The sequence below is a fragment of the Pseudorasbora parva genome, chromosome 23 (assembly GCF_024679245.1).
Source record: "Pseudorasbora parva isolate DD20220531a chromosome 23, ASM2467924v1, whole genome shotgun sequence".
NCBI classification, from domain to species: Eukaryota; Metazoa; Chordata; class Actinopteri; order Cypriniformes; family Gobionidae; genus Pseudorasbora; species Pseudorasbora parva.
Genome location: NC_090194.1, coordinates 14918909 through 15207266, shown reverse-complemented (window position 1 = coordinate 15207266; position 288358 = coordinate 14918909). Strand labels below are relative to the sequence as shown.

Sequence of the window (288358 nt, the reverse complement as noted above, 5' to 3'; positions counted from 1 at the left end):
TCCTCAATCACAATTAAACGAGACGTCCTTCGTAGGACACACAGGCAGGAAGTATCACGTTGTTATGCCAACACGTTCAACCTCGTTGCGCTCTCACGCCAGTTATATGAATGAAAATGATTTATGAATTGAAAAATTCAAATGACTGAAATGTTTCTTGTCTTGACAGCAATGTACTGTTCTAAACATTTAAAAAGCACTAAACAGTTGTAATCCGGTTTAGCACAACTATCTGTTTGAGGTAATAGAGCTTTAAAAACAAAAGCAAGCTTAAACTACTTGCATTTAAACACCACATCTATGCTTGCATGTATATCTGGCGGTGGTGCCGTTTTTATATAGCCTAGAAATCTAGACGCACCCTAGCGGCAGCAAATCTAATCTGTCCGCGAGTGTCGTCTAGCAACTCTCAATACCCTTCTGAGCTGTATTCACCTAACTCTTGCCGGGCCAATCACATCGTGCATAGAGTTGGTGGGCGGGGCCATAATGACGACAGCCGAGTTGCGTTTCCGTGCTTCTAGTAAACACAGAAACTGGCGAACGGCGGTCTTTCGAATCAGCTTTGACCGCGACTCTGGAAGTCTTGGAGTTAAGCTTTTCTCTGAGAAAAGAACAAAGAACGGCACTGAAGTCATTCTTAAGAAGGGAAGATGTGTTCGGGGTTTTGCTGACCGGATACGGCGAATGTTTAATTTATCAACAAGCTCCGTTTCACCTTCATTGCTTCGGTTGGTGTAGCGCTATCCTATTGCGTGCAGAGGGAGTTTGAAAGACAACCGTTTATCCCGCCCCTCGGATTGAGCCCTGTCAATGGTGAGTTTCCAGACCAAACATCTTGATGTGGGTCTGGCTTGTCAGGCTAGTTTTTATATATAATATATATAAAAAATGACAGTTGTTAACGACGACGCAAAAAATTGTGGGTTATCTCTAGTGAAGGCTACACCTCATGCACACTCCAAATTCCTGTGAAAGAAGGACGCATTTGGAGTGTCCTTTTCACTAGCCTTATGACGTATGCAGCCTTCAAATGCGACCTCCGGAGGACGCAGCCTTCCGAAATGAGACACAGCTGTTGATTAGCATGTTCAGGTGTGTTTGATTAGGGTTGGAGCTAAACTCTGCAGCGAATTGGCCCTCCAGGGTAAGATTTGAATAGCCCTGCAGTAGAGCATGGCGCTATAGCAACATGAAGGTCATGGGTTCGTTTCCCAGGGAAGGCATTAACTGATAAAATGCAATGTAAGTCGCTTTGGATAAAGATGTCTGCCAAATGCATACATTTAAATGTAAAATCCCATTTTCCCAATGTTAAAACATTTATCCAATATAGCAAACAAGTTGAGAGAAATGTCAAAAATATATAATATATACACTACTGTTCAAAGGTTTGGATTGGTCTTCAAAGTGTCTTATGCTCACCAAAGCTGTATTTACTTGATAAATAATACAGGAAAAACAGTAATGTTGTAAAATATTATAGCAATTTAAAAGAACGGTTTTCTTTTTGAATGTATATTAAAATGTAATTTATTCCTGGTCAAAGCAGAATTTTCTGCATCATTACTCAGGTCATCATGTGTCACACGATTGTTCAGAAATCATTCTAATATGCTGATTTGATGCTCAAGAAACATTTCTGATTATTATCAATGTTGAAAACAATTTTTATTACTGACCCCAATCTATTGAACAGTTGTGTATTTATTTCATTAAGTCCCAATGTTTTTTTTAAAGGTCCCATTCTTCGCGTGTTTTCGAAGCTTTGATTATGTTTACAGGGTACAATATAACATGAGTTCGTTTCGCGTGTAAAAAACCAGTATTTTTCACACAATTTACTTATCTGTACAGCGCTGTTTTCTCTGTCCTAAAAACAGCCTGATGATTTCCTTGTTCTATGAAGTCCCTCCTTCAGAAACACGTAACGAGTTCTGATTGGGCCAGCGCTTCCCGTGTTGTGATTGGACACCAGCTTAGTGCACTTTGCCCGGAAAGGTCCCGCCGCTTGGAATGCGCGCTCTTCTCCACGTGAGAGAGCAACAAGACCACGCCCCCTTTTTTGCGTGTTGTTGTGGGCGGAGGGTTCGTCAACAAACGGTTCTAGTGACGTCATTCCTGAAGGAAGTGCAGAGGTGTAGTCCAAACCGGCCGTTCGCTGTAGGCTTTGAAAGGGAACTTCTGTTAAATAAAATATCTCGCTTGGCATTGAACTTTGAGCTTTATAATTTTACAGGTATTATTTATGCTCTAACAGCAACATTTCACACTGACTAAAGTTTGAAAGATGGAATCGCGAAGAACGGGACCTTTAAATCTAAGCCTCAGCCCCACTCGGACGTCATGGCCATGGACTGTTGGCTGAACGTCTGATGTATATGGCACACAAATTTGTCATCTGAAAAGAGTCATCATCTGATTGGATGAATTCTACAGGTTTTCTGTTGAGACTAGTGTGTTGCGTTCTTTAATGGTCCACTTGAAAACAAACCCACCTTGACGCCAAACCCCCTCGTGGAAGAAGAAAGACTTCGTGTTTAGAACTATGACAACGAGTGCTTGTTAGAATCAACTTAACGCTGATTTACACGCTGGTCTATATTTTTATGGACATAAGTGTTACAATTTCTCACCCCTAAACATAACGCTGAACAAAATGAACTGTGATTGGTTGTTTTACGGCCTCTGGGCGGTCCTTAGCCCGTGAAAGCTGCTATGGTGTCCAAATCCGTGAGAGTGAAGGTCTGGTTGTGTGAGACTATCTACTCACCCTCTGGTTTGCTTCTCATAAGCTTTTTGCATAGAGTGTCCCAAATCAGAAGTTCAGTTTTCTGTAATGATGATTACAGAAAAAAAGAAAAAAAAAAGCTACTGCCTCTGTAGAGAGTAGAGGCTCTGTAGAGGCTCACTATTTTTTAGAGCATAGTTTTTGGCCTATTCGGTTAGAATAAAGGGATTGTCAGTTTGAGATGTCACTCAAATGGGGTCATTGATAGACAATGGGAGGAGTTCATGAGAATGTTCTGAAATATAATAATGCCTATGTTAGGACAAAATAGATTTGAGAAGATCTGAGCTCTCAACTCACTTTTATTCATTAATGGTGACAGATGTTTATTATAAAGGTTTACTCAGTAACCAGACTGTTTTTAAGGTAGTTGACAGATGTATGTATGTGTGTGTGTGTTTGTAAATGTGTGAACAGGAAAGAACAGACAGAAAAAAAGAGACGGAAAGACAAAGGAGAAGTAAATAAAAAACACAGACAAAGCAGGTATCCAAAAATAAATGTCTCATCTAACACCCACACAGAGGAATGCAAGCGCCAAATAACTCACTAAATACAGACCTGGTTTTTAAGTTTTTCTTTCCATTGGTTTTACCACCCTATATGACAACAGATTCATCAATCATGTCGAGACAAAATAGTGTCCATTTAGTGCCGACAGCTGACACTGTGTATCAGGCCTGTTGAATGGGAAGGTTGTTGACACTGTGCATCTGCTGGAAATTAAAAACAGAGACTGATGAGGGGATCAGACGAGTGCTGTTGTTTTCTCACGCACACAGTCTGTCTGTGCTGCCCAGCGGACCTTTGCTCCCCCTCGTCCATGTCTCCATCTCTGTGCCACCTGCTGGGCTCGTCGGCACCTCTCCGCTGCTGGTGCTCGCAGCTCGTGCCGCGCTGGCCACTACCATCTGGTGAATGTCAGTATGACTTCTGCCGCCCTGGCACAGAGTGGATGGCCAGGTGGTGCTTGTGCCACCCCTCGCCCAACACCATCTCTTTCTTATCGCAAGAATGCAGATATGGTTAAGTCTTTTGGTGACTTTAAACTCTAGAAGGTGACTTTAATGTCATAAAAGTCACCTTAAACTTTAAGATAAGTTTATACTTATCTTGAGCATAACTAAAGTAGGTTAAAGTCATCACGAAAATGAAAATGAACCCTTTTAAAGGAAGTGTATGTAAGATTGTGGCCAAAACTGGTACTGCAATCACCACCACCCTCCCCCTGACTTGAGGTTGTCAGATAGGCTGCAGGATCAGCAAGAACGTTTGTAGCTGCAGCTGTGGTAACAAGAGCAGATCTGGCAACCCGGATGCCGAAACACTACTGACTTCGTGATTGGTCGATAGGTGGAGGGCGGAGCTTCAGGCCAAAACACAACATGCCAACATCAACATCACTTGAGGGCTGCAGCAACAACTTTAAAATGACAATATTCTGGCCGGACTACTGTTGTCAGTGATATAAGTTTTTGAAATAAACATGATTTTTTTAATGTCAGGGTAATTTTATTGAAATACATTTCTTACATACAGTTCCTTTAAACTTTATTATTGCATGTTCCTGGTGTTTTACAACAATTGTCACTGTAACCTTTAGTCGAAATTAAATAACTTAGTCCTCCTCTGAAATTACTTTTAGGGATGGAAACTTGTTTCCACCACAGAATAATATAGGTAATTGCGTCTATATCTCACAATTCTTAAAAAAATGTGTCAGAATTGTAGGATTAAAGCCCCGTTTCCACCGAAATTACCCGGAGCAATTTGTACCAGGAACTTTTTTACAGCAACTTTTTTTCCCCCCAGACCTGCTACAGTCTGCGTTTCCAATGCGGTCTAAAATACCGTGAAGGTTAGGCAAATTAGTCCGGTGATGTGGGACTGCGCGCGACTGCTCCTCCAGTCAGTGATGGACAATAATCATTTTTGTGCGAGTCTGTCTAACAATAACCAGTATGGAGGAGATTCAAGCTGTGCTGCTTTTGCTGGTTATGTATTGGTTTACTAAAGAGGTAATTAACAAAACAAATAGCACTGATACTAAAGCATATTCTGAAAGCTTGTAAAGATATATTTAAAATGATTATTTGTTTATTATCAGCAATACGAATGTCTACCGTAAGATGGCAGAGACGAACGCACGCCATCAGAATGCAGAACGAACCTCGCAAAAGGCTTTAAAAAATGCTGGTTTGAATAAAATGCTGTATGAGCTAAACCAATCAGCATGTTCAGTACCACCCTTGAAAGTTCCTAATCTTTGAAAAAGTACTACCTTGCGAGCAGGGCCATTTGGAGGGGGAAATATTTACCCAGAACTTCATTTAGACCCTAGTTCCTACGGTTGAAACACCGAGTACCACCCCAAAGTTCCTGGGGAAAGTTCCTGCGGTGGAAGCGCAGCTATAAACTCGCAGTTGTGAGAAAAGTCTAATAAAGTATAAATAAATTATAAAGTGTTTGTGTGTGTATATATATAGCAATTCTGACTCTATAAAACACAATTGTGACTTTATATATACACTCTTTATATGTAAACTCCAAATTGTGAGATAAAACGTTGCAATTATATTTTAAAATGTTTTATTCTGTGACGGAAACAAGCTTCCATACCAAGGCCACTTAAGTTCCATCCAACAGGTGCTGCTGATGTTTCAGGAGGAGAATAGTCGTCAAACACGCATCAGGTTTGGGCTCGAACACCAAAATCCAATCAATTCCTAATGGATAAAAGTCCCGCTCTATATTTGTATTGTTGGATCACATGAAAGTAAAAAATAGATAAAACAAAATTGGTAAATGGACTGCATTTATATAGCGGTCTCAGCAGACCCATGGCCACAAAAGCTCTTTATATATTGCCTCACATTAACTCATTCACTGATAGCAGTGTCAGCCATGCAAGGCGCCATCCAGCTCGCCGGGAGCAGCTGGGGTTAGGAGTCTTGTTCATGGACACCTCGACACTTGGTTGGGTGGAACCGGGGATTGAACCACCAACCTTCCGGTTTGTAGACAATCTACATGAACCAAAACATGTTGCAAACACCTGACTTGAATTTATAAAAGCATTGCTGTCAAGTTTGAATGAAGAAGCTGGAAATGTCCAAGGCTCTGTTTACTCCTGGTATTAAGATGTGTTTTGGTCGATTGGATCACAAGTAGATAAGGCAGACACATTCCCGTTTATACCTGGTGTTTTAATCTGGCTCTTTTGTCTATGGCAGGTAAATGTATGGCCTTTTTTATATTTTTGATCTAATGGACAAAATAAGCTTGCATATAGTTTACATATAAACATAATCGGAGACGAGAGAAAAACATATGGAGGGCAGCAGCTTTAGTTTCTTCTCTGATATGGTGAGAAATCCGGAAATGGTGTGAGAACATTGTGCTTTGTAAGTTTTTCATCTTCCAACCAAAGTTTAAATCTTGTCTGGCTAGCACACATTAGGTCAGTAGTTGGAGAGCAGGCATCTTTTGTGGCTGTTGGAATGCATTCGACCACATGAGCGTTTACGCTACGAAAGCAATCTGGTCGAATGAGTTTTCGACTACCTCTGGAAGTGGTCAAAAGTGGACAAGATAAAAACGTTTTAGACCCCATTTACACCTGTATTTAGGGTCATCCACTTGTGATTGGATCGACCAAAACACATCGTAACACCAGGTGTAAACAGAGTCACACCAATACCAATGCTGGAAAATTCAGCTAAAGCTAACTCTAGGCTAGGCTTTGTCATTAATGGTCATTAGCAGGTCCATTCTAGTTTATTTGATTGATCAGCTGAGCTTTTACCTGGAGGACCTGGTGGTTAATCATTGTCAAGTTGATTGTGGCTGAGACCATCCTGGACAAACAAAAAAAATAGCAATCATGATCCAAAATTATGCTTAAAAATGGTTAGTTTACCAAAAATGTGTTTCACAGAACAAAGAAAATCATATGACTGAATTTTCATTATTTTGCTTAACTAGTTGCTTAACTGTGTTTTCTAGTGGGGTAAGGTGTATGAACATCAGATTTGTCCATTTAATTTGTGGACGTGTTGCTGCTTCCGTTAAGGCAAATAAGTTGTTGCTGCCTGTATATTGACTTGATTCCTCTTGGGTATGTCTTCTTCTAGTTCTCTGGTTATTTTCACACTCTCAGCTTTGAAATGGCCACCTGTCATTTAGGTCAGGGGCCTGCAACCCAGCTGTCAGCCTTATCCCTTACTCAGTCTCTCTAATTTATCTCCTCCTCTGAAGGCGTAACATCACCAGTACTTCCAGACCCCGAGGGGCAAGTCATCTGGAATAGCCCCAACACAACTAGAAAATTGGCGAGTTTGGCTGGATCTTCGACTGAACTGAAGAAGGCCCTTATGTGGAAACCCTCTTAGTGCTTGAACTGGTGTCAGCAGGCGGACAGGAAGTGCACTAGCACATAGCTTTCAAATTCTAGCCTCCTCAAGAAGAATAGATAAAAGCTAACTCCTGAGGTCGGTGTTGAATGTCAGGCTTGTTGTGATACGATTGAAGAGAGAAGCGGTCATATTGAGAGAAAGAGAGAGAGGTTGGGAAAGGGGGAGGTAGAGGGGATGGAGAGAGTGCTGGCCATCTGTGCCGCTTTTGTCCTGCGGTGTTTCAGGTAGGGGCTAGAGGGGGACTGTATGTTCTGGGTTTGGCAGGTCAGGATGGAAGCCCCATGGGGACAGACAACACAATTGTCAGTCTTGGGTATCCAGTCATGGAGGTGTGGTGGAGAGAGCAACACCAGATCAAATATGGATGCAGACATGAACATACACAATCACATGACTTCAAAATAACCAGTCAATTGGTTCTTAGACGCTTCCTTGTGGGGAACTGTTCAACTTTGAAAAGGTAACTAGATTTTTACATTGCACAAGTACCTGCCGCCACATTGCCATTCTGCCCAAGTCTCTATATACCTGGTGGTCTCTAGATATGGCTTTGCTCCATTCAACTATGTAAGTCTATCAGACTTTTTCTTTTTGTCCAAATGGGTTGTTAATCTGAACATTTCAAAATATTACAACACACCTACACTGTAAAAAAAATGTGTTGGTTTTTGTTAGTTTAACTTAAAAAAGTAAGTAACCTGGTTGCCTTAAAATGTTGAGTTTATTGAAATTAAAAATTTGAGTTGATACAATGAAGGAAATTTGTTTAATAAATAGAAACTCAAAATACTATTGTATCTGAACAACATAAAAAATTGATAAATCATGAAAATAGTACTATTTGGCATGTTTCACTGCATCATCAGAAATAAAACACACACACAATTACCCAATATGCTTACAAAATATTTAAAAAATATTTTAATAAAGGTTGTCAAATCTCAAAAAATGTTCATTGTATAAACTCAAAAATTTAAGTTCAATGAACTCTTCTGAAATTTTAAGGCAACCAGGTAACTTTTTTTCTAAATATTTTTTTACAGTGTATCCTGCCGAAATCGTACATGTCTCTAGCACAAACATCTGAGATGAGTTACAGTGTGAAGTTCAGTACTCTGTCGATATCCGATTTTTCACTACACGTCACCAAAATAATTCACAATAACGATATTGTTATCAATATGGCGGAAGTAGCCAGATTTTGGCATATTCGCATCACAGAAACTAATGATTTTAGTTCTAGAAACTGCTTTTGGGGGAACTAATTTAGCTCCCACTTCAGAGTAGGGTCAAACCCAACACAATAGAAACTACCAGTGACGTAAGTGTACGCTGATTGGCCGAACGCATGCGAAACACCAGCACCTGCCATTTTAAAAATGGCAACTCAATGAACATGGATAACAGTGATATTTGGAACTCTGAAACTTTACTCTAAAGAGAAAATCCAACGCAACTTTGAGGAGACCAAGTGAAACATGATTATGTATTTCTGCTCAGCTACTTTCTTTATATAACAGTTCTTTCTAACAACTATTAGACAGGACTTTTAAACAGATTGTAAACTAAGGAAGATGGACTGTGTGAGATCTGTGATTAGGCTCTTGTGTTCTCAGCGCTGTTAAAATAAAGGTCACGACAACAAGCCGGTTTACTTCACTTCAGAGTTCCTACTGGCGATGCAAATGCAACCAGGAACATGGCCATAGGGGAACTTTAAGTTCTCTGGGAACCACCCTGGTGGTTAGTTCCTATAACTAAGTTCCTAGAACTATCCAGTGTGAAAGCACCTCATAAGTGTTTATCCAAATGAGAACACCTTTAATCCCAAGAGATGTAAATGTAAATGCAAGGAAGGTGCAGCAGTTAACAGGTTAATGTAACATTTCCCGTTTCAGTACTAGCAAAACACTGGCAACTTTATCTCTAAAGTTGCAAGATCACGAACAAAGATAGAGGTGGATAAACAGGTTGGTGGTTTTGCCCCCGTTTGCGCTCACTATTGATTGGCAAGTCCTGCAGACTGGGCTAATTAGAGTCATTTTTGCAGAATCCAAACAACTTCCACACTGGCAAGGTAACTTTTGGAGTTTGGTAAGTGTCTTGTCTGTAATATCCGACTGCATGCTATTACGTGGCAGTAGCAGATGTGTGCTGTGACTGCTTGTGGATTATAACGTGTTACAACCGAACAGCAACATCCCGGTCTCTCTTGAAGCCATCACAGAAGTGACTTAAACTGCAATTCAATCGAATGGCCGCTAGAGACAGGCTCCAAAAGGAAGTCAAATTTGTATCTCCCCCATGTTAAAAAGGCAAAATTTACAACTTAAAAAAAACATGTTTACAGCCTGGTAGAAAAATTGGTTTTGGTCTATATAACTAATTTTGCCCTTCATGAAAACTGTTGGCGCTGGGGCTTATATTTCTGCATAATTAAAGGCGTGGCCACTTGAGTGACAGGTAGAATGCCGCTTCTGTCATTACTAGCCGTTTGCGGATGCCAAAATGGCTGGCTCTGCACACTTTCAGGATTCAAAAATGCCCTTAAGAAACCTTCTGTGACATTATGGACACTACGTCCATTTTTTTTTTAAAGGTGCACTACGTAGTATTTTTGCAGTAAAATATCCAAAAACCACTGGGATAGGTTTATGGCGGCGGCAGTGGCTCAGTGGCGGCAGTTGCTCAGTGGTTCATGTAGATTGTCTACAAACTGAAAGGTTGGTGGTTTGATCCCCGGTTCCACCTGACCAAGTGTCGAGGTGTCCATGAGCAAACCTAACCCCAGCTGCTCCCAATGAGCTGGATGGTGCCTTACATGGCTGACATCGCCGTCGGTGTGTGAATGGGTGAAAGTGAGGCAATATGTAAAGCGCTTTGGATGGCTATTGGGTCTGTTAAAAGCGCTATATAAATGCAATCCATTTACCATTATATATTTTGTTCAGTTAAGTTCTTACAATATCCCAAATGTGTCCAACTATTTGTAAATTGTGAGAAAATTGTTATTTTAACTAAGGAGCCGGGACGTCTGAGAAAGTCGCCTGTCATTTGCGTCATATCTGCGTTACCCTCGGCTTCGGTTTTATTTGGCAGAAGCGCTTTACTCTTAGCTGTGTGAACATGTCCCTTCATAATAAAAGTCCAGTTGCTTGTGCTTCAATCGCTCCAGCAGCCTAGCTCAGCTCCCTCAACACTCGCTCCTGCTCTGCCTCATACTACAGTAACGTTAATAATCACATCCATGAACATGATTTCTGCTCAAGTCTTTTCCTCCGGCTGTGAGGTGAAGAGCACATATCCCAAGATTCTGAGCTCAATCTTGGCGTCATCAAACTACACCTTTGTTTTGAATAGGCGCCCTCTAGCGGACGGAAAAATTACATATTGCAGCTTTAACAGCCTATGTTTGCAACCAGTTTTAAGGTGCAATACTGCCACCTACTGTACATTGGGATGTCAACAAGAAAATGGCACTAGTGTTTTTAAAATATCAACGTTATATCGATATCGCGACACCCCTAACACAGATTTAAGACTTTAATGGATGTGAAGCATTGTGTAGCAGAACCAACCTGATCTCATAAGAAGTAGTAATAATTCACACAAGATGGTAAAATCCTAAGAAATTATGCACATTAAGTTGTACCTTTTTGTATAAGCAGAGTCATGCGATATCTTCTGAATTCGCCATAACATACAAATTATTTTTATGTTATCAAAAGAATGTGGCGGAAGCGGAACTAACGGAAAATCATTCAAATCCAGGATGCACATTGTTTGTAATATTTGTGAGTTGATTATTTAGCTAATGCTATATTATCCAAAGCAGCTTACAAAAGAAACAATTTCCATGGGTTATTAGTACCATTTTATTATCACTAAGCTACCAACAATATCAACCAATCATTTGGATTTGGAAAGGAAATGGATGACAGGAATTTTGTTCCAGGAGCAGCTATAATTTATATTCTCAAAGCATTGTCTCGGTGTGAGTCAGTTTAGAAACAGTTTTGGCACCGCAGAGGAAGGATCTGATGTAATCTAATTATAATATTGCAGTTTGAAGCTCACTAATTTATGCAAAAACATGCATATTTATTAGATTATACCACCTTGTATATAGATGACTGGGGGCATTATGTTGTTCTAGAGGGGAGGGGGGTCTGTTTTATAGAGAGTTAAATTAATTTTATTTAATTAAATCCAGCTGTATGTTTATGATGATATACAGAGAAGTGTTTGTCCTTTCAGGACAGTATGCTTTTTTGTTCTGGTGAGTAGCACTAAGCAGAGACACGTTGTATCACACACACACCCTTTACATGAACAGGAATTTAAACACTGAAAGCTGTGTGTGTGTGTGGGGGGGGGGGGGCATGTTTTTGTGACATATGAGGACACAAATGTGTATAATGACATGGGTATGACATAGGTATTACAAGGAGAGGGTGAAATATCAGGACATTAGCCATGTCCCCACTTTGCAGAATGTTTGGGTAGGTCCTGTGATGGGTAGGTTTAGGGGCAGGGGCAGTGTAAGGGGATAGAAAATATGGTTTTTACAGTATTAAAACCATTACGCCTATGTAATGTCCCCATATATATCACAAAAACAAACGTGTGTGTGTGTGTGTGTGTGTGTGTGGGTGTGTGTGTGTGTGTGTGTGTGTGTGTGTGTGTGTGTGTGTGTGTGTGTGTGTGTGTGTGTGTGTGTGTGTGTGTGTGTGTGTGTGTGTGTGTGTGTGTGTGTGTGTGTGTGTGTGTGTGTTCCTGGCATGTTGTTCTACAGGAGAGACCGGACTAATGTGTTTAGCCTTGCTTTGAAACTGCCAAAGAGGTGTTTTTCTGAAAGACTGCTCTGAGTATTCTGTATTCCTTGTGGCCTTGGCTTCCACACTAGAACAATCACAGTAGGCCTACTGAATTATTTTCAATGCACACATACCTGTTTTCATACCCTTGATTGGATTATGCAGTTGAGCTCTGCGTGGATCAGATTCATGCGCTTGTCTGGGAGCTGATTGATAAACATTGAACTCACTGTGTCTCGTCAATCATACTCACCTTATTGGATTGTTATATAGCTATTTGACAAGATGTGCTTTATTGGCCAGCAACACAGGAGAGCGAATCTGAGAACGCTCGTCCAAGCTGAGCAGGCTGCAAGAAGATGATTGGTTTATAAATTACATATGTATTTTATATTTCAGTAATTTAATGACATCTATCTATCTATCTATCTATCTATCTATCTATCTATCTATCTATCTATCTATCTATCTATCTATCTATCTATCTATCTATCTATCTATCTATCTATCTATCTACCTACCTACCTATCTATCTGTCTGTCTGTCTGTCTGTCTGTCTGTCAGAGTCGGACATGAGCAGATAGATAGATAGATAGACGGACATCTATCTATCTATCTATCTATCTATCTATCTATCTATCTATCTATCTATCTATCTATCTATCTATCTATCTATCTATCTATCTATCTATCTATCTATCTATCTATCTATCTATCTATCTATCTATCTATCTATCTATCTATCTAATCTCTGTCTGTCTGTCTGTCTGTCTGTCTGTCTGTCTGTCTATATTTAAAAACATATTTTATCCCAGTTTATCTCTGCATTCTTTGTGAATTCTTTGAGTAAGCTCTGTGATAACTAGCCTAAGTAATCATGTGCTGATAAAATGTATATAAATAGGTGCAATGACAAAATTGTCTGGGCTCTTTCTATCTGGATAATTTCCAGAACATAAGGCACAGATAAACTTAGCCCCAAGACTTAATAATTCGAAAGATAACACTGTAAGACAGTCAGATGTTTCACCAGGTGAAACAGTGTATCGGTTGTTGCAGAGCAGCAGCCCTCCAATTAGAGCACGCGCATATCATGACGTGAACGCGCCCGTGGTCCAAATACTTGAGACAGTTGGAAAGCAGATAGAGAGACAGCCGGAGAAAGAAACACTTGACTGGAGGTATATCGGTCCAGCGGGGGAGTACGGCCAGCGAGACCACGGTAATTCATCTCGTTCAGGACGCTTTAAGATCCTACCATGCCGATAGGAAAACACAGATGGGTTTAAAGCGCATCGTGTTGTTGTGATGACTGTTTCATGTGCTTGTGTTGAACATCATTTGTGTGTATCCGCATATGTGCTGATGTTATTAGTTAATGTACAGTATCTGCGGATCCGAGCACAGCTATTCGTTGCTTTACCTGCAAATGCCATCGTATCTTTCTTTGATGCTTTCAGGAAAGCCAATGCAGTCTCTCCTCGGACGATGGTTTTTGTATCGGCTTTCAAATGGATGAAATACATGCACGCGCGTGCATTTAACTTCACCTCGCGCTTTCAGATGCTGCATTTGGGTATATTGAGGTTGTGCTGGTGCATCTGCTGTAGCTGAATAATTTATTAGGCTGTATCTGGGGCTGAAGGAGAAACAAACACTGGCGTGTTATGTGAGACTATTTTAGTTGAGGTGAAGGAATCAATCGCTTAGCCAAAATAAACTTTGCTTGTTAATTTATGTAATTTTTGTGAAGTGCCATCAAGTGTGTGAAGAGGTGTAGCATTTTCTATTGTCCTTAACTGTACCCACATGTGATCCGTGGGGTAAATCTGACCTACATTAATTGTTCTATATTATGGTAAAACAGTCTACACTATATATTTGAATTTGTTCTTAAAGTAGACTATAGGCCTATACTATACTATATATATATATATATATATATATATATATATATATATATATATATATATATATATATATATATATATATAGGCCTATAGTCTATAGCCTATAAATTATATTTTAAACACTTTAATGAAATTACACAATTTGAGTAGCCTACTTTGGGAGAAAACTGTGACAGAAGTGTTATGTTTTCTATTTAATTAGTGTTTGGCATTTCATAAAATCTCACGTTTATCAAATAGCGCATTCTGCTTTTATGACTGTATGTAGGCTAGCTATAACCATACCTCTGAGCTAAACATAGCCTATGATTTTGTGTGGGCCTATATTTCACAAATATTTATTGTGACAGATGCCATCAATATGGATAAACTTTGCATATTCACCACATCCAATTGCTCACAACTTATTCAAAACTGTTTAATGCAGTAGCCTAAGCCTATGGTTTTGTTGTTTCAGCCTATGTATTAAGAGGAAATAACATGGGGCCTTTTACACCATGACATTTAGCCATCTTGTATTCTCCAAACATACCCTAAATGTGAGGGTGTCATCTTTAGAAAATAACACATTTTTGTGTCATTTTTATTTATTTATTTGTCATTATTTTTTTAACGCAAAAATCAAAACCGTGTTTGTTTGTGTCGTGTTTGTCTAGCTATTTTGTTTTGTTAGATAGACTATCTGTCGGGGATAAACAGTAGCCTGTTTGGTGTTAATTATTAGAAGGTTCTGTAGGCTACCTTTTCTAATCAGCGCATTTGCATATGCATCCTGATAGCAAGTCAAGTCCACTAAAATTATTCCGTAAATATTTTACATGTCAAATGGTCTGAGGTGGAACCCACGTAAGATCGATGTTGGGAAACTTGGGTAGGACAGTCCGCTGTCCTCCGCGTGAATAATGAATTGAGCTCGTGCACGCTTCTGCGCGTTCCTCATTCATCTCTGCGCGTGAGTGAGAAGCAGCAGGCAGAGAGCGAGTCCCGCTGACACCACTAAATTAGTCTGAACCTCGACTCCTACACATTCCGGATACATTTGGATTATTTAACATTTTGTCTTTCACCAGTAAGTAGCGCTTTTCAGTCTTTCTGAGCTCGTGTTTGCGGCTTTTCCTCTGCGCGAATCTCCAGGGCTGGCATAAACGCGTTTGAGACTCGTTTGGCTCAGCGGTTGCGACAAGTTCCATTTAAAAAGTTGCTTTCTCTTTCTCCAGCGCTGTAAAGAGCTTCCCGCTCCCTTGTTTAGATTTGTTTGCAATCACATGCTGTATGTTGTTTTATGAACTGCGCGTTTACAGCCGGTTGTTCTTGTTTTGAACGGTGTAAGAGCATGAAACGTTGTTGTTTTATTTGTCTCAGTTAACCTGTGTATCAGTGGTGAATGTGTCATTGGTTTGTGCTATGGGTTTGTTTCGTTATCTTTTTTCAACAGACACGGTTATGTAGAGTCGGTTAAGTAAGGGTTGATAATCATCTTGCAGCAGGTGTCTTGTAGAGGGACTTCCGCAGTTTCACAATTCACACCCGACCCGTCAATTCTGTACTGCGATGTGAACGAATTGTTCTTGTGAGTCGGATCTTTCAATGAACCGATTCACATAACCGTTTGGTAAGATAAACCCGCCAATGGGATTTAATCGCTCCGAACGGTTATTGAGTCAATAGCTGACTGATTCATTTGAACCGAGAAGTTCCTTACCGGAAAAAACGACTCGTGATGCGTATAGAGCCGATGAGTGAGCTGATTAAAGCATTGAGAGTAACCTCACCGAAGATTGATATATGGGGCATTAAGTTACTTTAATTGATGAATGGCAGAAGTATGTATGTGGGTATCTTACGCACTCTATTTGGTTAAAATACTTGGTAAATACCAAAAATATACTATGAATGTTTTTCTTAAAATATTTACCATGGTAACCGACAGCCATGAAAAACCTTGCAAATATCACGAGTCATGGACGTTTAAAAATGTATTAATACAAATATAAAGTATACACTTTTTAGATTAGGCCTATGTAGGCCTAAAGCTTTAAAATATTTAATTAGCAATACAATCTCTATAAAACTGATGGTTATTATTATTATATTGGATAATTTATCCATGAACCACTGGAACAATTATGGAAAATGCATGGCAAAACATGCCAAAATGTAAAACCATAATAAATAATTATTATTTTCAAATCTCTATTTCACTTATTTTGGCCAATAATCACTAATACGTTACCACAGTTTTATTTTACAAACTACAACTGGAGTAGCCTAACTAATAGGCTATTTTTGCAAATACATTTTTGTAAAGGTATACATCGGTTTTTGCTTCCTCCTAATGTTTGCTACACAAGTATGAAATGCGGTTATGTTTGACTTCTTCATCCATAATTGTAGTGTGTTATCTATACAATCCTGAATATCCACTTTTCTTTCATGAGAACAAAGAGCATAACTGTGATGCTTGTTTCCTCATGCGATCAGCTCATGCATCGCTTCCGTCCCTCAAAAACACGCACACCCTGTTCTTTCGCAGCGACACACGCTGCTGTGAGCCCAGCTTTTGAAATGCTTTGGAAATTGCTTGGCACATTGTCTGAAAATAGCTTGTGGCTATCACATATTGCCTCAGGTTGAAATGCGAAAGATTGCACTTGTTTGTGAGGACTGAGGACCGAATTCCCTTGACAGAAAGACAAGTTGAAACTTATTTATTTTTCATTTCTGTGTGGGACCAAGCTGTTTGTGCCAAAACAAAAGTATGAAAATAACAGATAGAAACTGCGGTGTGTGTTACCTGGTGATGTTCATTGTGTTGATCTTTGAATGTTCTATACATTTTAATCATTTTGTTCACAACTTGTAATTACTTCAATAAGCTCATTGTCTGTGCCTTAATTATGTTAGCTTACTGTGATTTTATACATTTATGAAATATATTCGTTTCACAGTCACCTCTGCTAACAGACTCTAAATTGTAATGTAGACAGATTTTCATTGTGACGCTGTTTTGACACTACACAAATAAATGTGGATTTAATAGGTTTTTGGTTATGGAGATTAGGTGTTTTTCAACCAGTCAGTGTGTAGTCAAAGACGACGACAACAATTTAGGGGCCATTTACACGATTACTTTTGAATGCATTTTGGCCGTTCATTCACAGGACAATGTTTTTTTGGGGGAGATGAAATCCAAACTTTAAAAAAAAACGTGTGGCAAAGTGCACGTTTTTGAAAGTGTTATTGTCTCTGTGTTAACTTTAAAAACATGAATTTGTGAAAACGGTGACGTCATGCGAATGTGTATTACGTGTTCAGTCTATAGGAATGTAGTGTTTCCTTACCAAGTGACATCGCCATCTACTGCCCTGCATTAAAGGGTTACTTCAGCGATTAGCATATGGCTTTGTATCAGTAGAGACCCTGGAGTATATTCAAATGATTGTGTTTTCCCCCCTCATATCCCCCTGAGACAAGAGATTATTGCATTTTATTTCTTGAAAAATTCCTCCTATGATGGGAATTGACGATATTTGCATCATAGGAGGAATGTTTGGCCAAAGGCTAAAGACTGCAGCCAGCAGAGGGAGCCATTTCCGCATGTTTTGAACACGCGCATGGGGAATGGGAGATTACACTCAGAGCTCAGCTGGCAGCTGCAGACACTCATTCAAACGGAGCTATGGTGAGCAATGTAAGTCTTTTAACATTTCAAATTAATTTCGATGAAAGTTAAGCTTGCAAAGGCATGATCTCAAACACGTCAGACTAAACTCTCATTGTGAATGTATGCCGCGAGTATAGTCGCGATTACCTCAGCTCTCATCACGAGCTCATTAGCTCATTTCTCTCACTCCTGAAGTTAGTGCTCAGTGCTGTGATACTCGCGCGGTGACTCACTCATTATATTTAACAGACACGTTCAGTTTTTTATTGTAGCGTCTTCTCCAACTCAGTCACAGTAATCCAGTAGGTGGTTTTGGGAGTGGCCTCACAGGGCAGCGAAGCATTCTGGGAATTGTAGTCTTTCATTCCCATGAGACAAAAGTACATTTTCTGTCTTTTCTCAGTCTAGAAAGCACCAAATTAAAAAACAATTTCACATTTCTTCTACATTGATGACCCAGTTTAAATACAGGTTCATCTTCCCAGCGCTGAAGTACCCCTTTAATATTACAGCATTTTGTTTTCTTCGTTTTTGCGGATCCATGTAAATGGGATTGTCTGTCCACGAAAAACGCAAAGAAAAACGTTTCCATTTTTAGTATGTTTTTTTTTTGCATAAACACACTCTTTATTTTAAATATTTTTCTAGTGCGAAACTTTTATTTTGGAAGATGTGCATGAATACTGTTGAAGTAAAAGCTGAATCCGTACGTGCGCACAGTTGTGCGCGGCAAAAATTACTTAATCGCGGTGTGCGTGTTGTGCGCGAGCCCTCATTTTCAAGTGTTGGCATTTTTTTGTAACTTTCCACATGGCTCCGCTTCCGAAGATGCACGACTTTGAGGCAAATGTGACCGAGCAGGTGTCTCTCGCTACACCGGCACCCAGTTTGTGCGCGTAAAATTAGTTAAGACTATTCAAGGTGCAATAGGTGATCTGGGAAATGCTAACTTTAGCCCCCCTCAGTACAGAGGGTCCCCTGCAGGTAGAAATTGCATTCGCGAGGGCAGGGCGGTGCGATCGAAAAGGGCACTTTCACTTTCACTTTTCATGCAGGAGCTCAAGCCAGTGCCACTTGTTGTTGGTTCAGAAGGAATGTAGGGTTGTTGTTACTGTTTGCCTGCCATTCTTACTCTGTCTGCAGTGCACAGTGTATGTGAACACTGATAACGTGTGATTATATATCTGTGTGAACCGGCTGCACAGTGGTTTGCATTTCCAAACACACATTAACTGACAGGGAATGCAACACGTGCTATAATTTGCACCAAATGCATCATCGGAACGAATGTAATGATTAAACGAAAATGTTATGGTCCTATGCCTTCCACAGATGATATAACAATACATTGTCCACTTAACATAGAGATTTCAACCAGCATAAAACTTTTCTACAGAGAGTCCCCTATTGCACCTTTAATAAATTAATTGTTGCATGTTGCACATGCAGGTATGATTCTTTTATTCAGAATCATTGTTCATTTTTTATTAACAGGTCATGTTAGTGTTTTTACCATGGTAACTAGTTTTTGTAAACTTAAACCAAAATACCACAAATTCTATATTTTTGATGACTGTGGTGGCTCATACAGACTTGCTTTGTTTTTAAAACTAGTTTAGTTCTGCTATTTAATAGCATTACCTTATACTGTTTACTCTTCAGTGTTGGTGATATTCTTACAATATATGTTGAGTAAAGTGATGGTACTCGTGTGTGTTAACCTTCTTTGAGTTATTGTTGGTCCCATGGCCAAACTAGTTTGAGAACCACCAGTGTCGGTTTAAAATGTCCGTTGTACAGTGTGACATATGAGACACATCTCGCACAGTCTGCTTTTTACCCAAGATGTTACGGGGGTCACATCGTAGAGGACAGGAAAAGAAAACACAGTATGGACCTGCTTTAGGCTCAGTGAAACTGGTCTTTAATCATCCTGAAGATATATTCTACCCAGAGAAGAGATGACAGATGTTCAGGAGGTCAAAGTGCGGATGCCTCTCGTCTCTGGTCACTCTTTGCCTTTGTTTCTCCCAGGCTTAGTCTCTGGGTTATGTCCCATATTGCTCCCAGAGGCATGAATTTGACTCTCACGGCCTGTTGCAAGGGTTTAGTGTTTGAAAAATCATTAAAGAGTTTTTCCTGAGGGCAGAGGGAGTCAACGGTGGCTGTGTAACAGACTTTTCAGTATCATTAGGTCACACCGTCTGTCTGCGGAGATTTAGAGAGGCAAAATAAACCTGAATTTGAATTTGTCTGTCTCATTGTCCCTGTATTGACATTCCTCCACATGCAGTCTTGGGTTAATCCTAAAATCACCATCAAATCAAATGGACCTTGTTTAATTTCTTATTGCATGTTCCAGGTCTCATTGTGCACAATTCATTGGTGCATGTTATTCCAAATATGAAGAAATTGTTTGTCTTTGTAATCTTTTATAAAACACACCAGTTGAGAAACGCGCTCTGCCTCGTCTTTCCTCTTTGAATGACACACCTTCTCAGCTTATTCACCATATTTGATATGGATCAATTTATTTAATTTCTATTGTTAACTTCACTTTGCTTGCTAGAGTTTGTGTAATAGTAAAAATCCCGTGATTGGTAAAGCTGAAGTCTTCTGTGTCTCATGATCCTTCAAAAATCATTCTAATATGCTGATTTGCGCATCAAGAAACATTATTATTATTATTGTCAATTTTGAAAGTAGTTTTATAATGATTATAATGAAGTTTTATATTATTATGACTGTAAGAAGGATTAAATATTGTGCATGTGTATGACATTTAGATATGGTTATGCAATCTCTATAAAAGATATTTAAAAATCCATGTCCAGTAATCAGACATGATTTGAAAACTCATGGAAATTGGTCAAAAAGTGGGAGAACCCCACTATTTGATTGAAATCTTGGCTTTGTCACTTGTTATTTATAACTAATAATTTCCTGTGTTTAACATAATCCTAATATAGATGTGCAGAATATTGGCTGTTTGACAGAATGAGGTGGTATTCACCTGATGAAGTGGGGTTTTTTTTCTCCATCTCTCTCCCTTGTTCTCTCACTCCTTCACCTTTTTTCCCTCCATCGCCCTCCGACTGATCGGAGCTATTCTTGGCCTGCTCTCTAGCTGATGGGAAAAGCTGACATTGCTAACAGAGGGGGAATTTGAGCTCGACTCAGGCCAAAGCCCACTTCCTCCTCCTGAGCCTGTGCACCAGACACCGTCCACCCCTCTGCCGTCTGCCACTGCCGCCATCAGGACATCTGATTTACTGTCTGCTGTTTGCATGACAAAGAAAGCCTTTCTGCGGAGAGAAAGGGAGAGCCAAACAGAGAGGAAGAAGTGTTTTAAACAATTTTCCCTCTGCTAGTTTTCAGACTACCTGAGGTCTTCTGCTAGCGGTATTATCAATTGTACATTGTTTAATGCTGGTTTGGCAATAACCGAGCATCAACCGTTTACAGGCATTACGTCCCACTGTGCCAACTGAATTTGGCCCATGACTTGGTTGCATCTTGGCCGCTGAATTTAACTCTGACTAATGAGGAGAGGTGAACAATCCCATAAAAGAACTGGCATGTAATGTAAAGTCAGAATCTAGAAACCAGCAAAGAAATCTGCTGTTTTATTCATTTATTTATTTTTATATTATTTTTTTTGCCCTTTTTAGGCATTTTTGCATTTAGTGATTTGTTCATAAATAATACTATATGAATTGTAAAAAAGAAATGTCTTTGAATTTGTGCTTGATCAAATCTGCATTACATTCAGACCGCAAACTTACCACTAAGATAAAATGTATTTTCCCATGATGCTGTAGCTCATAGAGGTGCAGGAAATACTGTCCCATGCTCAGTTTGTTAGGTTATTGTTTGTTCTCCAATCTAGTAAGCTGCATTGTTGCAAAAGAGTGACATTGTGTGACCCTTGTCTGATAAATGGTTTTGGGGTGAAAGGGAGCAATTGGAGAGCAGGGTACAAGTGTACGTTTGGTTGTGAGGGCATACTGAAGGAAGGGCACCATGAGATTGGAACTCCTGAGGGGGTGTGCAATGGAAAAGTGCCCTGCGCTGTGTCAACAGGCAGTTTGTGTATACGTGCGTGCGCGTGTGGTTTTAAGGCAGCTAATGTGCCGACAGGAGCAGCGGAAATGGATCCAGCGATGAGCAGAAACCAGATCTAACACACGCACGGGGAAGGAATGGCCTTGTAAGGCATCTGAGAGTCAGAGAGAAAGAGAGAGAGAGAGACAGTGGGTCACCATGAAGACAGACGGACACGCACACACACATTTAATGAATGCAGAAGCATTTCTAAACACTCTGACCTAAACAAATCATTATCTGCACCACACACACAGGCTATAAAATAATACATTTTGTATTATAAAGCTATAAAGTTATTTAAACCCAAATATCATTAGTGTTTATATGAAGCCATTCTGTAGCTTTTGATTTATTTAATTTGGCTCTTATTAAAACTCTTATATGGTCAGAATTTGAACACATAAACAGTGTCTTTTATGCTCTTGTTAATATTTGAAATTGGGATCTTATTGCAGTTTTCATTATCAGCAGTTGTCAATCCAGAATCTTTGCAGTGTCCTTGCCAGTATGAAAAAATTGAATTCAGATTGTGAATGGGTAATTACTCTTAATTGAGAAGTGAATATCTTATTTACGTTGTGTTTACACTTTGTAGGGTAAAATGAAAAATATGTGGCTCTAGTGGAACAAACCAAATCCTAGTGCGTTTTCAGCACTGCTAAGCAGATTCTGAACTAACTTACTGACTAGCACCTTTGATAGGCCATTGCATTCATGCGCTCAACAGATATGATTGTGATTGATCTATGCTCAATGCTTGTAAAAACATGCTGTAAATGGAAACATTTGATGCTCAGAGAGCACTCAAACAAACGCAAATGAGATCATTTGAAAGCATCGTCTATCAGCTGGTACCAAATATTACTACTGGTAACTTTGTCTTTTTTAGTACTGACTTGTACTGGTAGTGTTTGACAACCCTAGTATGAGCAGTCGTAATTGTAAAATACTGTAAGTGCATTTTACTGCGCAGTGATGAACGAGGCATAGAACTTAGATTCAAGGATGATATAGTCTCTGCAGGAATATCACGAATACACACATCTCGGTGGACTAGGTCTGGAGTATTTTAGGATACACATTTGTTTCTATCAGTAAGATAAACTAACCGCCTATCTCGAAACACCTGTTTTTTTATTAGCCTGATAAGATTTTGAAGTGATAAAATTCATATGGTGTGACAAAATCTGTTAAAAAACCTAGGAGAATGCATGCAGGACGTTTTTTTGCATTCAAAACATCTAGACAGCACAATGGAATAAAAAAGGCACTCATACACACAATCTAATGTACGCATTACTACGCAACTATTTTTTTTTTTTAAACTTGAATCAATTAATTGCACTAGATTGTGTTTCTTAACAATAGCATCCTGAGACTCTTGTAATCATAGCACACATTTATATTTTTCATGATGAAATAAAATCAGTTTTTTGAAGCAGTGCATTGTGGGATTGCATTTTGATTAAGAATAGACGTTAAAGGCTACATAACGGTTTTAGCCATTATGTTAATCTTGAGTACATGGAGTAGTTTTGCATCCTTCATATCTCAGAAGAGTCTTTCATTTTATCATATTTATAAAAGACTGATGCTGTACCAATTCTTTCAGAACAGCCACACTGCAGTGGGTGGGGCTAAAGAGTCACAAACACAGACACACACACACACACACACACACAAAATACATCATAGCAACTTTAGATTCACTGCACATTATTGATGACATTATATGCACATTGTACGCATATGCTACATGCCTTTTATTCCGTCTATTTTTGGCTGTCTAGGTATTTAGCTCTCTAAGTTTTGAAACAGTGCTCTGGTCACTTGAATGTTATTGCATGTAGCAATTAATCCCCATTTGACCTCCTTGTTAAAAAATGTCATGGCTGATATAGATATTCAATTAAAGGCTGGAAGGCAGAGTGCTTCCCCATCTGATAGTGTGTGTAATTTAATAAGGGAGGTTTCCAGCACAGTGGCATCACCAGGGCGATTTTTTACGAGCAATATCTAGAGAGAAGAAGAAAGAAAGAAAAAGAGAAGGGTAGATGAAGAGAAAGAAGGAGGGGGTATAGGACACTTTGATTTGTTCTGCCTTGATGGTCGTCACCCCTTTGCCTCTACAGAGAATTAACCAATTAGCCCGCGCATGGTGCGTTTGCTGGCCACACTATTAGATAGATGAAAGGAGCCCTCTGTTTAGCCTATAAATGAGTGAGCAGAATATTGATAAAGACAAGCGAGGGTTATTGTGTTCGCCCTGCCACGTTTGTTCCTTTGTTCCATGATGCAGTACTGTATGGTTCTTTTTAACCCACGGTGCCGTGTGTGAGTTATGGTAGTGAGAATTAAGCTGCCACACATAATTGTAGGAAGTGATTCCCTCTGAATTGTACTTTTGTGACAGAACTGCACTTATCTGACACCGATCTTATTCACTGTTCTCAGAACAGTTGTAGCGGCTGTTGAAAGCCCTATAATGACTGTCGGTCTGTTCATTAAGGATAATTGGTAATGTTGCTCAGCTCTGTGCGGTGTGTTGGAGTCATAAGTGTATGGGTTATAAATAAAGACCTGGCTTTCAGTGATATGAAACCCAATACAAAAATTCCATCACAAAACAAATGTATGTGTACTTTATTGCTGCAGAATTAATCTTATTAAATACCATTAGTAATATCTGAATTACATGGGGTATTTTTGCAATAAGCCAGTCACTGATATGGCAATTGTGTACTTGAATGCAATGGCGAATCAGAGGCATTTAATCAGGGCTTGACTCATACTTTTTTTTTCTTCAAGAAAAAATATAAGAGAGCATATAGAAACTTTAAGGACGCAACTAACCATTTCTGCATTTATAAAACACTATAACAGATTTTGCCTTAAGTGTTATTTTAGTATCAATGGGATATTATATTGTTTTTGTTAATATTTTGAATTCCATTTAATTCTGCTTTCATTTTAATTTTGGTTAAAAAGTTTAGTAAATCTGTTGTTTTGTATTTTTTGGGGTCTTTTTTTGTTTGTTTTTTAAATGTCTATAGTTTTTATTAATTTTTGTTTTAGATTGGTACATCGGCTTAATTCATGTAAATAAAAATATATATTTTTTAATATATTTTATGTCAGTTAACATTTATTAGTTTAGAGTAAAGAGTTATTTTTATGGTTTTAATTTATAATAACACTTATACTAGTAAAAACTATATAGTATGCGTCAAATAATGTTCTTAGTTTTTCCTTCCTGTGACAGGGCATCCCAGACAGAAGCTACAATAATTTAATTTAAATTAAATGGAAATGAAATAAAATTACATACAGTCTGTGTAACCAAAATGAATAACCAGAGTGGTAAAATAACACACTCCATGACTCGCTTGTATTTAATAAACTTGCCCGAAATACACCGGGACTCTTATTTTGAAAAGCCAATGCTTTTTATTATTGCAGAACGCTCATTTAAATTTAGATGAGTGAGATGATAAATGCATTCTTACAACTCTATACAACATTACAATATAAACACCATAAAGTAAACATTGTCATAATTGATTAGCATTATTTTTTCATAAGTAATTGCTTGGCACGAATGTGCGCTATTCATTGATTGCAAACTGCTCTGAAGCGCGAGCCTGTAGAACCCATAACAGCGCCACATTCAGACATTGAAACTTCAAAATTGAAGTTTACTGAAATCATAGCCTTTTGAAGTTTAATAATCATATTATTAGGGAGTATTAGATTTTTCCATTCCCAAAATATAAAATGCCTAAAATGATCTTTAAGGAGTAAATATAATAATTATTATATTATTTGTGGTATTGAAGACTTTTTAAGTACATTTAAGCAAACTGATCCACTGGGATTTTTTTTTATTTGAACACGTGCCGTTCGCACATCTATTTTTAGGGGCAAATGCGAGTGAAATGTTCACACTGTCGAGTCCTGCATTTAAATGAATCCATATGCCAGTCCTTGCTGGTTGTATTGAATCAATTTTATGATTTCTTATTGTGTTATTTTAGGCTGTACTTTGTGGTCCAAATAGTTGGGTGGTCACACTCTGTACTCCTGCCAAATTTAGCCAAAAACACCTCACCTCACTTGCTAGATTATTATTCTGTGTGAATGTCTTGATTCATTACAGATAGATCCTTCATGTATTCAGAGTTTTCCCAAAGCCACCTATCTGTTGCTGTATCACTCCAATCCTCCTGTGAGTAGCATGTTTCTGTACTTCCTGCTTCACATTACATCAAACACTGCATCAAAACAGCTCATACTTTTCCACCTACATGTACAGTTGTTCTAAATCTCATTTGTTTGTTTTTTGCTAGGGCTGGTGATATTCATGAAACAAGTCATATCCATGATATACAGTATATCTCAGTAAAATAAAAAATCCTGTATTTATTTAAAATGTAACCATGTAGGCCATGCTATATAATATGTGCAAAAAAGGTTAAAATCAATCTAAGAACAAAAGTTTAAGTTTAGTGGCGACTCATTCGCATGAGGACTATTCCACTAGCAAAATGGAAACATTTGCATGACTTTCTAACATCTATATGGGAAATAAGGGGTATGTTTACTAAATGTTATATTACTAACAAATTAAAGAACAGACCCAGCCGGATCATTTCCATAAGGACCAACTCAAACGAGGTAAATAATGACGCAAACACTAGTAAATTTACGAGCACAAACCTTAGTAAATCACCTTGTGTGCTTCATTTAAATACTCTCCCCCTATAAATTTTGCGCCTGAAAGGGAAACTCAAATCCATATGTAATGAGGTTAGCCGCAAAAATAACCCTGTCCATGCCTTTTCAACACTAATTTATCACTGCGTGTTTTTAGTAAATCCCAACAGTAGTTTTTTAAAGCTAAAAGAGGGTTTGCGCTGGTGCAAGCTGTTAGTAAATCTGGCCCTAAGCCTGTGAATCTTAAGTTATCATCTGAGGACAACACCATATATCAAACACATTAAATAGCACAAGTATCTGTCAAGAGCACCTGCCACATTAAAATATGCATGTTAACTATATCTCAAGTTGTTTTAAAGTCTTTAATATAAAGCAGGTCTCATTTTTAGGACAAATTGGATTATGCATTTTCTTGTAATATCAAACTGTATCAATAAAAATGGCATTGCCTCATCTTATATTGTTTATAAAAAAAAGTCTATATATATTGTACAAACTCAATATTGCCCAGCCCTAGTTTTCTTCTCCTGGAAACTGCCAAGAAATTGCTGGTAGGGTGGAAGAATTTGAACATATTACAGGCCAGATTCAAACCTGCATCACTCACATGAGCACCAAAAGGGTGAATATAACAAGAGCGCATAAAATGAATCTTCTTTTAACGTAACATCTGCCCAGCATGAGCATTGCTCATCAACTCCAGCCAGTCTCCACAGAACACGGTGTCACCTATTCTTCATTACGATAATGAATTCTACCTTCCTTTTCTTAGTTGGACTTCTTTCTCTTTATTTTGCTCTTGAATATTGATTTCCCTAAAAAAATCCTGATGTTTTCTTTCTTACCCATCTCATGGCTGTGGCCACCTGCTAGCCTCTCAGGCGCAGTGAGTAATTGGAAATCTCCCTCGTGCCAAGGGACACCCTGTGCTGCATATCTTTCCTTCATTTCTTGGGTTCGACAAATCCCTGGGATTTCTCTCTGCTTCCTCGCACACGTATGTAAGTGTACACTCTTAAGCTGAGAGTGGATTTTCAGTGCAGGGATGTTTTCAGGATGAGGTGAACTAGGATACCGCCAGAGGGATGGACTGAAGGTACGCTCGCACTGACAGCAATATGCAATGCCAAGGTGACCAGAAATCATGCATTTTTGATACAGTTGGATACTGAGGTTGAGTATGATGATCTACGTTTACTTGACACACAAACGATGACCGTAATGAAGCAATTGTCAATCGTTTTCAACAACAGTTGGTGATTTTCACCAATGTCAGTGCCAGCGACAGTTGAGGACATGAAAGTTGCACACCTGCAAACAGTGCAGACAGTGATCCACTGCAGGTTAGACACAGAGGTCATATAGGAAGGACAGAACAGAAGGGCTGGTTTTACTTTGTGTGGAGCTGCACAGACCGATCTGAGTTGCAGTCGGGGGCAGAATTGAAGACGGAGCCGTCAAGTCTGAGACTTTCTGCTTCCTGTAGTGATGCTTGAGTGATGTTTGCATACTTTATCACAGACAAAGTGAATTACATTACATGCAATGTGAATCAAATACACAGACGTTTTCATGAAGCAACAGAAACACTTTTCATGTTCTTCATAATACAGCACTATCTGTACAAGAATAAAGTTCAACATAAGCCTATACTGTTTAAATACCAATAAAGTGGGTCTATTACATAGTTTTTACTGTTATAAATACACAGATTTGCGATTACCTTAACTAAAGGAGTTAACATAAACCTGAAACGCATTATTGTTGTCATCAGTGAATCCGGCCAATTGTGGAACAGCTGTGTCGTCATCGGAGCTTTTGCAGCCGCTCTGGGGAAGCTGCGCCAGTTGAGTCAGCCACCTGCTCTTTGATGTCATGTCACAATGGTGCCGTCTCATGTCCATCGGTCTGCAGGGGTTTTGGTCTTTTCAGCTAATTTCGCCCTTTATGATAACTTAAGCCTTAAAGTTCTACATAATTTAGGGCCGTGGCAGGTGGATTGTCACTATGGTCGAGTTTGGCAAACGTGATTTAAGCAACCAGGCACCTCAGCTCCATCCGCGTCCCGTCACTTTGCCCATTTTCAGTTATCCGGGTGTGACGCACTGCCAAGATGGCGACGGCTTGCTCTGCCTACTTTAGGCTTTATAAACAATTTTATTCAAATTCAACACAAATTCATTCCTATTGATGAATCCAAATGTTGTGTTTACACTAACACTAAATAAAGTGATCTGGTTGATATGTGTGCTTGTCACAAGCTTCAATTGGGAATAGTTTTTTTCACACTTTGTTTTAAATAGCAGACTTAATATTGATCTATTATGGGTTCTAATTAGGAGACAATGTGCATGAACCATTTGCTTATATTTATCAAGCAGTGAAAATGTCCCTTTCCACGCCAAAACCAGCTGCCTGTGGATGAGAGTATGAAAGAAGGACTGGTGGGGCAATGTCTTGCTCCACTTCACAGAATATGAGTGGTTGAAGATTTTTAGAATGACATGAAAGTCATTCGTGACACTTCATTCAACAACTTCAACAGATCGTTCCAAATGTCAGGCTCATACATCATTATTATTTCTACATCTTTGCAGTTTCGGTTTTCAATCCGATTAAGTGTTCACATGTCCTATCGATCAGATTAGAAAAGGAATAAGCTACTCCTTCCAATCCAATCAAAATTTGATTCGGATTGAGCTCAATAGGATTGATTAAGGTGTTTACATTAAGGCTTTTCATTTCGATTGAGCCGTCAATCTGATTACTAATGGATTATTTGGTTGCACGTAGACCAGGGGTAGCACCCTAAGTCCATCTTGCTGTGTCCCATGTATTGATACAGCTGTGTCTCTTTCTCAGCTTCAGCAATACTGCAATTGTTGCACTTTAATTCTTGGCTGAATTGGCATGTCATGTCTTCGTCTCTCTCTGGAGACCACAATGTCTCTTTCCCATAAGACTCTGGGTTGCTCTCTAACAACAGGGATCTAATGATATCATCACACTTTGTTGTCTGAGCTAGATTACATCTTTACACAGAGAATCACCATTTGCTGGTGTTTTTTAATCTATATATATATTTTTGCAGTGTTGCTAGATTGTTCCTAAAAAAAAAATCAGTGGTGTGAATTTGCACACTCATATATGCATACGGCGCGCTGCCCCTGACTGACCCCATGGGGACACCCTTTAATCTGTGCGGTGGATGTTATATCCTGGCTGGATTACTTTTAAGTCTCTTCTGATTAGTATTCACTGATCAGGCTTAATGTAGGCAGTAGTAGTCGGGTTAGCTTTGTTAGAATGTTAAATCATCTGGCGGTTTACTGTATGTAGAGCAGTAAACCTGGCCTCAGCCCTTCAAAAACAAAATATATATATTTTCAGGTCGAACCTTGATCTTGTCACAGTGGATAGCTTGTCATCTGCTGCTAATTTTGACCAGCTCCCAGTCTCTCGTCTATTTACAGAACGGAGCAGTCTTCAACTGGCTGTCACTCTCAGGGAAATAAACAAACATGTTGGACGTGAACGGCAATGCCAATATAAACAGCAGCTCTCTCTGTTATTGCACCTGTAATTGATTTAAGAGGGTATATGCGCATATCAGCCATTCTTTTGGGCCTTGGTTAGCAGAGGGTTTTATAGAGGCGACATCCCCTGTACATTCAGATTAGTTGTTGTATGCCATTTTCAATAGTTGAATCTTACGAGATGAATTTACATGACTATTTCATGTAAAAGCAGCACGCCGACTTTTTGGGACTTTAGCTTATTCAACGTATCCCCCAGAGTTAGATAAGTTCATGACATTCCATTTTTATCTCTGTGTGACATTATCTCTAACATTTTCCTATTTACATGTTGTGATGTGTATTGGTACGTTGTGTACTACACTGTAAAAAAATTTGGTTGGTTTTTGTTGGTTTAACTTAAAAAAGTAAGTAACCTGGTTGCCTTAAAATTTTTAGTTTATTGAAATTAAAAATTTGAGTTGATACAATGAAGGAAATTTGTTTAATAAATGGAAACTCAAAATATTTTTGTATCTGAATCACATAGAAAATTTGATAAATCATGAAAATAGCACTATTTGGCATGTTTCGCTGCATCATCAGAAATAAAACACACACAATTACCCAATATGCTTTCAAAATCTTTAAATAATATTTTAATAAAGGTTGTCGAATCTCAAAAAATTGTCATTGTATTAACTCAAATTTTTAATTTCAATGAACTCAAAATTTTAAGGCAACCAGGTAACTTTTTTTCTAAATATTTTTTTACAGTGTATTAGTGATTTTTTTTTTTTCTTTCTAGACCAGTATGGCTAGGATACACGTTCATTCCTGCGTACATGCTAAGCTAGGCTAGTCGGTGCGTCAGACACAGTTAAGGCACACATGGAGATAAAAATAGTCTTTGTACTCAAGTTGATGATGATAATATAAGCTTCAATATAAGGCCCCCCCCCCCAACATTTCAATATAACAGAAACTGTTCTAAATCCCAACAGAACATTAAACACAGTTTCCCCGTTTTTCATCTTGTTGAAAAACAACAAAAGATCACTTCATTTCTGACATTACTCTCCCCATCCAGTCCTAAAGCATGCTGGGAACTAGAAATCCCATGCTTCGGTTCAGTTAATGCCAACAAAAATGGTTAATGTACTCCCCATCACAAATGGTTTAAGAATTGATTTTTTTTTTAAATATCTAAGTCGATTTCACCCAATTTAAGCTGGGACAGAAATGTTCAAGAATTTTAAGTTCAGACTTTTTTCTACTTAATCTTTGCGTTCTGTATATAACTGACCTTTAATGATCGCCCAGCCTCCATGTACTATAGTAGCTCACATGTTGGTCATCAGGATGGACTGTGGCATAGGTTTTTGTTTACCTTTGGTAACACTTAATTTAAAAGCGTTATGTAATTACATGATACTGCATGTACTATAATAATGACAGTAAATTATGCATAATTACAAGTTACAACTAGGCCTGCGACTAACAATTATTTGAATACTCAATCATTTTATTTGGTTAATCTGAATATAATTTTTAAAAAAGCCCAATTGCTTTCTTATTTTTTTTAGACTACTCCACATCTTACCCAATGCTGTGCTTCAAACAAACATGTCAAGTGAATGCTATGGAAACGTATAGTGAATATATCTATCTATGCTATATGCAAAAGGGCTATAAAGCAAAAGGCCTGTTTCTTTATCCATGTAAGGGACTTCTTTTATTTGATATTAATTACAAACTCTTATCCCTTTACAGGTTCCACTGTCATAAAATACTTGTTACATGTTGACTTTTAAACCTTAATTTAATGTCCAACAACAGGCATGTTTCAGCAAAATGAATATTTTTGCACTATATGTTAATTGTCTCCCATCTGTTTGACGCATGTGTGTGCTGGCGCTCATCCAGTAAAGTCTTAAAGGGGTACTTCAGCGCTGAGAAGATGAATCTGTATTTAAACTGGGTCATTAATGTAGTAGAAATTATTTTTTAATTTGGTGACTTCTAGACTGAGAAAAGACTTGTACACTTGATGAGTTTTTGTCTCATGGGGATGAAAGACAACATTTCCCAGAAAGCTTTGCTGCCCCTGTGAGGCCACTCCCAAAGCCACCGCTACTGGTTTACTTTGACTGGATCAGTGATCAATTTCCCATCGCATTAATTTTCATAAAATCAGTTCAGTTGGAGAACAGACACTGCGATCATTTGAACACAATCATTTGAATATACTCCAGGGTTTCTACTGATACAAAGCCATATGCTTATCGCTGAAGTAACCTTTTAAGTTTAATGCAGACTGTCAGGAAGAGCCTTCATGCTAAATGGAAATACTCGCGTGAATTTGTAGCACTTACCGTTAAAGATATAACTGTAAAATAAAAGTTTTGTGCTGTGGAAACAAAATCTCAAAGCGTCTGACAGGGCTAGCCATGTTAAAACGTTATATTCTTGCATTAGCTTGTAGCTTAAAATAAAGAATTCTCATACTTTGGTCAGCTTGGATCACATGCCTTTCCAGCAGCAGATCACTGTGTATCCTTTACTATTTTTAGGTGCGTTTTGTGCGTATATATGTGTGTGTGTATGTATGTATGCATGATATACACACACACACACACACACACACACACACACACACACACACACACACACACACACACACACACACACACACACACACACACACACACATACATATATATATGTGTGTGTGTATTATATATATATATATATATATATATATATATATATATATATATATATATATATAAAATACACACACACATATATGTATTATGTATTATGTATTATATATATATATATATATATATATATATATATATATATATATATATATATATATATATATATATATATATATATATAATACACACACACATATATGTATGTATGTGTGTGTGTGTATGTATATATATATATGTATATGTATATGTATATATATATATATATGTATGTGTGTATATATATGTATATGTATATATATATATATATATATATATATATGTATATGTATGTGTGTATATATATATATATATATATATATATATATATATATATATATATATATATATATATATATATATATATATATATATATATATATATATATATATATATATATATATATATATATATATATATATATATATATATATATATATATATATATATATATATATGGGTATACACACACACACACTTACACACACACATATATATATATATATATATATATATATATATATATATATATATATATATATAAAATGTGTGTATATGTGTGTATATATATATATATATATATATATATATATATATATATATATATATATATATATATATATATATATATATATATATATATATATATATATATATATATAGTATCATAGACTGACCACTGACTCTCCCTTGAGTCCCTTCAACAGTAATATTTAGTTGTACAAAGCCTTTAGGAATGACCAGCATGTAATATGTTACTTCGTATGGCTCTCCAGGTCTGTGAATCTCAAGCTGTGATGGGACGAGCTCTGTTTCTGCCGTGATACGACTGGCTGCCTCTCTGCAGTACCTTGGGAATTCTCTGACCCACTTTGCCTTTCAGTTGGAGTTGTTTTTTTTACATATTAGAAGAATATAACAATGGCAGGCCTCGCAATGTCTTTGCTTTTCTTCTTTTCTTTCTTGACTTGCATCTCTGTCACTGTCTATTTTGCACTGAATTTGAGACGGTGGTGGTGAAGGGGGAATTGAAGGAGTAGTTTGTTTCCTTTAAAAAATAATAAATAAAAGAAGCCCTCAGCTCTGAGGAAGATTGAAGTCAAATGCTACTTTGAAGTGTTGGTATTTTTGTCAGGCATCCTGCAACGTGACAAACATTGCTCCACGTGACGATCCAAGATTGCAGCGTAACCGATCAGATGTACTGACAATAAGCTCACGCATACGTCAGCTTGCACACAGTCGCATGCGCACAAAAATGGTCTTTGTCAGCGGATGCTCTCTCAGCAATATTTTGTAGAGGATGGTGCAGTCTCTGGAGATCCAAGTCTGAACCGATGCAAAACCTCAATCGTTATTACTCACCTTCTCTTTCACCGAGCGGTCGCAGGGGCTGCATTTGCACTGCAAGGCCTAATGTACAGATTTAATATTTTGACACGCATTCGTTTTTTTTTTCTTCTTCTTTTCTTTCTGCCGTTTACTTAAGATGTAACTACTGTGTTAACTTAAATACCCAGCCAGACGGTGCAGTGCTGGCCTAAATCGATTAGTCATAACTAGTCTGTGCCTCAGAAATCTGAATTGTATGACCAAGTGCACACGGCCCGTGAGGCCTCTGGAAGCATCTCAGCAGGCAGTTTAGGACACACAGACCTCACTGATTATAAGCCTTTAATGTTAAGCTGATTAGAGGTTTAGGTATCTCTGTGCTTTCTGCTGGTAATGCCGGTGTCAAGTACCAGAATCGCAGAAACTTGCAAATGTTATCTGTTAGAGAGACAGTTGCTCTGACTTTCTCACCTTACGCAAGCATAGTGAATAATTTAACGATTCTACTTACTTAACTAGTAGTAGTGTGACTAACCCATCAATTTTCATAATAGTGTAGTTTTTCTAGTATCAAATTTCCCCATCACTTGTCATAGTAGCATTACTCCTTACATTACCAAGTTGGGAAATCGATTCATTTCAGTGAAACAAAATAAACTATTTATAAAAATAACAATTCACTTACTAATGTCTTTTTGTTCTGACAGGGTTTTAAAAAAAAAAAAGGTGTTATTACATTAAAAGATTTTTACATGCTTTACATAATGTATCCATAATTGGTTTTGCACTTTGTGTATTTGTATCAAATAAATTTTGCTGTTATTGTGAAAAACACTCTTTTTCAATTAATTTGGCACAGAAACAACGAGGAGCTCAAATGTGGTGACGATGGCATTAAACTTTAACATGTATATTTAAAACTGCATTTACAAGTAGTAGAAACTGCCAATTTTACACACACACACAAAAAACAGCAGTTACAAGCAGCGGTGAAGAGTGTCTCTTAAAGGGATAGATTACCAAAAAATGAAAATTTGATCATGTTTATCTGCTTACCCCCAGGGCATCCAATGTGTAGGTGACTGTTTCTTCAGTAGAACACAAATGAAGATTTTTAACTTCAACCGTTTACAGTCTCTCAGTTGTATAATGCATGTGAATGGTAGCAAAATCTATGAGTAAAAATACAACACAGACAAAACCACATTAAACATGTGATGACACACAGATGTCTTAAGACACAAAACGATTGGTTTGTGGAAGAAACCGAACAGTATTTGTTTAATTTTTCACCTACACCCCCATGTCCAACAGCCTTTAGTGTGCCATCCCTTCCGGTGAGTGAGGTCAGTGTACATGATCTGGCATAGACAGATCTGCACGAGAGATCACTTCCAGTGCCAGATCGTGTACGTTGTACATTGACCTCACTCAAAAGAAAAAGTCTGCTTACATCATGACCATGTGAAGCGAACCACACAAACCACACAACCTTTTCAACTCCGATTTGGGACACTTCCATATGTGCTTCTAAATCCGATACAGGTCTGCTGTTTTGCAATATGACCGCACTCTAAACAGTCATATCGGAATTCATTTGACTTTTATGTCACTCGATCAACATTCATAACAATTCTGTGTTCATTGGATTCACTTTAAATATTTAACATACCAGACGTTATCAAGAGTGTTGTGAAAGCTAGTCAGTGAATTACAATAATGTGTCAACTAAGTAAGTATTGCAAGTGACAGCTCGATATACAAGCAAATCATAAATGTTTTAAAACTCTGCTCTTTTTTTTCTTGCAATTATGGTAAGGGGGCGTTATATTTCCGACTCCTGCTTGAGGTGTTTGTTCAGCCAATCACAACGCACTGGGTCAGTTGGCCAATCAGAGCACACTATTCTTTTTAGAAGTGTTTTTAAAAATCGGCACATTTTAGGAAGATAGAGGGATATAGAAGGTACAAATTAGAGTATGTGACAATGAGTTTTTTGAACATTAAATCGTGGTAACATTCTATTACACCAAATAATGATCTTAGAAAAAAAATAGCATTTTATAACCCCTTTAAATCAACAATGTGGACCGCTATTATTACATCATTCCGATAGGCTTGCAGTGTGAACGTAGCTTTAATTTCAGGACTCCGTTTTCACGATTTCCATTACTACTGTCCGTCACGCTCTGTAAATGTCAAGATGAGCTCAGCTTTAATGCATCTTTTGATAGAATAAGGTAGTATTGACCGAGTCATCTTTAAAACGAGTTTGCAGCTGTTTCCTGTTGTGGCAGTAAAGCGGAAGGGTTAAGAGATGTCAGCTGCGTTAAAAACAAGTGAGGTGAGAACACAAACTGCACTGCGCGTCAGGCTTGGCCTCCGATCGCAATGTCTCTTAACACCTAGAGTGGGAGGGAGCCAGTCTCCATGGTAACAGCAGGAGTAAAATAATTGGGCTTGGCCCAGATTGTGTAAAGAGTGATGAAAGCAAGAGGGGCTTTTCTCCCCCTTTTCTCTCCCGTTTTGTTCCTAACTCTAAATCTATTCTAAATATAGTGGGTGTTTTTTGTTTGTTTTTGTTTTCATGGAGTGAAAAAACTCTTCAACATCACAGCTGTGTCTTTCATGACTAGATTAAGCACTGTAATCTGTATGGCCGAAACTCTGCCTAGTGGCTATTACATCACTTTTTAATTTAGTAATTTGTCTTTATTTCGATAATCGAGTCAAAGCCCTCACATGATACCTATAATCTTTGCCCCTTTTATTTGCCTGACTTGGATGTGCGTGTTAAACCAGTGTATGATTTCTTTGGCGCTCAATGCAGGATGAGAGAACATGCAAAGGTAAATATTTTGGCTCTTGGGCAAATGAGACCCAGACGTTGAGTGTTGCTTGTTTTATGGATGGCTGACGCTGGAATGGCCCTGGCTTGGGCTCTATATTGAGCAGGAGGCCGTGTTTTTAAACGATGAACAGAGAACTCTTTGTGAGGGGGAAGCTTGACCCGTTCAGACTGGGTGTCTTTCTATCGATTTCAGTTCCACTCTTCCTGTTCAGGCCTGATAGAGAAGCTTGTTCGAACTCTCACACTAATGAGAAGTGGATGTGATGTTGAGCTTTGTGTTGTCCTACAGATGAGGAAGTTCACTCAGCTAGTATCACTGAACAGTTGGTTAGTTGTCTATACGTGTAAACCGCAATTCACGGTTCTATTCACGGTTCTAACGCTATAGCGATACTAACTCTATAGCAGTTGAACAGAGCACTGCAATTATTTCTCATTTAAAGTACAATCAAATGGATTTCTCCCCTCATTTCATGTCTGCACGGCATTTTATTCTTTCTTCTTTCGTGCGTAGCTTAGAGGGAACATTGGTTTTTGGATGTTAAATTTAGGTTTAAAAGTCAACGTATAACTCAAGCATTTTATGAGAGTAGTAAGTGTAGCTGTGTGTTTGTAAATGATAGGGAAACCCGCACATTAATGATCAACTTCTCTATTTTGCTTAGTCCTGTAAACTTTGGGTACCAACCACTTTAATTCCTGAGTTCTCCGGACTGTTCTCAATGGCCAAATCATTCACAACATGTTCCGGAGCTCGCTGCCGGCTCCCATTGAAAATGATTGACATCCGGCCACATTGAACCTCTCACCGCTGCGGTGTAAACATACAGTAAAGGGATAAGAGTGTAAGAAACGTCTTGCATTACACATTTACATGATAAATAAATGACAGTAGGAGTTAATGTGTGTGATCCTGCAGAACATTACTGTAATCTGTTAACACTGAGTTTGTGTCTTTGTTTTTTCTTTATTGTTTGAAGATTTAAACTATCCCTTTTCTTTAGCACCCATTTAGTGTATAGCATAGATATTTTTATTATATATTTTTTATAGTGTTCACTTGGCACGTTTGTTTGAAGGACAGCATTGGGCAGGGTGTGGAATAGTGTTTTGTCAATAAAATAAAAATTAATCGAAAAAATAACCATCAAAATATAATAATAGCTGCAGCCCAATTAATATTAGTTAATGCATTTATTAATCTAGGCTAATGTTAAAACCTGCACTAGTATATATAAAATACAATTTTAGGTTATACATTTTTTAATGCACAAGATTGAACAATAAACAATAGTATATTTCTAAGATATGTTTATTTACAAATTACGTATATTCTGTGTGTTTTTTTTAATTTAATTTTTTACAAGATTTACAAATCTTTTGTGAAACTGGTAATGCTTTACCATAAAATCTGTTCTGTTAGAATATTTGTCACAGTATTTTTAACTTTATTTGCAACTGTTCATTGTTAGTTCATGTTAGCTTTGGTCCATTAAATAATATTAATAGTTACAGATACAACTTTTGATTTCTATTAATAAATGTTGAGATTAACATTAAAGTTTTTTTTATTAGCATTACTTAGTGTAAAGTGTTACCTTTTCATTCTTGTTCATCTTTTTTCATATTAAATATAGATATTATGTTATGTAATGTTTTGTTTTGTTTTTCTCTCAGAAAAAAATATGGAATATGGAATATGTATTAAAAATCATAAATGTATTAAAAAAATACATTTATGTATTTTTAATACATAAATAATATTTTGATCACTTTGGTCATGCCTCATATTGGTCATCCACTTCCTATTTTCCCAGTGAAATATCATGAATGAATGCATGCCCATCTCACTAAAAGTCAAAGGCACTTAAATCGTTCGGCAAGATAAGAGGTTCTATTTGAGACGCCTGAGCCAGATAATCTCTTTGCTGTTTTCATGTGAAAACCGTCTTCATAGCAGCTACAGTTAAACTCTTCAACCCTTTTGGCTCACTTCACCAAATTGCTACCATCAATAACCAGCATTAATCTACTACTGGAACAGTGTTGTGGCTGAGTTAGGGTCAAAAGTCAGGATCTGTCTGATAAAACAAACTGTTGAGGATTATTTTCCTCTCGGGCAGGAAGAGATCTGGCTCTTCACTGTAATAGCTTTGTCTGCGGGAGTCAGGGCTAACAATCCTGCTTTGGCAGTAAGAGCATTGCCTTATTGCTCAAGCAGGGCTGGAACGCTCGGCGCGAGATCTCTGCAGGATGCGTCTGGTCTCATGGAAGGTGTTTGGAACCTGGTGAGAAGCTGTATTTGTTGAATGGCAGAGGAGAATGGTTTCATCATTCGTGAGTTAGGGAGCTTTTCACAAGCATAGGCCATCGGCACGACTCTAACCTTTCGTAGGCGTCCATAATGAGCGTCTCAATCCTTGCTTGAACATTGCTGAAACTCTGTTATATTTAGCACAGATAATGTGGTTTATAAAACATTGTGTTAAAAAGATACAGTAGCTAAAGATAAATTTGGAAAATCTTTTTTTTTTTTGGTTCAGGTTTTAACTTGCTAGTTCCCAGTGTTGTCTTCATTCAAGGGGGCGGCAGAGTTACTAATGTTATTCAGTCAGCTAGCGTAAAGAATATCAACTAGCTTTCTCAGTTCTAATATTCAGTAAGGCACGTTCACACCAAGAACGATAGGCTCACTATAACAACTAGAACTAAAAATTGTTCTATAAAAGAATAATTAACATCCCAACTATAATCAGAGCCAGGCCCGTAACACCATAGGCATTGTAGCCACCCACCCCCAATAATTGGAAATTAGCAAATTGTCCCCCAATATTTTATATATATATATATTTATATATATATATATATATATATATATATATATATATATATATATATATATATATATATATATATATATATATATATATATATATATATATATATATATATGTGTGTGTATATATATATATATATGTGTGTGTATATATATATATGTATATATATATGTGTGTGTGTATATATATATATGTATATATATGTGTGTGTGTATATATATATATGTATATATATGTGTGTATATGTATGTATGTATGTATGTATGTATGTATGTATGTATGTGTGTGTATATATATGTGTGTGTGTGTGTGTGTATGTGTATATATATATATATATATATATATATATATATATGTATATGTGTGTGTGTGTGTGTATATGTATGTATGTATGTATATGTATGTGTGTATATATATATATATATATACACACACACACACACACACACACACACACACACACACACACACACACACACACACACACACACACACACAATGCATATATATATATATAAATAAAATATTTGACAGTTTTATGATGTATGTAACACAGTGATGCAAACTCTTTTTTTATGTCATTTCGCCATTTTGAATTGAAAATATGCAATAATTTCACTTGGTATTCATACATTAATGGCACTAATATAGTTATTTTTATAGTTAATCTAACAGGAATGAAAAGGGCCATAGAAGACAGTTTAAAGCGGTGATGAATTGAGAAATCAACTTTCCTTGAGCTTTTGATATATAAAAGGTCATGGTAATATAAGAATATCCTGTAGGTTTCAGAGCTGAAAACTTCATTGTTAGTCAAAGAAAAGCTTTTATAGACACCAGGCCCAGAAAACGTTCGTGTGCACATCTTGACGTCGTCATGTGGTGAAACACCGCCTCTACAGAATAAACACGTAGCCTCAAATAGTTAAATAGCACTAATTCAGCGAATCTCAAATAGTGAAATAATATTGTAGTAGCCTATTTCTCATTAGTTATGGTGTTTTTGAAAGTAAAAACCACACGAACATCATTAGTTGACCTCAGACAACAGTATAAAAAAGCCAGTTTATGACACGCTATTGTAGCACCCCTTGTGGCAAAGCTAAGAATGTTATACACAGAAATACTTTTTTCCCCCAATTTTTCAGGTATTTCAGCTGAGCACAGTTTGCTCTACTTTTTTTTTTTAATGATAAATTGCATCAACACAGCTGACATGTTTACCTGTTGTAGCTTATCTATGTTGTGTGCATGAAATCGATGTCAACGTCAATGATTTCGGCCCTGCAAAACCGTTTCCACAAAAAAACAAAAATGATTCAATATAGTTTAATATAATTAATAGTTAGTTTCGGTCAAATTCTCGGTTGCCAAAATTAACACACAACTTTCAAAGCCAGAAGCGATTTTGTTGATGCGTTGGCATGGAGTATTTTTAGGCCTTACTGTTTTTTCACTCTTTATCCTTGTGCTGATCCCTCCCTGTGTGTTCAGATGCAGTCGTCAGCTCTCCGAGGAGAACATCTGGACGTCTAAGGCTGGCACTGTTAATTAGGGCTCTCTGCAGTCAGTCACTCTGTTCACACTGATGTGCTAAAGCCTTTATAGATTTTCACGGTCATTTGAATTAACACAGAAAATAATCTGTTCAGTCTAATTCATAAATGTATTAAGTCTGAAAAGGCAGAAATTAAACAAATCTTGCCCAAAATGAAAATGCGTTTTCTTTGCAAGACTGTTGTAGAGTGTCCCAAATCTTTGCTGGCCTTCATGTTTACTAGTCATTTAAATCTATACTTTGTACTAATTGCAGAATCTCATGGAAAACTGGTAAAAATGAGTTCAGGTCATATTTAAAAATCAAAATAAAGAAATTATATTTTGATTAAAGGAAATTAATTTTATTTTTAGGACACTAAAGTTTTTGCACTGTGTATTCTAAAACCTTTCTATCAGAACCAGCATTAACCTCATGAGCTATTTGAGCAACAGTAGCTCGTCTGTTTGATCGGACCACATGGGCCAGCCTTCAATCCCCACGTGCATCAATGAGCCGTGGCTGCCCATGACCCTTTTGATAGATACTGACCACTGCAGACCAGGAACACCCCACAAAAGCTGCAGTTTTGGAGATGCTCTGACCCAGTCGTCCAGCCATCACAATTTGGCCCTTGTCAAACTTGCTCAAATCCTTACGTTTGCCCCTTTTTCCTGCTTCTAACACATCAAGTTTGAGGACAATATAGATGCATCCGAAAACCTAAGCAGCTGACTCGTTGCCTTGCTGTCTTGTCAGACAATGGCTTGTAAGTAATGGCAGCGTTTTGTGCATGAAGGCACCTCACCAAACTAATTTCGGACAGACTTCTTAGGAAGTCTAACTGTTTAATGATCTACAGCACAATAAAGAGAGCTTTGGTGAGAACTAAACAAATATTTAATTACTACATTAGTAATTTTTTCTCTAGAAATTACATCAGAAGTGGAACATGTTGGTAAAAAACTTAGATTTACACACCAAATGACCCGCAAATGCAACTTTCGGAAGCCATATCTTTCCCCCAGCTCAACTGTCACAGGATTGTGGGATATCAAAGGCAGCAAAGGATACATCTATGCTGCCTTCAAAAATCCATCAGATGAAGGTATCTTAGGAGAACGGAAGTGAAGCTAACATTTAGATTCGTATGCACCTTGATGCCTTTCTGCCTTCAAATGTGTCCTCCGAAGGCAGCCATTTCCAGGTTTCGGGTTCAGCCTATGTTCACTTGCTGCCTAATATATCCCACCCACTTACACATGCTGTGATGAAGAGATAATCAGTGTTGTTCAAAGTTATGCCTGATCGGTGTAGGTGTGTGTGTGTGTGTTTTAGCAGAGCACTAAGAAGAAGAACAAACAATCTGGCCTTTTGCTTTAACCACCTACAAGAATTTAAGCAATAAGGTTGTTAAACTAAAAACTGCTTGCAGTCTTTTTGTGGGAAATAATTTAGATGTTAATTCATTTGCATCTGAATTATTTTATTCCAACATTTTGTGGCAAATCGTTTTAAATTCCTCTATAAATAATTTATATCATTAAGGATTTCAGCATTTCCTGAAAGCTAAAGGGCACTGGTACTTCATAATAATGGCGTCCCTGACCTTTACAGCTGCTGACAAGAGAAAATTAGGGTTTGGCCAGCAAATTCTCCTCTGTGTTCTTTTAAGTGAGTTGCAGTCAGACAGGTTTGTCAAATGGCATTCAAAAAAGTAGAAGCTCCATTCTCTGGAATGCTGAATGTTTTTGTTGTTTTTACATAGGTCTGACACAACATGTTCAGAAGGGCGTTAGCCTTTTTTCAGGAAGAACGTTATCTGACAAGAAACTGGTTTGTCCTGATAAAGCTGTCATGAGCAAGAAAACAATCAGGGGACTGTAGTTTATATCTTAGTCGGGGCTTTATGGCTCAATGGAAAAAAAATCTGTTTATATGATATCCAATGTCCTAGCTTAAGTAGGTGTCTGTAGATTACATCGGCCTTTATCAATTAAAATGTATAGCACAGACACTGTCTGCTTGACATGTATCTCACAGTAGAGCTATTCTCATCTGGAAAGCGACCTTTTCTCTAGTATTCAAAGCGGAGCGCTGTGTGGGAGACGTTGTCTGAGAGCGCTAATTGAATTTCACTTTGCATCATCACCACACGATCCTCTTTACTGACGATCCCACTTAGCTCATCGCACATATTTGGAGTTAGATGGATTTAGACGCAGGAATAACACTCTTCATTGTGACAAATATATAGACTCATTTTGTGTAGATTGCCGGAGTTCTTGGAATGGCTTTCATACCTTCAGAGCTTATTGATTATCACAGCTGTATTGGATTTAATAGTCTGTTCTGCATCAATTAGAGATGGGTATTAGAGTTAGTTGTCCATAAAAGGATGTGTGTGTTTATGACATATCAGGACACACATGTGTAATGACGTTGGTATTACAAGGAGAAGGTGACTTATGAGAACATAATCCCATGTCCCCAATTTTCAAAATGTTTATAAATCATACAGAATTTTTTAAACAGAAAGTAAAAATGTGCAGTTTTCTCTGATGGGTAGGTGTAGGGGCAGTGTAGGGGGATAGAAAATACAGTTTGTACGGTATAAAAACCATCACTACGCCCACAATTCACAGAAACCAAACTGTGTGTGTTACAATCCACATCTGTCCTGGACTCTATTTCCCATGATCCTCCCTGTCCCACACCTGAACTCACTCAGTCATCTTCTCTCCCACTCTCTCTGGATTTCTTTCACCTTGAGATCTTTGACTCACTCACTTCCCAGCACTCCTTGTCCGGTATGTTGGATCTTGTTGTTTGGTTGCATTTTGGTTTTTATATTTAATAAACCCATCTATTGTTGAAGTCCAATTCTGCCTCATCCCTGCTGCAACACGTGTGTGTTTGTTTATCTCTTAGCTGGCAATTATTCAGTGTGAATGTTGCCCATCAGTGTTTATGTCTATGTGTTTAGTTCTAATATTCCAGCCGTCAGCCAGCCCTATGTTTTTGGTGGAATTGACAAGGGGTGAAATCTTTTTGATTTTGGGGTAGTTATAAAACGATCTGGAGACCGAATGAAGTTTTGTAATTTTGTTTAAAAATGTAATTTTGATGCACAAAGTAGATTTGTATCGTCTCATAACAAAAATAACCATGGAAAATACAGATCCTGTTGTAAATAGTGAAAAAATATTTAAAAACATTTTTTGTGTGTATGTGTGTGAGAGTGTATGTAAGTGTTTATATACATATACGTATATACATACACTCGCACACATACAGTTAGTGTCTATGTATCCATAACGCATGACAAGCAAACATTGTGCCCAAGTTGTTTTTGGTTTTAAATTCTTGTTTTGTGTTTTTCTAAAAGCTTTATTAGTTTGTAATCTTGAAAGAAACCAATTAAAATGAATTGCTGTGGCCTCCATCTTCATGAGGTAGCCATTATTCACTTCTGACTTCACATTTGTTTTGCTGGATAATTGAGTGTGCAGCACTTTGTATGATAGCAGCTCACATAAGAGTGTAATTATTGATGTTTGAATTAGAGCTCTGTGCATTGATCACACTTCAGCTAATGCCTCTATTTTAGTGCAGCTTGATCAATGTGTCACTAGAACTTGTTGAAACACCAGCTTCACATCAATACAGTCTTACAGAACAACTGCAGTGTGCGTCCATATATCTCCACTATATTTAGTCATAAACCCTGTTGTGTTTTCATTTTACTCCATGTGTCTCATTAGGTCTTCTGCAGCTCGGTGTAATATTGACGATAACGATGTCTAACTCTAAACATTTACAGTTGTAAAAACGCACAAACGTTTAACTTAGAGTTTTCTGTATGTTATGGTTCTTCCCTTCCAGTTTTTCCTTAAATCCTTCTATTAATTTTAGTCACCATTTCCCCATTCCTTCCTCCTTTCCCTTTTATCCTTCCATCCTTCCTTCCTTCCTTCCTTCCTTCCTTCCTTCCTTCCTTCCTTCCTTCCTTCCTTCCTTCCTTCCTTCCTTCCTTCCTTCCTTCCTTCCTTCCTTCCTTCCTTCCTTCCTTCCTTCCTTCCTTCCTTCCTTCCTTCCTTCCTTCCTTCCTTCCTTCCTTCCTTCCTTCCTTTCTTCCTTCCCTCCCTCCCTCCCCCCTTCCCCTCCCCTCCTCCTATTCACCCCTTTTCCATAAATGGATAAATACACTGCGTGTGAACATAGTTACTGGCAGATCAATTTTTCAATTGGAAGGATTAGAGACGGCCCATTGTCACCCATCTCCCGGCAAAAACAATTTTCAGTGTCTTATTTATCATCAAACAATCAGGCGTGCCGCTCTGCCAGTCGCTGCAGTGATATGGAAGCGCACATAGAGACCCCGTGCCACTAGCAGTTCAGTCTTTTGGCACGATGCCCATCAATGGAGGTGTAGCATGAAACACACAATCGGTCAGTTTCAAGAGTGCTCAGACGCAGCGGTTGAGTGCCCACTAGAGACTGAATTATAATTTTGGAATTGGAGGGAAAGAGCTTGTGTTTAACAGTGATTGTTTTCATCCATTGTGCTCCCAAGACTAATAAATGGTAGATTTGTATAACCCACCACTGCATTGTTTTCACTTTCCTCACTTGATCTTTGACTCAAACATTGTCAGGGTTTCAGAACAGATCACTGGCTTCCACTAGGCCAGTTGAAATGATTACATAATTGCCTTATCGCAACTGTTTGACAACTGAGATAATTTTGCTCTTAAAGTTCCAGTCACATTTTGCTGTTTTAGATAAGCGCTTTCAAATGAGAAAATCTCGGTGTGTGTTTGTGTGTTCAGTAACTTGATCATGACAGCTCTAGCTTCAATGTGTTAATTAGACATTCATGAAAGATGAACATTTCCAAGAAAAAATGCAGTTGCGATTCTTTGTAGATTTGATGAATTGAGAGATTCTGGATTTTGCTGGATTCACACTACTAGTTCTATTTTATTATAAAGTTTTTGTTTGACGGCCAGTTAGAGCACTCACTGAATCACATGATTGAATTAAAACATTTTCATGGGGCAGTGGTCCAGTTCTTATTAGAAATGGATTTACCCCATGAGCAACTGTGGATGATGATTTCATGATCACGGCAGCAGTTATTGTTTACAGAGCTGGGAGGTTGTGTCATTTTCACTACGCACCGGCTCACCAGCCACCCCCGCAGCGATGGCGATGAGTGATCTTATGGTAGACTAGTGCAGAACTGCTGTGATGCCGTACTGCTACTGTTATCTGTATTTCTCTCTCTGCCGTCTGGATCTTGCTTGGTGTGGCAGACAACAACCACAGGGTCAGTGCGATAAAGAGAGCACTGTTTTTCTCCTTCTGGAGCTCATTGAGGGAATGATAGATGAAGAACAGGGCCGGATCAGCAGTGATTCCGAGAGCGCTGAGGTGATGGTTTAAAGGAGTCATCATTGGGCATTCAGACACACTGAGCATTAAAGTAGAGTGATTTGTTACTGCTATCTAATATCTCGCACCACGGGTCGAGAGCCACGTTTGCTAATGTGCCTAGAAAATGGCTTGTGGCGTGGCTTTGTACTGTGCGTGTAGCGAAGGAAACATCTATTAGTATGCAGTAGTAAAGTTTTGGGGTTGATACCTGTGAATTTTCAGCATTATTACTTCAGTCTTCAGTGTCACATGATCCATCAGAAGTCATTCTAATGTGCTAATGTGTTGATCAAGAAACAATTATTGTTATTAATCAGTGTTAAAAAAAGTTGTGCTGTTCATATTTTTGTGGAAAGTGATGATAAAAAATCTCAGGATTCTTTAATAAATAGTACAAAATGTACAAAAATATTATTAATACTTTATTGTATTTATTTTGCTTGAACAGTAAAACCAACTCTAACAATTGTCACTGAACATTTCAAAAGTTATATAACAGACACACACACACACAACCCTCATACCTTTATGTAAATTACCTCTATTACGATAAGAGTTCTTTGTTCTTTCATTGTTGACACTACTTTTTAAATCATAAGAGCAATAAAGATTCTATTTAGTGTGATATGGCCCCATTAAAACACGTGTTGCAGTGTATTAGTGTTGTTTTTTGTCTGTTTATTCAGCCAGGTAGTCATTGTTTTATACTCCCGTGGATGGTTTAATAAATTATCCTTTCTTTCAACAGGTCCAGATACGACAACGTCTGTCCTCCGTGAGCAGGTGCTGGAGAGGAACAGGAAGTGAGTGCTGACGGTACGTGACCTCTCTCGACCTCTCAAACAAGGCCATCCTGAGTGGGTCAGGCTGGGGTTAGGCACATAACTCAGTAGTGCTTGTGACCACCGGACCATTCTTGGATCTGTTTGCTGGAGTTTATTTTGAGTATGTGCTTTATGGGTGTGGAGTGCATAGAAACTCTTCCCCCACTGCTTATTTTGGGAATAATTAGTACAGGGTGGTCTGGATGCAGTTCAAGTGTTGAAGTCTTAGATAGTTAGATTGTATTTGCCCTCACCTCCTCTGGTGTTTGTCGCTGAAACAATTGCATTATTCAGAAATGCCATGTTTTAAACCCTTCACAAAAGACCCTTTTCACATTTCTTGGTTTCTTAGAGCGAAAGTCATCATAGTTGGGTTAACTTTTATAGCGGTGAATGAGAGAATACATTAAATATATTTTTTGTGTCCCCATTTTTTCAAATAGCAAAAGAAAAATGCAACAACAGTAATTTCACAACTTTCAAAAAGAGGGAAAAAATAGTGAGATTGATAACGGCAGTGAAAAGAGAGAAATATGTTAATTTCCCATAGAACTGTATTAGAAACTCCCTCGCAGCAGCGGCAAGTTGTTTGTTGTATTTTGATGCAAAAGTAATGTCATACAAACTATTAGTGTTATAAATGTACATACAATTTTTATTAAATGAAAATACAAAGAATGTTGCAGAATTTATAATATCGATGACCGTTATAAAACGTGTCATCACAGTCTGTGGTCTATGGCCACTTGGATGTCATTGATTGAGGAGGATTGTAGGTTGACAGGCTTGTTTCCGTGCACCACTTTCTATCATGAAGATGTTTAGTTACTATTTAGTGCCTCTTTGAATTTTGTGAAAAAAGATCCATACTATGAAAGTCAATGGGGACCAAATTTTATTTATCATCATCCCATTGACGTTTTTTGTAAGGAAAAACAAAACAAAAGAAACATCAAAAGATTTCACAGAAAATCACAGAATATTTCACAGAAAAAAGGAAGTCTTTAACGTTTTGGAACAACATGAGAAAATGATGACACAGTCTTCATTTTTGGATGTACTTTTTCTCAAAAGGCATTCAGCGTCATTGTGCTGGTCAGACAGGGATATCTTGATGGTAGGGGCTGTCTGATTATTCATAATAAAGCCATAATCACGATTTGACTAATATCAAAGCCTTTGCTATTGGATAATTGATACTATTAAAGGGGTCCTGTTATACCACTTTTTACAGATATAAGTCTCATTTGTGCAACTTCAGATCACAATACCCCATAGATCATATATGATGTTGTAAATGCCCGTTCTTTGAGTGGAAGGAAAAACATTCCTTCTGTTTCATGCATTTATCTTTAAATGCAAATGAGCAGCTGCTTCTTTCCAGAAGAGGATGAAGCCTTTACAGCTCTTAAATCGGATACTCTGACAAAAATGAAAAAAATCAGTTTGGTTCTGATGATCATCTCTATCACACTCACGTGACATTGCAGTTCTTCATCATTGTAACACAATTCGTTGTGTTAGAAGAAGGAGGTTGGAACCGGCTAATGTTCAACACTTTAATATATAAATAAACACAAATGAAAGTAAAGCAGGCAGCCCTTCACTGGCCTCCTTTTATGCATCCCATATCCTAAGCTCCTTTGTGAGAGATAGGAGACCTTTGTGCCATTCTCTCACGGCCCTCTGCCTCGTACTGCTTGCCACAATCACCATGAAAGTTTATTATCTGCATTTGTTTAAAAGCCATATCAGTCTAATGTCTGATATATGGTTTTCCAAAGTACGTGCACAGAAAGCTGGATGTCAAACAGCACATCCTTTGAGTGTTAAACAGAGTTCTCTTTCACGTCTTATTGTGAGAAGGCTCTGACTGCAGAGCCAGAGAGCCACAGTTTTACCACAGCAGTTCTGACCGCGCATGCGCTCTGCGTCGTTATGTCTTCGAGATGCAAGTTACGGCACTGGAAGGGAATAAAACTACAATTTTATTTATTTATTGTCATTTAATTTGTTTGATTTTATAGTTATTATAGGGATCAACTGGTAAAATAATGAAATGTTTAAAATGTAAATGTAATAAATACATGTAAATTTAAATCATTTAATATGCTCACACTTTAAGCCTGTTTAAAAGTATGTTTTATTTGTGTTCAAGTTTATGCATTTACCCCAGGCAGAATTAATCAACTTGAGGAATTAGTTATCTTGACTTTAAACTAATAATTTAATAATTATAGAAACCTTTGCCCCATAATAGGTCCCCATTAATTAAATATATGTGCTATATTGTTTGAGAGTGAAGTGCGGCACTGTGTTCATTTACACAGGAGCAACTTATTTTCCACCTGTTTTCATTTTCTTGTGTGAACATTTTCTTCACACAAGCTCTGCACCTGAGGGTCACACAAGCATATGTGAATGCGCCATCCTTCTTTCCATACTTGGATGAAGAAGAGCTTATCGACAAAAGAGCAGCTTTAGGGGCTCCCTGCGGATTTCTGTCAAAAAAAAAAAGTTTATTGTTTAGCATTTGAATTTAATTTGATTTAAGAAAGATGACTTGAAGATATTAAGACACATATTATTAATGTAATTTTACAGCTGTAATGTAAAATATAATACAATTTATTTGCAGCCCTACAAACAAGCACATTTTTAAATCGTCAGGCTTTTTTTTTTTTTCCTTCTTTTTTTTTTTAATGGCAATTTGAACTCCAAATCTGTACTGATGGTTTACGGATGTGGAGTCCTCAACACCACTCATGATGTACAACTGAAACCTCTAGAGACCAAACATAGACTACTGGAAAAGTAATCACACACCTTTATGTCCACACAGGGATGGCTCATTTTCAAGCATCCACTGACACAGGAAAGGCCCATTTATCATGGCTACAAAGTTGTAATTGCGAAATGAAGTGTCTGAGGCAAAAAATAACCAAGCAATGGTTGTGACTTCCATCGGAGACATTTCATCTTGGCATGGGCAAAAATTTACCCATGGAAATGTTATTTAATCAAACATAGTCGCTCACTTCGGCTCTTTGTGCAGTGGAGTGGATGTTTAGAGCAGTTGTATTGCTCCTTTCGGATTTGGTTGAGGTAATGGAGTGTATCGCTGTTCAGACAGGCCAACGTGCTCTGACTTCCTGGCCAAATGATGGCTAATCGGTCCGTGCTGGTTTGAACTACCAGGGTGTGCAAGTTGCGAAGACGAACAACTTGTCCACTCGAGTCCACTTTGCTCTTCTGTCTTGTGACCCTTGATTCATTAGCCGTAGTGATGTATTAGCACGATTCTCCGGCCCAAACGGGCCCAAACCCTGCTGTCATCACTCTACTCCCACCGGGATGCTTTACGGACCGGATGCCAAGCCCCTCCTCGCCCTCAGAACCACATATTGACACACATGTTCACGGTACGGCCAATCCACGGGAGTGTATTCCCCGGCCACCTCTCGTATTCCTGCACGCTCATCTCTCTCGATCAAACAGACACACACTCTTTCGCCGCAGTGTCCTTGAGAATCCAATGACTTTGGCAGCCTGTGCCTCCATCTCTGCGGTTTTAGTATGTCTGACATTTTAGCGGTAATTGTTAATCGTGCATGTAGCATCTGACTAATGTTGGTTTATCCTCCACACTTTTTTTTTGTCATCAATTAGCATATTTATGACCTCCTGTAGAGCTGACTTTATAAGTTTAGTAAGCTAAATATCTTAGTGGTTGATTTCTGTTATCCCATACCATAAAATAATATTATTACACTGACATTTTTATTTATTATAATATTAATAATAATACTTTTGTTTCATTATGTTTTACTTAGTTTAGTTGTTTTCATTTTTTTATTATTATTATTTTAAAAAATCAATAATAAACAATACAAAAATGAAAGAGAACTGATACTTAATAATAATAATACGAAGAAGGCGAAGAAGATTTAAAAATGGTTAATATAATAAAAAATTACTAACAAACCTGTAAATAAACTTTAAATAACTAAAATAATATAAAAATTAATTATAATAAAATAATAATAGTTAAAGTAATATTAATAATAATGTCCCTTTTCTCAGTATCCTCCTTATATTTGTGGATTTTTCCAAATCCGTGTATAATCCAAAATAGTCATCTTTCACATCTATTCTCCAAAGCTTTTAATATTCTTTTAACCTTTTTTCTGAAATCAAATACTATTTATTATTATTACTTCCACATTTATTATTATTACTGCCAAATGTATTATTATTATTATTATTACATTATATAATATGAATATATTTATGCAGTATTATAGAACTACTTAAAGATTATTTTCACAATGTCCTGTTTCACAGTATCCTTATATCTGGAATTTTTCCAAATTCTCATCTAATCAGAAATCACCATCTGATATTTGACATCAGTTCCACGAAAGCATCTCTCTTTCCGTGTCATTTCATGTGAAGCAGTTTGTGCTGCTGCGTTTCATTGTGTTGTCTTTGTTCTCTGCCAGGCTTTGTTCTTTGCGTCTCATCATTTTCATATGTGTTTTGGACCGGGCTGAATGGGTATGTCTTGAAAGGACGGTTCAGTGGATGACATAAGCTTGAGCCGCACTCAGAGAGAAGGACAGAAGGACTGTTCTGCCCGAAGCCGCTTGAATATCTGATTAAAACCGTCTGCCGCTGGGACTCCTGGAGTCGCCGACCGCTACTGATGAATGCAGATAAACACTGATACACGAGAGATGCACGCTTCCTTAGCCGAGTGCTGTCTGAATAACAGGCATGTACAAAACAATAGATGTTTAAATTCGACAGGAATTTCACTTTCTTTACTTAATACAGCTGTTAACCGGAACAGTGAAAAATACAGCGAGATGCAACACAATGGCCATACATCACATTATGCAAGTTAAATGCGATGCAAAGCCATTTTTAATGCTGTCTTTAATCTTGCTGTGAGAAGTCGCAGGTTGTGTTGGCACGTTAGATTGAGTTGTGTTAGTGGACAGACAATGCCTCTGTCTGTTTTACCATGTGGTAATATACCATCTCAATCCTCAGCCTCTCACTGCAATAAGAGCTCTTCCATCTGCCTCCCTCTCTCTCTCTCTCTCTCTCTCTCTCTCTCTCTCTCTCTCTCTCTCTCTCTCTCTCTCTCTCTCTCTCTCTCTCTCTCTCTCTCTCTCTCACCCCCCCCCTCCCTCTCCTGTCTTCCATTCGTTGCTCCCTGGGAATCAGGGAGCTGCTGCTGGAAGGATGTAGCCATGACGACAATTCCCGCGGGATGAGTCGGCACAGAGCCTCACTTTTTTTTTGCCCATTTTACCATGCAATCTGTCTTTTTCACTCTCTTTTTCGCTCTCTTTCCCCCCAGTTTGTCTTATTGACTTGACAAGAAATTATGTATTTGTGTAACCCCAAAAAAGTAAAAAAAAATTGAAGAGAAAACAATTATATAGAAAAATATAACATTAAAAATAGAAGTAAAAAAGATGAATAAGCCGACACAAAGCCTGACAAAAAATGGTGTATTTGTTGCCTCAAGAAGTACAATTTTAAACAGTAGTTATTGGAATAACTGGTTTATCCAGCCGGTTCGGATCACCAAAGTCATGTGATTTTGGTTATTTCAGTTTGGCGGTTTGACACGCGATCCGAATCATGATTCGATGCACTGATTCATAATGCTATGAGGCTTCAGGAGCAGTGTTTTGAAATAGGCCATCACAATAAAAGTCGTTATTTAGGTTTTTTTCTGCGCACAAAAACTATTTCTCGTTGATAATCGGGACTTTGTCAAAGGGGACAATTGGGGCCCAAAATCGGCCCAATTATCTCCATCTTAGGGTCATTGTACTATAAAAATAGTTTTATAGTAAAAAAAAAAAAAAAAAGTTTTTATTGAAAACCAGACCAAAGACTCGTTTCAGATTTTTTTCACATTATTACGTCATAGTGCAACGAAATAATGCCTCTGCAGAACATCAACACCTACATCTCTACATCATTGCGTATTTATCCCCGCCCGCTGATTCACACGTCAAGTAGTAGTAAACAGAGACCGACGCAAACACAGGATTCCAGCAACAAGACCATAGACACCTCTGAGGTTTACACTGTTTTGAAGTGCCAATTTGTGGAAAAACACAGTATATAAAATATATATAAACGTAAGAATGCAAAAAAACCTTGCAAAACTAGTGAAAGTGACCAAGTGAACACTTTTTAAATTATTGTAGTAAAAATTATACATTTTAATTTTATACATAAAATAAACAAATAGATAACATAGGAATAATACAAATCTAAATAAGTAAATGTCTCAGTAAATTGACAGTGAAAAGTGTATTACATTTAAGCATGAGATTCAACATTATAAAAAGACAAAATAGCAGAGAAACCTGGAGTGGATTGTACTGCAAACACATGGACTGAGAACCGAGACGCGTCTCTGATCAGCAGCAGATCCCATCCGTCGCATTAATCTCTGCGCTGGATCATCACATCACTGAGTCGATGGAATCAGAAATGCAGGAGGCGATGAATATGTAACAAGCAGAGTGGTGTGTGCTGGAAATGGGGTCAGGGGTCAAAACTGCAGCTTACACACAGAGCTGAACACATCTTCCTGTCTCTCCGGCTGGTGTGTCCGATGGTCCTGGGGTCACTGAACTCTGTTAGGAATTCAGCACTTTGCTGAGACAAGCCGATTTTCACCTTCTCACACACACAACGCTCTCTCGTCACGTCACACACACACAGAGCTCATAAGCCTGATATCTATTTTCCAGTCACACTGTCATTGAACCCCCAAGAGCTGCATACTACCAGCACTGGGCAGAACATACAGTATTTCATATAAAGAAGAATATGTTTAATATAATAACCAGTTTTTACCAATATAAAATGAAGCATCATTGTTTGTGTATATCTTTATGATTTTTAGATGGATGGATGGAAAGATGGCTAGATAGATAGATTCTTAGGAGTTTATTTTGAAATAAAAAGTGCAATAAAATTACTGCAATATTCACAGTAATGCTTAATTACATTGCCAGCAAAAGCATTGTATTAATCAAATGTATTATGAATATTTAATACATCTCTGCTCCCTACAAAATAACACTTTCACATATTACTAAAAAAGAAAACAAGTTGGCACTGTTCAGTGTATGCTGTGCAGTAAGCTTGTATTTTATTCTGAGCATTGAGACAGACGTGACCTTAATGACCTTGCTTTCACTTTCATTCGAGGTCCATTCACACGTGCAGGCATCTTTGCAAAACGAAAGGGAAAAAAAGGGAAAAACTGTTTAGTTCTTAATCTTCCTGTGCACTCTAACAAACCCAACACAAGCGAGAGGTACAGCGAACTCTTCAGACCCGTTCAACCTCAAGGCCCCCGCCACGATTTCCCGTGTCTAATTAGGCTGTTTTATTGGGAGCGTACGAGCCGCGTGCCCGAGGTCAGTGCTGCCTGTGAAAGCGCACGTGGGCGTCTGAATGGACCCGCTTCCTGCCACCCTCCTTCGATAACAAACCTCTCTTTTCGTTCCGTTCTTTTAACACTATATACCTTCAGAGGGTCTCTGGAAACCAGTGTCTTTAAGAGACATTCGGAGGGCTTCTGGGTGAACTGAAAAAAGGAGGAGTAAACGGATATTTGAGAGGGAGAAGGAAAGAGACAGCCACTGAAATATTTACAACATCGCTCAATCTGATTGACCGTAGACTGCCTGTCCCAGTGCATTGTGGGTCGTGGTTACTGCTGGATACTAAAGGGAATGGGTTATTCTGAGAGAGAGACGGTGAGGGATCACACTAATGAATTGGTGTTGTCGAGTAACATGCCCAAATTGACCCGGAATGAATGGATTCACTGATCCGCTCCGACTTGGCAGCCAAGTCGCGAGGTGCTGCGGCTAATGCGTGCGCACAAACGCGCCCTGTTTTTTTCCTCTTTCGGCTTACCCGCACTTGTTCTAAATTCCTCTTTCTGCATAAACGTAGCCACACACTGAGTTTGTTCTGCACTGTCTCGCCGCTTTCACAAATACACCTCACTTCCTACACACACACACACACACACACACACACACACACACGCACATACATTTCACGATGCAGCAGAGAGCAGCGTGCAGCCCGCTGTGTTGATTGCAGTATGAACAGATGGTACCCATGATACTGAGCCACGGCGGCCCAAGGTTGGATGCGACTCTAGCGGGTGAGCTGACGCACCGAACTGCCCTGCGTGCTAGCTCGTGAAGCTGAAGTGGAGAGAGAGGAGCAAGAGAGCGACGTGATCTGTGTGCCATTATATAAGGTTCCTTTCAAAGGGTCAAACGATGAAAAACAGTATTTCTCTCACTAATGCTGCAATTCTCAGGTGGGCATCAACTGGTAACCAAATCTAACACTCTTATAATGAACCATGAAATGTTTTCAATGAGCTGCGTAGGCTCAATAAAAAAATAGCTAACGTATTTATTTATTTATTTAGGAAAATTGTTGAAGTGCTTAAAAGTGCTTCATAAAATTGGAATATGTTTATGCATTTAATGTCTGAGGAATACATTTAGTTTTTTTTAGAAATGCAAGTAGGCCTATTAAAAATATTATTTATGTAATTGTTTAAGGTATTTAAATATTATATTTATATTAGACTATTAGAAAATTGTTTGAAAAGTGCTTTAACGCATCTCATAAAATTGGAATGTTTATGCAGTTGGGATGCCTGATGAAAAATATATGTTTATAAAAAAATAAATTGCATTATAAAAATTATATTATTACTTTTAAAAAAAAGTATTTTAATATATTTATGTAATAAATGTATGTATTAGATGTTTTCTGTTTATAATTTATTTATGGAGAATTGTAGCCTAGAAATCTAGACGCAACGCACCCTAGCGGCAGAAAATCTAATCTGCTGCGAGTGTCATCTAGCAACTCTCAATAGTTCTGAGCTGTAAAAACCAAACTCTGGTCAGGCCAATCACATCGTGGATAGACTCGGTGGGCGGGGCTTCACATAATGATGGTAGAGTTGTGTGACTTGTAAACAAAGAAGCTGGCGAACGGCGGTCTTTTGAATCCGCTTTGGCCCGCGAATCTAGAAGACTTGGAGTTAAGCTTTTCTCTGAGAAAAGAACAAAGAACGGCACTGAAATCTTCTTAAGAAGGGAAGATCTGTTTGGAAGAGTTTTGCCGACCAGATACGGCAAAAGTTTCATCTGTCAACTAGCTCCGCTTCTTCGTTGCTCTGGTTGTTTGTAGCACTATCCGATTAGTTTGAAAGACAACCGTTTATCCCGCCCCTCGGATTGAGCCCTTCCTATGGTGAGTTTCCAGACCAAACTTCTTGATGTGGGTCTGGCTTGTCAGGCTAGGAGAATGGTTGAGAAGTACCTCATAAAATTGGTATCTTTGGATGTCTGAGGAATAAAGGTGCATTTTCCATTTCCATTGTTCAATATGTGATTAGATCATGGCTTTCCCTTTTGATTTATGATTTATTCCTTTTGAATCTTTTGACCAAATGAATCGTTTCACAAATCAGACCTAAAGGATTTTTTTTTTTTTTTTTTAAATGCCTATTTTAAAATAGGCATTTTAAAATATTGGTATTTTGGTAACTCTTTACAATAAGGTCCTATTGGTTAACATTAACGCATGATGAGCAATACATTTGTTCCATTTATTTATTAATGTTAGGTTATTAAAATACAACTGTATGTGAACTCAAAAGTCACATTTATTAATATTATTTATTCAAAGGGTAAGGGTTAGTTGAAATTAACATTAGCTTAGATTAATAAATGCTTCAGAGGGGTAGTTTATGATAACTAAAGTAGCTAATTAATGTGAACAAACAGAAGCCTAATAGTAAAGCGTTTCCCCTATCTTGTGTATAATTTTACTTTATAAGAGGTTAGCCCTCATAAGGAATGTCATTTACATACTGTATTTTAAAGGTACAGTACTAAAAACCGCCTGTATAAGGTGCAGTGAGAGGGTGAAAAATAATTGTGTAAAACAAAAAGAAAAAGGTAATGACTATTATAAGGCAGCAAATAAAACACTGCAAGTATGGCCCCTTATAGTTGATCTGGTGCGCGCGTCTAATCTGTGATGTTTCTCTTTGAGGTCTGTCTTGAGGAAACCGGAAGATGATGATTTTTTTAAGGCTGACCGCTGTGCTGTGTTTAACCGTTGTCTTGGCTCAGCTCTACTCAAGTGGCTCTTTGATTTATTGGCGGGATACAAAGTGTTGAGTAGACTGAATCTGCACACTCGCACGCGCGCGCGCACACGTTAATATTTCTTTCATCTGCTTTTCTTTTTTGTCCAGCAGTGTTTAAAATCTTTTTCTCGTTCTCTTTCCTGCATCTGTTCACTTCATTGTCTTGATAGAGTTTCCCTCTCCCCTGCTGTCTGTTTCCTTTTTATTATTTGTCCTTCCTTACTTTATTAAAAAAAAAATTCAATAGCTTATCTTAACATTAAGTGCTAAACAAGCGTTGTATGTTTCCTCTCTTTGTCCATTAGCACTTCTCCAAAGATCTAATCCACTCTAAATGGCTTTCACTTTAAGCTCTTGTTTTGTAACATGGGCAGCTGTATTTTTAGCACTTTTGCAGTGTTACTGAAGCTACTGGCAGCTCAAAGTATCCTGGGAAGTCTGTCGACCGTCTTTTATGTGTCACTGTAACCTCAGACTGCACAAACAAGTCCAGCTTTTTAGAAACTTGAGAAAGTGTTTTTGCGCTTGTGAACTGTTAAAATTATTTGACAAGTGATTAATTGTCTTTTTCGTTTGTCATTTACTTAAAAACTTAGTATGCATACACCATAGAGATATGTGCTCAGATGCTCAGTACTTTTATGCATAATATTGTGCTTTAGTGTTAGTTGCATTGTAGTTACACTGAGTAATATGATGAAGAAAAACTTTATTCATTGCTTGAATTAATGTAATTATCTTCCTGTACACTGTACAAGTTAGTATTAGCTTGTAGCTGATTACTTTTTGTAGCTGTAGTTTACCTACTTTCACATTCAGAGTAGCAGACGGTGGTGGTTTACAGCCTAAAACAAGGGGGAAAAGAGCATGTAATCTTGATTTCTGTAAAAGAAGCCATAATCTCTTGAGTTAAAAGATTGTCTCTTTCTGAGATTGTGGGTTTATTCCAGAGCTTCTTTACCAGCCATTAAATTAATAGATGCTCAGACTGACTGTAGTTTTAATACCACAACAATTGTTATTTTTAATGTGTGTGTGTGTGTGTTTATGCAGTTCAGGGCTTTAGAAAAAAGCACTACTGGGCAGAGCATGGGTGTGTATGGGGATTTAAATGTGCATGTGTGTGTTATTGGAGTCCTCAGGTGACATCTAAGAGGAAATCAGTTTGATGCATCTCATTTAATAATTCCATTCCATTTTTGTGGTTCCTCGTTTGAAATATCCTAGAGTTACAGGTTTATGTCTAGACTATTGTCTAAAACCCAAATCAATGGACCCTATTTTAATGATTTGAGCGAATGGTCTGAGGTGCGTCTGAATCCAATTTTGCTAGTTTAACGATGGGGGAAAAAAAGGGTCAGCGCGCCAGGCGCGTGGTCCAAAAGGGTTGTGCGTAGTCTCTAAATGAGTCAGGGGTGTGTTTTGGGTGCAACGTGCAATAAACCAATTAAAGTTTCATCTTCCGTTCCCTCTAAAAGTTAGTTGTGCGTGCACCATGGCGGAATTTACGAGCAGAATGACTGACCGCTTCTCCAGAGAGGAATCCTTTTTATTTTTAATATTTAAAAATGTGTCTGTGTGTGTGTGTGCCCTTGTTTATATTACATTGTGGGGACCAAATGTCCCCATAAAGATAGTAAAACCTGAGATTACCTACATTGTGGGAACCAGCCAGCGGTCCCCACTTTTCAAAAGGCTTATAAATCATACAGGATGAGTTTTTTTTAGAAAGTAAAACTGCAGAATGTTTCCTGTGATGGGTAGGTTTAGGGGCAGTGTAGGGGGATAGAAAATACGGTTTATACAGTATAAAAACCATTACGTCTATGGAGAGTCCCCACAAAGATAGTGAACCAGACGTTGTGTGTGCACGCTCGCTCGCGTGTGTGTGTTTGTGTGTAATAAGCAGAGTGTATGCGCATTGTGCACCCGCCTATAGGCGCATATTACCAACGCAGCCCTTAAATAACACTTTAGACCAGGTTATTGTTGGCCAATGGCGGAGTCGTTTTCAGTTGCCTCAAAATAGTAATGCACCAACAATGTGCCTGAACACACCTTGTTTTCAGACCATGGTCGAACAGATGGGTGTGAGTGCATTTGCTACTTAAAAAACATGGCGCTGCACGTGAAAATGATAACTGTGTCAGGCTAAAACTGCCAAAAACACTTAATCAAAATAAACATTTATGTAGTTAAATAGTTTAATTTGAACAGAAAGGTTATGATCATTTATTGCTTTGTTGGTAGTAAAGCCTCGCACACTGTTGTTGATGTGTTTTGATCATTCTATATTTAGTATATTTACACTCCTGAGCAAAATAAATAAATAAATGGCCCAAGCCATTTTGGTCAAATTATTGATCAGGAAAAATAAAAAATTAAGCAAATGCTCAATTTAAAATACTGAAGGAAGTTTTTGGCAGAATATGTGAAGGTGTGTGTAGAGTGATGAATCACAATTAAATACAAGTTACTCCAGAGCAGTGCCTTCGAAAATCTGCTGAGAGATAATAATAAATGCATCCCTAGCACAGTGAAGCATGGAGGAAGTGTGTCATTGTGTGGGGAGCCTTTTTAGCTGCTGGTATTGGTGAGCTGCTTCACTGTGAAAAGTCATTTAATGCTTTTGAGTACAGGGGAATATTGCAGAATGGCTTGCTTCCCACAACTGAAAAGTTATCTAAGGTGGAATTGATCAGGTTATTTTTCAATAAGATCCCGTGTTATTTTTAAATGCTTCTGTCCAAATTGCAAAGACAACCAAGAAGTGGCTTGAGAAGTCGTCCGTCAGGCTCATGTTTTGGTCTGGTCAGAGTCCAGATTTGACCTATATAGTGAATATTCACTCACAACACTGACTCTTCTTCCTGTAGAAAACTGTCCGCAAGTTATGGAAGGCTATTTCATGCCAAGTTACTTTACCTACAGCATGTGTGCAATTCTTGCTCATTTCCAGACCAGTGATTAGTGATTAAAACGGTTAAGACCATTAAAAGTCCACTGAATATTTTGCCAGTTTTTGGCTTGGACAATTTTTTGCCCGGGAGTGTAATTTAAATAAATCATGCATGCTTCATTTAGGTTGTAGTTCATTTTATTAACCTATTAACCAGCTACGTAATGTTTACTTTGAATGCTTGATACTGTCGTCAGATACCAGGAAAATAATTATTTCTGACTAAAAATCCTTAGCAAAATGAACCCGTGTAAGTAGCTGAGGAATAGAGCTACATTAATAATTATTTAATAATAATTTCATTTAATATTTATATGAACTTTACTTCTTACATACCTTCTGCATTTACAATGTTAGTGTAAATATTAACAAATAAAATGAAAGTAATATAATATTTTTGTTCGTGTGTTTGTTACAAAGTAGGGTCATTGGAAAAACATGCCAAAATTGGTGTAGAGAGAATTTTAAGTAATTACAAAGAAATGGCAAATGACGCATAGGATTGAACATTACTTTTTTTAATCAAACTCATAAAACGTACTCCAGTAATCTTGTTTTATTTACAACTTCACTTCAAAAATCACTTTTTACAATGCACCTATATTTGCAAAACTTTCAACTTTAAATGAACTAACAACTTTTATTCCTTTTCAAAAAATTACAGGGGCCGATTATCGATTTCATAAAAAAAAATTTTAAGTTGTTCTTTGCACAAAACTATATTATTCCCTCAAAACGATATTTTTCTACAGCAGGCAAGTTGAGATTCTACAGTAAAAACTGGAATAGGGCGTATTTTAACATGAAAAATTACTCCACTAAACCTGTCATTATACTATTGAGTCCAGTTTGGAACCATTTGCTTTGCTTTGTGTCTGTTAGTCAGTGTCACATTAGGACATCAGAAGTTGATTGAGGAAGTGGCAAAACTGTAGAAGTGAGACAAATGAGAGTTGTGTTTTAGGGAAAGTGAGTGTAAGTGAGAGATTATGATGCATATGTGGGAACAGTGGATGACAACAGGAAGTCACACTAGTTGCTAGTCTCTTTTACCTTCCCTTCGTAATCTCTCTATCCTTGTTATCCTTCCTTGCTTCTGTCCCTACAGGGCTGACCTCCAGTCAGCAGGAAGCACCCCTCCATCTTAAATATTGACAATGCAGTTATTTGTTTATTGATGGCATCCATTCTCCCCGTAGCGTGTTCAGCATTTTCGTTCACTGCCAAATCAACAAACGCGTGAAGCTGCACTTTCACTCACATTTTCCTCTTTAACGCAAGCCATTTTTTAATCAGGAGATTCCAGAAAGACAAGTCAGCATTGGAGATGAATGTGTTGTCAGTAAAATAGACATCATTTTTGGAAGCTACTGCGTTGTTTATTTGCATTGTGCTCATCCTGACTGTTTGCGGTTATATTAGCACCTTTAAATGTTTTTCCGTTGCCTTCGAACAGAGCAGGTTGTGTTCAAGGTGACAGGTTTTTTTCCCCGGTATGGCTAAATGTACCTCAAAGTGTTGTTTTTGCAGTATTTTAGATTTTCTAGTCGACTCTTAAATGCTCACACCCTGAGAAGAAAGGGTGAAAGGTTAATTTTTTTTTAGTTTTCTTAATAATACATTTGTTTTAAGTGTTACTGTTGCTTTATTGTTGCAATTAGAAGTGTTGGAAGGACATTTAAAGCATTTTGTTTGCTTTAGGATGCTGTCTTTCTGAGATTTGACTCAATTCTCCTAGGTCTTTGTTCTACTTTACAGTTTTATTTATGAAAAAAATACTTTCTTGCACTTACACTTAACTTTTTTTGAAAATGTTAGTACTATCTCACAGCAAGTCTGGACAATTATTAGTAGGTTTCCTTTTTTGTATTTTTTTGTTAAATTTAATAAAATCTTAAGTAATCACTATTATTACTATTTATATTTATTAGTTCTTACTATTTATAAACGTATTTATTATTATTTATAAACTTTTGTTGAAAAACAGCACAAAGAGAGCAATTTTTTTATATCATTGAGAGGGCCATTGCGAGGAATTATTTTGAAAAAGAATTCATGTTATTTTTAAATATAAATGTAAATATATACTATAAAAGTATTTTTTTTTACCAGTATATTTAAAACCATTTTTGAAAGTAAAGTATTTATATATTTATACAGTGTGTACGGAAAGTATTCAGACCCCCTTAAATTTTTCACTGTTATATTGCAGCCATTTGCTAAAATCATTTAAGTTAATTTTTAACTTTTATAATTTAATTTAAACACAGCATCCCATATTTACAGAAAAATACAGCATTGTTGACATTTTTGCAGATTTATTAAAAAAGAAAAACTAGAATACCACATTGTAACGACCGTCCTTATCAGTTGAAGTTACTTTTTTAATATGGGGTTACGATCAAACTGTGTGAGGATGAGAGCGTTTAAAAAAGAAGAATCAAACAACAGTTATAAGATAAAGCAAGAAAGCGTATTCACAATATTCACAAGGAACGCAAAACAACACAGTAAAACAAGGAAACCTCAGTCTGTTAAAAGCATACAGTCCTCAGCGCCATACCCTAAAACAGTCCAGATGAATCCCAATGTGTTGATAGTCCCAATGTGTAGCTGTCCACAGTCCACGGAAGTGATGATCCCAAATAGTGACGGAAAGGAAAGTCCACAATGTAAACTCCTCAATCCTCCTTGCTGGTGATTGTTCCCTAGGTCGCCTTGAATAGCCACCTGCTAGTTTGCCATGCTGCATGCTTAATTCAGGTCCACTTCCTGTTTCCTGTCATGTGAATAGTCACATCACAGGCAGACCCCGCAACATTTAAAGACATACACACATTAAAACAGATAAGAGGATAAAAATGGACTAAAGTGACTATTTAACTCAGGTGCTGTCCATATCTTCTGATCATCCTTCAGATGGTTCTACACCTTCACTTGAGTCCAGCTGTGGTTGATTATACTGGTTGGACTTGATTAGGAAAGCCACACACCTGTCTATATAAGACCTTACAGCTCACAGTGCATGAGAATAATGAGGTCAAAGGAACCTGCCTGAAGAGTTCAGAGACAATTGTAGCAAGGCACAGATCTCACCATGGTTACAAAAAAAAAAAAAAAAAATCTGCTGCAATTAAGGTTCCGAAGAGCAGAGTGACCTCCATAATCCTTAAATAGAAGACGTTTGGGATGACCAGAACCCTTCCTAGAGCTGGCCGTTTGGAGAAGGGGAGAAGAGTCTTGGTGAGAGAGGTAAAGAAGAACCCAAAGATCACTGTGGCTGAGCTGCAGCCCTCCACCAGTCGGGGCTTTATGGCAGAGTGGCCTAATGGAAGCCTCTCCTCAGTGCAAGACGCATGGAAGCCTGCATGGAGTTTGCTAAAAAAACACCAAACACCTGAAGGACTTCAAGATAATGAGAAATAAGATTCTCTGGTCTGATGAGACCTAGGTAGAACATTTTGACCTTAATTCTAAGCGGTATATGTGGAGAAAACCAGGCACTACTCATCACCTGTCCAATACAGTCCCAACAGTGAAGCATAGTGCTGGCAGCATCATGCTGTGGGGGTGTTTTTCAGCTGCAGGGACATGATGACTGGTTTGCAATATAGGGAAAGATGAATGCGGTCAAGTACAGGAATGTCCTGGACGAAAACCTTCTCCAGAGTGCTCAAGACCTCAGACTGGGCGGAAGGTTCCCCTTCCAACAAGACAATGACCCTAAGCACACAGTTAAAATAACGGAGTGGCTTCACAACAACTCTGTGACTGTTCTTGAATGGCCCAGCCAGAGGAATGCAAGGAGGAATGGCAGAAGATCCCCAAATCCAATTGTGGAAAACTTGTTGCATCTTTCCCAAAAAGACTCATGGCTGAATTAGATCAAAAGGGTGCTTCTACACTGAAAAAAGAAAGAAAAGGAAAACACAGATTAAATTATTTGGGGTTAATGTGAACCAATCAAGTACTCAAACATGATTTTTGCTGAAACTGTAGTGCTTTGCTTGGGACTTTTACGAGAAGAGTAAAATAGTTGAACTTAAGTGTTATTTTATGTGTTTTATGGGCAAATTTAGATTAGGGGGAGACTTTATATTGTTTAATAGTGTTTAATGTTTAATTATGTTGGAATAATTAGAACTATTTAAATGATACTGGGTTACCATAGTGGAGAAGAGCGGAGCGATTGCTTAGGCTGTGGACTGAGACAGCACATGTAATTAAAGAGCAAGTTAAGCACTTAAGTTATGTGAACAAGTTGTTTGTTTAACTTGATTGATTCATGTGGAACCGATGTACATGATTAAATCCAACACACCTTTTTTTTCAGTGTACTAAATACTGACCAAAGGGTCTAAATACTTAGGACCATGTGATATTTCAGTTTTTTCTTTTTTACTAAATCTGCAAAAATGTCAACAATTCTGTGTTTTTCTGTCAATATGGGGTGGTGTGTGTACATTAATGAGAAAAAAAAGAACTATAAATGATTTTAGCAAATGTCTGCAGTATAACAGAGTGAAAAATTTAAGGGGGTCTGAATACTTTACGTATTCAGTGTTTTTTTTAATGTTATACAATATTTCTATAAAAACATTTATTTTTACATGTACTTTTTTTCAACAATGAATTACAATAAGATGTTTTATTTACATTCTGTTTGTCATATTTTTGTTCAAGAATGAGTTGAAACAATATGTTAAATTGTTCTCTGATATCTACATAGAGGGTATGTGGCTTATTTAAGGGCAAACATTGTCCAGATACAGTTTTACAGGTCCATTTACAACCCTATAAATTGACCCTAGGATATAAAGCTCTGTTTTTGCCTTATTTGGAAGAGTCATGAATATTAATGTTGAGCTCTGCTCTGATTGGCCCTATTATTGCCCTATTATTCTGATTTCAGTCGCTCACAGCACAGCACCCTACTCTGAAATACAAGCATGGAAAAACATCATAGGCCTACTTCAGTTCTCAAAAGTAAAAATATGTAACTTATATTTGTACAAAATGAATAGCCTTGTCAAATGACTATCGTTTGAACTTATATGGTGGAAAAGGTGACGTTTGCTCTTTCTTCAGTTTAAGACGCTGAGCGAAGCTTGCTTGAAATGGGCCGAACAAACGGAACGATTTTGAAATAAATTGTTGTGGTATTCGATTATAATAAACCTCGACCATGACTGTTGACATATGAAAAGTCCTCATGCACAGCCTGAACATGACGTGTTTCCATGAGAGCTGCCGTTTTTGCTATCCTCCAGTGTCTTGTTAACCTACAGTCCCAGTTACCGTCAGTTCCGCCTGACAATAAACATGTTTGGACAGATACAAATGTTGGGGGCGTGCATCTAAATGATCCCCAACGCTTGCGTCACATGTTGAGAAGCACTTATTTTTCCGTGGTGTTTTTGATTCACGAGATTTACATATGAAGAAGGAGGCAATGGTGTTGGAGACTCACAGTATGTGATGTCCATGTACTGAACTCTTCACTATGGCAAGGTTAATTCAATTTTTCATTCTAGGGCATCTTTCAAGCGTAAAAGGAGCCGATTCTGTGTTTACTGTTACAAAATTCATGTATTTTGGTTATTCTTCAACTGAGCACTTTTGGCCATTTCAAACATTACTTTTGAAATATTTTCTGAAAGTAATTCCATTGTAATTTCGAGCATTTTAAATTATGTACATTAAATTATTTACATCCTCCTCCCTGCCAATTTTTCCCCTTGTAATTCATGACAGCTCTTTTGTAAGAATGTTTACTGAAGGTTAAAATATGTCAAGAACAAAAGACTTAAGACGTCTTTCATCTGTCTGTTCTTTCCCCTTTCAGAACGTCTCATTGTTGAGCATAAGAACAGAAACCTGCGGCAGTCGTTTCTCACTGCTGTCATTCAGCTCAACATGTGTCGGATGATTTGTTTACATGTATTTGTGCTAGAACCTTGATTTGACTACCACATCAATATAAATTAAACAGCTATAATAATGAATTATTCAGCAACATCTTGGATTTTGGCTATGGTTCAGGAATTTTCATGAGAAGGGCATCCTAAAGTGCATTGTCTTTCAGGACATGTGCATTCATGTGTGCTTCTGTTTGGGTGTGTGTAAGATGGCACTCGCTCAGCGTGTCAGTTGGCAGATTTGAGTCCTGGCACTTCCTCCCGAACACACTGCGAAAGAATACTCAATATGTGCAAGAGCAAGTTTTGAATGATTTGATTTTCTTCAGTAAACATTCTCAATATAGGGGGTATGTTGAGATTACCATTAAAAGACTTAGTTAAAGGGGTTAAAATGGCTCTGAAGTAAACATTTTGATGAGCAGTGGTGTTTAAACTCACATGAGCGTCAACACATGCCTCCATATTTAGCAGTAAAAACAACCCACTGCTCACCTAAACATAACACTGTTGGTTTACATGGGTTGCACTTTGAGTTGGAAATAACATTAAGATAACACAGGATTCCCAGACTGATGGTTTGTATGTTTGGAGCGACAAAATTAACATCTGTTTATTGCACACACCCTAACCAGCACCCAAGTCGTTTCTGGTTGCTCTGAGTGGGAGCAGGTGCGGTTTGCCTTGTGTAAGATTCATTAAGTGGCCGTCCAATAAGTAATCAGTGTGCAGAGAAGTGTGGCGCTGATCTGGCAACCTTATACTAATGAGATGCCATCCACTATGCCAGTGCCTTTTGCCCGCAGGCCAGATTGCTTATCCTTAGAGGAATCTGATGTTGTTTTTAATGAGGGAGGAAAAATGAACACCCTCCTTTTTGAGAATTTGGGAGGTTTTTGATGGTAAATAAATGGTTAAATTGTAGAATACATCGACTAGGTTTAGAATGAAAGTCCCTCTTTTATTTAATGCCAGCTTAGTTGATTACCCAAGAGAAGATATTAACCGTTTTCCTCAAAACACAGAGAAGAATGAAAGAAAGGAAAATGAATGCATGTAATTAGTAGCACTGGGGCAAAGTCATGATAGCTCCCCTCTTCACCCACTCCCCTCACAAAACCTCTTTCTATCTACGGCTTGATAGTTGAAAACAATGGTGTTCCTTACTAGCTCCCTGTTGCCTCAAGTCTCTGGTGGATTGATGTGTTTTAATGAGGTTTTGTACTAATTCATTCAAGTATGCAAAAAAACTACAAATGTTCACAGAATTGCAACAAGAAGTTCTGTTGCCGCATGTGTAGTGCCATTTGAAGGGTCATATTTTTGTACAAACATCTGAAACATCTTAAAAAGCTGATTCCCCTAAGTTTCTAAAGGTGCACTTCTTCAACAGTGACTACTTTGGGGATTTCTAACATTACTTTTTAGACATTATGGAAGCAATACATTTCGATGCAGTGTCATTGTCAGCATCCCAAATGATGTAGAGTACTTTAATAGCATTTTGTGATGGAAATGACAGGTGTGGAAATAAAATTTGGTAATAAAATGGCTGACGACTTTGTCTTACTAGCAGTTTTTTTTTACACTGTAAACCCGAATAAGTTGAAAAAAAAAAGTATGCCGCTGATTGCCTCCATTTTTTAAGTTAATTTATCATAATTTATCATAATTTTTCATAATTTAAAGTTTAAGTAGGCAGAACTTATTTTGTACTCATACATTTGAATTGCTCTTAACTTTAAATATTTGTGTAAGTTAATACACATATTTACATTAAAGTGATTTCAATAAATGCTACCTTGCTAATTGGAAACAGTGCTTTGATAGCATTAGCATAACTTAGCATTTGTTGAGGACTGCAATATACAGTAGAATATCTAACATACTGTATCTGCTCTCAAACTAAGGTCATGTTCACTCATCACCATGATGGTAAACAAATACCAACATAATAAACAGAAATTTTAAACACTGCAAAACAATACACACAACCAAATATCCACCTTAACATTAATCTTGCTCAAAAAAATTATTTAACACTTCCTTTTAGCATTTACTCTCCCTTTTGAGTGTCATAGCAAAGCATGCTGGGAAATATAAATCACAGCCCAGTTTGTTAAATTTAAGTTTGTATAAAATTAAAAGAAACAAGTTTATAAAAATCAAAACAACGAAAACAATTCAGATTATTTAAAATGTGTCCCATTTGTGAACTTGAAATAAAAAGAAAGTTCTAAGTACTAATGAAAACTAATTTGTTCAATTTGAGGCTTTGCTCAAACCCATGAATTATTTTAAGCATTAGTGTAGCACATTATAGTGTAGCATTTTATGCAAAAATTGTCTTTATGCAATAAACATTTTGTATTAGCTGGCAGCCCTAATATTTTGCATACAAATGTAGATGCATATAAGTTATCACTGGAAATACTAAGTTCACATTCTCGGTTTTGCTGTTGATATGTGAAACCAAAAATCATATTTGTGTAAAAACATTACCAATACTTCATAAGATCTGTCTTATTTAAGAAACATTGCAAAAACACGATGTCGTTCTTTCATTTTAACAGGAAGTATTTTAGTGATACATTTCAAACAAGAACTGTTAATGCAAGAAAAGCTAAAATCATGATACTTTACTGAAAACTTTGCTGAATAAGAAACAGTATGGCTCGCTGTTTTCGTTTAAAGCCTGGCAGTGATAGAGGGTGTGAACTAGTTTGTTTTGCCCTATTATTCGGCAACAAAGTGAGACTGTAATTGTTTGCAGGGCAGCAATGTCGCCGCAGGCTGTCTTCGGGAAGGCCAGACCGTCCTGATGACAGAATCCAGTTAAACCCAACATCCCACTCATGCTTTTCTTATACCTCTATTATCTAAAACTGCTAGAGGGAACCAAAAAATGATTAAAGGATTGACATGAGTCAGAATGAAGGTGAAGGCAAAGGTCGCTCAAGGGGGCAGTGCTGGAAAAGGCTCATCTTGTTCTTTTCTCTTATTTATTGGAGGATGTGCATGCATTTCTATACATGATCATGCTGAAATATAGAGGTTAAATGTATTTTCACAATTTGACACTATGCTTTTTTCAATGATGAGTCTTATTTGAACCTCAGCTTGATGTATAAAGTCCTTCAGATGCATTCATTTATTCACCTGTGACTCCCTAAAAAAGTATTTTTTTTTAGTTTTTTAGTAAAAGACATTGAATTATACAGTATATCAAAATCATCAATGTTAATATGTTGTTTAATTCATATCACCAAATGTGAGTTTGTTGGTTTTTTTGAGGCAAACCAAATGTAAAAATCGACTTCTATACTGCAATCCATATTTAGTTGTTCTTGTAACTAGACGTTATTGTAGTTTGTATAGGCTATATCATTTGATGATCAGTCTAGTGGTTTGATAGTCATTTCTTTTTTAAATGTTTGTCAGTTTGTTCTGTCTGGGCTAATGATCTCTGAAAGGTCTCATACGTGGTGTGTTTTCAGCAGATTGTGCCAGTGATAACGAGGCAGTGACAGCAGGGACGCCAGCGAGCAGACTGTGAATGTCTCTGTGTGGACACACTCCACTGAACATTATTACAGAAGATCTGCAGGGCTGCATTTGAGCGTAATTGCGCTGTTGGCAGCGGCGTGGGGTCCCTCATGAGATACAGTTGTTCATCTCTTAAAAGGATGTCAAACTAGAGGTGTTGTGCATAAAGGGACTTGGGAGATAAGCTGTGGCTTATTAGACAACACTATTTTTTCATGTTCACCATTATCTTTATGGATTATTGGATAGTGTACATTAGGTGAGAACGTTTTATATTATATGTATTAACCAGAGCATGGAAATAATCTAAATATGTGGCCCTGTCCCAATTGGAAAATTTCATATCGGCTTGCAGTCTTATGGTCTTATTGCTGTCTTATTGCTCCCAGGTGTCCCGTTTGTTATTTTAGGCGTAATTCAGGATGATGTTCAGGAACGGCTATTTTTGTGCAGTGGACTTTTTTTGTGTAAACTTTCCAGCGGACTATCAACAAACAGCCCATATGCAAAATGTAGGCTCACTAATATTTGATTACATATGATGCAATGAGTTTGTTTCTTTAGCCTTTAAAGGGGCGATGAATTGAGAAATCAACTTTCCTTGAGCTTTTGATATATAAAAGGTCATGGTAATATAAGAATATCCTATAGGTTTCAGAGCTGAAAACTGCCTTGTTAGTAAAATGGACTGCATTTATATAGCGCTTTTAACAGACCCTATGGCCATCCAAAGCGCTTTACATTCACCCATTCACACACCGACGGCGATATCAGCCATGTAAGGCACCATCCAGCTCGTCAGGAGCAGCTGGGGTTAGGTTAGGGTTAGCCGGGGATTGAACCACCAACCTTTTGGTTTGTAGACAACCTACATGAACCACTGAGCCACTGCCGCCCAATATGAAGAAAAGCTTTTATAGACACCAGGCCCAGAAAACGATCGATTTCAGAATGTGCCTCATCCTGATGTCATTGTGTGGCGAAACACCGCCTCTACAGAATAATAAGCACATCTAATTCAGTAGCCTTGCCCACCGACTCATGGAGCTGTTTGGATCGAGCTAGCCAGCAGCAATAAACATGCCGTAGAGCGTAGAAGATAGCAAGATATTGCGCTGTTCCTGTTTGTGGAAGAACACAGTCACTGCATAAGCTTTCTTTGGATCCTAATATTAGGAATGCGTGGTTGAACTTTATTTTTAATGAATTTCCAGCTCACGTGGGGAAGACATTGTACGTGTGTTTGCTTCATTTAACTTTCGGAATTGTTTATAAACAAGCCTTAAGTTGACACTGAATTTGCAGACATTTTAAATTAAAACACAATGCTGTGCCTTCTATATTGGATCCGACAGGCATCTTGCAACACACTTATGTGAGTAAAATGTGTTTTTTATATGTAATAGTATTGCATTGTTACAGATCGTTTTGATTGTTTGTACTTGTCTAACAGAACATACTTTAGCACGCTGTCACAGGCTGGAGAATCCCTTATTTGTTGGTTCATTGCGATTTGGGGTCAGACTCAGACATTTATGGGCCAGGACTCACAAAGGCCATCGTCCCAGGGCTATGTGTTTTCCACACCGGCTACCAAAACGTTAGCCATTCGGCAGGTCGGTGAATCTCAAATAGTGAAATAATATTCCTTTCTTTTGTTCTCTCTCTTGACTTGATATTTGAAGGGCGCGTGAGTGTTTGTGCGCGCGGTTTGCACTCATATCCACCAATCGGGTGGGTAAAGTAATACAAAAATAATATTCCAATCAATCGCAAATGGATGAGAAATAAATAATTGTGTTTGTTTTGATAAAGACGTTTATAAGCCCTGTGATCGAGAGAATCATTCCGGTTGCCGCTTTCAAACAATCCCTCCCTCATGTGAACTGACAGGGGAGTTCAATTCTATTCATCTTATCCAATCCTAGCCGTGGGCGTTTACTTCCATGTCTCCAGGGCGGCACGCCCATCAAAGCCCAGCGTTCAGGAGAGAGCCTCAAAACCAGTGTAGAAAATAGCCTATAAATTATTAGTTATGATGTAAAAACCACAGGAACGTAATTTGTTGACCTCAGACAACAGTATAAAAAAAGACAGTTCATGACACCTTTAAATATCAGAGATCAGCTCTATGTCCTCACAGTTTTTGGATTCTATGTTTTTGACCTTAAATCAAAAAAAAATTTGAGAGTACATCTGTTCAGCTCTGAAAGCCATAATCCAGAGAATGAAATTATATTCCAGGGAAATTACATTAATACAGGGAAGACATTTGGCCAGATAAGAAGGGATTAAGTGGAGTAAAAAGTGGGGTTATTGCCGGCACTAAAATTATTCTGGTGTGTTTTCTGCACTCAGGTGCGTTTCACTTATAGTCATGTTTATCTTGAGCAGTACAAGCACTTTGGGAGATAACCCCGATAAACACATCCGGATAAGTGCTCAATAAAACAAGTATACATGGAAAAACCTCTCTATGTCAGGAAATAAACAAAGTGGAACAATGATCATGCACCCAGATCATGAAATATGTATAACATTTCTTATACTGCATTGCTCATTTTCTAACAAAGAGACAGTGATACCTCCTGAGGGAAGTGTGTATGAGGTTTGGGATGCTACACATTTAGTCCCCTTGGTTTCAGTGCTGTTTATCCATCTTGCGCACTGACACAGTTGCGGTGCTTACAAAAAAAAAAATACTGAATATATGCCGGAATGGTGTAATTAAAGTTGTTCTATTTCTGTTTCACAGGTTTGGTGCAGTAGGGCGCAGCGGGGTGGGCAGAGAGGCGAGCGCATGAGGAGAGGGCGTCCTGAGACCCCCATCTCCACCGCTCGCACACACACGTTCACGGACACACCGCGCCTAGCAGCCCTCCAGCCACCATGGTAAACCCCTCATCTTCTGTTTGTGTGGCCGATTGAGTATCACGGTTTTGTTTGTAAAAGGTTGAACAAGGTAAATTATGAAATCTCCCTTACATGTGTTTCTGTCCAAACGGTTCTAATCTAAAACGAGCCAAGATGTGATCGAGAAAATGTGATGGGAGTTTGCGAGAGAGAGAGAGAAAAGGGGGGAGGAGATCAGCGTTTGATTAATGGGCCTCACCTCCGGCTTGTGGAAGCTGGGTCTCATGGGAGAGTAGGGCTGTGCTGTTTGAATTATTAAAGTCTGAGAGTTAGGGGGGAGGTTCATAAATAACCCAACGTAATGAGCACCCTGCTAGCGTGAGCTCTAATGCTAACCCAGCTTTGCCGCCGCAGCCAGGGTGACCTTGGATATGCGCATGCACGCATATACACTCAAACGCTTCCCACTTCTCTCACTCTAGCAGCTTTCCGTGTCTTCTGCATCTGCTTCTGTATCTGTATTGATTTATTGTGCACATAACGAGGTGACCTTCCTGGTTTCACTCGACTTCCTGTCAAACTGCGGCCAAAGTGGCAGAGCAAGCGCACGCGCACACACTGGTTGTGTGTCAGCTTGACCCTATGCTATCTAAAAGAAATGGACTTTCAGAAAATATAAAAAAAAGGTCTTATGGACATAATAGCAGTCTGAAAATGAATGCACAGTTCTGAGTATTGGGTTTCTGGCTTATAGAAAAGTCCTGCATTGTGAAGTTCCATTGAGAGCAATTTTTGTGAGTGTAGAAAATGATTTTGCTTGCGTCTCAGTTTAAAAAAACATAATAAATGTTAAAATAACACTTTTAAAAATACAGTCACAAAAGTCAAAACTTATACCATGATTTTTTTTTTTCTGTGCAGAATTATATAGTCTGTAAACTGTTTTCCCCAAAATTTGCAAGAATATGAAAGATGAAGTTTACAAGATGGAATTATTTCAGCGATGACCACTTTAAGTGCTTTAAAAAAACGCAAGCTTCACGTTTCAGCTTCTTAAACTCTACTTCCATTGTATGTGGCTTAAAAAAGAAGATTTCACTAATCATCATGTCACAAATAGTACATCTATATAAAGCATAAATTGATTGCTTGCTTTTCTGTCAAGGCGTGTGTGTTTGTGTGTCTGAGTGTGTGTGTTTTAAAGCGGCATTCCCCAGGTCTATGTTCTAGGGCCGCTTGAGATTTACAGACTTCAGGCATCAGAGAGCTGCTCACGCACACTGTCACAGTCTGTTTGTGTCAATCTCATCACACACACACGCACATACACACTCTCCCTCAACTAAAGGACCTGCTTTGTCAATAGCCGTTTGTGGTTAGCTCAAGTCTATGCCTGTAAGTCTATAATAAGTAGCCGCAAAGCTTTTCAGATCTTTGCCTGACTGAAAGACATTTTAATTAGGGGTGTGTAATTAATTTAATACACAACATGCCAGGACCCTTGTGCGGTTATCTACTTCATCTGATAGGCAGAGCAGGAGCCGTAAATATACATTACTACTTTAAAATGTTTTTACTTTCGGCGTAATCATTTATATGTGTCTATTTGTCCGTCTTTCTCCATTTGATTGAGATCTGTTTATCTGAATGTCCCCAGTGTGCCATTTGTTAATCCAGTGGTTTGATGAAACATCTCTCTCTCTCTCTCTCTCTCTCTCTCTCTCTCTCTCTCTCTCTCTCTCTCTCTCTCTCTCTCTCTCTCTCTCTCGTTCTGTTTGAGTTAAATGGCATAAAAATACTAGGGCTGTGCAATATATTGGAATATCGCAAATGTACATATCGTAATATGCATATTGCAACAACACAATATCTGAATGATTTTAATAGGCTACTTCAACATTGTGAAAAGTGTATGTTTTAGGCTGATGCATAGAGCAGAGAATAGACTGGGCACATGACTGTTACTTATGGGACTTGCTTGATGTTAAAAAGAGTTATTATATGCGATCATTTGCAAAAAACAATAACTTGCAGTCTTGCACTACCTGACACACACACACCGAAACGTGAGCGACAAGATATTTTTCTTCAATATTGCACAGCCCTAAAAAATACCATAATAAGCTTGCAGATATTTAGGAAAAATGCTACATTCACCTACTTGTTTCCCAGAAAAATAATTCTACAGCCAGTTATTCTACTTCAAAATGTGCATTTCATGTTGGAATGTCTGTTTTGTGTTTTGGTCTGTGCAATGTCACACGCTACCAGTTTACCCAATAGTATTTTGACATAACAGGTTGCCAGTTGATGGAAAACGGATCATATTGCAGCCATGGAAGCCAGCAAACAAACTGGGTCAGAGATCGCAGATTCTACCTGACTTTAAAAGCATCTGCATCCATCTAAAAATCTTTATGAACGAGAGCATTTTAACACACTGATAAATAAGCTCATCAACTTAAAGTGTGGCTTTAGTTTTCAATTGTGCTCGCTTCTGTTGCCTGTCCTCAAGTTGGCAAACTCTTCAATATTTTGAATTTGGACTGCATTAGGCTACCCATTTCAATTGACCATTTAATTTAAATTCTGCATATCGCACCTTTTTAAGAACGATTGGTTCCAAATGACGTGTGTATATCAGTTCAACTGGTCATTAATGCAAATAACTAATCACATGGCTGGAACTCGATGCTTTTCATCTTTGCTTTATTTTCCATGAAGCATTATTTTGCTTCTTTTGAGCGATGATGGAGACATCCACTCTTGCATAGACCTTATTCATAGCAGCGGAATCTTTGATTTTTAACAGGAATGAAAGCGAGAAATCTTTCCCAGAAATTTCAGTAGTCAAAAAAACCCAGACAACATGAGCTATAGAAAAATAGCTTTTTACAGCAATTGAAAACATGGTAAGTCTTATCTCTCACAGCCTCGCTTACATACCTGTGATGGCGCTGTTCTGAATAAAGTCTGTTGCGTGTTCATTGTTTTTTTTTCAGAAATCACTTACTGTACCTTTTTTCACTGGAGCCTAGTGTACTCAGGTACTTTAAGATACCAAACACTATTATAATATGCAACCATTTCTCTGTGCACACCTTGTACGTACTAAGTGTCTTTCTATCCTTATCATTCCTTTCCCTTTCCTCTGTATGATGTGTGATTAAGATGCAGTGCTCTCTGCTCCTTAGCTATTTTACACTCTTTTACACTTGCCAGTATGTTTTACGGCTGCTCGCAGGCAGCCATTAGGAGTACCTCATAAAGCCGGTGCACTGCCTGTTAAATACTGGCCTGATGCCACAGAGAGGCCGCTGTCACTGCCGGTAACGCACACGCGAAGATATGCATCTTTATATCCCAGCCACCCACTGCTGCAGATGCCGAAATACACCCCCCTGATCCACGCTCACCAAGCTGCTTTAATGTTCTCCAACACGTGTAGTTTGTATAGCAGTGTCAAAGTGCTCACTCTGCATCACACTAATTGATCAACTCCACTAAAGGTTGCAGCCTTCAACCATCAGTGCTTCGCACTCGACAAACAAGCCCGGCTGTCTTGTAGCAGCCACCAAAGTAAAAATGTCACTCTGTGAATTCCGATTGAAACAAATGAATCTTGTTTTTCTTTGCTTGCTAGTTAAACAACAGCTGCCGTTAGGAAGATGGATGCATCGTGTCGTTTTTTTATGTCTAAATTCCGTGAAAGGTCACACTCCCCCGGGACTGCAGCGGCGCTGATATGAGCTTTGATACGCTATTGAGCAAGTCTGCTGTCGAATGTAGAAATGGTGCAGGAAGAGCGACAGAATGAAAATGACAGGATTAGGAAATGGATCTCGTATTGAATGGAACTGATATCATGGAGATTCAGGCCTGTGAAGGATGATGAATGAATTTATAAAAAGATATGACTGGCAATGCACGCCTACCTTTTTATTTCCATCTTTTTTGGTGTGCGTGTATTTTGCTGTATGCAGAGACTAGCCCTCAATGCGTAAAAAAACAGAAACATCATCATTTTTTATGTTGTCCTTGTTTGCAAGATCATTTGATCATATGAAATTCACATGAATTTTGATCAGATGAAAGATGTGGGTAAAAAAAATGTTAGCACTTCAAACATTAAACACCATGCGATTAATCTAATTTTAAACTTTCTATTCATCGAAGAATTCTGTCATGGCTTCCACAAAAATATTAAGCTGCACAACTGTTTTTTTTTTCTTTTTCTTTTTTCAACATTGATAATAATCATAAATGCTTCTTGAGCAGCAAATCATCATATTAGAATGATTTCTAAAGGATAACTGAAGATAACTGAAGCAATTATGCTTTGATTTGATAACTAATTATATATTATATAATAAATTGGAATAAATTATATTTTAAAATATATTCAAATTGAAAATATTTGTCATATTTCACAATTTCACTGTTTTTACTGCATTTTTTTTTATTCCATAAATGTAGCCTCAATGAGCAGGGGAGACTTTTCATTAAAACTTCTTTCCTCAAACATTAAAAATATGCATATGAACATCCGAATTAAAAATAAAATAGCTCGTTCTGAATCCAAGAATGCACAGCTCTTCAATGAACAAAAAAATCAATCATCATTTCAATGATCAATCATTTTTATTGTAATCGTCTTTAAATTGATTGTTAAAACCAGTGGATTTGTTACAAAAGCACTGCTTTGATGGACAATATAGATTAATATAGATACTCAACTTCTTAGAGAAAAAACTTTTATCATCCACACACTCCTTTTAAAGTGGAAATAATTAATTTCTGATTCAAAATTGTATGCATATTTTCTTTACTATTTTTGAAATCGACCTGTGTTTGCATTATCTTTCTAATTAATATTCACATGCACTGTAGTTAGGAGCAAATCAGGTCAAAAAAGATGAATTGCAATTAAGTGATGATGAATTGTAGGAAACAGCAGAAACAGCAGCTCAGTAGCTGTTCTCTGGTGTATCAGTGTTTGATTGAAGCAGTAAGCTCTGATGTCATCAACAAAATGTCAACAAATAAGTCATTTTTATTGTTAATTAAAACCATAAAAGATAAGAGAAATCATTTAAATTAATAAATAACTTATATATAAAACATTTTACTACTACTTATGCATTAAACGATTAATTGCACACCTTATATAGCGAATATATCATGGTCTGTCTGAATACTTAATTCTGATAAAATTATTTAAAGGATTAGTTCACTTTAAAATTCAAATTTCCTGATTATCTACTCAACCCCATCTCATCCAAGATGTTTGTCTCTGTCTTCAGTCGAAATGAAATTACGTTTTTGAGTAAAAACATTCCAGGATTTTTCTTCATATAATGGACTTCAATGTCAATCAAAATGTTGAAGGTCCAAATCCAGACCATGTACACCCTTTCATGGAAACGTATTCCCTGGTGGCGGTGTACTCTTTCAGCAGGATAATGAGTCCGGCCACAAAGCAAAAATGTTCCAGGAATGGTTTGAGGAGCACAACAATGAGTTTGAGGTGTTGACTTGGCCTCCAAACTCCCCAGATCTCAATCCAATCAAGAATCTGTAGGATGTGCTGAACAAACAAGTCCGATCCATGAAGGCCCAACCGTGCAACTTACAGGGCTTAAATTGATCTGCTGAACCTCTTGGTGCCAGATACCACAGCACACCTTCAGGGGTCTAGTGGGGTCCATGCCCAGCAATAATGTTATGCATGATCATTGTAAATATATATATATATATATATATATATATATATATATATATATATATATATATATATATATATATATATATATACTGTACATATAGTGGTTACATAAGTGATTAGATGCATTCTATTACTTAGCATTGTTTGCGGCACTATTGAGGCCTTGCCCCACCAGTTGAAAAGCGCCACCCTGAATACTAATGCAGGAATTGATTTAGTTGGTTATTAGATATAGTCGTGAAGTGGATGACTTCACATGAGTGACTGACTGAAGGTGAGAGATAGTGGTTGATGAAAGGCTGAAGGATTGTGGGTAAGTGGGAGCAGGAGGTCTTCATGTCTTATTAGTAGAGGTTTTTGGGTGATTGCCACTGAGCTCAAATTGATTTCCACCCTTGAGGATGATGTAGAACACGCTGAGACTTGCAGACACGGGTTAATATAGCACGTCCGTGTCTTATGGTGTGTCCCGGTGGGACGTGGCTTTGGACATGCATGTATGCGAACCTCTTTCTGTAAGCTCTGTAGATGTTACTTCCATTGACATTTGTTTTGCCATGAAGGCAAGCAGAGGTGAGTTTGATTGATTAAAGTTTAATCTGCAGCTAAATGCTTCGCTCTAACCTTGCACGTCTGTCTCGCATGCACACTTTACTTTAGGAGATAAATTGAAAAAGTTAGCCAAGGTGATCTTCAGAAGTTGTTAACATAGTGGTGTGCGTATTTGTGTGTAACGCACCTTTATCAGTGTTACTGGTATTTAGTCACATGATCCTTCAGAAATCATACTGATTTGATGCTCCAGAAACATTTCTTACGTTCAAAAGGACAGGAAATCTTTTTTAACATTAAAAATGTCTTTGTCACTTTTAATCAGTTACATCCTTGCTGAATAAAAGTATTAAGTTCTTTTAAAAAATCAGATGAAGAAAAAAACAAGCTCTAATTTTCTGTGATGAAATTATAGCTTGATGTTAACACATTAAAAATATCCTATTCGCAAATTTAGAATTTCTGAGAGTTTCCACAGCTGAAGAAACGCTTTATTGGTGTGTACATCTACAACTGCACTGCGTTTTGTATTGTTTCTTACTGTGTTTAAGCAAATTTTTTAAGCTAATGAGACTTTTCTCTCCATCAGAGGTCTATTCGGTCTTTCGGGAACGATGACCGCCACGTCATGGCCAAGCACTCCACCATCTACCCTTCCTCTGAAGTCTTGGAGGCGGTGCAGAGCCTCGTCTCCACCGTGGAGTGCGCCTTGAAACATGTGGCTGATTGGATGGACCAAACTCAAGCCAGCCAATCAAATCAATTAACTTCATCCAGCACACAGGAAGAGGAGACGGAGGCTAGCGCCGACGAATCACCAGAAGGCAGCACAAAGTGAGTGCTCCCAGTGTATGCTGGGAAAATTGACAGGAGCTGTTGATTATTGATTTAATGGATTTAAATATTGCACATGAGTAATTCTGATCCGGAGATGTCAGTCATATTTTGTGTGGTGTGTCTCAGTGAGGGCAGCAGCTGTAGCAGTGGTCCCAGTGAAGGAGGGGTGTTATGTGGAGTGATGAGGATCGGTCTGGTGGCCAAAGGCCTCCTGATTAAAGATGACATGGACCTGGAGCTGGTGCTCATGTGCCGAGAGAAACCCACCAAGACACTGCTGTGCACCGTCTGTGACAACCTCCCGCCGCAGATCGAGGTAACTGCACACTGCTCACACTTCTCACACCTGCTGACAGAAACGCCATATGAGCTACCAAAATACACACTGACAGCACAATCTCCTTTACTGGTGGAGTTTTGATCTGCAGTGGCTAAATATACACTCAAAAGTTAATGTTTGCATTTCATCCGTTAAAAGACTTCACAGCGGTGCACTGTAGCTAGTTTTGCCCAAACAAGAGATGCTTGTCTGCAATTTAACACCAGGGGTGGTAAGTAATCAAGTAAAAATACTTTGATACTTTACTTAAGTATTTTTTTCGGGGATTTGTACTTTACTTGAGTATATTTTTTTTGCATCTACTTTTACTCTTACTCCACTACAATATTAAAGGCAAAGTGTACTTTTTACTCCAATACATTTCCCCATGCCCGCTCCAAGTATTGAGTATTTATTACACTTGATTTCCAAACCGGTCTGGTCGGTCATGGATGATCCAGTCGGGTATAGACTTGGAAAAGCTGAGAAGTCAGGTTTGCCACACTAACGTTAGCTCAGTGTTTCCCCAACTTTTTTATTTTGCAGCACACTATTTACTATGAAAACATCGGTAACATTTTACAATACAGGTGCACTATTATAATTCATGCCTAACTAATGCACAGATAACCATGAGTTAATGTATTACTAATGAAGAACTAAACCATTTATTAATGATTAATGCCTCAGCAACTAATGAACATTCTATATGATTAATAGATTAAGTAATATATGAATTGCTATTAATTAAATATGACATCATTAATTCCCTAATAACATATTACATTAACTAAAATAATGTAAATTCATGTATTCATAGCATGCATTCCGACTCTCAGTTGTCTGTTTAATTAATCATTAATCATAACAATTGGCAAAATTATAATATGACTTTACTTGTTGAGGCACATGACTATTAACTCATTGTTACGTAATATGTCATTGTGGTTATGGCTTTTGAATTAATTTTGAATTAGTTAATAGTATCTTGCTCCTCATCTGTTTTATGGAGCTAATGTTATGGAACATGTCTATGTTAAGTTTAACCCCTATACTGCGTTAAGGTGCTTCATTGTCTCCTATTAATTGCAAATCTAACAAATTCTTATTTGCAGTATCTAATCTTATCATTTGTTCAATTAAAGCATTGCATATCAGTCCCAAAAGATTTTATCTGCTTATTGATATTTACAGTTAATTTGAATATTTACTTTTTACTTTCGGTACTTGAGTACGTTTTAAATCTGATACTTTTGTACTTTTACTCAAGTGATGTTTGAATGGAGGACTTTCTACTTTTACTGGAGTATTTTTTTTTTTTCCTGAACATTTGCAACTGTAACGGCTTCTGAAATTTCCATTAAAAATTTGCTATTTTTATTGTTAAAGGTACAATATGTAGGATTTTTGCAGTAAAATATCCAAAAACCACTGGGCCAGTGTTATATATTTTGTTCAGTTGAGTACTTGCAATATACCAAATGTTTCCAACTAATTGTAAATCATGAGAATTGAATTTTACCTAAGGAACCGGGACGCGTGAAACAGTGGCCTATCAATGGCGTCATATTCATGGTACCCTCAGTTTCTGCTTTTACTGCCATAGAAACCATGTGTACATATTTCACTCAAACCACACCAGAGTTTGTTTGGTGTGCTCCAGGGTTCAGATGGCAGCATTTATACTTATTCAACTGAACCGCACTAACAGAACAATCACATCAGAGTTTGTTTTAATCTAAACAAACATGCCAAGTGTGAACACACCATTACACTGCCAGGGTTGACTTAATAGTTCTTAAGTGTTTTGAGGGAAATGAAACTGCAGATTTCCATACAAAAAAAGCTGCAACATACAAAACAGACCTGCTCTATTTATATTCATCATGTGTAAATAATATAAACCTGCCAGCAACCAGTTTCCCTAATTAGACCGGGAGGGCGGGGTAATCAGCAGTTACCCAGTCTGAACCCGCACACACACACACACACAACATAGCCAGACAAAAATCCCATTAAAGCAGACTATACTGTCAGCAGGTCAAGTCTCCGTATAATGGATCTGTTCAAAATGGAATGGCAGTCGACTACGTTTCCCTTTCTCTACTTTCTTCTTCTTTCTTTCCGTATAACAGTCTGTGATTTGAGTGATAGACATGCACATTTCCTGTCTCAGCTATGTGTGTCTCAAGCATGTGTGGGGGTGGTCTTTCCACACGCACACGCACGCACACACACACACACACACACACACACGCACACACGCACACACGCACGCACACACACACACACACGCGCGCGCGCGCACACTCACAAGGGTCACTGTGGTGGGAGATGTAATTGATCTCTGGTTTACATGAAAAGACCAGGCGGATTGGATATGTGCGGCTGGAATTAATTGAATGGATTACAAACTGGTTCCCCACATCAAACCTGATTACATTAAATATTAAAGCAAGCATTTGCACTGGCTCATAATCTGGTTTGTAAATGCATTGTGACGATGTGACCAACTGTGGTCATGTGATAACAAAAAAAGCATTAAACATCAGATTCTTGTCCAGTTTGATTAAAAGTATGGGTGTTTTGCACTTTTAACCTTTTAAAGCCTTGGTCAAAACTTTGCTGAAAAAACTATAGTGCACAATGTGCCTTTTGTCTTCTGATAGTTCATCCTCTTTTTAAAGTAAAAGTCCTTTTAGTATAATTGAAAAACGTTGCACTTCAGGTGGTGGTACACGTGTCCTTTCCTTTTGCACTGAAATATTTGAAATATTTTTTTAAAATAAAGAATAACTTTATATTGTTAGTTATACTTCAAGATGAACATTTACTGGACTGAAACAACTTGATTGTTCATAATTCACATTTGTGAGTATCAAATATGATTCATCAGGCTTTTGAGGAACCTTCAGGCATTGTTGTATTGCATTTCATTATATAGTGCCCCCCCCCCCCCCCCCCCCCCAAAAGCCCAGCTTTGATCATACAACTAGGCATTTAAATTTCATCTAACTAAAACATATTATTATGAGATAGTGACAACTGATATTTAAATGCATTTTATGCAAGTAATCTATAATATTTTAATAAAAAATCTCACTGATTTACATTACAAGCTATCAAAATGTAATTTCTTTTTGGCCATATAAATATCAGCAACTGCATTAATTTGCATATTTTTGCTCAGTTTTGAGTCTCTGGAAAAAAATGTTTTCCTCCTAGAGTATGAGCTCCTTATTCTCCTATCATACTATATGAGCCATACAAGCCTGATATAACAAATGATACTAACATACATGCAAAACCCTTTTAATTTATTTATTTTGTTATATTATTAATTTTGTCTTAGGTTTTATGAAATGTTTTATGTGGGCAGTGGTGTAGGTTCAGGAAAGAATTTAAGTTTGTTAAGTTTGTAAAGTTACTATACGTTGGGACTGTCATTATATCAAATTTTTGCTACTTGATTTCATGGCAAAAATAATTCTCAATTAACAATATGGTTGTGATGGGAGTTTCAGAAGTTATAATCATGTAGTTTTAACATTAAATCAGTGTTTCATTTTGTAAATATCATGGTTATTGTATATAATAGTATCAACATCCCTTGTCTATATAAAACATATAAACATCAACATATAAAACATCAAGTCCAAATAAACGCACTAGAAATATACATTTTTCCATAATATGATCCATTTAAATGGTTGACATAACTTGACACTACTGTAAAGCCATAGTTCATTCTGGGTTATTTTTGCATGTTTTTGACACTGAAACTTAAATTCTGACCCCTACAGAAATTGACAGAGGAGAAGTATGAGGTACAGCACTGTATTCCCGAGGCCGCCATCTTGGTCTGCACCACGACAGAGCCCAAACTCACACTGAAGGTGACGCTCACGTCCCCGCAGATGAAAGACGACTGCGAGACGGAGGAGCAAGGTTTGTGCCTGCGTGACCAACTTTCTTTCTTTCTTTCTTTACAAACAGGAGGTGAGGGATGGATAAATGTTTGTGTGTATTTTTAGTGATGGTCAATTAGAAGAACGAGCTTTAATCTCTTCCTTACTTCCTTACCGTGCACATAAAGCACACACCACTGGACTCATCTTATAGTCAAAACACACACACGTAGAGCTGATTCAGCAGCAGGTTGAGTGGTTTGCGTGCTGTCAGGCTCTTGACCCACAGGGCTGCTCACGGGAGGTGCTGAAATACAGCAGGAGGAGAGTAAGAGAGTCGACAGACATGAAAGACACAGATCTCCAATAAAGACAGCATGAAACGCTTCTGTAATGGGACATTAAGAAGTGAAACCAAGTATTCGGTCGAGTACAATGTAGAGATTAGCCCAGTGCATTTTGGGTACAAATTTAATTGGGGCATGTTGTTTTCCTGCCTTTCATGTTCATTAAAGGGATAGTTCTCTGATGAATTAAAATTCTAAAATGATTTACTTGCCTTCATGTCCTTTCAAACATGTATGGCTTTCTTTCTTTAGCAAAACACCAACAAATACCTTTTTACATCCATATAATGAAACCGCAAAAACACTGGACTCCACTGACATTTATTGTATGGACAAAATCATTTATTTTGTGTCCACATAAGAAAGCAAGTCACATAGGTTTATAACAACATAAAGGTAAAGGAGAACATGATTTTCTATCCCTTTAGCTCCCTTTCCTCCTGTCTTAGTCACACTTTTTATCTATAAGTCTTGAGATTAACATGAATGCGTTATGTCAAGTCTAATTGGGCTTTTGGTCGGTAAGTGCTGATGCAGAGTTACTTGAGCTCATAACACAAGAGTTAAGTCAAGATGAAACTCTGTTATTGGAGTTTTTGGTGCCGTGACCCGTAACTGAGCGCTTTGACAGCCGAAACGGTTGTATCTTTAGAGGATGGCATTTAGGCTATAACAATTAGAGCTGCAGTGATGCGAAACATGTTTCTTTCTCTTGCTCTCTCCCTCATACACAGGCTCCTTGCCTCTTACACACACACACACACACACACACACACATTCTGTCGCTCTATGCAAATATGCAAATGCTTTGCAAGTGAAAAGGTTGCAGCCCTGTTGTACATGCTTGAGTGATCTTCGTTTACAGTGGCAGTAGCAAAACTCAATATTCAAGAGGGTTACAGAGTTACCTGTAGTGTTTTTGTTAGGGTTATTCATTGATTTCTATAAGTACTACCACATATTTCTGCTGAATTTAACTGGTCATTTGGACTTAAGGACACATTAAAGTCACATTTACCAGTGTTTGCCCAAATGAATCCAGGCATTTCAATAGGAATTAGGGTTTGCAAAGTCTAATTGACTAGTCAATTTTAATACCCTCCCACCACGCTTTTAGCTTGATGTTGACTAAACGCTGGTCATGGCCCATTTTTAAACCGAAAGTTGGACTCGATTGTCAGATGTCAGATCTGTTTGTATAGTCAGTTTTAAATCTCTTTCCTATTTTAGATGTGTTCTGTGTTTTTCTTTTTTTACTTTATCTGTATCTGATTTAGAACGAGCAGAAATCTGTGAGGAAGAACTGATAAAAATAAGCTTATGTAGGAACAATAGTCTGTGCCATATGCCATATGTGCGCAAGGCAACCTGCGTGCGAGTCTCAACTCAAGGTTCGGGCTTATTAATGACGTCATCAGCGACTAGTCAACGTTGACTCGACTTTAATCACTTAAATGTTGATTCAAGTCGTTCAACCCCTAATAGGAATCGACGCAATCTAGAGTTTTGCGTGAGGGCGAAAGATTGTTCCCATGCAGATTTTGCCTTGTCAACTGATCTCAACCTTGTCGACCAACAAAAAGCTGCTTGGTTTGAAAGTGATTTCTGTGTGGGCTGAGATTCACATATCGCAACACTATTAGCAAACGTCAATAGACCTTTTGTGGCCGTAATTTAGCTAGCTATAGATACACTATATTGCCAAAAGTATAGCCTTCCTTTACATGCACAGGAACTTTAATGACATATTATTAATCCGTAGGGTTTAATATAGAGTTGGTCCACCCTTTGCTGCTATAACAGCTTCAACTCTTCTGGTAAGGCACATTTGTGAGATCAGGCACCGATATTGGACAAGAATGCCTGGCTCACATTCTCTGATCTAATTCATCCCAAAAGTGTCCTGTCAGGTTGAGGTCAGGACTCTGTGCAGGCCAGTCAAGTTCCTCCACACCAAACTCACTCATCCATGGACATTGCTTTGTTAATCTGGCAGCCACACAAAGTTTAGAGGTCTATAGATATTGAGCTATAAAGTTGGTGACTTCTGTGTACTGTGCGTCTCAGCATGAGCTGACCCCGCTCTGTGATTTTACATGGCCTACCACTTCATTGCTGAGTTGCCGTTGTTCCTAATTGCTTTCACTTTATAATACCACTAACAGTTGACCGTGGAATATTTAGTAGTGAGGAAATTTCACAAATGGACTTATTGCACAGGTGGAAGCCTATCACGATACCACGCTTGAATTTGGAACACCTGAATTCAATGATTTGGAGGGGTGTCCCAAATCTTTTGGCATAACAGTGTATTTTGGCCATTTAACCAACTTGAATCAATTTACTCAGCAAGAACTGTTTCTTCAGATTGTTTAAAAACTGACTGTACTTGCTGATCTAATAGCACCCCTAGTGGCAGCTCAGAAAATGCAACTTGTACTTGTGTTTAGTGGTGCTGGACAATATTTGGCCATTTTGAGATCTACCCTGTTCTCCATTCATTGGTATCAGCATTGGGGAAAAAAAATATTTTGACCAACTGCTAATCACATTTTATGAATGCGAAAGGCATTTGTGTTGCATTAAGGTCGATATGCCTTAATCTTGCTCTCTCTGGCACATACACACACACACACACACACTCATTTTCTCATTGGTTTGTTCACACCGCCATCCTCTTTGATGTGGATTGTTAGAAGCAGGGGGAGGAAAATGAAAGAATGTATCCGGATTGAGGAATCAATACCTGTGCCAGCACACACCTCATCCATCTAACAGATGTGTCAGATGTGGACACTGCCCCTGGAGTGTGGGATGACAGATGACAGGAGGGAGGGAGAGATGGAGCGATGGGTTGTAGATCACCACAAGAGCACCTCGTATTTTCCTGACCGGGTCAAGGGCCCTGTCCCTTTGAGAAACTGCTCAATCTCAGGACCGGCCCGAATGAACAGTACTCATAAGATCACACACACATACACGCGTACATGTGTGACACAGACACACACACACACACACACACACACACACACACACACACACACACACACACACACACACACACACACACACACACACACACACACACACACACACACACACACACACACACACACACACACACACACACACATACATACATATGACATGATAGTGCAATATGGCTGGGTTATATTTCACCCCAATGTCAAAAGACAGAAATAAGAAACCATATTTTCCAAAAAGAACATGAAGCCTGTTTTTAGGACCATCAAGATTTTTTACGTTATTAACAGAGGTCGGTAGTAGTTTTTACGACTATACTAAATAATAAAAATTCCATAATACACTCAAAAAAAAAAATGACTTGTTGTATTTATAAATATGTGTCAAGTGGTTGCACACAACTATATTGATACATTTTTACAAATAACTATTTGTTATATGGACTATTCAAGTAAAACTGACAATTTCTTTGAGTAATACAAACCATTTGAATTTGTCACTGTTACATAATATTTATATGTGCCGTTTACTATGTTTAATATGTTACATTTATAAAAGTTTATTAAGCAAGGTGAACATATTTATCAATTTAATTTGCCGTTGAAACTTTTAAATAACAACAAGCATTTTTTTTTTTTTTTAATGCAAAAATAACTTATTGGACAAGCTAAAAAAAAATGTAATTTAGAGCAGGAATTCCATCCAATGAATTTGTAAATAAGTGCCCACAGCCTTAACACAGGCACCACTCTTCTGCATAACGGTAACCACACAATTACAGAAACTCCTCAATGTCCCACATAACTGAACATTAAACACTAACATAAACTAACAACATCTTTTCCTTTACTGAAAGTCACATAAAAAAGTACTTTAATCCCTACATTTTCTTTCCTAGCGCAGTCCCTTGCAAAGCATGCTGGGAACTACAGATCCACTGCCCAGTTAGTTATGTCAGCACAAATATTAATAAACTTCATTTTTAAATATAATAGGCTGATTGAACACAAACATATCTAATTTCGACACAATTTATTTAAGTAAAATAAACATAATTTAAATGTGTCTTATCTATGAAGTGCCTGAATCTTTTTTTGTTTGCTGAGATGTAGGAAACATGCTAAGTTTAAATATTTGTTTCTTTGAAAGGCCATGCTACACAGTTATTGTACACTAAAATGTGCAATCTGTGTCGAAATATCTGTTTTTGGTTTATCCCGGCCACCCAATAGGAACTCCCCAGGTTGCCAGTTGGTGGAAAACAAAGCAATGAAAGCCAGCAAACGAATTTGGTCATTTATTTGAGAAACTACCCGAACTAAAAGTCCTCAGCAATTAAAACATTGCAAACCTATATATTAGCTGATAATTTTTTTTCTGTCAATCTGGCAACCCGCGTGAGTGTCGAGTCTGAGGAGTGGGCAGGGAAAAATCTCCCTCTTAAAAGTATTTACACAATAAGTGCATTGTATCAAATGATTCATTTAAATGTTAGTAGAACATAATAGTTCTACTATTCTACTATAGAACATAAATGCGAATTAGGAGGACCAAAAAATGCATTAAGTAAATATTTATACATCAAGACTTTATTATTTTAGCTGTTATTTATTGGTTTAAATACAGAATAATTGTTTTAAGGTGTTAATACTTTAAAAAGAGTCACCCTTGAGGTCATGACAATGTCACAATTCAAATAATAAATGGCCCTATTTAATCTAATAAATGGCTTTTTTTCTTTCTTTCTTTCTTTCTTTCTTTCTTTCTTTCTTTCTTTCTTTCTTTCTTTCTTTCTTAATATTTATTTATATATTTTTATTTATTAATATATATAAATATATAATGTATTTATTTATATATTATATATATTTATTTATTTATACTATTATATTTATGTATTTATTTATTTCTGTTATATTTTATTATATTTTTTTTTTTTTCTTCGAACATCTATTTTTTAAAACTGGGATTCATTACTTTTTCAGTGTAGCTTTTGGTTTTAAATAAAATAGAGTAGACGTCTCAGACATTGGACCCCGCTGTTTGGATGTGTTTTCACCCGTTATTGTGTATGATTAGAAGAAGAATAATGCACTGAAGCTTTGTCTCATTTTGAATGTGTGGAAGTTTGTGGGCTGATCAATGATGGATTGATGTTGATTTTTGCGGTATGTGTGTGTCATTGATTAGAGGGTGGACCAAACCTTTCCATCACTCTGACAGATCTTCCTCTTTAACCGTCCTCAGCTGGGCTGCTCTGATTAAAATCCAGAGAGGAATTACAAAAGAGTAATGGTTCAGTATTCATCATATAATCTCTAAATAACCCCCGTACACCTGCACGCCTATTCCTGGATTTACGCTGCAGCAGCATCGTCTTTCTTTTATCTATTTGTTTATCTGCAGAGGATGCTCACCTACTGAGCCAATAAAAGAAAAGAGATGCAAATATTAAACATTATTAAAGAATGAACCTTATGTATTTGTTTGGGTGGGAGAGACGAAGAAAAATGTTCTGACAACTCAAAATGTGAGTGTGTGTTGTGTGCGAGCGATCTCTTCTCTTGTTGTGACTGATCTATAACAATACCCACTGCATGTCTTCATTACTCCAGTGTCAATCCAAGCACAAACTGGCACTGATTCGCTGAAGGTGTTAGTGTGTGCTGATGCTTTTGACATTAACTCCTAACCAGGCACGACGCAGGAAATTAGAAAAATATCCATACTGAAATGCTGTGAGAAGAAATGCAGCTTCTATAAACTAAAACATGCTTTTCACACTCTCCTTGATTAGTTTTTTTGTAACACTTTAGTATGGGGAACACATTAAATATTAACTACGACTTTTGCCTCAATAAACTCCTAATTTACTGCTTAGTAAGGTTTTGTAGCATTTAAGTTTAGGTATTGGGTGGGATTAAGGGATGTAGAATAAGGTCATGCAGAATAAGGCATTAATATGTGCTTTATAAGTATTAATAAACAGCCAATATCAATATTCATGCTAATAAGCAACTAGTTAATAGTTAATAACTGAACCTTAAAATAAAGCGTTACTGTTTTGTTTTTTTTAAACATGTCTAATACAGGATATACTGTACACTGCTGTTCAAAAGTGTGAGGTCTATAATTTTTACTTTTTTAAAGAAATTAATACTTTATTTAGCAAAGCTGTGTTGATTAAAAGTAAAGACATTTATAATGTTAACAAAAGAGTTCTATTTCAAACAAATGCTGTTCTTGAGCTTTTAATTGGTTAAATATTCCTGAAAATATCACTGATATAGACCTTAAGCCTGCTGAAATTTTAGCTTTTCGTCACAGGACTAAATTAAGTTTTATGTATTCAGATAAAAAAAAAGTCATTTTTAAACTGTAATACTTTTCGCAATATTACCATTTTTTATTGCATTTTTTAATCAAATGAATGCAACCTTGAGAGTGAACTTTTTTAAATATATTTTGTTATATTACGATCCCAAATTTTTTAACTGTAGCGTATATCACTGGATATTTTTTTGTACTAATTAATACTAACAACGATGTGTCGCCACATCTCAAATGATTAATTTCCCAACACAGAGTTCTTCTAAGACAAAATAATTTTGAAATAAAGTCTTATACTCCTTAGTTTTGCTAATTTCTAGCATTTTATGTATAATTTTATGCCTAAGGTAATATCTTCCCAATGTTTAAGTAATTAGAAAATATAAAAACAAAACAAAAAAAGAATACAACTTGACTGGAAATTACACACTGTAAAAGTTTTGTGAAATTTATATAACAAAAGGTGAAATTGTTGGTTTACAAAAATCTTCAGCACTTTATTGGCATAAAAGTGCATCCCAAAGAATCTGTGGGTACTGGGATTTTGGACCAATCAGAATGCACTGTGGGCAGAACTATTTAGCACAACAAAATATATAATATAATAAAGTAACTCAAAATGTATTGTTGCCATGTTTAGCACAAAACATACAAAATTCATACATTAACTCACATTAAAATTGAAACTGTATTACGGCGTGCCTGGTAAGGATAGTGTGTAACACCAATTGAACAGCCTAGTTTGGCCTGTTTTTAGGCCGGACTTAGCATTTCATAACACTTGGCACATGCTAACACCTTTTCCGAATCTTTCCTCCGGTTTCAGCCAGCCAAGGAGATGCACTGAGGTTTCATCTCTTTTGGATGCACTGGACCACCTAAGCCTCCTTGGCTTCCTCCTTTCTCCCTCCTGCTGTGCCTTAACAGCCCCTCCCTCATCACGTGTATGTGTGTGTGTGTGTGTGTGTGTGTGTGTGTGTGTGTGTGAGCGAGCGTGTCTACGCGTGTGTGATTTGATTTCCTGTCCCGTTCTTCTCACCGATAGAGAGCGTTGAGTCGAGCGAGCCGGCGGACCTGTTGGATAGACAGAGGTGCCTGGTGGCGTTGGCCTCTCTGCGACATGCCAAATGGTTCCAGGTTGGCGCTCACTTCTTCTCATTGTTATTGTAGCCTTATGACCCAAAACTACATGCCATTTTCCTCGATTTCCTCCAGCTCTCCAAATGCTCAACACCTCATCACCAACATTTACGTATCGTAAGGCTACAAAAGCAATTGTTACACTTTTTGTTTTCTTTTGCCTGTTTTTGTTTGTCCATAACCTGCTTGTCATCATAAAGGATTTGTCTAGTGCTTTCCTGCACCGTATCTTCCCTTCTCCCACCCCTCCGACATAAGCCCCGCCCCCTCCTCCATCATCCGCACAACACGGACCAGAACCGAACCACAACACACACCTCCACACTCACACACACATAGTCAAGATCTAGAGATTTAGGGGTTAAAGGTTGAGTTTGATTGTTGCTCTCAGTTCATTGGCCAATTCCCTCTGGTTTTCTCAGGCTAGAGTTAACGGCCTAAAGTCGTGCGTGATCGTCTTACGAATACTGAGAGACATGTGCAATAGAGTCCCGGCGTGGGAACCTCTGAAAGGATGGGTAAGTAATCAGATTGACTTTATCACTGCAAACACTACAGTGATGATACGGTAAAACTTTAGGAGTGTAATCTGTTAATGAGAATTCAATGTATAGAATTCGGTAAGTAAAGATCAATTGACAACAGACCATTGAATTATTAAAAATTGGGGCTCAAGTGAGTAATGCAGCCACAGCATATAGCAATATGGGTTGATGTCAGATTATTTATACCCCATATACGTTTATTTTTAATCCCCAAACAAATTATTTGATTAATAAATTATGACAACATATGTTTTTAAATTGCTTTAACTCAACTAAGCAATTTTCAAGAAAGTTATAAAAATAGTTAAACAAGATATACAAGATTCAACTATTTTTTTAAGTCTGTTTAATGTATTTTAAGTTGAAATGATTTAAACATCTAAGTTGATTGTACTAAAGGCAAGGTTTTTGTACAGTGTACACTGTTAAAAATGTTCATGATTTAGGTTCATGAACTTACTTTTATCAAATTAACTTAGATAATTTATGTGGTTCCGATAACACTAGTTTGAGTTTCTGTTCAGATTTTTTTATTTTAATTAACTTACTTTTTAAGTTAAACTAACAATATTTTTTTACATTGAAGAAATGCATTCCTGCATCACAGAATACATATATAATATCTTGTTTAGAAACGTCTAAAGCTGCCATTACTGCTCAACATAATGTTTTTAAACTATTGTAATAAATATTTTGAAATATATTTGTTGTATAAGTTCTTATGTCATATAAGTGCTTATCACACACACACACACACACACACACACACACACACACACACACACACACACACACACACACACACACAGTAGGTACACACTGTACTGTTCAAAAGTGTACAACTATTCTCTAACACCAAGGCTGCATTTATTTGATCAAAAATGTCAGTAATAACTGTAAAATTGTGATTTTATATTACAATTTCAAGTAACCTATTTTAATATATTTTAAACTAATTTATTCCTGTGATTTGTGAAGCTGTGTTTTAACATATGTAAACACTTTATTAGCTAATCAATGTGCAGGACTGGATCTGTCCACTTTATAATTATAAATGACTGGTACAGTGAGTGTTTAACTGACTGGTTTTTACAATAAACTCAGATTTAATCTCTCTTCTCAGTGACCCATGGGCACATTCTGATGAATTGATAGTTCTTTATGTAATAAATCAGTCTTTGAAAAGTGATTTGCTCTTTTGTCCTCAGCCTTTGGAGTTAATATGTGAAAAGGCCATCGCCACATGTAACAGACCTCTGGGAGCTGGAGAGGCTCTGCGCCGGGTCATGGAGTGTCTCGCCTCTGGCATACTGCTTCCAGGTATGAATACTTCCAGTAACAAACTCATTTTACAGCATCCATTATCAGTGAAAAAAACTGGTGAAGGGTCCCATATGCTTCAGAAAATTTCATTTTTATCAGTAACAAATAGAGGGACTTTTATGTTTTTGTAATGTTTAATGTAAGATTTTTTGGCATTACTAAATCTATTATGGAAGATATTTATACAAACTATTATAAGCGTTCTAACATTTATTATAAACATTGAACATTTTTAGATCGATATAAGCATCTAATTTTAAAATGTTTCTTTTAAAAGTCTCTTATGCAAAATTAATATTTTATTTGATAAAAAATACACCAAAAATATTACAATTCAAAATCACTAAAAAATTTTGCATCATTACTCAGTTATTACTCATTATTCATTTCAGCGTAGTTAATTCAAAAAGCAAGACCTCCGTTCATCTTCAGAACACATATTTTTATTCAAGATATTTTGGTTGAAATCCAAGGACATTTCCTCTCTCAAGAGCTATAAAAGCCACTAAAGATATCTTTAAAACATCTATCTCACTACAGAGGTTCTACAATCATTTTATGAAGTGACGAGAATAGTTGCATTAAAAAAACATCTGAATAACGACTTTTTTCAACAAGTTCTTGTCTTCCCTAAGTAATTAATGACAGAATGTACCTTTTTGGGTGGACTAACCCTTTAATTCATGATTTCTCAAATGAAAACTTAAATCTTTATAGTCAGGGATGTCAGAGCTTTAATATGAATGCTGTTTTTTATGTGAAAGAGTAAAAAAGGTTTTTATAAAGTTATCCGTTGTGTATCAATGGATCCCTAATCATAATAGACTATTAATAAGACTGAATATGCAAGCTAAGTGTGAGTTTGTCGTGTACAGTGTGATGACAGCAGCGGTGTCACTATCAGATCTGGGTTTCATTTGCAAAGCTCTAGTTCCTGTCTGTGGCCCAGAGGAATAATGGGGCCTCATTTATCTACTCTTGACATAACTAGTCCATCCCTCTCTACTCCTATACTCTTTTCTCATTTATTCATTAATAATGAGATGCAGGCATTAATATTTGATTGGCTTGCATAGAAAATAAGCCTGTCTCGCAGTGACATAGTGTGTATGTATGTATATATATATATATATATATATATATATATATATATATATATATATATATATATATATATATATATATATACATACACACACACACACACACACACACACACACACACACACACACACACACTGTCACCATATATTTATTAGTTTATATATATATATAAAATATGCATACACACACACACTATACATTTGTATTTAGGACATAATTTTAATGATAAAGGCTCACTTAAAGGTTAAATTAGCTCCTGACCTGCAGTGATGGGGAGGGGGTAAATAATGCAGGGCTTCAGTTTTCAGTATTTTTCCGCAACTTGACTGTCGTATATTTTGTTGGATGTATTTCCCGTATAAATAACGATCATCTTCTGTTGCCTCTCAGGTGGGCCAGGCCTGCATGATCCCTGTGAGAAGGAGCCCACAAACACACTGTCGGCCATGACGAATGAGGAGGCAGAGGCCGTCACCTACAATGCACAGGTACGGCCAGTGTGTAAGATGTGCACAGAATTAAATGGAGAGTTATTTCCATACTGGCTAATCACAAAACTCGACATTGCGCTCTCATTATCACAGAATATTCCACAGAAGTTTTTATCATTAAAAATTACGTTACGTTTATGTGGCTATTATATTGTAGACTATTGAGTGGCTAAAATATTTTAATTAATTTCCACACAAACAAAAAAAAATAAACCTAATCATTTTTTCTCCAACTGGAACTCCGTCCCCCCTCGAAATTCACTCCCCGGACTCTGTCCCCCAGCGTACCCCCCCATTTCCACCCCTGTATATATATATACATACATATATATACACATACACATACACATACACAAACACATACATATATACCCATACATATATATTCTTGGAAACTGTTTTAAATTCAGAAATTAATCGGATCTCCCAGCTTTAACCCCATTTTTGAAGTTTAATCCAGAGATGGTGGTAAAACCTGTCATAACACTTTCATGTCAGTCACGAGAGAAGAAAAGATCATGGACCTAGTCTAACACAATGCTCTTTAGAATTAAAATAATTCGATTTTTATATTATCAACAAAATCTTCTCAGATATATGGTGAATATTCCATGTATCACCCAGCCCTAATACGCCACACGCACACACACACACACCCCGATAGAGCACCTTAATGATTGGCTCTCTAATGAGCGTGGGAAAAAGATACAAAGTCTGCCCGTGAATCTTACTCCTGCCCCGGGGACTGTGTGTGTGAGCTGCATCTCTGAGTATATTTCTGTAGCGCTTTTCCTCTGAACGCTCATGCAGTCGAAATCAGAATCACAATGTGTCTAATTGTTTTGCAGCAGATCGAAGAGGTTCATTACAAACACACACACCCACCCCACTGAATTTTTATTTTATTTTATTGCGTAACATTTCTATCAAATGTTATTATTTCCAGCAATAATTTTGAAGCGTAATATAAGAAATTCATTATATTTGTTTATTCGCCTTCTGCTTTTGTGAATGTGATGCTTTAGGTAATATTGCGGTTTTAATGAAAATATGTTTTTACTGCAGTTAGCCATAGTCATAAATAAGATGCATTGCGGTAATATGCCACAGTAACGCCCCTTCCTGCAGAGATACTGCATTCAAGAGAGTTCACATGAGACTAAAAGATTTGCTTATAACTATAATTTCCTCGATGAGGAGTTCACAAGTTCGAGATGAGCTGCGTGTTTAATCACTGAATTTAAAGGAAGGACAATATTTTGAAGGACAAATTTTTTTGCTTAATTAAAATGCCATTATTGCTTAACCTTAAATGTTAAAACTTTACATCAGGAACAACATTCACTTTTACTGTGAAACGTTCTGAATAAATAAAATGAATGTCTACTCTGGGCATGACTAGTACTACATCACCTTGAGGTGGTGTATACAGAAATGTCGAAATTGGACTCTGAATGTTTACCAACTACGGACTAATCATCTTTAATCTCAATGGGCGCGTTTACATGCACACCAGTAAGCTGATAACGCACCAATATCAGCTTATTGAAATAACCAGTTTTCCCCATTTACATGCAAACCAGTAAACAGACAACGCAAGTAAACCGCGTTTACATGACTTTATTAATAAACCAGGTTATTTCCTTGTTGTGCCATCAAAAATAATAATGTCTGTATCTGACTCGGAGTATTTCAAATTTTACATTAGTTGTGATGTTAAATAAAGCGTGCGCCGTGTCAGCGGGAGATTTACGGCTCATATTATTCTGTCATGTAGTTCCAGATGCAGCGTTTTGACTGAACTTCTTCTACTTCTGCTGCATGAGATGAGAACACGGTTACAATTTTCTGGGTCTTAAAAGAGTCTGCGTTTGTGATACATGTCCTTATTTCATGCAAAACGCTAGCTCGCTCTGTCTGGATGCATTTAAATCTGCTCTGAGTATGCGTTTTTTGTCACCTATCACACATGCACACTTAAATAAGCCGACAGAAAGCAGGTTATTGAGTTTACATGCAGCACGAAATCGGGGCAAGAGTCAAACAACTACCTGTTCCGACCGGTCTATTCTTACGCCGTTTATGACCTTACTCTGATAAAACAAAACGGGTTATCGCGTTTACATGACCATGTTCCCTACCGGCTTATTAGGCATAATCGGCTTAAGAACGTGCATGTAAACGCGCCCAATGTTAAAGGGGTACTTCAGCGCTGGGAAGATGAATCTGTATTTAAACTGGGTCATTAATGCAGTAGAAATGTGAAATTATTTTTGAATTTGGTGTCTTCTAGACTGAGAAAAGACAGAAAATGTATTTTTGTCCCATGGGGATGAAAGACTACAATTCCCAGAATGCTTCGCTGCCCTGTGAGGCCATTCCCAACACCACCAACTTCATTACTGTGACTGAGTTAGAGAAGACACTACAATTAAAAACTAAACGTGTCTGTTCAATATAATGAGTGAGTCACCGCGCGAGTCTCACAGCACTGAGCACTAACTGCAGGAGTGATGAGAGCTGAGGTAATTGCGACTACATTCTCGGCATACATTCACAATGCGAGTTCAGTCTGGCACGTGTTACAGTTCATGCCTTTGCAAGCTTAACTTTCATAGAAATGAATTTGAGAAGTTAAAAGACTTACATTGCTCACCATAGCTCCGTTTAAATGATCCTGTCTGCAAGCTGAGCTCTCCCTGCCAGCTGAGTGTAATCTCCCATCCCCCATGCGCAGATTCAAAACATGCGGAAATGGCTCCCTCTGCTGGCTGTAGTCTTTAGCCTCTGGGCAAACATTCCTCCTATGATGCAAAAATCGTCATTTTGCATCATAGGAGGAATTTTTCCAGAAATAAAATGCATAAATCTCTTGTCTCAGGGAGATATGAGGGGGGAAAGCACAATAATTTGAATATTCTCCAGGGTTTCTACTGATACAAAGCCATATGCTAATCGCTGAAGTAACCCTTTAAGCTTGGGGAAGTGAGAATATGAAGCAGCACAACTGTTTTCAACATTGATAATAAGAAATGTTTCTTGAGCCTCAAATCTGCATATTAGAATGATTTCTGAAGGATCATGTGACTATGAGTATAATGAAGCTGAACATCCAGCTTTGCTCACAGGAATAAATTACATATTAAAATATATTCACATAGAAAACAGTTTTTTTTAAATCACAATAATGTTTCACAATATTACTGTTTTACTATATTTTTGATCAAATAAATACAGCTTTGGTGAGCAGAAGAGACAATCAAAAATCTAGATAAATCAATAAACAGAAATAATCTTACTAAAACCAAACTATTTAATGGTAATGTATATAACAATTATTAATAACTATTATAATTAAATATATACATTTGAAAAACTGTAAAAAAAACAACAACAACAACAACAACTGTAAATTCATATGTAATTACTTATCTACAAATCTAATTTTACTGTGAAAATCTAAAATAGTAAAATCTAAAATGGTAAAGGCACATCGGCAACTGGTGAAAGGCTTTGTTGATTATAAGGGAACCTTATAATCTAGTTTTATCGGGTGACGTAATCTCCCCCCCCACACACACACACTTTTTTTCTTCTTTAAAATGGCTTTTGTTTTGATCACTTTTAGACAGAAAATGTACAGAATATTGCACTTATACAGCTTACATATACTTTCACTCACCTAACCTATCACTTAAATCAGAACGCCATCATTCTGCCCTTTTAAATGTCTGTGTTAAGAATGCGTTTGGCCATTTAGTGAAGCTGATTGCTGTAGCAATTGGTGTGGAGTCTTCTTTAATTTACTTCCTTAATGTAGGTGCTGTTCAAATAGTAGCTTGGTAAATTTGTTGGTGATAAAATATTCAATATCTTTACTCGACATGGTTGACTTCTCCAAGATTGGCAATTTTTTTTTAACCATTGGAGACTAAAGCCTTCCCTTTTCCTTCCCCTCAGACTCGCTTTAGCACAGTTTTCTGATAGATTGTAATTACATCAGCAGCAGTGGTGGTTCTGACTTCAAATTAATAAAATTAATAACTAGGTTTTTTTTTTTTTTTTTTTTTACATTAAAATCTTTCCACCTCAAAATATTGGCCAGGCTGTGCCTCCCCTGATGAGCCACCACTGATATTGTGTTTGGGACAATATTAAAATGGCCACTTCAGTTTGTAAGTTGTTCAGTAATGAAAATCATGCAGATGCTCTGAATACTGTAATTGAAGGCGTTTCTGAAAATGGGCTCTCAAATCTTTCTAAATATACTTTTGGATCCAAACGTTATGGTGCCTCAAATGGGCTATAACTAAAGTAAACAGCTTTGTCGATATCTGTTGAGATGAGTTAATGCGAGTTAGTTGTAGCATGAATTATTTGTGAGGCAGTCTGTCCCATAATTCCTCTGAACATGGTGATTCAGTACCCAATGTTCCACATCTACAGGCGGTCTCTGGGCTCAAGCAGAGTTATTGCTTTATTATTAAAAGAATAAGCAACAAGTGTGTGTGTACGCGTTTCTTCAGGGTGTTTTGAGACAATTTTTTCAAGAGCAGATATTAATTTAGGTTTGCTCTTTGATAACCTTGAAACTATAGATGTGTTCCGAAGCCGGAAATGCATGGAAAATGAGTAACGCATTCTATGGAGCCCCTAAAGGGACATGGTTAGGCTTGCTGTGGCAGGCATATATGTAACATTACATCCGATTTCACTGATCACATGAATATATTAAGGACAGATGACGGACAGGAGGATTTGGTGTGCAACTGATCTCGTGAGTCATTGAGAAATATCTTGTAAAATGTGTGATCAGTACCACCACCACCTATACACGGAGTATGCTTGATTGCAAATTCAAAAGTGAAAATAAAAAGCAAGCGCACATTCAAAAGCGATTTAAATACCCCGCATATTAAAAAGGCTCCCTGCCGTTGATTATAGACAGTATAATTATCCAACTATATAATTGCGAAAGAACACAGGATTTGAATATATTTTTCCGTCACCATGTCCCTTTAGTTAGGGGTTCCATAGAATGTTTTAATTCCTTTCCGAACATAGTATTCGGCTTCAGGCACATCTCTACTCGATACCTTTTTTATCATATCTTATCATATCATGTGTGTGTGTGTATCTTTTAGCATGCTCTGCGACTCATGGCCTTTGGGCAGATCTATAAGGTCTTAGAAATGGACCCTCTCCCCTCAAGTAAACCTTCACAGAAATTCCCCTGGTCAGATAAAGAAGGTGAGCAAACACGCACTTTATTCATTACTTAAACCTGAAGTGTGTCTTTTTTGATATTTGAATACTCATAGTCTAGTTTAATATGAAGTATGTCATTCATAGGTTGATTTTCCTCATAAAACATTACTCTATTTGTTTGAATATCCTGATCTGCCTGACAACAGCAGCTTTGACTCAACCAATAGTGTTGGAGTTTGGCGTGGGGCTGTTTTTGGGAACAGTCATTAAATTTGCAAATCCATTTGGTTCTGCTTTTTTTTTATTTTTATGAAATTGTAGACTAACATACAGCTCTATGAGTCTGTTTTTGATGTGTTTTAGTAATTAGTTGTAGGTGTGTTTTCATCTGCACATTAACTTTACTCTGGCGTGGTATCAGGTCTAGGGCTGAAGAGACCTTATGAAGATGGCCTGCTGGACGACAAAGACCTCATCAAGAAGATGAAGCGCAACCTGAGAAAAGGTCCGTCTGAGTAACCATGGGCAGATATATTGGACATATTTTTAAATGACATCTGTCAGTTTAATTAATGAATTTAGTACTACTATTAAAAGTACTACAAGTAATGTGCCTTCATGACAATGCAGAAAAATGTGCCTGCCTTGAATATCATCTCCTGTTTTAAACCAGCAGGGAAAGCTCATGCATTACAGTATCATGCATTCGCCAGTCATGTTTTTTGTTATTCCCCTGTTTGGCCATAAAAACTTGTCCTCTTTTTAGAAAGATTAATGTATGACATGTCTCTTTTTTTCTTCATCATAGACCCTTTTTTGCTGTATTGTGCCTCTAATCTCTCACCTGCTTTCTCTTCTGTAAGCTGTAGCGCTCTCACTCGACTCTTTTATTTGTGGCCATCCCTTCCCTCTTGCTCCTCATCCTGCTGCACTTCCATCTCTTGCTCTCTCGTACAGGAAGCAGACAACCGTTGGGAAATCAATGGCATTGATTCTTAATTTCTCTTGGAGCCGCGCTGCTGTCCCCAGCCTGTGCTCCTTGCTGGATTCATATAAATCGCTTTCAAAGCAGCAGAATTTCACAATTAGCCAGCTGATGGAACGAAGGGATACTACAAAGTTAGAAGATGATCTGTGTGTCTAAGGACCATTTTGCTTTTCGCTATAATTGCTAATGTTTATTTCTGCTCTTTTTCCCTTCCAGCAGTTCTTGACAGTAAAGCAATAGACTCAAATCAACCCATGAACGCTCTGATGCGTTTGAACCAGATCCGGCCGGGGCTGCAGTATAAACTGCTGTCTCAGTCAGGTCCGGTTCACGCCCCCGTCTTCACCATGTCTGTAGATGTCGACGGTACTGTCTATGAAGCCTCTGGTTCCTCTAAGAAGACCGCCAAGCTGCACGTGGCTGTAAAGGTACATCTGGACTTAGTTGTTTTCACAACATGTGATTGGAGTGGTGAGCATTATGTAAGGAGATAAAGGATTAATTCACTCAAATCAGTATTTTGTCATCATTTACTCACCCTTTTGTGTTATTTGAAACCCATATACGGTCAGATTAGACTGTTTGAGCTGCTCTATTCCATGCAATGAAAGTGAACGTTAACTGTCAAGCATCAAAAAGGACGAAATATATATATTTATGTATTATAAAATATATATTTACCTTTTATATTATTTCTAGCATTCTGATATTGTAGCTTTTTTTTTTTGTGGAAAAGAGCAGCTTGGACATTCTGCCTAATTTCTTCCTTTCTGATCTACGGAAGTCATATGAGTTTTCAAAAAACTGGGTGAGGGTGAGTAAATAATGATAGAGCTTTTATGTTAGAATGAACTAGTCCTTTAACAATAGGCACTTGAAGCCACAGTACTAATGTGGGCGACGCAAGTTCAAGCCTGTCTTTCCTGATCTCGTTTACTATGTTCTGCATATGTTACTCGTTATCTATGTTCTGCACTCCCTTTAAATAAATGTGGCAAAAAGGGTTTTATAATAATTAGTTTTTAGATCTAACAATTGTATTTATTGATCTTTTGATTTTGTTATCGATTGAACTAATTACCTAATCAGATAAATGCTAACCTTGTTTTTTTTTCTGCATACAGAGAAGGTTTAAAGTCAGCATGGAATGCTATTTTCAACCTAATATACATCCACAATACGTATTTTCAGAGTTAAATTCAGGACTTTTTTTTAAAGCTTCAGTTGCTGTGGTTGTTTGTAGGGCTGCACAATTTTGCCATTTTGTAAATATATTTACATGGCTATAAATCGTAATAGCTATTATTATTATTATTTGATGAGAAGCTGAAAACACACGGACCGTGTGTAAATTAACACAGTCGACGATTCATTCTGAAACACAAAGCTTTGTACATTTAATTTGAATTGCAGGGATTGTCATATTATGTCAGTTTTATTCTGATGAATTGGTCCATTACAATAATCACTCTAGCAGCATTACAATACATTTTCCAGTGTGATCAGGCCAACATATACAGACCTAGTTGTTGTGCTGGTGTTAAGCTCTTGTTAGATGTATACTTGACCACATGACCCACCTAGTTAAATCCGTCTGTTAGCGGTATAGATGACCCTTCTTGAAACACATTTGTAAATTTGACCCTATTGTCACTATATAAACGGTTACAGCAAAATGTGCTTCATTTCAGGAAGATGAGTTAAGCTTGTGTGCCTATGCCCCCCCCCCCACCACCACCACCACACACACAGACACACACACACACACACACACACACACACACACACACACACACATAAGTGATTCCCAGGATGCAAAAAGGGCTCAAATCTATGTAATCCCAGAATGCTTGTGAACAAAGGCTCTGGAGCGTAAGACCACACTAATCCTCTTTCTGTGAGAGCGCAGCCATTAACAGCACCAACAGCCCCAATTTGGGTCAGACTGACAAATGAACCCTGGCGCTCTTATGATATAATTTCCCCTGCGTAAACACACACTTAAAGCATGCATTCACCCTAACTGTGAGATATGAGCCATCAGTGGCAGCACACAAAATCAGGCAAAATTAGGCCAGAAACTTGCAAATTGTATTTGTTTTTGTGTATATTTGGGGTGGACTGATAAAAATGTCCAATACCAATAAGTTGATAATCTTGCTATGGACAGTAATTGATAAATGGCTGATAAAAATTCTACACAATTTTGTCTAAATTTAATAAAAAATACAACACTCAAAACTTTTTTTTTAAATACAATTTTTCAGTCAAATTCAATGGACTATATATACATCTAAAATTCAGATCTGCCATCACAGGGGGAAAAAAACAACAACAAAAAAAACATTTTAAAATGGTTATTTTAAATTGTAATAATATTTCATAGTATTACTGTTTTTAGTCTATCATTTATCAAATAAATGCAGCCTTGGTGGGCATTAGATACTATAAGAGCATAAGAGAGATACAAAAACAAATAAACAACCTCAAACTTTTGAAAGGTAGTGCGTGTATATATAATTAGAGATTTATTTATTATTCATGAAAAATGATATTGTACTGATATACAGTTTCTACAATGTTCTTACTGCACCATAAAAGTTGTCCATGACACTTGCGTCTTGTCATCTAGAGCCAGTTACACCAGCTGTGAGTAAGTTAAAACTCTGCCAACTTTTGAAGTAAAGGGGCACTAAGAACTTACAATTTACACAATACTAAATATGAACTAGCTACATTCTACAGTCTTTGAGAACAAATAGCAAGACCCTATAAAGTACAGAGTTTTTACAAACTAGTAGTTACTAAGCCTCTAGTGTAGACTTTGTTTTAGGTTAAAGGGATAGTTCACACAAAAATGTAAATTAGCGCATGATTTAGTCACCCTCAAGCCATCCTAAGTGTATATGACATTCTTATTTCAGACGAATACAAAACAAAAATGTCCTGGCTTTTTCAAGCGTTATAATGCAGTGAATAGCAACCTACAATTTCAATGCCAATAAAGAGCATCCATCCATTATAATAGTAATCCATTCGGCTCCAGGGGGTCAATAAAGGCCTCCTGAAGCGAATCGATGGGTTTTTGTAAGAAAATATCCATATCTTACACGCAGGGCTTAACATTAACGTTTTTGCTCACCAGCCACTGTGGCTAGTGGTTTTCCAAAGTTACTAGCCACTCAGCATTGTGTTTCACAATTTTGCTGTTTGGAAATTACATTTTATATGATTAAAGTTGACTTTGGCATGCTTAAATTACTTGATTTTGAGTAATTTTACTTGATTTAAAAGATTTAAAAACTGTTCAAACTTTCAAAAGCAGAGTTACCACCCAAATCAAGACTACATAAGCTAAATTTCTAATTTGAGAAATGTAAAATGATAATAGATATGTAATGAGTTATTTTTGCCAGGCTATATAAAAGAACAAAGAAGCAAATTAACAAATTACAACAATGGTAAATAAAAAATCAGATACAGTAGGTTTATTTAATATGCACATGTATTTAACATCTGGTGTTGTTTGATTAACATTAATGACAGACAGGTATTTAATTAAGATGCTGAATGCATGGATGTAATATTCTGACAAATATCCTGTTATTACCAACCTGTTTACGTACACTTAAGTCATAATCGACTGTGTTCATGCAAGATACTGCATAGAAGGACATTTTGACATCTGTGCGCGCGTGTATTTGAACATTCAGGCGCAAGTAGAACTGATCGTGCGTGAGACAGAGAGAGAGCACTTCTGTCTTGTGTCATTCAGCGCGATTTTGCCTATCCCGCCTTCACTGACTGCAGGTTAATCGATAAAGAATTGTAATTGAATTGTAATTTTGTGATACGACGGTCTTGGCATTTCTTTTGGCTGTAGGCTGAAATTATATTCAACCTGCCAAAGTGGCTAGTGGGAGTGGCTGCCTTACCCGCCACAGCTGAAATCTACCTGCATTTGGCTGGCTGGCAGGTGTTAATGTCAAGCCCTGCTTACACGTTATAAAGTAAAAACATCTAGCATCCGCCGGACCCCCTTCCGTATTCAGCTTAGGGCAAAAGTGTAACTTACGTCAAGATGACATCAGATGTAGTGTAAGCGTTTTGAACTGAGGGAGGTGTTACACTTACTTCGAAATTGAATATGGAAAGCGTTCCACCAGAAACCATTTTTTTTCTTTATTAAGTTTAAAATATAGATATTTTTCTTACATAAACCAATCGATTCACTTCAGAAGGTCTTTATTAACCCCGCCAGACCCGTGTGGATTACTTTTGGATGCACTTTTTTGGACTTCAAATTTTGGGCTCCCACTCACTGCCATTATAATGCTTGGATTAGCCAGGACATTTTTTTTATGTAACTCTGATTGTATTTGTCTGAAAGAAGAATGTCATATACACCTATGATGGCTTGAGGGTGAGTAAATTATGGGATAAATTTCATTTTTGGTTGAACTATCCCTTTAAGTAAGAACTCAAGAACAGCAGATGCAACCCTACCCATAGGCGAGTATTAAATGACAACTTACTGAAATATAATTCTCTCATCATGTCCTATTGACCTCCCTGCTGGATCTGTTGTGTGATGATGTTTTCGTGGATGTGTGGTGTAGGTGCTACAGGCGATGGGTTACCCCACAGGCTTCGACACAGACCTGGACTCCATGAGTGCAGATGAGAAGTCAGACGGGGAGGGCAAGAGCGAATCGTCCACACACTCAAGCAATAACACCTCACACTCAGACAGCTCCAACACGTTGGAGGTACATGCACATAAACACCAACAGCAAGCTCCACATTTACTCAAGCTTTTAGTAAATGTTTTAATTAGGTTCATCAAGTCCCATTTATTTAGAAAGTGCTTTATTTACAATTCAAATTGTTCAATGCAGCTTTGCAGTACTAAACAAGAAAATAACTAACGGTATTAAGTTCTTTGATTCTGAAACAGTTTCAGCTACAGAGGCCTATACAATAATATCATTATCCATCTCAAGACAGATCAGTGCTGATTTAGTTTAGTTTATTAATGTGTTCTGCTTATAGGTGCGAACTCAGGGTCCTATTTTGACGGCCAGCGGGAAGAACCCAGTCATGGAGCTCAATGAGAAACGTCGCGGGCTGAAGTACGAGCTCATCTCGGAGAGCGGAGGGAGTCACGACAAACGCTTCGTCATGGAGGTGGGCCTTAAACACACATGTACCTCGCTATTCAGCAATAAAATACTGTTTATTTGTCGTGATTGCTATGGCAAGCATTACCGCTATTATTATAAGTTATATTTGGAGTGATATAAACAAACCTCTATCTTTACATTTTGTCCATGGGGAAAATGTTTGGATGGTTGTGGTTTTCTATTGGTGGATCTCATGTGAGTGACAGGATGCCCTGCCTCACACCAGTAAACTCTTCATCAGAGAAAAGATATAATTTCAATTATGAATAATTTTTTATTCATTTATATGTAATCATTTATAATACATTTTCCATAAAAACAAGAATTTTCAATTTTGCAGTTGTGAAACTTCAAAAAGCTTCCAAATGTAATTATGAGTAATGCGAGTTTCAAAGTCAAAACATGCCACTGATGCAGTTCACGATCAATGAATACTGCACATTTATGCCAAGTGATTGCTTATGATCTACTATGAATGAATATGACAATTACTTTGTTTGTTAATATTGTAAAATTTTGTAGGTGGCTGTAAGAGTGCATATCTGTTTTAGTTATGAAATAAACCTTATCTGGTTTATTAAAAGTAAACTCTTGTGGCTTCTCTCTGGGCTGACCCATTACATGAAAAACTTTTTAATATATAGACATGTTTAATATATAAATGTTACTAGTTACATTACAACAATATTTTCATTGCGATTCTTTAAAAAACAATTCCAATGTTAATCAACGCTGAATTCATATATTTTGATTAGTACATTAGTACCAATTTCAATATAGAGGTATGTTTAGACTGAATAAAAGAAGTTTTGAGTATTTTAAGCATGCACTTAGCCTGTTTTACAGTTGATTGCGCTGTAGCCTGTTTAATTAAGTAAAATAATCATAATTTATTTGCATGATTTATTTTGAGATTTTATGGCGTTGGTCTGTATAGATATTCATTTTATTTGTGCAGGTTTTAAAGTTACATTTGATTTGTAAAACTGCATGTAAAGATTCAATATCTAGTTTTTATCAAAAAGATCCTCATCCCATGCTCTCGTTGGCAGGTGGAAGTCGACGGACAGAAGTTCCGTGGCGCAGGGCCCAATAAGAAAGTCGCCAAAGCCAGCGCTGCCCTCGCAGCCCTAGAGAAACTGTTCTCCGGGCCTAATGCTGCTGGCAACAAGAAGAAAAAAATAATCCCTCAGGTAGGTCATTGGTTGCTTCGATTAGTGACCAATAACGTCCAGATGGTGTTGTGTCTCTCGAATAACCGGAGTCAGTGCCTGGTAATTCATGACTGCTGTATTAGATATTCTGTGATCAATATTTCCTGGATGAAACTGGGACCTGCGGACTAACGCATCTTTTTTTTTCTCCTGAAATCAATCTGTGGCAACCTTCCACACACAACTAAGGCATTACTGTAGATTCTCACTGCTCATTTAAGCTTGTGGGGTTATTAACTGTGTGTGTGTGTGTATATTGTAGAGTAAAGGGGCATTAGCTGCAGCTGCTGCTGTGTCTGCCGCCGCAGTCCAGGCAGCACGAGGGCGAGGAAGACCCACCCTCACGCGAGGAGCCTTCGTCAGTGCTGCGGCAGCACCAGGATACGTCACGCCAGGTGTGTGTTTGATGCAAAAAAGTCTTTCTATAGTGACTAAAAGCCGGTTTACTTCAAGTTGACTTTTTGACTGTAAAACTGCATGCAACAATGCATTCCTAATTTACCTATAACAATCGTTCAAAAGTTTGGAGTCAGTAAGAAATGAATACTTGTATTCTGCAAAGATGCTTTAAATTGATCAAAAACACAACCTGTTACGTTACAAAAGATTTCCATTTCAAATAAATGCTGTTCTTTTGTACTTTATATTAGTCAAAGAATCCTGAAGAAAATATATCGCAGTTTTCACAAAAATATTAAGCAAAAACTGTTTCCAACATTGATCATTAAAATGTTTCACAATATTAATGTTAACATTTAAAAAAAAAATCAAATTATCCTTAGTGAGGCCAAGTTTTTTTTGACAGTCGCCAAACTTTTGAACAGTAGTGTATATAAATAGCTGAAAGTAGTTTTTGTACTATTTTGGTTAAAGTAATAATGGGCCCAAAGGGATGTGCCCAAAGCCTAAATCCGAATATGTAAAATGGGTAACGTGTTCAATGGAGTCCCTAAAGGGACATTGTTAGGCTTGCTGTGGTAGTGGGTTACGTTACAGTACAGTGATGATATAAAGGACAGATGACTAACAGGATTTGGTGCGCAACATATCCTGTGTGCCACTGAGAAATCTTGTAAAAAGTGTGGTCAGTACCGTCGCCTCCTATACACAGAGTACATGTGATTGCGGATTCAAAAGCGGTTTCAATACCCCGCATATTGATAGCGACTTCAGGATGCCAATTATATACAATATAATTATCCAATTATATAATTGGAAGACAGCGCAAAAGCAGTAGAATATTGTATTTTATCAACCCATCTCATATTTTTATTCCAACTCCGTAATGTCCCTTTAAGGCCGGGACACACCGACCTGACATCAAAGAACTAGCAGCGATGAAAGCCGACGTTGTTGTCGCCTCTCGTCGGCCGCATCTGGGCCAAAAAGCTGCACTTGAACACAGAGAAACTATATCCAACTGTCAGCTAGCATGTGCATTCCACACCTGTGTGTGAATGAGACAACTGTCTATTTCTGCAGATATATACGTCTATATTTATAAATCATAAGGGAAACTAAAACTCCAGGCTTCAGATACAAACCGTAAAAAAATCAGCATGTTGACTATAAATTATTTTTGCATATTAATCCTGCTGATCACGTTCTTTATTCTTCTCTGCCCATGTTTATATATAAAAATTCACCCAGGAACACACGGTAAGATGACTTGAAATTTGAACAGCCTTCTATCTGTACCATTTTTGACTTTGCTTGCAGTTTTGCTATCATTCTCGTGCATTGACACATTCGCTAAACTGAACAGCCAATCAGAGTTCTCTCTCTCACCGACAGCCATAGCCAGTAAAAGAAATGGACAGAGCGTTCCCATTGACATCAGTGGCGGAAAGTGAGGTCAATTAGAAGCACTCACTTCCTGATGGCTGAGCGCACTGCACAGGCTCAGACTGAGCTTGACGACGTAGATGTGACGTGAGCAACCTGTCAGACAGTTGTAGGTCGTCTAGTAGTTGTGGAAAGTGAAATCTGAATCACGTTGTTTAAATATTTTCTCCCGTTGCTTTTGGCTCACTATTGGCTTCTCCCCATTCTTCCCCCTTGACTTTATCAGACTTTGTCTCCACGTCCCCCCGACTGTCTGATAGACAGTAAAAGATTGTTTCTGAGCGTCTCCTCCTGTCCATACGGTAATTTCTCAACTCTGCGACAGAGTCACGTTGGTTATGTAATATCGTTAGCCTATTTTTACAAAAACAGCTTCTATGGGCGATAGTGTAAGGTAATGGAGACTTTTATGCATTGTCATGTTTCTTTATAAATAAACAATGGACAAATGGAGTCTTTAAACGCCTCAGATGTAAAGTTATTCACTGTCAAAGTGACTCAAAAATGAATGGGAGTCAATGGGATGCTAACAGCAGGTGATGGCTTGGTTACCAATGACCGCCACTATGGGTGGTACGCTTTCCGAGTGCTAGATTACCCCCTTGCCGACAGCCCGACGCCGATTCAACATGTAGAATCGGCATCGGGCTGTCGGCAAGGGGGTAATCTAGCACTCGGAAAGCGTTAAAAAGCCAGACAGTGTCTGACTAGAGCCAACGATGCGAAACAAACATAAAAAATAAAGTCGGCCGACACTCAAAAATGGCCCAACGTTGCCCGACAGCTGATCGTCTGCTTGATGTGTCCCGGGGCTTTAAAGGCATTTTCGGAACATAAAATTCGGCTTCAGGCACATCCCTACGATTGACTGATACTTTAAAAAAAAAATTATATCGCTGATATGGAACTACCGGTAATATATTGTCTCTAATTTCTAAACAATCTACAGAAGTGTTTATCATTATTATTATTATTATTTGGTTTTTATTATCTTAACATTTTTATGGAATGATAAAAATGTTTTCAAATATATTCAATAGCGGCTATAAGAGTTTTAAAGCTTATATAGTCAATAAGCTTTAATTTTGAATGAGAACTCAAAAACTCTTGTTTTGACATGATATTTTGTCACAGTATTTTTTACTTGTTTATGTGTAGATCTATTTACATATAATCGATTTATAGTTAATATAATAGTATTCAGAAAGGCTCTTTCACATGATCACAGGTAGCGTTGTGAAGGAGTCTTAACACTGAACATTTAACACTTCCCTATCCGTCATGAATACCGTGTTCTCACAGGTTTTGGGGCCCCATACGGGTACAGCGCTGCGGCCGCCACTCCTGCATATGGTACGTATCCCTTCCTTCTCATCCTCCCTTCCTCCAGTCAGGGTCTAGGGTCCAATTCTGCCCCAAATTCCTCCCCCATTTAGCTCTCAAATTGGACTTTCAAACCCTGAAATCATGTCCACAAAAAAATCTCGTAGAGAAACGACTCCCTGGACGATGGAACTGAACCATAACCTTTTGGTTCTTAATTGTGGTTGGAGCAAGACTTGCTGCACCTGGCCTGAGTGTGACTTTGCTCGTCTAGTCTGCCTGCTCGACGCTTGGCCCGTTTCTCCTGACTCTGGGCGGCTCTCTAAGCGTCAGTGTAGTGCTACTGTCTACAGCACACAGTTACACCATTCAAAGCAGCCACTGGGCATGATGGACTGAGAGGAGAGATCACGCTAAACACGCTAAGCAAAGCAAATAAGGGATAGTTCACCCAAATATGAAATTTGTCATCATTTATTTACCCTCAAATCGTTTTGTTGACTTTCTGGGTTCCAAAAAACAACATTGAAATCCACTAGCCTTCATTGTAGAGGCAAAAAAAGCCTTGAAAACACATTAGGGTGAGTAAATGATGCCCATTTTAATTTTTGGAGGGAACTAGCCCTTTTAGACATCATTAAATAACAGTTTAATAGTTCAACTCTGCTAACTGTTCCAGTCTGTGCCGTCTAAAGGCCTATTCACATTAAGAATGATGTAACCTATATTAGCGTCTGCTTTAAATGCTTGAGCTCTTTAGATTCAGGTGGATTCTGATTGGCTTTCAATGGGGGAAATAGTTGTTTCCAATTATTAAAACTTTATATTTAACATTATAGCTATCATTCTAGGTGTGAACAACCCTTTACTACGTGCTTGAATTGCTCCATTAGTAGGAAAATCCCGTATGTAATTTCTGTACAGGTCAGGTGGCTTGTTTATTATATTAAAAGAGATGGTTAGCCTAAAATTTTAAATTCTCGTCATTTATTCACACTCATGCCATTCTCAATCCATCTCTGAGTCCATATAATGCTATTGAATGACTGCCGCTCATTTGGTGCTTGATAAACCACACACAGCAATTGTGATGGTAAACACCTATCCAAAGCCAGACGTTAGGTGTGTGTAAGAAAAAGAAAAACACTTTTTTTTTTTTTAAACTTTCTATAAATCTTTGCTTCCAGTCGACTGTCATATTAGCATTCGTGAGAGGGATGTTGTGACATGACTTTAGTGTGTTTGATGTTCGAGTGAGAAGTAACATGGAAGCCCGGAGGTTATGTCACATGTCTCTCTCATGAACCAGAATACAATTTTATTTTACTGTTATATTTTTACACACACACTCTCACACACACACACACAGTTTTGGTGATTCTTCCAGTGGGGTTTTATGGACTAAATGGCATTATATGGACTCTGAGATCTTGTTTGTGTTTATCTGAAGATGGCATGAGGGTGAGTATATAGTGAGACTGTTCATGTTTGGGTGAACTATCCCTTTAAATTGATCACAAAATAATTTTAAGAATTAATCTTACTAAAAAAAAAAACTTGCTAAATTGACAGCCCCAATTAATATGCTATTAAACATAATAATCTCCAAACGCAAACAAAAAGACTACCTACCTGTACCTACTAGACAAAGCGCTTACAAAGCCGTTAACTGATAAGAAAAGTACAACAGCCTCATTAGATTTAGTTAAGTGCACTTCAAAATCCCAGCAGTGTCTCCGTTGTTTTATATAGAGCAAATTCAGACATGCTTCTCCTATCACCTACATTTTCACACTATACAGTAGAGAAGGCATGTTGAGTACAGAGTTAATTTTGTATTTAAGTACTACAGTAGTAGTCCTATTTATTAATGTTTTGAATTAGCTTTATTTTATTTTATTTTATGTGCGTTCGTCATTATGATTTAAAAAAAAATATACTTCTATTCAGCTATCATTTATATTTGTTTTATATTTTAGTGGTAGTTTAACAAAAATCAGTCTATAGTTTATTCTGTTACACTCCACGCAAACACACCGTTCGGGACGGCCATTCGCACTGCAACTTATAAACACACAAACAGAGGAAACCAATGTAAGGCGCAACTCCTATAGAGATTTCGAAGCACCTCTCCGGTCAAGCCCAGATGAGGATGCTTTGAATGAGCCTTATGTGCAGGGGGGACTAGGTGAGGTGGGCTCAGCGGGAACAAGGGCTGAATTTGGAGGGTTGTTTGCTGGGTTTGTGTGTTCATTCCTCGCAGGATGAGGGAGGGGTGGGGGTTTGATGGGTGGATATGGGGTTGCTCCCAGCGCCCTGGTCTCTGCCTGCCACATAAAGACTGTTCCTTTAGGTGGAAGGTGAAACCTGGTATTGTGCTGTAAGAGAACAGTGTGCCCCTCTCTTTGACGTCTCTCCGGTTTGGTGCCTGAGAGCTGTGTGCATGCAGTAATTCTCACCAGTCATCTTACGCTGTCCAACCCTCTTCCTCCTGTTGCTGCTTTGGGATTTCTAAATGGGAACGACTGTGAGACTACGACTACAGTTCTATTCACACACGCGCACACACACACACACACACAACAAACACGCACACACACACACGGCACAGAATGAACACTCCACATAAGAGTGCCAGCCAGCAAATCACTCCTGTAACCCTCCATGTGCCCCGACCCACACTTCAAATGTATGGTTCAGACACCAGTTTTAACTTTTATTACTTTCAATAAGATAGTTCTGTCTAGTTGTTAAAACTAGGGCTGGGTGATATATTGAATATTTATGGATATTACTCAGTTGATTACAATTAACCAGCACATAAATGGTACAATACCATTGTGCTGTTTTTAGATTTCTTTAAGACTATGCTAGTAAACTAGCCTGTTTATATGTACAAGTAATAAAGATATTTATTTATTAGTGTCTCTGAATAAAAAAGTTCTTTAAAACAGTTCAGAAAAACTGTTTAAACAGGAAAACAGTTCTTTTGATAATTGAATAAAAATAAGGATTGATTACAACGATTACAAATACCTTGATTATTTTAAACTAGAATTTTACTGTATTTTATTGTTGGATTTATATACTCTGAATACAATAAAATATAATGTTCTTTCAATTTGGAAAATATTGAAATAATTACACCATCATACAATGTACTTAACATCACCAACAAGTTGTTGAAATATCAAGCAATCAAATTAAAGAACTGGAACTGTTACATTTGATTTGATCTGCTGTATATCACCCAGCCCTACTCAAGAGCCATTATTCATAAGATGACTAAATATACAATGTAGTTCAGAAGGTAAACTGTATGTGTATATCATATCACATGACAATAGCCAGCAGGTATGTGTGTCGTCTCCTATCAGAATGAATGCTTGATTTCTGCCCTCTCTTTCCACCTGACCTCACTCTTCCTGTTCTCCTGCTCTCCTCCCCTTTCTTGGGTTCATATCCCCATGCTAGGATGAGACTGAATTGGCTCTAGCTTTATTTAAAACAAAAAAACACCCTCGGGTCTTTTATTTTGTCCTGGACTTATGTGGAGTGCTCTTTTCATTTTCTCTCTAGGTTTGCCCAAGAGAATGCTTCTGTTGCCCGTCATGAAAGTGCCCGCCTACCCCGTCCCTCACTACTCTTTCTTTTAGCTCAGGAGTCTACCTTACACACACATTCATGTATGCACACACACACACACACACACACACATACACATACACACTGCGTAAATGTACGCCAGAAGGGAAGGTCAGATAGCACAGCCTTATCACATGCAGGGACAGCTATAAGGGTATTTGTAAAGTGCTTTTTATTTGATCATTATCACATTTGTCTTCTGGTTTTAAACAAATACAGGTTTTATGTTCTTTGGAAAGAAAACTTGAAGGATTTGTACTGTGAATTGTTACCTCATTCTTGGACATTTAAATTATCAGCCTCTTTTATTAACATGGTTTTTCTTGTAGAATGAAAATAGGCTGTCATGATAGGCTTACTCTATGTACGGATATCAGGAGCTGCACTTAAGATGTATAGATCTAATTCAAACTACTGCTTACAAATAAACCTTTATCTTCATCAACTGCCAAGCACTGACTGTTGTATATTTCAAACCTCTTTAGTAAGTCGTGTAGCCTCTATATTCAGCTCTAAATTAATATTTCTTGTAGCTTTCAGATATTTCCGGAAGTTTTAAGGCATGTTCAAGGTTCAATACATCTGGGCAGCATCTTCACATTCTGGTGATGACCACGGACAATAAGTTTGGTTTGTCCCTCAGTTTGTAGTTTGTGAAATTTGCTGCAATACACTTTCTATGTAAGTCGATGTGGTGATACTGAAGTTGTCTAGTCTTGGTGTCGTCCAACCTCCCCCACTCCCTCCCCCCCCCCCCCCCCCCGTTAGCTTTTTGTTTTTTATTTATTTTGTTTTATTTGGTTTAAGTTTGTTTTCGTTTGTTTATTTGTTTGATTTTAGTTTGTTTCATTTGTTTTGTTTTAGTTTTTCATTTTTTTTGTTTGAGTTTGAGTTGAGTTTGTTTTGCTGTGGTTTTGTTTGACGAAATAAAATTGAGTTTGCTAACATGTATAATGTTAAAGCTTTAATTTCAAGTTATTATAATTTAATGTTATATATTTTAATATATTTTTTTATGTTAATTATTTAAATGTAAAAAAAAGAAACTCCCAGTTCAAGACTTCCATTACTCACACATTAATGCACATGCGATTGTTGCTCATTTTTACAAACTGAGGGACAAGTCGGTTCTCTTCTGTGATAATTGACAGCATGTATTGAACCCAGAACATTACTTATTATTTCATTATAGCAGCTTGTTTCCAGACAGAGCTTTTTAAAAGGTTGGACGTTTAAGAATATCAACCTGCAGCTTTTTTAGGCAGCTAACGCATGTCAAGATGGCCTTTAAACCCTTTTCATGCCAACCTGACCCCTCTTGTTGTCCCAATGATTGAATGGTGACCCTGTCTTGAGCTAGTTATGAAACCCATTCATAGTCATGAATTACGTTGGTGTCTTCTCACTGAAAGTTGATTAATCAGGCTTTAGACGTTGTTTTTTCGACTGAACAGTTAGTAGTAAAGTTGAACCATACAAAAACACACAGACAACTCGAACACGGCCCCTCACATGGACACACACCGGAGCCTCCAGTCACAGCCTTACAGCGGAGAATCGAAAGCAGCAACAAGGGATCCATGGAGACATGCTACTGAAATGTCTTATTGTCCTTTTTTGTTTTGACTTCTTGGTGAGTGTCTTATTGTGTGTGATATGTTATTTCATACTCCTCCAAAGGCCAGCACAAGCGAATTCACATGAGGTTCACGTGCGCTCAATTTGCCCAGGGGTCTTTGCTGACCTTTGCTATTTTACTATTATTGATAGAACATTTTGAATTATGTTTTTCATGGTCATTTTTTTTTTTTTTTTTTTTTTTTTTTTAAAGTTTCAGTAGTTTTGGTTGCCTTATGTCTGTAGTTTAATTTATTTCAAAAGTGGTTTTATTATTAGTTATCTGCAATAACCCTTTTAAGCTACAGACGATGGCACACACCTTAAATATAGCATTAGCTTATGTAAATTGGAGGCAAAGACACAAGAACCCTTCCCTGTTTCTACAAGCGTTCTGAATTTAACATTAGTGAAACATCGACTCCATTGGTTCTCTGGACAATGCTTGTGCTGGCTTATGGCTGGGTCATGATCATCGCTCACCAAAGAGGAACTCCATCGCCATGGTTAAAGGAGTGGTCACGATATTTCCATTCATTGTAAATGGATCCCTCGCATTCGTCATGGTCATCCTCAAGTGTCCACTCCGAACCAATGGCCTGTCCTCTTTGGTAGTGATTGCAGTCATTGTACTATACTCTCTCCAAAATCACCACAGATCTGATTTGTCAGAGTTATGTACTAACTACATCTGTATGGAAGCCTCAGAGGTGCCACATACGTTTCACATTTCCTCTGCCTTCTATCAAAGGAATGAGCTCCAAGTTTTTTTTTTCCGTTTTGTCGGAAAGTTAACCGTGCAGCTTAAGTTGTTGATGTCTTTTTTATTAACCTGAGACGCTCCCGGTGCAATGAAAATCCCACGTACAGCCCGAAAGAGCAGAGACCCTAGTATCCACCCCTGTGGCACACCCTAACCCCATTTCCCTCCTGCCATCAGAATGTATATACCGCTGCCTCCTGCCGTGCCGCATCATTAATCGCAGCTCTCTCTGCTCTTGTCCTCACTGTAGGTGGTCTTTTCATTGACAATCCCTTTTACCAGCCGCGGACCATCGCTCCTTTTTTTATTCACTTGGGTCCTCAAGATCTCTTCTCTGACTTCTAGAACCATCAGGTTGTGTGGCTCTAAACTGTCGTACCACTCCAGGCATGACCAGGCTGTCTCCACCGCACAGAAACGGCCCAAACTTCATTCACAAACCCATCCAAACTCAATCTAAGGATCCAAAAATGCACCACTCTTACAAAAGCAATACTCTATTTGACTTGCTTGTCCCGAAACCGGCCGGGGACCTCGGTTCCTCCTTATATAGCAATACACTTGAACTCTTTTGGGCTTTAAGCTTACTTGAGATGTGAATGTTCGGTTGAGTCTTACTCAAACTTGGCATTGCAATATAGTCATTTTCATTTGTATATTCACCACATGTGTATGTGTGGCTATATTATAAATACATGCATATATATATATATGGTCTACGGCACTATAAATATATATGTGTAGATATACCGATGTACTTATGTATATTTATATGCAGTATATATACATATACATATTCTTGGTATTAAATATTTTAGAATTGGAAAGTGATATGTAACCATTATACTAGGATATAACTTTCTTCCAGTTTTATATATACAGTATACATATATATAAATATATATGCTAAGCAATTTAATCTCGTAACTTATTCTTGTGAAAATGCAATATGAAAGCCCTTTTCTTAATCTACCTGTAGTAGATTAGTAATGCTTCCTTCTCTCCGACTCGCCGTGTCTTTCCGTCAGATCTGCGCGTGTGCGTTTTTTGCTCAGTCGACCAAAGTCTGGCGTTCTGGTTGGGTTGAGAGGTCGTCCTCCAAACATCTGGCCACCGTGCCGCCTACATCCACACCTCACAGGCGTACATACAGGTCTTTCTAAAGCACATTCGACGGTAGATTGGTTCACTCTTTCTGGCCGTTGACTGGGATGCATACTCGTACACGTCTTAACGGTATGAGGGGCAGCTAGCGTGACCCGGTCACTTATCCCTGCAAAAGCACAGGTCACTCTCTTTAATGCGGCATAGGTGGCCCTTCATTTGCCTTTCCATTCATTCTGTCATTCGTACTTCTCAGGCCTGTTTCACACTGCACACTAAAGTGGCACACATTTGGACACATTTCAGTGCCCATGTTACAACATTCACATTGCCTGCACAATCATAGCAGAAGCATCTCTGCAAGTTCTCTTGCAGAAAATGTGCTATAAACCTATTTATCAACACAATATTTTACATTTAAAGGCTTTTATACAGTGACAGGTACACAAAAAGGAGTTTCTATTTAGCCTAGTAAATCTGACTGATGTGAAAATGTATTTCATTTACATCTGGATTCAATCACATTTGTGATCATTTCAGTTGCTAAATCCCGATAGCTATTTAACCAATGATTGTTATTAATTTACTCTCCCAGAAATGACTATTTTTCTCAGTAGGGTGTTGGGTGTGAAAGCGCAACGCATGTTTTACTGCCGCTCACACGTGTTGTGAAACAGGCCTCGGGTTAATGCAGCAGCGGGCAGTCGCTTTTTACTTTTTTGCGTTTTTCTTCAGCAGGTCTGTCGTATAGCGCAACTTTAGGCCAACTAATTAATAACAGCACTCAACAAGACTCCCAGATACCAACCACAGAGCACAGAAATGGGAATAAGCTTGACAATATAATTTTAGCTGTGCTATATTCAGATTCGAAGCTATTTGAAGACCCATCTTACCATTACGATCGATTTACTGTAGTCTGAATGCTTATTGTTAAATAATGAAAGTAATTTTTATATGGAAATTTCCTTCACTTGTTAGCTTCACATGTACGAGTAAATAATTCAACCAATATCACTAGGAATGTATTGATGTTTGTATGTCAAAATAGTTGACATTTTACTGTGCTTTTACTGTGAATGTCACTATTTCTCACCGAAACTCAAATGTATAAGGCAAACTAATTGGATTTCACACAAAAACAGGACACAACTGATATATACTTTACCACCCAGCTCACATATATACTGAATGTGTCCCCTTATATAAATTTCCCCATGTATTTATCATATTTTAGCTGTTGTGTTTGAATGTGAAATATTGTAGCTCTCAAATAGGAAAAGATGGGATATAATCACAGAAATACTACAGAATAGTACTAGAATAGTAATAGTACAGTATAGTTCGATAAAAGCAATAGTACAACATACTGTGTATCATATGATATGAACAGTTTAAATATTGTCTGTCATAACGTTTTTTAATTTTTGAAACATTTTAGAAAACAAGTTCATTTTTCTTTTCCCCAACCAGACGAGACTTCGGTCAGTTTTGAATTAGAGCTGGTAAGTCTTGTATGGGTAAGTTTTGTATGGAAATGCAATAGATTTGTGAGAAAAGCGCATCAAAAGACTAAACATTAGATGGCCGTTATTTTTCTTTGAGCTTTATGAATGATCGAACACACAAGCCCCTTTCCACGATCTGACGCCACACCAGCATTACGCCGTTCAAAAGACTGACGCGGTTAACGTTATATTGAGTTAGTCAAACAGAGGGCTTAAAAAGTGTAGCAAAGAATCTTTTCATTTCTGCATTACGTCGATTCAAAGTCTTCCATGGTGTTTGTGTAATCAGTCTGCAAAGCGTAAAACTCATTATTAAAGTCAATATGAAATGAAAATGTGCATTATTAACTTAATACACGTTCCTTGGTTTATTATGAATGATTCATCACTGTAAGTTAAGCTTTCTTTCATCAAACTTTAATAAAATAAATGCCTCTGCAATGACTTTAAGCTGATGTCAATAATCCCTCTCCTCTAATCTGGTTTGTTTATATGTAATAGGCCTACTCCTTCTCATAATCCAATCAATTCACAATGTTAAAAAAAATTAAGCCTTAGCAATTTCACAACCAGAATAAAAGGTGCAATTCCAACAGGGACCCTAAAATATGAGGAAGGGACTATTTCATTTGAAAATACATGATGATGTTTACAGACGTGAGTTTAGAATATCGTTAAATGTTGACTTTAACCAAGATTACCTCATTATATGATTTTTCACACTCTCACATGTGCTGTAAAATTATTACACATTTCAAAGCAAAGCCTTCTAGTCAACGAAGATATTACAGGAATGTGTCATTCATTCAAATAAACAAATCCAGCATAAAAGCCATATAGGCTGCGTTTACACTGCAAGGCTAATGCACTGATCAGATTTTTTGACCAAAACTGTGTTTGTTACGTCTGTTTACATTCACTTTAGACACGACTGGTGTCCAATCTGTTTACACATGAATTACCGGCCAAAGCTATTCTGTTGGTGACCGCTGTGCTATGTGGCATGGTTGACCCTCGGGTTTTGAATGGCTGAGCTATTAAAATTATTTATATGATTTATGTCGGGCGGTACAATGATACCTGCCAGCATGAAGAAGATAGCAGCTGTCATGGATGTTTGCGGCGCACAAGTTGATATATAGACCGGAAAATATTTTCGGGAAATATTTTGACCGAAAAAATTAATCATTTTCGTTTAGATCTAGAATTCTGAATTGAAACAAAGTAGTGCAATACGATTACATTTTGATTGTGAGGCTGTGAGTTTAAATACAGAAACAGCAAAGTTATAATCTTGTTGTTGAGAAATATAAGCTTTGGGTAGTGAAGCCGTTTTATTTACAATTCACGGGCAAAGGTTGAAAACGTGTTACTTTGTGACATACGGTAATAGGATATATCACGATAATGAACATGCACAATATTATCACGGGCACTTCACAATACTGTGAATAATTATTTAGTTATTATATTTTTAATTATAATTATTTTTGTTCAATGCATTTTAAGAGTAATTTTTCCATCAACTGGTTAAAATGCACAACAGCACGAAAAAGCCACGAGCTCACTCTGTAAACATGGCAGAACTAGTGAAGGAATACACATTCACCCGCTGACAGCAGATGGCGCTGATGGAACTACAGAAATGCAGCCGTTAACTTACCTGGTAACCCCGTAAACAAAGAAGCTGCGCTACTTTCTGTTTCTTAAAGCTGTTTTAATGTTTTAAACAAACATTCAGATTTTCGTCAAAGCCCCAAATACTTTTTTTAATATTAATCTGGATGACCAACATGACCTATATTTATTTTTCAGTCACACTTTACATTAAACCTCCATTATAAGTTAATTTATTAATTAAAATAAACTGACAATGAAAAATATTTAAGTCTACTTATTAATCTACAATTTTGTTTGTAATTGCTTTAATGTATTTAGTATTTTTTGTAAGAAAAAGTTATTAAACCTGTTATTGTATGACAACACTTTTATGCAACATATTTCAATATCGTGATGATACCGTGATAGAAGCTTCAGCATTTATCGCAGTGAATATTTGATACACATGCCTAGCTCCACATCTGCTTCATAATACAACATTAACACGCTATCTGTGTTATCAAACGCCACCCTCACCTTCTGTAAATCAAAGTAGAATCGGATATTCATGTTTAGACGTAGATGCCGGATATTGATCTTATTTAAAACCACATTTGGAATTGACTCAGAATGATAAGGAAAAAATCTGATCTTTGTTTATACACGTTTGAAACAAATTCCGATGTCAAACGCGTTTTTTTTTTTTTTTTGTGCCAGTGTAAACGCAGCCATAATCCGTCTTAATAAACATCAGATGTAGCCACATTGCTGCCGTTCTGAAAAAAGCATCACAATCTTCTCCTGAAGTGCAAATATGTGTCTCTTCATGCCAGACTGCTTCCCGACAGCCAGATGGTCTTCATAAATATGTTGTGAGGACTCATTTCAGTTCAGTTCAGATTTTAATTCTGCTCATCAAAGTCGAGCGGAGCTCATCAGCTGCATTTGAATCTCAGTGGTCTATCGTAGGGAGGGATGGGAGAAGACATTTGCACAGCTGCATCTCCTGTCAAATTATGAGTTGAGGCGACGTATGAAATAAAATTCCAATAAAAGACCCAGGGAGGTTTCAGATCCACAAGATTAAAATAAACCAGGCTCGGTTTTCTGGGAGCCATCAAAAGTTAGCTTTATTTCCGATTCTGTTTTTTCGCAACTCGTGTATGATGTCACCATTGTGGGCGGGGCCCAAAGAGACGCACAAGATTGTACGCCACTTCCATCGGCTCTACTCAGGTAGATGTTCAACGCAACTTTCTTCCAGATATCAGATATGGCATCTGCTTCTGCTGTTTTAGCACTCTTTGATTAATTTGTCGGAGCCATGACGCAGCAGTTAGCATGTGTGCTATAGATATCTTGGAGCTCACGTGAATAATGAAGGTCCCTATCGTCTTCACTTTCTCTGTCCAATACAGTAGCAAAAATCTGGATCGAAATCATAATTGGCACTGAATGGTTGATTGGACAGTTTCCTCTATAACCAATAAACTGTTTAAATTTGATTTTTGTTACATTTAATAGACGATTAACTGATTAAAAAGATAATTATTTTAATTTAGTATGCCTACTTTGCAACAGGTTATTAATGGTTCTAATTAGAATAGAGACACTCTATACGTTGGTGCTTTGTCAATGTGAGCAGACAACTTCACTTTTTGATGACTCGTAATTATGAAAGAATGAAGTGATAGAATATGTATAATGTCGCAATGGAAAGGGACTTGTGTGTGGCACTGGATAGCTGGAAATTCAATTTGCGAGCTTGCGATGCAAGTACAGAAATATAGATCCCGTTTCAGATTGAGCAAGCTTTGCAAAATGAATTGCTGAAGTGAATGTTTTCTCCACGTCTCCGATCTCCTCATGCACGGGGCAGATGGGGACGGTCATTTGAGCTGGTTCACGCGTGAGCCGGGACGCTGAAGTTCCCGTTGACTGAACCAGCAATAGAAGCCATGTTTAGGGTTGGAATGTATTTATGTAGTAGAATGTACTTTTAATAGAAGAGCTAACTGCATCTTTGTAGAAACATCCAAATACACTGATATTAATTATTTACCTATATGATTAAAAAATAAAAATAATCATGTGATTGTTTTTTTGTTTTGTTTTTTGGATGGGGGTTGCTTACGCCCATTGCTTAAGTTGATTTACTTTTATTTGTAACTTACGAGCATTGGCAAATCCTTGCTTGTGAGCTCTTCCATGATTCTGTAAATACTCCTGAGTCAGACTGAAAGCAGTCTGCGGGATTCTCAGTTATCCATATCACAACTTTTATGTAACTTGACAAATTATATAAACAAAAAAGTATCTAGATTTGAGATATAAAGGTTAACAATATAATGTGAAGTGGTGATTGTGCACAACTTCTGTGAGCGAGCAGTGCTTGAACATGACAGCAGTAGATGTTTGCTAGCCGTGGTATCAAATTATAAACTATTAGTTGTGAAAATATTATAGTGGTTTTTCTGTCACTTTTTTTTGCCATAATTATTGCTTTTAAAATAAAGTGCTAAATCTCTATAAAGTGTAAACTTTTTTTAAATAAATATATAAAAAACATTTTGATGTGTGGTGTATTTTATTCTGTCTCCGTTCTGTTTTTTTTAATTTTTTTATTATGTCTAGTGCACTACAAAACAGAAGCTTGTTGCGGTTTCACATTTCAGATATTTAGTTTCAGTCTATTTTGTCCATTTTCAAACAATTCTGTCCTGATTTCTTTAAGGGGAGGATCTATGGGCGGGTAAATGTATGGGCTTTTAAAGGGATACTCCACCGCTTTTTCATATTTAATGTTATTCCCTTAGCTAATACAAGTTGATACATACCTCTCTCGTCTGAGTGTGTGCACTTGTTCGCTCTGACACGCAGTGACGATCTGATAGCATTTAGCTTAGCCCACTATCAAGTATGTTGACAAAATAAAACGTGGCACTTTTCTAAGCGGATTAGAAAGGAGAACTATAATGCATGGCGGAATAGCACTTCTGAGAGTACTTCGACTCGGCACAGTAAAAAGTCCCGGCTGAAACATCCTCCCTCACATCTCCCCCTCCCTCTCTCATTTCTGTTAATACGGGGGAGATGTGAGGGAGGATGAGCGATTAAGTGCGTTCAACTATTCGTGTTGTAACTGTATTTCAGTTGAGAAAACGTGGAGGTGTTTGGTCGCTTCTACCTTGATCTCTGTTTGGTACCATAGTGAATGAACTGGGCTTAGTGGGCTAAGCTAAATGCTATCAGATCGTCACCGCGCGTCAGAGAGATTAAGTGCGCACACTGAGACGAGAGAGGTGTGTATCAACTCGTCTTGTTTAATATGAAAAAGCAGTGAAGTATCCCTTTAATATCTTTTGACATAAGGGATTAAATAAGCTTGTGCAATTTACATATGAATGTGACCAGAGATGACAGAAAAACTTATGGAGAGCAACATGCTTTTGTTTCTGCTCTGATACAATGAACATGTGTCAGAAATCAGGAAAAGTGTTGTTGTTTTTCTCCAAACCAAACCTGGGTCTTCAGCCGACAAAACTAGCGCGCTTCCCGTAATGTTTACGCATTAGGTCAGTAGGCGTCTTTTGCGGCTGTTCGAACACCTTCGACCATGTGAGCATCTACGCTACAAAAGCAATCTGGTCGTATGTGTTTTTGTCTACCTCAGGAAGTGGTCGAAAGTGGACAAACTCAATATATTTTAGACCCTGTTTACACCTGTATTTAGGGTCGTCCACTTGCGATCCGATTGACCAAAACGCATCTTAACACCAGGTGTACGAGTACAATGGTCGAACACTGTCCAGTGCAGGAGTCATTAGCTGTGTACCAATTCAGAGGCCGGATCCTTCTAAGTCCGTGAAAGTCGAACCGAGTGTTGTTGAATGGAATGGTCTTGCCTACAGAGGATTGCTCGTCACCTAACAACTGTGACGGCTCCCGTTTTTAGAAAGTTGAAATCCAATCAGAAGTGTAATTTCTCTCAAAAAATTTCTATAGTCACTAGCTTACAATGAATTATGGTGTAGGCAAGGCGGTAAAAGATGTAATCTTTTTTGCCTTGGAAACAAAGGTTGCATTTGGAGGCTGCATTTGATGGAGCCTTTGAATTGGGACAGCCATCGTTGTGCCATTATGACACAATAATTGGACTTAGAATGCAGCCTTAGAAGGATGCATCCTCTGAATTGGAAACACAGGCACTATCCTTCAGCGTTTAGATCCAACCCCGATCACACCTGGAGCAGGGTTATTGCCATTTATCATTTTAGGTTTCAGAAGGATGCTCGCCCCCATTTACAGGCAATATTCACCCTTTATGTGCACCACTTCCCGCACTTTGAATCACCGACAGTCTTCATGAAAGGGTGGACTCGGAAGACGAGGGAGTTTTGGGGTGCTATTTGAAACAGGTCCCTTCTTTTTCCTTTCTGTTCAAATCAGTGCACAAAAATGACCAGAATTCATTCATGATGTCACATGACTTGTAATTCTGGGATGATAGTTGTCTGGGATGGGAGTGATCTTATAATCGACACACCTAGTCTGATATTAGTTGTGTAGAGTGTGCAATGTAACATTGATGGGTCTGTAAATACGAGCTGGGCGACAAGCTTCTGCCCTGTAGCAAGGTTGAAATAAGCGATGTGAAGAATGCAAATCTAAACAAATCATATCCAGGAAGGAGCAAACAGTCCCGTAAATCAAAAGTTGACTGGAGGGTATGAAATGCCATGAGATTAGATGACATCAAGTCTTTGACAACGACAAACTGTAGACCAAACACTTGACTGGTTTGGGATTGCAAGAGTGACTGAGGGATTCAACACAAAAGGATCAAATAAAAGAGTTTGGGATGTCTGTGTGACATGTGTGGGTCCATGGGGTTTGAAAGGGTTAGACTTGTCAGTCTCTGGTAACCCTGGGATGGGACAAGTGTGGCAGAAACATTCCGGGGAATGTTGGTGTTGGATGACAGGCACTGATGAAATGACAGGAGTCATGTTACGGTCTGCGTCACCGGTGGGATTAAACATCGCCTGCTCCTCATCTCACTACACCGTCACTGAGAAATCAGCTCTACTGTGGCCTACAGTCAAGTTCTTGCACATCGAGGTTGTTTCACACCAAAGTCAGGTCTGAGGTGGAAGAAGGACCAGGAAAAGACCCATATGACTGGCGTCCTCTGAGAGCTGTGGTGAGGTAAGAACTATTTGGCCATGACAGTGACATAATACATGTTGCCAGAATGTAAGAGATCCCAGCTGTTTATTGGACACCACTCATCTGGGAAAACCATTGCCGATTTTTTTTTTTCCCCCTGCAGCTGTTCCTCACCTCCATTGGAAGCTATTTCCGATGACTGAGCAAGCATAACGGCAGGCCTGTGTCAGCGAAACCTGGGCAGAATTGGAGGCACGCTGGTGTTGGGTTGAGATACTCGAGCACAAACTGGTGAGGCTCTGGGTAAATGAGTGCTATCAATGTTCCCCATCTCCAAATGAATTCACTAACGAGTGGCAAGTGAGCTGTGGAGTTTGGTTTCATCGGCGTTGACGTTTAGGTTTGTACTGATGCCAGGTAACTCCCGGTAACAGGATTCCTAAACCCCTTTAGCACATCATCCCAGGGTGATAATTTTACTGGACCGCGTGCTATTTAAAGAGTTAACATGCCATGCTTATAAACAAGCTTAATGATATTAAAAGACATGTAGGACAGCCATTTCCCTGTTTACCTGCCATATGATCAGTGGATAAGTCTATCGAAGCTGGTTGACATACAGTATTAAGGAGACCTATGAATTGGAACGCAGCTCACAAGCTTGGCAACAGTAAGCATGCGAGTGGTTTCAATTCAAAGGGGCCTAATCTATATTCACTACTCCATCAGCGAAACACATTTTCCTCAATCAGAATGAATCCAATCTGATTTCAGATTCTTTTTATGAACTCTATACTTTGCGATCCTTGCCTAGTCGGCATGTTCAGAACTGGAGAAAACCAGCACAATAATGTCGCCGGAGGTGCCGCCAGTGTTATAGCAATTGTTGCCTTGATGACATGTCAGATGAAGAGCTTTTTTTACAATTTAGATAGCCTCTTCCACTGATCACTTTGTAACACATGAGATGTAAATAAATCATCATTCGTTCTCTACTAGCAAAATCGTTATATATAGGAAGACGTGCACTACGATTGATTTATGAATGGGAGAAAATACAACACCCAATATTGCGAATAAGCCCCGCCTTCAAAATGAAACAGCCAATCGTTGATTATTAAAGTCATCATGTCAATGCAGCTGCACTCAGAAGCTTCGGTTGCTATAGAAACAGGCAATCTGTGTCTGAAATCATGTACTTTGTGAGTAGGTACTACATTTGAACTTCTTGACCGTTCAAAAGTTTGTTCTATGTATGAGTAGCCTGACAAGCCAGACCCACATCAAGATGTTTGGTCTGGAAACTCACCATAGACAATCTCAATCCGAGGGGCGGGATTAACGGTTGTCTTTCAAACTGCCTCTGCACGCGATAGGATAGCGCTACAGCAACCAGAGCAACGAAGGTGAGGTGGAGCTAAACTTTTGCCATATCAGTGGCAAAACTCTGAACACATCTTCACTTTTCAAGAATGATTTCAGTGCAGTTCTTTTCTCAAAGAAAAGCTTAACTCCACTGTCGCGGTCAAAGCCGAATCAAAAGACTGCCGTTCATCAGCTTCTTTGTTTACAAGAAGCATGCGGAACTTCCCCAACTCTGCCGTCATTATGTTAAGCCCCGCCCACCAACTCTATACACCCTGTGATTGGCCTGACCAGAGTTTAGTTTTTCCAACTCGCAAGTCTATGGAGAGTTGCTAGACGACACTTGCTGGAAATTAGATTTGCTGCCGTTAGGATGCGCCTAGATTTCTAGGCAGATGCACATATAAACTAAGTGTAGTATGATCGTACTACATCCGCCATGTTGTCGTTATCATGATGTGACCAACCAGCGTCAAATACGTTCCTTCATCTCCATCAAAGAACTTATGTTTACTCTTTGCCTCCATTATAAATCCTCTCCCGTGGCCTCATGGGATAGTAGTGTCCATCGTATGCGCACTTCAGAATCTCGCCGGAAGTAGTAGATCACCCGGGTACTTTTCGCATTACTGTTTTTCGAATACTATTCTGTCCTAAATAGTATTAAAAAAATCGTCACAAATCATAGTATGCTGAAAAGAGTGTTCCAAAGATAACCAGATGGTCTACCTTTTCCGGTTAGAATTCAAAGTGCAGATCGACACACACTCCAATGCAGGGGTGTCCAACCCTGCTCCTGGAGGGCTACCATCCTGCAGATTTCAGTTCCAGCCCTGCTCCAACACACCTGTCTGTAATTATCAAGCAGCCCTGAACACCATAATTAGGTTCAGGTGTGTTTGAATTAGGTTGGAGCTAAAATCGGAAGGGTGGTAGCCCTCCAGGACCAGGGTTGGACACCCATGCTTTAATGGCTGATATTGCCCACAACCCATTGCGAGTTGGACGAGGTTTCGATTAGAACTACAAACCCCGACGTGAGTCCGATGGTTAGAGATCGTCACCACTTTTAGATTTAAAGTATGGAACATTCATTATAACAAACAAAATGCCTAACGCATCTAATCTTAATGTGAATCCGCAAATGACCAAAGTGACCAGAGAAAGCGGTAAAAGGAAACGCATACATTCCCTCGGCGCTTTGTTGCGCTACGAACTTTGATATTTTAATTTTTATTATATTATTAATAAATTATATTATTAATTATATTATTAATATAATTATATTATATTTTATCCATGTATTCTGTTCAATTTTAGTTTGAAACAATAACACTTATAAAGTGACGGTATAGAGCGGTTAATTGAGTCATCGCCTATAGACTTGGAAACCTTGCAGGAAGTCAAGTAGTGGCATAATAGTTATTGCTCATAAATATGTATTCATGAACAGTGCCACCACAGCAGGATTTCTTGATTCGCCTACTAATGAACAACGTCCTTTCAGCTGATATGTTCCATAGTAGACTTCCACCATCAGAAGAAAAAAAAGAAATACTATGGAAGTCAATGGTGCGCCGATGTGGCCTGGTTACAAACATTCTTCAAAATATTTTTGTTCAGCAGAACAAAGACGTGTATACAGGTTTGGAACAACGTGAGGGTGAGTAAATAATGACAGAATTTAATTTGTGGGCTAACTATCCCTTTAACATTGTACCTTAAAGTATTAAGTTCAAATATTAGTTGTTGTGATTCCGATAATTCTATATAGGTATGTATGATGATCTAGGGCATCGTGAGTGACATTACATTTATATTGATTTGTACACAAATCCTGAATTGTCCCCAATTGTTTAATTCATAGATACATTACGTCATCTGCATTGTTTTTCAGAAATCTGGTCACACTTGCATTTGAGTTTTAAAAATATTAACTGAATTAATATGAATTGTTTAATTAGATATTTAAACTGTAAATTAACCAAATTACAATTACACATTGATTACGTCAGTTAAAAAGGTGATGTTATACTCACACAACTTCACAAACTTACATTAGCCTGGCTAATTCATTTCCATTTGATTAACTGAGATACGATACCGTCCTCTTCTCGTGTATCTTTTTAAATGAAGTATTAAAATGGGTTCTACTAAATTACTCGTCTTTAATATACTAAAATGTGTGTTGTAGCGGAAGTATGTTGGTGTTGATCTTAAATGTGTCCTGGAAACAATTAGAAATGGCTAATGACTTATTTCAAACCTTTGTGAAGGGTGAGGCTCACACATGAACAGACAAGAACGCAGGAGACGTGTTCAGAGGTTTATACTGAAATTCATGGAAGTATACACAATGCATCCTACACTATTACCATGTCCACACGCACATAATGCTGGGTAAAAGGTACATTTGGCATGTAATGATGAGACCGCAGTTTGAAATTTTAGACAAAAGCAAAACATGAGTTATAATCTGTAGCACAGTACAATTAGGCAACATTAGTACAGTTACCAAATAGTTGAAATATAAAATTAATCAAAAAACAAAAAAACCATATACTTTATTTACAACCCAGTGCCTTTTAGAACGGCCTCATTTGTCTTAACAGGTCTCAAGGACCCTCTTTATCAATGACAATAACTCTAGCAAGCTTGATATCTATATAAATATGTTTGTAAGGTGCAAAGACCTTTCCCTCAGAGAGTCTGTTTTACGCACGCACACACACACACACACACAAACAGCCGCAGGTTCCTTTATCTCCAGATGTGCTTTCCGATCAGAGCTTGCGCTCACTGCATAAGTGCTTCCTGTTAGCCATGATCAACAGCTACTCTACAGGACCTTTAACCCTTCGGTCACACGCAGCCCTTCATAGATCTGGCCGCACATGGCTGTACATATACACAATGCCTATATCTCATCATATACCATTTGCTTTTGCTAATATCAGAAGAGCACCAGCTAGTGGTTTGAGAAGGAAGCGAATTAAAAGTTCACTGTACAGTGTGCTACCTGTCTACTTCCTGTTTTTAGTCTTACTTAGAGAACCACAATATCGGCCAACATACGCACACGCACACGCACGGTACAATAAAAGCAGACCTCAGTCATACACATGCACACCATCAACACATCTGCCCTCCTGGCACAATAACCAAAGTCACGCTAGTTTTCCGGCAGCACTTGTACCTTATGTTGACTCGGAGTGTGTTTGTGCAAGTAGTCTTGAGTAGGTCAGTAGATAGAAATGTTAATATCCCCCAGAAGACAGTTCAGTCAACTACACGCCCTACTCCTTTTTTTAACATCAGTAGTAGAAAGACTAGCGTTAATGTCTCTTTTTTTTCAGTAAGTAAGTGTGTTTCAAATGGGGTCACTGGTACCCTAGAAGTAAAGTTTTTGTTTTTACAAAAGGAAAGAAAGGAGAGAGAAAACCCATTTTGTTCGCACTGTTCCAGCTCCGGAGGAGAGGATGGGCGCTGGAGTGTTTAGTCTCTGGAAGTCTGGTCCTGTTAGACGCTCTCTTTGCCTTGAGCTCCTGTCACAGTCTTGATGGAGCTTAATGTCCTGTTGAACCACGTCTTTTTGGCTGCTTGGACTTCGTTTAGAGCCAGACCCAGATGATGCTCCAGATCCTGAAGAACACATATTGGTCAAATTTATTCAAAGTGACTTCAGGTGAGCTTATAGGGACAGTAACATGATGTGAATCAAATCTACAAACTATTTAACCACTATATCGAACCATATATGCTGCAAGCATCAACAAGAGCTTTAAATGATCAATGCTGGCAAATGACCATTGTATAAGCTATAGCTAGGTGTGCATTAACGGTTTAAGTTCACGAATCAGATGTTTTTTTGACCAAGTCATGCATTCAAATAATTTAATGCACAACTAGCTATGGATCATGTATAGTTAAAGAAATATATATATATATATATATATATATATTAGTCAAACCAAAAATTATTTAGACACCAGATAAAAAATGTTAATAGTGGGTGCAGGACACTATAGTTCAGTTATGTAAGTGAGGATAGCACAATAAAGTAAACTGTGACTATTATTATACCCAACAATTATTCATACACTGGACCACCAGTAAACTATATACAAATTTGGGACCACAATTATTCAGATATTTTGACCTGACCATGTGTTTTATTTTTTTCTTTAATTGCTAATGCGACCTTTTACACCACAGACTGAACAAAACATTGGTTGGTCATTGGTTGACCTAAATTGGTATTATCTAATTGGTTGATTGTAATCCATTACATACCTTTCTATTAAAGTCATCTGACATAATCAAGCTCCTGTCATTTTTTAATACCATTTTGCAAACTCTAGCAAATAAACTATGATAATGTGAGAAAATCTTGAAGGTGTGTGAATACGTTTTGATTTGACTGTACATGTTGGATATTTACTTTAAAAAAATCAGGTTTTTAAACTATGTTGATATGTACAAAAATGTCACATGGTGGAAAATAGCTCATATATTTAGTTTTGACCATTTATGTAATTTTTCGTCATTTGAGACATTTCCCTGCAGTTGACGGAATTGTGTTGTGTTTTCTGTGTTTTCACTGTTATGCGGTAGGGGGCGCTATTACACATCTTCTGAAAGAGTACAGAATCTACAGATCAAAACACGTGAAAAAAAAGCAGAGCCAAGCTATATATGTAAAAGAACACTATCATCAACATTAAACAGCATATAAAGCCAAACTGCCTAATGTTATCGAATATGATTTTGACCCAAGATGAGCTACAGGACGGATTAACTTAACGTTGTCTTTGACAAAAAAATAGGTTATCTCAGCTTTTTGCTCAAAAAGGTGCTTTTTTATTAATCTTTCCCACATTCAGATGTTGATTCAAAAAAGAATGCATTAAGCTAGAATGTTTAAGTCTGTTCTTTATTTTGATATATTGCATGTTCAGATATTTATACAACAAAATATTCTGGGGGCCATGAAACTTTTGTGTTAAAATGATAAATAATTAAATAAATTTTTTAAAAACACTGGCGGGGAAAGAGTTAATGTCATACCATATTATAATATGGTAAATGGACACAAACATGCTTGAGAACGAAAAACCTCGAATTGAGAACGAATTGGTTTTCACGCATCACACAAGCATGTTTGAGCCTCCGTTCAGCATGTGCTCTTCAATAATTATAAAGATATATTCAATCTGACCATATAAAGCGATTACATCTCTTCAGAAGACTTGGATTAAACCGCACCATTCATATGGATTACTTTTAAAAAGTCTTTATGAACTGTGTGTCAATGTTTTAGTGGAATGGACTTTCTTTAGTGAAGGTACAGAAATGTTTCAGCTTCTATAAATTTTTTTTTTTTTTTTTTTAAAGTTTCAAGCCTTAGTTTGCACACTTTTTCATGCAAAGTGTTTAACAGGTTGATCTGCAAATAATGGAGACGTCACCAAGCTGCACGCCAATAACAGGCGTTTCGTATGAATTATTATTAATATAAGTTTATATCACATCACTTATGGGTGATTAATCAGTCGGTGATAAGTCATGACAGTGTAAATTGGAAATTGTTGCGTCTTTGAAAGACTTTTGGAGGAAGATGAGGAACTACATCCGCTTTAATGCTGTTTGCGTTAACATTGTGTGTTCATGTGTGGGATGTCAGGTGCTGTGTTTTCGGGTACCTGGATCTTGCACTCCGCCTCCACCAGCTGTAGTTTGGTCTGCGCCAGCTCCAGCTCCATCTCCCTCAGCTGGTTCTTCAGCGCCTCCTTCTCCTCATCCGTGTCCTCCTCGCTGCCTTCCTTCGGAGCTCTGAGCGCCTTCAGACGGCCCTCCTTACTGAAGAGAATGCTGCACTTCTCACAGCCCTCCACCTTCATCTGTACAGACACACACACACACACACACACACATTAAACCTCATAACCCTTCCACACAAACCTGACAACGACCAAATTACAGGCACAACTCGGCTGGTTATTAACACTAAATAAAGCACAGCAGGTGATCAGGACAAACCGCTGCAGCTCGTACATTATCTTGCTTATTACAAGGCTATCTACCAAATAAATGACATATTGAAATGAGTTAAAGAAAGAGAGCGCAATCACGTCTTTGGTGTTTCCGTAGTTTCTACAAAACAAATCACAAATCCTGGTTACAATTGCTTATTTCTCTGGCTTTAAACATTCTTGGAGACATTTGGGATAATATCAACAAAACATGTATCATTGTTCTAGTGGGTTTTGGATATTTAAACCCAAAAATCTTACATATTGTGCCTTTAACAGCCAGGGGGAGAAAAATCACCATGTTTTTAGGAATAAAATTAGCCTGATGTGGTCATACTCAATTCTAGTCAGGATATGAGTCTGAAACTGCTCCATTGGGCTGTGATTATGGGGCGTGTTTCAACCGAACCAGGAAAGACCTCAATTGGACAAAGCCTTACAACCAATCAGAGCAACAAAGCTGTTTTCCATGTCTGCGGGTTGAAGCGACTTCAATTATGAATTTTAGCAGGCAACCTTGCTAAAATATCACACGTTACCCCCCAAATGGCATTTTTCCAGAGAACCCCCCTGAGAAGCTAATGGTTTGTGCTAGTAGTTGGCGGGTTTTGTTCTAAAAACTTGGCAACCCTACCTGCACGCACGCTGAAATGAACGATCTTTGCCGGTGTTGTAAAAAAAAAAGAATTTAAGGATACACAGAGTACTTACCAACACAATCATCATTTCTGAGAGAAATAGTGAAGGTGAATGCAGATACAAACAAGCTCTCCGTTTAGGATTAGAACAAATATAACCCAAGCCCCTTTGATGACGTGATGATTACGTTACTGTTGATCATCTGTCCGTCATCGTCTAAAGCCTGTCCTGACAATTTCATTGGTCCGAACAGTTTCTGTTCGGGCATAATTATTCCTCTATAGATCAAGTCCAGACCGAACCGCCCAAGCTCAAATGTTGTGGGCGGGGCTGAGTTCGGCTGGCATCCAGGTTAGAATAAAATATTTTGATTTAGGAATCAAGAGAATGATGTGAACAACCCTCTTTAGAAAACAGACAGGCATAAAATAATAAACTAAAGTTTTCTGTACGTAAACTCTACTAAAGTGATTTCTGGCTTTGTCTGTGTATTAGGAAAAAACAATCATTTCAAGAAAATAATTAAAATTGTGTAATTGAAATCTACAAACGCAAATAGATAAAGTGCTATAAAGGAGTATTGTGAATGTTTTCTTTCCATTAGTCTGAAGTCAAATAGCCCAACATCTCAAAATTGACCAGAGTATGGTTCTCTCGTAGTCTTTCCGTTTTTTTCCTCTTATTTTAAATAAATCTACATTATAATGTTTTTTTTCATTAGAGTGCTACATTTTAGGTGTGCCAGTTGTATATAATTATAATAGCAGTGCAGCAATAATATTAAGTTATCTGCCATAATGGGGTAAATATGAATACATTCCTCCATCAAGCTATGGACTGTGTGTGCGTGTGTGTGTGTGGGCATGTTTTTGTGACATATGAGGACATAAATGTGTATAATGACATGGGTATGACATAGGTATTACAAGGAGAGGGTGAAATATGAGGACATTGGCCATGTCCCCACTTTTCAAAATGCTTATAAATCATACAGGATGAGTTTTTTTGAGAAAGTAAAAATGCAGAATGTTTCCTGTGATGGGTAGGTTTAGGGGCAGGGGCAGTGTAGGGGGGATAGAAAATACGGTTTGTATGGTATAAAAACCAATACGCCTATGGAATGTCCCCATTTGTCACAAAAACAAACGTGTGTGTGTGTCTCATCACCCACCCGGATCTTCTCTAGCTCTCCTCTGTTGGCCGTCTGCTGTTTCTCCAGTCGTTCGCTGAGCTGGGAGCAGATCTGAGACACAAACACACAGAGGTCAAGGGTCAGCAACGCTCAGGCTCACAACAATACACTACATATGCTTTCTGTTCAAGAAGAGGACGGAGAACGAGGCTTACGGTACAAGGTCAACTATTATGATTGGAACATACTATCTTTCAATCTATCTCTCCTGTTACAGGATATCACATTTTCCCTCTCTCTGTGAAATCCCAGCATCCTCTTACAGTAAGTGCACTAACTGCACCACACACCTCAGGTCAGTAGGACATATCAGACCAAGCGTCCAAGTCTCTTCTTTTTTTTTTTACCCCACAGTAAATCCATTTCTGATTGGACACTTTGATCAATGGGGTTCATGCATTCTTTCCCAACCCGGCATCAATCCTTTGCAAGGCTGCCGTTGGATCAATGCGGTCAGCTCAGCATAGCTTAATTTGGTGAATACCCTCATTAAACATGCATTCATCAGCAGGGAGGACGTCGCCTCAAATGAATATTGAATGAATGAATGAGCAGGGATGACGCAGCCCAGAATATTCCTGTTTTACATCTGACCCATGACTCAGTGGTTAAAGCCCAAAGTATATATCAGTTTTGAAGTATCTGTACAGCCAAATACATAGCCAAAGTGTACTCCATTAAATATCATGAACAAACACAGGCGCTGTCTGAGCTATTTCTCTCCAGAAGGTATGAGCTACAAAAAAAGTCAGACAGAAAGAGCAAGACTGATATTTACTGAACGCAGAACGAACCTCGCAAAAGACTTTAAAAAATGCTGGTTGAAATAAAATGCTGCGTGAGCTAAACCAATCAGCATGTTCAGCGCCCAAGTCCCACCCTTGAAAGTTCCTGAACTTTGAAAAAGTACTACCTCGCGAGCAGGGCCGCTTGGAGGGGGAAATATTTACCCTAGTTCCTGCGGTCGAAACACAACGCTGTACCATCCCAAAGTTCCTGGGGAAAGTTCCTGCGGTGGAACCGCGGCTATAGACTGTAAAAAAATGTACTTAGTGTCTGTGACGTCACCCATAGGATTCTGAAAAGCAGTTCTGAAGCGTAAAGTAGGGCCGAGCTGCCCGTTGCCATCGTGGCAGTGCGTCATCGCGAGTCACTTCCAGATAAACGACAATAGGAAAAAGGCGGAACCTGGGCGGAGCTGAGGTGGTGATGACCAACAGACAAACGACAATCCACTTGTCACTCAAAATGGCCACCCCCTTACTTAAGCAGAACTTTATATAATGTAAATCAATGAGTTTACATTATGAGTAAAACACAATTCAAAGTAAAATGTAAAAACGTGGGATCTACTCTACTTTGCAGCAATGCTGCAATACTGCTGATTTATTTTTGTCTGCGTTATTTTAATTCTGCTGAGGTCACAAAATTTTGCAAGAACACGATTCATTTTAGCTTGCATCAATGGAATGAGACGTGTAGTGCGACACCTTAAGGATGAAATGTAAGTCACACGTACTGTATGCATAACCTAGCGTACATGTAAAACCTGGGTTTATGTTGAATGCTGGTTAATTCTGCCTCCCTCGGTCTTCTATCTTCCCAAAAATCTAATGTTGCTCTCCACTATAATTATTAACATCAAGTGATGTATTTTTATTTGCCTATGTTATCATCCACCAAACAAAAACTGTAAGACTGATCACTTAGAAAAGTAGTAGCGTGTTGTATCCCTCCTCAACAAGACATGAGCTAACAAACTAATATTTTGAGAATATTTCTGAGCTACTCATTAAGTGACAGATTAAAAGATATGAATTGATGGGACATTTTTATTAAACAGAGACGTTTAATTAAAGTCAAGACACATTTTGTGCTGCACAACAACAAGTATTTTGTTCTAGCTTTGAGTTTTCATAGCCTTGTCTTCTGATGGCAGATGTGTTAAACTTTTCCTCCTCACACTAACGAGTGAATGCGTGTTCATTTTACACCGGGAAGCCATCCAGCATGATACCTGCAGGCTTTTGACGCTCATTGTGTGCCGTCTGTCTCATACAAGCAATAGGAGCGCGAGAGAGAGAGAGAGAGAGAGAGAGAGAGAGAGAGAGAGAGAGAGAGAGAGAGAGAGAGAGAGAGAGAGAGAGAGAGAGAGCTGGTTCAGCTCAGAGGACACCATTATCATGCTCCACCATGAATCATGCTGTCAGCGGCCCCATTAAAATGAGCTCTGCAGGGACAGCAGCTCAACTATTTTTACAGAGAAGCTCTCATACGGCACTGAAGTTGCCACTTTCAGGCCAGACTCTCCTCTACACTCAGACATCAGATCAGCCCTTATCCATACATGAGCATGTTAAACTGCTCTAGTTTAGACTTAAATGTTTACAGGAGCATATTGAGCCTTTTGGTCTATTTACTGTGCTCTATTAACAGCTATTTTGGGCTATTTCTGAAAACAAAATAATTTGGAGTTATTGCTAAGTGGTTGGCACACATGCACAAACTTACGGAACTATTGCCCTATTATTTCCTGCATTCTTTCTACTCATTTGTCAGTAAAAATGACAAAACAGCCAAAACTACAATAGAACACGGCTGAGGCCAAGCACAACATTGGGACATTGTAAGCAAGAATAGATTGGTTTGGTAAAGGCCATTTCAATTTAACGGCCATTATTTCCAGCTTATAAACCTTTGTCCATTAGGTCAGGGGTTCTCAAACCTGTCCTGGCAACCCCTCATAAGTGCACATTGGGCATGCCTGGACCCTGGACAGGTTTGAGAACCACTGCATTAGGTAACAGTGCTAACCAATGTAACCTGGTATTCTCATTTCAATGTAACAACAAATACATACAATGGTTTATGTCAATATGCATCACAGTTGTTGGTTATGTAGAAAACTTCCCAGATTTGGTATCAGACAGTTTTGGTAAAGATTCAAGAAACATTGAAAGAGAAGTAGCAACAACATTTTAAAAGTGAATTAGTTTAAAGCTACACTGTGTGATATTTTTCTCCATCTAGCAGTGAAATGGTATATGACCATCCAGTGAATAATAGTTTCTGTTCCTCTCAATTCGTTTTAACTCCTACGGTGGCCGATTTAGTCCAAGATTAACATGGCAATCCCCCTCTTCACATTCGACACGGTGCCATCGAGTGTTAAAACGCGAAAGGCGAAGCTTGAATTTACGGGTATGTCCCTCTTTGGCTAATGTACTTTCAAGATGGAGGAGCAACATGGCGACCAGCATTCAAACCCCTCACCCGTATGTATTTTCAATGGCATATTATAAACTTACGAGAATACTTTATTACTTGAAAGAAGTAAATATACATTAATGAGCACATATATTTTTGAAAGAACTAAGTGTTTTTAGCTAAGAATAAACTAAAAAAAGTTACACAGTGTAGCTTTAAAATTAAGAGAAGTTTACAGGAATTAAAAAAACAGCAGGTTCTATGAAATGCATGCGGTGAAGATGCATCACTTAATTTTTACAAATGTGTTTTTAGGCCATGCTTCCTGCGTCTTTGTTGATACCGGATCAATGCATCCACATTATGTCATAAATGACATGCACTCCGGTTAACAAGTATATAACTCCTGTTTCTGTCCATGAGCTCCCTCTGGTGCTCTGACTGAAGGAATATCAGTATAGTGAGATGGGAGAGATCACTCAAACCTCCCTAGATCGCATTATTTCGTGGAAAATGAAGAGAAGCGCTCATTCTTTCTAAAGTTCCATGACAAAAACATTTAATATTTCTAAATGTGTAAACCTTTGGAATTAGAAACATAAGTCGCACAGGTGTATTTGTGGAAATAGCCAACAAATACATTTTGTTTAAAAAATTGTCAAATGATAGATGTTTCTTTCATGCCAAAAATCATTAGGATATTAAGTAAAGATCATGTTACATGAAGATTTTTGTAAATTACGTACATTTATTATTAGTAATATGCATGGCTAAAGACTTCATTTGGACAAATTTAAAGGCGATTTTTACAATATTTAGATTTTTTGCACCCTTTATTCAGTTTTCAGATTATGTATAAAAATCTATTTTAAAAAATTGACCCCTACACTGTAAAAAATTATTTAGAAAAAAAGTTACCTGGTTGCCTTTAAATTTTGAGTTCATTGAAATTAAAATTTTTAGTTAATAAAATGAAAAAAATGAGATTTGACAACCTTTATTAAAATATTATTAAAAGATTTTGTAAGCATATTGGGTAATTGTGTGTGTGTTTTATTTCTGATGATGCAGTGAAACATGCCAAATAGTGCTATTCTAATGATTTATCAAATTTTTTATGTGGTTCAGATACAATAATATTTTGAGTTTCTTTTTATCAAACAAATGTCCTTCATTGTATCAATTCAAATTTTTACTTTCAATTAACTCAAAATTTTAAGGCAACCAGGTTACTTCCTTTTTGAAGTTAAACCAACAAAAACCAACAACTCAATAAGTATGTTCTCTCTTTTTATGTGAGATTATGATAAATATCTGTATAGTTTGATTCTGTCATGTTCGGATTGCCATTTAGCTAGTTTTCACTCAGCTGGTGAAGTTGTGTAGTTGTGTGACATTGCTCTACGGAGGCGTGTTAAGGGCGTGTTTTAGGGCAGCTCTGCAGGACTACTGGCCCGACAGTGGAAACACAGCTTGATTTTAGTCTCATGGCTCGAGATTCAAGGCTTTTGGCCCCGCCGGCACATGGTTAACCCTGGCTCGTGCTGGCCGGACAGTGGAAAAGCAGCTACTGATACCATACTTGCCAGCTGGGATACTGAAACCCGCCCTAATCAGTGCGCCAGACTTTTAACCATCTGGTTCAAAGTCTTGCCATAGACTCCCAGCCAGAAGCAGCAGCAGAAGAAAAAGATGAAAAAACCAACAGATAAAATATGTGTCAGTGCCTGGTCCCTGAAAAACAACAGGCGTATTGCAGCGAGTCTGCTACAGACTAATGGGCTCTGTTCCTTAAGGGATGAGTTAAGTTATGCTGCATGAAACAAAAGTAAAGGGTAAAGAAGGGAACAAAAATAACAGTAGAGGAATAACAAGGACATGCACAAGAAAGTCTTGGGAAGAAAAGTCCTGGGTTTGATTCCTAGGGAATGCATGAACTGATAAATGTATACCTTAAAAGCACTGTAAGTAAAGTTGAAAAAAAAAAAATGAAGCAACCATTTGGTAGGGCAAGAGAAAGCCATATAGTAAAACTGATATGCATTTATAGAGAGTCTCAGTTAAGTGTTTTATGAAGGTAATTTAAATGGACTATGGGGTGTTTTAAGATGAGAAATGACAGAGGCTGGGACATTTAAACTGATTTAGGGTTTGAAGCAGCCAATGGGGGATATTGGACTTCATTATAGTGATAGAAGGCCATTAGAATCAGAGTAATCTCAAATAGAAACATCAGACCATGCTCACTGGGGACACACTGTGTGTGTGTGTGAGTGAGTGTGTGTGTGTGTGTGTGTGTGTGTCTGTGTTTACCTGTTTGTATTCTCCAATGATGGAGCCGTTCTTCTTGATCTCAGACTCAGATTTATCCAGTTCTCTCCGACACATCTCCTTCAGCTGAAACACAGATGTAGATGAAAGTCAAATATAATACAATCAGTCATTTCACAACAATACTATATTTAACCCAAGTGTCCCCTCTGGGAGACTGTCTATCTAAGGACAACTGTGTCCACAGGCTGTACTAATGCAAGACCTGTCTCAGAGGCAACACAGCAATCTACTCAAGCCAACATCCAGCATACCATAAGTCTGCCCTCTCCAGGGACCATTCCCTGATATCACTCCATCCAAAATACAGACATAAATACAGCATATCAACGGGAAACTCATTATGGGGTTATTGGTAAAACTCACTAGATATTCCAAAAGACACATTTATGTTTCTCATGCCAAAGTAAGAATACTTTGTTGTGACATATGAGGACATAAATGTGTATAATGACATGGTTATGACATAGGTATTACAAGGAGAGGGTGAAATATGAGGCCATTGGTCATGTCCCCACTTTTCAAAATGCTTATGAATCATACAGGATGAGTTTTTTTTAGAAAGTAAAAATGAAGAATATGTCCTGTGATGGGTAGGTTTAGGGGTAGGGGAGAGAAAATACGGTTTGAATAGTGTAAAAACCATTACGCCTATGGAACGTCCCCATATGCCACAAAAACGTGTGTGTGTGTGTGTGTGTGTGTGTGTGTGTGTGTAAAATCGTAAAATCAAATCATAATCATTATTTTATGGAAAAAGTGAGTTCTCTGATTGGTGGAAATCACTTTAGGAATATGGGTAGTGTACTTCAGTGAAGTTTACTCAATCAACAGTTTTTATAATCAATATGTATTATGTATTATTTCAGAATTGGAAATGGGTGAATTGGAGTGTATAGTGAAGGAAAAACAAATCAAGAATAGTTAAACACTTCTGAACACTCAACCTGAAGTGCAACATGTTCCTGGATCAACAAGCTTGTTGATTTTTGTAACAACATTCCAATCAACTAATCAGATTTGAGGGTTCTGATTGGGTTCTCAAGTGTACTGTTTTTGTCATGTTATTAGTTTATTTCCCTATTATTTTCCTCTGATTCTTAGGGATAAGTTATGGGTAGGGTTAGGTTTAGGGGTAGGGCTATAGTTAGAATTACATTTTCGGACAGGAATGTTGATCCAGAATCAACAAAATATGTTAACCCAGGAACGCGTGCGTCTAACTTGGCTAAATAAGGACGTGACCTCCAATAATGTTTAAGTAGCATCTCAGGATGCACCTCATGAAGTTAGATGAGAGAATAAACAGAGTAAAATGAGCTGGAATCTAGGCAAAGGGTGTTAACTTTGAAAATGATCAAATACAAAATGAGATTTTGTTGGTCAGTACATAATTCCCATACTCCAATGTGTGCTATTTCATAGTTTTTGTAACTATGAACTACTATTCACTATTTTGATCAGTAGTGCATATAGGTTTTGGGTAGTGGCGGAGGTGTCGGACCTGTGCAGACTCTTCCTCCAATCGTCTCTTCTCATCTTCCGAGTCCACCAGTTTCTGCTTAGTGATGAGAAGCTCTTTGTTGAGCGCATCAGATTTCTCCTCGGCCTAAAGGAAAAAGGACACACTGTTTGTTAATATATGCACCAGAGGCCACAGGTATGTATGAATGTCCCCAACTGCTAAAGCTAAACCTGCAATTTTAAAAAAACAATCTTTTAAAATAGCTTTAAAAGTGACAAACTGCCTGAAAGACTTACGTTGTCCAGATCTTTCCTGAGGGCGATCTTACTGCTGACCAGCTCATGCGCCAAATCATCATTTTCCTGTTCCAGACGCATGTTAGCTTCCTGTAGCCGCCGGTTTTCTCTCTACAGAGCAGACACAGAGTGTGAGCGTGTGACTCAGTCACTGTCTTGTGACAGTCACTATAATGGTTAACTGTGCTGGGAATATGAAGAACCTTGGAGAAGAAACCTGATTAAAAATTGACCAGTTAGAGGGAAATATGTCAGAAAGCAATTAACACACTGACTGGACTTTCAGTCCTCCGGCTATTGTACTAAGAGCCTGTTAAAAAGCAAGTGTGTGTGTGTGTGTGTGTGTGCATGTGTGCATGTGCGTGTGTGTGTGTGTGTGTGTGTGTGTGTGTGTGTGTGTGTGTGTGTGTGTGTGTGTGATTATGCACATGACGGCAGTCTGGTTGGCAGTCATGGGAGCTGGATGTATGGCATGAGCCTGGTTTCACAACAAGGAAATTTGAAACATCTCTTCAGTCTGCTTCTTTTAAGTGATTGTTTTATTACAGCAGAAAGAAACTCTAGGCCCAAAATCACAATGAATGGGGACTCTAAAAACTGCAGAAAGCACTGTCTTAATATACGCATGTTGAAATGTATTATTACACTTACGTTGCTGATGTCAGGAAATGTGCAACCTAACCCAGGTCCTGTGACAGATATGATATTGCTGCAAATCCCTGCTGATTTTTTAAAGAGGTCAGGTATTGGTTTTGTGCATATAAATGTGAGAAGTCTATTACCAAAAATTTAAATGGTCAGAATTTGGGCAAATCTACAAATGTTGATATAATGGTGTTATCTGAGACTTGGCTGGGTAGATCCACTCCTGATAGTTATATTTATATGGAGGGGTATAATTTATTTCGTACTGATCGTCGCACTAAAGTCTATGTAAAAAATTGTTTGCATGAAACAGTACAATTATCCAAGTCTGTACCTAGACAAATTGAATTGCTAGTGTTGAAAATTTTGCTTTGACAGTTGCGGGATGTTATAGACCTTCTTCTGCGCTAAAGGACACATTGTCCTCATTGTCTGATTGTTTGTCAGTTATAAAATATACAGAATTGGTTCTAATGGGGGACTTAAATTGGGACTGGCTAACAACTGCATCTGATCAAATTAAAAGTTTTTGTGATTCAGCAACTAGGCCAAATCCTAAACATCCTGAAAAGTCTACGCTCCTTGATTTGTTCTTAACAAATGTACCGCAGAAATATAAATCTACTGCTGTTTTTGCAAATGATATAAGTGATCACTGCGTTATTGCTGGTGTGAGAGATACCAAGATATCAAAATGTAAACCGCGTATTATAATTAAGAGAATTCTGAAGTCGTTTTGTAAACAAGCTTTTTTTATTGATCTTAATCTCTGTGACTGGACCAGGGTGATTTTGATACCGGAGCCTGAAATAGCATTGAAATATTTTAAATCACTATTTTTGGACCTTTTAGGAAATATAAGGTTAAAGGGCGTGATAATCCGAGGTTTTCAGAGAAATTGTCTGATTTAATTCATGACCGCGATCTTGCTTTTACAACATTAATGGTGCTCAGATTGTATAATTTCTTGAAGAACAATAATTGAGGACAGAAAGTTTGGGTGAAAGCTGACAAACAATGGATAATATATCAATATTTTACAGATTTAATGCTTGTGTTGTTAAGCTTTCCACTGTACGCTTTTACCGAGTGTGACGGCTTAGATTCATCTCGCGATCGCCATTCATATCAAAGGTATAAAGTCCTGTTTTGATTTGGCATGTTGTCATTTGTACTCCCGACATAAAGACCATACCTGTACATTGACGAAAACCCTTAGACCTTTCAAATTAATATTATTAGACAGTGGTCCATATAGGTAATGTAGCAAAGGTAAACAACGTGACGCCAAGCCTTAAAGGTGAGTCAATGCACTTCAAGGGATTAATAAATGCTTTTGAAGTATTTTTCATTGTCATGTTAAGAAATGAAATCTTAATAAGTGAATAATTGTGAATGGTGAAATTGTCTAGTGTTTTTCCATACATTTTCTTGTCAAAAGATGAAAAAGAGCCATCACAAACTTCAACAAAGGGATTGTGGGCAATATAAGCATGCCTGGATACGCACTTAAAAAAAATCTAACAAAACAAGCACAAGACCAGGGCAACTATAATGATGCTCTAATTGTGATATTGCATACTATTTAAGACCCAGTGTCTTGTTGAATTCAAACTGCGTTTTTACTGTGTGTGTGTGTGTGTGTGTGTGTGTGTGTGTGTGTATACACATTCAACCATGTGAGACTGTTCCTAAATGATCAGAGTAATTCCTAGTGAGCTGGGCTCAGGCTAACAGTTGACTGGCAGGCAGCCGTTATCTGGAATCCATCTGGCCATTTTTTCCATCATCTCTGAGCACAGCGGTGACCTCGTCTCACATCACTGCTCATTATAAGAATAAAGCACATATGCTAATGGCACAAGATACAGGATGGAAATGGAGGAAAATGAGTTTGAGAAGAGAAAAATAGTTCTGATTGTGAGGTAAAATGAAATCTAACGCCAAGATTAAACACATTTGGGCAGACACACATGCACCCTAAAGAGCCATGTAAATATTCATATGCACACAGTCATGAACGCAGATGTGTAAATCTGACAGAAACACATCATGCAGTCAGAAAATCGACCTCATATCTCTCGATGGGCGCCTCTTGCTGTTCCTGTTGCTCTCGAATGGTGTGGTATTCCTTCTCATACTTCTTTAGCTTCTTCTGACTGATCTGTAACGTATGAAAAAGACACAGAAGAGGGTAGATGTGGACAAAGTACAACCCAGAAAAAAAGTGTAACACAGAGACAAATGAGAGATTTACAAGCACGTGTCTGTCTAAATCCAGTTTAAGCTTCCAACATCACACACAAAGATCATCTGGCTCATTTTTAAATTCAAACACGATAAGAGTTCTGTGATATGACCATAACATTATAGTCATTTTATTTTAAGATGATAATATATTTCATAATATCAATATTTTTTGCTGCAAACAAGGTTTTAATATATACATTTCAGATGACATTGAAATTTCTCAATTCTTAATTTTGATACAAAGCCTTAACAAACTCTTCAAATTCAATCTTATCGACTGACTTCTATGCAATTTGAATCCGCCTAGTTAAGGCATAAGGTACCACACAAGTATTGGTTACTTTATGTCTGTCAGACGGCCCCTTACTTTCAGTTCTGGGTCATTATCTGCTCCAGAATGGACCAGGCTTGATGTCAATACTCAAGAATCAACTAGCATGAATTCCTCTAGAAGTTTCATGACTTTAAAACTGAAAGGACCAGATTTATCTTAAAAATTTGCTCTATCCATTACCCAAATGCAACAAGGCTAAGCACTAATTAAATTTAAAAGGATTTCTGTTCATGCATTTCCTGCACACCAGGCACAAACACACACACCGTGCCACACTTATCCACCTGCAGCTCAATACCACCTCATTTTCATCAAATGACCCCATTTCTGGGAGACTGAGTGAGTTTATGTGTGTGTACAGCATCAGCCATTTCTCACCAGAAGGCCGTGGAACCGATGCGAGAGCCGCAGGTATGTGCAGGAGGTTTGTAAATGAGCTCTATTTAGCACTGCGCCATATCTGACTAGCTCTAGGACACAGAACCGGGTCTGTTCCATATTTAATCTGTAATGCTTCCACAGATGAAATGAGATCCATATAAAAGCCCTCAATGTCAAGAGTAGTTCATCAGTCAGCATGTTTTCAGCGACACCCCAGGGAACAATTATGCCTGGATGCAGTGAAATGAAGTGTCGTAGTGTGTAAAAGCTCTTTTGATCGCGACTGGTGTTAAACTGAGGAAGGGGCCGTGGGCTTCTGATTTTCTAACGCTGGCCCCCTTGTATTGAAAGAGCACAGAAATACACCCAAACTCAGCAGTGAAACTGAGCTTTCAGTGTTGTGGTGGGATGGCGTGAACGGGGGGAAAAGGAATAAAGGATGGCTTGTATTTGGAGGAAAAGGAGCTTGACCCAAAAGAAACTCAATCAGTCATGTTATGACGGCAAAAAGAAACTGATTCAGCAATCAAGGTACTTTATAATATACTGATGTGAAACTCTTTCAATCCGAATACAAAACAAAATAGGGTTTTAAGGATGAAGAACACAGTAAATGTATAGATTACATTGAGTAGATATGAACAACATATGAGGACAGATGGAATGATACAGTAAAAACAAGAACCAATAACTTTGTATCACGGGTCTCTTTTGTACCCCTGCAGTGTCCTCTTCTGGCCAATCCAGAGAATTACATCAACACTTAACACAACACGAAACAGCAAAGTGAACCGCAGATGAATGATCTATTCACACCAAGAACCTTCAGCTTAAATGAAAAGGACATTTACACTATAGTAAAACACACCTCTGGCACCCAGCAGAAGTGCATTCAGGAGACTATAAACTATCATAATCACTGCATTTGCCATTTTTGGGACACAGATGCAGAAAAAATTGCATTTTATTGGTCACGTTTTAAATAATATATTTTTTGTTTTTTAAAAATAAATAAATGAAAAGTGATGTCAAATCAATTAATCGCATCCAAAAAGCAATGTTTGTGTTTACATAAAATGTATGTACTTTAATTATTATGTATATATAAATGCACACTCATTCACATATATATTTTAAAAACATTTGCATGTATATACTGTAAATATTATATATTTATAAATTATATATATAAATAAACGTTTTCTTGAAATATATACATGTATGTGTGTGTATTTAGATATACATAATAATTATACAAAGTACATACACATTATGTAAACTAACATTTATTTGGAATGCGATTAATTGGGATTAGTTGTCGATTCGATTTGACAGTGAGAAAAAAAAAGATGTTAAATCAGCGTTTTCTTTGAATTGTTTGAATTCTCTGTCCTTAAATTCCATTATCTTCACATAAAGAACTAAATAAAAGCCTGAACATGGGCTGGTTACCTTCATACTGCATGCTAGCTCCATGAGCTTCTTGGCGTTCTCCTCAGAGCGATAGCGCTTGGGGACTGGCACTCGAAAAAACTTCAGCGCACCCTCAAAGTCCGTCTGTATCAGGTCATCTTTAGACGTCTGTGGACAGACAGAGATCTTCTGAGAAGGTTTCTAGATCCAGACAGTATACCTGGCTCATGACAAAGACGTGATCTTGAGCTAATGATGCTTATTTTCTGCCGGTCACTGGTAGAATTTTAATTTATTATAATTAAACAAAATACAACAGTGAAGAGCCATAAACCAGAAGAGAGAGCCAGAGGTTCAAAGGCAGACAAACATTACATCACATTTTAATTCAGAGAGTAGTTTGTTACAGGATGGAGCTATCTATTTAATATAGATCTTAACATCTTGAAAGTGAGAAAAATTGTGGGTAACTTTCATAGTTTTACATTCCTGTATAAAATATTTTGCAAGCAAAATAATTAAGTTGCAAAGAAAAAACATTTCCATAATGCTTCTCAAAAATGAAATACCCAAATGAAAGATCCTTGAAATAAAGCTCAAAGTCTTTATATATTCAGTGGGGGAAAAAAGTATTTAGTCAGCCAGACCTAGTGAATGATCTGCAGAGAGCTGGGACCAAAGTAACAAAGGCTACCGTCAGTAACACACTACGGCACCAGGGACTCAAATCCTGCAGTGCCAGACGTGCCCTCCTACTTAAGTCAGCACATGTCCGGGCCCATCTGAAGTTTGCTAGAGAGCATTTGAATGATCCAGAAGAGGATTGGGAGAATGTTATATGGTCAGATGAAACTAAAATAGAACTCTATGGCAAAAACTCAACTTGTCATGTTTAGATGAGTAAGAATGCTGAGTTGCATTCAAAGAACACCATACCTACTGTGAACCATGGGGGTGTAAATATTAGGCTTTGGGGCTGTTTTTCTGCAAAGGGACCAGGACGACTGATCCATGTAAAGGAAAGAATGAATGGGGCCATGTATCGTGAGATTTTGAGTAAAAACCTCCTTCAGTCAGCAAGGGCACTGAAGATGAAACATGGCTGGGTTTTTCAGCATGACAATGATCCCTGACCCTAACACACCACCCGGGGAACGAAGGAGAGGCTTCATAAGAAGCATTTCATGGTCCTGTAATGGCCTGGCCAGAGGTAGTTGAACATTTGACTAAATACTTTTTTGCCCCACTGTATGTATATATAGTTTACAACAAACTGGCAAATATATATGACAAACTTTCTTGTATGATCACATTGCCAAAAAAGATCACAAAATTTTTGTGAATCACAAAAAGTACAATTTGTATCTATACATAATTTAAACTTGAACACCATTAATGTTTTGACAGGGTATGTCACTGGTGGATTGTCTCTCTTCCTATAGGGATGGATGACAGCACTAAGTATCATCTGATCACTGTGAGTGTGTTTACGTGCACTTTCTTAACCCGATTATGCTTAAGTCGACAATGCACGTGGTTGTTTAAACAAGTTAACCCACTTTCTTTTTATTGGAGTAAAGTCATAAACGTCTTAAGCATAAAATGATTGTGACAGGTACATTTTTGCCTCTTTTGCCGATTTCACCCAACATGTAAACCTGCTTTCTATCGGCTTATTGAAGTGTTATGTGTGATATATGTGACAGATTTAAGCACATCCAGACAGAATCTGTAGGTATGCAGACAGAAAGGAAGAAAATATTTCGCAAACTCAGTCTTTTTCTTGCCCCAATTTTTTTTTCTATGAAACATCTGATTTCTGATTTTTATCAACTGATTTCATAAGCATTTCCTTACCTTCAATAACGCAAGAGCCACATTGAAAATGACACTGATGCCCTAAGAGGAGAAAACACAAGAATAAAGAGATGATGAATTGAGAAATCAACTTTCCCTTGAGCTTTTGATATATAAAAGGTCATGGTAATATAAGAATATCCTCTAAGTTTCAGAGCTGAAAACCTCATTATTAGTCAAAGAAAAGCTTTTATAGACACCAGGCTCAGCAAACGGTCCTGTGCTTCATATTGACGTCACTGCGCAACGAAACACAACCTATACAGCGCGTATAATTCAGTATCCCCGCCCACAGACTCATGGAGGGCTCGTGCTAGCTGGTCAACAACAATAAACATGCCGAGGAAGATTACGATATTGTGCTATTCCTGGTTGTGGAAGAACAGTCGCTGCATAAGCTTCCTTCGGATCCTAATATTAGGAATGAGTGGTTGAACTTTATTTTTAATGAAGTTTTTTCACTTCATTTCACTGCGTGATTGTTTGTAAACAAATCTCCGGTCGATGCTGGATTTGGATCTGACAGGAATGGAGCAACACACGTGAGTAAAGCATGTTTTTATATGTGATAGTATTGCATTGTTATAGATCGTTTTGCTTATGAGTACATGTCTAACAGAGCATAACTTTAGCATGCTGGACTCATATGGGCCAGGGCTCGCAAAGCCCGGCAGGCCGATGAATCTCATTGTATTCCATTCTTGTTTTGCTATTCTCTCTCTCTCGAGTGCGGCGCGCGCACGTGCATGGGTAAAGATAGCAGGAAAAGTGACAATTGTGGTAAAGCAAGTAAGAATGAAATGTTACCTCACACAGCAGAAGGTCTATGATGTGAAAGACCATGTAAAGAGGGAATTTGGCTGTGAAGAGTGTGAGGAACCACTGGGAGGCGTACATGTGTGCTTCCAAACCCAGGTTCAGGAAGTGTGCGTACAGGTCTGGAATGCATTCCTACAACACAGCGAGGAAGAAGTCACTGACAGTACTGGTCACACATCATGTGACACTTAAAATACAGCTTTGCATCACAGGAACAAATTACACTTTCCAATATATTCAAGTAGAAAACAGTTATTTGAAATTGTAATAATATTCTGTATTTTAATCAAATAAAAGCAGCTTTGGCGAGCACAAGAGTATGACATTTTCACAGCTTCAAACTTTTGAATGACAGTGTATTATTTTGTCTTGTGCCTTTGAATAAGACTAAATAGACTTACAATCAAGAATTATTAATATCTTTACATGTTGTGCAGTTGTACTTCTGAGGTGAATTGATCTTACTTGAATGATGAAAAAATATTACTTTTATGTAGTGTATTAGTCTTAGTGGACATGTCAGGGACTAATTCTTTGAGAGGAAGAATAGCATTTGGTTATGTAAAATGTGACCATATTTTGTCCTTCCTTTTGCATATTCTGTCATTGTTTGTAACCGAATGTCAACTAATATTCTGTTTCTAACACTAACCTGCATGAGTCTCTCCAGTTGGAAGAACTTGCAGTGCAGGTCTTCAAAGTTCTGCTTGAAGAGCTCCCTGAGACCATATTCAAACATGATCTTGACCAGCACACTGAACGCTTGCTCCTCTGGCATCTGAACCACAATGAGATCGCAAACAATCATTGATCACAGAGCTCGAAATCAAAAACACATCACGCTGACAGATTTCCACAACAGGGAATCTCCACAAGATGGCGCTGTCTCGCATCTCAAAAGATGATGTCACATGCATTTTTTCAAACAGTGTATTTGACTAAATAACATATTTTCCAAGTCCAATTATGTCATTGTATTAAATCTTAAATGTTATAGACATCGTTTTGATTCATGAGTCAGTGACACTCACATGTAGTAGCAGCACTGCAGCAAGGAAGGACTGCCCTTGACAGTAACCAATTTCTTCATCATATACAGAGTATGCCTGCAGGATGGAAGATACAAAAAAGTTACAGTGAAATTATGGGTAATAATGCTATAAATTGCTTGGAAGCAATATAGATTACTTGAAAATAACTGCTTGATATAATATGATAACAGATTCAGTGATGCAATCTTACCAAGAATCATTTACATTTAAAGGGTTAGTTCAGCAAAAAGATGAAAATGTTATCATGAATTCACCTCATGTCCTTACAAACCTGTAAGACTTTCATTCATCTTCGAAAAACAAATGAACATATTTTAAATGAAATCTGAAAGATTTCTGTCTCTCCATTTGACAATCCACTCAACTACCCATTTGTCACTTCAAAAATGTAATGATGAGATTGTAAAACGAATCCATAGGAATTGAGCAGTTTAGCCCAAATTTTCTGAAGCACCTCGATTGCTTTATATGATGAACAGAATGAATTTATGCTTTTATTCACATATAAACATTGATCAGAAGCTCAACTGTATTTGCTTGATGCGCCAACAAACCTTATTGGTTCTTGCTGCATAACACAAGAATGAACCTCATTGGTTCTTGCAGAAGCTCAAATGTTCTGCATAACATGAGAATGAACCTCATTGGTTCTTGCAGAAGCTCAAATGTTCTGCATAACATGAGAATGAACCTCATTGGTTCTTGCAGAAGCTCAAACAAGCTGAAATATCTTCATTTGTGTTCTGAATATGAATGAAAGTCTTATGAGTTTGGAATGACATGAGGGTGAGTAAATGATGACAGATCTTTCATTTTGAGGAGAACTAAATCTTGGCTTCCACCACAGCTCTCAAATCTCATTTGAGATTTTGCATATAACTTGACATTTTGTGATTATGTGAGTGATTTGTGAGTATGAGATGTGAGAATTTATGTTAGCTTCACTGATGCCAAACCTACAGCTACACATCATCACGTCTGAAAAAACTGAAGTGCAAATGAGACCTGAGAGCTCGACGGAATGCTTACAGATTGACCTACATACCTTTGAAAACTGTTAAAATGTCAGCTAATATTGTGACAATCACAAACTGCAGTGCTAATAAACTTTGTGAACTGTGGATTGAGAGAACTGAATCACACTGTGTGGTCAATATGAGAAATCTATAGTATGAATGATGGCAGTAACAGTCGCAGAGAGGGCTGGTGAATTATTAAGAGACGCCCAAAGATGGAAACCCAACCATCAATCTCCTCATTCCCTTCCTCATTTGTGACTTTCATTTTAAACCCACTGACCTCATTATTTTAGGGTGACCTGAAAAGTGTTTTGTACATGTTAAACAGGTGATTCGGGTTACGGAACTTCCACTATCTTAATGCTTTGAAAAAGCTGATTGTTCGTGAATGTTCAAAACTTGAATGAAGATTGAGATACATCTGTATATAAACACTAGTGCAGTCAAACAATAAAACAAGGAAAAGAATAATAATCACATTATAACATTCAATTTGTAATATATTTTTATATTGTAGTACACAGTTTCACATTGATTCTCCACACAATGTACCTCCATCCAAACATCTATACATTCATCATTATCCTTCCATTCATCCAACTATATATCCAGCCATCTAGATATCCATCCATTTATTCATCCATCCATACACACACACACACACACACACACACACACACACACACACACACACACACACACATATATATATATATATATATATATATATATATATATATATATATATATATATATATATATATGTATATATATATATATATATATATATATATATATATATATATATATTCATCCATCCATCCTTCCATTTATCCATCTATTTATTCATCGGTTTATTCATCCATCTATTTATCAATTAATCTATCCATCCATCCACGCATCCATCAATCCATCCATCCATCCATCCATGCATCCATCCATCCATCCATCCACTACAGCCATCCACGCATCCCTCCATCCATCTATCCATTCAGCCATCCATGCATCCATCCATCCATGTTACTAGAAAATAAGTGCATGCTTTAACTGGCAATTAGATATCTTGTTTTAAAACAGTGTGTTTATACATGTAACATTTATTTTACAGTTTCTAAAAATCTATAAAATAAAAGTTCATAAAGAAACTGTAACAATACATTTAACTTTTCTTAACTGTAGGAAATTGATTTTGCAGAGTTGAAGATGATAAATGAACAGGAGCAGAACAGAAGTGCAGAAACTGAGCTGAGTAGACAAATTGAAAGCAAATGGGAGACAGGTCATCCGCTCACCTTACAGATCTTATAGAGAGAGTCCTGCCCATCACCGCCTGTATCTTTGAAGTAGTCGTGTGCAGGAAACGTGCGGTTAATGTCACGAGTGATGGCACTGTCCTGCGGAGATTCCTAGTAAAAGACAAGCGAGAGACAGATAAATTATATCATAAGGCTTAAGGGTTCTTTAGATTGTTAAGATGTTCTTAACAAGTTTTTATTTTTATTTTGTTCACATCTGCTGATTCTACTCAATGAAAGGTTCTTTGAGAATCTCCCCCAAAAAAGTTCTTTATGGCATCACTGTAAAATCCCTTTGGAAGCTTTGTTTTTATGAGTGTAATGCCTCAGGATCTGACAACTGGAACAGGGTGTTCTTATTCCCAAAGACCAATGTGGACAACTCGAGGTGGAAATGTATGAATGCATGTGCTCAAGAGCATGTCCTTCAGCATCACAGAGCATGTTGAATATTCCAGAAGCTCAGCCTATATGTATGTTTAAGTGTCAGACATAGTAAGTTATTAGATGCGGGTCTGTGCGGTCACGTGTGTTAGCCAAACACTGCAGGCCTTCTGGCAAAGACCAAAGATCCTAGAGCTTTCTTAGTTCACAAGATCATGCACAGCTCAGATGTCTTCAGCCAAAGTATAGCTATTACATTATGCTCCCTAAAAAAAACATGTGACAGTACAATTTCTAGCTAACTAATATTTCTGTTACTTTCTGTGCCATTTGCCAAGTCATATTTCTGCTCTACCTAAATATAGGCTTCTTTGAGCCTCATTGAAGAGACCGCCATGGAAACTCAGGGCTGGTTAAGACAGATTTTGTGCTACTCTAGCTAGTAAACCAGCATAAACAGGTGAAGTCGGCTAACTATAATCATCTTTCTGCATCTCTTGTACTTTCACACATTCAGTCTTGACTTGACAAATTTGAGATTAAGTATTCGAGAGGGGAAAGTTCATCAGTGCATGACAAAAAAAACTTTGTTTTTTGGAGCTTCACAGACTCTGGTCATTGTGGGTTGACACAGCACGCAACAATAATCCTTCAAAACCTATTTTGTGTTCCACAGAAGTACATATTTTCAGTAGTACTACAAATTATCCTTATCTTTTAGAAACACAGATGAAAAGAATCACAAATTTGCCCAGGTGTTGGGAGCAAACATCTAAGCTGCCAGATGGTAGATATGACTCCACACAAATGAGGACTGCTATCTTTTACTGGCTCACTATCAGAAATGGGCACATGATGCACTCAATCCAAGAACACCATAACAAGACTGAAAGAACATGCAAAATAAATAATCCTGTGGGGGTGCCATGGAGATGATATTGAAAGCAAAAGATGGAGACAGGGAGACTCAACCTCTGGAGGAGACGTTACTTTACCTGACCAGAGAAACATCACTTCACTGGAGTTCACTGTGATCAAATTTCAATCTATCCAATTTACTTAGGATTGTCCTGCAATTTCCTGTGGATTTAAATTACCTACAGTGTTGTTGAAAAGGATGACGTATCACAGAAGAGAGCCAATGTTAAAATGATATTAAGTTTATGCAGGTGTAACCAAAGTTTTGTTCGTTTTGACAGTTAGCCCCTGCTATAAGTAAGCCATTGTGCAGACAATAAGCCGGTTTCTCCTTTGACGACCGTTTAAAAGTACTTTTATATTCTGACAAAATAGTTTTATGCAAGTAACATATACATTTCACAGCTAAAACGTTAGTTTGGGTTGATGATGAACTAGCTCTACACCAGCCCCTAAAACCTACTACTCAGAAAAACTACAAATGCTAATATTTGTAGTTGTATAATGTCTGTATTGTATATGTAAAGTTTTCAGAACAACAACAACTCAGTTTAGATCAGCTCAGATGGACTTTTGCAAAAAAAAAACTAGGATCACATTGAACAAGATCGCTCCCATAATAAATAAACCGTGAGTGCTTGGAGCCACACACTGTTGATGGACACCCTTTACTATTTCTGTCACACTTTATTGTTCCCATCCATCTATTATTGTACCCTTACATCAAAGCCAGCTTGTGATGGCACAAATATGCTGAATTACATTACTTTGGATGCAAAAAAACTCTCCTTCAAAACTAAGAGTAAGTGTCGTACACAAAGATTGTGATGTGTTATGTTTATTTCTGGCCATGTTAATAGTAACAGTTTGTTCAACTCAAGTCATCCTTAGACCAGATGATTAATCAGACTTAAAAAAAATATTCAGGGTTTTCAAAAAGCCCTTCAGAGGATTTGTGAATATTTGGGTTAACAGCAAAACAATTCAATTTGTAATTTAATAATGATTAATAATGATTCTGTTCAGTATTTTGAATGATTTTTTTTTATTCTTTAAATACGTTTTTAAATATATCTTAGACAAGAAAATGAAAGACAGATGTGTCTTAAAATCTTCTGCATGTGTGACACACACAAGCACACGACTCATGCACACAGAAAGCCACTTCAAATCGCACTCAAAAAACACAAAATTAGGCCAAAATGCCAATTTTGTCGAGTATCCTCGCAAGCAGTCTTAAATGAGTTAAAGTTTTAAATGAGCGTAAAGCGTTGTGTGCAAATGGGATTCGCGTCAGATCAGGTCTTAAAGTGACAGCAGCCTAATAAACATGCTGCTGTCTTTCAATCAAAGAACAAAAGGAAAACAGAAAATTACTCACTGCTCTTGACTGAATCCCTTTTGTAGCTTTAAATAAGGATAAATTTAAATTCAATTCATAATTTATGCAGTGAAGACTGTGAGGTGTTTGATAACGTTATTACATTTCTGTACATTTCCTACTTGTTAGACCCTTTAAAAACAGTTTACAAGATTACATGGGTCAAAAACAAAGAAAACAATAAAAATCTTGTGCATACTGACAGGGCAAGTAAAAATCTGATCCAGCCTGACTGGGCCAGAAGACAAACATTTAGCCCTAATAAATCCAAGGCCACATGAAAATGTGGCATTTATTAAAATGGGTTGTGTAACGATTGTTTTAATTTCACTTAAAGCTCCGATCCATAACTTTTGTGTTTTCAAGATTTACAAAAATAAAAATGAGAATGTACAACATCCATTTTCCAAATCGTGTTGTCTTACCCTGAATCATTATCTTACACTTTATATATCACACCCTCCGTGACTCACCATAGACATAAACAGAGAGAAGTAGCTCCGGCTGCAGTGTTCTTCCACAAGACGCATACAGTTCTGATTATTAAACGTTTAAGTGCAAAAAGTTACTTACTGCAGCTTTAAATTAAAGGTAAACATAAGAAATACTGTAATACTGAATGGCTATAATGGCTATAATACATTTTTAAAATATAGGCTATTCATTTTTTTTATAAGTTATTGTGTTGCTTCTACATTAATTTTCGAGATTAAATATACTTTTTTAACTTTAATGTTTGCGATTAATTACAGAAAAATGTGTGATTTTTTTTTTTTTTTTTAAATCAATTGACAGTACTACTTAGTATGGCTTGGATAATCAAGGTCAGCAGCAAAGACATGGCTTAAAAAAGTAAGATCAAAAAGTATATTTGTGTTATTTACATTTAAAGGTGCCCTAGAGTGAGTTGAAAAAATATGTTAAATTGTTTTCTGATATCTACAAGAGGGTATGTGGCTTATTTAAGGGCGAAAATTGTCCAGATACAGTTTTACAGGTCCATTTACAACCCTAGAAATTGTCCCTAGGATGTAATGCTCTGCTTTTGCCTTATTTGTAAGAGTCATGAATATTAATATTGAGCTCTGCTCTGATTGGCTTATTTCAGCCACTCACAGCACACAGCAGTTCAGTTTTTCAGCGAAGCGGCTCATGAGTCCTGACCGTCCTGACAGAACACAGACTGACTGAAGGACACTTTAAGCAGAACATCTCAAATTGGGATTGATAAAATACAGCCTACTGGTTTATTGGTGTTTTCAAATCTTCCGTCCGCGAGAGAGAGCTTGCGTGCATATGGTTGCCAGATTGAACATGTTTAGGTAAAACACCGGATAGTATACGTGTTCTTTTCACAGAAAAGCTCTGACTGGGGCAACCACAAGCGCGAACGCTCTTCTTTCCAACTGACAAAACCAAAACCAGTGGTTTGTGTTCAAGTTTTTAAACTACATTTTAGACTAGTCTTTTTTCGTTAACGATATTGCATGTTTATATAAATTTAGTCACAATGTATGCAGTGACTGTAATGCACTCTGAAATACAAGCATGCAAAAACATACTTCAGTTCTCAAAAATATAAATATATATATATATTTTACAAAATGAATAGAAGCCTTGTCAAATGACTATCGTTTTAACTTATATGGCGGAAAAGGTGGCGTTAGCAACTAAACTAACGTAATCTATACGTATCTACAGTTGTATTTTGTAATACAAAATAATATTAACATTTGTCATTAGACACACTATTTAGTTTTGTATGGTACTTGGTGTTTCCTATTGTTACTGTACTAGCATCTTGCATTATCTAGACAATCCTGTCTCTCTAAGAAACTTTCAATTTGATCAGAAATTGTTTAAACAGCTAGTCAATAAGTGGATAAATCACTACTCACTGCTTGCAGGAATACAGTTGTAATTGCGCCTTTGTTCAGTTTAAGACGCCGAGCGAAGCTTGCTTGAAATGGGCAGAGCAAACGAACTATTTTGAATTAAATTGCTGCGGTACCTGATTATAATAAACATCAACCATGACTGTTGACATTTTTTTGTGGGAAGGGTATGAAAAGTCCTCACGTCCCCTGCACAGCCTGGAACATGACATTTGTGTCCATGAGAGCTGCCGTTTTCGCTCACAGTATGTGAAGTCCATGTAATGAGCTCTTATTAATCCAATTTTTCATTCTAGGGCACCTTTAATTATTGCAGATTTGTGTAATATTCTAAGTTTTGTATTTCCTTTTTTCATTTTGAGTTTTTGTTCATTTTGAGGAATACTGAATCAGCTTTTGGGCAAGCAACATGAGTAAATGCATGTATTTAGTCTAGAACTACAATAACCATCATGTTTAATAAGAGAGCTGTCAAACGGGAAAATAAAGTAACTTGATTTACTTATTTGAAAAAGCTGATTACATAACTTGCATTACTTGTAATATGCAATCCATGCAATTACTTGCGTTATGATGCTTACAACGTACCAAATACACAAAAATAGCTACAGAGTTACTGTACAGCTTTAGTTTACAACATGTGTCACAAAACTCAATCTATATTATACAAAATCTATTTATAGGTGTGCTGTGCGCTTCCTTTCAAACACACACGCACACCCTGCAGGAGTCACGGAAGCTTGAGGGCAAACTGCTGCCACATTCTTTTGCCATTTTAAAAGACAATAATGCAAAATATTACATCATGCCTATGGCCATCAGTAATTACATAATCAAAAAGTAACCCGCACAGTACAGCAAAGATACTGTAGCACATTTCTACATCAAATCCTGGAAGAGTGAAGTTGAACTTCCTTAATGTGCTCATAATATCACTCCACAGTGCTCATGTCGATTTTTCCATGCAGAAGTCCTCATTGTAACCTGCCCTGGGCAATATTAAAGACCCTTTAAGTGAGATGGGAAGTCACATGATGATTCTGAACTATCTATCATAATTAAAGTGATTATTAAATGTGCTCATTAATATCAGAGATGTGAGAGGAGTAGAGTAATGACTCGTTACTGCATATCTAACAAACACATTCACACTTGCCTGAGCATGGGCAAAATCTACGACTGCAGAAAACTCCACTGCCGATTACAACTGAATCTGAAAATGGCTAATATAGTCTCATCATAAAATTAATATCATTTATTTTTGAATATTGCCAGTTACATTTGAATAATTTAACATTAGTGTGAAATGAAAAAAACATCAAACTTACAAAAATTGGCTTTAGAAAGAAATATGTTATTTGATTCAACATATCATTTATTACACATGAACTTTTGGGCTACAATAGCATTTTTTCAAAGCTTCATCTGAATTGGTATTTAGATAAATTTACAGACCATTAATTTCAGCTCAGATGATGCATGAATGCATTTATACTGCAATTACAATTGCATAAATAAAACATGATATTAATGGGATTTAAATGGGCATTAATGGGGTGGTTCATCCAAAAAAATCATCATCATGCACTTTCCCTCAAGCCCTTTCAAACCTGTATGACTGACTTACTTAACTTAGCCGTACTAAATTAAACCACAACACAACAAAATTGCCACAACACAACAGAAACAACGAAATCGCCACAACACAACGAAATCGCCACAACACAAACGAAAACGAGCCACAACACAACGAAATCGCCAGAACACAAACGACAACGAGCCACAACACAACGAAATCGCCACAACACAAATGAAAACGAGCCACAACACAACGAAATCGCCAGAACACAAACGACAACGAGCCACAACACAACGAAATCGCCACAACACAAATGAAAACGAGCCACAACACAACGAAATCGCCAGAACACAAACGACAACGAGCCACAACAACGAAATCGCCACAACACAAATGAAAACGAGCCACAACACAACGAAATCACCAGAACACAAACGACAACGAGCCACAACACAACGAAATCGCCACAACACAAATGAAAACGAGCCACAACACAACGAAATCGCCAGAACACAAACGACAACGAGCCACAACAACGAAATCGCCACAACACAAATGAAAACGAGCCACAACACAACGAAATTGCCAGAACACAAACGACAACGAGCCACAACACAACGAAATCGCCACAACACAAACGGAAACGAGACACAACACAAACGGAAACGAGACACAACACAAACGGAAACAAGCCACAACACAACGGAAACAAGCCAGAACACAATGAAATCACCACAACACAAACGAAAACGAGCCACAACACAACAAAATCGCCACAACACAAACGAAAACAGGCCACGGCACAACCAAATCGCCACAGCACAAACGAAAACAAGCCACAACACAACGGAAATGCTCCCGACCTCGAGGGGGCTCTCGGAGTGCAAAAAAGTTACGCTTTCCTTGCCTCGCCGAGAGCCCCCTTGAGGTCGGGAGCATTTCCAATGTGATGGCTTGTTTCTGTTTGTGTTGTGGCGATTCCATTGTGTTGTGGCTTAATTTAGTATGGCTGCACTACTGGGCCACCATATTATTATATATATATATTAATAATATATATTCATATTCATATATACAATAATATATATTCATATATATTAATTCAATGCTATCCAAAACAATTAAATATCTTACTCCCGATTTTATCTTAGCATGGGTACAGGAGAGGTGTCAGTCTATAAATGGGAAAAAGTAACTTGCATTACTTATTTGTAAAAGTAACTTTTTTGTTGTAAATTTAAAAGTAATGCATACTTGAGAAAAGTCATCTAATTAAGTTACTCACGTTACTTGTAATGCATTACCCTTAAACACTGGTCTGCTCCAGTTTTCCCAACTCTCGTTGGTTGTGCACGTATGGACGATGGGGTTCAGCCTGAATTCAGGACGCCATGTTTTATTCATCTTCTTTCAAACACAAGACTACAATCTTCTCCAAAAAGCATGATTAATATCTGTCGTCACGCACTGCCGTTCTTCCATCATGCTGACAAATGGCGACAGAAGGAATGGAACAAGGTGATGAAAGCAAAGGAGTATGTGTTTTGCTTTCATCGCCTTGTTACATCGCTTCTGTCAGTATTTTTCCAGACTCTCACAGAAACGTCGCCATATGCGTTGTAGGTTTTGGGCCTCCTGCCTAATTCACACCATCCCTCATGTAATACAAGACAATTGCCACCTGCTAACAAAGGTACTAAGACTAAAGCCCAGGAAATAACCTTCAGGGATTTTTTTTTCTTTTTTCTGAAGAAACCCCAAACAGACCGGCGTGTACGCGTGCAAGGCGCTCGAAAGTGCTCCCACACACTTGTGCTAACAGCAGATTCCTGCCTTAGTAAGCATACCCCCTTTTCAAAGATTAATTAGCCTCTCTTTCTATAATTGATGCTATGTTTATGTGGAAGAGAAGAGCCACTAAATAATGCATCCGCAGCCAGCAGCTCAGCTGACGTGCTCAGCAGCTACGCAAACTCAGGCCGAACGGCGAGGCAGACTGACCCACTGCTCAAACGAGTTAGTCCTGCAAGATGAGAAGAGAACGGAAAAGTGTCTAAGAAGAAACTAGTACAGCGTTAGGGTGAATCCACTGGACTAGAAGAAGCTAAAAACAGACTAGTCTGACTGGACTGAATGTCTGATCAATTATTTAGGTGCCTGTATACTGAAAAGGGTCAAAAACAAATAAAAATGTGCAAAGAAAAAAAAGAAAAAATAGATACAGATACATTTTTACAAATACTGTGATGTATTAATGAATAAATATTAAAATTTTTGCAGGATGTACCACAACATTTTACAACCTCACTAACCTTGCCATGTCATAATGTCAAATTTTTATATATTAAGAGACACATAATCATAATATACATTTCCTGTATTTTTCTGCATGTTTGGCACACAACGTTTTTCAAAGTTTTTACTATTTTAAACTCCAAATAAATAATAATAAAATATTTTTCAAGAATTGTATCCTTTTAATAAGCTTTTTTTTAAAATTCATATTATTTCAAAATTCAATACAAATTTTATTCTATGCTCTTAATAATCAAAAAAAAATGTATTTAGAAATGAAAAATGTTATATGCCAAATATTATTTAAGACTGTTTGCATAAATTGCATTATTAATGCATTTTTTATGAACAAAGAATGAACAAATAATACAAGGATATACTGGATAGAAGCCAAGCATTAGAGGTACATATTTACCTCAAGCATATTCATGAAAATGAACAAGATGAATTAAAGAAAAGAAAGAATGCAAAGAAGGGCAGAAAAATATGAATAATAAACAAAGAATTAATAGATGAAGCCAAAAAAAGTGCAGGGTGTTTTTAGGTCTGTCCAGGAGGAAGCCTGAACATATTTCAGGGTTTGCTGGAAAGACACAGTACCTGATGTTTCAGATAAGGAGCCATATTTATGTTCTGCCAGCATTGGGGAAAGTCATCCTGGAGCGCTAAGAAAATCATGGTGACATAAGACTGCTTAAAAAGGGGAACTGTGTGAACCTCTTGCGTGAGTGCGGAGCACAAAACATAACTTGTGTTGGGTTTTGACTGTGATGGTGAGATTGTGTGTGTGTGTGGTGAGGGAAGGTTGCTTCCGCAGGAAGCACTGTACTTTTTTCCCTGACTATTGTTTATGGTCGTTTTTTTCTGATCGACAACAATGAGTGAAAATGGCATTTTGTTATTCTTGGGGGAGGCTGATTATAAAAAGTGTAGTAAGCTTAATGAAACAGAGTGAGAAACTAATGTTGGGTTCACTGTAGTCCAATACACTTCACTAAGACGGAGGCAGGGAGGGTCCACATCCTTTTCCTTTAAACATCTCACCCACTGGGCATATGTCTGGGAGAGTCAGCAATCTCCGGGGTCTGTTAGAATACATTAGTGACTAAAGAAAGGTTTAATGAGACTTAATTGTAGACTTTATTATGTAAACGGTCATTGTGGAAACTAAGTTAGGACACAGTGTTACAATGAACACATTTTCCATCTGACGATGTTTGATACATGTATGTATTTATGTATTTATTTTGAAATGGCTTTAAAGTTTTCAATCTGAGTAACCATCACTTTAACCAAACAGCCATTGTAGCCAATTAATATGTTTAATGCAAGAACTAAAACTCTAAAATCTTTTTAAAATAATCAATGTATTCCAAAGTTTTTCGCTAAACGAACCTTTCATTTAAATTAAATAATGCACAAAATGCGGTTTTGAATGCAAAGAAATGCAAAAGTTTTGAATAATTTATATATAATTTTAGAAAGTCATCTCGTGCTCAGCAAATTTGCATTTATCCAAAATCTTGCTATCACTAGACCAAGCATTAGTCTGGGGAGTCTGCTCTGAATTTTCTACTGCACAAGAATAGTTCAAATGACTCTGTATAAAAATCGGATAGTAATTCAATCAATCAGACCAACAATCCATCGCTTCTCTATCCACTTTTGTGTTAAACCAGCCAATAGTGCGCCAGGTGGATAAGCCGGTTTGTGATTGGTCTCCGCAAATTTGTAACAAAAGCAGGATAGAAATATGTAGAGGTTTCCAGCCTGAGATGCAGGGCGAAATCAATTCGACGGTGGATCAGGCTGGGTTTACCCAGTCTAAGTAAAAACAGTAATATTTGGAATTTAATACATATTTTTGAATTTGAATTTATTCCTGTGATCAAAGCTAAATTCTCAGCATCATTGCTCCACTATTCAGGGTAAAAAATAACTTGCATTATAATCCAAAATGTCCTTGAGCAAAGTAGTTGGAATGACATCAAGAGGTGGTCTTGAAAATAGAGAGAATATTCAACAATTTAAGCAATTTAGGCTAATATGGTCTCATTATAAAAAACTGTGGAGAATTAGCTAAACTCGTAGGCAAGTAGCAGAGTTTCTGAGATGGATTCGCAAAATTTTTGATTTATTACATATGATGTTATGAAAAAGCTACACAACTCTGGACTGTGATCAAGACCAACCACAGGAGGAGGATTAAGTACAGAGTTTATAGTGGAGAACAGAATATTTGGACAGTTTTGAGAAAATAAGTTTTACCAAGTATTTGGACCTTTGCAGAGCAACCACTTCTTGACATTTGGACAAATAATTTTGCAACAGTTGGCAAGAACTTTGCCATCTATACTTTTTTCTGTTTTCTTTCTGCCCTTCTACATGAGCATGTAGAGCATGTACTTCTATGTTAAATCAGGGATGATTTCCTAGATTTTAGTTTCTAATAGGGATGTCCCGATCAGGTTTTTTTGCCCTCGAGTGCGAGTCCGAGTCATTTGATTTTGAGTATCTGCTGATACCGAGTCCCGATCCGATACTGCTATAATACATTAAAAAAAGAATAAAGAAGAGCGAAAAAACGAACCAGGATGTTCCTTATTTTTTATTTTATTCACCTTATTTTAACATTCAACAACTCTAACAAACAGAGCACTTCTGTGAGGTAGCCTGAACAATCAAGTAATAAATAACATAAATTCTTCACTTTTGGATTTTAGTGGAACAGTAAATATAAAAAATTCCGGGACCGGAGTTGCACCGAGCAGGAAGTACAACAACGATATCAAAAGCACACCCATACTTTTACAGATGCAGAACAATTAATTATTTTGGTGTTAAATTAACAGTTATGGAAATTAAATTAAATTAAATAATCTGCTCCCAAAAATCCCGAAAAAAGTCTGTTAGTGCCTCAGTGACAACTTCCCTCAGAGAAGACTTCAATCTCAGCTGTCAATCATGACGTCACACAGCCGATTTTATAGCATCAAATAACTAACTAAAACTAAACTTATTTAAAAAACGAACACTTGAAAAAATATTTGAAGTGTAATTTGATTGAAGTGTAATTAACAATGCTTTTCAGGTTTTTATAGGTCTAACATTAGTTTTTAGGTAGATAAATTGAATAAAGTAGGCTAATCAAATGTAAAATAGCTGTATATTTAACTGTTTAAATTAAAGACTAATCCTTACAAAAGCTCGATCAAGAGCAGTGAGTGATTCCTTATCTTTTGTTTGACATTAAACAGACAGCAGTAAAGGCTACTGCCCCTTTAAGACCTAATTGAAGGCTCTGCGTTGTCTTTCTCGACTGTATAAAGTCCTCTTAAGGCATATTCAGACTATGTCTGCTTGGATACTCACCAAGATGGACATGTTGACATACTTCTTGTGTGAGTTGGTCCGTTTAAGCACAAGACTTGAATGAGAACTCAATATTTGCGCGCTGTGAGACGAGTGCGCGCTTTCGGATGATGCACAGAGACAGATCAGCGCGCGCGTTCTCATTCGCTATACCCGTGTGATGACTGTGAAAATGACTGCTAGTTTAACACAATTTAAACAGCAAAAATCAAAACGCGATTGTGTAAGAATTGTAATCAGGCTCTGAACAGATTACCTATTAAAATTTCTTTCAGCCAATAGAATCGCTCTTGGGGTCCTTGCGGACACGATTTCACAGGGGGACAGGATTTGTCATGACACCGGAGTTGCGCAGTAGAGCGCAGGAAGTAGAGCAGGAAGTACAGTCGCGATATCAAAAGCCTGCCCACACTCTCGCAGATGCAGAACAATTAAAGAACAATTTCACACCCTATGTTGGTGTGAAATAAACAGTTATGGAAATGTAGAAATTAAAGCTAAAGCTCTAATCTGCTCTCAAAAATCACGTGATCGGATCGGGACATCCCTAGTTTCTAAATGAATCAGCAGAATGAATTAGCAGCAAATATGTCTTATCACATAATTGCAAGTTATATGACAAATAAGGATGGAGAAACTAGTCCAATGACCTGGTCTTTATGAAAACATAAAAGGCTAAATAAGGTGTGTTCACACTTGTATTTCAGTTCACTTGGTTTCCTTGGGTTGGGACCAAAAACACAACAACCTGGTCCAGGTTGTCCTGGTCCGCTTAGCGTTCACATTGGGATTTTAACACCGAACCTAAAGATAACTGATGATGATGATGATTGAAATAACCAGTTTTCCCCAGTTAAATGCAAACCAGTAAAGCACGTTTACATGACTTTATTAATAAACCGGGTTATTTCCTTGTTGTGCCATCAAAAATAATAATGTATGTATCTGACTCGGAGTATTTCAAATGTTACATTAGTTGTGATGTTAAATAAAGCTTGCACTGTGTCAGTGGGAGATTTACGGCTCATATTATTCTCTCATGTAGTTCCAGATGCAGCGTTTTGACTGAACCTCTTCTACTTCTGCAGCATGAGATGAGAACACATCTTTACAATTTTCTGGGTCTTAAAAGAGTCTGCGTTTGTAATAAATGTCCTTATTTCATGCAAAACGCTAGCTCGCTCTGTCTGGATGGATTTAAATCTGCTTTAAATTTGCGTTTTTTATCACCTATCACACATGCGCACTTCAAAAAGCCAACAGAAAGGTTATTGAGTTTACATGGAGTGCGAAAACAGGGTAAGAGGCAAAAAACGACCTGTCCCAAACGGTTTATGCTTAAGCCGTTTATGACCTTACTCTGATAAAAGAAAATGGTTACCGCGTTTACATGACCATGTTCATTGTCGGCTTATTAGGCATAATCGGCTTAAGAACGTTCATGTAAACGCACCCAATGTTGTGTGCTGGGCTAAAAAGTGCTTGTTGTATGTGCGTAGCCTACATATGATGGTATTTTGACCAGCTGAGAACTCGTGAAGAGCTTATAAAATGTGTAAAGGAGTCAAAACAGTGGCAGGAATTCCTCCGTCACACACACATTTGAAGATCTGCTGCGAGGTACCAAACTGTGATGGGCAACATTGTGAGTATGACGAGAAAAAATAGGTATGCTAGAGCATTCTCTTGTGACATCATATCCTGTTTTTGGTTTGTTTTCATGTCTTTGGTCCATTTTTCTCCATATTTCATTGGAACCGAACCATTGTTTGTTTGCAAGTGGAACGAGACCCAATTTTTCAGTGGCCTTGTGTACGCTTTTTTGGTGTGCTCCAGGGTTCAGATGCAGCGTTCATACTTATTCAAATTAACTGCACTAATAAAACATTCGCACCAGGGTTTGTTTTAATCAAAACAAACATGCCAAGCGTGAACACACCCTAATAAGCTACATAATAAACATATTAATAAAATCATAAAATTATTCATGACAGCTTAATTTTTTTAATTACCAGAAAAACTATTGCAAATACATTGCAATATATATAACACAAAGCCCTAGTCCCAACCAGGACATTTTGCTGGTCGCTAGGTTTCTCTTTATGTGGCTTTGTAGTCTGTCCACTGTGAAATCTCACTTCTTCAAAATCCAGCTCCACATAATTGTATATTAAACATTAACCAGGTGGTGCTTGTTGGACAGAAAAATTAATTGTCACTGGAAACTGAAATCGCGTCACTCATTGTTAGGAAACATGCAAGACAAATATTACTGCAGAGTAAAAAGCTCAATACAATTTGTTTTAAACCTGTATAAATTGATGCTCTGCAATTGGGAAGGTCTTTTAGCTTGACGAAACCTTGTCTAGACAAGCAAAAAAACCTAGATAATTGATGAAACCAGCAATTTTATGCAACATCAAATAAGGTCATGAGAAACTTACAGTACTTATGAAAACAAAGACAATTCTGCCTTTCAATATGTCACAGAAAACCAAATGTTTAAGTTGGCAAGGCTTAAAGACGCATGCACTTTACCAAAAAATGTAGGATGTTTCCCAACGCTTTACACTGACATTCATTTTGATGTTAAATTGTGGATGTGTGCATGTGATGAACAAGTGCTAACGCAAGTATGTACCAACAGTTAATTAATGTGCTGTCAGAAATGCATGCTAGCACATACATCTACATTAAAAACATGCATACATTCACACACACACACACACACACACACACACACACACACACACACACACACACACACACACACACACACACACACACACACACACACACACACACACACCTCACAATGAAAAACGTTGAAATAAGATAAGGATAAGATCACATTTATTTCCTCAGTGCAGATATACCAGAATATAAATATATTATTGACAATTATTTTCTAAAACAAGACATCATTACAAAATGTGTGGTACATTACACCAGTACCTCAGCTACAATCATACACACACACCAGACAATTTGTCAAAATGCTGAAGAAAATACAGAGAAGCAAGTTCTTTCAGCCAAGTAACTTCAGTTCTAAATGTTGATAATCACAAAAACTTTGCAGTGCTTTCATATCCTCTTGTGCAAAGTGTTAACTCATGATAAGAAATGAAATACAATTTGGAATACTTTAAGGTGAAAGGCAAAAAACAACAACTATTCTTTCCAGTTAATCAAATAAAAATCTGACCCGCTTGGGAGGGCAAGATCATGAGCAATTCATTAAGGAGCCTGGCTCAGCAATTTAACGGATTGTTAAAACATACATGAATAAACTCAATAAAGATGCCTAGCACAATCAAGATGAGGTTAAGGAGGGGAGTGTGTGTGTTTGTGTGCACGGAGAAGTGTGTTCCTCAGGGAGAAAAAACACACTGTTCCAGCTCAGCCCTCCATTTTCTTGCGATGGCAGGGGCCGTTTGGGTCCTGCGTCCTAATATGGCACAGCGGAGAGCAAGTCATATTGGGAGATTTTCTCCCTTGAGAGCACTAGCCCTTGACTTTGATTTCAAGAACAGAGCAGTTTTCCCACAGGAAAGAAAAAAAGAATACTTTGGCATCATAAGGAGAACAAAAAACAAACAACAAAAATCAAAAAAGCTCTCTGGCATCAAAATGTCCCAAAAAGTTCAAATCCATTCTCCTACTTTTAACCATGACAGAAGTACCATCATCTATAAAGCAAAACATGCAATGCTGACACCTGTTAAGGCAGCATTAGAGCCTCAAAATCCATTCTATTTCAAAACATACATTTCCACGTAGTACATAAAATCAATTTACAACCCCACTTACAATATCCTTCAGACACAAAGAGGCGTAGAAACAACCTCAGAAGACAATATCTACAGCATCTGAAAATAAACAGATATGCATGGCATGCTTCAAGATCTGGATTTTCTCAGCAATTTATGTAGAAAACCCAACTACAATTTCGATATTCTATTTTTTTTTATATAAAGAATTAACTGCCGACTGGTTGAGAGAAAGACGTTCTCTGAGTGAGAGCAACAAATGGATGGTTTCTGAAAACTCAACCGAACCAAATGGTTTATAAATGAGCAAATGTTTCATAGGGGGTGTCTCAAGCATGGGCGTTTAATTTCATTTGATTTCTTTAGGTGAATATAGGGACTGTTTTATTTAAGACGAGAGAAGCAGTCCTGGGTGAGTCCAGAGGTCCAGGGTCACAAAAAAAGTCCTAAAAGCAATCAAGACGAGAGCTAAAAACAAGTCCCTGGAATAGACACGAACCTTTGTTCTGTTAAAAGCTCATACAAATCCATGCATGTGCGCGCACACACACGATCATGTGCGATCAATAAAGCATGGGATGGGTAAATGGCTAAACTGAGATAAACAAATTCTTTCAGCTCTGGTTCAAAAACAGCACATGGCCAGAGGCCACAAGATAAAGATCTACATTTGAACAAGCAAGCTGAAAAAAGCCCTTTTTTCTATAATGTGTGATATGTTTTCTATCACTCTCTAGTGAGTGGAAGTATTGCACAGCACCCTGCCATGACATGGCAGTTCAGACTTTACACGTCACCTCTCAAAAGCTTCAACAAACACTAAGAGACACTTTTTTGGAAGTCATAAGACACATCTTCACGTCAAAGTTATTACAGTTACGAAAACTGCAGCCTTTAAGGCAATTCAGTCATTAACTGAAATGACGTGACATCACAACTAGATCCATTTCTTAACCCAATAAAAGTCAAACCTACTGGTTTCGGTGATAATATTAGAGCATTTCCCCCCCCCCAATTTTGTCATACAAAAAGTATTTGGAAATATGCCACAATAACTAACCCTCTCCTCCAATGAAAAAAATTCTCTTAAAACAATTTAAGAGAAGGTAAAGTTCATAAATACTATTAGATTAAATACAAAGAGGAATGCAGACTGTATTTTATGTAATAAACGCCTTATATACTACAAATAATAAATCCATTCAACAAGTATTTTCAATCTTATTACATGTTGTGGTTCCTATATATATATATATATATATATATATATATATATATATATATATATATATATATATATATATATATATATATATATATATATATATATATATATATATATATATATATATATATATATACACTTTTTTTTCATCAGAGAACATCAATAAATATTGTTACTTTGGTCAACTATAAGGACAAAGCTATCTGCATAAGAAAGTATTTTAACAGTACCATCCAAATGAGTGAATTTATAATCATAGTCACAGCATGAAACAAATGATAAAGGGCATGATTTTCAATGCCCTCTATTTTCTTGGCACCTCCACATATGAATTATGTACAGAATCTGTGTACGAGGCTTCTTAAGTGTGTCATAAAGATAAATAGTACAGCGCTGTAAGATGCAGTTTATTGTTGTGCTGCTTTTTGTGTCTGTGTGTGTGTGTGTGTGTGTGTGTGTGCACATGCAGGACTCTCCAGAAGCATTTGCCATAAAACTTTGACCTCTGCATCCAGATATCACTGTTTTAGTAGGTTTTCTTCTGACCCCAATTTTATCCAAGTGTCCTAATACACCTTGAGTGGAACACAAGCAGTTTTTTTTTTGGCTCTTGTCCACATCAGCAACCTTCACCACTGCAGTGTTGTTCATCGTAAGGGTCCAAATGCAGAATTAAGCAGCTAACATCCATTACGGTCATGTGAATCGGAGTTGTGCTTAACAGCAGTATGAAAAACTTTAAGTGTGATTGTGCGTTTGGACACACTGGAACCCATGGATGCAAACCAAGCATGGCAAAAGAGAGTTGCACAGGATTGAAACTGCAGGGCAGAGGGAAAGTCCAAGAGTCATTCTGTTCAGCAGACATTAAAATCAAACTCCAAGTAGTTAAACAGATCTTTCAGAATGACTTGCAGGATGGTTCGCCTATATAATAAGAGTTGATGCTGGGGTGATAGAATGTTTGTTTCAGCAAGGAAGTTCATCTCCAGTGCGCTCAAGGGTTAGAAAGGAGTCGGGGCAGAAAGTGCCGTCTGTTTCCTGTTGTATTAATGCGTTTTTTAAGGATGATGTCCTCTGACTGGAGGCGTGGTTATATAATCCCTTCATGGCTTTAAATAAGCAGAAAATAGGAAGACCATGTAATCGTGGCATTGCTTAGGGCTAGAGTAGAATTCTGCTCTTTGGGAAAAGGGCTTTAGAAAAATTCCAATTGTGATTGCTGAAGGTCAAGACTTATCGCTGATTCATAGACAAGAAACTGCAGATCTAGCAAACACATTCCTCCAATGAGAGCAGTGTATTGATCAGGAAATTACGAGGCAAGAATTGGATATTACTAGTAAAAACATAACTACGATTTTGAGTCTGAAACCAGGACAGCCCTGGAAATGCTTTTAATCTTTGCAGATTCTCTGTCCAGAAGATAATATTAACATCTAGCCTATAATACTTCAGATTTTACTCAAGTCAAGCAGAGATCCATCTTTAAGTTAACTGGAGAAACAGTTCTCACTGTGCTGATGACATGAGCAGAACTAAAAGTCCACAAAAGTAAATTCACCACAAAGTCTAAAATACGGTGAAAAGCATGAACTTGTCTTCTTTTAAGGAGACATTTGCTGAGCGCAACTCTGTCTTTGCAGTATTGTCATAAATTAAAAGTATGTTTTTGCATACAGACAATATTTAATGCAATCGAAAGACTTCACAATCACAATTCTGTCTCACAGAATGAGATTCATCTCCTTTTCCTCATCGCCTAATTTATCGTTCAAGCAAAAACTGCTGAGAATGGTATATCTGAACATACCGACCCACTCTAACATAGTTGTCCCCTTCATCTCTAATGACCAAAGGTCCATTCCTTCCTACCGGTAATCCTGTCATCTAGCCTCATTCGGAACACTACGACCGACCTGGGATGGTGCACAGATGCCGAAACCAATCTTCAGGATCCACTTAACCGACAAGAGCCTTGCCTTCAACATAAAGCTCACTATCTTTCCAAAAGATGTTACACATGGCACACAGGGTGTGGAGGTGCTGGTGGATCTCCTAGGGGCTTTTTGGTGTCAGTACGCTGCAGACAAAGCAGGCAGAGGCGCTTGAGGCCTTTGCGGAAGGCGCTGTTAGAAAGGCTGTAAATGAGACAGTTGCAAAAACTATTGCTAATGGCCAGCCATGTGGTCAGGAACGAGGCAATGGCATGGTGGTATATCCCTGCGCTCTCCAGTAAAAAATAAATTATGTAGGGTAGCCAAAGCAAGTAGAACACACTAGTAATACGGAAGAGCACGGTGGCGTAGCGTCTGTCTGTGCAAGCTTGCTCACCCGGCTCAGGATCCTGTGGGCCAAAGCGAGCTCTCCGCTCACTGATCTGCCGAGTGTGCTGCCGACAGATCCGAAAAATATGGGCATAGGTGAAACAAACAGTAAAAGCAGCTGGTGCGTAGAGGGCCGCAACAATAAAGGCGGTAAAAAGGGGCTGGGTGTCCCAGGAGGAGCACGATTGAAATACATCACCATGGTACCCCGGCTTGCCCCAACCAAAAAAAGAAGGCAAAAAGATGAGTGCGGAGTACAGCCAAATAAGGGTAATGCAAGTGCGAAGACGGCAGGGTGTGACCAGAGCTGTGTAGGAAAGAGGTCGGGTGATGGCAACATAACGGTCAATACTAACGCACGCCAGAGAGGCCATGGAGACGCTCTTCAACACGCAGACCATGTAGCTAAAGACCATGCAAGTGAGTTTCTCGTTCAAACCCTCCAGATGGTGCAGAAGAGACAGAGAGGGGATAAGACAGCTGACCCCAACCAGGAAGTCTGCATATGCCATAGTCTGTATAAAGGAGCTAGTGGTGTGGTGGCTGAGCAGCGGGGCACAGTGGAACACAAATATAACCACCAGGTTCCCAGAGATGATGAGCACTGTCAAGAAAAAAATAACAGCTACTTCCAACAGGCAGGTGTTAAAGATCTGAGAGTAGCCAATGTCCAGCAGGCAGAAGGGTTCTGTGCTATGGTTCAACTCAGAGGCGTTCATCTTGTTCAGGGTGCGCTTGGGTGCACAATTAGGGTGCTAGTTCCTTGGGGGCCTAGCTCAGCAAAGGCTGCCCACAGTACGACTGCCCCTGAAAGACATGGGGGAGGTGTCCGTGCCAGGTGCCTTCCATATCAGCAGCAACATGAGCCGCTAGTCCTCGGTGTCCACACCAGTCCTTTCACTAATGCACACGTGTGCAGTGACAGTATCCTGGGGAAAGTCACTTACTGAGTAAAACGCACTGGATCACATACAGTGTCTATTGTGGGTGCAGGTGGCGAGTCTAGCTTATATTCTGGATAAACCCCCAGCAGTACAGGGCAAATAAACCCTCCTCTTTTATTAGTCCCCCACCTTTCCGGGTAGAAGCACAGCTGCGCCTGAGCAGGGCAGGCAGCTGCCGGCACAGGACGTGCACAAGGAAAAAAGCGGAGGAAGCGTAGTCCTTGCCACTGTGATCACAGCAGTCCCAGTCGCTCTCAAACTGTTATTAGTCCGGAGGATCGCGCACAACGGAACAGCACTGGAGATTCCTCAGCAGAACCTAATCAAATTGTTTATTCCTGCAAATCCCCAAAAGGATGCAATCCAGAGTGATGTCTTTTCAGAAACTTTAGTCGTCAATCGAACGAAGAGCGTGGAATCTCTTCAGCACGTGCCAGGCTCCAGGCTCCAAGCTCCATCATATCAATGTGGAGGAAATATATGCGATCCAGGATGAAGAAACAGCAAGTGGTGATTGGCAGAAGGGGCTCTCCTGAGAGGAGCCAGCGTCTGGAATGTAAATGAAGGATAGAGTGGTGTGATGCAGAAAGCAGTCTCTCTCACTCTCTCTCTCTCTGTCTCTCTCTCTCTCTCTTTTCTGTGGCACCGATGCATCCCCGCTCTTTCCTTCCCTCTCTCCCTCCCTCTCTCTGCTGCAGCAGGAGCACTAAAACTCCTCCCACCCTTGGCTCCAGCCAGTGAGCAGATGTCGAAGCATGAGCAGAGAGAGGCATCCCCTTCCCTTGTCAATCTGTACACTCCTTCACCCCGCTCGTACCCACTACTCAATCTCTCACGAAAAACTATCCAAAAAATGCACTGCCTTCGGATTTTTAGACTCCCTTAACAACTTTCTTTCCAATGTAAATCCCATACTACTTGCTTTGTGCTTCCTTTTCCTTATATTCCCATCACAATTCCAATGCAACATGCCTCCCACACACTGTATCTTTCTCTTACCTATGCGGACACATGCAAAAAAAAAAACAGCAGAAGGTCAGAATGCATCCATTTCCAAAGTCACAAAAATACTACATAAATGTCTTTTTATAGCAACTAAAACTTTTCTTGTCATCTTACTTAAAAAATTAAACCCAATTTAATGCGGTGTTATGGCGATTATTTACATAACCCTTCAAAGTCACATTGATGCACATTAAGAAGCATTAAGTCAGTTGCATCCCACATGCTAATGTGTCTCATGTATTTGTTTCAAGCATCACCAAGTTATCAGATAAATTAGACTGTGACATCAGATATTAGCATGCAGCCAGCATCGACACTGGCTACACTAGGATGTTGAAATACTAAGGTTATGATTTGTGCCAGTCCAGGTTTTAGCAAGCGTCAGCCACACGGATTTACTGAACTCTAGGTGTTTCCCTAACACAAACGTACCTGTTTCCATTTATACCACATCAGTTTCTGTTCCCTGTAACCATGGCAATATTAAAACCATAGCACCCCGTCTCCTTTCATTCGGTCACAGCCAAAAGCAGTAAACACACACACAGTCCCCACTTTCACGTATCCCCTCAGCCAAGCACACGAAGGGGGCTAAAAATAGGCCTAACTTGAAAGGTGGGAAGCGGACAACACTGCGCTCATCCATTAGGAAGAGAACAATGAGGAGGAAAGGAAGAGATACAGAGGAATGAAAGGGCTGAATGCATGAGTTCGAGTGAGACATATTTTAAATAGGCTGTAAAAGTTGGACTTGCCGCTTCTTTACATGTCGATAATTCTGGTGAACCACTGAAACGGTCTTCCCACAAATTCTCTGCAAACCGCCAACCCCAAACCATATGGGTTGGGATGCAATTTAGGTGACACCTAGAATCACATGGTCCAGAATTTGTACTTTTTTCATTTGAATTTCTGGTCCTACTCAAAATGATTCATTCATGTGGATTATTTAAGAAAAAATTACATTCCACTCGCTCTTACTGTGGCAACGACTCTCATTGACAGCTGATATTGCAACCAATCATCACAACAGATAAAATCCTGTCCTACAACTTCTTCACTTCAACAATCAATCCCAATACATTACTACAGAGTAAAAAACAGGTTGCAAACGGTTTTGCTTTGACATTAAGTCTCCACAAGTATGAACTATACTCTCAAAGCCTTGTTTTCGTACATTTGAAATGAAACTGGCCGTCTGCTCTGACTAAAGTCATCCGCTATAGGAGAAGATAAGAGAAAGGCTGTCCCCATAGTGATGGGAATGTGTTAGCCTGACTCAGCTGCTTGGTGAAAACACAGCGAGCACAAAACAGCACATACTCATTCCTTCATAAAGTGAGACAGCAGGTTTAAAGGGAGATCAGTAGTCCGCCAAACTCTCGCTGCCGTAGCAGAGACCAGCCAGAATCCTGCCATATAGACCACCCACAGTCTTCCTCCGTAAACCCTCCACAATCCCCTGGGTCTAAACCATTCTGTGTGACATTAACCCCACAGAGTACAGGCACTATTTTTGTACAGGCATGTATGCCTCCATTTGCTATATTGAAAGGTCTTCTATAGAACGCAGTCAAGCTCAAGACTATCTGTTCCCTGTTTTGTTAAGTCATGCCGGGCGCTGAGACTGATATTTATTGTGGCGTGTTTAGAATGCCGGTACTTGAAGTGAGAAGAGGTGCAGGCTGCCGCAGACTAACAGACCAGGCTTTGTGTTAGCTGTTTGTTTTTATTCACCGCATGGGGTGGTGTGTGAGGAGTGTCTAGAGGAATCTGTGTGTATGTCTGACCTCTGTGTCTGTGTTTATGGACAAGGGAACATCTGGTAATAGTATGAGCCGAAGAAATGCAGCCCATCAAACACGTTCGGGTGCGCAGGATGGTTCGGAGTGAAACAAGTCAGCAAAATAAGATGCTTGTTACCATGTCGATTTCAGACAATCCAAAATATACTTATTCCATTAACCAAAATAGAAGCCATACGGATGGGGACTGACTGATATTAAGGCTCCATGCCAATTTGTGATGCATTAAAGACTGTATTGGGTTTGCAAAGTCACCACTGAAAGCATCAAGTACCACTAGTTTAGAGCATATTTGGATCAATTTTGGTCTTTGGTCAAAGTCTTAGCTGGAGATTAGCCTGTTCAGAATGAAAATTAACCATCACTATTACGTTTGCACATACTTAAAAAGTTTTTAAATTTGTAACCTAACCCTAGTGTTAATTGGATAGTCAAGTATTAAAGTCCCCCTGTAGTCAATTGTATCCCTTAAAATTTATTTCAGAACTTAGAAACTGATTCAGAAAAAGTGGAAGAGTGAATTATACAGGCTTGTCTACAAGATGATGTATCATGAGTTAAATCGCGATTAATCGCAATTTAATCGCAGATTTTTATTTGTTGTAAATGTATCTTAAATTAAGTTTGAATTAAGTTTTTAATACTCTAATCAACATGGGTATATGGACAAATATGCATGCTTTATGCAAATGTATGTTTATTATTAGTGAAACCATATAAATATCAATAAAACAGCATGAAGACTAGATATGTATCAAAGGTCATAGATGTTTATCAAAGAACTTGTTCATGTCTCTTAAGTCTAGCTTAAAAATTCAGAATAAGCAGGGTTTTGTCTCATTTTAAGAATATAAACAAATGTAGTATTACTGGCAGTTTAGTTCAGAACAGGGCACAGATCGTATGAAAAATTGGTAATGTGAAAGCTGTCATGCGGACCTGTGAGCACACCAGTACCACACCATACCCGGAGGAGGTCCATATTCCACGAGTAGGAATATAGTGTGCCCCCTTTAAGAGAGGCACGCTCTCTATTGAACTGCCGGTATTTTGCGTGAGCGCGTCCAACTATGCCCCGATTCACATAAACAGTGTGAGGAAATGGAGCGTTCTTGTTCAGAAAAGTAACCTGTGCATTCGTTTTAGCCGATTGTAATGCATTTAGTTCAAAATAACAGGTACTGTAAGTGGTGATATGTTAATGATTTACCTCAGACATGAGCGAGTGAGCTTCAGTGTATTCACGCATCGCGCTCGGACTGCAGAGAATGTGCTCAGTGTAAACAGACTTTTCTTTCTACCTGTTGTCTATGGTTAAACAGAAAATATGGTAGCTTATAGGCAATAACTGCACTTTTGGTTTAGAATAATGATAACCATTTTCTTTCCCTATTAATGTTTGCTGCTGGATCTTTTACGTCTATGGCTTATCCCGATTTCTCCAACTACGGGCTACGGATCAAACAGAAAATGTGCGCTGCGTTAACACGCGTTAATAAATTTAGTGCGTTAAAATGAATTTGCGTTAACGCGTTATTAATGCGTTAACTTTGACAGCCCTAATCAGAATGGTACTCGTTTTATGCACTGAAAAAATGTTTTTACTGCTTGTTCAAATTGATAATTAAAATGAGCTAAAGCAACACAATTGCTATACATTTTGTCCTAACTTAATTTGATTGTGTCCAATCCACTTAAACAAAAGTCAAATTGAAGTCAAACTTAATCCGTTGTGTTGAGATTACATTAATGTTTGTGTTGCATTAACTTAAACTGGGCGGGGCTTGTTAATTCCCAGCATGCTTTGCATATGGCTAAATCAAGAGAGAGTAAATTTTATGTAAAAGTGTTATTTATTCTATTTTTGAGCAAGATGAGAAAGAGGGAGAATTGATTCTGTTTGGATGGATGGATGGATGGATGGAGGTTGGAATCGAGTTAAATTGTGTCAGAACAAATTAATCTTGTCAGATGACTTTAATAGAACGGTAATAATGGATTACAATCAACCAATCAGCTTTCAGCTGTTAAATTTAAGTACACAATTAGATAATACCAATATAGGTCAACCAATTACAGTACCAAGCAATGCTTAATTTTGTTCTGAATGTGTCTGAATAATTTTGGTCCCAAATTTGTATACATTTTACTGGTGTATGAAGGATTTTTGGGTATAATGCGTCTCAGTTTACTTTATTTTGCTACCCTCACTAACATAAGTTAACTATAGTATATTATATAAATATAGACACACATACATTGAACATACATCTAATTGAACAATTTCACAGCCAACCAGCTGTCATTTTCATAAACCTTACATTATAAAAGCACTGATAATGTACCTGTCATGGCGACCATAACTCCCATGGCAACAAGTATAAATAAATGAAAAGTTGTTGAGGTTAGAAAGAGTGGCAGTACTTGAGTAATACATAGAAAAGGTGAAGGCACTCAGTAAAAACTAAATCAAACTTGTCATCACTCAAACCCTGGTGTTAAGACGTGTCGTGTATTTATGACCCAGCCCTGGTGAAAATCAACACTCAGGTCTTAATCCAGCCATCTGGCCCTGAAATATCAGAAGGAGGCCTGTCTCTCAAAACACTGGAAATTCTATATTTCTTCCTAAAATGTTTATTGGAAGCAGAGACAGACGGTTTCATCAATGTCACTTTGTTGCTTAACTTGCCGTAAGCGTTGAACTATAGAGCAGCCTGCCAGTTCCGTGATAACAACTCAAAATAGAAATGTGGGCTCGTTCAATGCCTCCATTGAATTAAACACAATGGCAAAACTCTGAGAGCATGGCTATTCTTTGTGCAACGCTTTTAAGAAATGAATCACCATGGTTCCCAGGCATCTACCACAAACGCACACATACAAAGCAAAGCATAAGGAACATGGGAAGCATTTGTTGTGTTAAAAAAGCATTCGGAATATGCCTGGTTCAACATCTGTCATTATTGAAAAAATATTAGCGTCAGCTGTAGCTTGAGAGTTAGAAAACTAGCAAACTATCATTAATTACTAAGTACGCAATGTGAGAGGAACGTGTGTCTTGCGGTTTAGCTTTCACTCAAACCCTATGAGGGATCGTTTTAGTCCTCTTTTATCAGAGTGCACAGCCCTAGGAGGGCAGACGGTGAAAAGTGCAGTTCTGTGATAACTAGCTGAGTGGAAACAAAACCTTTCATCAAGGCCTCACTATAAAGGCTGTCTGTGAGTCAGCTTAGCGAAGGCTGCAGCCAGGTCTGTCTTTTATAATCTCCTCTCACAATGCAGCATGTGTAAGGAAATATTACAGTGCATGTAAAAGTGTAACTACAATAGTAGTACACAATAAACAATTCAATTGAAATATATACACTACCAGTCAAAAGTTTAAATACTTTAAACAGGGTATATGCAGGAATCCTGAAGTTAATTTCAATACCTTTTTAAGACTTTTTAAAGACCTTCTCAAAATATTTTAAGACCTCATCGCACTTCAAGTTCTAATCGGCAACAAACCTTTAATAAACACTTGTAGTCGAATGTAGACTTAAAATCTCTATCGTAGGCCAATTTTGTATTGTTTATATTGCTTATCTGTTTTACAACGTATGGAGGGCGACACATTACCTAACTGCACATTTCGCAAAATACATGACGTCACCCGTAGACAGCGCTCGCCAGGGATGGAAATAAACTTTTTTCAAAGTCTACCACTCAATGTTTTTACCAGCCACTTTTTAGTTTTTAACAAATTAATACTACAAGCTCTACAATACTTAAACAGTTTATTTAATCTCAAGTCTCAATGAAATACTGACATTTTCACGATGATTTGTGGTCTTTTATGGCTTCCAGTTTTATGGTTTTTAGTCCCAAGAATGAAACTATTCGTTCTGGCATCCTTGAAGCGTGTTGACAACATACTGAGCAGAAGATTGTCAGTAGGGATGCACCGAAATCAAAATTCTTGGCCGAAACAAAAAAAGAAGAAACCAAAGCCGAAAACCAAAAAATAAAATTCAATTATAATAATGTACAGGCCTACTGGCCTGCAGAAAGGTACAGAAATTGAATAAAGTAATCAAATGTAAAATAACTGCATATTTAACTGTTTAAATTAAAGATTAATCCTTATTAAACTTACAAAAGCTATTGAATCAAGAGCATTGTTTAATGTCAAACTAAATATAAGGACATCACTCAGGCAGCAGTAAAGGCTACTGCCCCTTTAAGACCTGAGGCAGGGATATGCTCATCTTTCTCGTGTTAATGTTGTGCTTAAAGGGTTAATTCATCGATTAGTATTAAAGTTCACCCAAAAATGAAATTGATGTCATTTCCACACCCTAATGTCGTTCCACACCCATAAGACCTGTTCTGGGAAGATCTGTTCATCTTCGGAAAACAGATTAAGATATTTTATATTTAGTCTGAGAGCGTATGAAAGTATATGCACACTATACTGTCCTTGTCCAGAAAGGGAATAAAAACATCATCAAAGTAGTCCATATGTGACATCAGTTGGTTAATTAGAATCTCTTGAATCGATATTGATTCATGATTTGGATCGCGTGTCATAGAGTGCATACACTTGGATATGCTCTCGGACTAAATATAAAATATCTTAAACTGTGTTCTGAAGATGAACAGAGTTCATACGGGTGTGGAACGACATTAGGGTGAATCATTGCTAATATAAATGACATTTTTGTGTGAACTAACCCTTTAAGCTTTGTATCAGTAGAAACCCGGCAGTATATTCGAATGATCGTTTTTTACTTTAAATTTTACGCTCACCTTTCTAAGAATGTTCAGAGAATTTTGTCACTTAGGATGCATTAAGATTTTTCATTAAATATGGGCCCTGCAGTAAATGCACAAGAAATAAAAAGGGGGAAACCGACACAACTGATCTGCAATATATTATTCTGCTTGTCCTAAAGTTTGCTAGATGCTTGGTTTCCTTAAAGGTGCACTATGCAACTTTCCATCCACTGGAGGGCGTCTATTCAAAACAAAGGCCTGGTTTGATGACGCAAAGTGTGAGCGCAGTATCTTGGGAGATGTGGTCTTCTCATCACAGCCGGTGGAAAATAGGACTCAGGCAGAAATCACGTTCATGCATGCGGTTATTAACGTTACTGTAGTGTAAAGCAGAACAGGACCGAGTGTTGTGGAGCTGAGCACAGCTGCTGGTGCGATTGTTAAACAAATACCTGCCTCGCGAATACCGGGACACATTCGCCGGGCGCCTGCACAGATCCGCTCTTCTTATGATTTTGAGGTAATGCAGCTCTGTTTATCATATTAGATACATTTAAGTATGTTTAAAATGATGTTATGACGTTACTCGCTACTCACTTAAAATGATGTTATGACGTTATGACGGTACCGAAACCGAGGGTAGCGCAGATATGACGTGATTGACAGGCGACTCCCTCAAACGCAATGCTGAAACGTCCCTGTCCTTAGTTAAAATAGCAATTTTCTAACAATTTACAAATAGTTGGAAACATCTGGGATATTGTAGGTACTCAACTGAACAAAATATATAACACCGTATATATAGTAACAAAAATACTACATAGTGCACCTTTAAGGTGAGATGAAAGAGTTTTGCTTTTTTTTTTTTGGACATCACTCTCCAGAACATTCGTTCACTGTTCCTTGATGGTGGAACGATCTCCTGCCTCCATCCGGAATGCAGAATAATATTCAAAAGACGGCTGAAACCTAATCTCTTCCGTGAGCACTAAACCTCATCATAAAATAAATAAATAACAAATTCTATGCTTTCACTTTCATTTAACCCTTCCCTATTCTAGCTTATGCTACTCTAAGCAATGTCTTAAACTTTGTATTTTGAGCACTTCTTGTGTTTATTTGCCTCTAACATGATGAATCGCTTGCTGTATTCCCCATTTGTAAGTCGCTTGGACAAAAGCATCTGCAAAATTAAATGTAAAAATGTAAATGTATAGGCTACACTACCTCTAAATGGCACAAGGAAAATCAAATTCAGATTTCTAGGAAGTTGGTGAGGTTCTCGTCACTTAATTGGTGCCACACTGTTGGATTTGACCATACAGGGAAAACTCTAGACCAACCCTTTACAAGTGATTTTCCCTAACTCACGAACAAAGAAATCTTTGAGAATCCACAGTATTCATTCAACTCCATGTGTCGCAAGAACTGGCAAAACCTGCTCTTGTCAGGACCAATTCTTTTTAAACACAAATGATAACTCTGGATTACTACAGAAACATGTGCAGGTCTTCAGCATTGGCAGTGTTGGGCTCAATTTTCATGGGTATTATTTACTGTTACGCCATACTGTTCTGTTTTCATGTAATGAAACTTTGTGTACAAGACACAAGCCAAACATAAGCCATAATGGTGACGAATGGCGGAAAAGGAAAGAGCTGAAGTTTTGGACGAGTTTCCTTCTTTAGAAGGCCTTTAGTGATACAAATGTGGGTTTGTTTATCTCAGAATGGCTTGAGAAACAAACCTAAACGTGCAGGAGCTGCTCAGCATGCTCAACAATCTCTCACACACATTCAGTGTGTACATCAGGTTTATTTGGACTTTAGGGTGGGTGGAAGAGGGGAACATCTTGTAGCCACCTGGGACCTCAGTGCTGCGGGATGTTTTCTTTACATAATGACAGCTGACATGGCTATGCCCAGTGAAATCACTGAGTATGTAGCCTAACTCACCCAAAAAAAAAAAAAAAATATGCAGCCTTTGCACCCAACTCTAGCAGGGCTTGAATTTCAGCACAGGGTGATGGGTGATGATGATTTTACACTTTCCCACAAGCGCTGTGCTTCTAATGCGGGAAATTCCCACAAGCATTCATTCACTATAGCAATGTGGGTTTAATGAGTAAATGAATCCACACAGATCAAGTCAGTTAAGTGAAATCTTTCTCTCAAAATGTAATATCACAAACATGCTAAACGACATAAAAATGGCTTCTGAGGGACGTGTTTTCTGCCGTCTCGGCCTCCATGAACTGAAGCGTGTCTCATAAATTACCAAAACTAAGCGTATGGGTTACTTGCCTTATAGACATGCCAAAAATATCTATAGAAAGATTGAAATGTCTACTTTTAAACGATGCAATTGAAAACTGAAAAAATAGTGTACTCTCTGCTTATGTAATCCGTATGAAATGTGCATTTGGCTCTAAAGACGTGTTCACTATGCAGAGATGGTGAGTCAGCGTCGCCAACTTCATCTTTGCAGCTGACACTTAAAAAGAGAAAACACTAGTTTATTAATAAACTATTAAAATGTCTCCTTGCTATTTTTGACACGTCACAAATCATTTTCACTGATCACTTTAGCTGATTCTTCGTGGTAAGTGTATGCGTGCGTTTGAGTGCGGGATAGGCTATAAGTAAACGCTCATTATGGATTAGTATTCTCTCCAGTAGCCTATATATTCAAGTAATTAAATGTGTGATTAGTCTAAATGGCTTAAAAAGAATGTAAAATAAAATGTAAAATAAGTTTCTGATGTCCCCAGAGTGTGTATGTGAGGTTTTAGCTCAAAATGCCCAAAAGATCATGTTTTATAGCCTGTTAAAATTGCCAGAATTTTTATGGGTTGAGCAAAAACACAGTTTTTTGTTTATGTCCCTTTAAATGCAAATGAGCTGGTGCTCCCTGCCTGTTCTTTCTAGAAGAGGGCGGAGCTTTAATTGCTTGTGCAACAGAACACGTGCGAATCTAAAGGTTTTCAGTTCAAACCGGACTCGGACAATAATGACTTCAGAGCCAGAGAACATATGCTGCATGGAGACAGAACACACAGTTTATTTTAATTATGGTTTTAACTTGCCATCTTGCTTTTATCCACTATTAGTACCATCTTTTTGTAGCGCACCCTCTCCAAATGATAGTCAAAACTTTACTGACGAATTGTATGATGTTTATTGTTCATCACACAAAAGATGAAGCATCTGGTTTCCAAAATAAGATATTGGGTTGTCCCTTTTCACCATTTCCTGGGTTGGTAGATGTACCGGGGACCCGATTATAGCACTTAAACACAGAAAAAGTATATTTTCCTGTTTTTCTGATTTTCTACTAGTCGATATTTTCAAACCAGCATGTCACAAAGGTCATTTTGAGTTGAGCTAGCAGTCCAAAGCGAAGACGTTCAGAAAGACGTTCTCCTCTCCGGAGGAAATACTACGACTCCGCTCCCTGCTCACATGCTCTGCTTGATAACAACAGTTATCATTATCAAATGTCTAGCAAATAGAACAGCCTTGAATAAAGTAGAGATGTCTCCAACAGCTGAAAGCCAGCGTTCTTTAGAATATGTAATCATTTATTTGTAATCACCCGCTAATACAACAAATATTGTGAGTGTATAAAATATTAATACAGTAAACTAAAAAACAGAAGATCATTATGAATGATCACTTAATTCCTTAAAAAAGCTGAACATCTGTTTGGCCTGCCGTTGGAGATTTGATGAACAACACTAAATTAAAATGTACATTTTTTGAGTTTCCTTTTTTTTGTTAAAATAAATCTCCCACACCATTTGTCTATTTTTAAATGAGATTACAAAAATGTAGGTGATACAATTGAAATAAAAAAATGTCTAAAACAGGATACACATTTTGTATGAAAAATACCCTAAAACTTTAAACAAATGTAAATGCTACAAGTTAGCCATCACATCATTGTATCTAAGTATGGAAGTCAAATATCTTCTAAAGACAAATAGCAATGTAATTAAATTATTACTGAAATTAAAAATCACTTTGAATGAGCACTAGATAACACCAAAGATAATGAAAGATGTTAAAAATATTAATTATTAGTCAATACCTTAACATTCAAACAAATATCAGCCAATATGATACCAATATTGGGCATCCTAAATGTTTCTATAATATTTGCTCAAGCTCACACACACATGTGAAACTGCATCTGCATAAAACAAATTATTTAAATAAATGTTTTAGTTATATTTAGTAATAATTTGTCACTACATGGATTTCTGTGAAGGAAAATAATTTTAAAAATCATTGTAAATTTTCCACATAACCTTTTCCATTTTACAATTTGTATTGCTTTGTTTTGAATTGCTTTGAAAGTCGCCTCACTTATTCCGCTTCAAATCACCATCTCTCACTGAAAAAGCATGATTTACGGTCGCTTCTGTCGGTGCAAATCACTGCCAGTGTGAACATCCCTTGACTTGTGTCCAGTCGCTGAAGTTCAAGCCTTTTCTATAGAATATAAAGGAAGCCATAATAAGCATTCTAAAGTGTAGTGGCCTTAACAAGGGACAACCGGCTTTCACATTAGAGGCAAATCACATTAAGGCAAAAATGGGACGGGCTACAGGCTCGCAGATTTCTGAAAATAGTGCTCTTTAAATGTTGTTTGGGAAAAAGCAGAAACTTCAGCACAGTAAAAGCTCCTGTTTTCATGGAAATAACCAGACCACTGTAAGGCACCTTGGGGACATGGTGAAATGACTGACAAGATACAGTACATTGATATGCATCCCTCGGGTTAAAACAAAGGGGTCAAGTAGCACGGCTATATATGCACCAACTCAGTTCACATGCAGAATGGCTAAACGTGATGCTGCTACTGCTGCTGGTTTATTTATGTTCTCTAAAGTAAAGTGTGTGCAGAATCACAGTGCTCCGAATGAATAATACCAAGCTGCAAAAGTTTTTGCACTTGTTTTGGATATAAAGTCACATTACATTTACATATCCTAACCGCTACCCATCAGCACGTTTTTTTTTCTTTTCGTTTTTTCTTCTTTTTTTTCTGAATATTAGAACACGAGTTAAGTACAAAGCTTTGTTAACAAAATAAATAATTGGATAGCAGGCAAACGTTACATCGTGAACATGGAACTATTTGGATCAATATTGAATGAGAGAAGTACAGCCTATAAATTAAAATTAAGTCATACGAACTGAACCATTGTGTTCTGTTATGCAGGTTGATCACTCAAATTTCCACGTATTGTACAATATTTTATGCGTTATTTCACTGATATGAAATCTCTTGTTTCTTTTCTCAAATCCTCAGCATTTCACCCTTTATTTTTGCTTAATTTCCTCCTAAAAGTAAGAAAAAAATCTTCTCTCATGGGTTTCAGTCTTTATCTCTCCTCGCATTAAATTTTAACACAGTTTGTGCTTGTTAGGTAAAGTAAGGCACATCAAGGCTATTTGTATAGTATGGTACTGGACATGATATGCCAGGGGAAAATTGTATGTATGTATGTATGTATGTATGTATGTATGTATGTATGTATGTATGTGTATTATATATATATATATATATATATATATATATATATATATATATATATATATATATATATATATATATATATATATATATATATATATATATATATATATATATATATATATATATATTGTTATATCTACTTTCAGCATGTCACGTGCTGTGCTCTGTAGTTTTTCATACACACTGATAATTCGCTTTCCCTGCAGCGCAATTGCTAATAAAAAAAATCTTGCTCGTGTGGAAGATATAATACATTTTTCATTAATAAATAGTTTCAGTTGCTTTGAAATATTGGGAGAAAACATTAATGTATGAGACAAGAGATGGGCTCCCAAAGCCCTCTCAAAGTGCAGAGCCCAATATATGATGAAATAATTATTTTTGTGGGGAAATATGAATAAACTTGACTTTCTTACTAAATTTCTACTGCTTCCCATGACAAGGACTTTGTATTATTTAGATTTTAATGCACTTAATTCTGAAACATATTAATGAGCCATGGTGCACCAAACTACACACTCTAATAATAACCTTGCTTAATCGACCATTAATTGATAGCCTATTTATCGCTAGCATCCCTAGTCTAAATAGACAAAGAAATCAAATGTTCCCTGAGATTTTGACATAAGAAGTCATAGTATAAGAATATCCTGTACGTTTGAGAATTGAAAACTTCCTTGTTAGTACAAAAACAGCTTTTATTGAAACCAAGTCCAGATAACAACTTGTTGAAGAATGTGCTTATCTACAGATAGGTGAAAATACAACCTCTTCAAAAGAAAATCAATTTCCATTTCATAATTGCAACTTTTGCCCCGCCCATGACGAGGAGAGAAGAGCCATACAGGATCACTGTACTAAAAATAAAATGACATTATAAAGGGTCCTAATGCTAGGCATGTGCTTATTTATTTTCAAAAATGAGAATGTCTCAATTGAGCATTATTTATTTGTATGCAGTACATTTCACTGTGGATTCTTTGGTAAATCCGTCGCAATTTTGGTGCAGGCTTTGCAAACAGACTTTTACTCTATAGATTCGATAGTAAAGCAACAACTTAACTGTGCTAATTCTAATGCCTGATCTGTGACCAGTGATTTCTGATATGTAATGATTTATGTACAGTCAGATGTTCTTTGTCTACGTGTCATCTATGTGTCAAATCGGTGGAACGGTAGCTTTCACCGTGTCAAATCAATTTCATGTGTCAAATCAAACCAGTGACTAAACGGTCAACGTCACTTTGTTCTTCTTAGTAGGATGAAAACAATCTGTTATTTAAACTGTGGTGAAATTATGTATAGAAAGCGATCAAAGAAGGCTCCCTTTATAATCACTGGTGCAGTCAATCAAAAAGTACGAGTTTATCAGAGACTGAGATCTGGACTTGCACTAAAACTTCCATTATATTCAACAAATCTCTTATTTTCAATGTGTTTGCACTGTTGGTTATGATGAAAGCATTCGTTAGTGTGCAGAATTCAATTACAATAACGAGATCATAGCATTCATAATCGGCTACAATGCACATCACTGCAAACTTTCATGCCAAGATCTAAGTACACTCACCTAAAGGATTATTAGGAACACCATACTAATACTGTGTTTGACCCCCTTTCGCCTTCAGAACTGCCTTAATTCTCGTGGCATTGATTCAACAAGGTGGTGAAAGCATTCTTTAGACATGTTGGCCCATATTGATAGGATAGCATCTTGTAGTTAATGGAGATTTGTGGGATGCACAACCAGGGCACAAAGCTCCCGTTCCACAACATCCCAAAGATGCTCTATTGGGTTGAGATCTACAGTGAACTCATTGTCATGTTCAAGAAACCAATTTAAAATGATTTAAGCTTTGTGACATGGTGCATTATCCTGCTGGAAGCAGCCATCAGAGGATGGGTACATGGTGGTCATAAAGGGATGGACATGGTTAGAAACAATGCTCAGGTAGGCCATGGCATTTAAACAATGCCCAATTGGCACTAAGGGGCCTAAAGTGTGCCAAAAAAATATCCCCCACACCATTACACCACCACCACCAGCCTGCACAGTGGTAACAGGGCATGATGGATCCATGTTCTCATTCTGTTTACGCCACATTCTGACTCTACCATCTGAATGTCTCAACAGAAATCAAGACTCATCAGACCAGGCAACATTTTTCCAGTCTTCAACTGTCCAATTTTGGTGAGCTTTTGCAAATAGTAGCCTCTTTTTCCTATTTGTAGTGGAGATGAGTGGTACCCGGCGGGGTCTTCTGCTGTTGTAGCCCATCCGCCTCAAGGTTGTGCGTGTTGTGGCTTCACAAATGTTTTGCTGCATACCTCGGTTGTAACAAGTGCTTATTTCAGTCAAGGTTGCTCTTCTATCAGCTTGAATCAGTCGGCCCATTCTCCTCTGACCTCTAGCATCAACAAGGCATTTTGGCCCACAGGACTGCCACATACTGGATGTTTTTCCCTTTTCACACCATTCTTTGTAAACCCTAGAAATGGTTGTGCGTGAAAATCCCAGTAACTGAGCAGATTATGAAATATTCAGACCTGCCCGTCTGGCACCAACAAACATGCCATGCTCAAAATTGCTTTCAGTTTGGAGTTCAGGAGATTCTTTTGACCAAGACCACACCTCTAAATGCATTGAAGCGATTGCAATGTGATTGGTTGATTAGATAATTCCATTAATGAGAAATCGAACAGGTGTACCTAATAATCCTTTAGGTGAGTGTATAATGCTATAATCAACACTTGTAATACTTATTAGTGATAAAATCAGGGTAGGAAAAATGCCTTTTATTTCTACATTATTACATTTTTAGGTGCACCCCAATTTCTTATTATAAGTGCACCCCAGGAAACATTATAAAACACTAAAACAATACAGTTCATAACCTCATTTGAGAAAACAACTCTTTGTACTCAAGTCTGGCTTTCTAATATGCATTATTCAGCATTTAGCAATCCAATGCTACTGCTAATCATATCAAATGCATCAGCCACTACTTGGCTATCGAGCGGCTCTCAGGATCTCTGGGCCGTCTCATCCATTAATGCACAGTACCTCATGATAACGTGTCATGTGTACTCTCTCCTTCCTTCTACAGTGGAGACATAGTTATAGGCTATTTCCAAGAAACTGTTTTGACACCCAAACCAAATTCATTGAATCTGGAAAAATGGCCCTTCGTTGGTCAGATTCAACAAAAATATGCATTTTTGATTTAATGCTAAAAACTATGAACAGAATAATGAAAATATTCAATACTTGACAAGCCTGTTGGAGCAACGATGCATCGAGCTATGGTGCTCATTAGGACGACTCGAGTTTTGAGTCTGGCTTGCAACACACTGATCCTATCCCTATCCTCTCACTCCAATTATTTCCTTTGGCCTCTGCAGTGCAAAGTTGCTTCAAAAGTGTCCAAACAGGAAGATGTTGTTTGGATTAAAGATGGGGTCACATTATCAAAATTTCGCGGTTAAAAAGGTCTATTATCCTTGTCAATTGTGTAGCAATGCATGAAGCACAGCTCACATTCAGTCATTTTCAAACAAAGCTCCTTTCTGTTTGTAAACCTAGTGAATTCACTTGACTAACTTGAACCCTTCGTGAAATCTACACGTGGAAATCTTTCGCCCACACACAAAATTCCTAATTGCTTGGATTCCTATTGAAATAACGGGATTTCACATATGACAATTTGCCGAACAACAGACGTGTGAACGCACATTTAGGTCTATTTTTGGTTAAGCCTCTATTTTGGCAATATTTCTGTATACATGTAATCAGCATATTACGAATACACAAAGACATGTACATTCTTAAACAAGTAACCTTTTCTAAAAAAAATACTGCTGATACTCTTGCCATTTATTTCGGTGGACTTAATTCATTTCTGAAAGTAAATCATCCCATTTATTCTCAAACAAAAATCAAAGTCCAACAGCTTAAAAAAGTGATAGCACATCTCTCCTTAAGTCGTATGACTTAATAAAAATAGCACAAATGGTGCACAACAAACATTTAAGGCCTACTCATTAAAATCATTTGGATGAATTATTCATTAAGCTAATAAAAACCTCTAATACAAGCAAACAAAACACTGATAATGGAGAAGATGCATTAGAGTCAGTGCTTTGCTTTGCATTATTTGATGAAATGTGCCTCTGGTGCAATGAAAAAGAGGATGGGAACTGTATGCCTACCTTAGTGATAAGGGTACGGTACTCCTCCACCAGATGGTCATTGTTATGGCATCCGGCCAGTAGCTGCCACACCTCCCCTCTCAAGGCCTCTGGTACACCACTGCGGACCAGTGCCGGCAGCTGTTTGGGTCGCACAGCCAAGTTAAGATGCCTGAAACAGTACAAAACCAACAGGGACTCATGGTTACAAATTATTTACCACACTCACACACACACACACACACACACTTAAGACAGTCCGTGTTGTGTCTGCACTGTGAAACAATGAGGATATTTTTGCATGATTTGCAAATTTGTAACTTCGTATTAATACAATGTTATCTTTATTTATATATTTATTTATTTATTTTTTAGGTGTGGTGATATTTACCGTTGTTCAGCAAATTTTATGTGCTTCATAGATCATAGATAAACTATTGACAATGTAATTTTTTTGCTCATGAAATTCCGCCAAAATAAATTATATGTGACCCTGGACCACAAAACCAGTAATAAGAGTCCATTTGAAATTGAGCAAATCACCTTTAAAGCCCTTAGCAACGCATACTACAACTAAAAATCCTTTTTTGAAATATTTGCAAATTTACAAAATATCTTCATGGAACATGATCTTTACCCAATATCATCATGATTTTTGTCATAAAAGAAAAATCAATAATTCTGACATATACAATGTATTGTTGGCTACTGTCACAAATATACCTGTGCAATTTATGATTGGTTTTGTGGTCCAGGGTCAAATATGTAGAATTCACAAACCCTGGGTATTAGCGACACCCGTGGCCGTTAAGTAAACTGCAGCCAATACCTTATTGATTGTGCTCGTGCACACGTAACATATAAGAGACGGAGTGTGATTCAATGCTCTGATATAGTCACAGTGAAGTTTTTTATCATTCTTCACATAGAAGTAAAAATAAGTTGGAAATACTTTGCAGTATATCACACTGCTAAATCATACTGTTAACCAACATCGAGGGATGTCACAATACCAAAATTCCAGTAGTCGATGTGTGCGTGCGCGTCATTTTCTTTCCTCTAACAAAATAAACACAACGAAACAGTTGCAAGAAAACAGCAGTTAAGAAAGCATATGGTAAGCAATGTTTATATTTTTGCACCAGTTCTAGCAATTCACCGAAAGAAAAGCGTCAATTGTGCAAGAAAATCATCAAGAATTGCAAAACAGATTGATCAAACAGTATGTTTTTGTCCATGCAATGAAAGACATTGGGGTCCAAAACAACATGTATACTGTGTGAGAAAACTGTCAAGCAGAATATTACACTAATGTTCAAAAGTTTGGGGTTGGTAAGATGTTTTAATGTTTTTGAAAGAAACACTTACACTCACCAAGAAATGTATCTATAAAAAAATAGTTAATATTATTACATGGAATTAGCGATACTCACTCTGCCACACAGACAGATGTGACATTCTGGTGTGTAATTTATTCCATATAGGAGCTTTTACTAAATACATGCTTATATAAGACAATGTTAACCTGCTAGAGGCACAATCTCTGAAGTGGGCTGCACGTTTTCCAGCATTTATTTGTATTTGTTTATGGAATGTTTTAAATGTCACTGGTGCCCATTTTCCTTGCTGATTAAAAGGAAAGTGCATACTTCCACTGTGTTGTAGTGTGCACAAACCTTCCCTCTGGGATTTTTACCACTGATATTATTCTGCCAATCACTCAAAACTGACAAACTCAATTGCGATTATAACTACAAACTGTTTCCTCCAATAAGAAGAACTTTGTTCAGTGCAACACATTGTTTAATGACATGACATTATACTGTCATATGCGTGAAACACGTGCTGTGCAAATAAAGAGTCAGTAGAATCCTTTCTTCTAGGAAATAGTGTTTATTAATACAATATGCATCGGCCCCTTAAACCAAATGTTCTTGAACCAGGAAGCACTAACTCCAGCAGCTGCACAGTCACTTATTTGACCTATTCATCTAAAACAAAGGATTTTATTCAGAAGTGGCATGTGTGAGAACTGTGAATTGATTATTATATAGTAATTTTTATGTATTTAAATAACTTTGAACTCAATATCACTCCCCTTGCGAACCTAGTTTGAAAAGTTAATAATCAGCTTCTAAGGTGGAATCCTTTGGGACAAGCAACCTCCAGAAGACTATTGAAACACTCAAAAACACTTAGGCAACCACAGGCAAGTGTGACTCACATTGTATTTACACTGCCAGTATTTTTCATAATTACGGATCATTTTCCAAACTAGAGAAGTTTAGAAGGAATGAGGATGTTCACAGGTGTGTCAATTACTCAGTATAAATTAAATTATGAAAGACACTTACTACTAAAATATTAACAAAAAATCTAATTTGCATTGATCTTGTATAAGAGGTCTTTGTACCATTAAATGTTTCATAGCTTTAAAATAAAGCATTTAATCCAACTCTAAAAAAAAATGGCCTGTTTTGATATTGAGGGATCTGTGATGTCATACAGGAAAATACATTTGCATATAAATGCCTCCAGAGCAAGACATTGATGAATAGTTCAGAAACTGAACGCACATCTGTATGCTGCATTACATCATTGCACCACAGGATCCGCCCACTGGCATTCAGCCACTTAAAGGGTTCAGCCACTTAAAGGCAAAAATTAAAATTATTTCATTAATTACTCACCCTCATGTCGTTGGACACCCGTAACACCTTCGTTCATCTTCGGAACACAAATGAAGATATTTTTGTTAAAAGCTGATGGTTGAGAAAGGCTTCAGAAAGGCCTCCATTGGCATTCAGTTCATTCCCACTCACGACCCATAAAAGGCAGTAAAGACGGCGTTACAAAGTCCATCTCACTACAGTGGCTGTACAATAATTTTACCAGGCGACAAGAATAGTTTTTGTGCGCAAAAAAAAAAAATCAAAATAATGACTTTATCCGCCAAGTTATTGTCTTCCGTGTAGGTCTCGGACGTGAACTCACCTGGAACTCATGCGATAGCGGCGCTCCTCTTCTTCGGGTCATCTGAACGGCGGATCTGCTTTATATTCTGGCGCATGGGTCGAGTTCACGTCAATAACTTGGTGGATAAAGTCGTTATTTTGATTTTTGTGCACACAATAACTATTTTCATCGCATTGTAATATTATTGTACAGCCACTGTAGTGAGATGGACTTTGTAACGCCGTCTTTAGTGCCTTTTAAGGGTCTTGTGAGTGGGAATGTACTGAATGCCAATGGAGGCCTTTCTGAAGCCTTTCTCAGCCATCAGCTTTCAACAAAAATATCTTCATTTGTGTTCCGAAGATGAACAAAGGTGTTACGGGTGTCTAACGACATGAGGGTGAGAAATTAATGAAATAATTTTCATTTTTGGGTGAACTAACCCTTTAAGCGCTGGCATTTGCTTACTCTGGACGGGAGTGTCGCATCAAAAGCAAATAGAACCCATTATAATCACAGATGCTGTCTACACTGTATACAGTATACAGATGCGTGTTCAATTTCTGACATACTTCACACATTTTGAGCCTGTAGATAACCTGAAAAAAAAAAAAGAGCGAAAGAATGTTGCTTTGACAAGTCCAGTTTAAACAGCTCGTATGACTTCAGAAGGATCCCAGCGATGGAAACAAGTGGATAGTTTATTTTATTGGTGTCCTGGATCATGTCAAAAGATGTTTGCTCGGAGCATTTTGTTTTGTAAACGAGGCAGAGTGTAATAGAGTTCGCAAAGAATCGTTTGTTGAAAGACGAAGCAGGTGATTGTATTTGGATCTGACAGCAGCTGCATCACAAACCGTAAGTAAATGATTTCATAATGCTTTGTCTGGAAATTATAGTTTTATATGGGTAATGTCTTCAAAACACTTAATCGTGTGCAGTAGCTAATCATAACAGTAGGAGCTGGCCATTAAAAAAATTCATAATCTCAGAATGAAGAGGTCAGAGTGAAGCTTGAAAATAATTGTTTTTCCACACACACACACACACACACACACACACACACACACACACACACACACACACACACACACACACACAACACACACACAATATATATATATATTAAAACATTAAGTAGCGAACCTCAAGGCACATAATAAAATAATTAAAAATCCATGCCATGACCCCTTTAACAACAGAATGACTGTAAATCTCAGCTTCCAAACAAGGAAAGCCAAGGGCTTAAAGGGGAGGAAAATTAGGGAGTAGATGCAGATGTGAGCACAACACACAAAGACACAGCTGTGTTCTTCAGGGTGCAGAGACAGTCACAAGCTTGTAATTAAATTCCTGGGATTTTTAATTGAATTCATCTCGAGGTTTTGATTAACAACAATAAGAGTAATGGGAGCGAGAAATAATCTTAATAAGACCCTTATCTGTATTTGACCATTCCCTCCTCCTCCAGTCTCTTCTACTGCTCCACATTAAAATATCTCTCTCATTTCCCTCCCATGAATGAGTTCTTAAATTAGAAATGGTGTGTGTGTGTGTGAGTGCGAGCACATGTAAAGAAATTTTTTGGTTTGAGATAGAAAAAAAAAAGACTGTGTGGGACAGACCTTTTGATTCTCGGCCTGTTTTATAGTGCTTCTCTGCATGCAAGGCAGCAGTTCAACGCTGTCAGGAAGAAAGAGGCTAACAAGACAACCTCTAATCTAAAAGTGCATATGCTAATGTGCAACAATTAATCTCTACAGGAATCTTTTCAAGCTTTTTTATTCGACCCGCGGCTCTTAAACAACAGTATTTTGGCTCAAAGAATAATTTTACCAGCAAATAGTTTCATAAAATTACACCTGTGGCTTGGCAGGGTCTAAAATTAACACCTAATATATTATAATTATAAAATACTTTTTAAACACTTTTGGTGGGGTTTGGGGTCACTGTGAGTACTGATTACTGTGATCAAAAGTAAGAGTAAAGAAATGCAAATCTTTTGAACTTTATATTCAAAGAATATTGCATCGATTTTTACACAAATATGAATGGGTTTCAATATTGATAGTAATAAGAAATATTTATTGAGCAATAAATCAGCATATTAGAATGATTTCTGTAGGATTATGTTTCTACTGTATGTTTGATCAAATAAATGCAGTCTTAGTAAAGCACAAGAGACTCTTTCAAAAAACTAACCAACCCCCAAACTTTTGAAAAGTAGTATACATGCTCCATCATGTGTCTAGCATTTATTACATTTTGTTAATGTTATTTAATAAAAATGTTGATGTTAGTTCACTAATTAACTAATGCTAACAAATACAACTTTGGATGTAACAAATGTATTAGTAAATACTGAGATTAACATTAAATAATGTTGTAGAAACATTGTTCATTGTTAGTTCATGTTATCTTTGTATTTAAAGTGATAGTTCACACAAAAATGAAAATTATTCCATAATTGACATGTTTGCATGTACATGAAATTCTTCTTTCAGACGAATACAATCAGTTATATTAAAAAAATGTCTGGTTCTTCCGAGCTTTATAATATAAACATCCTGACGTCATCGTGTAGCGAAACACCGCCTCTACAGAATAATAAGCATGTGTTATTCAGTAGCCCCGCCCACCGACTCAAAGCTGTTCGGATCGTGCTAGCCAGCAGCAATACACGTGCCGAAGAAAATAGCAAGATGTTGCGCTATTCCTGTTTGTGGAAGAACACAGTCGCTGCATAAGCTTTCTTCGGATTCTAATAATAGGAATGTGTGATACTTCATTTATTTTTAATTAAATTCCAGCTCACGTGGGGAAGACACACGTGTTCCTTTCATTTCACTGCGGAATCGTTTGTAAAGACTAGATCCAACAGGAATGGTGCAACACACCATTTATGTAAGTCAAAAGTATTTTTTATATGTAATAGTAGTCCCGGGGCTATGTGTTTTCCAGACTTCAAACAAAACCTAAGCCCATCGGCAGGCCAGCGAATCACAAATAGTAAAATAATACTCCTTTTTTGATCTGGGCACGCGTGTGCACGTGTGTGTGTGTGTGTGTGTGCGCGCGCGGTTCACGCTTATATCCACCGATCGGACAGGCCAAGTAATATTATAAATTACTAATTACAGGCCAAAAATATTATTCGAATCAATCGCAGGTGGATGAGAAATAAATCATTCTGTTTGTTTTGATAAAGACGCTTACAAGTCCTGTGATCGAGAGAATCATTCCGGTTGCCGCTTTCAAAACAATCCCTCCCTCATGTGAACTGAACTGACAGGGGAGCTGAAGCTCATAAAATATGCTAATCTTATCATATCCTAGCCGTGGGCGTTTATTTCCAAGTCTCCAGTGCGGCACGCCCATCAAAACCCAGCGTTCAGGAAAGAGCCTCAAAACCAGTGTAGAAAATAGCCTATAACTTATTAGTTATGATGTTTTTGAATGTAAAAACCACAGGAACGTCATTAGTTGACTCTTTTTTTTTTTTTTAAGTGAGTTCATGACACCTTTAAAACTTTATACAGTGCTGGCCAATAGAGGGTGCAATCGGGGGTCTGTGTAGCAGCTTAGCCAATCATTTATTTAACATATGAATGTTTGACATAAACTGTAGCCAATTAGCGAGCTCAAAGCTAGTCCGATAAGTCGCGATTATTTTATTATCCCAAGTAGGGGTGTCCATGGTTAACCGATTGACCGATTAACCGTTAGAAATTGCGTAACCGAGTGAAACATTTTGCTCGGTTAAGTGGCGTCAATGACGTGCCTTGAATTTAGTTGTAATATATGTTTGCACCCCTAGAGACCGCCAGAGCGCTCCCAGACATTTGTAATATCCACAAGAAGAAGTCATGACCAGCTTTCTAAGCGGGCAATGAAGCGGGCAAAGAAAGCGTGGGAGCACTTTAAAAATGAGAGTGACGGGGCAAAATGCAAGTATTGCAATGCAGTGCTTACCGCATTTTTCAGGCTATAAGTTGCTCCGGAGTATGAGTCGCATCAGTCAAAATATGCGTCATGAAGAGGAAAATAACATAAGTCGCATTAGGGCAGAAGCAGAGCGCGAGCCGCGCGTGCTGTGCATAACGGAGCAGAAGAAAGAAAGTTTGAAGTGAGAAACTTGTGAATGACTAGAGAAAAGCAGACGTTACTTTAACTGTAATGAAGAAAACAAAAAAGCTAATCGCGGACTGAAAGCAAGATGGCCAGAGCTGCAGGGACGAGTCCACAGATGCTTGAACTCTCTGCCGGGAGAGGCTCAGCCGCGCGAGTCACACAGTGTCTGTGTGAATCATTCTCGACTGCATATTTTACTACATGCTCTAATCGTGCCGGCGCCCTCGCGGCCACTCGCATTACTCGTGAACTGGAGCGCATCTCATCCTAATTTAACGAAACTCAGCGTACGCCTCGCAGACATGAAATAGATCTTAAGAAAATTGAAATGTCTTTTAACAATTTAAAACGAAAAGAAATAGGCTACTCTCCGATTATGTAATCCGTGATGTGCATTTCTCTATATAGGCCCGTTCACTACGGAGATGGTGGTCGTCAAATTAATAAACTAAAAATAATAACCCTGACACACACTATGGTTAACCGAGTATTAACCGCTAAGGGCATCGGTTAACGGTTAATGAAAAACTTGAAAACGTGCAGCCCTAATCCCAAGCTACTAAAGCAGCTGGATGTGATCATGCTAATGCCTTATTTCCGTCTTGTTAGCAGAGATCTCGGTTCGAATCCCGCTCTGAGATTGTCGAGAAGAAGAAATGGTTACATATGCGCTCTGCTAGTTTTTCCACGATCACATTTCAGTATGCTAGCATGTCTGGTGAGTGTTTTATTTAGGAGTTTGCAAGGGTCAGTGGTGTTTATGTACATATGGGCATCAGTTACTCAAGCAGAGACAAACACTCAATCTGACAGAGGAACTGTTCACTGATGATCTCGAGCAGCATCCAGATCACCATACTCAGCGCATTTATGAATGGATCTGTATGCCAATATCAATTCACCCATCCATTGGAACATTTTCTAGGTAGGGCTATGTTTAGTAAAAAAAAAAAAAAAAAATGGTAACAGGAGGAAAACATATTACGCCAGAACATATTTTGAAGGCTTAAAGCAAATTTTAAATAAAGATAAGTGTTTTACCAAATTCAGGAAGTTAGAGGAAAATTTTCAGCAAACACACACACACACACACAGATGTAATGTTTATTTTATTAAATTTAGTTTTTAATTTACCTTGGAAAAAGGCTTGCTGAAAATGTTTGTGAGAATCATCCTCTAACTTACTCCTGATTTTGGTAAAACAATTATCTTTATTTAAAATATCCTTCAAGTCTTCAAAATATGTTCTGGCTTAATATGTTTTCCTCCTGTTACCTTTTTTTATATTAAACACAGCCCTACCTAGAAAATATTCCAATGGATGGGTGCACTTTTTTGGTCTTCAAATTCTGGGCTGCAATTATAAAGCTTGGATTAGCCAGGACATTTTTCATGTAACTCAAATTTTATTCGTCTGAAAGAAGAATGTCATATATGTCTAGGATGGCTTTAAAAGTAATTCTATAATCACAGGGTATTTTTTACTTTTGGGTGAACTATCCCTTTGTAGTTATTTAATAAAAATGTCAACAATTATTTTATAAAATATTTAATAAAAACAATTATTTAATAAAAATGTTAACAATAGTTCAAAGTGAATTAACTAATGTTTAAAAATACAACTTTAAATATAAAAACATTTATTAGCAAATGTTGAGATTAACATTAACTACGATTAATAAATGCTGTAGAAGCATTGTTCATTGTTAGTTCAAGTTAACTTTGTAGTTAACTAATGTTAAAAATGAATTCTTATTGTTAAGTTACCAGTATAGTAATATATTTAATAATAATAATATTTTTCATATTACTGTTCAATTTCTTCACTTTCACACATTTCAGCCCTAAGCCTTCACTTGTTTTCAAAGCACTCACCATTTAGACAGTAAATCTCCCCAAGTTTCCAGAATTTTTTCGCCACATTCCTTAGACACGTCTCCAGAGCCACTCAACAACGGCTCATCATTATCTGCGAGGATAGTGGGAGAAAAAGAGCCAGAAAGATGTTACAAGCTTCTGAGATTCAGTAAAATCTCCACACATGCTAAAATATATGAATTCCAGGAGGACTCTTGAGGTTATGTATATGATGATGTGAATGAAAACGGAGGCCGCTCACCTTCCTCCTCATCATCCTCAGGCGGGGAGGGCACCATAGAGCCATGAGGGCCGGGCGGCAGGATGCCGGGGCTCGCTGTGGTCTTCCTCCTCTCTCTCTCGGTCTCGCTCTCTAGACTCACCACTTCATACAGTGTGTCTGAGTTACTCTTCCTCTCCTTGTTGTCCATCTGAGAGGAGAGTTAAGGCACAGTTACACACAAAACTTTTAAAAACTGTCTCCATATAGCCTGGGAAAACCCAGACAACTTCCGGCAAATTTAGATTTGATCTGCAAGTAGTCTGGCAAAGAGCTCATTCAAACACATTTCCAGTCCGTCAAAATCACAGCACCAATCAGAAACATTGGGGCGGGCTTTACACGATGACGACAGCAGCAGTGAAAGCAGGATGCCTCTGTGGAATATCATACATCTCTTCCCTGTTTGTTTTCAATCCTCAAATAAAGATTCAAACGGTTGTGTATCAGCGTATTGGATTCATGATTCGGATCGCGTGTCAAACTGCTGAAATCACGTGACATTGGCGATACGAATCATGAATCAATACGCTGATTCACAACTGTTTGAATCTTTATTTGAGGACTGAAAACCAAACGGAAGAGAAGAAAATACTGAATGAAGTCGTAGTTTTTGTGGTTTTTGGACCAAAATGTATTTTCGATGCTTCCAGAGATTCTAATTAACTAACTGATGTCACATATGGACTACTTTGATGATGTTTTTATTCCTTTTCTGGAAATGGACAGTATAGTGTGCCTACACTGTCATACGCTCTCAGACTAAATATAAAATATCTTAAACTGTGTTCTGAAGATGAACGGAGGTCTTACGGTGTGGAACAACATTAGGGTGAGTAATTAATGACATCAATTTCATTTTTGGGTGAACTAACCCTTTAACTTAATTGTATTTAGCTCAGTGGGTTTTGAGGCAGTTTTGAGATTCTTTGGTTCTTCAGCCAAACAGTCGAGTAAAAAGCCCTGATCTGTGCTCGTCCTCACCGGTCTGAGTTTGAGATAGAAGGTCTCTGTGTAACTGCGTTTGCTGAAGGGCCAGAAGAGCCTCTCGTTGGGTGAGCACACTCGAACGCGCGTCTCCAGCAGGAACCTCACAGGCTCCTCCACCTCTGTGATCACCAGGTCCACCGCCGTCGTCATGTACATGAATTTATCTGTGTCATAAACATAAAAGAACAGTACAGTTATCAAAGCGTACTCATATTTGTTGAGTTCATACATAATGTCATTCACAATAATGTAAAAGTAAAGCAATAAGCCCTTTGAAGCTGTTGTTTACAGTGAAATTAGAACAGCTAAGGGGGTTTTAACATCGCCTCTTAGCTGTTCTAAATTCACTGCCAGCAGCATTTTAAGAGTGTCATTTAAAAATCTGAATGTTTGAAACCAGTCTGATTTCAATAGGAAGAATGTTCCAGAATTTTTGGGGCACATAAATAAAATTTCTTCAGATTTATGGTTGAAATGACAATATTCCAAAAATATCAGAAGACCTCAAACAATGACTTGGAACAATCTCCAGCAAACTGAGCATGTGCATGTATCTGTACCTTTAGGCGTCTCCTCATTCACAGCCTGAAACTGAGGAGTGTTGGGATTCCAGCTCCCTGTGATGATGTAAGACTTCCCATCAGAACTCTTGCCCATTGATTCCTAACAGATGGGCGGAGGTTAGGTGAGGAGAGCCAAGAGAAAGAGAGGATAAAACAAATATAAAGTCAAACATAATCATGAGTTCACAGGAACTTCATTTGTAGCTGTGGTTCATTCACGATGAATTAACCAACTGAGGGCAGTCCCAGCCAAAATCTTGATCTTAACTCCTGATCGCTGGCATTGTCTGGAAAACTAACATGATGAAGGACAACACTTCCAGACTCATGAAAACATCATGACACAGGCCAAGCAAAAGCGGTTTCAGAACTAAAATGTTCCAGTTTGGTTGTAGCTACATGACGTATTTAACCAAAACATTTTGTTGTCTGTTTGTCCCAAAGAAATGTTTGGCCAGTTGTCTTGCGTCTATCATTGTTTGCCCCTAATGCCAGATTACCCAGTCACTGAACACCGATTTCCACAGAAATGGGAGTTTGTCATTCATACAATTTTACAAATCCAAAAATCTGTGAAGGATGTGCAGGGAAAAGTAAATGATGTGGATGCGGACTCTATTTGTATTTATTTGTATTTTATTTTCTCAAAATAGAGAAGTTTATTAGTTACAAAAAATAAATGAATAAATAAAATGACATTGGTAGAATTAATTAGAATTTTGCTTTTTAACAACAATTTGTTAATTTAGGGGCCATATTCACAAAACATCTAAAGGCTAAAAGTAGCTCCTAAATTGCAGATTTAGGAGCCACCCTTAAAAATAATGAGCATGTCAGTCCTAATTTTAGAACTCTTAATTCTTTGATCTAAGAGTATTTTACAAAGTATTTTAGCTCTAAAACGATCTCCTAAATCTGTGAAACTTTAGGAGTAGTCAAAAGGACTCCTAATTCACAAAAATACAAATCACAAACAATCCTAATGGCTGTCGCGGACCTTTCTCCCCTTTCTCACTTCGCTTCCTGTCTACTCTCTGTCTTATCATAATAAAAAGGCAAAAATGCAAAAAATAATCATCCCATCACTATAAGCTGTTATTTCGTTTTTTTGCACACAAAACTAATTCCGTCGCTGCATAAATTTATTTTCGAACCACTGTAGTGAGATTTGTAACGACGTCTTTAGTGCCTTTTATGGGTCTTGAGAGAGAAAAATGTCATTGTGGACAATGGACCCCTTTCTGAGCCATCGGATTTCAACAAAAATATCTTAACTTGTGTTCTGAAGGTGAACGGAGGTATTACGGGTGTTGAACGACATTAGGGTAAGTAATTAATGACAGAATTTTCATTTTTGGGTGGACTAACCCTTTAAACCCTGTGGCTCATGGCGACACATTGATGTCCTAAAACACGAAACGATTGGTTTCTGCGAGAAACCGAACAGTATTTATGGTATTTTTTTACCTCATATCAGACGAATCTCATCCAGTACTCCCAATGCCATTACTTCCGGCGAAGAAGGTCAAAATGACGCGATCATCGTTATGTGTACATAGATGCCTCATTCGACCGATCCGGGTTTTGACCTTGTCCGGCGGAAGTAATGGCATTGGGAATGTTAGATGAGATTCGTCTGCTATGAGGTAAAAAACTTCTCGCAGAAACGATTGTTTCGTGTTAAGACATCAATGTATCGTCACGAGCCGCAGGGTTTAATATGGATGTGTATGTATATGTGTTTTTACTCTTATTGTGACCCCATTGACAAGCATTATATGACTGGCACAGTGCAACGGTTGGAGATAAAAATCTTAATTTGTGTTCTACTGAGGAAACAAACACACCTACATCTTGGATGCTCTGGTGGTAAGCAGATAAACATACCATTTTGATTTATGGGTGAACTATCCCTTTAAGTACTTGTGTGTAACAACCATTTTCGAGAAATAAATTAGCATTGGTTAAAATTCGTACAAATTTTAGTCACTGCTTAATGACCACGGAAAATGTGGGTCCCATGGCCAAACCAGTTGAGAACCACTGCTATAAAGCATTATAAAGAAACTAATTGTATCAAGTAATTCATTGATCGAGGAAAGATAATAGTACAGATAAGTTAAGCTAATCCAAAACTAGAGATTCAGGTTTGTCTTACATCACCTACCAGGTCCAGCAGGTGCATATTACTGTTCTTTACGTTCTTCCCTGGGCTCAAGAGCAGACCAAAACACCTGAAACACAAACACATTTCTCACTGGAACAGAACCGCAGAGGAACTACACATATTAACTGTAAAGCTTCGCACAGCCATTTGAGGGTGCTGAGCCTGAGAAAACCTATATAAACAGAAAAGCACAGCTGTGCATTCAGGCAGGGTTGGCTTCAGTTCAACACAACATCAGTCACCATGGAGAAAAACCATCCTCCATTTTCTCATGGCCCGAAAGGAACACTTGAGCTCAGAAAACACATAATTCAGCACATGTTTAACATTAATGAATGAATTATTGGTTGTTATGGGAGACATGGGGCTCTTCTGGAAGAGGATGTCCTCTCAGTGGAGACACCCTGTGTCACTCTGCAAAGCACGTACCTCTCGATAGCCAACTCTTTGTTGGACGTCTGCTGAACGTAGATCACTATCTTTTTGTCCATGCCTGGCCGCAGTTTGAAGCTCTGTCTGTCCTTGTCCTTTGATACGGCACTGATGGACACAAAGAGAGTTTTCAAACAATTGCTTGGGTGAATCGCTCAGATTTCACCTCAACATAAAAAGATTTAGTTATTATTTTGATTACACAAGCATATTTTCTGTAAAAAAATATTCTCAAGGGTGATTCTCATTAGATGCTCATACAATTATTATCATAAATTGAAGATAAAACCTTGAAGTAATTCAGTGAAATAAAATTTGAAAAAGTTATTAGTCAACTGCAGCTAGTAAGATTTTTGGTAAGACTTTAAGTCTCACCATGTTGCATTTATTTGACCAGAAATGCAGTAAAAACTAGGGATGTACTGACACCACTTTTTTAGAACCGATCTGATCCTAAAAATTCTGAGTCTGATAGTCATTTGAAAAGGCTTCTAGTCAATTTGTTAAATAAATATACATTTTTTAGAACTGCAGTATGATTATTTTGCAGCAGGTAAATAGTAAAAATGACACTGACTATTTTGAGTGGCTTCTACATTAATGTGTTTGGCTAAATAATTTGACCTTTCAATCAGTATTTTACTGTCAAACTGTAACATTACTGTACAAACAACATATTTATGTGCTACCCAGTTCAGTTCGCGATTCAAAGTTAAGAAGCTATATTTGTCAAATCATTGCCATGACGGATGGTATAGATGTGTTAGCTGTCATTGAGCCGTGCATTGAAACAGCCAATCAGAACAGAACTCTGCATTAATATTCACAACCCTTCCAAATAAGGCAAAAACAGAGCACTACATTCTAGGGACAATTTATAGGGTTGTAAATGGACTTTGCAAAACCGTATCTGGACAATTTTTGATGTTAAATAAGCCACATACCCTCTATGTAGATATCTGAGAAAAATTTAAAAACTTTGTTTTAAATCATTCTAGGGCACCATATACAAAAATATATTTATTCAGTGTTGTCCACATTATATTTCACCTGCAGCAGCATTGAGAACTTTTGAAATGACACGTTTGGCCATTAACTTTTAAATGCATCATTATATTTAAACTGCAAACACATGAGGAGAGTCTCTGCATTAAAGACCCACAAATGGCAGAACAATGAGCGGCTACATTTCTCTCTGATACGGTAAGAGATTAATCTGAATGTGGAGGATTTGAACTGTGACGAATCTGACGATGATTGACAGGGCAGATAAACGGTGACGGGATGCACGTAACTAAGCGACAGAGTCCGTTAAAGATGGCGAAGTAGTATGTCCCGAAGCTTGCATACTTTTCTGCTACACACTCAAAAGTATATACTTTTTCTTCACAAAAAGAGTACATACTTTTAGGACGTAGTATAAGTAGGCGAATTGGGACGCAGCATGAGTGTTTGTAGGTTCAGGAAGTGGGGCCAGAGACAGTCCAAGGGCTGTAGCATGTATGGCTATGCTGTGAGGTGAAGCCTAATGCCTAGTTTGCTGTTCTCAGCACATGTATTAATGTTCTGTGTTGTTTAATTTGAGTATTTTGTTTATTTCTTTATTTTTGTTTGGAATTTAATTTGGTGCACGTGTGTAGCGACAGCTGTCTGAATAAACATCACTTTGACTGTAAGTTGGCCAGCGTTGTACTCCAATCATTTCATCAGTCCCCGGGCTTGCCGGCAAACAGGAACAACTCTACAAGGTAAACTGCAAACACCCAGCCCTTCACCTCTGGTGGGGTAAGCCATACCAACTCCAGGTGGCTGTGGTAACTGCAGCATTACGACATTGTGTAAGTAGTAAACGCAAACGGGCAAAAAAACAGGTCCACTGTGCATCTCTCTCTCACACTCACACTCACACTCACACTCACACTCACACTCACACTCACACGTCGTGTAATGTGAATTAAGTTAATGTAGATTTACCGCTGTGCTGGGCTCGATGTTATATGGAAGAACTTCGAAAGAAGCATGATAATTTAATAATTAAATTCCGTGTGGTGAACCTATGGTATTGATAAACAGTCCACGTAAGTCACTGTTTTATGTCGGATGGGATCGTCAAATTATCTCCAAACCACTGAAGTTGAGCGAACTAACTTGTCAACGATATCTGTGTCCTCCGAGCTGGTCGTGAGCTCTGAGTTTTCTTCACTATTTCTCATTTTTATTGCTCCACTTCACTCCGATCCTCCAAGCCTGTCAGTCACTGACTGTAAACAATAGCGCGTGCAGCACCCAGAAGCCCGGTATCCAATATGCATGCGCAGCATTACGCATAGCGTGTAAGCATTATATCGAGAATTTATCGAACTGTTGTTATCGTTTTATCGAGGAAAGTTATATGATAATTATCGTTATCGTTTTATCGCCCAGCCCTACATACAATCATACATTTTTTCTTCGATTATGTCTCTCACAGTGGACATGCACCTACGATAACAATTTCAGACCCCTCCATGATTTCTAAGTGGGAGAACTTGCAAAATAGCAGGATGTTCAAATACTTATTTTCCTCACTGTACATACATACATACACATACATATATATATATATATATATACACACACACACACACACACACTAAAACTTTTTCTCTTGCATCCCAAGAGAGAGTCCAAGGTAATTCTGTCATTTTTTTCCTGTTGTCTTCATCCGAAGTGACTTACAGTCCATTTATAACAGGGACAGTCTCTCTGGAGCATCAAGCTCATGCTGATGGAGACACTGAGGTTATTTTGGGCACTTTAGCCCTTTCCTTAAATACTTTTCTCTCTTTTTTCCTTTTCTGTGCAGCATTAAAAAAGCAAGGGTAAACACACTATATTCAACTAAACAGTTTACAAACGCCTCTATTTTTAATTTAATTGTAATATTATAATTAATGTTAAAATTATAATATTCCACACATAGGGAGCTGTGTGTCAGTATGTGTTACTCTTAACAATGCTTTTTTACAGATGTTAACAAGTCAAGAAAGGAAATGTTTTCTCTAAAGCAAGATCTCTCCACTGCTTTACAGCACAGGTCTGCAGCAAATTTGCGTTAATAGAACTCTGTGTAGGGCGGAGGAATGAGGCGAAGATGTAAGGGATGATAAATTACAGGAAGCATGTGTCGACACTTCAGAGAAAGAGAAGAAAAGGTGGAGGAACTGCAGATTTTTCTATTTTTATCGTTTCCTTCATCAAAACAGCAGATGACTTCTGAAGGCTGGATACCAGAACATATCACCTAATTCAATTATGCAGTTAGAGATGAGACCTCCAGGGTTAAACGCAGATGTGTACGGGGAGGAATCCGGAGACCTGAATGAACTTTAATAGAGGGACAGATGCAAAGCGATTTACCTAAATGTGCCCTTCCCATCATCCTCTTTGATCTCCAGACTGACGGTGAAGGTGAAGACATCGCTGTCTGGCGTAAGAGGCGGAGCCTTGGCTGCAAGTGGCGCTTTATTGGCCGATCGGCGGAAAGCTGTGGCAAAGCTGTAGAGTATTCGGCTGACCTACAAACACACACACACACACACATCTCAGTGATTGGAGTCAAAACAGTCTCCAGTGACACAGGCTGTATTACGGTGACTCAAAGTTGCTCTGTTCTCAGGTTATCAACACACTCATTAGCACACAAAGATATAAATACACAGCTGCACTTGTGCTGTTTTGAAGTTTTACTCCACACACAATAGGTATGTTCAACAGGAAGGTCCAACAATCAACTAGTTGTTTAGATAGGTTGACTAGTGGAGTTTTATTCAACCAGTTGCAGTGTGCAGTCAAAAAGAAACAACATAATTGTAAATGTTTTTCTGATGCAAGACTTTTATTTTGAAAAAGTGTTTTAATGCTTTTGACTCTTCTGTCAGACACAGTTTAAGTGAAGAGTGCCTGAGAAAAATCTGTTTTCCTGATTCAGTATCTGTGGTCCTATGAGAAGCTGTGAGGCTGTATGTCAGTGTCATTATTCTAACGTTATTTCATAATGAAATAAAGTGTCACCTCAGAAAGATGAGCTTTCTTGTCCTGTCAGACATTGTAATTAGGGATGCACCGAATTTAAAATTCTTGAAACCAAAAATGAGGACAAGGCCGAAAACCAAAACACCGAAAGAAATTATGCCAATTATTAGTGCCATTGTATTATGGACATGATTGTGTAAATTTATTTATTTTTAAATCAAGGTATTGCAATTGCATAAATTAATATTAGTTTCAAATAATTAATCAATTACAAATTATGCAAATATTTATTTAGCACATTGCTAAAATGTTAAGGCTACACTGTGTAACTGTTTTAGTTTATTCATAGCTAACATCACTTAGTTCTTTCAAAAATATATGTGCTCATTAACGTATATTTACTTCTTTCAAGTAATAATGCATTCTCGTAATTTTATAATATACCATTGTAAATACATACGTGTTCAGGGTTCGGATGGCGGTCGCCATGTTGCTCCTCCATCTTGAAAGTACATTTGCCAAAGAGGGACATACCCGTAAATTCAAGCTTCGCTTTTCGCGTTTTTATACTCGATGGCACTGTGTCGAATGTGAGGGGGATTGCTTGAGGCTGCTATATGATGATGGAGGATCACTCTTAAGCCCCTTTCACACTAAACGTCGGACCCGCAATATTCCCGGAACATTGCCAGATCGCCGCCTGTGTGAAAGCAACCACGGAATTGATTACCGAATTCGACCCGGGTCGGGGACCTAGTAACATTGCGGGATATGTATCAGAGTCGCCAAGGAAGCGGAAAAGAGAATTAACGTTAAGACGGCAACGCAACGGGCAAATCAATAAGACAAAAGTAAATATTGGAGTGGCCTTTCCAAGATGGAAAGAGCTCATGAGGAGCAACGATTTTAAAAAGAACGCCGACGTTGCCTGCTTTCTTCTCGACAGGTAATATTAATTCAGCCTATTTGTGTATATTGGAAGTTTTATTGTTGCTTGGCTAATTATATCATGGTGTGCTGTGCATAACACTAGAACGACGTCTAGGATAGTTTTCCTCACGTCAATGATGAAAAAGTATTGTTTACCTTATAACATAAATCAGTGTTCTATGACGGATAACATGAGATTAATATTTTGATTGCATTATAATTTGTTTGCCTTACGCTAGTGGTGTTGTACAATATACAGAATAACGATAGCACTGATAAAAGTTACTTTACTAAGATTACCGTTAGCTTGCATTCGTCTGGGAACCTGATAGCTGATGTTAGCAATGAACTGGTTAAAAATAACGAAAACGTAAAACTATTATTCATTTTACATAGATTAATTTGATCATAGATCATTTGTTAAATTAAATAACTGCAAATTATAAGAGTTTTCAAAAATTACCTTATCACTTGAGTTGAAGCAACACTCACCGAAGAGGTCGAACTGGAAGCCATGACTAAATCGGCCACCGTAGGAGTTGAAACGAAATCGAAATTGAGAGGAGCAGAAACTATTGCTGCGTCCCAATTCGCCTACTTATACTACGTCCTAAAAGTATGTACTCTTTTTGTGAAGAAAAAGTATATACTTTTGAGTGTGTAGCAGAAAAGTATGCAAGCTTCGGGACATACTACTTCGCCATCTTTAACGGACTCTGTCGCTTAGTTACGTGCATCCCGTCACCGTTTAACTGCCCTGTCAATCATCGTCAGATTCGTCACAGTTCAAATCCTCTACATTCAGTTTAATCTCCTGCCGTATCAGAGAGAAATGTAGCCGCTCGTTGATCTGCCATTTGTGGGTCTTTAATGCAGAGACTCTCCTCATGTATTTACAGTTTAAATATAATGATGCATTTAAAAGTTAATGGCCAAACGTGTCATTTCAAAAGTTCTCAATGCTGCTGCAGGTGAAATATAATGTGACAACACTGAATAAATAAATTTTTGTCAGGTTAAATATTGATAGTTGGTCACTCAAACCCCTTTATCTAAACTTCTCTACTTAACCGTCGAACTCGCACATCCGTCATGTTTGTAGTTTTTTTTAACGCTTTTTATCCGCGTTTGTAGTTTTAATCGAATCCTCGTCCAACTCGCAATGGGTTGTGGGCAATATCAGCCGTTAGAGTGCCCATCGATCCATACTGTGAATTCGGACCGGAAATAGTAAACCATCCGGGAATCTTTGGAATACTCTTTTCAACATACTACGATTTGGGACATACTAATTCTATTTTCGAATACTATTCAGGATGGATAGTATGCGAATTGGGACGCAGGGTATTATTCACTGGATGGTCATATACCTTTACACCACTAGATGGGGGAAAATATCACACAGTGTAGCTTTAAACTAATTTCAAATTAAACTAATATGTTTAATTTGACATCACTCATGTGTACAATAAATAATAATGTGCAGAAAGGTACATAAATTGAATAAAGTAATCAAATGTAAAATAACTGCACATTTAACTGTTTAAATTAAAGATGAATCCTTATTAAGCTTACAAAAGCAGTGAGTGATGTTCTTATCTTTTGTTTGACATTAAACAGAGCAGTAAAGGCTACTGCCCCTTTAAGACGTAATGCAGGGATATGTGTCGTCTTTCTCGACTGTATAAAGTTCACTTCAGGCATATACAGACTGTCTGCAAGGATACTCATCAAGATGGACATGTCGACATACTTTTTGTGTGAGTTTGGCCGTTTAAGCGCAAGACATGAAAGAGAACTCAATATTTGAGTGCTTCCGGATGAGTGCACAGAGACAAATCTTCACAAAGCTCACACAAGTTCCTAAATGGCTGCTCATATTCGAAAATGCGGCAGCACTTGCATGCATTGAATTAAGTTTACAAGACCGTTTTGCTCACGTTTTTCCTTTATTATTGCTGTTGCTATAGTGTAGATGAGTAGCCAGTATGTGCATCTATTGACAGAAACATAAAGCATAATTTTCAAATTACAACCCATATTATAGATGCCTCATTAGATGTGAGATGAACCACGATTTCTGTTTGTGTGATCACAACATTTCGGCCGAAATGTTTCGGTGGCCGAATATTCGGTGCATCCCTAATTATAAAGTGCTCGCGTGCAAATACAGAGGCACGAGATGCAAATGAAATCACAAGCATGCAACATCAAAGCTACATTTAGTGAATCATGAAAATACCAAAAAGTACAGATTAGGGTAAACTACAGGACTAGTGTTTCTCTACTGGTTTCGAAGTCAAAAATCTCAATTGTAGGCCTAATGCTTCATTGTGGCAATAGCCTCAGCAGTACTGTGTAAAAAAATAAAAAATAAATAAACAAAGAGAGAAATTTAGTCTTTTATATCATCACCTCCAACACAGCCATCAAATGTGTGTGTACATATATTCATCACTATTGAACAGAATTTAACAGCTATAAATATTTGAATGTGGAATATATGTGAATTTAAATAACAATAACAGGCTTGTCCGCATGGCTGTGGTCTCCCTCAAGTTGAGCATGTCTGTACAAGAGGAACTGGATCATTTTGGGAGCATTTCAGGCTAAATTTAACTTCACAGCTGAGCTTGTCATACAGTATGGAAACAAAAGGTTTGATCACAGAACAAATACTAACAAGTAAATTTTACAAATATTGTTATCAATATTTTTTCCCCAATCATTACAATATTAAAATGGGAACATCTGCTTAATTGTTATGAAAATAAAGTCACATTGCAAATAATTCTTAAAAGTCCTAAAACAGGCTTCATTTTTATTATACAAAATATATTTAATATATAATTTTCATAAGTTAAAGGAAATCCCGCACACTATCGATACTTGCAAAAGATATCAAAGTTTTATTAGCAACGTTTCGGTCTCATGACCGGAATCAGGCCCTTTGTATATGCCTGATGTTGGTCAAGAGAACGAAATGTTGCTAATAAAAATTGATATTGTGCTGGATTTCCTTTAACTTTTGAGATTTTTGGATATGTTTTACCCTCTTTCCTACACACCTATCGATTACCAACAGGTATGCAATGTTAATTATCAAATATATAATTTTCATAAATATGTATATGTATATGTGTATATATATATATATATATATATATATATATATATATATATATATATATATATATATATATATATATATATATATATATATATATATATATATATATATATATATATATTAGGGCTGTCAAGCCATTAAAATATTTATTCGCGATTAATCACATTGTCATGAGTTATCTTGCAATTAATCGCAATTTAATCACACATTTTTATCAGTTCTAAATGTACCTTAAATTAATATGTTTCAAGTTTTTAATACTCCAATCAACATGGGTATGGACAAATATGCATGCTTTATGAAAATGTACATTTATTATTAGTGAAACCATACTAGAGAGCATGAAGACTAGACATGTATCAAAGGTCACAGATGCTTTACTAGTTCATGTCTCTTAAGCCTAAGCTTAAAAATTCATAATAAGCAGTGATTTCTCTCATTTTAGGAATATAAATAAAGGGAGTTTTTACACTGGCAGTTTAATTCAGGGCACAGTTTGTTTGAAAAATTGGTAATGTGAAAGCGGTCATGTAGACCTGTGAGCGCACCAGTACCACACCATACCTGGAGGGGGTCCATATTCCACCAGTAGGAATATAGTGCGGCCCCATTTAAGAGATTAGCGTTCCTGCCGGTATTGTGTGTGTGTGTGTGTGCCTAACTGTGCCGCGATTCACACGAACAGTGTGAGAAACACGGATGTGGGAGCGCTCTTGTTCAGAAAAGTAACCTGCGTATTCGTTTTAGCCGACTGCAATATATTTTGTTCAATAAAACACACGTTCTGTAAGTGGTGATGGTGTTAATGATTTTACCTCGGATATGAGCGAGAGTGAGCTTGCAGTGCATTGTACTCGGACTGCAGAGAATGTGCTCAGTGAAAAAACTCACTTTTCTTTCAAACTGGAGTCTAATAAAAGTTAAGCAGGAAATATGGTAGCTTATGTAGGCTATAACTGCACTTGTTTCTGAGTAATGCTATTGTTAATGCTTTTCTTTCCCTATTAATGTTTGCTGCTGCATCCTTTACGTCTAGGGCTGATCTCAATTTCTCCAACTACAAGCCATGGATCAAACAGAAAATATGCGCTGCGTTAATAAAATTTGTGCCGTTAGAATGAATTTGCATTTTGACAGCCCTAATATATATATATATATATATATATATATATATATATATATATATATATATATATATATATGTATGTTAGGGCTGTCAAATATATATATATATATATATATATATATATATATATATATATATATATATATATACATACATACAAACATACATACAGTTGTATACACTTTGTCTTTGCAGGAATCAATATAAAATGACCTCACAAATATCATTTCCCAAACGTCCTTGTGTATAAGTACAATTGTGTTAGTCTCACCGCCTCCTGAATCTCACAGCGGAAGACATGGATGCGGAAGATCTCAGAGTTATAGTGGCTCTCGGTGAAGGCGAAGCAGTCGCTCTCCGGCGTGCCGTCATGGCCGCGAACACAAAAGAGGATCTTGTAAATGGGGTAGTTGGCAATCTCAGTGCTGGTCTGAGGGTCCAGCAGCCTGATGAGAGATTAAAAAGCAAGATGCTTTGATGGATTATCTCTTACAGTGTTTGAACCAACAATATTCAGTTACCTTCCTGTATTTGTTGCTTTTGTCCGTAGCTTCCCAACATACCTGACGGTGCCCTCTGAGACTCCGGGCACAGAGAGGGTGACATCCAGAGGCATCTGGCACTGGCTGCGGAGGATGCTGACCATCCGCAGGGCCTCCACTTCACTGCGTGGGGCGTTCACTGATGCACAGCCTAAATATGTCAGCTTACTAAACACCACACTGTCCTCGTCCGGGACAGGTGTACCAGGACTCAAGTCAGAGGGCTCATCTACAGGAAGTGATGGGTGGAGAGAGACACTCCATTAGAAGCCTCAAAATTAAACTTTTACATATATAGTATGTCAGTGTTTTGGACACACTTGACAATTTATGTTTCTCATAAACTTAAAAACCTGGATGTTTCTGCTTAAATCCTTTCAATAATTTTACTAAACCAAAATAAAGAGTGCTTACATATGTGTTTGTCATAAATGTATGCACCGGTATGTATACACCTTGATAAATGACCAGTAGATGGCACTACCTGCATGCATTATACTGACTCTAAACACTTTTCTCTGTGTGCAAAAAAACTAAGAGCCAAGATTTTACTAATTTTAAAAAATTACAAGATTTTTTTTTTTTTTTCTAACATTGGAATGTAAACATTAACTAGTGTTGGGAACCTAAAACATTTTTAAAATAAATTAATTCATAGAAACAAATGGCATTGCCATGAATGTTTAAAGATACAGTTTTGTAAGTAGTGTTTTATAAAAATAAATGAATTATTCACTAGATTTAATTAGAGTTAAAGCCTATTATTGGTTTGCATTTACAACTGATTAGTGTCTCCAGTGATAACAGACTTGGGTATGAACAGGCCTGTTAGTGTAAAATCAACATGGAATCAAAATTTACCCCGCAAAAATGATTAGAAGTAAAATGGGTGGTAAATGGGTTTTACCTCTGTAAGATCTCTCATTGAGTTCGCCGATCTCCTGAACTCCCTGAACGGGCAGCACTATCTCAAGTTTAGGGGGGATTGGGCCTGACCGTGATGGCGCAGCTGTAGTGGGATAGCCGTGGTCACCCCCTATCAGTTGTTCCGGACGGCCCACCAGTTCAGTTACCGAAGGGTCCATCAGCACATCTTCCAGCTCCTGCTGTAACTCCTGCTCACTGCCGTTCCCCACGATCTGAACACACACACACACAGACCCATCAGGAAAGTCATTCCACGACTCATCTGAGACACATATAAGCTACATAGGATGAACGGACTGGAAAGCTATAAAGATTAATCAATGGAAAATGGCATATTCGAAATTTCTTGAATAAAAACAAGGCAGTGAGGGACCGGTGTAGTATTTTCATTATGTCATCTGCAATGGATACTATCACTGTAACACACTGCACATGACTGTACATCTATCCATCACAGACATGTTTTCATTTGTGAAACATTAAATATGGTGTCTACAGTGACTAACACTGGTTGCACCACAGCGTCAGGACGTCAAAGCAAGCCTTCCAAATTCATTTGTCCTGTTATTGGAAGTAGCGTAAGCAAATGGAGTATGTAAGGAATAGAACAGGGCATCAGTTTACACTGTGCTGCATCCACTGTAGGCAGAATCACTGATTGTAATGCTCTCTATTTGCGTTTTTCACTTGCTACACTCTCGTCCAGTGTAGACATGGTGTAAAGTCTATTTTAATGCAAATCATTATTAATAAAATTAATTAATTAATGCTATTAAATAATTAACACCCACTGACCTGACCGGGGGGGTTTCTAGGATGCATTTTTAAGGGTGAATAACTTGAAAAACAGCAATTATCAAGTACCAAAGTCTAAATGTGCACATTTATGGCCCTGATATACTTTTAAGATATACATTTAAGAAAGCCTGATCATATGTGTTAGTGAGGCCCGCAGGGGGTGCTCACCCTGTGGTCTGTGTGGGTCCTAACACCCCAGTATAGTGATGGGGACACTATACTGACAAAGAGCACGGCCTTTCGGATGAGACGTTAAACCGAGGTCCTGACTCTCCGTGGTCATTAAAAATCCCAGGATGTCTTTCGGAAAAAGAGTAGGGGTGTAACCCCGGCATCCTGGCCAAATTTGCCCATTGGCCCCTGTCCATCATGGCCTCCTAATAATCCCCATCTCCTGATTGGCTTCATCAATCGGTCTCCTCTCCACCAATCAGCTGGTGTTTGGTGAGCGTTCTGGCGCAATATGGCTGCCGTCGCATCATCCAGGTGGATGCTGCACATTGGTGGTGGTTGAGGAGATTCCCCCCTTCTATGTAAAGTGCTTTGAGTGCCTTGAAAAAGCGCTATATAAATCAAACGCATTATTATTATTATGTGGATATGTTTCCACTAGCTCTGCAGTTCAGCTCTCCATTAAAGGAACAAGCCGACTTTTTGGGACTTATGCTTATTCACCGTATCCCCCAGAGTTAGATCATTCAATACATACCAGTCTCATCACCGTGCGTGCCATAACTCGGTCTGACGCACCCACCACTAGCCTAGCTTAGCACAAAGACCGGAGGTAAACGGCTCCAACTAGCCTACTGCTCAATAAGTGACAAAATAACACCAACATTTTCCTATTTACATGTTGTAATGTGTATAATTACATCGTGTACTAAGACCGATGGAAAATATTAAAGGGTCAGTTCACACGAAAATGAAGTTTATGTCATTAATGACTTACCCTAATGTCGTTTCACACCTGTAAGACCTTTTTTTTTAAAGATATTTTATATTTTAGTCCCAGAGCATATGCAGTCTATGCACACTTTACTGTCCATGTCCAGAAAGGAAATACAAATATCATCAAAGTAATCCGTTGGTTAAAGGGATAGTTCACTTTGAAATTTTATTATGCTTTAGCTTACCTCATGGGCATCCAAGATGTAGGAGTATTTATTTCCCCAGTAGCTTCAATGGTCACCACCTCAAAGAGCATACACAGAGAAGTCCAAATTAAACAATCCCCCATCGTAAGTACACACTGATGGCCTAAGACATGAAACGAGCGGTTTGTGTGAGAAAACGAACAGTATTTAGATATTGTTTTTACCTCTACGTCCGACTGATCCGAGGGCGCGCGCGCATGTTTCCTGTGGTGTACAAGAGGTCAAAACGATATAAATACTGTTTGTTTTCTCACACAAACCGCTCGCTTCGTATCTTAGGCCATCAGTGTGTACTTACGATGGGGGATTGTTTAATTTGGACTTCTCTGTGTATGCTCTTTGAGGTGGTGACCATAGACCTGCATTATGTGAGGCACAGACAAGAACGGTTTGACCTAAAATGATCAAAATTGAAACTACTGGGGAAACAAATACTCCTACATCTCGGATGCCCATGAGGTAAGCTAAAACATATCAAAATTTAATTTCAAAGTGAACTATGCCTTTAATTAGAATCTCTTGAAGCACTGAAAATGAATTTTTTCCAAAAATAACAAAAACTGCGACCTTATTCAGCATCGTCTTCTCTTCCGTGTTCCTCAAAAAGTCAAACGGTCATGAATCAGTAAATCGATGAATGATTCGGATTGCCAATGTCACGTGATTTCAGCAGTTTGGAAGTTTGACATGCGATCCAAACTGCTGAAATCACGTGACATTGGCGATCCGAATCAATGATCGATTTACTGATTCATGACCGTTTGAATCTTTATTTGAGGAACATGGAAGAGAAGACAATGCTGAATAAAGTCGTAGTTTTTGATATTTTTGGACCAAAATGTGTTTTCAATGCTTCAAGAGATTCTAATCAACCAACTGATGTCACATATGGACTACTTTGATGATGTTTTTATTACCTTTCTGGACATGGACAGTAAAGTGTGTATACACTTGCATAAGCTCTCGGACTAAATATAAAATATCTTATTCCGAAGATGAACAGAGGTCTTACGGGTGTGGAATGACATTAGGGTGACTCCTTAATGACATCAATTTGCTTTTTTTGGTGAACTAACCCTTCAAACATGAAAATACAGTGTCTGTGTGACAATTTCTTCTATAAAGCATCTCCAGTGCGTTCATATTTTTAAATCGCATTTGACCACAATCGACTGGACAGAAGAAATGAACTGCAGAAGATGAAGGCAGAGCCACAGACCTGGCCTGATTTGTTTGAAATCATGTTACACCAGTTCATTCCTCCATTACGCTTGAAGTATATTGGGGGCCTTTAGGGGCTTTTTTTAGCAAACATTGATATATGATTAATTGCAATAAATCCATTGCCATACATAGTTTGTTCAATGTGTAACTGTTTGACAGCCCTATTATATATATATATATATATATATATATATATATATATATATATATAAAACACAAAAATGCATGCTCTTTTTTATTTCACATTGGATTTAAATCACATTGATCAGTATAAGTTTTTTTTATTATTTGGTTTCACTTCAGGATGTCTGTAATTCAGCAGATCATAACTTCAGATTCCTTTTATTGTGATTAGCTGAAGAGACAGAGGGTGTGATTTGAGTTCACTACAGCCGTGTTGATGCCGACTGAAAAGAAAGATCTCCGAACAAGCAAGAATTGCATATGCCAATGCCAGAAAGTTCAGTGAGAGCAGATGATTTGGCAAGTTACCTCCACGAAATATGCGTTCGGTTTTCTTTTATTGCCACAAAAGTGTGACAAAAGAGATTTAACATACAAGCCAGAGGTATCTAGCATGGACAGTAGACTGTTGGGACTAAATGGCAACTGGACTAAGAGGCCTGGAATGAGGAAAACAGTGAAAGTACCAGACACAAAACAGCAGCCTATAAACATTCTACTGAGCACTGCGCAATCACATTGTCATAGTCCCGCTTATATCCCACACGCAGCTGCTGTACAGGCCAGAGAAGCTGCCAATCAAACTGATCAGCCAATCAGAAACAAGGCACAAAGACACAGTATCACCACAGAGAAAGACAGAGAGGAGAAGTTAAAGACTGACCTTAAAGCTGACCCCTTCCTCAGAAATCACCTGTGTAACAAACAGAGTGTTTAAGAGATGCGAGATGCTCACAGAGGTGAGAATGGTGATGAATGGGTTAACAGAGGTAACGTTCTCTACATCATGACCGACAGACTTTAAAAGAATACGACAACCAGAAGAAACATCTTTCACCTGCCACAGTAGAATAGGAACATTGCTTCATAAAGTGATGCCCTCTTGTGGCAATAGTGTTTCAGCCAATTATTCTTTGTTCACCCTCATGTCATTTCCAAAACCTCTTTGATTTTCCTTCCTTTTTTGACACACACATGGAAATAAAAATAAAGATTTTGTAGAACACTCACGCTGCTCTTTTCCATTCATTTTTAAGTGACTATTTCTTGGTAAATTCTAGTTGTTGCTTTTTTTCATGGTAAAAAAAAATGTGTTAATGGGTTGTAAATGTTGAAGTGCTAATTTTGCGTGAATCACACTGAATGTGACAAATGAAGACAAGCATCATAGGAAAAAGAACAACATTTGAAAGTTGGCTGGTCCATAGCCATCATCAAAATGCAAATACAAATGAACAGACTTAAAATCCATTAAAGCAGAAAGCAAAAGAGTGACGGTGCAATGAACATACAAGCATCATGACCGCGAGGTCTGAAAAGAGGGAAGACTGGAGCGGAGTAGTTGAAATCTCCATAAATTCTGGTCCATGAATGAATGAGACCTGTATAGATGCAACATCCTACTGTGGGCCACCATGATACCATGGAATTATGGAATTGAACATTTGTAGATATGGCTGAAAGTGTATCTGTAGAAAGTGAGATGAGGCCAAAGAACATTCTGTGGTGCCGTCACATCAAATCAGTGGATTAGGAGTTTGGAAAACATCTAAAGTGATACAAACTGGACAAAAATCTCGGCAGCATTCATGTAGTGTGGAGTAATGTGAGAAAAGGTGAAGTCGGGCACAGGCTAAGCAGAAAAATAAAACATGGAATAAGGGTGAGAAGATAAAGTGTGCATCTTCCTGTGCACTTCACAGTGATTGTCAGAATACATGTGACATTTAAAATCTCATTAGCACCTTTGAACAACCTAGGCAGGGGGTGCAAACTTTACTTGCTAATTTCCTTTAAAGGGATAGTTCACCCAAAAATGAAAATTCCCCCATGGTTTACTCACCCTCAAGCCATCCTAGGAGTATGACATTCTTCTTTCAGACGAATACAATCAAGAGTTATTTAAAAAAAAGTCCTGGCTCTTCCAAGCAATGGCAGTGAATGGGAGTCCAAAACTTGAAGCCCAAATAAGTGCATCCATCCATTATAAAAGTAATCCACATGGCTCCGGGGGTTAATAAAAGCCTTCTGAAGTGAATCGATGGGTTTGTGTAAGAAAAATATCCATATTCACTTCAAAAGGCTTTTATTAACGCGGAGCCGTGCGGATTACTTTAATAGATGGATGCACTTTTTTGGCCTTCAAATTTTGGGCTCCCATTCACTGCCATTATAAAGCTTGGAAGATAACTCAGATTATATTCGTCTGAAAGAATGTCATATGTAATGGCTTCAGGGTAGTAAGAGTAAATCATGGGGTAATTTTCATTTTTTTGGTGAACTATACCTTTAATGGGGTGATTCTTCAAACAGGAAAACTTCTCTGTCCCCCAAGATGATTTACAAAAAAAATCATACTAGTTCTAAAGACAGCTTTCATTTTTTATTGTTTTATCATTATCATTTGTATGAGTGTCAAAGTGTAAAAAATGTTCTCTTCCTCCATTCACACTTTTAATTTGATAGAAATGCTACAATTTTCCAAATAACTTTGTAGAAAAAATGTTGTGAAAAATACCCAATACTGATGTCATTATCATCACATCAAGCAAGTTTTTTTCAGTTTAGTGCATTAAGAATATTTAACGCAATTAAAGGATTAGTTCACTTTAAAATTAAAATAATCCCATGATTGATGAGCACAATCAGAGTTATATTAATAAATATTCTTGCTTCCGGCGGACCGCCTTCAGTGTTCAACCTACAGAAAAGCATAAGGACGTAGCTTAAGCAATTTGAACTTTGAACACTTTCTTTGTAAGCGTTTCACTTTTTTGAGCGTCACTACAATTATTCCGTTTGGAAGGGCCAGGATATATACATTAATATAACTCTGATTGTATTCGTCTGAAAGAAGAATGTCATACACACCTAGGATAGCTTGAGGGTGAGTAAATCACAGGGTAATTTTCATTTTTGGGTGAACTAATCTTTTAATATAGCATCCATTTTATTCTGTCATCCTTTGGCTAGCGTTACATTATGATCACGCTCTTATCAATGCAAATGCTTTTAAACCATTCAAGCACAAGACAAACGAGAACGCATTCAGACGCGCTTAGTCTGTGAATGTCCTGACTGTGAGACACGACGCACAGAAAGACGCGCTAGTTCCAGTTCTCTTTTGCGCTTGAACAAACAATATCACAGAATTGTGCCAAAATGCTGAGTATTCTCATAAGAGCAGTCTTAAATGAGTAAAATAACATCTTAAATGAACTTAAAGAGATGTGAGAAAATGAAATGCGCATGACAGTGCGTTAGATCCGCATCATGTTTGCCAGCGGAAGATCTTAAAGTGACAGCAGCCTAATAAAACAGTTTCTGTAATGTCTGTCATTAATGTTAATCAAAGAACAAAATGAAATAGAGAAAAGAGTAGCTTTAATAAGGATTAATCTATATTTAATTTATAAATTATGCAGTTAAGACTGTAAAGTGTTTGATAACTATTTAATTTTTGTATAGGCTATATTTCCTGTTTGTCAGACAGGAAGTAATGGTACAGGTAAATATGTCTTATTAAAAAGGGGTTGTGTGAATATTGTTTTACGCTCACTTAAATTAAAAGTTATTTTTCTAAAACCTCAAAAATGTTGAAATTGATTGCTTTCAATTATACTGTAATGTTGAACATCTATGAAGTATTAGTGATACTGGCCTTCATTCATAAAAAGATGACATTATAACAAACATTTAATTTAATATTGTTTCTGCGTTAATCTGGAGAGTATTGAGTAACTGTGAAATTATTACAATATAAAAGTATTAAAAACACCAATATTTTTAAACATGATTAATTACAGAAAAATTAGTTTTTAACCGATTGAAAGCACTATTATAAAGTAAATTTAATGATCCTGTGTTAGCAAATTCGGGATGCGTCTCAGTTTTCCCAAAAACTGTAACATTTCATTACCATCACACAACAGAAAAAGAAAATTCGTTAAACTAAAATACTTTTGAAGGTCATAACGCCATAATCAATCTTGAATCCAAGACATGTAATAAGCACTTTAAATGAAGAATTTTTGTTTCTCAAAATTTCAAGTAATCAAAAGTGCCCTTACTTGAAGAATCACCCATCAATAGTTCCCAAAGTAGATCATCTCCTTGTTCGTTTCCTATCTGCTCTTACCTTCAGTCCTGTCTTTTCATCATCGCTACCATTATTAGTGGAGGGGGTGTCATCCCCGAGGCGGGACACCAGGACAAAGTCCTCACTGTTGAGGGTGGACACCGAGTCGGAGGACACGCTAATTTTCCCCACCGAGGCCTTGTCATCCATGACTGCTAAATCAAGCCAGACGCGCTCATGAATGGCGGTTTAATGAGCAAAATTACCTGGAAAACAAAGAGATGAAAAAACAATGAGAGGAAAAAAAAACAAAATATGAGGAGCTTGAATGACATTGCTTAATTTGAAGGCATCCTTTGTCAACTAAATATAAAGTTTGCAGTTCTTCACGCTTCAAGTTTCAATCATCTCAAACTGTTCTACAAATGGCAGCAAAGCTATTTATGGACACATGGTGTCTGCAGAGCAAAATAAAACTCAAGACCTTTACAAAAATGCTGGCTAAAGAGGCAGAGATGTGTGCAGGGAGAATTTTGTGAAATGTAAAAGAAGTGACAGATCAAATTTGGTAAACTGAAATAGGGGTCTGAAACGAACAGCCAACAAACCAACCGGCAAGAAAATAAAACTTTATTAGAAAATGCAGCGTTACACAAGAGTTTTAATTTAAACTTGTAAGAGATATTAAAATACATTTATTAAAGATTTATATACTACAGCATTTATTAATATTGGGAATTCACTGCCATTGTTTTTGCGTTATCATTTAAACTTTTGTTTAATTTTAATTTTATTATGTGCCTTTGTTATTTTTATTCATTTTCTTAAATATTTATATTTAGCTTTATTTTATTTTTTTGAGTAATTAGTACTAGTAATTTCATTTAGTTGCCATTTTATTTCAGCTTTATGTCAATTAACCATTTTTAATAGTTTTAGTTAACAATAACAGCACTGTTGTGTTATTTCCAAACATTGGGAGGGATTTCATAAATTATGGGCTTTCGCACTGGAGGGACGTTACTGGACTTATGATCTCCATTCTGGACTTGCACACAAAATGTATTGCTATCATTTCCCAAAATATAATTTGTGTGGAAATATTACGAAGTCAGCTTTAAAGAAGAGAACATACACGTGCCAGGAGAGCAAATGCTGTACTCACTGTTCGCAGTGCTCAAAATATAGGAATAAAAAATATAAATAATGGATTAGGGTGCGGGGTTGGGGGTTATATGAATGTATCTCTGAAGGGAACTGACTGCCTTCAGAAATGTTTTGATGGCATTTTTGTCTTATGTAGCACAATATCACATCTAAAGACAAGATCTTCTATTTTAGCTTTAAATCTTGAAATTGTACAATCAAAAACTGCTCTTGCTTCATGTGTAGCATCTTTATCTGAATCATTATTAAATTCAGTGGTTGTCTCAAATTTCAATTTTAACTACTTAAAAAAAAAAAATTGAAAGGAATCGGCCATGAAAATCCATGCCAGAAGTACCCAGTTTGCACCACAGTTACTGTGAATGATGTAAGTAATAGGAACACTTTTTGGGGGAACTAAATTCCCTCGTCCTTCAAAATTTCCCCTACGGATTGTTGACGTTCTTGAATGTGGTGTTTAAATCGCATCGCTGTCGCTTGGCTTAAAAGCCCTGATATTCTTACGGCAAAGTTCTTTTTCGTTTAGCAAAGTTTGAAATTTGTGAGCAAACATCAGACGCCGCCTACACTGGGTAAACCCAGCCTGGTCCGCCGGCGATTTGATTTCTGGAAACCTGTACATTCATTTCTACTGCTTCACAGACTGGCTTATCCACTTGCAGCGCAATTGGCGGTTTAACATGATGAAGCGTTGGGTTGTTGCCCGTTGGTCATGCCTCTTGTGGTCTAATTAGTTGAAGGACTATACAATTGCGTTCAGATGCGTTGAGATGGGCTTTGCAACGCCGTCTTTAGTCCCTTTTATGGGTCTTGAGAGAGGAAATGACATTGGTGTCAATGAAGGCCTTTCTGAGCCATCGGATTTCAACAAAAATATCTTCCTTTGTGTTCCGAAGATGAACAGAGGTCTTTAAGGTGGGGTAAGTAATTAATGAGAGAATTTTCATTTTTGGGTGAACTAACCCTTTAAAGGTTAGTTCACTTCAAAATGAAAATTTCCTGATCATTTACTCACCCCCTTCTCATCCAAGATGTCCATGTCTTTATTTCTTTAGTCAAAAAGAAATTCAGTTTTTTGAAGAAAACATTCCAGGATGTTTCTCCACAAAATGCACTTCAATGGCAACCATTGAAGGTTGAAGGTCCAATCAATGCAGTTTCAAAGGGCTTCGGAGGGCTTCAAAGGGATTATGGGGAGAAAAACCTGTATTGTTTTCCCCCAAAAAAAACCTAATTTATTTTCAACTGAAGAAAGACAGACATGAGCATCCTGGATGAGATGGGGGTGAGTAATATATCAGGAAATTTACATTCTGAAGTGAACTAATATTTTAAAGCAACTCTGAAGAAAACAGTGATGTCATCATCCAGCAAAGTTGAGTTTTCATCTAAGTGTCAGTAAAGCCAAATTAGGAATATTGATGAATATTAAGTATTCACAACTAAGCAAGCCAGAGCCAACAGTGTCAAGGAATCCAAACTCCATCACATCAGGTGACAAAAATATTAGTGATATGTGTGATGTTTCCCTAAAATAAAATAAAAATGTGTATGTATGCTAAAAGTTTATTAGTCAATGTTCAGAGTGTTAGGATGGAAATGTGATGGCAGCCAATTGCACACAAAATGCAAAAACCCATGTTATCTCCACGGCAACAGTCAAAGAACAAACAAAGTTGGTGCTTCTGTGGATTGTAAACTGTGATGCCGCCGATGCAAAGCGCTGTTTACATTACCATGCACGTGACCGGGTTCAAAACAAACAATATCTCAGATTGACATAATAGTTATCCAAACTCTATTAATTCCAAAGAAATAGCAGCAAACTCTACAGTTCAGCTGCAACAGAAGAGAAGGCTGATGAGAGAACAAGAGCTGTGTTAATGAGAGCTGTACTTGGACAAGCTGAGAGGGTTTGGCAAAGGGTCAGCGCTGAACTATATTTGGATATGGAAGGGAAATAATGGGACTGTACAGGTCCAGACATGAAAACACGAACAAAAGCAGCCGCGCTATTTCACTCTACAGATTCTTCAGTAGGACCCTGGAGGAAGTGTCGAAGAATGAGCAGAACCTGTGTGATTTACAAAGACACACACACAATGTGCTCCAATGTGTTACAATCCCAGAAGTCCTGCACAAAGGGAATGTTGATACAATAAATTCAAGTCACAACAGTGAGTTAAAGGCCTGTGACAAGCATTTCAAGATCTGCAGATAACAGTCAGTTCTCCTGAAGACTTTCAATGGGGCCGACTTAAAGGTGCCCTAGAATGATTTGAAACAACATGTGAAATTGTTCTCTGATATCTACATAGAGGGTATGTGGCTTATTTAAGGGCAAAAATTGTCCAGATACAGTTTTACAGGTCTATTTACAACCCTATAAATTGTCCCTAGGATGTAATGCTCTATTTTTGCCTTATTTGGAAGGGTAATGAATATTAATGTTGAGCTCTGCTATGATTGGCTTATTTCAGCCACTCACAGCTCACAGCAGTTCAGCTGTTCAGCGAAGCGGCTCATGAGTCCTGACCAGTGTTGGGAATGTTACTTTAAAAAAGTAATTAGTTATAGTTACTCACTACTTGTCCCAAAAAGTAACTAAGTTAGTAACTGAATTACTCTATAATAAAAGTAACTCGTTAAGGGAAAGTAACGATTTGCATTACTGAAAAAAAAGTAGCTATAAGTCATATAATTTTGATTTTCACAAGTCAGTTGAAATGAGTAGAACAGACAAGTGTTTATAACTTTTTTTAAATGTTCAAATATGTAAAATAACTTGGATGCCCCCAATATTAAATGTTAAATGAATGAAATGGACACTAAATAGAATAAATTATTATTATACAATATTGTATACCAATCTACACTGTTTTAATGTTGCTGTGGGACAATGTGAGATACACATCTATCAAATTCAATACATTATTGTAAATATCAGTAATATAGTGGAACAATAAAACTAAATAGATTGTTTAGAACGGTAATATTTATTGCACAGACCCCAAGTGGCCATCAAATAAATCTAAAAATAAATGATGCTCCTTAAGAAAAGTCTACCAAAAATAGAAAATAATAATAACAAAAAATATATTAGCTCAACTTACATAGCCTAGACTCTTTGTAGTGCACATTAAAATTCTAAAACGGTCACACAACTGGTAGACATAGCCTGCTTTAAGTATTTTCTTCCTCACAAAAGTAAACAGTTTAACAAGGAGTGAAGTGCTCTCAAGTCTTGTTTGTATGGTGGGCTTATCCATTTTCTCACGAGAAAAACCTAGTTTTAGTTGCTTTAATATCGTGGGTCTGTCTAATCCTTTGGCAGCGGAGCTCACGTTATCAATTGCGTTCACCGACGTGGAGAGAGACTTCCTGGGCAAGTTGCACGTTAAATAAACATTCTTACCTTTCACCTCAACGAGGGAAAAGTAGCGCTTCTACTTCCAGTTTGCGAAAGCTACCTTTGAAGTCATTGGACATGATGTCGCTCTGCCTCTGACTCCTGATCGCTGTTCGCATGCGCGCGTGTGTGCGTGTATCACACACACACAAACACACACACAGCTGCAGGTCCGCTGACAGAGAGCGCCTGTTTGGATGAAAACCGCTTCAGTGAGCTCAATTATAGTAACGCCGCATTTTAGGGTGCGTTCACACTTGTAGTTCGGTTAGTTTCGTTCGTTTGGTCCGGACCAAAAAACAAAACAAAACATAATAGTCCTGGTCCGCTTAGCGTTCACACGGGCATTTTTAACAGCGAACCTAAAGTTACCGAACCAAAGGCATAGGGAGACGGTAACAACCTGATTGGTCGGCTTATATGACATAGGAGCTCGTTTACCGAACATTCAAAACAATGCTGTGTGTGGATTACACGCGCTGGCTTTTTATGCGTGTACATATGGCATTATTTTTTTACCAGAGAACTCATGAAGAGCTCATGAAATGTTCAAAACATTCAAAACAACGCTGTGTGCTGGATTAAACGCGATCACTTTATGCGTGTGCATATGGCATTTTTTTTTTTTACCAGAGAACTCATGAAGAGCTCATAAAATGTTCAAAACATTCAAAACAGCAGCAGGATTTACTCCGTTGTGCAGAAAAGAGACGGCCGTTCAGCTGTACCTGCTAATAATGGGCAACACAGGAACTTTGATGAGAAGAGCCAGGTATGCTTTTTGTGTGTTTTTTCTAGCATTTTCGAAACATGCTCGTCTGATCAAATAGCCTATTGATTAGGCACTTCCTCGTTGCTCCACGTTTGCCCTCTAACATTAAAGTTACTCATTTTGGATACACCGATCTTTGCCGCGTCGTCAAATCAGCTGCATTATGCGTCGCATCTTGTGACATTATACGTCCGGTTTTTGGTCCGTTCACATGTCTTTGGTCCGTGTTGCGTTCATAATATCAATCGAACCGCACCAGAGTTCGTTTGGAAGCGGACTGAGACCCATCTTTTTAGCAGTCTCGGTCCGCTTGTTTGGTTTGCACCAGGGTTCGGATGGCAGCTTTCACATATGTTCAAATGAACCGCACTAACCAAGCAACCGCACCAGGGTTCATTTTAATCGAACCAAACATGACAAGTGTGAACGCACCCTTATTCTCAGTAACAGTAACGGCATTGTAACAGGGGAAACAGTCATTCGTTTGATCACTCGTTACTGAAAAAATGAATGCCGTTAGTAACGCCGTTTATCTATAACGCCGTTATTCCCATCACTGGTCCTGACAGAACACAGACCGACTGAATGACACTTTAAGCAGAACATCTCAAATGGAGATTGCTAAAATACAGCCTACTTGTTTATTGGTGTTTTCAGATCATCCACAAGCGAGAGAGAGCTCGCGTTCGTGCGGTTGCCAGATTTCAGTCATTTAAATTCCCCAATCAGAGCTTTTCTGTGAAAAGAACAGGTATACTATCCGATAGGGATGTTAACCGATGACCGTTTGACCGATGGTTGACCGTATCAACTGATCAAAGTTGTCGGTTAAAAAAAAAGTGATCTTTAAATTAGGCTATTATAGACAGTGGACTAAACGCTACTACAGTTAGCCATCTCATTCCAAAATCTTTTTGTGTGAAGTGAACAAATCTCTCACACTCAATTTTGTACTTAATAAACCAATAAAACATTTTGGCGTGAGGTCACAGCGTTTGGGTTTGCGCGCTCACAAGGTTTGCAAAAGGTAAACAGGCTAAAACACTCGAGGTTAGAGAGCCAGGGCAGACGACAGTATGAAGCGTGCATTCCGCATAAGATGGGCTTACATTTGGAAATATATTACATCTACATTTCAGTGGTAACACAAGGTGTTGATCATCATCTTTCTTTATTATTGTTAGCACTACCTCGAACTAAAGCAGCGTCTCTTCGGAGCTGTCATTTTCATAAATGAGCCGCGGCAATGTTTCAGATGAGCTTCTAACACTACAAATGCCTTTATTTTCAACGCGATTACCTTGTACCCAAACCATTTCGAAACTAAGGAGCCATTGGTTTGTCGATTACAAACAAGCTCCTCGGCGCCGCGTTTACGGGACTCATGTTACGCGCTGAAGAGGATTTTTTAAAAAGTGACGCGGGTGGAAGGGAGGCGGAGGTGCCGGGACAGTGTGTGTGTGAGAGCGAGAGGCAGAGCGGCAGAAAGATGCGACAGAGTCGTGAGAGTGCAGGTGCTGCTCGCGGCTGTTATTTCAAATAGCGCAGCATATTTTAAACTAATCGGTTTCAACCGGCTAATGAGGCTCGGTGGTCGGTCAAGAAAATGTTTAGTTTTCGCCATCCCAAAATCTGACTGACCCCAAACTTTTGAACAGTAATGTATATTAAGAACTAAAAATTAACAATTATATGCTGACCAATTATAACACAAAATAAGATATTTTGAAGAATATGGGTAACTTAACAGTTGATGGGCCACATTATAGGAAAAAAAGTACTATAGAAGTCAATGGGTCCCTGAGCCTGTTTGGTTAACCATATTCATTTGTGTTCAGCAGAACAGCACCGTCCTTCAGATGAGACATTAACCTGAGTTCCTGACTCTCTGTGGTCATAAAATCTCAGGATGTTCTTCGGAAAAAGAGTAGGGGTGTTACCTCAGCCAAATTTGCCCATTGGCCTCTATCCAGCACAGCCTCCTAATCATCCCCATATACTTTTACTCTAGAGAGGAGCATTTTATATATTATAATTTGTAATGTTTTATATAATATAATTTGTAATAATGTTCTTCAATATGTAATGCAAGTTTGAATTACTCTGACAAGTTATGACAGTCAACATTTATATTGCAAAAAACAAATTGGAGTAGAAATATGACTGTACTTTGTAAAGTTATTATAACTTTATTATAATAAAAAAAAACAATTATGTTAAAAAGTATTTGTATAGAATAGTAGTTATTTTTTACCTTGTATATTATAGTAGGCCAGGGTATCTGCAGGTTTTACCAAGTCAAATTTAAGACTTTTTAAGACCATTATGAATAAAATTTAAGACCTATATTGCGCGATAAAAAAACATGCATAAGAAATCCAGAATCACTCAATTACTTAAACTTATATTATTTAATTTATTTTAAATTGAACAAAGTATTAGTGAACGTATTATTCATAGCTCAATCCCACCAGGATTAGCATATATATATATAATTTATTTTTTGCTTTTTTGTGGTGGTCACTATTATACATTTTTATTTTTTCATAATTAGGATGCAACATTAACCATATTATTATGTTAGATGCACAATGATCACACATGGCAATAAAACTAACAAAATGCATGAATCTTGTTTGGTAGGCATATTACAAAAACAAAAAAGGCTGTTCCAGTAGTGCACTATCTATCTTTAATAACACGATCGCTTGGGGTGGGAAATATGACCAACATCTTAAAAGTGAACCACAGCAATAAGCAATTGCTTAATATAAGTAAAACGTTATTAAGTAATTACGTAATCAAGTAATCGGTCAGTAATAAAATATATACTTATAAACAAATGACAATAGGAAAAATAAATACAACACAAAGGTGCATGCATACAAAGAGGAACACTCCACTGTTTTTTAGAAATAGGGCTTATTCAACTTCTTTTGGATAAACCCCATTTAGATATGTCGGCAAATGCATTTGTCTCAGTGCATGCATTGTTTATGTTTGGCAGGGTCGCCGCTAGCTTAGCTTAAAATGCATTTCCCCACATATCTAAATGTAGCAAAGTAGAATAAGCCCGATTTCTAAAAAAGTTGGAGTGTTCCTTTAAGTGTAAGTGCTGTTATCCCCGTTTGTGTTGTTGTTAAGCTATATTAGTTTGCTTTCACTTTGAGAGCTTACTAATGCCCAGATCCAGTACTTACTGACAGTTCCCAAACTTTTTAACTCAAATCAGGATGTAGACATATGCATAATGTGTATATTTGATCGTTCAATAGTAACGTTAGGCTAATGAGCCTAAAAATAACATTCAATACACTCGCGCGAGCGCTGACAGGCAGCAAACACATAACGTTACAGTCTGACATCGGAGTTCGGCGTTTACATCACTGTTATTAACTCTACTTAGTGCAATCGGGTATATTATACTCTTATTTGGTCATTATGCAAGATGGTGAGGAAGATTCGCCTTCGCGTTCACGATCGCGGAACTGCAAGAAAGAACCGTCAGACTCAGCTGAAGAATAAAATCCGTTTTATGCGTCTGTGGGGTACGATCAGAAAGAGAGGCTCGTGCCAATAACACGAAAGCTGATTGGCTGCAATATAAGTGGCATGCTTGCCTAATTTTGTAGTTGTAATAGAGCGAACAATAGTTGGTCTAGCGAAAGAAAGAACTACAAACACCACGGAACAAACACACACACACACACACACACACACGTGCGCGCGTGCTGCGGGAGGCGAGAGCATTTTAATGAGGTAGCGTTACATGGACGTAGGAAAATTAAGACCTGTTTAACATTATTTAAGACCTAGAACGCAATGCTTCCACGAATTTAAGACTTTTTAAGGCCTTATATTTTGATTCTGAAATTTAATACTTTTTAAGACTTTTTAAGACTCCGCGGGGACCCTGGTAGGCTACAACTGACTCCCATAATTTACAGCATTATTTAAGAGATTTGTTTTCCTTGAGAAAATGTTTCATGTATTGTACCAGATAATATCAAAATCGACAAACTTTTTTGAGACATTTTATTTGTTTAATTTAGCTCATTGTTTTTTTTTAATAAACAGATATTACTGTTACTAAACTTTGCTCAAAATAAATTTAATTTTCAAATCGATCCATATCATGATATGTATCGTATCGTGACTTCAGTACCGTGATGCTTATCGTATTTTGACATTGCTGGTGATACACAGCCCTAGAACACTTAAAAGACCTGCAGTGCCATTACTTGGAGTAATACTTGAGTTGTTGATCACTCTAATTGTTTGTTGAATAGTGAAAGTGAGTTAGTGGCTCACATTATGTGTTCTCAAATTATAACCAGTTTTATATGTCTTTTTCTGTATTTATCTTCGGTAGGGTGGTGGATGCCAATTTTGTTTGCGCGTATGCCAGTTTTCTTCGGTTTTATCCTGTTAATAGAACAGTAAGGAAAGTATATTGTAATTTATTATCTTTATTTTTATTATTATAATTTCTTATCTTTCTAGGCAATTATTTTTAACCCCCAAGGAAGATTGATCTTTTGTTCGTTTTTTTGGCCATGTTCCCTTCCCAAAGCATTATGTTAGCCCCACTTATGATTTAGAAACACAAAAATAAAACATTAATGTACTGATTTAATTAATTTATGTTAACTAAAATAAAAATCATCTATTTTTCCTCTAAGCTCTTGTTTGTGGACTGGTTTGTTGAACTGGGACCTAGAAATGGGAGTGTTCCTGTGTTCTCTCTTTAACGTTTTGTTACCAGCCTTCTTTAACCCCTAGACTTTTAAAGGGGTGATGAATTGAGAAATCAACTTTCCCTTGAGCTTTTGAAAATAAGATTATCCTGATCATCGGCTCACACTAGCCAGCAGCAATGAACATGTCGAAGAAGATAGCAAGATATTGTAGAAGAACACAGTTGCTGCACAAGCTTCCTTCAGATCCTAATATTAGGAATGTGTGATACTTCATTTATTTTTAATGAAGTTCCAGCTCACGTGGGGAAGACCGTTTGTGTGTTCGCTTCATTTCACTGCGGAATCGTTTGTAAACAAGCCTCAAGTGCTGGATTTGCAGACACAATGCTGTGCTTCTATATTGGATCCGTCAGGAATAGCGCAACAAACTTAACAAACTGTGAGTAAAACGTCTTTTTTATATGTAGGCTAATAGTAGTCCCGGAGCTGGGTAGTCCCATTAGTAGTCCTGTTTTCCAGACGGGCTTCCAAAACGTATGCCCGTCGGCAGAAATAATATTATCTTGATATGGGCAGGCGTGTGTGTGTGTGTGTGTGTGTGTGTGTGTGTGTGTGTATGCTTATATCCACAGATGCGGGCCATGTAATACAGAAATAATATTCCAATCAATCGCAAGTGGATGAGAAATAAATCATTGTGTTTGTTTGATAAAGACGTTTACGAGCCCTGTAAGAGAATTATCCCAGTTGCCGCTTTCAAAGCAATCCCTCCCTCATGTGAACTGAACTACGAAGGGGAGCTGAAGCTCATTAAATAAGCAAATCTTATCCAATCCCAGCCATGGGCGTTTACTTCCAAGTCTCCAGTGCGGCACGCCCATCAAAACCCAGCGTTTAGAAGACCAGTGTAGAAAAACAGTGTAGAAAATAGCCTAATATGAGTTAGAATGATTTTGAATGTTAAACCCACATAAACATCATTAGTTGACCTTAAACAACAGTATAATTTTTTTTTTTAAAGCCAGTTCATGACACCTTTAAGGGGGCTCGTAACAGTGAGTAAATGATGACAATTTCTTTTTAAACTATCCATTTAATGTTAGTGTAAACTACGAATGTTTGAACTTTAACATATGTCCACAATTATAAAAAACCTAGACTACTATTTCATGTGAGGTTTTGCATTAACTAATGTTGAGAAAAAGAGCTTTATTGTAAAGTGTCACCTAAACAATTAGTGTTGTTTTGTTTTATAAAAGTCAGAACATTTGTTTACTGGAATTGAACATAGTTCACACCAAAGATTTAAAAAAATATATATAGTCTGATTCTGCCAATTATACAATCCATTGTTAGTGATGGATGTGGAAAAATAAAAATTACATCCGTTCTTTGTAGCCAGGGAACTTTTGGGCACACCTGTTTTGACAGTTATACTCAGTAGGAAACTAAAGTGATCCACCCATTTTACTTAACCCAAGTTTGAATGTTCGGAAAAAAGTAACTTCAAATGAAATGAACCACTAGGCTTTCACCACCAGAATGCCAGGCAAATATTGGCATTCTGTAATTCCTGCCCAGTTCAGATAAGTTAAACAAACTGAAACAACTTGCTCTTGTTCTGCTGTTTGACTTGCTCAAACAGCAGAACATTACAAAACAGTTCGACTGACTCAACATGCATTTGTATGACACAGATGTTTGTTTTCACAGTTGTATAATTGGCTCTGTTGATCACTCGTCAATACCAACTTATGCAAACTGAAACTAAACTGCAAACCTGTTCAGTTCCAGCGGGAAGCACAGAGGATACTGCAAGACAACCAGCAAGATTACATATTATAGATTACAGTTCGGACTTATATTGAATCATGGATCGGATAATTTTTCGGGTCAGAAAAAAAAAAAAAAGTATATGTGTGGGGAAAAAAGTGTATTATATTATATTATATATATATATATATATATATATATATATATATATATATATATATATATATATATATATATATATATATATATATATATATATATATAAAGGGACAGTTCACCTCTAAAAAGATTTTAATCTAAAAAAAGAACACCTTTAATACAGTAGCTTTTAATCAATGTTGTATATTGAAGGATATGTAGTTTTAATTTTAGCCTACATTTATTCCTTCAAATTCATACTTAAATGCTACTGCAGGCCTACATCTCTAAGCTGCCACGGTAAATCTATATTTATTTTATATTATAATACGAATATTAAATGCGTACAAGGGTTTTTTTTAAGTAAGTTTTTTCAAGTCTTTTAAGTGAAATAAAGAAAGAGTATTGCAATAAAAACATTTTATCCTTAACCCTTTTCTGTTCCTTTCACCTAAGAATAGAATACTAAAAAAAACGAACCGAAAAACCGTGGTTAAAAACCGAGGTATATATTGAACCGTGGACTAACTCTTTTGTTGCATCCGTGGACTAACTCTTTTGTTGCATTAGGGGTTGAACGACTTCCGATTTTTTTTAAGTCGACATTTATGTGATAAAAGTCGAGTCGACGTTGACTAGTCGCTGATGACGTCAATAATGAACAAATAAGCCTGATCCTCGAGCTGAGACGCGAACTCGGGTCTTCTTGTGCACTGGACACTTATGGCACATAATGAGGCATTATTCAAATAATAATTTTCATTTGTAATGCTATTACCCACTAAGTGCCTGTATGGCTCTTTAATAAATAAGTTGCTTAAAGTATTGCAGATCATAACTGCTTACATATTTGTAAAACCTACAAAATAGATGTTAGACATGGTCAAATAATAGATTTCTTTAAATGTGAAATTAAAACGTTGCACTTTGTTTTATGAGCATGCACATTTTGTGGTTCTGTTTACATTTCTTTTATAACTTGAATTAATAGGAAGAAAGAAATATACTTTCTACTACTTACATGCACTTGCATGCACTTTAGAGGTGTTAATAAAGTGCCTGTTTGTTACAGTTGTGGCTTTTATTCAACACGTACAATATTGTACAGTTTGTTCTTAAAGGGGTACTTCAGTGCTGGGAAGATTAATCTGTATTTAAACTGGGTCATTAATGTAGTAGAAATGTGAAATTATTTTTGAATTTGGTCTAGACTGAGAAAAGACAGAAAATGTATTTTTGTCTCATGGGGATGAAACACTACAATTCCCAGAATGCTTCGCTGCCCTGTGAGGCCACTCCCAAAGCCACCGCTACTGAATCACTTTTACTTTCCCAACATCACGCTAATCTTCATAAAATCCGTTCAGTTAGAGAACAGACACTACAATTAAAAACTGAAAGTGTCTGTTCAGTATATTGTGATTTAGCCGCTGAGGAAGTCTCCGCACAAACGCAGCAGGAGTTTTACGCGCATTGTGATGAGCAGAATGAGAGCTGAGGAAAACGCATCCACGCTCACGGCAGTAATTCTCAGCGCGCGTTCAGTCTGGCGCGTTTTCAGTTCATGCCTTTGGAAGATTAACTTTCATAGGAATTAACCTGAGAAGATAAAATACTCACTTTGCTCCGCCGGCCGCACCGTTTCCATGAATGCCTGAGCTTGAGCTGAGCTGTGAGTGCGACCCCATCCCCCATGTGCGGGTTGAAAAAATGCGGCAATAGCTCCCTCTGCTGGCTGTAGTCTTTAGCGTCTGGCCAAACATTTTTGCGATGGTGGCGCAAATATCGTCGATTTGCGTCAGAGTCATTTTCACCAGAAACAAAATGCATAAATCTCTCGTCTCAGGGGAATATGACAGGGGGAGCACGATCATTCAAATATACTCCAGGGTTTCTACTGATAGAAAGCCATATGCTAATCGCTGAAGTAACCCTTTAAACATTGATAATACAGCACACATTATTTAAAAATATACTCAGGTACTTAATTACCTGTGTATTTACTTATTAATGAATCGATATCGAAGCTAATAAATCAATATCGAATTGAAATCAAATCAAATCAAAGCCTCAAGAATTGAAATTGAATCGAATTGTGAAATTCCTAACAATACCCAGCCCTATTAATATAGCATGCATTGGTCAATAATAATAGTTCATATTCAGAAGAATGGGATGGATTGAAAGACAATATATAGTTTAAGTGAGTGCCACAACAAAGATGGCGGATATGTCTGTCCAGTTGGGGAATACCGGATGCAAAATGACGTATGCATTCAATTATCTTTAATTATCTTGTTTTCATAACCATTGGAAGCCAAAGTCGAAATCAAGAAAACAATTAATTGCACAGCTCTAGTGGGTAGGGACGATAAGTAACACCAATCAAGGACCAGCCTTCAATCTGAGTAAGCCAGTGTCCTTATGTAGCCTTGCCGTTGTTTCAGGCATGATACTGGTCACCATACACTTTCATTGTATAAAAAAGGGCAGCTTGGACGTTCTGTTAGATAACTCCTTTTGTGTTGAGTAAATGAATTGTAATTTTAGGTGAACTACCCCTTTACACAAAACGTATCATGAAAGATATGTGTTGATTCACAGGTCAGTGGGTTCAGCCTGCAGGGATACTGTAAAAGAGGACATTCAATGGCAGGTTGTTCCTTTTGAATGAGCTTTGGTTTTCCTGACTGGGCACATTGTGCTCGGTTCTAATGGAGACCAGGCTCAGCGCTACACCCTGGGGAGCAATGACCAGAAAACCAGAAGTACACAAGCCTCAAAGAGCTCCTACAAAGAGTTGTGTGGATTTGTGCTACTAGTTAAGATAGAAGAGTGGCTCCTTAAACAGACACAGAGTAACAGCCAGACAACCAAGGTTTTTGTTTTTTTTGTTTTTTACAATTACCTTATATAGCCTAGCCGTTTTAGTAGTATGTTATACTTAATAAATATATTTGCTGCTTCTTACTGCAACTGAGAATTATCTAACAGCTCACAACTGCTAGCCTGGTCCTACCAGACTCTCGTACATTTCATTCGTACAGAGAGTCTGGCCAAAGTGTTTACTTCCTTGAAAACGGGTTTAAACTATATGCCCAGAGCCACTCTGAATCTGCCATAACCAATCGCTACCATTTGGTCGTGACATATGTAATGCACCGTTCACCTTAGCCATCTCCTTCACCACTAGCCTGTTTTGCTGTTGTACTTTCACATATGCGTTTGCAATGTGACCCGCACACCTGCCTGGTCAAAAGCATGCCAGCAGTTTGATTTCTTAACTCTTACTGCTGGACTACAAACCAAATAGGAAACATTTCATCAAGTCAAAGTAAGGGCATTTCATGGTCGAAGGCCACATGAAAAAAAGACTGAGGCAGAGAGAGAGACAGGTGAGACTGAGGAAGAGAGAGAGAGACAGGTGAGACTGAGGAAGAGAGAGAGAGACAGGTGAGACTGAGGCAGAGGGAGAGACAGACAGACTCAGGAAGAGGGAGAGACAGGTAGTAGGACTGGGCAAAAATATTGATTCATCAATGCATTGCAATAATTTGTTTCTCAATTCAATATCGATTCATCAAATCCTATGAATCAATCAGCCCACCGGCCAGTGGTGGCGCTATGGGCAACACTCTAGTGAAAGCATTTAGCGCTGTCCAAGTCAAGACGTGCTTTACCAAAAGAGCAGCTGCACTCCGTTCAAGCCTGCACCACCAACGTTAAAAGCCGACGTTTGGGCTCATTTTGGATCAGCTGTTCAGTGTTATTGCGACACAGAATCAACACCGACATGAAATTTCTTTTATAACTTGAATTAATAGGAAGAAAGAAATATACTTTCTACTACTTACATGCACTTGCATGCACCTTAGAAATGTTAATAAAGTGCCTGTTTGTTACAGTTGTGTTTTTTATTCAACACATACAATATTGTACAGTTTGTTCTGCTAAATAAACCATGAGAGAAAACATGCTGGGGTCAATTTGTTCTTAAACATTGATAAAACTGCACACATTATTTAAAAATATACTCAGGTACTTTATTACTTGTGTATTTACTTATTAATGAATCGATATCGAAGCTAATAAATCAATATCGAATCGAAACCGAATCGAATTGTGAAATTCCTAAAAATACCCAGCCCTAACAGGTAGACTGAGGAAGAGAGAGAGACAGGTGAGACTGAGGAAGGCAGTGAGGTTTCTCTCAAAAGTCATTGGCTGCGTCCGAAATCGCGTACTTTCATACTATATAGTATGCGAAAAACAGTACGTGAGCAGAGTAGTATGTCCGAATTCATAGAATTCGAAAAACAGTATGCGAAAAGTACCCGGATGGCATACTACTTCTGGCGAGATTATGAAGTGTGCATACGATGGACACTTTACTATCCCATGATGCCACGGGAGAGAGGAGCTGGCGTTATATTTGAAAATGGCGGAAAACGGAGATGCAGCTGTTTTCAAGTGTAAGTACTTTAGAAACAACTTTTTGTTTATTTGTGGTTCAATTGTATTTGTTTAACATCATATAAGTAAACAACTGTCTTGTTAGAAGTTTATATGATGTTTATATAACGATTAATCTAGCGATTATTTTTTCGATGCATCGATTAATCTAACGATTAATTTTTCCTGTCCGATGCGGTTTTACGATTCGATTCGATTACCGATTATCTCCCCATGAATTGCCTAATAGCAATTTATACATGTTGATTTAATTATTTGAATGAAAAAACGAATTCCTTAACATTGCAATATATGTTTATTGCTCTTAAAATTCCAAAGTAAGACTATACAAGAGCAATGCATTCAATAAAACCTTGAAAACATTAAGTAGGCTACACACACGCGCGCACACACACACACACACACACACACACACACACACACACACACACACACACACAAATAAATAAGTATAAACCTACAACAAAGAAACATATTATACGATTTTTCTATGTATGCAACTCAGCCTACAGGCTATGACCATCGATTAAATATCAACAAGTTGGTTAATCAAATCCAGGGACACACTGCAAGCGTGAGCGTCTCGGCTGCGTGGCGTGTCCGTTTTTGTTTCGGCTCCCATGTTAACAGGTTGGCGTTTGCACACTGCCTGTGACGCGCGGAAAACGCATGCATGCTAGAAATAGAAGAGCGCCTATTTTTCACGTGTTGGGAGCGTCTACAGGCAAAATAGAATAGAAAAAGATGTTTATATATCATTTTGACACGAATACATATTATTAAATTACATTTTCATGTTTGAAAGTCTGTAGGTTTACATAAATGCAGATATAGGCCTAATTGTAATAATAAAAAACGTCAATTGTCGATTTTGAAATATTGCAACTGTCAATACAGAACGAAATACTCTGTAGCCTATTTTGCAGTCAATACCAGATATGTGGCTACTGCCGACGTTTTCTTTGCTGTATCAGTAGGTTATTTATGTTTAACATTAGGAATAGGGCTTCCCTCCGCATCAATAGCAGCAGCAGCGCCGCGTCAGACACGCTTCTAGTGTGCAAAGGCAGAGAAAATGCCACACAGCCCCGTGGCTGACCCGCAACAGAAACGCCACGCGCATCCGCGGCATGACAGTGAAAACAGTTACATGTGGAGTGCATTATGGGTGCCAATATTCCGTTTAAAACCGGAATAGTCCTGGGATGAAACTGCTCACTTAGAGGATGGATACCCTCTGTCACATCAGCGCGATTAGACAGTGAACATTTTAAATTTAAAACAGCTTATTATGTAGGTAGCCAATGTGTCCGATGCTTTCACTTGATGCAAACGTTTGTTTTTGTGATTAAAATACATCAAATATTACCAAAACATCTGTCTTCCTGTGTGCAGAAATTTGTTTATGTAGCCGTGACAACAAAACGCGTGCGCACACGGAGCAAGCGCTCTTAACACAGACACGCATGCCTGTGATGCTCCGTGCGTGCCTCGCGCCAACCCCATAGACTGGCCAACCCGCAAGCCTTGCACTTCTGAAAGTCTGAGGAGCCACTCGTGTTGCTACCATAGATATACATAATAAATAATATACTTAATTACATAATATACTTTATTATGTACATCTATGGTTGCTACTACTCTCCGGCGCCGCCATCTTTATTTTGAGTCTGACGAATCGACGCGCATATTTTGCGTCCACGTATTTTTTGTCCCAGCCCTAACGTGTATCTGAAAAATATGCTCTCTTACTCTGAATACGAGTGCTGGCACTGTAGAGAAAAACACACACACTCCAGACACCATTAAAATGTATTTGCCTTATTTTTGTGTATTTACCTTTCAAATGGATACGTAGGATACAAAGCTTAAAATAAAATCACAATTTTGCCGTACAGAGCGTAAAACACCACCAAAAGGAAAGGTATTAAAATGTTTTTTATTATAGTGTCATCACAAGGAAAGAAATTTAACTTCAGCAGCTTCGGTAAGGTAACTTTCACGGGTTTCAAAAAGATCTAAAGGGACTTTGATACTAGCAATCTCATTTATAGGGCATCACTTTATAATAGTTCAATAACGTTAAAGTTATATGTTTCTTTTAAAGCGTGTACAAGATGAAGACTTTACGATCTCGGTAATTTTTGGATTTACACTTGAAGTAAATAATTCGTAAAACATGAAGCTCAAATATGTGATAGGTATCTATAATTTCAAATGTTTGGCACACAAATTCACACTCAGCCTAAGCCATTGTGCCAGTGGTTGGTGGGTGTCGCCTCTAGGGACCACTGTAGCTCCATTAATAGAGAGACGCACACACATTTATTTCTGAGGTAATATTTAAAAGCTAAATACATTATAATACTTGCATTATTTGAGAAATTCCGCACAAGCTCTCGACGTAGGCGTGACCTGCGAGGACCTGACCGACGCCTCCTCTGGATTGTGAGCTCGAACGATGTAAAAAAGCAGATAAAAGCGAAGCAGATCTAAAAACGTCGCTCGCGAATGTGTGCAGTCGGTGGAATGGGCTCTTTAAATCTCTGCGCTGTCATGACGGCGTCTATCACGTGACAATTTCATCATGGCGCATGTAGCTAGTACGTCCGACTTCATTCATACTACCCGTATTCATACTATATAGAACATACTTTTTTAACGGTCGCGAAGTACGTTCTAATTCAAATGTAGTACCTACTCACATAGTACGCGATTTCGGACGCACCCATTGTCTATTCTGAGAAAGCGTTTGGCTGGCTGTCACCATAGTAACCACCTAGTCCACACCTGCCCATTCAAAAGCATGCCAGCATTTTGATTTCTCAACTCTTACTGCTGGACTACAAACAAAACAGGAAACATTTTATCAAGTCAAAGGGCACTTCATGGTGGAAGGCCACAAAAAACATATATCCTATTGTAATCAATGATAGGATAGTAGTCTATAGTTGGTGTCGGATTTCACACAAACAGTATTTTTTCCCCTACTCCCTATCATTTCCTGCCCTCTCTTTGAATGATGTATAGCACTGAGAATAAGAAGTGAATTAAAAGGCAAAGAACAGATAATGTATAGAGCCACACTGTACAGTGTTTCCCACAGATTTGAAAGCAATTTGTGGTGGTGGCATTTGTTCTATGGGATGTGGGTGTGTGTGGGATATTAACGTTTTAAAATTTCACATTTAAAGAAATCTAGTATTTGACCATGCCTAAACATGTACAAAAATGTAAAACCTACAAATAAGTAAGCAGTTATGATCTGCAATACTTTGAGCAACTAGACTATTATTTATTAAAGAGCTATACAGGCACTTAGTGGGTAAAGGTATTACAAATGAAAAATAGAATTTTTCCAGCCACAAAATGACTCTAATTTGCCTCTTTGCATTGGAATTCTTTATTTTACCTTATTTACTACACTAATTGTAATAGAAATAATAGAAATGTTAGAAGAAAAATATTTTAAGTGATCATGGACCACAATTATTGCACAAACAGTAGTACCAAAAGGTCTCAAAAGGACCTCAAAATATTCAATAAATATTACTAAACTAAAATATAGAACATTTATTTAATTGAAAAATAGTTAAGGTGTACAGTGACATTTGACCATGAGAGTAAGGAATACCTCAGGGCTAAATACAAGAAGAGTATAACATTAATGTTAACAATGTTGCATCTCCATCGATCTTCATAAAAAAATTATGCTGTAAATGTGGTTGTAAATGTAATAATCAATGCACACTATGCTGTACTGTTAACCAAACATTTGCTGCAAATACCTGTATAGTGAAGCTGTTGTCTATTCAAATGTAATGACTGACACAGCGCTGGTTTGAACTATTGAGAGCGCCATGATCATGTGACCGCGTTTCGCCGCGAGTGGAACGCATGTCGCAACTGTTATTCAACGGCTCTGGTTTTGAGTGAGTGAGTGAGTGAGTGAGTGAGTGAGTGAGTGAGTGAGTGAGTGAGTGAGTGAGTGAGTGAGTGAGTGAGTGAGTGAGTGAGTGAGTGAGTGAGATAGAGGGAGGGAGGGCAGGAAAAGGAAATCTAGCTGAGCAAATACGTTGCGTGCGTGTTTTAAGTAGCGCTAAAAAGAAAATTACACAACGCAATATGTGGCGGCTGGTGTTGATTCTGTGGAGCCCCGCCACAGATTAGTCTATGTGTGGGAAACACTGCTGTATCATTAAGCAGACTGATCTTTCTCAAAGCCCTATGGCTGTTAAATGAGAAAATACAGGCGAGCACTAGCTGATGGTACTGTAGATTAGGTGAGTGAAAGGTGATCCATCTACTTGCTGAACCTGTGCTGTGCGGTTATGGTCAAATGCTTTTGCAATACTTTAATCCTTTACAGTCACGCTAACAAAGCTTTGTTGACACAGACTCTGGAGAAAGAGGGGGAAAAGACAGACAAAACAAAGTACAAGACAAAACAAAATAGGGAGAGGAAGAATGAGAGAGGGAGAAAGAGGGCAATAATACAAGGAAACAGTTAGTGATCCATATTTAGTGAGCAAGAAGCGTTACTGTCTGCATCAATAACCTTTCAGCAGTGCCTGTCGTTAGTATGAGGGGATTTGAATACATAAAGCTGCACTAAACACAGTTACTGAATAAGCACAAGCACAAGAAAAGAAACGGTTTGTAACAGAGACAAGGGGTGTCCATGGTTAACCAATTGACCGATTAACCGTTAAAAATTGCGTAACCGAGTGAAACATTTTACTCGGTTAAGTGGCGTCAATGACGTGCTTTGAATTTAGTTGTAATATATGTTTGCACCCCTAGAGACCGCAAGAGCTCTGCCAGACATTTGTAATATCCACAAGAAGAAGTCATGACCAGCTTTCTAAGCGGGCAAAGAAAGCGTGGGAGCACTTTAAAAATGAGAGTGACGGGGCAAAATGCATGTATTGCAATGCAGTGCTAACCGCGTTTCTCAGGCTATAAGTTGCTCCGGAGTATGAGTCGCATCAGTCAAAATATGCGTCATGAAGAGGAAAATAACATACGTCGCACTGGACTATAAGTCGCATTAGGGCAGAAGCAGAGCGGGAGCCGCGCGCTGTACATAACGGAGCAGAAGAAAGAAAGTTTTAAGTGAGAAACTTGTGAATGACTAGAGAAAAGCAGACGTTACTTTAACTGTAATGAAGAAAACAAAAAAGCTAATCGCGGACTGAAAGCAAGATGGCCAGAGCTGAAGGGACGAGTCCAAAGATGCTTGAACTCTCTGCCGGGAGAGCCTCATCAGCCGCGCGAGTCAAAGGCTGTCTGTGTGAATCCTTCTCGGCTGCATATTTTACTACATGCCCTAATCATGCAGGCGCCCTCGCGGCCACTTGCATTGCTCGTGAACTGGAGCGCATCTCATCCTAATTTAACGAAACTCAGCGTACGCCTCGCAGACATGAAATAGATCTAAAGAAACTTGAAATGTCTTTTAAAAATTTAAAACGAAAAGAAATAGGCTACTCTCTGATTATGTAATCCATGATGTGCATTTCTCTCTATAGGCGCGTTCACTACGGAGATGGTGGTCGTCAAATTAATAAGCTAAAAATAACCCTGACGCACACTATGGTTAACCGAGTATTAACCGCTAAGGGCCTCGGTTAACGGTTAATGAAAAACTTGAAAACGTGCAGCCCTAACAGAGACAGAGCGTATTTAGGCCACGCCCACATACGTGTGGGGGGGGGGGGGCAATCCAACGCTCTCCATTAAGTTTTTATAAGCTGTCGATCCCAAAAAACGAGCGTTTAAGGAGACAAAAGTGCATACAGGTAGGGCTGGGCGATATGGCCCCCAAAAAAAATCCCCGATTTTTTCACTAAAAATTCGATTTACGATTTAAAACGATTTTTTCCCCCTCCTACTTAAAATCAATCTGCAGATGACAAAGAAATTGTTCAAAACAAGTTTTAACTTTATTTTGTTTTAAATATTTGCAGCTTGGTAGAAGTGCCTACCTGGGGTGCAAAACTTTCAGCATGTGAATAACCCCCGACTATTCCACAGTATAAATGGGCACCATTTATTTATCTTTTGCAATATACAGTATACATATCAAAGGTTTATGAATTGATATGCAGATAAAATTAACTTTTATTAACAACAGTAATGTGCAAAAAAAGTATAGGAAAAATTTAAATGTTATGCTCTTATTAAATATAGATTAGCATTGTTTTTCAATAGTCTCACACTCAACTGATCGACAGCTTCAGTGATTATTAAAGGAGCTCTTTACTTTACTGTAATTTAGTCACAATTTGAAGAAAAGTTTAGTTTTTCCTGAGACTGTGACTTCGTACTTTTCTCCATACATTAGGGAGTGGAAATCGCTAATAAATCAATAAGTGCTCTTCTGCTGGTTATAGTGGTGGGCATTTCATATCTTTTTTAAAATAAAAATGCTACAAAATGGATTACACATTTTAAAAAAATAAACTAAAAAAAACATTCCACTATTTCTTTCACAAGACCCCCTTTAAACTTTTAGTTTTACAAACCATCACATTAAAAATAACATTACAATCGGATATTTAGAGCTTTGAAGTGCTGGAAATAAGTGTGAAGCTCTTGAAAACCATTGGAAAGTGCTTGAATTTCGATCTCAAAAGGTTGTCCGAATCCTGAGATAAATAATGACAACAACAACATTAAATCCATGTGGTTTTACAGTAAATCATGGTGAATGTTGGTGATTTGTGACTGAAACCCCTGACCTTCGCTCAGCTCTGTTTGATCTGATATCTGTGGTTTATAACAGAATTGTGCGCCGACCGCTTCCACTAGATCACAGTAGCGATGGTGTGTTGATTTAAACGGTCTCTCACTGGATCACCAGCGCTGTGTATCGTGTCTGTCACGAGATTGGCCCGTGTGTGAGCTCGCGCTGCGTTCGTGTCAGCGCAGCTTTAAATGAGTATAGCGCCTAGCGCGGTTCCGTTCAGACTTCAAACACACTTTGCAGCGGGTATTGTTAACTGTTCTGTGAAAAACTGAACCAATTACGAATGACACTGTATGTTGACGCTATCCTTGTTGTTTGTGTGTACCTCTGTGGCAAACGCGCGCGGGGAGTGCTGAGCCATTACGGGAGCCCAGAGGGGAGCGTCGGCGGATTTTAAAGAGAAAACCGATTTTCATTCACAAAAATCGTCGTAAACTAAAAACTCGAATTAATCCATGAAATCGATTTATCGCCCAGCCCTACATACAGGCAATAAGACGTGAAGCTTTAGCAGGAAGAATGGGTCAATTTTGGGATCCTGAAACTCAGTATGCCTATGTGTGCAGTAAACATGTTGTCAAATACCCAAATGTCAGTTTTATATATTATATTTCCTGTCGCTGATTACCTTCTCCTCCAGTGGGCGTAGTTCTCAGTGTAATATAACAAGTCGTGCTGTGACTCAAGTGCCTGTATCCACTTTTGTGCTCAATAGCTTATAAAAATTTCAGGCTTTTTGTTCCTGGGTTTTTTTGTGTGCTTGTTTTCTGTACACCTTGTCACATATCAGCTTTTAGACATTGTTAGTTTTTTTTGTAATAATTCAGAAATGACAAGGAGGCTGTTTCCCGCAATAGAACGTCAATTTCTTTTGACCCGGTGGGCGTGGCTTTCAGATTATGACGCGTGTCGCTCTGTCTCTATGGGCAGTTCAAATGTCCAAATGAAGCATGTGCCCTCCGTCACTGATATAGAGTCAGGGTGCGGTTGCACATGGGCCAGCTGTCTCACATACCCAGGAGATGAGAAGCATCTGTCATTGTGCCGTTAGACACATGGTCATCAACTGGGTTTATTCTCCAGTCCTCCACTCATAAACATCATTCAACTCACACTATCTCTTGTGAATTGGGATACTGTTTTACATGATGTCCGATATGTGATTATGGAAGCAGTGGTGCTGCAAGTCACTTATTTTTCCCAGATAAAGACCACTGAGCGACTCACCAATGCTGCCTTGGCAACATAACATCCACTGAGGGGCATGTTTATTATTACAGAGGAACACAAGCACACTGCTCTGGGAATTATGATGTATTTATAATATTTAAATATTTCTTGAGCAGCAAATCATACTAGAATGATTAGAATGTATTTAACACATTAAATAAAGTACCTTACTTCACCTGTCAGGAAAAAAAAAAAGTTTCCAATCCAGGCTTAAATCATAAGGCGTGGCTGGTGTTTAAAGCATTAAGGCATAATATAACAGTATGGCCCTGTGTAATGCAGCTCTGAAATGTTTTGCATTGTGAAAACGCCATGTCTAAAAAATGTTTTTACTGGACTTGAATGGAATACAAGATTCCTTATGCTGAGGAGCTGAACAATAAGCAAAGGAGCTACTGTACAAACACAGAGTGTGATCGCGACAAACTACCACAAGTAATGTGTTTTCATACAATATTTATGGATTACAAATTATGATTCTGTATTATATCCATTATACATTGCATCCGTAAAGTATTCACAGCGTTTCACTAAATTTCCACATTTTATGTTACATCCTTATTCCAAAATGGATTAAATGCCTTATTTTCCTCAAAATTGTAAACATAATGATAATGTGAAAGAAGTTTGCTTGAAATCTTTGCAAATTTATTAAAAATTAAAATTAAAAATGAATATGTATTCATAGCCTCTCATGTCACTCAAAACTAGGGTTGAATACCGAAACCCGCGGGATGGGAAATAAAATCACTATTAAATCACACTATTGGTACGGGAGCGGATTTTTTTTTACCGGGAGTGGGCGGGACCAGTAATTGTACCGAATGTTACACTATGATACCATCTATGCAAATATGCTGTTTATATAAATTAACTATGTTTTAATTTTGATCTTAATTCAGCCACTGAAAGATTCAGAATGGTACCGTTTTAAAAGTACCGATTTGGCACCGGAATCATTAAAAACCCAAACGATACCCCAATCCAACTCAAAACTGAGCTTGATGCATCCTGTTTCCACTGATCATCCTTGAGATGTTTCTACAACTTGATTGGAGTCCACCCATGGTCATTTCAGTTGATTGGACATGATTTGGAAAGGCACACACATGTCTACCTAAGGTCCCACAGTTAACAGTGCATGTCAGAGCACAAACCCAGCCATGAAGTCCAAGGAATTGTCTGTAGACCTCTGAGACAGGATTGTATCGAGGCACAGATTTGGGAACGGGACAGAAAAAATTTCTGCAGCATTTAAGGTCCCAATGTGCACAGTGGCTTCCATAATCCGTAAATGGATGAAGTCTGGAACCATCAGGACTCTTCCTAGAGCTGGCTGCCCGCCCAAACTGAGCAATCGGGGGAGAAGGGCCTTAGTCAAGGAGGTGACCAAGAACCCGACGGTCACTCTGACAGAGCTCCACCGTTTCTCTTAGGGACGCTCCGATCCGATACTCAGATCGGGTATCGGCTCCGATCCTGCCATTTTTCCCGGATCGGGTATCGGTCAGAGGAGACCGATCCAAATCCAATATTGTGCATATGATATTCTGTGTTATTGTTAAGCCCCACAAAAATACTAAAAAGCACCATGAAGTTTTCATGCACTTTATTCCAAGTTTTCTGAAGCTGTTCCATAGTTTAATGTGAGGTAGAGATTAATATTTAAGTCATTAAATTCACATGAACGCTTCCCTCCGCTGCATCTTTCAGTCTCTCATCAGCTTTTAACTGTGACGACAACACACTGATTCAACATCCCTGCTATTACGCTTAAACCTGTAGATAAAATGGTTTTGCTTAAAGGGATGATGAATTGAGAAATCAACTTTCCCTTGAGCTTTTGATATAAAAAGACAAATATAAGATTATCCTGTGATACTTCCGTTTTAGTCAAAGAAAAGCTTTTATAGACACCAGGCCCAGAAATGGATTGTGTGCTTCATCCTTACGTCATCGCACAACAAAACACGCCTCTACAGAACGTGTAATTCAGTAGCCCCGCCCACCGACTCATGGAGGTGTTTGGATCACTAGCCAGCAGCAATAACAATGTGGAAGAAGATAGCAAGATATTGTGGAAGATCCTTCGGATCATAATATTAGGAATGTGTGATACTTTCTGTGATAATTTTTAATGAAGTTCCAGCTCACGTGGGGAGGAATGTTTGTGTGTTTGCTTCATTTCACCGCTAAATCGTTTGTAAACAAGCCTCAGGTGCTGGATTTGCAGACATAATGTTGTGCCTTCTATATTGGATCCGACAGGAATGGTGCAACAAACTTATGTGAGTAAAACATCTTTTTTATATGTAGTTATAGTAGTGTGCTTTCCAGATGGGCTACCAAAACGTACGCCTGTCGGCAGAAATGTTTTCTTGATCTGGTTGCGCACGTGTGTGTGTTTGTGCATGCGTGGTTTGCGCTTTTATCAACCGATCAAACCTGCGGGCCATGTAATACAGAAATAATATTCCAATCAATCGCGGGTGGATGAGAAATAAATCATGCTTGATAAAGACGTTTACGAGCCCTGTGGTCTCATGTGAACTGAACTGACAGGGGCATTGATATGACAGCAGAGCTGAAGCTCATTAAATATGCAAATCTTATCCAATCCTAGCTGTAGGTGTTTATTTCCAAGTCTCCAGTGCGGCACGCCCAGTGTAGAACCAGTGTAGAAAATAGCCTATTACTTATTAGTTATGATGTTTTTGAACGTAAAAACCACAGGAACGTCGTTAGTTGACCTCAAAAGTTATGAAAATAAAAAAGCCAGTTCATGACACCTTTAAAAAGGACTTTATCTTGCTGTAGTTTATTGCGGTTTCTAATTCATGTTACTCTCTCCCGGATATTTAGCTGTTAGATCCCAACACTGGACTAGAGATTGTTTTGTTCTTCACACACGGTAACTAAAATGTAAAACTGTTAAAAGAAAATGTTCAAACTATTGCATAGACGGTATATTACTTTACACATCAATATCTCTCCCTTCGTGTTTTGAACTTCAATGTGGATGGAGCGCTGAACGCTGTGAGACTGTTGCTTCAAGCACATCATCCTGTGCACAGGACGCGTTTTGTGCCGCACTGTATTGAAGCCTTTCAAATTATTATAATTTTGAGCAATGAAAGGTTGTTAATATCTTTCTTGTTCTGTCCTATCTATCTAAGTTGATGCCTCTTAAAAATATGGCTGTAAATTTAAAATAAATGTCTTTTAATTGTATAGTATTAATCTATAATCTAATATATTATTATTATTTACTTGTTTTTTGTGAATACATGACAAAGTCATGACTCATGGATGAAGGAGTAAGACTGACTCCTGTTTATTTTGAATGTCTACTAGTAAAGCTATTAATTCACTGGTGCACAATTATTGAATAAATAATTCACCACATTTGTGTCTGTTTGTAATTTTATTTTACAAAGTTAAGAAAGTAATGTTTAAGTCAAGCCTGGCTGATGCCTTTCACAAAAGAATGATCCCAGTCTCTTCCACACAGTGAGGCATACTGTTTAGGTAATAAAGCTTTTTTTTTTTATATACACTTTTTTATTTTAGTATCGGAATTGGTATCGGCCGATACTGATTCCCAGATATTGGGATCGTATCGGAGGCAAAAAATCATGATCGGAGCATCCCCAGTTTCTCTGTGGAGAGGGGAAAACCTCCAAGAAGTACAATCATGTCTGCAGCACTCCACCAGTCAGGCCTGTATGGTAGAGTGGCCAGAAATTATCTGATGAATCAAAGATTTAACTCTTTGGTCTGAATGGCAACCTCCTGTCTGGAGGACACCAGGCACCACTCATCACCTGGCCAATCCCATCCCTACAGTAAAGAGCGGTGGTGGCAGCATCATGCTGTGGGGATGTTTTTCAGTGACAGGAACTGGGAGACAGGTCAGGATTAAGGCAAAGATTAATGCAACAATGTACAGAGACATCCTTGATGAAAACCTGCTCCAGAGTGGGAGTGGCTATGGGGCAATCGAGCTCCCCATCCAACCTGATGGAGCTTGCGAGGTCCTGCAAAGAAGAATGGGAGAAACTGGCCAAAAATAGGTTTGCCAAGCTTATAGAATCATTCTCCAAAAGATTTGGATATAATTTGTGCCAAAGGTGCTTCAACAAAGTAGTAAGCAAAATAGGGCTGGGCGATGTGGCCTAAAAAAGAATCCCTGATTTTTTCACACACAAAAAAATCGATTTACGATGTCTTACGATGTTCGGTGTCTGTCACGAGATAAGCCCGTTTATAAGCTTGCGCTGCTTTCGTTTTCTGCGCAGCTCAAATGAGTACCCAGGGTAGCGTGGTTCTGCTCAGATTTAAAACACACTTTGAAGAGGAGTATTGTTAATTGTTCTGCGAAAAACCGAACCAATTACGAATGCCACTTTGTTGTAAGACACTGTCCTTGTTGTTTGTGCATCTCTATGGCAAATGTGCACGGGGAGGGCTGACCCATTACAGGAGCCCAAAGGGGAGCGTTGGCAGATATTAAAGAGAAATCCGATTTTCATTCACACAAATCGACATAAACTACACACTCGAGTTAATCGATTAAATCGATTTATCGCCCAGCCCTAAAGCAAAAGGTTTTTCTTTTAATGAATTAGCAAAAATTTCCAATAAACTTTTTTTCACATGGTCATTATGGGGTATTGTTTGTAGAATTGTGAGAAAAATAATGATTTTAATCCCTTATGGAATAAGGCTGTACAAAAAATACACTGTGAATACTTTCTGGTTGTCAGTGCTGTAAATAGTAAATATATAAATTATAAAGCCACATTTTGGTTAAGTTGTTGAGTTTTACTTTCACCATTGTGTTGTTTCCCAGCTAGCAGTAAACTAAACAACTGCGCTTCATTTGAGATATGTTTTCCACAACGGTTGTGAGAGCGGCTATGGCAGTTCATTGCACAGCAAGAGTTCACCATTGTAATGTTTTTAACTCTATAAGTTAACGTTTAACTTCACTACTACTCAGTCTCTATAGCGTTTGTGTCCTAAAGCCTCAGAATGCATTGCACAGCTGACATCACATTCCCAACATCACATTCCCATTCTCTATAAGTGCTTTTCAAACCTGTTCTGTGGACCCCAACCATTGCACATTTTGGATGTCTCCTTTATTATGGTGCATTCCAGACGAGGTTGGATGTTGGAATATCCCAAATTAAATGTCCCAATTCAGACCTCAGTGTGTTCCAATCAATCACACATTCATATGTTGACAATGTGATGTCGCCATGACACAAGGAGGCTTATCATATTTTGAGTTTAATTATGGCTATATTATAAAGAGATGACTTTTTACTCCAATACATTTCCCCATGCCCGCTCCAAGTATGTATTACACTTGCTTTCCAAACCGGTCTGGTCGGTCATGGATGATCCAGTCGGGTATAGACTTGGAAAAGCTGACAAGTCAGGTTTGCCACACTAACGTTAGCTCAGTGTTTCCCAAACGTTTTTATTTTGCGGCACACTATTTACTATGAAAACATCGGTAACACTTTACAATATGATTACTGCATCAGCAACTAATGAGCATTCTATATGATTAATAGATTAAGTAATATATGAATTGCTATTAATTAAATATGACATAATTAATTCCCTAATAACATAATTCATTAACTAATAACGCAAATTCATGTATTCAAAGCCATGCATTCCGACTCTCAGTTGTCTGTTTAATTACCATTAAACATAACAATTTGCAAATTATAGCATGACTTTACTTGTTGAGGCACATGACTATTAACTAATTGTTACGTAATATGTCATTGTGGTTATGGCTTTTGAATTACTTTTGAATTAGTTAATATTTTGCTCATTATCTGTTTGATGGAGCTAATGTTATGGAACATGTCTATTTTAAGTTTAACCCCTATACTGCGGTAAGGTGCTTTATTGTTTGTTGTGTGGGTGTGTCATATGAGGGAGACATCCTAAATGTGTCCCCAGTACAGGTTTGAGAAGCACTACTCTATAGGATTTAAAACCACATATGAATGCAGCACGAAACTGATTACAAATTACATTGATTTCATGTGATTTTTCTGCCGTTCACACTTGCAAAAGATAATCGGGTTTTAATCGGATATGCACAAGTTTGTCGCCACCTAATGGCGTACTACAGAGAAGAGTCTGCTATACAGTTAAATATCTTTTTGTGAACGGATTTAAATGAATCTGAATCAAACTCGCCATCACTAGTTACTGCAATCAAACAAATTATCGTCAAAACACATCCAAATAAATTCAGAGCAATTACATCCTCAAATGTGACCAAACTTAGTAATACATCAATGTGTGCATCTATCGCAAACGATGCATTTCTACTGTGAGAAGGCGAATAACTCCTATAACTAAATCTTAAATGGCTTCGACATTAATGCACAAACAATGTGTTGTTCTATTTTTCTTCGTTAAAAAAAAATAATGTGTCACAAAGGTGGGTATGTGTGCAGACCGCAGATCTTTGCAGGTTTTGTATCATGCAGTGAAGCAGAGATCAGCACACGGCCTTTAACGGGCTAACACACTGTAGCATGCTAGCCTCAAATTCAAATCAGCATATATTGTGTAATATTTTCCTCTTAAAAAGGCGAAACTACTGAATAAAAAAACGGACGTGTAGAGTAGATAAAAGCACGGTGGTGTGCATCACTGCCACTCATCCTACCTGTTTCCACAAAAGATTTTTATTCCAGAGAAGCTTGACATAACAGCGCTGAACATTAGCCAGCAACAGTGCTGCTGTAAACACAAACCAAACCCCGCTCAATCTGCGCATGCGCAGCCTCACTCCTCGGCAACGCTCGGGATGGAATCGAATATCAGCGTATGCATGGAATTCTGCATAATGGAATTTAAATTAAGAGTAGCCTATAATATAAAACGTTTTGTAAGGAAAAACGTTCCAAAGAGTACAACTGCTGTCAAAGTTCCATTGCTGTAAAATAAAATAATTATGTTGCACGTTTGCCTGAGAGAGTCCGTTTATCATTTAGAACCATTTGAAGCAATGAGTAAAAAAAAAAAAAAAAAAAAAAACAAGATTTTCTAAAATCAAGGATGAAGGTTGAACCTAGAAAGTAACCTAGATTGTTAAATGCCATTCTAAACATAGCCAATATGTCACAAACAGTCAGAAAAAAAGTAGCATATCATTTTGAATATGTAGTGTCATAAAGGTAAACCATGCATTCAGAAAATCTATATATTGTGTATAGAATACATGGATACTCCAGATAGGCCTATAGGAAGTCTTGAACAGTGCACTTCCTACTGAATGATATTATTTGTTCAATTAAATATAACAATATTTTGATATTGAAAGTGTAAAAATAATATATAAGCTGCAAAAACCATAATATGAAAGTTCTATTAAACTCTCCCAGGTGATGTTTCAACTTTTCTTCCTCTTTAAGAGTAGTTCCTCTGCCGTTTGTTTGGTTTCACAACATAGAAAGCTTTGATTTTACTTTCATAATCAACCAGATTTAACTGAAATTAACATTTTTTTTTTCCATTACTGCAAACTACAACAAGGAATTCAAGTTCTGAGCATTGTGACACCTTGTCATTTTCACACCACACATAATAACAATACATTTTTGTGAGCTTGCCTTTAAATAATGACTATTTCTGTTTGTCCAGGTTAAGATATTGCAGTCAAGAGTCCAACCTTCACATGTCATATAAACAGCACACCAGCAGATGTCATGCTTATTCATAAAACTGCATCCTTGCTGTAAGAAACAGTCTGAACACTCAAGTGATGATGTAACTGTTTATTATCTTCTTGGCATGCAACTACATGTCATGACCTTTAGATTCATCTCACCAGCTTGCCCTACATATCAGAGCAAAGCTTAGCCAAGAGACAAGAGCAATAACAAACAAACAACCAAAACGGTAAGAATCGACTGTGCGTTGGCTACATTTCTATTCTTTCTTGCATTGCCACAAGCAAAAGAGAAATCCTTGCCCGGTGATGTTTAAAAAGAAACAAATGCAATATAAATAATCTCTACTATTATTTCATCAAAAGATATTCCTGACTTTTAGAATCTTTCTCTCTGTGACCATAAATAGCCTCATATATCTGATTATACATCATAAAAATGTGCAGTATGTCCATCTAATGATGGCTCTGGTTGTATAAAATGACGGATGCCCATCTTCTATTCATTTACAATTGAATCGAACAATAGATTTGCAAAGAAAATGTCTAATACAGACGTAAAAATATCCAACACATCAGTTCGTTTTTGCAGTTGCGCACAGGACAAAAACAAGCATCATCACAACCAAACACGTCCTGCCCCATTATTACAGCTAAGCAAATTTTTAAAATTTAAATGCAAACAAAAATGACATTTCCAAGGGAAAAAAAACCTACAGAACTATGAATATAAAACAATAACAATCATAATCCTGATATTAATCCATAAGAGCAGACAGTGAGCGCTATAGGAAATGAGTAAAATGTAAGATACAGTGCAGGACACTCACAGCGCTGGGGTGTTGTGTGACACAACTACACAATCATACTTCCTTTGCCAAAGAAACTCTTTGCCAAAGGCAGCATGCATGATAGATACAGGGCTGAGCTGGGCAGATAAACGAGTCAAACATGTACTAATAAGGCTTTGCTGTGGTATATTTTTGACAGCTAGCGAGGAAATTAAAATGGAAACTCATATCTTTACCAACTCAGCGCCATTTTTTGAAGCTCTCTTATCAGCCAAACATAAAAAAATAAACCAAAAATAAAGGCAAATTACATGTACATTAAATCAGCGAGATGTTGCGCTTGCACACACTAGGACTCGTCCACTGAAAATGAACACATTTCTGCGTATATCAGCATTTTGCACACAAAAAATATGCCCCCCTGTCGAAAAACACTTCGACTGCAGAAGGCAAAATGAGATTCAATGACCAGGAAGATTTCGCTCCTCATTACTCATTTCAGTGGAAAAACACTAATATACCACATAAAGAAAACCGTGATTAACAGTCCTAATAATGCATTCATATTCATATTTTGTTCAGGCTTAACAAATACATGTGCACTTTCATTCACAAAATATTCATACACGTACACTTAAACTGGTCCAGGCAATCCATTTAACAAAGGAGAAGTCAGTGACCGGAGAAAAACATGAAACAAAAAAACACTCCCAACGTAAATTAGATGAATGGTTTTTTATAGGAGAGGTTTTCATCTCCTTTCAGGGGCACTACAGTGCACAAACCTACATTAAAACACCAGCATTCATGAAGTTATCATGAGTATTTTTCATGTTTTGTCAAGCAGGAAATAATCCTGAAAAACATGTGACGTGTATAGATACTGTTGGGTTGATAGAACTTTTTTTTAAGATGCTGACGAAACAAGTAAAAACGGATACAAAATATTCCAACAACAACTTCATGGAAGTTAGCAATGTTTTGTAATAAAATAAAGGAAAACAGAAATTTTGGAGAAATATTTAAACACAGTCTAATCATCTGTATTCTTTAAACTGAAAATACAAAAGCAACGAAACAGAAGCAAAAAATGAAAATGAGGTGACCTTTGGACCAATGTGAACAAGGAACAGGAACTGTCACTGTATTCAGCGTTTCATTCACAAATAAACACAATCCCAAATCCTCAAATGAGACTGAACTCTAAAATGATATTGTGCTGTTTGTTGCTTGTACCTGTTAGAGGAACAGTTCACCCAAAAATTATCAAAATTGAGCCTTATAGTATTCAAGACTTGAGTCTGGGTCCAAAACCATATTTTTAGTCTTGAATTGGACTCAACTCGCTGTCTTAAATCTAACATGAGCCTGTTCTTTTCTTGGACTTTACTCAGATCCAAGCCTCTTCTGGTCTCTGTCTTGACCAAGGACCTGTCCCAAACGGCACCCTAAACACTTGCGTTCTTTCTATGAGTACGCACTTTCGTGACGTAACGGCGCATTGACTGTCAGGGAAGAAGTCTGCTGCGGAGCTTGCACCAATGCCGCCTCAGCAACGGTGCGCATCGAGGTCGCATAATCAGTGGAGGCTCCACTTCGCGCTCACTACTGTCCAGACTCGGGTCCCGAATCAGCGCAAGTTTTACGCTCCATATTGGGACTCTGATGGATTCACTTTTCTACAATGGAAGAGACTGAAGGTCCACTGTTCATCTTTTTTTACAAGTCTATGGTCTTGACTCAGACTCAAGCCTCTTCTGGTCTCTGTCTTGACTCAGACTTCTTCATTTTGTGGTCTTTGTCTTGACTTGAGACTCAACCTTTTTCTTTTCTAGTCTTTGTCTTGACTCAATCCCTAGCCTTCTCTGGTCTCAGTCTTGACTCAGACTCGACGCTCTTCTGGTCTCAGGCTTGACTCGTGCTCAACCCTCTTCTAGTCTTTTTTTTTTTGACTCATCAATTTTCTTTTCTAGTCTTGGTCTTGACTCAATCCCTAGCCTTCTCTGGTCTCAGTCTTAACTTGGATCCAAACATCTTCTGATCTCAGTATTGACTTGGGATTCATCACTCTTCTGGTCTTGGTCTTAACTCGGATTTGAACCTTTTGTGGTGTGGGTCTTGATTCAGACTTGGATCTTTTCTAATATCTGGCTTGACTCAGTCTCTAGCCTTCTCTGGTCTCGGTCTTGACTCAGACTCAACGCTCTTCTGGTCTCAGGCTTGACTCGTGCTCAACCCTTTTCTTTTCAAGTCTTTGTCTTGACTCAATCCCTAGCCTTCTCTGGTCTCAGTCTTAACTTGGATTCAAGCATCTTCTAATCTCAGTATTGACTCGTGATTCATCGCTCTTTAGGTCTTGGTCTTAACTCGGATTTGAAATTTTTGTGGTGTGGGTATTGATTCAGACTTGAATCTATTCTGGTGTCTGCCTTGACTAAACCTCTAACATCTTCAGGTCTTGGCCAATGTTCTCAGTTCAATGTGTTTATGGTGCATTTTTGAATCTCCAGTTTCCATTTACTTTCATTATATTTAAATTATATTATTTGTATCATACAGGTTAGGAACGAAGGTGAGATGACAGAATGAAAGAATTTTCATTTTTAGGTGAACTGTTTCTTTTTAGTAATTGTACAAAATATTGATTGACTGCCTATGAAATGTCTCTTAGAGATATCAGACCTATACCACAATCCACATCCATTTAAAAAATGATCAATGAATGGTTGTTTCAAACAATGATGCTCAACAAATAATTCATGCACATGACATTTCAGTGGCTAACACTGCAATAATATTAATTATAATGCAAGTACTATATATTCCAAGCACCTTGGTTATTCTTGATATATACTGGAAGAGCCCACTATATCGTTTTTATACAGTAGATTATGGTTTCCTCAGTGAGCTAAAAGCTAGTGAGAACCGTCACTTCTGTACAGAGTTACGGGACATGGGTAATTGGTTTCCTGGCTTGGAGAGGGTTCAGACTGGCTGACATCAAGAGTTACCTGAGGTGGAGTTGTGACTCAAAGTGAACATTCATCCACAAGCAGTGATTAAGAAAAACAAACTGACTCTGAACAGATGATAAGTGATTAAAATTACAGGGCATAGCTAGCTCTTATGAAGAGAACACATGAATACAGAAGGCTTCCGGCTGCGTCTTGCTGCCTCGATTGACTCCTATAAGGGCAACTCTACCTTCTACCTAAGGAGGATGGTGGATTCTTGGCATGACCCCATGGAATTAGAACATGAGGAGGGCTGATGTTTCCAGCCCGCCTCAGTTCCCGTTTAGCAGCATCTCAGGTCCTGGACTGGGTAGCGGGGGTTCTCCGGGCCTGGGCGAGCACATCCTCATCGGCATCTTCCCCATATTGAGGCGTCCAGGAGAGAGGGTTTTTCTGTAATTTCATAAGCCACCATTAACTTAAATAAACGTATCAACTATTAAAAGGGAAGAGAAAATTATTCCTATTATCATTTGTTGTTGATGTCAAAGGTTGCCAAATAAATAAGCTTTCCACTGATGTATGGTTTGTTCGGATAGGGAAATATTTGGCCGAGATGCAACTATTTGAAAATCTGGGGTGCAAAAAACTGAATATTTAGAAAATTACCTTTAAAGTTGTCCAAATGACAACTTGGCGTAAACAGATCATTAAAGGTGGGATAAGTGTTATTTCAAAACCGTTTTAGAAAAAGGACACGGGCATAACATACTTGTAGCCAATCAGCAGGTAAGAGCGTGTCTACTATTGATGGTGAGAAGAGTGCTCGCTCTCGCTCTGTGGACGTCATTATTCAAAACACACAAGTCACACATGATGGACATTAGCCGACAACTAGTCTAATATATGCTGCTTGACAATGCTCGTGTGTCATGTTCACTTGTTAGTCCATTTGCGATCGTATTGTGGCTCACTTCAGCAATGATAAAGACCCGTTCATTTCCACACCTTATGGAGCATCTAACAATCTCCTCACTGTGTGCTTCAAGCATCAGCTCACACAATGTCTCCGACAAGTAAGATACTATACTCCTTATATATGTTTGCTTACTCTTTTCATGATCTATATAACCCTTATCTAGTCATAATTGTAATATGCCGTTAGCTGGACTGTCGTGCTTGTGTTCTATAGAGTTGTTCATGATAACAGTTTGATCGCTATCTCTAATCTTGTCATAACTGTAATATGTCGTTAGTTGGACTGTCGGCTCGTGCTATAGAGTTGTTCATGAGAACAGTTTGTGATTTTGTGATCGCTATGACTCTAATCTTGTAGAGTCATACATTTGGGTTTTGTGAAAGGCGCTATATAAATTACAGTTATTATTATTATTATTGTCCTAATTGTAATATGTTCGTTAGTTAGACTGTCTTGCTCGTGTACTATCGAGTTATTCACAAGAACGGTTTGTGTTTTTGTGATAGAAGGGACGATTTTTAAATGAATATTCTACCTGGATTAGATATACAGAGATTCTGCCATAGTCGTTGATGCCTCAGGGTTTCCGTATGTGTGGGGCGGTGCTATCAAAATAGGGGCGAGACCCTTTTGGGGGTAGAGGTGTTTGTTTTGGTGATTTGAAATATCAACAACGGTTAACAGAAAGCAATTACCCCACCTTTAATATGTGCACAATTGCTTTAAAACATGTTCATGTGTGGTGTAAGAAATTTGGAATATGTTTGGAATGTTTATCAGCAAGTCACATCCAATTAAAAACAAATTCTGAAATAACTATATAAACTGGGACATAACATAACTGGGGGAAAAAATTAATGACCCCAAAACTAATCTTAACTATAAATACCATACTATTTGAATGAATGAGTGACAGAGTCAGTATGTCACTTGTGTTCAGCAGTTAGATTGGATTCATATGAAAGAAAATTTCCAGTTTACCATCCTTTCTTTCCATACTGACGGCGCTGAGAGTTGTTGTATGAGAAAGAAATCTGACTTTGAGCAGATGCTTACACATTACACACTACTACAGCAACCAATGTGGATGCACTGGATACTGACTACAGTCAAACTGATCTGATTTCATCATTTGCAAAATGACAAGCAAACACTCAGCCCTAAAAATAGGGATTTGAAAACCGAATCAGATTTGTCTACAGTGTCAAAAAAAGCTTTGCTAACCTGAAAGCCATCTTTTTCATGAGGTGGGTGTCCATTCTGTCAGGCAGGTTGTTTTCCAGCTGAGAACTGGATGCTGGATCAGCGAAGACCGTGGAGAGGTGGTTGTTCTGGGAGCGGCTTTGCATTTCGACCGAGTCCTTCAGATTATACAAACAATTAAACACTACCCAACACAAAAAACAACCAAACGCAATGTAGGCTAAATGTTACCTCAGAGTTGCAGTCCTGTGTCTCTCTATCCTCCATGTCCAGCGCGGACAACTCCAGCTCGATGTCTCTGTCAGGCTCACTTTCCGTTCCATCCTTCTCCAGCAGATCTGTGCCCTGCTTTGACCCGCTGCTGAAGGAATTACGTCTTACATGCAGCCCGGACACGGCCAGCTGATCACTGAAAAACACAAGACACACACTGAGCTCTGAAACATACCTACACTTAAGAACCCAAATGCAGTCGCTCTGTTGTTTGGTGTTCTCAGACTAGAAACTCAATTTTGAGATCAGGTGAGAGGCGTTCTCCCACTCAGAATCTGCCCTATGAGTAATCATCATTGACACCAAAAAACATTGTTAAATTATTAGAGGACATATCAGAAAAAAACTGGATTTTTTCAGGAAATGAAGAACAGGAAAATAAAGGTATATCCACAGTTTTCAGTGTGTGTATGTGTGTTATTAACTACTCACTACCCCAAATGTGTGCACTAGGGATGCAACAATACAGTTAGTCCACGGTTCACTACATACCTCAGTTTTTAACCACGGTTTTTGGTTTGTTTGTTTTTTCTCAATAAAATAATGTTTTTATTGTAATATTCTTTCTTTATTTTACTTAAAAGGCTTGAAAACCCTTACTTAAACTTAGCTTTTCTTTAAAAATAAACCTTTTTACACATTCCTGCATTGTATAATATAAAATAAATATGTATAAAGATTTACAGTGGCAGCTCATAGATGTACAGTAGCATTTAAGAATGAAATTAAATGAATAAATGTAGGCTAAAATGAAAACTACATAGTCTTCAATATACAATATACATTGATTGAACGCTACTGTATATACTTTATTCAAGAGCAGTGAGTGATTTTCCTCTTTGTTTTAGTTGTTTTATCAACATAACTTTAGAGGTGAACTGTCCCTTTAAGGACAAGCGTTCACAATCACTAGGCTGCGCTGCTAAGACCTGCTCGCATCTCATATACAGACACATGCGATTTTACTTTCACTTTAGACATAACCAACTGTGTTTATATTTGTTAAATTTGTGTGTATTTGACAGTATTAGCGCAGTAAGACTACTTAGTTCAGTAATCACGTGTGTTTGACAGGAGCGTGCACGCAAATTAAATGTTTATCTGGCAAGGCTTTAAAACGCTAACTTTAGCGCATACGATTGTATATTTGCTCATATCAGCGCGTAGACTCACAGGCACACTCAAAAAGAGGCCAAATAAACTCAGAGAAATATTTCAAACCAAGAGAAATAGAAATAATTAATAAAATGCTGTGAACCGTGAATGCCGTACCGAATGGTTCAATATTATATTGAGAATTGTGACATCCCTAGTGCGCACTAAATTGGATGGGTTTAATGCAGAGGAAAAAATCTGAGTATGGATTTTATGGAGTATGTCACCATACTTTTTACATAGTATCAGTGGTGCGAGACACATTGACTAACATTATAAAAATAAAATACAATATGGTACAATATGGCCCCTTTAAGATGACAAACAAAATTTATTTAAAACTATTACACATAACCAAGATTATACATTGACTTATTTTAGAGATTTGTACGTGAATTGTACCATGAAGATAAGAACTTGTGCGTGTTATGGAGACTCTCACTGCTGTGTATAAGTGCAAACACAAACGAGAGGAGCTATGTTCCGGCTGTTGCTCTATTTTTAGAATGGTACAGAGGACAGCGAGACGACTACGGCGGGGTGGGTGGGGTTGAAGACTGGGAAACACTGTGAAGACTACTTGTACAATGTTCCTGTATGTGGCTCAGGTGCCTCCTTCAATGCAAATCTATGGGATTTTTTTGTTTCATGTCTTATTTTAAACTGGTACCTCTCTAGAAAGCTGGAGTGACTAGAGGAATCAGAACCACGTGGGCCCCATCTGAGGTCACTGTGACCAATATGACAGCCATAGTCTGTAAAGAGAAGAGAACACGAATCACTCTCAGAGTCAAATAAATTCAGAGTCAAAAGCATAGCAAGCCAAAAATCTTCTAACCTCTGAAGTTGATTGATGTGGTGCCGGCGCACCCCTGCGACGCGGTGGCCTGGACTGGGTCAGTGGTGTGAAAACCAGTGCGGGAAGCCCGGGAGATGGCTCCCCATTTAGAGATGATGGGCCCCTCTCCAAAAGGAATGATGGGATCTTCGTCTTTCAGACGCCTGTAGGGTTCGAACATGTGTAGCCACTGTTTGCCATTACTCTCCCCATCCTGAGGACAGATATTAGGAAATGCATATCACAATCACATTTATTAAAATTGACCTTTTTAAATGTTTTGAGATTCATCTGCATATTGAGATTAATCTGCATTACAGTCCCACTACATGTATGGATTTATTTGGATTGGTTGAAAAACAGTCTGAATGTGATCTGAAGTGACTCAACTTGTGCCTGTAGATCAAACAGTAGTGTATTGTGCTACCAGTGCAAAATCATGGGGTCAATTCCCAGGGAAGGCATGACAAATGAGAACCATGAATGTAATGTACGGTATTGTATAAATGTGTCTACCAAATGTGTACATTTATCTGCTGCACATTCATTTCTAAATCAGTTTAAGTGAATCAACAAAAATGTATTGCAGAGTAAACAAAGAGTGATTCATTCTGATGTGCAGTGACTCCAGTTATATCAGCTAAACATTAATTTTTAATTCAGTGTGAATGTGATGTTAAGTGACTCCACTTATGCCCTTTTCACATTCATAATTAATTCAGTTTGAGGAAATTTAAATGTTATATGGTAAGCTTGTGTAAGTGTAAATCAGTGCAAATGTGTTACACATTTATAATATTTTAGTTCACTTTGAGGGAATTAACAGAAATGTGTGACTGAGTAAGCCTATTTTAGAGTGAATTGGTTTGAATATGATCTGATCTGAAATTACTTCACTTACACCTACTACTCATTTATATTATTTCAATTCAGCTTGAATGAACTGGGTAAGAAATTTGAGAGTAAATCGGTATAGATGATATTTTAAGTGACATTTGTATCTGCTAAGCATTTATTTTTAATTCAGATTGGGTTAATGAAAAGTCAAGTGTTTTAGAGTAAGTAAAAATAGAAATAAATCAGTGTGAACGCAATCTGAATGGACTCCAGGTGTACTCTCTACACATTAATTTTTTATTTAGTTTGAGATTATTAATACTAACAGTATATGCTAAGCAAATTTAGAAGTATATCAGTGTGAATCTAAAGTGACTCCACTTATGCTACACATTTATGTTGATTAAGTATGATGGAAAAATAGGAAAATGTTACTGAGTAAGCTGATTTAAGAATGAATTTGTGCTAATGCGATCTGAAGTGATCCAGTTGTACTCTCTACAGATTAATTTTTAATTCAGTTTGAGAGAATTAATAGTAAAATTATATGGTAAGCAAATTTAAAAGTATATCAGTGTGAATCTAAAGTGACTGCACTTATGCTACACATTTATGTTGATTCAGTTTGATGAAACAATAGGAAAATGTTACTGAGTAAGCTGATTGAAGAAATGAATCAGTGTGAATGCGATCTGAAGTGACTCCAGTTGTAGTAACATGTTGTATAGTACGCAAAGTTAAAAGTATATAAGTGTGAATCTAAAGTGACTCCACTTATACTGCACATGTATTTTTAATTTAGCTTGAGATTATTAATACTAACATTATATGCTAAGCAAATTTAGAAGTATATGAGTATGAAAGTGACCACTTATGCTACACATTTATTTTGATTCAGTTTGATGGAAATAATGGGAAAGTGTTACTGAGTAAGCTGATGAATCAGGGTGGATGTGATCTGAACACATTCATTTTAATTCAGTTTGAGGGAATTAATAGTAATAATCTATATGGCAAGCAATTTAAAAGTAAATGTGAATCTAAAGTTACTCCATTTATACCATCTGTATGTTCATTCACTTTGAGGGAATCAAAAGAAATGTGTTAAAGAATAAGCACATTTAAAGTATATTAGTGTGAATGTGATCTGAAGTGACTCCACTCATACATGTTTCATATTTATTTTGATGCACTTTAAAGGAAACAACAGAAATATGTTATTGAGTAAGCAAATGTAAAATTAATGTGCTCTAAAACGACCACTTACTAGTTGTTTGGAACAGGAGTGGGTTGACAAATGGTGGGGCTCTGACTCAAATGGGCTGATGGTGCTGCACGACCAGGGCGAGTAGTGGGCAAGACTCTCTTCTCCACCATGACACTTACAAGTCATACGCCCACCACCTACACCCTCAGGATGCTAAAGGAGGAGAAAGAGAGAGATGACAACATTCTATCTCCCACCCACTCGTGTGCAACAGGCTGCCAGATTTAAAAAATGGGGGTGGAAAGAAACAATGCAAAGTGACTCAGCCTCCAGAGTGCCAAATCTTTCTCTGAGAGTTCATGCGTTTCAAAGCGCTTGGGCGCGCACACAATTTTCAGGACAGAACTGCTTCTTGCTTTGGATTTATCTGTTGCTGAGCAACAGACCCACTTAAAATAGCTTAACACACCTCAGAAGGGCGACTGCAGCTTTAGTGCCAAAGTTATTATTCAAAGAAACAACAAATCTGATTTCACACTGCTGTAGCATGGTGCAGACATGGGGTGTAGTTTTCCCAGGATACACACCTCTAAAAACACAATATCACTGGGCCGTACCTCTGGACACACATCCACAGTGAAGACCGGAGAGGACTGGGAGGGCCTGTTCATGTTGCTGTGGTGATGAACCCACTGTTCCTGTTTGTGGCGATAGAGTTCCTCATAGCCAAGAGGAACACGGGCATATGTGTCCTATAAAAAGACATAAAATAAGGTTTTAACTTCTCTATTCTCATGATGAAACGGCATAATCACCTATTTTACACTTAAAAGGGTGTCATTTTCCGAGCAACCAGCGGCATGCAAATAATGACATATAATCATAATCAAGTTTCAAACATTGTCTTCCATTGCTTGAATAAGCAGGAAGGCACACCCCAAAATAATGCCTTTGATTGAGCTAATGTCGTGTGGTTGGACAAACATAAATTTACATTTAACCACAGTGTCTTGTCTACACAGACAATTATGCACAAAGCAACAAAATCGCATCCAATCAGAATAATAATATTCAATTATAAATTAAGTATTTATAAATATATAAAAAACATTTTCATGTTATAGCCCACAACCAAAAAAAGACCAATATTAAAATTCTTTACTCTATGTCTACTTATAAAGACATCATTTTAAATGTGACACATGAATTTAGGCAACACAACATTAAAATGAACAGTATGAAAACGGTTGTTAATTTCAAGATTTGCTTAAGATAACATTTAATAATTAATTTCAAAGATTAACTTGAAGTGAGCATTAGATCACGGAAACGGTAATATAAATGTAAAAATAAGGGACATGAACATGCATAATTAAATATCCTGTATCAGTGTTGCATTTGTTAACTGCTTGTTAAGCATTATTTTAGTATTATTTATATACGATTCGTTTTTTTAAATATTTTGAATCAGCTTCTCAGTTTTCTTTTCACCTTTAGATTTAGTTAATTCTTTAGTAATTGTGCTGTGTGCTTCTGTCATTTTTATTAGTTTTAGTTTTTTATATATAAAAGTATTTTTATTGTTGTTGTAAATTTAAAAGTAATCGTTACTTGAAAAAAGTAATCTGATTATGTAACTAGCGTTACATCTAATACACTACTACACCCAAACACTGCCTTTAAGACATGATGAAATGAAACCTGCCCTATGCATTGCCGCTCTCTGCTCCGCTGTGCTGCAGTATGGGCTGTCCAGCGAGTTGTAGCGCTCCCGAAGTGGTGGCTGGTAGACGGCAGAATGAAAAACCTCAGGAGGCAGAGAGTTACTCCTCCCGCCCTCCCTGGGATACAGCGGTGGCCTCCACGCTCGTCTGCTGTCGTAGACGGGGGTATACATTCCATGTGCATGAGCATGCGACAAAGAGTTGTAGGTAGAAGGTGGCCCATAAGGGCCAGGGCCTAATCTGTCTTGAGGAGGAATAGAGGGGTGCTGATCTGGGTATAGAGGGCCCATTGAAGGGGGTAACATGGACTCGGGCACATTGCTAGAACGATGGAACCGAGCGCTGCATGACCTGTGAGGAGGAACTGTGGAAGAAAAACAGAAGCGAGTGAGTGTAATGGATATTATGCCACAAGAGAGATACACGGTTTGTCGCTTACTGGCAGGTTGGTGGTAAGGTGAAAGGTCATATGTTCTCTGGTCCTGAGAGTGGTAAATCTCAGGATGAGCTCGGACAGGACCGTGTTTGATGTGACCTTCCTCTATAGACATCACCGAAGCTATCGTAGAAGACTGGCTGTGACTGATGGGATTTCTGGAAAAAGAAACAGCTTCCATAAGAATCAAAGATGGACAAAGAAATACAATTTAGAGAATCTAAATGTAGAGAAAAAATGTCACATTCATATTTTTCTCTCAATTCATTACATTTTGTTTAATTGTAAGAATTTTATATTAATACATTTAAAAAAAATAATAATTTGTTTCATCGTTAACACATTCGGTACCTTTTTAGATTAGGAAACTAAATTATTATTATTATTATTATTATTATTATTATTATTATTATTAAATAAAAAAGTAATAAATAAATATATTACTAGATAAATAATATCATAGTATTGTGAAATTAAAAATAAGTATTTATAATAATAATTTTACAGACAATTTTATGACTGTCTTAATTGCTTTCAAACATTAAACCATAGAGTTTATATTTTGGTGGAAAACTGCAGCATGACCTCAAAGCTTCTGTTTTTTTGGCAGATTTATGAACAATTGCCGATTACAAATGATCTACACAAATCCATATCAAAAGTGTGATTTTCGGCAAAAAGTTTGCGAGTTCAACCGCGCTGAAAAGTAATAGCACACTTGTCCTCAACAGTGATTTGAGGCATCATTCAAGGCTGTACCACAAATGCTGCCGGAGTTAAGCAACAAAGTTTCTTCAAATCTATAAGTTTGAGCTTTAGTAACATTGATGCTTGTCTTGGCAAACAGTGTTAATAAAGCTCACTTACTGTTCTAGGCTGGTAGCAGGCAGTCCGTTAGCACCATTGGGGAGCGTTTTGTCTTCCTGGTGGTCTCCTCCTCTTGGGATGAGCTGAGTGGAAGACACGTCCTCTTTCTCATGGTTCTTTAGCCCTCCGGTGCCCACCTCTGACCCTGGGACTGCTCCTTTGGTGCTGGCTTTTGGCATAACTGCTGGAACTGATAGGAAGGGCCTCACCACCCCACTGGCTTTCCTATTCCTCATTCTGTGCCTAAAAGAAACAGAAAGATGTAGAGAGTGCGTAAGGGAGGGATGGAGGGAAGGCAGATCCAGGAACAGTGGTGCCAGAATTCTGCAAAGTGTTCTGTTGTGTTAATGGGATTGTGTGGGTGGGTGAGCTTGAATAAGAATGAGGATAAGGTGGGGAGGTTTATGTGTGCCCGTGTTTTTTGGTGGATAATAACACGAGACTGGCTTGATATGGTCATCAACCTTGTGTGTGTGTGTGTGTGTGTGTGTGTGTGTGTGTGTGTGTGTGTGTGTGTGTGGTCCTGGTAAACCCTATGTTATGGGGACAAAATGTCCCCACAAGGATGGCAATATTTGAAATCCATTAAATCCATTCCTCATGGCCCCCATTAGGGAAACATTATTAACATGGACTGCATTTATATAGCGCTTTTATCCAAAGCGCTTTACATTTTGCCTATTTAACATTACATTTAACATATTTATAAACCTATTTTTTTGAAAATGTAAAAAAAAGCAGCACGTTTTCTGTTATGGGAAGGGTAGGGGTAGGGGCAGTGTAGGGGGATAGAAAATACGGTTTGTACAGTATAAAAACCCTTACGCATATGGAATGTCCCCACATTTCACAAAAACAAAGGTGTGTGTGTGTGTATGTTCTCACTTCTCAAGCTCTTCCTGCGTGTGGGCAAAAGTGCAACTGGCCCCTCTCGGACAGCCGCCCTGCTGCCGTAAGTCCCTGCACATACTCGTCTTGTACTTGCTGTTGGGTTGAGCCTGAACAAAGAAAACAGTACACTGTTTCAGGATCAGCCAGAAATTTTATAAATTGGTTATAGATTGCTCTTTCATAGCTGAGGAAACTTAATGGGTATAATTTATTTAAGTATCAAAATTGTGTCAGAAGTTTCTTTCAAAATGCCTTGGGTGAAATAAAAATAGATACAAATGGGTCAATAGTTGACGTACTGTATGAGTATAGAGCTATTAAATTAATGTGAAAATCATGGCTGTGATCATTTGTGACCTGCTCCATCATTTGGAGTCACTTTGACCCAGAAATACATTTATACACGAACATACATTTCTAAATATATTCAATACATGAAATCGTTTTTACTGTAATGCTAGTTAAAGGATGCCAAGAAGGGAAAACCAGATGCTGTGTTAATTAAATAATACAATCTTAGAACCTGTTAAACAAAAGATATGCATCACCGAAAAATAACATGGCCTACTTTTTGCACATCCTAGTTAACTGTTTGTTTAAATTTATACTCATTGTTTCTCTCTTCTTTATAGTATGCTTCTCATTTCAAACTTTCTCTTTCACTTTACTATCTATTACCATACAGATGTCTTTTATTCCTTGTTTTCTTACTATTTCTAAGCACCTGTATACCAAGACAAATTCCTTGTACATGTAAATCTACTGTACTTGGCAATAAAACTGATTCTGATTCAGATTTTTGACAGACCTAAATGATTACATTTTGGTAAGCTTCATGTTATCATTGAACAAAACCTCTGTTGTTCAGTTATGCTTTTTGAAGATTACTAAGGGTGCGTTCACACTTGTAGTTCGGTTCGTTTGGTTCGTTTGGTCCGGACCAAAAAACAAAAACAAACATAATAGTCCTGGTCCGCTTAGCGTTCACACGGGCATTTTTAACAGCGAACCTAAAGTTACCGAACCAAAGGCACAGGGAGACGCTCACAACCTGATTGGTCGGCTTATATGACGTAGGAGCTCGTTTACCGAACATTCAAAACAATGCTGTGTGCGGATTACACGCGCGGGCATTTTATGCGCAGTCATGGACTGTATTATTTTTTACCAGAGAACTCATGAAGAGCTCATGAAATGTTCAAAACATTCAAAACAACGCTGTGTGCTGGATTAAACGCGATCATTTTATGCGTGTAACACATTTGGCATTATTTCTTACCAGAGAACTCATGAAGAGCTCATGAAATGTTCAAAACAACGCTGTGTGCTGGATTAAACGCGATCATTTTATGCGTGTACATGTGGCATTATTTTTACCCGCTGAGAACTCATGAAGAGCTCATAAAATGTTCAAAACATTCAAAACAGCAGCAGGATTCCCTCCGTTGTGCAGAACAGAGACGGCCGCTGTCGTCTGCACCTGCTAATAATGGGCAACACAGGAACTTTGATGAGAAGAGCCAGGTATGCTTTTTGTGTGTTTTTTCTAGCATTTTCGAAACATGCTCGTCTGACCAAATATTGATGAGGCTCTTCCTCGTTGCTCCACGTTTGCCCTCTAATGTTAAAGTTACTCATTTTGGATACACCGATCTTTCCGCGTCGTCAAATCAGCTGCATTATGCGTCGCATCTTGTGACATTACGTCCGGTTTTTGGTCCGTTTACATGTCTTTGGTCCGTGTTGCGTTCATATATCAATCGAACCGCACCAGAGTTCGTTTGGAAGCGGACCGAGACCCATCTTTTTAGCGGTCTCGGTCCGCTTGTTTGGTGCGCACCAGGGTTCGGATGGCAGCGTTCACATATGTTCAAATGAACCGCACTAACCGAGCAACCGCACCAGGGTTCGTTTTAATCGAACCAAACATGACAAGTGTGAACGCACCCTAAGAGACCTGAATATGATAGTGGTATGAGAGGTACATTAAACAGTATTGAAACAACATTTAATGTTTGAATTTCCTGATTAAATTAACATCATTTCTAAGTTTTTTGTATTTCAGGAAGCTGTACTTTAAGTCCATATGCACAATATGTAAGATTTTTGTATAAAAATGTATCTATCATATCCACTTTACCCGCAATTTCCAAATGAAATAAAATAATATTATTTTAAGTGGTCAAATATTACTGTAACAAAGTTCAAGTTTAGGGAAGAATGAGGCAGGAACTAGCAAATGTTAAACACAACTTTAATTCTAAAATACACGGCAGTGGCCGAATGTGGCATTTAAGCTTAATAAAAGCTCCAGGGCTCCTCCATGGGCCTTGAGACCGGTGTATCGCGCAGTTGTATCTCACTAGCATTCACAACTTGTTCCGCTCCCGCAGCTCTCAGCCCTAGCCTGCTTCATACCGCAGTTAACTTTAACTTTCCAGCAACTGTGGACGTGAAGACAACTTTCACACTCATTCTAGCATCATCATATTTTTGCAACACCTGTTATTGTTTGAATAAGTGACCTCTTGCAGCGAAACTTACATCCTGTGCCTTTAAAGTGACGTAGAATGAATGCATTCAGCATAAACCATCCTTAAATTGTAATGAGAGATCAGGCTGTACCTGAGGGCTTTCATTGCTCTTCTTGCTGAAGTTTTGGATGAATTCCACCAGCCCATGGACAACAACCTTCACCGCCAATAAAACACTCTCTAGCTCTGCCCAGGATGGAGCGTCCGCATCTACACAAACACACATACACACGCACAGGTTATTGCTACGTAATCTGATTGTGTTTGCACCCCTGTCGAAGCGTGAGTGCGAAACCTCACCAGGGTTGTGGTCGATGCCGGCCAGAAGCTCAAGAGGAGCTCTGAGGCTGTTGAGGTTGGCTGGGTCTCCTGTTCTCTGCAGGATTATGGTGAGCTCCTGCACACTCTTTGTAAAGGATTCTGGGGATTGAAGCTGTAGCGTTGGGGTGAAAAAGGACAAAAGCATTCAGATTTACACAAGAGAGACAAAAGTGCCAAACATATTCAACTAAAATCTAGAAATATTATTTATATCAACTGTATGACTGTATTTATGCTTTGGCTGTTCTCAGACTACAAACTCAAAATGAGATCAGATGGGAAAATCTGTGTTTTCACATTCAGAATCTGCCCTATGAGTAATCATCACTGACAACCAAGCATAAAAACATATTTGGGCATTGCCTTTACATACATTAAAGGAATATTTTGGATTATTTACAACTTTTTTGCAGCTATAGTGACACACTGCATTAACAAACAGGGCCCGGTTCCCCAAAACGTTCTTATCGCTAAGTAGTTCTTAACCTATTCCTTAACCTCTCTCTTAACCCTATGGCACGATTCCCGAAACGTTCGTACGCTAAGTATATCTTATGTAAGTCACACTTTCGTAAGGTTGGTCTGGACCATTCGTAGCGCTCTCTTAGCGTTGTTTAAGCTCAAGACGCTAGTCGCCGCCACTGTGCAGCAGTCTTTAGAAATCAGCGCAGTACAGTACAAAATAAAACAATGATTTTATGTTATGGACATTTTAAGACTAATAATAAAATATATTTGCAATGGATACAGGCCTATTTATGAAGTTGACTTTGTTTGGTATCAGAACTAATATGGTGGTAATTAGGCTATTTTGTAATAATTAAAGCGTTTAAATTGGCAATCACGTTTAGATAATTAACATCTGGCAAACAATTTGGCTCTAAATGGCTAAGATCTATAAATGGGTAAGCATGGTGGTGTCCGGTAAGCAACCAACTATGGCAGTGATACAACGTATCCTTATATTAAATCAAAGACGACACCGGCCACGGAGACATTTAGTCCATGTCAATGTCTGTATTCGACAAAACTTAAGCCCTTTTGACATTTTGCCTGAGATGTCTATATTAAGCCAAGTGTGTTGTCCATTTAATTTATTTGAACTCAAAATCAACGCAAAATAACACATGATGTATTAAGTAGTTCAACACAATAGTTAAACATTTAGTATAACAAGCATACTATTGTTTATAGGTCAACAATAGTATAGTTAAACATTTGAGGAATGTTTCATTTGCATAGAACGTGTTGTCTTTCTTAAAGTAATGCACCTTCGCATGAAGTGGAAAGTCGATCTCTGAGCAATCGATTCAGCACCTTCACTTGGGACAGCGCCTTTGTTAAGTCATTCATAGAGGAAGTGTGTAAGAAGCTTCCGAAGAGACACTTCGAGGAACATACTTAGCAACATAAACAACTTTGGTAAGATATATCTTTTCGAGTCTTCTTAGCAGGCTAAGAGTGAGCGTTATCGGGAAACCGGGCCCAGATTGTTTAATGTTTGTACAATTCTTATGCTCATCAAGGCTGCATTTAATTGAAGAAAAACAATATTAGGAAAATATTATTATCATTTTAAATTACCATTTATATATATATATTTCCTTCAGAAATCATTCTAATATTATGATTTGATATTTAAGACACATTTTTGATTATTATCAATGTTGGAAACAGTGCTGCTTACTATTTTTGTGGAAACCATGAGGAATATTTGATGAATACAAAATTCAAAAGAACAGGATTCGGACCCCAATCTTCTCATTAGGATTGTATGTATTACATTATAAAAAATAAAAGTATTACAGAATATTTTTTATCAAATAAATGCATGAAATATTCTTAAACATGCCAAACTTTTGACCATATGAAATAATAATAATTTTAATAAAAAGTTTATTGAAAGACTGGGGGGACAAGGAAATAAATTAATATGTTTATTCAGCAAGGACTACCGATCAAAAGTAACAGTAAAATTTATATATTTAATTTATAACTTTCAATTCATCATATCCTAAAAAACATTATTATAGTTTTCAGTAAAATATTACAGGGCTGTAATATTTCACACGTTAATATATAAAACATATAAATATATCTTTATAAAATATATAATATATATAAAATATATAAGTTTATTACATTGATGATTTGTGCAATATTCATGCAATACCTTGTCTATGATAGACTGCATGTGAGATTTGTGCATGAGATCCCCGTACAGCAGAGATGACCATTGCTCGGGTGAGATACGCAGTCCCGCTTCCATGGCGATGTGAACGATTTGAGCGTCGTGTTCGCGGCGCAGGGCTTCGTAAGTGCGAAACTCCTCTTTGAGCTGCATGAGTGAGGAGTCTTCATCGCGTTTGGTCACCTGGAAGGAAAGAAACAGAGATGGCTGTTTGTGTGCACAAATCAGTTTAGCACAAGCCCCTATAATTAACACACTAAAATGCTCCAAATAAGCAACATTGATCGACGTTTGATGTAAATGATCTCATTAAGATGATTTATTTCATAAGGTGCCAGACTAAATCAAGCTCCAGAGAAAGATCCCAGCTCATTTACAAACATTAAGCTGTTTGGATGCATATCAAGACTTTATTAGATATTCCCATTGCCAAGCACTTTATATCCACATCATATCAAGTTACGGCAGGCTTAACACATTAGATAACGCTTTTCCTGTCTATTCATGCCGTCAGGGGCTTCATACTGAGCGTAATGGCTGTTAAGTGATCAGCGGTTTTAGCGCAATCACTGCGCGAAGCTGATTTTAGCTCTGACCTTAAAGCAGGAGGCGCGGTACAGCAGCTGAACTACGTGACCAATGCTGGTCTTAGACGCCTGAGGGAACCGCGCTTCCAGTTTCTGCACCACAAACAGCACCAGAACCTTCCGCGAGAGAGCCGAGCCGTCCTCCAGAGCCAACAGCACCAGCTTCAAAGCATCTTCCTGCATAGCTGCAATATATGTATATTTATACAAACAAAGACACATAGTTAGTGCTGAGATCATTGTGTGCTTGGTCATGTCAAAGGAATGGATTTATGCTTTGGATGTTCTCAGACTAGAAACTCAAAATGAGATCAGATGGGAAAATCTGTGTTTTCACATTCAGAATCTGCCCTATGAGTAATCATCACTGACAACCAAGCATAAAAACATATTTGGGCATTACCTTTACATACATTAAAGGAATATTTTGGATTATTATTATTAACTTTTTTGGAGCTAGTGACAGACTGCATTAACAAACAGATTTTAATGTTTATACAATTCTTATGCTGCATCAAGGCTGCATTTATTTGTAGAAAAACAGTAATATTATGGAAATATTATTATTATATTTAATAGCCGTTTTTTATTTTAATATACTGTATATTTAAATGTAATTTATTCCTGTGATCAAAGCTGAATTTTCAGCATCATTACTTCAGTCTTCAGTGTCACATGACTTGGGGCTTTATAAATTATTCTAATATGATGATTTGCTGCTCAATATACATTTCTTATTATTATCAATGTTGGAAACAGTGCTGCTTACTACTTTTGTGGAAACCATGAGGAATATTTGATGAATAGAAAATTAAAAACATTATATATATTCATATATATATTTTTTTAACATTATAAAAGTCTTTACTTTCACTTTTGATTAATTTAATGCATCCTTACTCATTAAAATTAATGAATTTCTTTCCAAATTTTATATATATATTAACATTAATATATATATTATTAATTAACATTAATGATGTGTAAAAGTTAATGATGTGTGTGTATATATATATATATAGTGCTGAGATCATTGTGTGTATATATATATATATATATATATATATATATATATATATATATACACATACACACATCATTAACTAGCTCAAACCAAACTGAACTCATGATAATAGCTCTCCAGCAAGTTTACTAATCTACTGATAGACTTGTCAATTAAAAATAAACCATTTCAGTTTTCCAGAGCTGTGTAAATCTCATTTACTGTCATTACATTTTATTATGTGTTATCTGCATTATACTTTACTCTCTAGATATCACTATTAGCATTGGCCTTTGAAAAAGATAGTCGACAGACGGCCACCACTTTACAAGAAGAAATAATGTACAATAAAACCTAACCAGATATGTTATCTTGCAAGAAGAAATAATGTACAATAGAACCTAACCAGATATCTTATATGGGGTTTAAAAGCAGAAATGTGAAGCTCAGCACATAAAGATACTGTGAATTTGTCAAATGTCCTTTTGAGACTACATTTTCAATTAATTTAAATATTGGATATACGCTTGGATATAAGATATAAGACATGTCGTGACCCCTTTAATGATGAATAATAAAATGAAGCAGCGTTAGAAATGTTACACACATCGTAACATGGAACTCACCAGGTCCAAGAAACTGGCAGCCGCGTGCCCGCACGGCAGCCCATAGGTTGGCAGAGAGCTGCTGTGGGTTCTGGTGCTGCAGGATCAGTTCGGTGACAGTGCGCTCTCCTAGAGATCTGCACGCCCGAACCGCCCGCATACGGCCCTCCTCCTCAACCAGCTGACAGTTCACAAGGGTTACCAGCTTCCTCTGCATAGGTCTACTGAGCGTGCTCTGACTGAGGGTTACTACACCTGTGTGGGAGAGCAAAATGTATAGTTACATTTCTATGCATAATTCAAAGATATATATAAGGAGCGCATATTGTATATATATATATATAAATATATATATATATATATATATATATATATATATATATATATATATATATATATATATATATATATATATATATATATATATATATATATATAGTTTTTGTGAAATATCAGGACACAAATGTGTATAATGACATGGGTATGATACAAGTGTTACAAGAAGAAGTGGGTGAAATATAAAGACATTGGCCATGTCCCCACTTTTCAAAAGTTTTTTGAGAAAGTAACAATGCAGAATGTTTCCTGTGATGGGTAGGTTTAGAGGTAAGGGCAGTGTAGGGGGATAGAAATTATGGTTTGTACAGTATAAAAACCATTACGCCTATGGAATGTCCCCACATTCTACAAAAACTCTTTAGCTACTCCCACTGCACACCTCCACGAGCAGAAGAATTGGTACAGCGTATCTGTTATTTATAAATATGATAAAACTAAAGACTCTTTGGCGACATGAAGTACACCAGAGAACCATGAACTTAATTTTATTATTATTTATCATTATTATTGAAAATTGTATTATTGACCTAACTTATTAAATTCAACTCTAAGGGATTAATTCAAGTAAATATATTAGGGCAAAGAGGTTCCGCATACAAACGTTGGGGAATCTGCATTGCATGTAAATATGAAATGATGTGAATGTGCATTGAAAGTAAAAAAAAAGACTTCCAGAAAAAGTAATACATGGTTAAAAGACTATTCAAATAATAATTGTGTTTGTCATAGGTTGATCAGATATGCAGTGTAGCAACGATGAGAAAACACTTCTTAAAAGTGAAATGATTTCGGTGAATGCAGTGATGAAATGCTGTGTGGCTCTGACTTTTCAGAGATGGTCACATGACTCCCACAAACCTGGAAGAAATCTGAACGTATATAAGCACTAGACTTTTTTTTTTGAAAGGAAAATGTCAAATATAACAAAGAAGTAGAATCAATAAATGATACATAATAAATGATACATATATACATTATACAATAAATTATACATTATACAATTGCCATTGTGAGAATAACATGTAGGCCAATCAACAGAAAAGTAAATGTAGTCTGATTATGAGTATTTTAAAATGTAGTTGAATCTTAAAAAGGAAAATTGTCAATTATTAGTACCTATTTTTTTCAGTCTGATTACGTAATCAGTTACTACCAAGCACTGCCTGTCACTTTGTTTTTCCCACAGTTAATCTACTACTAATGCACTATATCTACTACTATTCTTACTTCCAGGAGCTGCTAAACATCCCGAAGGGTGAAAGTCCCATGTGTCTTATGACTACACCACACAGTAATAGTGGAGGCTTGGCAGAGGTGCTCTGATATGAGCTCAAAGCTCTTCAATGAGGAGTTTAAGAGCTTTAGCCTTTGGCGCCCCACTAGTCAGCTGGGAGGGGTAACTTTTCTTGTTAGTCTAATAAAACAGTCAATTGAGTCCTGAAACAGACTTTCCCACTCGCAGCAGCTTCAGTTTCCTGAAGTTTTACTGCTCATGGAGATCAAGTGTTTTATTGGCCTACAAAGAGCCATTCAAGTGTTCAGTAGTCAACAGTGGGAAATTATTAAGTGACAAATAAGTGACACCAGCACCCGCTATGTAAAGCACCATATATTGTTTGAAATGATTTGACTGATTTTATTACGAATTGCTAAACATTTATGTATATTGCAAGCATAAATAAAATCCCAGCATTGTTTTTTTGTTTTTTGTTGTTTAAGAAATGGCCTTTTGGGTTTCACTGTTGTGTTGTTTTTCACTCTGACACAAACATCTCCAACCACAGACAGATCAAGCACACATACCCACTGAACAACAGGAAATGTTGCGCTATTCTAATCTAAGCTCATTCAGCCGCAAACCTAAACAATACTGCAGCCCTCACAGGCTTTGTTCTTCGTGACATCCGAGTGACGATCTACCTGTAACATTCTCTTCACACACTCACCTTTTCCTCCACTGATTGGTTTGAGATACAGCGCCAGCTCCTCCACACACATCCTGCACACTTCATAATGTCTCGTGTCTTCAGCACTGCCCACACTCACAATCTCTCCTTCCGGAACCTGCAGAAAAAATAGATATCCCCGCCAATAGATATCTACTGTGAGTCTACATCGTGATGTCATGTCACTGTTCAAATCATCATTGGAAACCACGGGTGAAAATGGCCTGTTTAGGGTGAAGCTAATTAAAATATTTAATTGGAATAAAGAAAATTATTACATAAGCCAAAAATAAATAAACAGGAGAAATTCATTGGGATTCATGGTATGTTCATTAGTACATTAATGGTGAGATAGTATTGTAGGTTTCAGTTCTTCATTTCTTGTAAAACTTTCAGTGACGTGCGCAATCAAGACACTGAAAATAAAACCATATGAAAAAATAGTTTTAAGCTTCACAGCTCTGAAAGGCAGCAACACTGGATGACCTGGGGCCATATTCACAAAACATCTTAAGGCTAAAAGTAGCTCATAATGTGCCAATTTAGGAGCAACTTGGTTAATGGGTGTCAGTCCTAATTTTAGGACTCTTAAATCTTTGCTCTAAGAGTACTTCACAAAGCATTTTAGCTCTAAAACGAGCTCCTAAATCTGTAAAAAGTTAGTAGTCAAGAGGACTCCCAAATCAGTAAGTCCAAATCACAAACAATCCTAATGGCTGTCGCGGACCTTCCTCCCCTTTCTCTCTTCCACTTCGCTTCCTGTCTACTCTCTGTCCGATCATAATAAAAAGATAAACAAAAATAATAAATTATAAGTACTTAATCATTATTACTGTCCTAAGGGGTTCAAATGCTCTGCTTTAGCCCAAACCCCTGGTTGTATTACTATTTCCCTGTATCTCCAGCTGGGCCGAGCGTGAGGAGTCGGGGTGGCAGAGGGATGCAGAAAACTGTCTTGGTAACTACAGCTGTGTACACTGTAAATATGTCTCTTCTTCAGCTGATTAGATAGTGCTCCTCCGAACTTGTATATTTGTTTATAAAACATAATGTGTCACTTGAATTCTGCAATCTCTCGAGAAGGAGGCTGACAACACATACTTAATAATAATTTGCTACATTTATATAGCTCTTTTTTGGGCACTAAAAGCGCTTTACATATGGAAGAGGGGAATCTCCTCAACCACCACCAATGTGCAGCATCCACCTGGATGATGCGACGGCAGCCATATTGCGCCAGAACGTCCACCACACACCAGCTGATTGGTGGAGCGAAGACAATACTTGTAATAATCTTTATTTGAATATGGCAGCATTTTTATTTTAAAACCTTTATTTAAAACTTAAAGGAAGTGTATGTAAGATTGTGGCCAAAACTGTTACTGCAATAATTTTCAAATGACTGTAGAGCGGTGTCTCCCTCTCCCCCTCCCCGCTGACTCGAGGTTACCGGATAGGCTGCAGGATCAGCAGGAACGTTTGTAGCTGCAGCTGTGGTAACGAGCAGATCTGGCAACCCGGGTGCCGAAACACTACTGACTTCGTGATTGGTCGATAGGTGGAGGGTGGAGCTTCAGGCCAAAACACAACATGTCAACATCAGCATCAGTTGAGGGCTGCAACAACAACTTTTAAATGACAATATCCTGGCCGGACTACTGTTGTCAATGATATAAGTATTTGAAATGAACATGATTTCCAGTAACATGAAAGTCTTGTCTAGTAACATAACAGGGCCATTTTATGATTAATTGAAATACATTTCTTACATACAGTTCCTTTAAATTGATTGTGGCCGCATGATACATCGTTCTACCATATTTCTATAATTAAACTACTGACAGAGAGCCCAATGAGAATACAATGTTTTGTGAATAGCGCCTCTGATCAAGCCTGGATGCCAGCCGAACACAGCCACGCCCACAACATTTGAGCTCGGGCAGTCCGGTCTAGGCTTGATCCATAGAGGAGTGATTATGTCCGAAGAGAAACTGTTCAGACCAATGAGAGTGTCGGGCGGGCTTTAGACGATGATGGACAGATGATAAACAGTAACGAAATCATCCACATCATCAAAGGCACTTGAAAGGTTGAATTTGTTCTAATCTAAACGAAGAAAAGAACTTGTTTGTATATGCATTCACCTCTCAGAAAAGATGATCGTGTTGGTATGTACTCTGTATATCCTTAAATAATTTTTTTACAACACCGGCTAAGATCGCGTACACATTTATTCTAACGTTACTTATTCCAGCGTGCGTGCGTGCAGGGTTGCAACGTTTTTACAACAAAACTACTAGCCCAAAACAAGCCCAATCGTTTTTGGGGGGGTTCTCCGGAAAAAAAATTGCATTTGGGGGGTAAAATGTGTGTTATTTTGGCAAGGTTGCCTGCTAAAATTTGCATTCCTGTGTCTATATCACATAATTGAAGTCGCTTCAACCCGCAGACATGGAAAACAGACTGCGGGAAAAACGCAGACTTGGCAACACAGTGCAGTTGAGTTCTGTTGATATTCGACAACTAACGTTATGCGTCGCTCCTTTGCTCTGATTGGCTGTAGATCTAAACAGTTTTCCTTGTTTGGTTAAAACACACCCCATAATTACAGCCCACTAGAGCAGAATCAGACTCATATTCTGACTAGAATTGAGTACGACGACGTCAGGCTACCTCTGATCTACACAAAAACTCAAAAGCAAACCTAAAAATAATCCCCCAGCATGCCCCACTCACCGGCGCCCCCACCAGCTGCAGCAGGGCACAGTTGACAGGCAGCACATCAATGTCGGTACTAATGGCCGTCTGGTCAAAAGGACAGGCCTTGCGGTGCAGTTTGTGCAGGCAGGTCTTGCAGACGGTGTGCGAGCAGCCCAGGCTGATGGGCTTGTGGCTGCAGGCGTCAAACTCATTGTAGCAGATGGGGCAGGATAGAAACTCAGTCCATTGAGCTGCCTGCACCGGCATCCTGTGACCTCCAGGTGGAACAACCACGCTCAGGCAGATCGCATGCCGCCACGCCCCAGCGCCTTAAACACACCTGCAGAGAGAAGAAGACATTGGGTCTCATGATGATTTTAACATTATGCATTAGTACTACTTTTTCGTAACTTACAGCGGGAAAAAACCTGAAAGCACACTTACACATGATTCAATGACAAAACATTTTTTTTAAAGTAGCTTGTCGCCATCTACTGGTGTAACAATGTAATAATACAATTCTGAACCCCCTCCCTGGTTCCTTTAACTGGGGATTTGTCTTCCACCAGTCAGAACCACCTCCTCCGCCATTTTACGCCACGAGGCCGGCGTTCTGTCACAGTTATGCTCAGTTTAGAAATTAGTTTTCTCTTAGTCAAGAGATGACTTATGTTTAATAAAGATTGTTGTTATATATACCTTCTTCTTCATCACTGTACCTAAACCATGACACTTAGGTTGCGGTGTTTGTTTTCACATGTAACCCGTGATTTTTTTATTGTTCCAGTATCAACCACTCAAAACATCCTATCAACCGTATAGCAACCAATCACCACCACCCTAGCACCATGCCACTCAGATTCTCTTTCGAAATGACCTTTCGTTCTCACAACCCTGATTCTCATCACCTTTCAGTTCCAGGAATAAACTGTCTTGCTCTCAGACTCATTCACGTTCTTCACTTCTCCATTCACTCAAGCCCTCCCTCAATCATTTTCTAGATCCCTCTATTTGTTTCTGAACTCCTCTCAGCCTGTTTGCTGCTCTTCAGGGACTTCCTGCAGGACGGAAGGTGGAGCAGATAAGAGTGATTTACAAAAAGCTATAAACATTATGTTGACTCGAATCCCATATTTAACACATTTTACAAACGTCAGGGAGAGGAACGAATAAAATAAAAAAACTGTTGAAAATGGACTTTATCTTTACCAGCGGCTCATGGATGGCTCTTGTCGGAAGGTGTAAAATTACAGAGGTAAAAGAAATCATCCATTCCCCTTCTTGGACACCCCAGCTAACTCTGAATATTTCCATAACTTTCACTACCATTTTATAAAGGGTGTGTAAATGTTAGTACAAAACATTTATAAAATAATGTTTATAAAACATTCTAATAACACTATCAATATTTTATATTATTTCTCGTAATGTAGAGAGAAAAACAATGTTCTTAGAACGTTCTTATGATATATTAAAGGGATAGCCAACCCAAAAATGAAAATTGTGTCATCATTTACTCACCCTCAAGTTGTTCCAAACTGAGTTTCTTTGTTCTGCTGAACACAAAAGAAGATATTTTGAAGAATGTTTGTATCCAAGCAGATAGAGCAACCATTGACTACCATTGTAGTTGCTCTATCTGCTTGGATACAAACATTCTTCAAAATATCTTCTTTTGTGTTCAGCGGAACAAAGAAACTATGTTTTTTGACCATTATTCTCAGAAACTGTTTAAATCATTAGGGATCGTTCTTAAAACTTCTTCAGAACTATGTTCAATAATATTCTTCAATAATAATAAGAGAACATTCTTATGTCTTCAAAATGATAGAATAATCAAGACATTCTACATTAAAATCTAGAAGTTACAAAGACATTCAGAAATGTAGTTTTCATAACTTAATGGGAATGTTAGCGAAACGTTCTTAGAGTAGCCTATATTTCAGTTGGCGGGGACCATAGACTGTAAAAAAAAAAAAAAAAAAAAAAAAAAAAAAAAAAAAGAGGCTGGGACAGAGCTGCAGCTGTCATGTAACTGCTGTTCTAGCACCTGCTGGACGGACGAACCCCTTGGTTGATGTCTGTTCCGCCAGCCAGGAAAAGCTCCGGTGACACTCCATACCCTGTCAGAACAACCATGTCATGCAAAATTATGCAAGGGCCCCCACTGCTGTTGAGAATCAATCATTTGTCAGGGACAGACTCTTGCCTGTGGCCATGTGGGCACTCCTATCTTTCAGAACATGTTTTTCATAACACCCTTAAAAGTTTAAGAAAAACAACCATGGTACATCCAAAGGCATGACAAAAATCACTGTTTAAAATCTTTACTGTTAAATAAAAATAAAAAATAAAGTTTTTTGGCAAAAGTTTACGAGAAGTGAATCCTTTAACACAAAGAAATTGTATAGGCTATAATAAAGAAATGTAATTTATACTGCATTACTTTTAAACACTATTCTAAACAATTCAGATGCAACATTAGAAAAGAAATACTATGAATTAAGTAACACCCAAAAATAGTAAGTTTCACATAAATACATTAAAAAATAATTAAATAAACTACGCACCATGTAAGTGACCGTGCGCGTGAAACATCCACAGTAGCTTGAATCTGCTTGCGCGAGTCATTTTCCACGCTGCTGCTGAATTTAATGTCGTTGGGACCACGCGTGTGACAAAACGTGTTCGTGGGGTCTGAATATAGTTGCGGTGGTCGGTTTCGGGGCGTTGTGATTCATGGTCACGGGGAGAATCTGCGCGAGGGAATTCTGTTATTTACACGCCCCCTCAGACACCCAAATCACGCCAGTGACACACTTCGCTTAGCCAGCAGTGTGCGCGTTACACATGTTACCTTTATAATTACAACTGTGTTATTAATACAAGGAATGTTGCTTCACAAAATTACAGGTATATCAATAATTTGGCAACTCGATATGGGCCTAAATGACGCAGCAGTGACGATAAAATATATTTAGAGTAAATGGGTTTGTTTGAAGCGCACGTCGTGTGGAACGTGTTGGAAAAAAACACAAAGATCAGTCAAGCTCATAAACAGGAAATAACTTCACTGTCTTGTGACCATGTGACGCGCAGAGACAAAAGATAATAGAGCGGTAAAATGTCAAGCGGTAAAACGTTTGAAAGTAATTTAATATATTCTGTAAAAAAATATATTTAATTCATTTCACTTAGGCTATATGTTCGTGCTAAAAGTTTAGGTGAAGTTAACTGCACACTGCCTAACTCATGTCACCTAATGTGTGGGTATAGCTAGGCTATAGCCTAAGTTATAAATATTTAGAGTTATTCCAACCCTCTGATTTAACCCACATCCATCCAAACCAACATCGCCGTAATACATGACAAGGATAAACCATAAAATGATCGCTTTCATCAAGCCAATTTGCACCTGGTGCCTCAGTAGTCTAGTCCCTTGATGGATGGTCCCGCGTGTTTCATGGAAAGCACTTGCTCCAATATATCCACAGGCTCAAAACCTGAACCCTAGGAATGCTGAGGGGTAATGGGTGCAAATGTGCGCACCAGTATATCTTTAGGTCACTGCGACCTTAAAGTTGGAACATCCTATCCTTGTTACCCCCAACACTGGCTTCTTACTTCTGCACATACACGTTTTTGTAGTTCATACACCAATAGCCACATTCAAATGGAAAGCAAAATGAAACGTGCACTCCAATGGCAAAACAAAGAGATGAATCGACTTCTCCATAACTGTTACTGTTGTAGAAATCATTCGTTATACTGTTCCCATTACCTGTGGCCAGTCGAAATAGCCTAACTTTATAGCCTATATATATATATATATGTGTGTGTGTGTGTGTGTGTGTGTGTGTGTGTGTGTGTGTGTGTGTGTGTGTGTGTGTGTGTGTGCTGTTTGCCATGCTGACATGCCTGCAAATGACCATCACTGTAAAAATAATGGTAATAACTAAATTAACTGGTTTCAAGGCAATACAAGATTATGGGCTATTTCTTAGAATGAAATTATGTAGAAAAAGGTCACCAGAGTGCATTAGTAGGCTGCTCTTACAGTGTATAGTGAAACTGAAACTATAAGGTTTATTGTCTGAAATGTGCTTTATGTGTTTGTTTTTTTAAAACGTGAAGAAATGAGAGCATCCAGTTTAAATGGAAATGAACATTATCCAATTATTTGGGTGGGTCGGATGAATGAAACGTGGAAGAATCAATTTTTCTCCAGACGCGGAAGTCTTTTGAGCGCGAATTGTGTTTGAAGGTTGTTGCAACTTTACTGACATCTGTGCATCTATACATTTATACGTCATCGGGTTCACAAACAAATCATGAAAATGACTGATTACACAGTGAAAATGAATTGATTATTATTCTTGACCAAGCATTCTATTAGACGATTGAATAAGGCATGGAATAATTATATTTAATATGATATGCAATGCACATCATCCCAAACGCAAAAAGCATTGGCGAAACTTCTTGCGCAAATAACTAGATGCTCAACAAACTTAAAACAAGGCGGCATCGACATGCTGTTGCTCGTGCATCGCTGTACATTGTCTGACTATTTGTTTTCATAGAAACAAAAGTTTGAACATAATTTTATTATGGGGATGATGTTGCATAATCATTTCGCGCACATCTTGAAAGCAGCGCGCGCCGCACCAGCAGCGATCCTTAATGCTACTCCCCAATACTAAGTCGCGCGACTTCACTTACCGTAGGCGATACAGAGTATCATCATAACCGTCCATAGTTTATGTGCACTTCGCCATCAAGACCAAATTCTTCATCGCATTCAATTATTCACAGCTGAGCCAGACTTGTTTTTCAGATTTTTTGGCGTCCTTTTATTCCGTCCAGACATCACATAAAATAACATATGCAATTTCCAGAGATTTGGGAGCGCATTCCCTGACAGCGCGACATGTTCGGCATGAGCAGGTACACTCCCATGACCGTCAGCGAATATACGAAAACTACTATGGCGAAGTGGTCCTTTTTAAAATTAAGCAGCCAGGCGTGTGCTATTGTATGACAACTACACGGCGTCTGCGTTATCTAATTAATATTCATGAGCCAAGCCTTCTGCTTAAGCGTTAGGAGGAAATATTTTTTTTTTACTTGACAGTAAGCTATTACGTTCTTCATTTCCTACTTTAAATGATTAATGTCACTGAAACTAATATGCTTAACCTAACGTTACATAAAGTGATGCTTGAGGTCGTGAGAAATCCGTGTGTTCAAAATGACGTGTGGTTCAATATTTTGTTGTAATCAGTAGCGTATTAATAGCCTATTTTAAATAAATAAATATGTATTTAAGTTGTTTGTTTTGTTTAGTTTAGAATTTGTTTATAGTTCACAAATATTATAGAACAAATTAGCGGTTGCATTTAATTGCCTCTAAAAAGTCTGATATATCGTGTAATAGCCTAGCAATAAAGTAGTAGAATAGTTAATGGTACCAGAATTCTTATACATTCCCCTTACGATTCCCATTTTTACTCTCCAAAGTTACCAAGCAACCTTCTTATTACCTAATTAATATTCATTAGCCACGCCTTCGCCATAGTAGGATTCGTAATTTCAAAGATCCGTCAAGCGGTGAGATTCCGAGTCCATATCACTCCGCCGCAGATGCTCGCATCCCGAATTGAGCTGTGGATGTGCTCGTTTAAACCTAAAACGACTCGGTCAGATCCTGAAACTGTGCTGCTTTCTTAACAGAATATGCCATTGGATGTTGTTGTTGTTTGTTGTGCAAGGTACTATTTTCATGTAGGGGGCAAGGATAAAGATGTAAAGGGGCAAAGCCGGAACAAGCCGCTTTTCGAGGCGTAGGCTGCATGTATTTTAAAGAGACAGAAATGCTTTAGTTGAACGTCAAGACAGGAGATCATGTGAATCTGTTGGTTAATGCAGCTTATATGTATCTTAGTGAAATAAGGAATGTGATGAGTAGCTACTGGATAGTCTATTAAACTCGAAAGTATTCTTGAAATGGTCCATAAAGGTTAATTTGCCTCAATTAGACAGAACATCCTCACCATGGGAACCTGTATAGTCTTCCTCCTCGACTTGTGCAACCTTAATGCTCAGTTCTCAGCACACTGATGTTTTCGTATGAGTGTGAATTCAAGCACACACTTTCTGTTCCTGTTTTGAGATTCAGTATGCTACAGTCGGTGCTCACAGAGAAGGCAAAACAGAGCCCATTTAAGCAACATGTCATAAACACAGATAAAATAGTGCACAATACTGGGGAGATATGTGAAGCAAATGTATGTTATAAAATAATTTATATTCTATTTGATAAAACCCTGACAAAAGTAAAATTGTCTTTTTTATGCATATGCATATGTAATGGTGTCTCTTGAACCTACTTGTTTAAGCTTACTATTCTAATTGAGGATATTCATAAATGTCTTTATGTGACAATATAAACACTTACATTTGCATTTAAAGTCACAGTTTGCTTCAGACTGTCTGTAACCATGTTAACACATTTACCCCCATTCACTCACTTTTCATTTGTATTACAGAAAACCCAAGTGAGGAAGACATTATTGATAAGG

At 37.8% G+C, this 288358-nt stretch overlaps 4 protein-coding genes across 11 annotated transcripts; 1 reads left to right on the top strand and 3 right to left on the bottom strand.

Moving 5' to 3' along the window:
* Window positions 1-13127: 13127 nt before the first annotated feature.
* Window positions 13128-124205, top strand: strbp (spermatid perinuclear RNA binding protein). Of its 5 annotated transcripts, none has more exons than XM_067433872.1 (19): window positions 13128-13245; window positions 47443-47510; window positions 72937-73073; window positions 79901-80145; window positions 80275-80464; window positions 84271-84415; window positions 92083-92174; window positions 92600-92695; window positions 93931-94042; window positions 95540-95637; window positions 100785-100890; window positions 101270-101353; window positions 102053-102264; window positions 106456-106605; window positions 106889-107023; window positions 108072-108212; window positions 108496-108628; window positions 111381-111431; window positions 117677-124205. In XM_067433872.1, the coding sequence occupies exons 3-19, from the start codon at window positions 73071-73073 to the stop codon at window positions 117769-117771; spliced, it is 2088 nt and encodes a 695-aa protein (XP_067289973.1). In that variant the 5' UTR covers window positions 13128-13245; window positions 47443-47510; window positions 72937-73070; the 3' UTR covers window positions 117772-124205. The 5 variants fall into 5 exon arrangements, with proteins under 5 accessions (XP_067289973.1, XP_067289974.1, XP_067289972.1 ...); XM_067433873.1 differs by lacking the exon at window positions 13128-13245 and adding an exon at window positions 14854-15002 and having other exon boundaries at window positions 102056-102264; XM_067433871.1 differs by lacking the exon at window positions 13128-13245 and adding an exon at window positions 14854-15002.
* A 6279-nt stretch (window positions 124206-130484) lies between these two features.
* On the bottom strand, window positions 130485-254521 carry LOC137062046 (rab GTPase-activating protein 1). Of its 2 annotated transcripts, XM_067432809.1 has the most exons (27): window positions 254392-254521; window positions 223333-223538; window positions 219859-219888; window positions 215816-216047; window positions 214930-215137; window positions 214638-214812; window positions 208566-208723; window positions 205164-205274; window positions 204735-204801; window positions 202565-202667; window positions 201999-202168; window positions 200997-201165; window positions 200753-200846; window positions 191813-191963; window positions 154396-154509; window positions 152064-152138; window positions 151685-151810; window positions 151021-151164; window positions 150214-150255; window positions 148396-148524; window positions 146050-146142; window positions 143334-143444; window positions 143077-143181; window positions 141555-141638; window positions 136014-136085; window positions 133874-134071; window positions 130485-131813 (listed from the first exon to the last, which is right to left on the bottom strand). In XM_067432809.1, exons 2-27 carry the CDS (start codon window positions 223480-223482, stop codon window positions 131691-131693), a joined length of 3234 nt encoding a protein of 1077 aa, XP_067288910.1. In that variant the 5' UTR covers window positions 223483-223538; window positions 254392-254521; the 3' UTR covers window positions 130485-131690. The 2 variants fall into 2 exon arrangements, with proteins under 2 accessions (XP_067288910.1, XP_067288911.1); XM_067432810.1 differs by lacking the exon at window positions 219859-219888.
* Window positions 171378-175002, bottom strand: LOC137062165 (probable G-protein coupled receptor 21). The gene has a single exon (XM_067432995.1). It carries the CDS (start codon window positions 174261-174263, stop codon window positions 173235-173237), a length of 1029 nt encoding a protein of 342 aa, XP_067289096.1. The 5' UTR covers window positions 174264-175002; the 3' UTR covers window positions 171378-173234.
* Window positions 254522-258643: 4122 nt separating the features above from the next.
* On the bottom strand, window positions 258644-286741 carry rc3h2 (ring finger and CCCH-type domains 2). Of its 3 annotated transcripts, none has more exons than XM_067432582.1 (19): window positions 286500-286741; window positions 281814-282117; window positions 279078-279195; window positions 276814-277047; window positions 275194-275369; window positions 274580-274780; window positions 272386-272518; window positions 272177-272295; window positions 269546-269658; window positions 268661-268903; window positions 267797-267951; window positions 267339-267721; window positions 266221-266385; window positions 265694-265846; window positions 263590-263803; window positions 263422-263506; window positions 261555-261732; window positions 261345-261481; window positions 258644-259594 (listed from the first exon to the last, which is right to left on the bottom strand). In XM_067432582.1, the coding sequence occupies exons 2-19, from the start codon at window positions 282042-282044 to the stop codon at window positions 259474-259476; spliced, it is 3159 nt and encodes a 1052-aa protein (XP_067288683.1). In that variant the 5' UTR covers window positions 282045-282117; window positions 286500-286741; the 3' UTR covers window positions 258644-259473. The 3 variants fall into 3 exon arrangements, with proteins under 3 accessions (XP_067288683.1, XP_067288685.1, XP_067288684.1); XM_067432584.1 differs by having other exon boundaries at window positions 266251-266385; XM_067432583.1 differs by lacking the exon at window positions 286500-286741 and adding an exon at window positions 284348-284502.
* Between the last annotated feature and the right edge of the window lie 1617 nt (window positions 286742-288358).

What these genes read in the sequence shown, in the direction of transcription:
- strbp (XM_067433872.1), top strand. An exon ending in CTCTGGCATACTGCTTCCAG is followed by an intron (nt 94,043 to 95,539) that starts GTATGAATACTT and finishes GTTGCCTCTCAG; the next exon opens with GTGGGCCAGGCCTGCATGAT. An exon ending in CCCCTGGTCAGATAAAGAAG is followed by an intron (nt 100,891 to 101,269) that starts GTGAGCAAACAC and finishes GCGTGGTATCAG; the next exon opens with GTCTAGGGCTGAAGAGACCT.
- LOC137062165 (XM_067432995.1), bottom strand. Translation starts at nt 174,263, where the DNA reads ATGAACGCCTCTGAGTTGAACCATAGCACAGAACCCTTCTGCCTGCTG.
- LOC137062046 (XM_067432809.1), bottom strand. Translation starts at nt 223,482, where the DNA reads ATGGATGACAAGGCCTCGGTGGGGAAAATTAGCGTGTCCTCCGACTCG. An exon ending in CTGCAGTGCTGCTACTACAT is followed by an intron (nt 151,811 to 152,063) that starts GTGAGTGTCACT and finishes ATTGTGGTTCAG; the next exon opens with ATGCCAGAGGAGCAAGCGTT. An exon ending in TGGAGGAAGAGTCTGCACAG is followed by an intron (nt 141,639 to 143,076) that starts GTCCGACACCTC and finishes TCTGTGTTTCAG; the next exon opens with CTGAAGGAGATGTGTCGGAG.
- rc3h2 (XM_067432582.1), bottom strand. Translation starts at nt 282,044, where the DNA reads ATGCCGGTGCAGGCAGCTCAATGGACTGAGTTTCTATCCTGCCCCATC. An exon ending in TGCAGCTGGTGGGGGCGCCG is followed by an intron (nt 279,196 to 281,813) that starts GTGAGTGGGGCA and finishes TTTTTTCTGCAG; the next exon opens with GTTCCGGAAGGAGAGATTGT. An exon ending in AGAGCAATGAAAGCCCTCAG is followed by an intron (nt 269,659 to 272,176) that starts GTACAGCCTGAT and finishes TTCTTTGTTCAG; the next exon opens with GCTCAACCCAACAGCAAGTA.